The sequence below is a fragment of the Ricinus communis genome, chromosome 5 (assembly GCF_019578655.1).
Source record: "Ricinus communis isolate WT05 ecotype wild-type chromosome 5, ASM1957865v1, whole genome shotgun sequence".
Taxonomy (NCBI): Eukaryota; Viridiplantae; Streptophyta; class Magnoliopsida; order Malpighiales; family Euphorbiaceae; genus Ricinus; species Ricinus communis.
Genome location: NC_063260.1, coordinates 22,531,856 through 22,775,827, shown reverse-complemented (window position 1 = coordinate 22,775,827; position 243,972 = coordinate 22,531,856). Strand labels below are relative to the sequence as shown.

General features: G+C 31.8%; 32 protein-coding genes, 2 long non-coding RNA genes and 1 other non-coding gene across 63 annotated transcripts; 18 read left to right on the top strand and 17 right to left on the bottom strand.

Moving 5' to 3' along the window:
* Positions 1–10,665: 10,665 nt before the first annotated feature.
* Positions 10,666–14,551, bottom strand: LOC8266801 (MLO-like protein 12). Its single transcript, XM_048373534.1, has 14 exons — positions 14,214–14,551; positions 14,031–14,088; positions 13,800–13,954; positions 13,594–13,710; positions 13,172–13,232; positions 12,546–12,634; positions 12,381–12,455; positions 12,202–12,290; positions 12,075–12,124; positions 11,924–11,964; positions 11,663–11,836; positions 11,523–11,558; positions 11,311–11,439; positions 10,666–11,211 (listed from the first exon to the last, which is right to left on the bottom strand). Exons 1-14 carry the CDS (start codon positions 14,334–14,336, stop codon positions 10,849–10,851), a joined length of 1,560 nt encoding a protein of 519 aa, XP_048229491.1. The 5' UTR covers positions 14,337–14,551; the 3' UTR covers positions 10,666–10,848.
* A 1,874-nt stretch (positions 14,552–16,425) lies between these two features.
* Positions 16,426–22,077, bottom strand: LOC8281869 (auxin response factor 3). The gene is made up of 11 exons (XM_002522452.4): positions 21,167–22,077; positions 20,815–20,871; positions 20,234–20,416; positions 19,998–20,082; positions 19,766–19,856; positions 19,527–19,691; positions 19,280–19,399; positions 19,127–19,202; positions 18,087–18,246; positions 17,082–18,001; positions 16,426–16,795 (listed from the first exon to the last, which is right to left on the bottom strand). Exons 1-11 carry the CDS (start codon positions 21,485–21,487, stop codon positions 16,754–16,756), a joined length of 2,220 nt encoding a protein of 739 aa, XP_002522498.2. The 5' UTR covers positions 21,488–22,077; the 3' UTR covers positions 16,426–16,753.
* Positions 22,078–36,587: 14,510 nt separating this feature from the next.
* LOC8281870 lies at positions 36,588–38,454 on the bottom strand. Its single transcript, XM_002522453.3, has 2 exons — positions 37,544–38,454; positions 36,588–37,460 (listed from the first exon to the last, which is right to left on the bottom strand). Exons 1-2 carry the CDS (start codon positions 37,709–37,711, stop codon positions 36,903–36,905), a joined length of 726 nt encoding a protein of 241 aa, XP_002522499.1. The 5' UTR covers positions 37,712–38,454; the 3' UTR covers positions 36,588–36,902.
* A 1,353-nt stretch (positions 38,455–39,807) lies between these two features.
* On the bottom strand, positions 39,808–41,653 carry LOC8281871 (trans-resveratrol di-O-methyltransferase). Its single transcript, XM_002522454.4, has 2 exons — positions 40,720–41,653; positions 39,808–40,329 (listed from the first exon to the last, which is right to left on the bottom strand). Exons 1-2 carry the CDS (start codon positions 41,497–41,499, stop codon positions 40,024–40,026), a joined length of 1,086 nt encoding a protein of 361 aa, XP_002522500.2. The 5' UTR covers positions 41,500–41,653; the 3' UTR covers positions 39,808–40,023.
* A 904-nt stretch (positions 41,654–42,557) lies between these two features.
* On the bottom strand, positions 42,558–44,028 carry LOC8281872 (probable O-methyltransferase 3). Its single transcript, XM_002522455.4, has 2 exons — positions 43,100–44,028; positions 42,558–43,018 (listed from the first exon to the last, which is right to left on the bottom strand). Exons 1-2 carry the CDS (start codon positions 43,871–43,873, stop codon positions 42,713–42,715), a joined length of 1,080 nt encoding a protein of 359 aa, XP_002522501.1. The 5' UTR covers positions 43,874–44,028; the 3' UTR covers positions 42,558–42,712.
* A 6,093-nt stretch (positions 44,029–50,121) lies between these two features.
* Positions 50,122–50,716, bottom strand: LOC8281873 (histone H3.2). The gene has a single exon (XM_002522456.4). The coding sequence runs from the start codon at positions 50,643–50,645 to the stop codon at positions 50,235–50,237; it is 411 nt and encodes a 136-aa protein (XP_002522502.1). The 5' UTR covers positions 50,646–50,716; the 3' UTR covers positions 50,122–50,234.
* Positions 50,717–50,965: 249 nt separating this feature from the next.
* On the top strand, positions 50,966–54,289 carry LOC8281874 (syntaxin-61). Of its 2 annotated transcripts, none has more exons than XM_048374292.1 (8): positions 50,966–51,115; positions 51,327–51,393; positions 51,808–51,921; positions 52,190–52,303; positions 52,578–52,768; positions 53,537–53,627; positions 53,786–53,851; positions 53,944–54,289. In XM_048374292.1, exons 2-8 carry the CDS (start codon positions 51,340–51,342, stop codon positions 54,052–54,054), a joined length of 741 nt encoding a protein of 246 aa, XP_048230249.1. In that variant the 5' UTR covers positions 50,966–51,115; positions 51,327–51,339; the 3' UTR covers positions 54,055–54,289. The 2 variants fall into 2 exon arrangements, with proteins under 2 accessions (XP_048230249.1, XP_048230250.1); XM_048374293.1 differs by lacking the exon at positions 50,966–51,115 and adding an exon at positions 51,138–51,190.
* Positions 54,290–55,413: 1,124 nt separating this feature from the next.
* Positions 55,414–57,522, top strand: LOC8281875 (OPA3-like protein). 2 transcript variants are annotated; one of them, XM_048374295.1, is made up of 5 exons: positions 55,414–55,740; positions 55,816–55,950; positions 56,293–56,379; positions 56,961–57,101; positions 57,292–57,522. In XM_048374295.1, the coding sequence occupies exons 1-5, from the start codon at positions 55,612–55,614 to the stop codon at positions 57,295–57,297; spliced, it is 498 nt and encodes a 165-aa protein (XP_048230252.1). In that variant the 5' UTR covers positions 55,414–55,611; the 3' UTR covers positions 57,298–57,522. The 2 variants fall into 2 exon arrangements, with proteins under 2 accessions (XP_048230252.1, XP_048230251.1); XM_048374294.1 differs by having other exon boundaries at positions 55,415–55,740; positions 56,961–57,522.
* Positions 57,523–62,635: 5,113 nt separating this feature from the next.
* Positions 62,636–66,828, top strand: LOC8281876 (transcription factor VOZ1). 2 transcript variants are annotated; one of them, XM_015721406.3, is made up of 6 exons: positions 62,636–62,895; positions 63,147–63,423; positions 63,627–63,776; positions 65,064–65,172; positions 65,251–65,589; positions 65,733–66,828. In XM_015721406.3, the coding sequence occupies exons 2-6, from the start codon at positions 63,196–63,198 to the stop codon at positions 66,281–66,283; spliced, it is 1,377 nt and encodes a 458-aa protein (XP_015576892.1). In that variant the 5' UTR covers positions 62,636–62,895; positions 63,147–63,195; the 3' UTR covers positions 66,284–66,828. The 2 variants fall into 2 exon arrangements, with proteins under 2 accessions (XP_015576892.1, XP_002522505.1); XM_002522459.4 differs by having other exon boundaries at positions 62,637–62,895; positions 65,064–65,589.
* A 492-nt stretch (positions 66,829–67,320) lies between these two features.
* Positions 67,321–69,459, bottom strand: LOC8281877 (transcription elongation factor 1 homolog). 3 transcript variants are annotated; one of them, XM_015721407.3, is made up of 6 exons: positions 69,324–69,439; positions 68,922–68,948; positions 68,707–68,836; positions 68,261–68,331; positions 67,874–67,895; positions 67,321–67,760 (listed from the first exon to the last, which is right to left on the bottom strand). In XM_015721407.3, the coding sequence occupies exons 3-6, from the start codon at positions 68,817–68,819 to the stop codon at positions 67,700–67,702; spliced, it is 267 nt and encodes an 88-aa protein (XP_015576893.1). In that variant the 5' UTR covers positions 68,820–68,836; positions 68,922–68,948; positions 69,324–69,439; the 3' UTR covers positions 67,321–67,699. The 3 variants fall into 3 exon arrangements, with proteins under 3 accessions (XP_015576893.1, XP_002522506.1, XP_015576894.1); XM_002522460.4 differs by lacking the exon at positions 68,922–68,948 and having other exon boundaries at positions 69,324–69,459; XM_015721408.3 differs by lacking the exon at positions 68,922–68,948 and having other exon boundaries at positions 68,707–68,829; positions 69,324–69,455.
* Positions 69,460–69,609: 150 nt separating this feature from the next.
* On the top strand, positions 69,610–74,084 carry LOC8259167. Of its 2 annotated transcripts, none has more exons than XM_015721404.3 (8): positions 69,610–70,012; positions 70,460–70,663; positions 70,818–71,303; positions 71,605–71,715; positions 71,843–72,031; positions 72,693–72,920; positions 73,484–73,604; positions 73,691–74,084. In XM_015721404.3, exons 1-8 carry the CDS (start codon positions 69,626–69,628, stop codon positions 73,801–73,803), a joined length of 1,839 nt encoding a protein of 612 aa, XP_015576890.2. In that variant the 5' UTR covers positions 69,610–69,625; the 3' UTR covers positions 73,804–74,084. The 2 variants fall into 2 exon arrangements, with proteins under 2 accessions (XP_015576890.2, XP_015576889.2); XM_015721403.3 differs by having other exon boundaries at positions 70,815–71,303.
* A 570-nt stretch (positions 74,085–74,654) lies between these two features.
* LOC8259168 (cyanidin 3-O-galactoside 2''-O-xylosyltransferase FGGT1) lies at positions 74,655–76,347 on the top strand. The gene has a single exon (XM_002522462.3). It carries the CDS (start codon positions 74,813–74,815, stop codon positions 76,184–76,186), a length of 1,374 nt encoding a protein of 457 aa, XP_002522508.1. The 5' UTR covers positions 74,655–74,812; the 3' UTR covers positions 76,187–76,347.
* An 8,567-nt stretch (positions 76,348–84,914) lies between these two features.
* LOC8259169 (28 kDa heat- and acid-stable phosphoprotein) lies at positions 84,915–87,477 on the top strand. Its single transcript, XM_002522463.4, has 8 exons — positions 84,915–85,108; positions 85,583–85,620; positions 85,751–85,831; positions 85,952–86,038; positions 86,119–86,153; positions 86,362–86,447; positions 87,029–87,094; positions 87,176–87,477. The coding sequence occupies exons 1-8, from the start codon at positions 85,042–85,044 to the stop codon at positions 87,208–87,210; spliced, it is 495 nt and encodes a 164-aa protein (XP_002522509.1). The 5' UTR covers positions 84,915–85,041; the 3' UTR covers positions 87,211–87,477.
* Positions 87,478–87,611: 134 nt separating this feature from the next.
* Positions 87,612–91,368, top strand: LOC8259170 (receptor-like protein EIX1). Its single transcript, XM_048373605.1, has 6 exons — positions 87,612–88,606; positions 88,693–88,789; positions 88,843–88,943; positions 89,089–89,596; positions 89,689–89,973; positions 90,364–91,368. Exons 1-6 carry the CDS (start codon positions 88,249–88,251, stop codon positions 91,190–91,192), a joined length of 2,178 nt encoding a protein of 725 aa, XP_048229562.1. The 5' UTR covers positions 87,612–88,248; the 3' UTR covers positions 91,193–91,368.
* Positions 91,369–92,605: 1,237 nt separating this feature from the next.
* Positions 92,606–94,754, top strand: LOC8259171. Its single transcript, XM_002522465.4, has 2 exons — positions 92,606–93,073; positions 94,513–94,754. The coding sequence occupies exon 1, from the start codon at positions 92,723–92,725 to the stop codon at positions 93,068–93,070; it is 348 nt and encodes a 115-aa protein (XP_002522511.1). The 5' UTR covers positions 92,606–92,722; the 3' UTR covers positions 93,071–93,073; positions 94,513–94,754.
* Positions 94,755–94,807: 53 nt separating this feature from the next.
* On the bottom strand, positions 94,808–97,200 carry LOC8259172 (ras-related protein RABA1f). Its single transcript, XM_002522466.4, has 2 exons — positions 96,620–97,200; positions 94,808–95,944 (listed from the first exon to the last, which is right to left on the bottom strand). The coding sequence occupies exons 1-2, from the start codon at positions 96,838–96,840 to the stop codon at positions 95,512–95,514; spliced, it is 654 nt and encodes a 217-aa protein (XP_002522512.2). The 5' UTR covers positions 96,841–97,200; the 3' UTR covers positions 94,808–95,511.
* A 3,743-nt stretch (positions 97,201–100,943) lies between these two features.
* LOC8259173 (WUSCHEL-related homeobox 9) lies at positions 100,944–104,236 on the bottom strand. Its single transcript, XM_002522467.4, has 5 exons — positions 103,788–104,236; positions 103,277–103,591; positions 102,244–103,047; positions 101,545–101,771; positions 100,944–101,261 (listed from the first exon to the last, which is right to left on the bottom strand). Exons 2-5 carry the CDS (start codon positions 103,410–103,412, stop codon positions 101,256–101,258), a joined length of 1,173 nt encoding a protein of 390 aa, XP_002522513.1. The 5' UTR covers positions 103,413–103,591; positions 103,788–104,236; the 3' UTR covers positions 100,944–101,255.
* Positions 104,237–108,706: 4,470 nt separating this feature from the next.
* On the bottom strand, positions 108,707–111,119 carry LOC8259174 (rac-like GTP-binding protein RAC13). Its single transcript, XM_002522468.4, has 7 exons — positions 110,270–111,119; positions 110,039–110,126; positions 109,735–109,844; positions 109,577–109,640; positions 109,380–109,444; positions 109,222–109,287; positions 108,707–109,034 (listed from the first exon to the last, which is right to left on the bottom strand). Exons 1-7 carry the CDS (start codon positions 110,366–110,368, stop codon positions 108,933–108,935), a joined length of 594 nt encoding a protein of 197 aa, XP_002522514.1. The 5' UTR covers positions 110,369–111,119; the 3' UTR covers positions 108,707–108,932.
* Positions 111,120–116,816: 5,697 nt separating this feature from the next.
* On the bottom strand, positions 116,817–125,693 carry LOC112535373. Of its 13 annotated transcripts, none has more exons than XR_007215883.1 (3): positions 124,206–125,693; positions 122,498–122,569; positions 116,817–122,047 (listed from the first exon to the last, which is right to left on the bottom strand). It is a non-coding gene; the product is annotated as an uncharacterized LOC112535373 (long non-coding RNA). The 13 variants fall into 13 exon arrangements; XR_007215879.1 differs by having other exon boundaries at positions 116,817–122,569; positions 124,206–124,298; positions 124,562–125,693; XR_007215885.1 differs by lacking the exon at positions 122,498–122,569 and having other exon boundaries at positions 124,206–124,298; positions 124,562–125,693.
* Positions 125,694–125,788: 95 nt separating this feature from the next.
* LOC125370099 lies at positions 125,789–134,336 on the bottom strand. The gene is made up of 2 exons (XR_007215888.1): positions 128,978–134,336; positions 125,789–128,940 (listed from the first exon to the last, which is right to left on the bottom strand). It is a non-coding gene; the product is annotated as an uncharacterized LOC125370099 (long non-coding RNA).
* Positions 134,337–138,226: 3,890 nt separating this feature from the next.
* Positions 138,227–139,650, top strand: LOC8259176 (LOB domain-containing protein 2). Its single transcript, XM_015721397.2, has one exon. It carries the CDS (start codon positions 138,706–138,708, stop codon positions 139,648–139,650), a length of 945 nt encoding a protein of 314 aa, XP_015576883.2. The 5' UTR covers positions 138,227–138,705.
* A 7,322-nt stretch (positions 139,651–146,972) lies between these two features.
* LOC8259177 (pathogenesis-related genes transcriptional activator PTI5) lies at positions 146,973–147,926 on the top strand. The gene has a single exon (XM_002522471.4). The coding sequence runs from the start codon at positions 147,276–147,278 to the stop codon at positions 147,795–147,797; it is 522 nt and encodes a 173-aa protein (XP_002522517.1). The 5' UTR covers positions 146,973–147,275; the 3' UTR covers positions 147,798–147,926.
* Positions 147,927–153,269: 5,343 nt separating this feature from the next.
* On the bottom strand, positions 153,270–154,500 carry LOC8259178 (ethylene-responsive transcription factor ERF098). Its single transcript, XM_002522472.4, has one exon. The coding sequence runs from the start codon at positions 154,044–154,046 to the stop codon at positions 153,318–153,320; it is 729 nt and encodes a 242-aa protein (XP_002522518.4). The 5' UTR covers positions 154,047–154,500; the 3' UTR covers positions 153,270–153,317.
* A 6,278-nt stretch (positions 154,501–160,778) lies between these two features.
* Positions 160,779–164,151, top strand: LOC8259179 (GDSL esterase/lipase At5g45960). 3 transcript variants are annotated; one of them, XM_048375208.1, is made up of 6 exons: positions 160,779–160,973; positions 161,093–161,436; positions 161,530–161,660; positions 162,641–162,874; positions 163,200–163,470; positions 163,575–163,962. In XM_048375208.1, exons 2-6 carry the CDS (start codon positions 161,142–161,144, stop codon positions 163,769–163,771), a joined length of 1,128 nt encoding a protein of 375 aa, XP_048231165.1. In that variant the 5' UTR covers positions 160,779–160,973; positions 161,093–161,141; the 3' UTR covers positions 163,772–163,962. The 3 variants fall into 3 exon arrangements, with proteins under 3 accessions (XP_048231165.1, XP_048231166.1, XP_048231163.1); XM_048375209.1 differs by lacking the exon at positions 160,779–160,973 and adding an exon at positions 164,050–164,151 and having other exon boundaries at positions 161,033–161,436; positions 163,575–163,773; XM_048375206.1 differs by lacking the exon at positions 160,779–160,973 and having other exon boundaries at positions 161,033–161,436.
* Positions 164,152–168,038: 3,887 nt separating this feature from the next.
* On the bottom strand, positions 168,039–170,961 carry LOC8259180 (GDSL esterase/lipase At5g45950). 2 transcript variants are annotated; one of them, XM_048373655.1, is made up of 4 exons: positions 170,606–170,961; positions 170,078–170,208; positions 169,771–169,989; positions 168,039–168,619 (listed from the first exon to the last, which is right to left on the bottom strand). In XM_048373655.1, the coding sequence occupies exons 1-4, from the start codon at positions 170,877–170,879 to the stop codon at positions 168,182–168,184; spliced, it is 1,062 nt and encodes a 353-aa protein (XP_048229612.1). In that variant the 5' UTR covers positions 170,880–170,961; the 3' UTR covers positions 168,039–168,181. The 2 variants fall into 2 exon arrangements, with proteins under 2 accessions (XP_048229612.1, XP_048229611.1); XM_048373654.1 differs by having other exon boundaries at positions 169,756–169,989; positions 170,606–170,960.
* A 4,753-nt stretch (positions 170,962–175,714) lies between these two features.
* LOC8266797 (negative regulator of systemic acquired resistance SNI1) lies at positions 175,715–181,171 on the top strand. Of its 2 annotated transcripts, XM_015721385.2 has the most exons (15): positions 175,715–176,044; positions 176,136–176,202; positions 176,322–176,415; positions 176,524–176,589; positions 176,679–176,768; positions 177,071–177,142; positions 177,325–177,406; positions 177,473–177,522; positions 177,715–177,927; positions 178,005–178,075; positions 178,161–178,230; positions 178,744–178,809; positions 178,946–179,101; positions 179,759–179,895; positions 180,755–181,171. In XM_015721385.2, the coding sequence occupies exons 1-15, from the start codon at positions 175,936–175,938 to the stop codon at positions 180,825–180,827; spliced, it is 1,416 nt and encodes a 471-aa protein (XP_015576871.1). In that variant the 5' UTR covers positions 175,715–175,935; the 3' UTR covers positions 180,828–181,171. The 2 variants fall into 2 exon arrangements, with proteins under 2 accessions (XP_015576871.1, XP_025013760.1); XM_025157992.1 differs by lacking the exon at positions 175,715–176,044 and having other exon boundaries at positions 176,702–176,768.
* Positions 175,731–175,803, top strand: TRNAE-CUC. Its single transcript has one exon. It is a non-coding gene; the product is annotated as a tRNA-Glu (tRNA).
* A 399-nt stretch (positions 181,172–181,570) lies between the features above and the next one.
* Positions 181,571–184,102, bottom strand: LOC8259182 (D-aminoacyl-tRNA deacylase). 6 transcript variants are annotated; one of them, XR_007215947.1, is made up of 8 exons: positions 183,835–184,102; positions 183,660–183,751; positions 183,466–183,532; positions 183,330–183,360; positions 183,013–183,153; positions 182,138–182,206; positions 181,972–182,047; positions 181,571–181,876 (listed from the first exon to the last, which is right to left on the bottom strand). XR_007215947.1 is itself a non-coding variant. In XM_015721409.3 (8 exons), exons 1-8 carry the CDS (start codon positions 183,976–183,978, stop codon positions 181,846–181,848), a joined length of 624 nt encoding a protein of 207 aa, XP_015576895.1. In that variant the 5' UTR covers positions 183,979–184,102; the 3' UTR covers positions 181,571–181,845. The 6 variants fall into 6 exon arrangements, 4 of the variants coding, with proteins under 4 accessions (XP_015576895.1, XP_015576899.1, XP_015576900.1 ...); XR_001535448.3 differs by having other exon boundaries at positions 181,972–182,030; positions 183,835–184,085; XM_015721409.3 differs by having other exon boundaries at positions 181,972–182,020.
* A 90-nt stretch (positions 184,103–184,192) lies between these two features.
* Positions 184,193–187,615, bottom strand: LOC8259183 (peroxidase 19). Its single transcript, XM_015721419.3, has 3 exons — positions 187,171–187,615; positions 186,821–187,021; positions 184,193–184,887 (listed from the first exon to the last, which is right to left on the bottom strand). The coding sequence occupies exons 1-3, from the start codon at positions 187,453–187,455 to the stop codon at positions 184,306–184,308; spliced, it is 1,068 nt and encodes a 355-aa protein (XP_015576905.2). The 5' UTR covers positions 187,456–187,615; the 3' UTR covers positions 184,193–184,305.
* Positions 187,616–191,742: 4,127 nt separating this feature from the next.
* Positions 191,743–194,326, top strand: LOC8259184. Its single transcript, XM_015721386.3, has 4 exons — positions 191,743–192,276; positions 193,119–193,198; positions 193,276–193,334; positions 193,872–194,326. The coding sequence occupies exons 1-4, from the start codon at positions 191,977–191,979 to the stop codon at positions 194,174–194,176; spliced, it is 744 nt and encodes a 247-aa protein (XP_015576872.1). The 5' UTR covers positions 191,743–191,976; the 3' UTR covers positions 194,177–194,326.
* Positions 194,327–196,575: 2,249 nt separating this feature from the next.
* On the top strand, positions 196,576–203,975 carry LOC8259185 (apoptosis inhibitor 5-like protein API5). 2 transcript variants are annotated; one of them, XM_015721435.2, is made up of 17 exons: positions 196,576–196,731; positions 196,974–197,079; positions 197,172–197,333; positions 197,615–197,714; positions 197,810–197,875; positions 198,238–198,332; positions 198,408–198,482; positions 198,577–198,726; positions 199,553–199,618; positions 199,708–199,773; positions 199,945–200,055; positions 200,279–200,368; positions 200,450–200,556; positions 202,656–202,770; positions 202,857–202,922; positions 203,013–203,122; positions 203,349–203,975. In XM_015721435.2, the coding sequence occupies exons 2-17, from the start codon at positions 197,005–197,007 to the stop codon at positions 203,545–203,547; spliced, it is 1,653 nt and encodes a 550-aa protein (XP_015576921.1). In that variant the 5' UTR covers positions 196,576–196,731; positions 196,974–197,004; the 3' UTR covers positions 203,548–203,975. The 2 variants fall into 2 exon arrangements, with proteins under 2 accessions (XP_015576921.1, XP_002522525.1); XM_002522479.3 differs by having other exon boundaries at positions 196,974–197,091.
* A 3,746-nt stretch (positions 203,976–207,721) lies between these two features.
* Positions 207,722–211,900, bottom strand: LOC8259186 (glutamate receptor 2.9). The gene is given in 6 exon segments (XM_002522480.4): positions 207,722–208,971; positions 209,065–209,462; positions 209,565–209,871; positions 210,209–211,485; positions 211,598–211,651; positions 211,654–211,900. Coding segments are annotated over 6 exon segments (2,694 nt in total). The 5' UTR covers positions 211,865–211,900; the 3' UTR covers positions 207,722–208,524.
* A 3,810-nt stretch (positions 211,901–215,710) lies between these two features.
* On the top strand, positions 215,711–225,928 carry LOC8259187 (probable pre-mRNA-splicing factor ATP-dependent RNA helicase DEAH9). Its single transcript, XM_002522481.4, has 23 exons — positions 215,711–215,935; positions 216,022–216,166; positions 216,450–216,524; positions 216,673–216,762; positions 216,957–217,036; positions 217,477–217,546; positions 217,664–217,749; positions 217,862–217,931; positions 218,082–218,177; positions 218,562–218,667; positions 219,573–219,619; positions 219,715–219,798; positions 219,890–219,943; positions 220,557–220,657; positions 222,144–222,234; positions 222,432–222,596; positions 223,417–223,506; positions 223,739–223,807; positions 224,228–224,326; positions 224,467–224,553; positions 224,783–224,836; positions 224,972–225,051; positions 225,621–225,928. The coding sequence occupies exons 1-23, from the start codon at positions 215,832–215,834 to the stop codon at positions 225,766–225,768; spliced, it is 2,091 nt and encodes a 696-aa protein (XP_002522527.2). The 5' UTR covers positions 215,711–215,831; the 3' UTR covers positions 225,769–225,928.
* A 1,069-nt stretch (positions 225,929–226,997) lies between these two features.
* Positions 226,998–231,271, top strand: LOC8259188 (sodium/calcium exchanger NCL1-like). The gene is made up of 7 exons (XM_048373716.1): positions 226,998–227,716; positions 229,087–229,275; positions 229,391–229,572; positions 229,716–229,837; positions 229,921–230,218; positions 230,319–230,621; positions 230,760–231,271. Exons 1-7 carry the CDS (start codon positions 227,344–227,346, stop codon positions 231,006–231,008), a joined length of 1,716 nt encoding a protein of 571 aa, XP_048229673.1. The 5' UTR covers positions 226,998–227,343; the 3' UTR covers positions 231,009–231,271.
* Positions 231,272–239,047: 7,776 nt separating this feature from the next.
* Positions 239,048–242,650, top strand: LOC8259189 (sodium/calcium exchanger NCL2). Its single transcript, XM_015721415.2, has 9 exons — positions 239,048–239,679; positions 239,770–239,988; positions 240,075–240,247; positions 240,454–240,599; positions 240,699–240,966; positions 241,178–241,320; positions 241,454–241,685; positions 241,842–242,102; positions 242,198–242,650. Exons 1-9 carry the CDS (start codon positions 239,301–239,303, stop codon positions 242,444–242,446), a joined length of 2,070 nt encoding a protein of 689 aa, XP_015576901.2. The 5' UTR covers positions 239,048–239,300; the 3' UTR covers positions 242,447–242,650.
* Positions 242,651–243,972: the final 1,322 nt, after the last annotated feature.

The window sequence follows — 243,972 nt, the reverse complement described above, 5'->3', positions numbered from 1 at the left end:
ATTAATTACTAGCACCAAACGGGACACAATGAATTGAAGAAAAGCCGTTATTGGACGGACGGTGAAGGCGTGTACACGTCAACAATAACACCAAAATTTAAAAAAAAAAAAAAAAAAAAAAAGGAAAATGACATTCCACATGGTCATATAATATAATAAGACTATATCTCCGTACATCATCCTTCCAATCCATATTGGTTTTCGCCACATGTAAATTCGGATAATGTTTCTTCCGTGGCTCCTCTTTCTGTGTTCTCCATCTCACCTCCTTCTGTCTTTTAATCCACTTGTCTTTCAAATATATATATATATATATATATATATTTTTTTTTTTTTTTAAGAATAGAAATCAATTATCTAATAATTAAATATAAACATAATAGTATATGTATTATTCACTAACAATTTAGGTAAATCGTATCCCTTTATTTTAATCTTTACTTGCTATGAAAATTTGTTGTGCATATTTTTCTAATTAGCTGCAGTGTTTGTTGCTAATTATCAAACGTTTGCATGCAGCACTCGGAGATAGACGAATCATATTAATATATACTTTGTTGATATTTGATAAACCCACCGACAAAAATAATACGGATATTAGTTTTCTTTCTTCAGAAATTATTTAATAATATAGATAGATAGATAGATGAAGCCAGCATGTTTTATATGTGCACGATCCTTTACAAGGCAGAATTTTCGCTTTTCGTTTGTTTCATGTTTTAAGACAAAAACAACAAATTAACTGTTGAGTTATTTTTGGTACATTTAAAGGATAGTTCCATTCATTTTCTTTTTGGCATTAGAAAAGGCTAAAATTTGTTATGAAATTGATTATCATTTAAATAGCAAGCTGCATGAATAAGGGACATTTAGTAAAATAATTAATCATTTTGGTTTGTGACTCTCATTGGACCCGAGCAAAAGTATATTTATATGCCATACAATTTGGGAGGATGAATTGTAAACATGATATTTTCGACAAGACAAAAAATGAGGGGATTATATTAAATTTTCAAGACTTGCATGGATATAAATGCGCACTGCCTTTCTAGAATTTTATCATTGCTCATAAGAATATTGGAATGTGGCTTTTTAAGCTACATATATGGTGCGGCAAAATTCCGAAAAGAAACTGAAAACCGAATTAAAATCGATTCTAAACCGGTGCCGTATGATTCCAAGAAGACGAAGATTTTCATTTAGTTTTATTCCAAAAATTAGGTATTAACTCTAGTTCAATTGCTATTCCTAAGAATTCGTTAATCAGAAGCTTATTTGTAGCTTGCTTTACTGATTGACTCATAATAGTCTTTTCCACCAATTTGACCCAACACAAATCCAAGAGCCAACTTATTATAAGTCCCCATTTCCAATCAAATACAAATTCACACTTGAATCCCAAACTACCCTGCAAAAAGAATTATCATACTTCAATGGATGAAGAATATAGTCTTTATCATCCATCTTTTACATTACCTTTTTTTTTTTTTCTTCGTCTCCCCTTTAGCAGCTTGCTTGCACCATTTTAAATTTGTCTCTCTGATGTGGTTAAAAGCAAAACATTGACGTGGAAAAGAAAAAGCTACAATTAAGATTTTAGCGGAAAAGATACGCATTTGAAATTTGATAAAAAACGGACCGATAATTTATATGAGAAATTCTTGCTTTAGATTTCATGTGTATATATCACAAAAAAATAGAAAAATGATAGATATATATAAAAATTTTATATTTTATAATAAATAATTTACATATATTTTATTATTTAAAACTAATTAATATATATCAATTATTTATTAATTTAGCATATAAATTGAAATATACACTAAACAAAAATCTTTGTAATTTCAACAGTGCATTAATTAAAGATCCCCATCTGGTATACAACTAGGAAAAACAACACATCCCTTCCTTCTTAACGTGAATACTAAGACTGTTTGCCACCTCTAGTGCCGTTATTCGGAGCCCGCAATTTCTGACTCCTATTTAGACTCGTGAAACCATGCTAGCCATTGCCAATTTAAGAGGGAATTTCCATCTAACAATTCCAAAAAAGTAGACCTTTTAAAGTAGGGAAAAGAACAGTATATATCCATCCATAGACATATATGGCATCTCTGTTCTTTCTTGAGCTGCTTTGCTAAATCATATTCCCACTCATAAGCACGTATAAAACATGTATTCCACAATTGCCAATGCTGAGTCAAGTTCTCTACCCAAGTTCCAATTGTTAGGTTTGCATTTCATTCAGCCACATTTTTCAATAATCAAGAAGTTGCTGCATTGGAAAAGAAGAAGAAGTGATATATCTAGAAAGTTTTATCAGTGTGCCAAAAAATGGGCAAATTTAATAGAGTTTGAGGAAAAAAATTAACAAAGAACCCAAACTTATAAAAATATGAAGATTTTTAAGGATAATTTTGAAAGTTATCCCAATCAGTCTCCTGTCGGATTCGCCGCTAATAGGATTCATTAAGTTTTCTATAAGTTATAAGGAAATTGAAACGGAAAATGTGACACGATACGACACGACATGAAAATATGAAATTTTTAAAAAAATTAGGAAATGAGATGTTATTGAAACGTTATATATATATTATAAACTTTTTACTGCATTATTGTCTTTATCATCATAAGAGATATAAATTAGATACAATTAATATAATTGGTCATGTTAAAAATTATATAATTACTATAAATCAAGAAAAAAATAATGTATAGAAAAATACATGTATATAGAGACCCTTACATATAAAACAACTAAAAATTAAGAATATTCATATAATAAGAAATTATATAATAGGAAAGAGTTAAGAATTATCTATAAATAGAAAACATAATAAATAGGAAAAAAGTATAAATATCTCAAATAGGAAATCTAATTAAATGGAAATTTTTTTTTAAATTTTTTTTAAAGTTTTAAAAAATAAATAAAACATAAAAAATAATTAGAAATGTTTTTTTAAAGTTTCTTAAATATGTGGAAGAGTTTCAAAGAGTTTATGCATCCGACATAAGAATTTAATTCCATTTAGAGTTTCCATGCAACCTAGGTTTTTTGTAGAGCAAATAAATACCTTCTGACCAGAAAGTTTACAAGGGAATCCTCTGCTTATATAAGCTCCATTATGTAACATTCAAAACATGGTTGTAGTGGTTAAATTTGACAATTATTGAAAATCCTGAGGAGGATCTATAATACAAATGAATTGAAAATATGATCATTCATACGTTGGTTCTTTTGAATAGAACTCATCCATTTATCAAGATAGAATAAAGCAGATCTCTTTGGAAAGGGAGAACTGATCAGCTTGCTTCCATCAAAATGAATACTCATTGAATTTCTACACACACCAGAAAAAGGAATTGCATATTTTTTTGTAAGAAGTTTGGGAGTACCATATCTGAACAGCAATCCCTCCTTTTTTTTCTCTTTTTCTCTTTTTTTTTTTTGTAATATGAACTGCAATCCTTTTGGAAACACCTTCCCATCTAGACGAGAGAACTCTGTGATTAAATTCCAATCTACGTAAATTTGTAGCAATAATTTCATTGCCACATTATCCAGAGGGAATATTTTTCTAGTTCAAAGTAAGAGGCCCTTGGATTATCAAGTCCCAAAATCAAAGTCTTACAAAGCTTTATTGCAACTGCATGACCTATGCTATCTATTGTATGCTCTAGTGGGTTATACTTAGTTTGATTAGAGTCAGTTGTACTGTCAGCCTATTGCCCCTTCTAGATTTGGTTTTGAGGATGTCAACCCCATTTGATGCAACCAAGGATGCATCTAAGTCAACTAGCATGGATCCACTAGCCTATGGAGGACCAATGACACGAGTAAGAAGTAAGAAGTTCAAGCAAGCCTTAAATTCTTACTTGGAGCATGTTTTGAAGATGGCTAATGATGGTGCTTTTAATGCTTTTGGTGATGATAACAATGCCTTGAAGATAGTGACATTAATTGCTATTAATGAGCAAAGGGGGCAAAAGCTCAACTTCCATAAGGCGTGACCACGCCTTACAGTATATAAGCTGCCTACAAAAAAAACTCCGAATTTTTCAAGAAAACATTCGTAATGGACTCGTTTTTAGTTGATTTCCTCTATTTTTGGAAGTATTGGATAAAGAGAACTTCCTCCCATGAATTTAGGATTTTAACTAGGGTTAGATTACTCTTTATCTTATCATTCTTTATAGGGATAAGATTAGCCATATATTAGGAGTCTTTTAGGGTTTGATTTTGATTCCTTATCTCTTAGTCCTTTTAGGGTTTAGAATCATTTTAAAGCTCTATAAATAGAGCTATGTATTTCGGCTAAAACAAGAAGATCAATATATATTTCTGAATGAAGTTTTATTTGAGTTGTTAACTCTTCTTCCTTAAGGTGTTCCTTATTAAATTACTTGAGATTAAATTAACTTGTTTGATTTAGTTTCACATCTACATGTTTGATCAATCAATTAACTTTTTATTAGTTTCTTGGGTTGTTTGAACATTCTTCATCTATTTATAACTAAAGGGCTTAGTAGTTCTATTGCTAAGTTTATTAGTTCCATAATCAATTGCAAACTTTCAAGTTAGATTTTGGGGCGACAAATTCGAACTTATTGGTAAGGGTGCTTCCTCTTAAATATGGAGAGCATTTATCAGTTTGATTTTCTCACCATTACTTATCTTGGTGCTTGAACGCATCTGGTTCGAGTTCGTATCATTTGGTATCAGAGCCAAACTTGTAAGTTGCCTTACTTTCTTTTCAATTAAGAGTCTGTCTTCTATTTCATCTCAATTTCTGTTCGCATCATTATAAATATATATATATATAAAATAAGAGTATACTATTTCATTGCTGCCCATATACCAAAGCAGATTTACAAAAAAAAAAAAGAAAAGGAATGGAAAACTAACCCTAACCGTTTATGTTGGGTAGTGCTTGAAGAATTGATTCTTGATTGATTCATTCAGCAATTCTTTTTAATTGATCGGAGCTGATCTTCATTCTTGAAATTTTAATTTGGGTAATTTTTTTATTTTCTCTTAAAAAGCTTTTCTTTTGGGTTAATTGAGTCTTGTTCGATTAGTTGTAAGCTTGTTTTGTTCATACGCTTATAATTCATTTTATTGATTCGCGAGTGTTCTATTGAACTTCAGAATTAATAAACGTTAAGAGGTTGTGAAAAACTTGTTCTTGTGATTACTAGAATAATTTGATTTAATTTCTATAAGGAATTCAATTCTTTGTGAGTGAAACACGTGAGGGAGTGATCTTTTCTTATTTTGCCTTTGACTATAAGAAGCCTCCAGAGTATAACACTTGATCACGTCTTTTTTTTCTTTTTTGTTTTCTTTTCTAGTCTTTTGGTTTAACCATGTCATCTGAACAACCATTGATTTTGGATAATTTAGCTTATACATTCAGAGATGTAGTAGAGCATATGCAAAAACAATTTCAAAAACAAGATGACAAATTAACTAGGTTATTGAATAATATGCCTAAAACGTCTAAAGGGGATGGCTCTGATAATGACCAAGAAAGTGAGTCTAAAGGGTCTAGACATAATCTCTAACCCAAAATTGACTGTAATTTGGGTAGCATTAAGATGAAAATACCATCTTTTCATGGTAAGAGTGACCCTGAAGTTTATTTGAAGTGGGAAAAGAAGGTTGAAAGGGTTTTTGAATGTCATAACTATAGTGAGTCTAAAAAGGTTAAACTTGCTATTGTTGAATTTTGTGATTATGCTGCCATTTGGTGGGATCAATTGGTGAGTGGTCGTAGGCGTTATGGGGAACCCGAAGTTGGTTCATGGGATGAGGTTAAACGCATTATGCATAAAAGGTTTGTGCCATCACACTACCAAAGGGATTTGTACTACAAGTTATAAAATTTAGTACAAAGTAGTAAGAGTGTTGAGGAGTATTGGCAATCTATGGAGATAGCTATGATTAGAGCCAATATATATGAGGATAGGGAAGCCACAATGGCAAGATTTCTGCATGATTTGAATCGTGATATTGCTAACATAATTGAATTGCAGCATTATGTAGAGATGGAGGACATGTTGCACATGGCCGTAAAGGTGGAAAAGCAATTAAAAACCAAGAGCAGAAGTGCTACCCCTAGCTTAAAATGGAGTAACACATAGAAAGGGAGCAACCAGCTCCCTAACAAGGGTCGTGAGGCATCAAAGGACATCAAGGCAGCCCCTAAATTTGATGTTAACACTAAGCCAACGACACAAAGTGACCTCAAATCACAGAAAGTACAATGCTTCAAGTGTTTGGGGGTATAGGCATATATCTTCCCAATGTCCAAACAAGCGAACCATGGCAATTCGAGGTGGTAAAGTGGTCTTTGAGAGTGATGAAGAATCCGAACCTGGTGAGGAGGATTACCTAGACATGCCTGAGTTGGAGGATTGTGATGATGTGCAATTGGGTGAGGTTAGTAATGTACTTATAACCTTTAGAGCTCTTAATTTACAACCTGTTGATGATAATGCTCAAAGGGAAAACATATTCTATACTACATGTAAAGTACAAAACCATGATGCTAATTGTAGTTTAATCATTGATGGGGGTAGTTATACTAATGTAGCAAGTGCTATGATGTTTGATAAACTTAAGATTCCAACTATTAAGCACCCTAAGCCATACACTTTGCAATGGCTCAATGATCAAAGTGGAATTAGAGTTACTAAGCAAGTACGGGTTGCATTTAATATAAAGAAGTATTGTGATGAGGTACTATGCGATGTTGTTCCCATGCATGCATGTCATATGTTGATAGGTATACCATAGTTATATGATTGATCTGTAATTCATAATGGTCGAACCAATGTTTATTCTCTTATAATGGATGGAAAACCATATGTTTTGGCACCATTAAGTCCTAAAGAAGTTTGTGAATTATAAAAAGTTATAAAGGACTGAATGGAAGCATATAAGAAAGAAAAAAGGAAGTGTGAGAGTGCACATGAAAAAGAAAAGGTGCACAAGCAAAATGGGAGTTGTGTGGAAATAATGAGGGGCGAGAGCAAAGAGTGGTAAAAGGAGAGTTTAGTGAGGGTTTGTGCAAGAATGAGAGCAAAAGAACGAGTAAGGCGCAAGAAAAAGGGGAGGCAAGTGAGAGAAAAGTGAGTTTTCTAGTTAGAGAGCAAGACATGAGAAAGGCTTTGAGTGAAAATAGGCAAGTACTTGTACTTATGTACAAGGAAACTTTATTTAACACTAATAATCTTAACTCTCCTCTTCCTAGTGTGTTTGTAAGTGTTTTGCAGGAATATGACGATGTGTTTCCCGATGAGTTACCTAGTGGGTTGCCGCCACTAAGGGGGATATAACACCAAATTGACTTTGTGTCGGGTTCATCCATTCCAAATAGACCAGCCTATAGAGTCAATCTCAAGGAGACCAAAGAGTTGCAACGCCAAGTTGAGGAACTACTAAGTAAAGGTCATATTAGGGAAAGTCTTAGTCCATGTGTTGTTCCTGTTTTGCGTGCATATATTGGAAAATTTATGGTAGTATACTTTGATGATATTTTGATTTATAGTAAGAGCTTGAGTGAGCATGTTGAACATGTTCGGATGGTGTTGATGGTCTTGCGTGAGAATTCTTTATATGCTAACCTTGCTAAGTGTGATTTTTGCACAAACAAACTTGTGTTTCTTGGTTTTGTTGTTAGTGCAAATGGAATTCAGATTGATGAAGACAAGGTGAAAGCAATTAAGGAGTGGCCAACACCAAAGAATGTTAGTGACGTAAGGAGCTTTCATGGGCTTGCAAGCTTCTATAGGAGGTTTGTCAAGGACTTCAGTACCCTTATCGCACCACTCAACGAGCTTGTAAAGAAGAACGTGAAGTTTCATTGGGGAGAACAACAAGAAAAAGTATTTAATATGCTAAAGGATAAACTTACTTCATCTCCCATTCTTTCACTTTCGGATTTTTCCAAAACTTTTGAAATTGATTGTGATGCTTCTGGTGTAGGTATTAGAGCTGTTTTAATGCAAGATGGGAAGCCAATAGCCTATTTTAGTGAAAAGTTGAATGGAGCTAGCTTGAAGTATCCAACTTATGACAAGGAATTGTATGCTCTTGTCTGTGCACTTAATGTTTGGCAGCATTATTTGCTACCTAAGGAGTTTGTGATTCACACGGATCATGAAGTATTAAAGCACTTGAAGGGACAGAACAAGTTAAATAAGCGCCATGCCAAATGGAGTGAATTCATTGAAGCATTTCCCTATGTCATTAAGTACAAGCAAGGTAAAGAAAATGTAGTTGCGGATGCACTATCTAGAAGGTATGTTTTACTTGCTTCTTTAAAAACAAAATTGCTTGGTTTTGAGTATATCAAAGACTTGTATGTTGATGACCACGATTTTGGCTCTATTTTTCATGCTTGTGAACATGGTGCTATTGATAAATTTTATAGACATGATGGATTTTTGTTCAAAGAAAAACGTCTATGCATTCCTATGTGTTCTATGCATGAATTGCTTGTGAGAGAGTCACATGAAGGTGGTTTGATGGGACACTTTGGTGTTCAAAAAACTTTAGATGTTTTGTATGATCATTTCTATTGGCCTAAGATGAAATCTGATGTGAATAGATTATGTGCTAACTGTATTGTATGCAAGCAAGCTAAGTCTAAATCATAACCTAATGGGTTGTACATGCCTTTGCCCATACCTAATTCTCCTTGGATTGACATATCTATGGATTTTGTGCTTGGATTACCTAGGTCTAAGCATGGGCATGATAGTATTTTTGTTGTGGTGGATAGGTTTTCAAAGATGTCACACATTATTGCATGTAGGAAAATTGATGATGCACAACATGTTGCTGAATTGTTCTTTAGAGAAATTGTACGTTTACATGGTATGCCTAGAACTATTGTTAGTGATAGGGACACCAAGTTTTTGAGCTATTTTTGGAAGACCTTATGGGGTAAAGTGGGAACTAAATTATTTTTTTCTACTACATGTCATCCCCAAACCGATGGTCAAACCGAGGTAGTGAATAGAACTTTGTCACAATTATTGAGGACCATGGTTAAACAAAACTTGAGAACAAGGGAAGATTGTTTGCCGGATGTTGAATTTGCGTATAATCGTAGTATGCATTCTTCTACTCAATTTTGCCCATTTGAGATTATTTATGGCTTTATTCCTTTGAGTTCTTTAGATTTGATTGCTTTACCTTTGAGTGAACAAGTGAATTTAGATGGCGCAAAGAAGACTGAATTTGTGTTGAAGTTGCATGAACAAGTGCATGCAAACTTGGAAAGACGCAATGAACAAATCACCAAACAACGCAACAAAGGCCGCAAAAGGATGGTATTTGAAGTTGGTGATTGGGTTTGGGTGCACTTCAGGAAGGAAAGGTTTCCCAACCAAAGGAAATCAAAGTTGATGCCACGTGGTGATGGTCCATTTAAAGTAATAGAGCGCATCAACGATAATGCATACAAAGTTGACTTACTTGGTGAGTATAATATTAGTGCTACTTTTAATGTTGCTGATTTGTTTCCTTTTGATTTTGATGAAGGCGTTGATTCGAGGTCGAATCCTTTTAAAAAGGGGGGGAATGATGCAACCAAGGATGCATCTGAGTCAACTAGCATGGATCCACTAGCCTATGGAGGACCAATGACATGAGCAACGAGTAAGAAGTTCAAGCAAGCCTTAAATTCTTTCTTGGAGCATGTTTTGAAGATGGCTAATGATGGTGCTTTTGATGCTTTTGGTGATGATAACAATGCCTTGAAGATAGTGCCATTAATTGCTATTAATAAGCAAAGGGGGCAGAAGCTCAACTTCCATAAGGCGTGACCACGCCTTACAGTATATAAGCTGCCTACAAAAAGAGCTTCGAATTTTTCAAGAAAACATTTGTAATGGACCCGTTTTTAGTTAATTTCCTCTATTTTTGGAAGTATTGGATAAAGAGAACTTCCTTCCATGAATTTAGGATTTTAACTAGGGTTAGATTACTCTTTATCTTATCCTTTCTTATAGGGATAAGATTAGCCACATATTAGGAGTCTCTTAGGGTTTGATTTTGATTCCTTATCTCTTAGTCCTTTTAGGGTTTAGAATCATTTTAAAGCTCTATAAATAGAGCTATGTATTTCGGCTAAAAACAAGAAGATCAACATATATTTCTGAATGAAGTTTTATTTGAGTTGTTAACTCTTATTCCTTAAGGTGCTCCTTATTAAATTTCTTGAGATTAAATTAACTTGTTTGATTTAGTTTCACATCTACATGTTTGATCAATCAATTAACTTTTTTATTAGTTTCTTGAGTTGTTTGAACATTCTTCATCTATTTATAACTAAAGGGCTTAGTAGTTCTATTGTTAAGTTTGTTAGTTCCATAATTAATTGCAAACTTTCAAGTTAGATTTTGGGGCGACAAATTCAAATTTATTGGTAAGGGTGTTTCCTCTTAAATAGGGAGAGCGTTTATCAGTTTGATTTTCTCATAATTACTTATCTTGGTGTTTGAACGTATCCAGTTCGAGTTCGAGTTCGTGTTCGTATCACCATTTCATATTAAAGTTGAAACATTATAATAGGCCTCTCATCAATAGCCCAAATCGAAACACAGTGATAATGGCACTCCCAGCCTCTAGAGATTTTACTTGTACAATAATAACCTCAATCTGAAGGATTAACTAAAATTTTTATATATAAACCATACAAGAGATGAAGAAATATATAACAAATACTGATTTTCTACAATACTAACAATCCATTAGCCCATACCATAGAATAAAAATATGGAAATATGGGCATAGGGAATATGAATGTAAAGAGCTACTAAGATCTAGAGGTGTCATGCTTTTTCTGAAACTAATGTTGCACTGGTCACACTTGGATCAAACCCATCAAAGGAATCCATTTTCTGATGCTCCTCAGTTTGTTTGTCATTGCCTTCTTTTACATCCCCACCCATAACTTCAATGGCAACAACGTGTTCAGCATCCAACCCGCGATCAAAGTCTACCGTGTTTGAAGCATCAAGGCTAAAAGAAGGTGAAGTCTCGAGAGAAGGTGAAGTATCCAAAGAAAGTGAAGCATCAAGGGAAGGGCGAGCAGCGTAGGAGTTCTTCAGGTTTTTCCTCGCCTTGGCTCGCCATCTCTTCAGGCCTGCAACCACATTCTCCGTAAATACAGCTTTCTTCATTGATGTGCCCATCTGTTTGATCAAAATCATATAGGAATAGAATCAAATTATTGAATGTAATAAAGGGTTGTCGTGATCCTTGTTATTAAGATGGATAATTGTGCAGCGTACCTGTGTGACTAAAGCATATAGAGGTAATGTTACATAGCCACAAAGGAAGTGCACCAAGACTCCCATGGCCAGCCTTATAACAATATCCTCTGTTTCTCTATGGAAGCATGACCTTAGACCAAACTTGAACTGTGTTGTATAAGCACAATTTGTATTAGGAACAGAGAAATTTCATACGCAACATTAAACTTATAATTGCGTTGCTTACTCACCCAAGTCCAGGTGAAGAATGCTAGTTGGAAGGAGTTCTGCAACAACCCAAGAAATCACCTTTAGAATGTAGCAAAATCTGACAATAGTATCAGTTCACTTGATAAAAGAGAAGGATTGGTTTTCCGAAACAAGGCGTTACCTGAAATAATATGAAGTGAATGAGGTGGAGTAGCAATTTGGGCCAACCAAACCAAAAGAAATGGTCACTAGGCCTAACCAGCAAAGTTCCCCTGACAACATGAGATTTGTCGTGGCTGTCTAAGCACATTAATGTTATGATGCCTTGCAGTTTTGTACCAACTAACAACAGCATCTACAAAAAGACGTAATATTAAGGTCAACTCTCTTATTTCTTAATAAAAATATTTTTAACTGAAAGCATTAAGGGTTAATCTGTTACCACTAGTGGAATGAATGGAAGCCATAAATAACTGTAAAATTCTGAAGAAGTAGACAAACATAAAACGACTCGCATTAAAAGACTATATTATATTCAATGTGATAAAAAGGGGTACTGTAATTTGATAAAAATGAAGCAGGTTTGCTCTTACTGCGTGCATTGAAGAATATGTAAAAGACAGAAAAGATCCATATCCAGAAGCTGCAAAATCAAAATTTCAGTTGTCTAATGCAAGTTATATCAAAGGCTAATATAAAGTATCTTCTTTGTATGGCTACCTTATTCCTACCACCACCCCAAAGTCAACCTCCAAAGCTCTTTTGATGTATTTTTGAAAATCAAAGTTGCTTCCTTGTTCAAAATGTGCCTGCCAAAGCAATACAGAGAAAATAAAATTATCAAATGTGGATCAGAAAATGTAATTTGTACTCATTAACTAGTTGAAGGTTAACTATACCGTAATGAATCCATGTCTAAGAGTGAGATAATCAACTTTAGAGACTGAACCATAAAACTGCCTCAAAAAACATGTCTGCACAAAGAAAGGGCATCCTACAGTTAACTGATAAATCACATTAGATATTTTTAACATGTTATAATATTTTTTTCTTGATCAACTAACCGGCCATCGGAGAAGGCTGTGTTCACTCCAGTATCTCAGGTGCCTCTTGCCAAATGATGTTTGATGGGTGAGCTGAAACCTCCTTGGATCTGGACATATTGATATATATAAAAGCAAGATGCAAATAATTAATATTGGCAACTCTTAGAATATGTATCTATAACTATTTCTTGTTCAATTTATTTGCCTGGCTAACTAAAATTTGAACGGGACCACTAAAGACTATAGTAATTAATTGGGCAATTATTAGTGTTACATTTTTTTATCATTTTTCTACTTGTAACAAGCTTATGCTTAGCTTTATCTCTTGTAAGATTAACTACCACTTGTAACTTTTCTTTTGTAACTGATTTACAATATAAATTGAAAAAAAATTGTCTAAATTAGGTATATTGATGCAATTTATATGTTAAATTAATAAATGATAAATTACACGTGTTCAATAATTTTAAATAATTATATATTAATCACATAATACTTAAATATATAACATTTATAAATACATTGTGCTTTTATTCACTACGGTGTATATCACTGATGTAGCCTACCGGTGGCATTTTTCCACCGCAGTCAATAGTGTTAAAATAATAAAAGCAAAACCACATTTTTAGTGCATAAAAATATACCTTTGGAGAATTGGTATTCTAAAGTTCTTGTTTCTGCCTCCCAAGATTGCCATCTCCTCATCTGATCGAGTTCACAGTAAGAGAAAAATGTCAACAAATATTTTTCTTTTCACATGTAGAGTGAGGTCAATGCATCTACTGCCCAACTGAATATGTATGTGCATGCAAAAGGACGAATATTTTGTCAAACAAGAATCCATGTTTTCCCATTTGAAGTGTCTAGTATAAAGAGTAAAGTTTGCTAAGCTTCGCATTATAAAGTACTACCACTACAGCTTTGCTTCCTATTCAGAATTCCTTTTTACCTGAAGATTCAATACCCTTTACAAGTCAACAACTAAAAGTCCATTAGAACGTGATGAGGAGTATTAAAATTGCACAAGTAGCTAGATTAATCAAGAACATTCAACCAAGTTAATTACCTTGGCCATCCCTAAACCGAATATGAGTATGCATGATAAAGAATGGAAAGAAGCCAACACAAAGATCAAGAACTGGAGTTCCCTCACACCAGACCTGGATAATAGAGAAACCTTTCCCTGTTCAAGAAAAACAATATTAGTGCTCAGTAAATTTGTCATCAAGATCGAAACTGCTTTTTGAAGACAGGATTTTAGATAAATCACACCTGCTCTGCACATTTGGCTTCTTCCTCACTCTCAATATAACTGGCACTACCACAGGGAAGAAAAGTTTCTCCTGCGGTCCTCGGTATACAGATATTTGCAATTGGCTTTTCGCTCACAGTAAGCAACAATGAGATGAAACCCAATAGCATCAATTCTATAAGAAAAACATAACATTGTTTAGAATCATTATTATGATGAGAAAATAATCTTTAGATCTTTTATCTTCTTACCTGATTTAATCTTGTCTAATGCCTTTATGAGTGAGCTCCTTCTTTTCTTGTTGAAATACTACACCAGAAACAAATGTAAATGTGAAAATGAATAATACCCAAGAAAAAGAATGATAGAACATGTAAGACGACATACATATATATTCTCGGGTTAATAAATTTAAATCTTTTGCATGCATATACCTTAGCTAAAAGATGGAGCAATTGCTCAATTGTAATTGAAATAAAGATCAGAATGAAGCAAACGGTTGCTACAGCCCATGTTGGTGTTGTCTGAAGTGTCCTTTCTTCTACCTCTTCAGCCATATCTCTCTAACAGAAATATGGAAAGCTGGAACTGAATTGCCTAGCTTCTTTAGGTGCAAAGGAGAAGACAAATGCAAGTATAAGTAGTAGGACTAAGGACCCAATATATTAACCAGGTCCCAGCTGGTTTTTGTTCAAGTTTCGTGGTATGTGGTGCTCCCTTTTGGTGGCGAGTGAAACACGAAGAGAAAACAACAACAGAAAGAATTAAAATGGGGTCCTTCATATTTGAGACTGTATACGGTTTATAATAAGTCAATATATGCATAGCTTTAACAAATTTCATACATTAGGTCTGACCTATGTGACATGACACGGAATCAATGACGTATAGGCAGAACCAAAGACAAAGTATGCTGATCATTAGCCCACCTTAATTAAATGCGTTTCTTGTAAAGCTCTGCTCCTTGAGAGTCAGTGTTAGGATTTTTCCAAAGTATAATACTAAGAACTCGAACGTAAAAATTGTTGGTCATTCCAAATGGTTGGAATATTCTATAAATAAATAAACAAATAAATAAAGGCAAAGCAGAAGCAGTAAAAGAGCAAGAACAAGAGGCGTCGAAGATATTTAAAGGACTGTGTTGTCAGGATTTGAACCTGACTATTTGAATTGAGTGGCAGAGATTGACCATTGATTCACTAGTCTAGTAAATAATAATAATAATAATAATAATAATAAAGGCATTTAGGAAGAAATAACAAACTCGACATGGGGTTCATTTTTCAGTAAAAGACGCGGGAAAGAGATGCCTAATTGAAAAATGAAAATGCTCATTATCAAAAAAATAAAAATAAAAATGAAAGTGCTGTATCAAAAGGGAAAGTCCTAATTATGAATCAGGGTTTATTTAAGGAGATGCCAACAACTACGCGTATCAAAGGGGTTTCGGTTCCATCTTTCCATGTTTGTTTTGTTTCTTTCTCCTTTTTCATACACTGACGTTGACATTAAATAACCTTGATTCCTCTTTCCATCCCCACGCACTCGTTGACCCTACCGCCAAATACCGACCTCCTCGAGTTCCCTCTCAAGGAAACTTTCTATTAGCTCTCCTTTATGACAACTGACTCTTTCTTTTTCATGCATGCTAATGCCTCTAATCCTATGCATTTCCAATCATAATGTTGTTAAATAAGTTTATACAGCGAAAATCTGGAAAATTGCAACTTAGAAGAAATGTTTTGTGGTCCTGAATCGGTTGCTAATCGTAATTGCATTATAAGCTAAAGTATTGAACATCCAACATCAGTTTTCTATTTGTAATAAGAACTTAATTTGTTGCATTTCCATGTTCACACGTGCTTTTCTTTCCTTTTCCTTGCTCAGAAAAGGACAGGATACGATGATTCAAAATCTTAATACAGATAGTCTATGTTATGATCGCTAGCATCAAAGATTAAGAGTAAGAGAGCAGCAGTAATCAATTGCATTGTTAACAGACAAGTGACTGGCAAGTAACAGTTGCTGGTTTTGGCACAAAGTTAGTTTTAGTTAATTGTTTGCATTGATAAACAGAGACAGCTGTCATTGAATCAATTAAGAGAGAGAGAACGTTCTCATTCTCATGTTACTCTCTCTTTCCTGATTGCTCATGTTCTCTATTAAGATGCACTTGCTGTTCCCTAGCTTACGATTGAAAAACGTTCAGCATACTAAAACCTGTGGTAGTTCATGTTACAACAGTTAGCTAAAATAGGTCCTCGCGGACCTTTGCCTGTACGGTGTACCGGGGCATGTAAAAGAAGCTCTACAAATATTGTATCAACTGATCGACAAGCGGACGCAACTACTCGTCTTTGATATTATAGTCATTGCTTTCATTTACTTGGTTTTCACACAGAGACAGTTTAAGGGATTCTGACATCACTCAGTTGAGCTCGAAAAAGCTACACAATAATGTGTATTATATGATTCGGATATGCTAAAAAATAATCTTGTAGCGTATGTACTTCCCTAAGTATAATAACTGCCAAAGAGCTCGAACCTAAAAGATAAAGTAAAGTGCAAAGCTAAGCCAGTAAACCATTTTTGGGCAATGGGGCTAGGGAATCAATAGTTCAGCACAATGAAAAAATGCTAACAGAATAATTCAGCATCAGCAGGCTAGTATTGAACAGAAGATACTATGAGCTTGGTAACTAGTGGGGGTAAATCATCAGCCAAAATAACAATTCCATCCAGGCCTGAACCAGCAAGCACAAATACACAAGTTCTTCAGCAATAGTCCATGACTAAGAACCTAATACTAATAGATTAGTACAACCTGCTCTTTTTCATATCCAAGGGAGTTAGAAGACAACCAATGTTACCTTAGAAAAATAATTACATTTTTTTTTCTTCTCAAAAGCTAATGTTGCATCATCCAAGCAACTGTAGGCCTTCTTCTGCCTCAGGTGCCAATACTACATCATCGTTAGTATATATGATAATTTTCAGGATTCTGTTGCAGAATTCCCTGGGAAGAAACATAAGCAAGTTTAATGAGATAAAATCAACTCAATTAACCTCATTCCGAGCAAGACTAAGAGTATAAAAGTTGCATGCACAAGCACAAAAACTGATCAAAACTAGGATTCGGCTGTGAGTATATGCACTACGGTCAACCGCTTTCAGTAAAAAAGTATGCACTATGGTGATATAGCTATTGCTTCCTTGCATGCGCACATGCAAACTCTATTCAAGTGGAGTCGCATTAGAAAGAAATATCAAAAAGCATCTCTTGTAGTTTAGAGGACACTTACTTTAGTACAACTGCTCCCAACTGCATTAGTTATTGCTGGAGGCTTCAGATGGAACTGCTCTCCAGCATGAGGCATAAAAGATCCAGCATTCAGAGATGCCATAGGAATAGAGCTGTCATCCTTGTTAGCAACATGTCTATCCTCTGTCAACTGGAAGCCAAAAAGTCTGCAGCTGCTTTTACACGAGGACACCAAATCTTGGCCACCCTTACATGGTGGTTGAGCTACTAAAGGCTGTAAAAGGCCATGTTGGCTATGCTCATGAGACAGACTAAAAGAGTCCATTCCCCACTGATTGTTCCTTCTGAAAATATGCTCTGAACGTGAGGAAGACATGCGCTTTTCACCACATGTTTCAGGATTATGAAACCAGCTTTGGGTGTTAACTCCCTGCTCCTCCAGATCGTTAAAACCATACCTGGGACTTGGGTTCGAAACTTGATTGCTTGCTTGCTGGAACATTAACACAGAACACGGAGAAGATACCTGTGCAGGTGGACGAATACGAGTATTGTAACCCTGCATCATCGAAGACCATCCATTTCTTGAGCTTGTCATTTGAACACCATCAGAGATTCCAAAGCAACCATTTTCACAAGCCTCATTAGTACTTGCTGGGGCTCTTCCAAAAGGAGAACTTGGAATTATTTCTTGACCTTGCAAGACCTTGTGGAATCTAAGAGATTCACTAAAGCCTATGCTTTTATAGGAAACGTCAGAGTTCACAACTGGGTCTCTGGCACCATTTCTTGTTGTAGCAATCATAGAACTGCGTGAGCCAGGAAAACACCTCCTTATGTCAGACGGATGCCGATTCTGATCAACACCATCATAAAGAGTGTTAAAATTCAAAATTTCTTGACCTTGCAAGACCTTCTGGAACCTTGAAGGTTCCCCAAAGTCTGATGCACCAATCCCATCTGTTAGGAAAATGTTAAGACCAGTTAATAACATTGAGAGAATATTGATCATAACCATACAATTTCTTGAGAATGTATAACATACCAGGAACTGGAAATTCTGGCTTTGAGGAAGGAAATCCGGACCTGCTCCTCTTCAGACCAGGTGTCATAAAACTATTGCAACTGGAAACAGAACCAGATGGCTCAATTTCCCAAGGAGAAACCCTGCTATGCCTGTTAGTCTCCATATCATCCCACCTTACCTGAAAAAACGAGTTATAAATAAATGAGGCCATTGAATCAAGCATTATCAATTTGACATAACACATAAAAATGATAAAAAGACAGAAAGCATTTGATGAATAATCACATGAAGCATCTGGAAGAGAAGTCAAGGAATTCAAAAGGCGTTTTAAATTTTAAAATAATGCAAATCTTTTGGCATCAATGCAATGCAGATTGATATCTGATGTTAGACCAGAATTTCCAGTTCCCTGTATGTTATACATTCTCAAGGAACTGTATCATCTAGTAAGATGTCGCCTGCCTGTTGACAACATTTTAACTCCAGTTTTACATGATAACTTATACTAAGAACTTTGCATGCTTGTCCGTTATCAGAGAGGAGTGCAGCTGAGTTACAGTTGTGTGCTAACATATACATAATAACAAGCGGATAAAAAAACCATTTCACCCATGTCAAATAACTATTTCACCAAAAAGCATGAGTTGTTACGTGAGGCTTCAAACAGTCTTACAACGCTTAACAATATACACGTTATCTTATATGATAATAAATAATGATGAGGAGAAGAATAGTAGGTCAATATCCATAGATAGGGTAGCGAACAACAGATTCTCTAAATGCATCAGAAATAAGGTTTGGTCAAAATCTCATCCCACCAAGTGTTTGGGTAGTTTTTTCCTATATAAGAAAAAGATAGATGTTCAGGAAGGATAAATACTGTATACTCAGAACAAGCATGAGCAGGTCTTAAGTCTTACTTTCAAGTATAAGACAGCCTTACAGCTAAATCTCAAAGCTTCTATCTCTTTCACTAAATATGCATTATTAGAAAGTCTTCACAAGAATTTGTAGACAAATGTATATTTTACAGAAGTAACTGCTTCAACAAAACATACCACAAGGCATCTCCATTTTGAACCAGGCCATCTAGCAGGATCTAGGTCGCTGATTCCTGTTATCAATCCCATATATCTGCCGAGGAGACTTTAGTCAACATATTGATAATGTAGTCAAGTTAAGAAAAGGTAACAAGCCCAAGTATGTTAAACCTTCTTTCTGCTGCATCTTCTGTCTCAAAACGCATTTTGAACCTCATTCCAACAGAAAAAGAATAATCCAGACTCTTCAAAAATTTATGTAAAGGGATAATGAACTCTGATGAGCTGGCTCTGCAAAACACACTTGAGTATTAGGGAAAAAAGTTATAATTGTAGAGATCAGGTAGTTGGCCAATATCCAGGACTAATTTAAGAGTCAAATACAGTCCCATATGTTCAATAAACTCCAAAGCCACACCTTGGGTTATAGCAAATGTTGAAAAGACTTCTCATAGACATAGCATGAACGACATCTGTCAGAGTGCTCTGATTCAATTGCTGACTACATAGAGCTGGAAAACTAGCACCACATTTAACTTGTGCAGCTCTTCGAATTCCCAATCTCAGTTCTCCATCATCACCCCTGACATATGATGCTATATAAGAATCACCGAGAAAGCTGTTTAACATTGACTCCTTAAAACAGGGTTTCTATACCTGAGAAAGAGAACAGCATCTCCAGAAACAAGCTTCTTCTTATTTACAAAAGCACTCCATCCTGTAGTGAGCAAATGCCTCCGTGGTTGCCCTGTTCAAACAGAAAAGAAAATTGTAAACTCAAGATTTCAAAATGCAGAGCGAAGTCATCGTAAGATTCCAATCAGCATGCTGCTAGCTCTGACCGATGAGTTAGTCAAACAATAAAGACATGCAATCTCCTAATGCATACCTCGGTAGATATGTCGAAACTTCCACTCAAAACCATGCAGATCCTTGGCTACAAGCTCTTGTGAAGGTCTCTGTTGACTGTAATCCTACAGGAACAATCTACTAAATTAAAAATTCAAGTAAGCAGAATTAAACAAATCAGCTAGTTCCAAGTTATAAATGCACTGAAATACTGATAAATGGAAAGATATCAAACAGATTCCTCTTATAAGTCAGGTGGAAAATGCCTATAAATACCAAGGGAGGGAAGCAGTCTTCAGCAGCTCGGCGTGGGACAGAAAAGCCTCCATGAGTGCTAGTATCAGAAGCAGTAAGTGTTTTGCAAAACATGTGGGTTGTTGTTGACTTCACAACTGCTTCCACATCCTCCTCTTCACAATGCCCTTCAAGTTTCCCTTGCTTCAGCTTTTGCTCAATTTGCTATCCACAACGCCAATCCATAGCAAAATCAACTTCATATCAAGAATTTCAGCTAATCGCATAATTTTAAAATAAGAACAAAGTAGACGAAAATAATGGGAGAGGAGAGAGCATTAAGAAATGGCAATCCATGATTCAGAATCTTAAATTCAACAGCCAATGTACATTGATTCCTTTCCCATTTTGTAATAAGATATTCAAATCATAACAAAATCAAAATTTGAAAGCTTAAGCTTTTAAATAGCTTGGAATCTCTTATCTAATTATAAATACCAGATTCAATATAAGAAATTTCCCCAAGAAAGTGTTTAATGACAAGCATTTATATTATTTAAAGTTCAAATTATTTCCTTCTCTTATATTAAATAAAGAAAATACAAGAATAGAACACCACCAACCTCACTATCAGGAACCAGAGAAACTTGAGCATAAACTTCATCATTGGCTGTCTCTGCCTGCCACGTAAAGCAAAAATTGCACAATCAACCACAAAACCACCAAAACAAGGAGACTATTTGACCCCAAATGAAAATCAAGATGAACAAACAAAATAAGCTATCGACAATAATGGGAATTTTATGAGTTCTCATTACTTAGACTCACTATTGAGCTAATTATAACTCCAATTCTCTAGAATCGCAAACTTCCTAGCAAACCAAATTGCACTTCACAGCAATTCCAGCAAAAAGATACAAACTTTAATATAAGATAGGCGTAGAAAGTAAATATTAAAAGTAGACAGACACTTACATGGAGCTTAACATCAACAACTCTACAAAAGATATAAGAAGGGAGATCATAAACAGCAAGAGGCAAATCAGGGAGTTGCTCCAAGTGGCCTTGAGGGAAGTAGACAACCACACTCCCTTTCTTTGGCAAAGATATCAGTGGGCCAGCACAAGCATGCCACAGCTCCAAACAAACAGAACCAGAAACAGGAGCAGAACTTAAATTAGTGGCACTTAAAGCAGCAGAAGTAGAAGAAGAAGAAGATGGAGAAGAGAAAGACCCAGAAGATGGTGTCGTTTTTTCATCCTCCTCTGTCGTATTAAGATCTATTATACCCACCATTTTATCTTCAGAATGAACTAACTAACAAGAACAGGTTAAGTAAAGATTTTAGGAAACTGGTATTGTATGATAGAGAAAAGAAGAGAGGAGTTTTTTCTTCTTCTTTCTTGGGTCAGAGAAGAGGGTGGTTTTCATGACTGCATTAGTGCAACTCTGGCATTAGCTTAATACTAAAAAGAGGAGAGAGTCAAGAGTGAAGACTCATTAAAAAGATCAAAGACTCCAAAAGAAAGAGACCCTTTTCTTTTCTTTTCTTTTTCTTTCTTGCTCCCTTTCTTGATGTGCTTTTTAAGATATCAAATCAAAAGCTTTAATTTCTATTTCTATTATCCGAGAAAGCAAAATAAGTTTGGGAGTAATGGGGAGGTGGGGAAATGGGGATTCATTTTCTTCTTGTCACTATATTTTTATTTTTGCTTTTTAGCTAATCTGCAAAGACTGAGAAGCAGAGCAGCAGTGCATTGCCCTGCTGCAATGCTGCAAATATTGCTGAGAGACTGCTGAGGATGTGATGTGTGGCAGATAGATAGAGAAAAGAGAAAGAGTAATGAGAAGTGGAGGAGCTTTTCCTTTTCATTTATTTTTATTTCTTTATTTATTAGTTAAATAGCCCCATGACCAACAAAATGTATAATATCTAACTATTTTTTATTTGATTAAAAAAATATAAATAATTTATCTCAAAAGAAAAAGAAAAAAGAAATTTCGTGTACGGATCCCTGTATTTCCGGGCGGATGTCTATTCTGTCCCCTTTCACTTCCCTAATCTCTCTCATGTCCCTCTCTCCTTCTGCCTGTTCTTGCCTATGTTTTTTTTTTATTAAAAACAAAAAGATTTACTATTACATGAAATCAACATTCATTGCAGAAATAATTAATTAATTAAACTTATATTGTTCTGTGAAATTCTCATTCTGTGAAATAATTAATTAATTAATTAAACAATTAAATATCGGCGGTTATTTTCATTAACAAGGTGATTTTAAAATATGAAATTTTAATTTAATAAAATGAAGAACTTTGTAATATTGTTAATATATCAATACATCCACATAATAACTAGTCTGTTAAGATATAAATAAAAGAATATCTCTTAATCTTTGATACCAAACATCAAACAGAAGCTTATTTCTATTTTGTTCAACGGGGTGTTTTCAGTTTTTGAAAATTCAAACTTTTTGTGTTCTTAAATTAGTTAGTTTTTCAAAGTAGACCCTTTTTTTCTTTAATTACTTAACTAGATTCTTGTGTGCTCCATTAGCACTTCATACAGCTTTTTGTTTACCTAGTAATGCATAGATTACTCAAATTAAACCAACCTTGAGAGATGCCATTGTTTCTGACCCTTTCCAATAATTGAACTTTTCTTTTCTTTAAAAAAAGAAATCAACTTTATACTAAATTCTTGTTGGAATAAGATTAGTACAATCTCTTGGAGTTCAAACTAGTAGAATTTTAGGTAATTAAAAAAGTTCACAAGTTGTGAGAAAACAAAAAATGGTCCAAGATTCAATTTGTAAGTTTAGATAAAAGTTTCACAACATTCATCTTTTACCCTAATGATGTTGCTAGCCTATTTTGCCTGCTCAAGTTTTGACTTTGTCCTATGTATAGTGTCCCCCTTGCAATTATGGTTGTTTTCTTAGGCTAAAAGCAACAGCAACTGCTTCTCATTATGCCTAATCAATGTAGGGACAAACCCACTAATTTTATAAATTTAAATCAATTCTTAAGCTCTTTAAAAAAAATCATTAATTTAATCCATAAATTATCTTCTATTCTAGACAGCATCCACAATTAATGATTAACATTATCCATGCCTAACCTTTGTTAGGTCCCATTGTTTAATATATTGCCTGTCTCTCAACTATAGAGTCTGGAAAATCACCCAAATAGAAATTATTAAATATTTGACTTATTTAAGTTCTTTTTAGCTCAATGTTGTGCAAAACTTAAAAGTAGATCTGGTATTTCAAATGTTCTTTTTTTTCTCTTTTAAATTGATTAATGATGCCTAATTGGTCATATAAAATATATTAAGAAATGATTAGTCATAAATTTAGGTGCATCGCAATCTAGGACTATATAATAGTTATGGCTTACATATGCTAACCGCCATCGACATTCAATTGCTTTTATATATAATATTGAATCATGCATACTCTTTTTTAACAAATTGAGTATTTAATATTAGCTTTCTGTTCATGGTTTTACATTTTGGATTATATTTCTAGATTGGTAATTTAATTAGAGAATAAAAATAGATTTATTGGGATAGTAATATTTGAATCAATTTCTTTTTTGTTTAAAAGGAAAATCAACTTTCAATTGATCCATACTCAAGCTTTAAATGTAATAATTTAAAAAAAAAAATTAGATAATCAATTAGAACTCAAACAACCAGTCAGAAGTTCATTAACTGAAAAGGAACAGTCTATAAATACTCTGCAGGAATCCATAATTTCAAGAACTCCCCTAAGAGGAATTGTAGGTATGAATATGAAGCACACAGAATGAAAATAAAGATAGGAACCAAAAAGAGTAAGGTACGTACTTTGTAGACATTATAATTAGCAAGAAACATGTGTATTATCATGCCCTAATCTTGTAAAGAAGAAGGGCAAATAAGTCAACAAAAATGAATGGATGGACAATTGTGTTGCACAGTAATGAAAAGAGGCAGGTCTCTATCAGAGCCATCAATAGCAAAGAACCCAGCCCTTCAGGGCTAGGGGTAATAGGGTACCTAGCCCTAGCGAGTTAGACTTAGAGGCAGATAACCTGTGACCCAAATAAAATTTTAAAAAGAAAAAAAAGGCAGATAACCCGGACAAAACGGGTTACAACTCAATGCCCAATCGGCTATGGCTTTGCCTTAGCTTTTATCTTATATTGGAAAGTTTACTACCCTACTCTCACTTAGGAGAGCGTTTCCAACGCTGAGACACTTTGGTTTGGAATCTTCTTGGCTTAAAGGGCAATTTGCCCCCTTAACTTGGACCCAATATCCAATTAGCTCAGCACTTGGTAAAACTGGCTAAATGACATTGCCTTTAGTTTTTATTGCACGCGTGAGATTCAATCGCTCAGCAACAATAGAAATTAATATAATAAATTCTAAATAAATTTCTTTAAATAAATAATAATAAAAGAGTAAAAAAAAAAAGGAGTTATATAGTTGAAAGTTCTAGTCCACTAAGCATATAACAAAAAAGAGCAAATATCTCTAATTGATTTAATTCATGATAAGCAATAAGATAACTCCAGTCTTTTATTGGGATAAATTATATATATTTTTAAAAATTTTATCTTTATAATAATTCACTTGGTATGCAACAACATATAACAAAATTCATTTAAAGTAGGAAATATTAGCACAATCCTATTATTCTACACCCACAAAAAAAAACCAAAAATAGTAAAAATTAAACAAGCATTAATAATAATGAGCATAAACAAGTTTTATTTCTCCAGCAAGAGCATCATTTCTATCATTATCTGTATCATCAACAACAACAATGACTGTTTTTTCTAAGTCATACCCAATACTATACAATCGTTATCGTCCTCATCATCAATAAAAACATATTTAACAGATTTCAAAGAGTTAAATTATGAATGACTTCGGTATTTATAGATTATAGTTATCATCACAGTCACTGTCTCGCATTTTTTAAAATAATGTTGTCATCTTGTTGGAGCTTAATTAATAGATAAAATGAAGGCAATTGACACTTTTTACGAGATCATAGATTCTTTTTCGAAAAACTTCTCCACATGATTAAAAAAAAGAAAATAATTGGAATTATGCGTTAAAAGGGAGATTTTGGTGGATATAAAATATACAAAAAAAATTAAGATTTTGAAATGAAAGAAAAATTGAGAATTAAATTGATGAAAAATAGGCATAAGCTTTCTAGAAAAAAATTGTCTTTGAGTGATGAAATGAGCTCAAGAAAAGAAAGTAATTAGTCGGATAAATATAACAAAGAAATACGTTTACATCTTTTTTCTCTTTTAATCAATTTTTAATAAAAATAAAATTAAATAAAAGTGTTTCATGCATTCTTCCGAGCGATTGAATTTCACACATAAAACAAATACCAAAAACTGTATAATTTAGTTAATTTTGCCAAATACCCATGTAATTGGCCAAGATTTTACAAATCTAGGGTAATGAGATATCAAGTCGAAATTCAGGAGGCAAATTGCCCTGTAAGCCAAATCTTCTTAACTGGGGACAAGAACTTTGGATATTTATTACTTCCTCCTTTCTGCAATACAGCTTTTATAATTTTTAAGATTAAAAAAGATTATTATTAAATATTGGTTATGGTCTATAGATATTAGAAGTTATCTCTTGAATATAAAAGATGGTTTTTATATTTTGTTACCCAAAACCTTTATCCAGAGATAAAATGTTCAAAAGCAATTTATCAAAGAGTGAAATTCCAACCAAAAATAGATATTAAGCTCATTAAAATTTCAATAGTTATTATTATTTTTAAATATAAATTAATACGAAGAAAGTTACTTTTAAATTCTTATTTTCAGAATTTTATTAAATAGAATTAATATTAAATAGTTATTAATATTAAATAGAATTATTTGCATTGAAGTTCAATTTTAATTGTTGAGGAATGTGAGAGAAGGTGCAGCAAGAGAGCGTGGGGTAGAATCTGAATGTATTTCCATTTTGCCTTAACTTTATCCTTTTGCGCAAGTCCCACCAACCGCACTAAGATTGTTTCATTATTAGACTGTTTATTTATTGGGGCGCTCCACTTTAATTTGCGATAAACGGGGGTGGCCAGTAACATAGTTAAAGAAGAAGCTCAAATAATGGTTCTGAAGTGATCCGACTTTTTCAGTATTCACCGATAATAAATGAAAAGGGGCAGTATTTGTCGAAGGGGAAATATTTATTGGCAACATACGAAAGAGGAGTGTCTATATCAATTCCCAAAATTGATGGTCAAATAGTACGTTGGATAGTTGCCTTGTAAGGAAACCATTAACATAATTCATACTCTTTTCGCCCAACCTCCATGCACATATAGCCTTTGCTCATACATGTACCTTTTTGGGCATACCCTCTTTAATTCTACTCTCTTTGCTTTTCAGCATTTATCACCTATCTATCTTCCTTTTTCTCTTTTAGATAATTTCTTTTAATATGTTTCTATAATCAAAATTTGATTAAATTCTTCTTTTTAATTATTTATATGAGATTTAATTATTATAATTTATTTTAAATACAAGGTTACGTGATAATTTCTTTTAATATGTTTCTATAATCAAAAACACAATCTATTCTTAATTTACATGTAGATTATGAGATGTTGGTGCTTTTTAGTTGATTTCATTAGTTTTTGTCATTATTTTCCTAATATATATTTATTAAATTTTCTAGAACAGATACAATTTTAAATATAAAACATGAAATTTATTTACATATAACAATGTTTATATTAATTCATGAAAGCCATATTTAAAATTTACTTATTGAATTGCTATCTTCGTTTAGATAAGATAGATTATTTCAATTTATATTTAGATTAAGAAATATAAATTTTTTTCGATAATATCATTGACTTTTACTGTTTAAAATACTTCCATTGTATTTTTTATAAAAGCTACAATTTCTAATATAAAATAAAAAATTTAATTACATGATAGTATTTATGTTAACTTAAAGATATTCTTGAGAAGAATTGGAAAAAAATAAAATAAAAAATCTATAATTTGAAGCCAATCAAAAAGGAAAAAAATGAGAAGGATAATAATAAAATAAGAAATAATTTGTAAGTATTAAGAAAATATAACAATTTTTTTTGTGTATTTTATGTTAACCAAAACAAATTCACCTGTGATCGCTCGGCTTCTATGGCAGATGATTTTTGTTTGGGTTGTCACAGAGTTGCATCTCCTCCGAGTTCTATGAGGACCTGACTTGAATATGATCTGTATGGTGGTAGTCTGCTCAATATCTGTTCTTGCTCAGTATATTTTTTTGAGTTTTCCCACGTATTCAATCAAACTAATAATAATAAAAAGAAAAAACGAATTCACTTTTGTAAGAATTAGAAACAGAAAAGTGGTATCCTAGCATTTGCTTTTTTGAAAAGTGCAACTAAAAATGTCATTGATTAGGGATTAGTGTTAACATTTTCTTTATACGGGGAAGATGAGGCAACATTTATTTTCATTTAAAGAAGGAAAAAGAAATACTTTTTTTTCTTTCCATTTTAAAAAGATCATTTACTCTTACTTTTACACTTAAATTAAGAGATTTTTATCTTTTATAATTAATACTTTTTTTATAAATTTACAATTTCACTTTATAAAATATAAAAATCAATTGTATGGAATAATAAATTATTAATTGACAATGTTAATAATAAAAAAAATAAATTATAAAGGAAAGAAAAAGTTAAAAACAAAAACAGTAGAAAAGTTAAAAACTTTTAAGGATTCATAAGTGAGAAATGGAATGATGGTGAAACCCTCGTGCACCATAAGGTAAATCGCATAGATGAAATTGATAATGGTTGCGATATCATAATGTTTAACTAATCATGATTAAGTATAAATCTTATCTTAACCAATCTTATAATGATGCTTTTTGACCCAATTTTAAGACAGTCGGTTAGTTTGTCGCATTTGGATATCAATGGTTGCTATGATTAAATTCTTTAGCAGACCTAAAAAAAATAAAAAAAAAATTATCACATTAAACGCACGAGTTAGCTAATTAATTATTGCTACCAAAAGAAGTACCATTTTAAAGCTGTTTCCCTTTTATTTTATTTGTCTTGCTTTCTTCTTAGATTCACACCAAAGATTGTGTGTTCGAACCAATGGATTGTCTACTTTGTTGAAATTAGCTAAAGAAGAAGGGCAATGGGACCCTAACAAGGAACAAGAGGGCGCTATCTTTACTCTTGTGTGCTGTCTTTGTCTTAGTGCTGCTCTCTGAGAATTCATCATCTCATTTTGAAAGCTGAGGTCAATTCCTTTAGAATCTAAGGCATATATAAGTTTATCTTTTCTTTTTTACTGCTTTTGTCTCCATAAAAAATTATTTTTATCCCAAAATGAATTTTCTACTATTTTTGGTTGGTTTAATTATCATTCAAATCTTTAGCAAGAGGGAAAGTGTTTATGACTCATAGGGTTGGTTATAAAACGTTTTATCTTTTTTCTTCCTTTTCCTTTTTCTTTAATGTTGTTAATCAAATATCATTAAGAATTTCAGTCTCTTGAGTTCAGATATTTACCATAATTAATAAATTTAAGTTCAAAAATATTAAATTTATCTTTAAATTTTGAAGTATTTTATTCAAACCCAATTCAAGTCTACTATTGGAAATTTAGATTTCAATTAAAACTTGTGCATTTAATTGATTTTTATATTCAATTAAAAAATGATGATCACTTGTTTCTTTTAATATATGCGTTAGCATTTAAATATAATTAGTCATTTATTCGCGCGTTGCAGTACTGTTATTACTATTTCGATTATAAAATCAAGTTGATAAATGTAATTTAATATTGAATATTAATTAATAACATTCTAAAAAATAATAGCAAACTAATTGTTTTAAAATATCTTTAATTTTTTAGATTTTATTAATTTAATAATATAATAATTATTTTAGAAATATTTAATAATTAATTTTTAATGTTATATGAATTAGTACTATCAATATAATTGATATTGCTATTTTCTATAATAAAAATTTATTATATAATTAAAAAATTACTTTATTATTGAATATAATATTAAAAATATAATTTAAGATATTATTTTATAGAATTATAATTATAATTTAATTAAGAGATTAATTTATTAGTTAATATAATATTAAAATATAATTAATATGTTATTTTTAAAATAAAAATTAGTGTTGTTATCTTATTAAGAAAATATATATTAATTAATATACTATTTCTAAGTATTAGAATCAGTATTTAATTAGAAATACAATTAATAAATTAATAAAAAACTATAAAATTATATAAGAACTTGAATTTCGTATATAAAAAATAAATACATATATCAAGATAAAAAATTATATTACAAAAATTAAATATATATATATAAAAATATAAATTTCATAAACTAATATATATATATATATATATATATATATATAAGAGAGAGAGAGAGAGAGAGAGAGAGAGAGAGTATCTTCCTTTAATATCTAATTAATATATTTGTGGTTAAGAAACCATTCATAAACTGTTTGGATTCCACTTCATTCTGATTTTCTTTTTCCAACTTTAATTTCAGCTTATATAAGTGGTACGAGATTTAATTAAACAAATAAAGAATTTGGCATCTTGACTTCAATGCCGTGCAGATGTTGTACAGAGTCTCCTCGGATATGCAAATTCCTTTATTGTGTGGAACCTAAGTTCCTTACGCGAAGGACTGAAATAAAAGATGGATTGACCCAGACCGAAGTTGTGATTGAAAGATAAAATTATTGTAAATATCAAATTTCACAGATTTAAAAATAAAATTAAGTAAATAATTAATTATATATATTTATAGTTAAGACTCATCCTAATATATTATCACTGTATAATATTATATTTGTATGATTTTATTTTTAATAATGTATCTTTTTGATAAATTTTTTTAATAATGTATTAATTGATACTAAATTATCCTGTTATATATAATATTTAGTTTATCTCTAATTTATTTGTAATAAAATTTTATCTATTTTTATAATTTAACCAGTGATACTTGATAACTATAAAATCTATTCATATAATTTTAACTTATAAAAATTATTAAGAATATTCTAGAAATTAATTATTAACAATTTAAATTAATATAAAATATATTAAACTAATACTAAATTTAACTAATATCACTTAATTATCTACAATTAGAAAATATACATTATCACAAAGTTTAAAGCAATATCATAATGACACAATACATATTTGTATATTTCAATTTTAAATATTTAATCACTTTAACATCTTAATTTTCATGTTAACCTACCAAACTCTAAACTTTATCTTCATAATATCTCAAACACCTTTGATTTTTATTTTAACTGAATATGTGCTTGAAATTTGTTTAATAATGATATTAAAATACTTATATATAAAATAAGTTGATATGTTAAATGAAGACACAAGTCAAAAAATATTTAAACACTATAATAAATTAAAATATTTAAATAACAAAATAATTAAATATGCATTTGGAGTACCATAAAACTACTTTAGCAAGCCCTATAATAATTAAATCCGGTTTGAAGTTAATTGGAGGTACTAGGTTACCGACAATATGATTTTGATTTGGTTGTCTAGATTAGTACATACGCCTTAATTACCATATACACAGTATATAGATCCTAACACTGTCCTTAGTTCCATTATTATCCAGACCATCTAATCAATAATCTAGTTCAGTATTACTAATCCACAACACATGTGCCCAATAATTTGTACGGTCACATGGAACAAAAACAAGAAGCCTTATAGCAAAGTCAAATTATGCCTAAGGACAATCTTGTACGAGGTTTTGCAAATTTCGTTTTTCATCTTTAATAGGAAAAAGTTCATACATTTTTCTAAAATTCTATATGACTTTTTTATTTTTGACCTCTTACTATGCTACATACATATAGAATGGATGAGAGATTTCAATTCTCACTTTTGTGCCCAAATTTAAAAGACTTTCTGCTAACCCAACCTCTTGTTGCAAAATTGAATTTGTAAATGTAAAAAGGTGAAAAAGTGCACCAATTTTTTATAAACTAATAAATTAAACATATAATTTAATTAATGTATTTTGGCTTTTGAAGAAAAGAAAAGAAAATAAATTTATTGGTAATAGTGAATGAGAAATAAATTAATAAAAAGGCCACGTAAGTTCTCTTCTCTCCATTTTTCTTGACCTTTTTTCTTATTAATATGTTTGTTATATGGCCAGAGCGCTGGGAGTTTGAAAAAGTATTTGGAATTGAAAAGAGGAAAAAGAAAAAGAAAAAATACCGAATTGAAGATCATTTTACCACATTAAAATAAGAATATTCATTTCATTTTTTTGTTGTTTTTAAATTAATAAAAGTAAACTTGTAAACTATTCATAGATAGGTAGTGATGAAATGAAACTGCAACAAGTACAATCACCGCCCTGTAACCAGAATCCTCTTTTACTATGACCCATTTCCTCCAATTACTCCCTTCCCCTCCCTAACTAAACCCAACTCTCCTCACAAGGCGCGTTTCTCTATCACTACACAATCGCACTTCCACATTAAAATCAAGTCAACCGAATAGCGCGTGTGTCGACATCAAATGCGGGGTATTTAAGAAGAAAGAGCGGTCCCCTAGTCTACGGTGAATAAAGTGAAAAGCTTTCTGCAGAGATAACCCTCGACTTTTACGCGGGGGCTTGCTGCCCTCTCTGCCCCTTGTCTCAGCCTTTCATCGTACTTTTAGTCGTGTCAATCATCCTCTCTCCCCCGCTCCCTACACGCGCCCCCATGATTTTGTTTCTCTTCTGTTCCCCCCATCTGCCACTCTCCTCACCCTACACGTGCTTTTCTTATTTTTTCCATTTTGATGGAACTAGTTTTTCTTTTTTGTCATAATTTCTTTTAGTAGCCATTACTAATTTTAGTGGAATATTTTTTATTTAGTTTTGGTACGACAATTGATTTTTTGTAATTAATATATTCAACAGATTAAAAATTACTAAATATAATTATTTAAAAAGAGAAAAAATTGATTCCTCATTCATTGATTAGTTGGAGAGTGAGCTGGTCATTTGTGATCTCATTCGGTGGTAAAAAAATACAAGTGAGCGTATTAGATAGGTTAACCAGCCTTTATAAAACTCATCATTATTTAATAGAGTGCCTTAGTTTAACTCTGTTTGTGTTTATTTTCAATAAAATATTGATATATAATTGCATAATTACTTTTTTTACATTTGATAAATTAAAAGTTAGGATTGAAGTCTAATTATTAATTAAATTTTAAATTTTATAATTTTTAATAAATTTATCTAATTATTTTAAGATTTTAAAATAAGTATTATACTTACAATTTATTTTAAAAATATTTCTAATAATAATTTTTAAAATTTTATAATAAAAAAATAATGTTGTAAATTAATTTTATTTATTAATATAAAATTAGTAAATCAATAATAATTTATTATTTAAATATAAAATATATGAAAACCGCATATATCTGATTTGTATGTTCACGAGATAAATTATTTTTATTTATTTATGATTATTATATTTTTAATAAGTATAACTGACTTTTCACATTATATTTTTAATTTAAAAAATTATTTTTAAAAATAAAATAGAAAAATAAATATTTATTTAAAATTTTAAAATAATTAAATAATATTACTAAAAAATATAAAATATAAAAGATAATTTATAATTAGAGCTAAAAGAAAATGGAGTGAAACTGTGGCATCTAATACAGCCTTTTAGTACTTGATAAAATATTTACCTAACAAAGGATGTACTAGAACCAGGATTGAAGGGAGCGGGCAAAAACTGTGTAAGGGGTATTCGAGGACACAGTACTAAGATATTTTACAAGAGGATATGAGTATGACCGTAGCCAACTGACACAGTATAATTTACACATTGATCATCTTTATATGAAGAAATGAGGAAAATCTTTCACAATTTTAGGGTTCCCTCGATAATCTCACAAATGGCAAAATAGCCACAATAAGGCCAACAATCTACTTCCTAAATGAGGAAGATTCCCTGTTGAAATTTGATTGAAGCAGCAAAAATTTTCTTGCAGGCAATGCATAATACTAACTTACTATTACAACGTGTTCGATTTCTTTCTTTGTTCTACGGAGGTAGCAAGAAGCAGGAACTAGAAGAAGACAAAAGCAATTGCTGCTTAGAACATCAGCAATAATATATATACACAATGCATGAATGAGTACCCTGTAATTGCTTTGTATGCTATATACCATCATCTCGTGACTGCACCACATCCACAAGCCTCCTGCTACCAAATTTAATTATTATTTTAACACAACTTCGTTGCAATAATTTATTAATAACAGTTTATAGAAAAGTTAATAAATTTAGTTGGTTAATTAAAAAATTCTAAATTTATTAACTTCAATAGAAATAAAAGAGAAAGAAATCTTTATGAATAGAAAAGAAAAAAAAGAAAACAGATCAATGCCTTGGTGGGTATGTGAGCAGGTAAATTGTGAAGTGGCACTGTAAGAATTTGTAAGGAGCGAGTGTGTGTGTGTGTGCATTTGTACGAAAATACAAAGGTCTTATCTTGAAAACCGCCCAAAACTGTGGTAGAGATTATAAAGATGCTCTTATCCCAAGATGCGATGGGAACACGTGGCAAGACATGGTGAAGGGTAGTGTAGGACCAATGTAAGTAGTAGGACTTGCCAAAAGGGACTAGACCGGTCCTTGTCCGATCAGAGACTGTCGGCTACTTATAAGGTTACGTCGCCACCCGATCGTACGGCTACTAACGCCCCAAAACTTTAATTAATATGTCAGCCACTTAATCACACTTAGTTGCACATCAGTTTTTTCTTTTACCCTTTTCTTCTTCTTCTTCATGGCTGAATTAATAATAATGACAAATCTATACGTTGAATTGAATTGATTGAAACAAACAAGGGCCTAACACAAAAAAACAAATCCATTTGCAGCAATACAGTTACCTTGGCCCTTTTTTTCCTCATTGCTTCAGGCCCACCAATGCAACTTATTCATTGTATGATTCTATTTATTTATTTACTTATTTTTGACATATCAATTTTATAGAATTATATATTTTTATAAATTTTGATTTATATTGTATTTGGTTAAATTTTAAAAATTTGTAAAATTAATTTATAAATCTTAAATTTATATACTTATGTCTTATATATTCAAAATCTGTATAGAATTAGTTATAACTAATATAAATTTTAATAAAATAAATAAAATATCTAAATGAATTTCACATTAGTTTGTCAATATATTCTATAACACTAATATATCTCTTATAAATTTATCATTTATATTTTACCTTTTTTTCATATATTTTCATAAATAAAATAAATTTTAGAGTAAATTTCAACTAAATATAATATTAAAATATGAAAAACTTAAAAAGTAGTCTTGAAACAAAATATGCATGCACTTATAAGCCACTTGTTCTAATTATAATTTATCAAATAAAAATTAACTCATGATAATATATTTACGGGTCAAATTCTTAGTATCTTAAAATATTGATATATAGAGATAAACAAAAAAGACATTTTGACACATCAAAAAAGTTTTGACAGATTACAGTAATGTATAATTTATATATTTTTTATTTGAATTATTATATTAATAGATTTATTAGATAATAGTTGAAATTCTAAAAGATAAAATTTAACAAGTTATTTTTCAAATGCATCAATAATTATTTGAAATTTTTTATTTAGACTTGGTGTATGTTCTCACCTATACACCAAACTGATAGATGATTGACATTTTAATTTTAAATGACGAAGTATATATTGATCATCCAATATTAAAATGCAAAATACTCATACATATGTGTTACTTTCATATTAATTGTGGTTTATACACTAAGTCAAGATAAGAATCTCTCATGATTCTTAATCCTTTATAATATTTGCCTTGTAAAGTTTGTCAAGGTCAACTTTACATGAGTCAACTGTGAGCTCAAGATGTATATAAATAGTGAATATCTACCGATGTAATATATTATTTTTTTTAATCTCTATTCTTCTCTTTATATAGATTTTTATAATTTTTTTATAATATTTATTCCGGTAATTATAAAAAGGTGAATAAAGCAAAATATATGTAGTATTGAAAGAATAAATTAGGTAGTTGTATCTATAAAATTGTGAATGTTCCCTAGTCGTTATTGGATTACAAATATAGCTATTGAGTTGTAGTATCTTATGAATTTCTATTCCTTAACGGTCACAAATTGTCGCATTTGGTCTTATGAATTTCTGGTAGCAGAATATGTGCTGGTGTTATTGGAGTTTTTTACAGTAAATTTTCAGTTGGAATGCAGAGATCAAGTTGCAATCTCTTATTTGCACGTCAATTTGGGTTCAATGGGCATTTGGGCTATAGTTAACTTATAATGAAATGTTACTGTCACGAGCAAAAAAAAAAAAAAAAATCATCGAGGAAAAAGTACCGGAAATGCTATGGCAGATCCTGATATTCTCTACATCAAAGGGATGTAGGTTTTGATTTATTGAATTTAAAGGCTCGGGAAAGAGCATCAATGGCCTCTTACTGATATAGACTGAAGAATATCTCAAAGTTTTTACAAAGAAGAAAAAGGTTTTTCAATTGGTCATTCGATGACTATATTCTTAAAAAAATAGCTTGACAGTATGTCGGCGGTGAACCAAAAATGAGCTCAAATCCTCCGCCACACCACCTTTGAGGTAAAAAAGTTACGTGATAAGAATCTCAATAATTGCTTTAGCAGTTATAGTTAGCATGTTTTGTGGATTTTATTACACGATTGGCATTTTCCCATTTCCTCAATTACCAAGGAAAATCTTAGATAACTGAAAGGAGCATGCCACCATTCGTTGTTGCCATGCAAGAAAAATAATTATAGGGTGACTTGTTTTATATAAGAAACAACATGAGTGACGGCTATTCATGTTTCTTTACACATTCATCATGTCATTTTCTTTATCAAGAAAACCTGTCAATTGCTTTGTAGTTGAGGCAATACGACTAGAACAATCGACTTGTGATTGTAATATTGATTATTAATTATTCACATGACTTTGGAAATACCAAGTTCAGAGGCGTGGGATGAGCATAACCATGGTTAATTGACTGGGATACTAATTTGCATCTTGTTATTGCAGACTGGTTGCTTCTAACTGAACATTTCTAGCAACTTCTTAGCTGTATTTCACAACATTTCCCTTTCCTGCACAGGATCATGATTCTATAATTTTAAATGTTTCCCAGCAAGTCAACACAGAATTGGAAGATAACACATATCCAAAGCAAATTAAGGAAATACGATTAGGACATTGAAAGTGAAATGCCCTGGCAACTGCGGGAGTACATTAATAATGAAAGGTTGTTTCATTTATAATTTTTCTTACATGAGGTTTTCTTCCCATCATATAATATTTACTCATCTATTCTTTTCTATTTGAATAAACAATGAATTATTGTTACTAATCTAACACAGATTTATTACTACATCCTTTTTGTTAAAAGGAAATAATAATGGCTTTTACTTTATAAATCTGCTTTGGCCTTTGTATAAATTAACTCCGCCCCTTAAAATGAAATTTTTCTGTCTCGGCAATGGATATGATCAGCAGAATGTTGCATCTGAAACCAACCTTTACTGGTTAAGATTCTCAATAGCTAAATCTGCCCCGGACAGATGCTGCCTTATTACCCTTTTGATTGTCTTGCTGACAGTAGACATTATGCAATGTAACAGTACATATGTCATGGTAATACAGGATTATCACCATCAGAATAGAGGAAACAAACATGGGTACCGGACCAAAAAACCAAAGAACCATAATAAGAGCAAAATAAAGTGCTCTAAGCCCAAATAACCAAAAATCACCACCTTTTATAATTGCAAACTCCAACTTCTTGACATGGTTTTTGTTATCTGGTGAGCTCATTAGATAGCTTGCATGAACCAAATGCCTTGCAGCTTGAATAAACCCTGAGAAAGCAACAAGTAGACAGGCAAGGAGGCTTATGTCCTTAAGGAAAATGGTGAATGGCCTTGTGTCACCATAAATTCTCTTGCTTTGGAACATATTATCAGTAGAAGAAGATTTTCCAAGAAAGGTCCCAATAAGAGAACAAAGAGTTAGAGAGATTGTAGCCAAGTAAGCTGCTGCCGTTGTGTTGCTTGAAATTACACTCACAGCTCTGTCATAATCGCTTGAATTACCCTGCATTTATACACAAAATAACAAAGAAGAATTAGCATAACGAATCCAAGAAGCCAAATCGTAAGGGAACATAGCTTAATTACCTGCACAACTCTTTGAACCCATTCTTTCTTGTCTTTGTTCTCTAGGCCAATGACTGTGGAGTTAGAATCATCGAGGTGTTTGTAAAGAAGGAAAATATGGTAGGAAAATAAGATGAGCAACCCACAAGGGACCAGGATCAAATCAAGATTTTCCTTGTGGAAATCCATATCTTAATTAACTTTTCCGTCTTCTTGTAATGGAATGGCAAATGGAGTTTACTATGGTTTTTAAGGACATTAATCTTGGTTTCTGATTTCCGAAAGAACAGGGCTTTATTGGGTTTATTTTAATTCTTTATTCCATGTGATTAAGGAGTAAACGTGCAGTCTTTTATTTCAGATGCACATGGCCTGGTGGTGGATAGAAAAATGTTCAGTAATCATAATAATTTAGAGATTATATTTTTTTTTTTATAAATTTCATTTAAATTTTAAGTGTATTTCGGCTGTATGTCTACATTTTAATTGGTATTATATAATTTACTATATTTTTATTCTACTAATATAATAATTTTTTATCTTAATTGGAAGAAATGTTTTACTAAATGTAATGTCATATATCCTATATGAATATGTTAATCTATCACAAGCTATGATACTCCATATTCGAGATGAAATTATACTCAAAATGAGGATTTTTATCATACAAATTATAATTTAAGGACTCTAGTGGAAAACAAGTTTAAAGTCTGGGTGAAACTTACAAAATATAGAAACGACAAGTCGAGGAGAAAAGGGAAAAGAAAATAAAAAATGAAGGGGGATTGCTTACGGATCCACTTGCCTTTCTTCGTAGTCATTGATTCGGCCTGCCCTAAGTGGGCTACAATGGAATTTGTCATTGATTGATTTATTTGTTTCTTTCTTTATTTTATGAGATATTGATTTTATCTTTTTATCCTTCATCATAAACAAATATAAATGGCTTATATATAATTTCGGATATGTGCTAATAATTTCACGCATAAGAAATGCAATTTTGTTATAATTAATATAAATATAATCATTAGAATAACTAAATCAGTTATTAATTTAATTAAATAATGCTTCTAATTTTAATTATTAATTATATCTTTTTTACTTATTTGTAAATGCAATTATTATATTGCTTAGTAATACTAATAAGAATTTAACATATTAAAAATTCTAAGAAAAAAGATCTTAAAATATTAGATTCAGTCTTCACATTATAAATTTATTATATACATAATTATTTTGTTACTAGTTTATTTTTTAAATATATAAATATTTATATAATATAAAGATTTAATTATCCTAATTAAATATTTAAAATCAGTATGATAACTTTTAAAGTGTTATTATATTTTATAATTTAAAATATAATTAAGCAATATAAATCATGAACAATTTATATTTAATTAAAATAGAATAATACTACATAAGAAGAGAGTGGCAAAGAAAAAGCCAATTTCTAAATTTGGGTATCTGTTAACTAAATCATTAGATAATTAATATATATTTATTAATTTTAAATGATAAAATTTATGTCAGTCGTTTAATATCAAATTATAAAATATTCATATATACGTGTTACTCTCTTCTCTCTTATTAACCGTAATGGGTAGGGTTTAGGTAAGAATTATTCTTCAATCTCCTATCACCAATTTTAGATAAGAGTTTTTCAAAACTAATAGTGTGGTTGAAATTGTTATTGCATGTTGAAAAATAGGTTTATAATTGTTTTAATATAATATAATTAATTTCTAAATATTTTATAATTATTTTTAAATTTACTTTTGAGAAGAATATTAATTCATCTGTTTTTTTAAGTAATTTTTATAATTTAAGAAATAAAATAAAAATAAAATTTGAGGTTGGACTCCAACCTCAATGACAATAAACCCTTTAGTGTTTTGAGTCAAATTTATATGATATCATTAGGTTGAAAAGACAGGCCACCAAAAGTTAAAGTACCCACTTGCTATCTTAATCTTTAATTTCTCCCTGGTAGTGCCACCAAGAAATTCTAAAAAACAAAAAAAGCATTAAAGAGTATTACCAATTCCATAAATTTGGATTTGCACCACTGCCAAGACAAATGATGGGCAGAGACCCAGTCAGATGAGCCATTGATGGGAGCTTGTTATTTAAAATTGGTGTAATTTAAAATTAATAAATATATATTAATTATTTATTAATTTATTGTATAAATAGGTATATAAAGACAAGAATTTTCTGCCACTGACATGCAAGAGATCGCCTCACAAATTTGTAAATAAGTTACTGGTTACCGGAGCTCATCGTATCATCACATCATCTTCCAGTAAAATCAAAGTGCTTGCTTAATACAGAAGATTGGATTTCCAAATTAGTTATTTGACGGGAAAAGGTAACAAATTGGCCATTAACTTTTTTGTGAAATTAGTCATGTCGCAAACTGCTATTTTTAAGTGCCTTGTGCTATCTAGCCTAGATGCACAGTAAGATAACAAAGTTTGCAGACAAGAACGATGGATAAGCTAAGGATACACTTCAATAATGGAATTTAACCCACTAGTAGCAGTGATTTTGTAGTGATTAAATCCAGCCTCCAAGAAGAGTCTTGCCCATTCCTCTTCGTTTCTTTCCTTTCCAGTACATATTAGCATCATTTCCATGTCCATGAAGAGCTTTGTTTTCTCCACCACTTCACATTCATCTTTCTTCTCATTAATCACCACTTCTATAATTATCACTTTTCCTCCCTCATCTTTGCTTTGAATAGCTTCTCTGCATCTCTTCAAAATCTTTATGCATGCCTCATCGCTCCAGTTATGTAAAACAGACTGCAAAGAAATCAATATCACCATTAATAGACTCGAGACATAACAAATAATCTTGTTTACTTCTTTATTACATTAAGTAGATTATCGGCTAATGTTTTTAGAGCATGCTGTAAACAAGCAAATGCCCACTTGTTGTGTTTAAAGAGACAATAGTGGCCAGATAAAGGGGATTGGAATCTATCTCGTCTAAAATTAATTGTTTTGTGCTAAATTCCACTTACTTATACGCCACTTTATAAATGTTCATACTTTTTCTTTTATGTGGGATTCTATTAGCTAACACTAACTTTTTCTAGAGCAGTTTAGAGTGGCAACCCCACTTGAAGTCTAAATCTCAAAGTAGAAGAAAAAAGAATGATCAGAGGTAAATTGGAAGAAAGACTCTTATACCTTTATCAGAATTGCATCAGCAGACGGAATAGAGTGAAACATGTCACCAGCGACAAATTTCATGTTTTTAGTTTCTTGCAAGTTGGCAACAACTTGTGGAAGGTCCAAAACTGCGCATGTCATAAGGGGATATGCATCAGCAATTGCTCTGGCTAGAGTTCCTGTTCCACCACCTACGTCAACCAGTGAGGCAACTCCCTCGAAGATTTCCTTGTGATCCTTAACAATCAAGCTCACCAGCTGAGAATCGCAGGCCATGCCCTCGTTCAAGGATTTGATAAAATCTTGATTTTCTTTACCATATTGCCAAAAATCTTTTCCATGGTAAGTCTCAAATGCTGTGAGCTGATTCCCTTGATACCATTCAGAAAGGGAAAACCAGGGAGTTATCAGTGCAGGATTTAGCATTGCTAGAGCAAATGGAGACAGGGTGGTTGGGCTATCTTTGAGCAAGAGACGAGAGGAAGTTGTAAGAACATAACCGTCTTCTTCTACTTCTTCTTGATCATGGACTTTGGCTATAGTGAAGAAGCCCGAATGCACCAGTATGCGTATGACGCGCTGGAGACAATTTGCTTTTGCTGGGGGAATATCAAGTGCTGAAGCCAACTCAAGAAGGGTCATAGGTTTGTTATGTTTGTGAATTATGTCAGGAATTCCAAGCTGAACAGCACATTTTAGTGACATGGATTCCAAATAGTGATACATGTGTTTGTATATGTGACATTGAGCTTGAAACAGTTCATTAGCTTCAAGCCCTTGATCTAACTCCATTTTCATTTTATTGAAGCTCTATATTATTTGCTTGCAAAAGAGACGCGCAAGGTTTGATATATAATACAATCTTGAAATGCATATTAGGTGGATGAAGGCTTAATGAGGAAGCTTCGTTGCAAAAGGAGTGGCTTAACTTTTGGTAGTCTAGTATGACCTGTAAACTTGACTATTGAAAATTAAGAAATTCTGTCTCTTAAGAAACGGTTATCGACTGAGAAAATCAAAAATTGAGATGAAGGGTTTTCTTTATTACTCGTCTTGTGGTTTCGACATTTAAGAATAACTTGTTGAACGAAAGGAAAAGGCATGTTTTTATCATAGGGTCATAGTCACATTGTTGACTTGACTTGGCCAGCTGCTGCTCAAATTAATGTGATGAGACTAATTTACAGAAGACTGCTGATGGCACAGGAGGAGGAATAAATGGTGAGGTAGGAACATAGAACAACCCACCTAACATACTACAAGAAATAATTCATAATTCCCATTCGTGTTTCTTGGTCATTTCGTGTTGGTTGCATGGACTAGAGATTCTGCAATGTAGTTAATTTCTTGAAGCAGCATTACTTGACTGCCAATACAATTCTTGCAAAAGAAAAAAAAATGGAACTTCTTATTCTAGAATTAAGTCACATCACTCGAAACAATTAGATGCAAGGAAGAGAATAGTCCAATTAAAGCAGCAAAATAATTTCAAGATGCCAAGAATGAATGATGCCTAAGATTTTGTATCTAATAAGTTGTGAGTTCTAACTGGCTATGCATGTTCATTTGGCTCCTTTCTTTCAGCTCTGCAGCTATTGCTGAACTAACAACCCTTTTTTCATAACATAGCTAATACATTTTTCTTACTTCAACCATTTTATATGTACAGCGACAATTAATTCCGTGCGCAACAAATATTGGCCTTTATTGAACTTTGTATTGTAAAGCTATGACTATTACCAAAAGAAATTAGAATATTGTTTACCCATCAATTACCCTTCACCCCATTCTGAAGTTGCAGGATTTAACATTGCCAAATATTCAGTATATAAATCTTAAGGAAGAAATTTTGCAAATGATACTAATAGTTTATGCTTTCATTATTCTGGAAAAGAAATACAAGAATCATTGGCACCTCGGCTTGTGATAGCATAGCCATGCCTAACTGAAAGATGCAAAATTTATTCAATGGCAATAACAACATTGCATTACAAGTTTTGTTTTATATATCTCAAGGATAAACCTCTATTAGGGACCTTAATCCAAGGATGGGTGTAATCTTGAAGTGACTAAAACCAGCTTTCAAGAATAGCTCTCCCCATTCTTTCTCAGTTCTTTCCTTTCCGGTAGCCACAAACATCATCAGCATGTCAAAAAGGAGCTTCGTTTCGGTAAATTCATATTCATCTTTCTTGTCATTTATTACCAAATCTATGACAATCACCTTTTCCGATCCCTTCCCTGTGCTTGAAATGGCTTCCTTGCATTTCTTTAGTATCTTCACGCATTCCTCATCATTCCAACCATGCAAAATTAACTGCCAAACAAGAGCCCATTTTCAAGAAGCAAATTCGAAGATGCAGAACTTAAAATCGTAGAGTAAAAGAGCTCAGTATACCTTAAGTATGATGGCATCTGCAGAAGGAATGTGTTGAAACATATCTCCTCCAACATAATTCAAGTTCTTGGTGCCTTCTAAGTTACCAATGACCTGAGGAAGTTCAAGAACTGTGCATTTCATATCAGGAAATGCCTCTGATATGATCCTGGCAAGGGACCCATTTCCACCCCCAACATCAACCAGTGAATTCACCCCCTCAAAGATTGGCTTGCAATCTCTAATAACCAAGTTCATCATTCTTGAATCACTAGCCATTGCTTCATTGAAAAGCTGGTTGAATTCAGGATTTCTTTCATTATACTCCCAAAATGCCATTCCATGTGCTCTCTGAAATACTGTGAGCTCATTGCCTCGAAACCAATCTCCCAAGACATGCCCTGGAGTTACAAAATCTGGCTTAAGCAGTGAATCAACAAACGGTTTCAAGCAGTTCGGGTTATCCTTGACAAGCAGCTTGGAAGATGGAGTTAGAACATAAACTTCTTGTCCTTCTTCTTGACCATTAGCAGCTTTTGTTATAGAAAAGAAGCCTGAGTGCACAAGCATGCGCATGAGCCGATACATGAAATTGATCTTGGTTGGGTGGATGTGAAGTGCTGACACTAACTCAGGAAGAGTGATTGGTTTGCCATGTTTGTGGATTATGTCTGGTATGCCTAGCTGAACTGCACACTTCAGACACATAGAATTTATGTAGTTAAAGATGTGATTATACACATGAAGTTGGGCTTGCAAGAGTTCTGTTGCTTTCTGGCTATCAGTGGAATCCATGACTTAGCAATGATCTATTGCCAAAGGGGTTTTCTATGATGGCGTGGAAGTCCCTTTTTATGGTGGAAATTTTATTTATGAGAAGGATGTTTTACCCAGGCCAAATTGTTTAGTTGGCCTTTGAGTACTTCAATGAAGTGTTTTTTCCAACAAGAGTTGAATGAAGTGTTAGTGCTGCCATCTTTTCTGTAATAAACGGTATTTTAATAAATATTTTAATAAAAAATAAATAAGCGTTGTTTACGTTTAGTAAATTCTTTTAATATTTTATCTAATATTTTACTTTTTCTAGATGTTAACAGGTTTAGTTTTTCTTAAATTTATCAGTAGAAATATAAAATTAAAAATATCTATTAATAAAATTTATAGAAATTTATAATATATTTATTAAAATTAAAATAGAAAATAAATTTTGACCCTTTAAAAGCAAAGAATTAAGTTAATTTTTTATTTTACAATTAAAAATAAAACATTCATTATTTTTTATTATAAAACCATTTTTATAATAAAAGATTTAATATATATAAAAGTGCATTAAAAATAATCTTAGCTATAAAATCAGTCCTTACAAAACGAACGATGATGCGATTGAGTTCTTGACTTCTTGGACACTTTAGTTGATTTAATTATCAAGTGAAATGGGAATAAAAAGATCACCACTGCATACAAATTACACCAACATAATTTTATATTATTTGTAATAATTTTAGATTATCTATTGAAATTTATTTATTAATATTTTAAATATTTTTTTGATTCTATAAATTTTTATATAAAATAAAAAAAAAATATATTAGTATAATCACGACAAAACTTACTTAAAAAAATCAATTTGTATCAAGATTTGATATATATATTATAATAAATAAGAAAATGACATATATTATAAGTGTTTTATATTTTAATATTAGATAATTAATATATATTTTATTATGTAAAATCAATAAATATAATAGTTTAAAAAATAATAAATATATATTTAATTATTTATTAATTTAATATAATATATGAGAATATATAATAAATTTAATTTAGATAGAAATATTTATTTTTAAATAATAGGGAAAGAAAAGAAGAGTTTTGTAGCCACGGCTTTTGAATTATCTATTCCAAGTATTTTTCTTCTTTTCTTTTCTAAGCATCGTTTGTCCTTTATGATGATTAGGAAAGAGAGATGGTTTTGATGGCCTTAGAAAGAGGGATGGTTCCTTCTTATTTTCCTTTTTTCTTTTCTTTAATGATGCAGAAGTTACTCGGTAGCTTCAAAATCCGCATTCAATTGAATTCTTTTATGTTATTTGATTAAAATTTATTTAATTTAGAAAAATATAAAAAAATAAAATAGAAATAATAGAATTGAAAAAAATATTTTAATACTATGAAAATATATTAATTTATTATTGTAATTTTTTTAAATACTATCTATTTTATTAGAATTTAATTTAACTACAATCAGTTTCACATAAATTTAATTATTTAAAATTATAAATTAATTTTAATTTATTTAAAATTATATAATATTTAAATTTATAATTAAATTTTATAAATCTCAACCAAACACAATATTAACATTAATTTACTACAGAGTCAAAGTTAAATACTTAGACTAGTCATTATAATTTTTAATATTGAGCAAGATGTGATGAGAAGTTTGGCTATAATAATAGTTAATATACAATAGATCAAATTATTAGTAAAAAAATATAATATTTTTATTATTTTTATTTTTTTGTCACAAAAGACAAATATATATACATAAATATATTCTCATAAGAAAGTTCCGAAACCATAGCTGCCATCAATAGACATTTATTTATTTATTTTTATTGTCATAGACAACTTTTTTTTTATTGTTGATGATAGTTAATTTTAATTTTTTGCTCCTTATTTTTATTTTATTTTTTCTGTCATAATTAATAATCATTTATATGAATTGGTAAAAGTTTATAGATTTTGATAGCAAATATATTATATTTTTTTAGTAGTGAATTTAGAAGAACAAATGACAAATTAAAAATATATATAAGAAAATTTCATGACCGTTAAGATTTTAACATTAAAAAATAAATCAAAATATTCTAACAATAAAAATAAATTTATTTAGTTGAAAATTTATTTAGGATCTTATATTATATTTATTTTTCTTAGTTGTTTGTTAATTTTATTAGTGAAATATTATAATTTCTTTTATTTTGTCTCTTTTGATAAGAATTTGTTTGTCCTCACTGCGGGGGGGGTTTATTTGTCTTTTTTCATGGGAATTAAAATGAATTTGAGTTTGGTATACAAAAGATCAAATTCATTTAAAGACTCTAAAATCGATCTGTGACCCAATATAGCAATCGAGTGAAATGTACGTCGATGCGCCAAATAAAATCAATGTAATATAAACAATGGTTCAATTGATAGGATCAACGAAACTAAGAGAAAATACTTATTTTTATAATAAAATTAGTATTTATTTATTAAACTTATTAATTTATTGTTATTTTTATTATAAAAAAGAAGAAGAGAAATATATAATGATTTTTGGAATAAACGATAATAATAATAATCTTTTGATACACACAAATCATTAGAATTCCATTAAATCTGAAACAAAATAAAATATTTATTATTAAACAAAGAAGATCAGAATTGAAAGCCAATCAAGATAACTGAGTGCCGTGGTTGTGAATGCACCAAGAAACTTCTCTTGTAGTCAATAGTCTTTCACTCATAACCGCTACAACTGTTACTAAATTCATTTGACTCTTGCATTCAACTTTGGAAGTTTATAATTACCTCCAGCCACTACTTCACTAGTCTTTTCCTCCGTCATTCTTAGCCTAAATTGACCGGTGGATTTATTGACTCCCAATTCACAGAGTCTTCCTAAAATTACATATCACCTAAAAATAAAATAAAATAAAAGGCTTTCTTTTCATAGAGAATGTTAATTCAGTACTTACATATATTTTGAAAATATATTAATTGTCTTCCATTTTCCCACTGATCAAATCCTCTCCTTTGCCATCACTTTTCCACCGATCCCACAATCATCACTATCACAACAAAATAACGTCTTTTCCTTCTCAATTAACTTATGCTTTCAAATTTCTCCGAAACTTCTATAAAATTAATAGTGTATTTATCAAAGCTTTAGCTCGAAAAACGGTCAAAAATATTAATAATAAGAGGAGTATTTGGTTCATAAATTTTGTATAACCGATAACTATTTTTATCCAATAATTACGCTGGTAAAATTTAAAAATTAACTGTTATAATTAATTAATTTTCAATGAGATGTGGATTTTATTAGTTTTATTTTATAGTTTTTTCTTTTGAGTTGATTGTTACTTTAATTTTTTTATTTAAATAATATTATTCTTAAAAAATTATTAATAATAATAATTTATTTCGAATTTATCTAATTATTTTCTTTATAATTTATATAAAGAATAATTTTTATTTGGAGATTATTTAAAAAAAATAAATAATTATAATATTTATAATTAAAGTATTTGGAATTAGGATTCTTTTTATTAGGAGTATTTGAGTTTTAGAAGTCTTTTTTTTATTAGTTACAATATCTTTTAACTATTACAATTTATTTTTTATTAATTAATATTATTAAAAATAGTATATTAAAATAAAATACATATAAAGTAAATAATAATATTCAATAATTATTTAACATGCTAATTATAGCAATTAACAGATTTTATAAAACAGTTTGATTACTATCAGCTACATTAATCAGTCAAACCAAACATAATTTAGATTATTTTGAGTTAATTAATTTTAATTTATGATAATATAAATTATAAAGATGAAAAATTGTTGTTTTGCTTTTGCTATTGATGGGCCGAACCGAACAATAAAACAGACCCAATAGTGTCCATTTGTAACACCATATATCCATTAGGATACTGAAAATAAATTGGAGGAAAAACCACCTTTAATCAAATATGGTCACTGATCAAACTCTTTGGATTTTTATTTATTTATTTCTTTTTGCAGAAAACAATCAGCATTTGTTCTTTAATTATTATTTATGTAAGCATATTTATTTCTAAGTATTATAGTATTATGATATCAAAAGGAGCCACTGAGATAGAATAAAAAAGCTTGAAATCATGTCTTGTCTTCAGCATGATATTCATGGAGTTTCTTCATGCCTCGTTTTGGATCCAAAAGAGTAAAATAAAGCTTCATGGTTTCACAGAAAAGTCTAGGAAAAAAGAATTAAATTTCCTTTTAGTTGATTAATCACAAAAAGAAAAATACAGAAAAAGAAAGATGAAGTTTGTTTCAAAATGGGGGTGCTCATCATTTTTTTTATTTTAATTTTACTCTTTTCGGTGCCACATCAACTATATTTACCTTATTTTGAAATAAAAGTTGTTGGATTCCTAGATTTGGAAAAAAAATAAAATCATTGACAAGTCTATAAGAATTTGATAAATTTGAAAAAACCTTCAAAGTTTTGAATTTATTTTATTATTAAACTTTTTAAAACTTATTTATAAATCTAAGATTTATGAAATTAATTATATTCTAGCCATATTTATAGAATTTTCCAATAAGTTTCATATTATTTGTACAAATGTATTTTTAGTTTTATTATTTTATTTTATTTTCTTATTTTTATTATAATTTATTTTAAATACTATGTATATTTCAAATTTTATTTATCATGTAACCTTTTATTTAAAATAAATTATAATAATAAATAAGAGAAAATAATTTCATTTATCATGTTATATATAGAAAAACATTTGCTAATAAACTTTAATGGATCTCAACTAAATAAATTAAAAAAAGGAGACTTAGATTCAATAAGTAATGTAGTGTTTCTATGCAATTATCACGTGTACATCAACAGAAGACAAAATTTTTTGTGGCGTCAATATTCAGATAATTGAATTTTAATTTATGTTAAATGAGATATGATATAAATGTTTCGATATGCAAAGAGGTGATATGCTTTCAACAACCTGCAAAACACAAGGGAAAAAGTTCGGGTGTGAATGTTTAAGTTAGTATTTAAGTGAAAACTTGAGTGCAAGTGTTTAAAGCAATAGAATGATATTACGTTGTGCAAGTGATTTCTTGGGATTTTTATAGTGATTGTTGGTGGAAAAATGGGTTCTTATTTTCATGGTAGAAATGGAGGACGTGTAATTGTTGTTGTCCAGGGAGTGTTCTGTCCCAATTCGAGGTTCCTGTTCTCTTTGTGGAAGACTTAATCTCTGGATGGGCGAGCTATAGTTCGTGTGGTTTTGCCGGATTGTATCAAGACCCATATACTTGTCCCGGGGGGATAGTATAGGAGCATATGTTAACTTTGATAAAGTTACAAGTCTCTTCTACTTGTAATAGAAGAACTTACATCAGATGGATCATATCACCAAACACAAACATATGTTCATTTCGAACTCCACGGATGAACCCAAGTGACCTTAAACCGAATGTGGTTGTCATTTTGTTGTTTCCAAAACCAGCTTCCTGGAAGAATGTTGCGAATTGCAGTCAAAACTATCAGCAGCATGACAGCTAAAAGCTTTGCTTCTGTTGATTCACCTTTATTTACGATCTGATATATTACCACATCTATAATAATTACCTTTCCTCTCTCCCTTAATCCTTTGCTTGAGATTACTTGCAGCATCTCTTCATCATCTTCATGTATCCCCCATAGACCCAATCGCCCAAAATCCACTGCCAATGTGCTGTTTCTTTAGATTGATCGAAGTTATATGATACTTTCTCCAATATAATATTGTTACAAATTGCTGCAGTATGGCCTAAAATCTTGATTTGATGGTGCTTCGGTGGTTTTGTTTAAAATGAGAAAACTGACCAAGACACTTACATACCTTGAGCATATTAGCATCGGATATCATCTCCAACAAATTTCACATTCAAGCCATCTGACAAATTTTGAAAAACATGTGGATTATTAAAAAGTATGTATTCCATGAGCAACGCTTGGAATGGATCAATGTTTCACTTTTAGTGAATGTTGCAGTTTCCCCACCCACAACAACCAATTAATCTAAGCCTTCAAAACTAATTTCCTATAAATAACAAGAATGTTCACCAAGTGGCAATCTGAAACAAATTTCCGGATAAGATTTCGCTATTTGGATTTTATTGTCTCATTGAATCTTGAATAATCAACCTAATTTGAATCTTTTGCTAAAACCAATATTATGTGCAACAACTGGAGAACTAATAAAGAGCCAGTAATCAAAAGATGAAACTACGAAAAGCAATCTTCATATTTTCATTCACATAAAGACAGAACTAGGACATTCTAAATCATCAACCTCACTTAATAACGAAATCACATAATCACTACACACACATTAGCATCTTAAGCACGCTCTCCTCTAATCCTCCTCGCTAACTGAATATCCTTAGGCATAATTGTTACTCTCTTAGCATGGATCGCACAAAGATTCGTGTCCTCAAAAAGTCCGACGAGGTATGCCTCCGCCGCCTCTTGAAGAGCCGCCACGGCTGAGCTCTGGAATCGGAGATCAGTCTTGAAATCTTGAGCAATCTCACGAACCAATCGCTGGAATGGAAGCTTTCGGATGAGGAGCTCAGTGCTCTTCTGATACTTTCGGATCTCACGAAGTGCAACAGTTCCAGGTCGGAATCTGTGGGGTTTCTTCACTCCGCCTGTCGCTGGGGCAGACTTTCGCGCTGCTTTTGTTGCTAGCTGCTTACGCGGTGCTTTTCCTCCTGTGGATTTTCGGGCTGTTTGCTTGGTACGGGCCATGGTGATCAATTTAGAATAAGATTGTTGGTTCTTAGTTGGATGCAAGTGTGCTTTGGATCGGGAAAATGGAGGCTTTTTATAGAGAAGAAAGGAGAGATCGAAACCGTTGTTGCTTTATTTTTATCAACGGTCGTGGTTGAATTAGAGTATTCGGGGTTGCGGATCGATGAGGTGGCGAATTTAATCCAAAAAATGGAGCGCTAAAGAAAGCGGGAATTGAATATTTGACACCGCCACACTTCTTTTACGCTTTTGGCGCAGAAACTAAAACATTCGGACGAAACGTCACTTGAAGCCCGAAGTTCTAAAAGCCCAAATGCTAATCCCATTTTAGTTACATGGGCCATAAGCCCGAATGTGGCCCAAATCAGAACCAGATGGCAAAAATACAGGAAAGGCAGTGATTTCATCATATGACAAGCGATTGCTGTCGTTGACGCTTATGCACTTTGCTTGATCTCTCTGAACCGGTTAGGATTTCTTTTCCGTATTCAATTTTACGCTTGTTCTGGTTGAATTTAACTCAAATTTGCGGTTGATTTGAGGTCTTTGTTGTTTCCATTAATTACTATTAAGATCTGTATTCTTTAAATTGTGATTTGCATAACATTTACAATAAATATAGAAAAGAAAATTGATGTCTTAATTTACTATTGCCTATTGATACTTTTGTAATTACAGTTTTCCTACAAAGATGTCTTCAGCTCAAGATCCGTTTTATATCGTGAAAGAGGAGATTCAAGAATCTGTAAGTTTCTTTGTCATAAGAGTTATAACCTCTTGAACTTGCATTAGCTAAATATGTGTGAATATGTACTTAGCATTACTTTTAGTTAGCATTTAATATTATCCTATGGTTACCTAAATAAAATTTCTGTAATACTGTATATGATTGTTGCTGCTATTTTTATTAGTTTGATCTATAGTTGCTAATGGTATAGATGTTGAGCTGCTTCAGATTCTGATTACCGCCAGTGCGCACACAAAAACCCTGTGCGGTCAAATGTCTTCAAGCTCATCTGATATATATATTTTGTTTTGATATTTGCACAGATTTGTGGTTGCTTTGTAATATGAAAATATATAGGATAGTGGCATATTGCTATTGGGCTTACTTTCCTCTTTTACTTCTCATTCTGTCTTCTTTTGGTGTTTTTGTTAGATTGATAAGCTGCTATCTACTTTTCACCAATGGGAACGGACTTCTTCTGATCCAGAAGAGCAAATGCATCTTACAAAGGAGCTGCTTGCTAGTTGTGAGAGCATCGAGTGGCAGGTACCGGGATGTCTCATATTCTAGTTAGAGCAGTTTTCCCTCAGTCTATATAGAATCAGGCATTAAGTTTGGAAGTAATTTCAAGTTGATTAATCTATTTTTATTGTTCTTTAACATGCACAACTTCATTAGCAAATTAAGATCATTATTCTATGCAACTCAGTTAGCGCCATTCACTTCATTCTTTTTATTTATTTTTTTCTTTTTTAATATTGAAGAATTCAATTGCTTTCTGCAACTTGCTGAAAACTTTCTTCATGATAGGAAGGTGGATGAACTAGATAAAGCAATTGGCGTAGCAGCTAGAGATCCGTCTTGGTATGGCATTGATGAAGGGGAGCTTGAAAAGCGGAGGAGATGGACTAACACTGCTCGTGTTCAGGTATCATATGGGTAATTGTATTATACTGAAATTATTACAGAAATGTTGAAATATTCTTTTCTTTTCTTAAAAAAGAAAAAAGAAAAGTAATTGAGGGTTTTTTTTTCTTCGAACTTTAATGTGCTTAATTGGCATACTGACCATTGCCTTTCAGCTGGAGTACCTTAATTGTTAGTACAGCACGTAAATTTAGCTATATTATAAATTTTAGATAATGTAAAATGAGGTGTTTTTCATATTATGGATTTACTGAAGGATTGCATGGTTTTATTAGGTGGGCAATGTGAAGAAAGCAATTAAAACTGGAAAGGAGGCGAATAGCAATGGGACTACCAGTGTCAATGGGATGCGCAGAGAGTTACTGAGGCTGCAAAACACTCATCAGACAGATAAATCCAATCCTTACACTCAAGATAATGATGATTTTATACAATCAGAATCAGATAGACAATTACTTCTTATAAAGTAGAGTATTCTTCTTCTCATTCTCCCTATGCTTATGCACTTTTTCTTGTGGATGAAAATGCTTCAATGGATATGTATGTCAACAATCACTTGCATTAGCTGTTTTTGTAAGGTTTGAAAGTGTTTGACTGGGGATTTAAGTAAAAAGAGATTTGTGAAGTTTTGAGCATCTAATCTTGTGAAGTTTTTGGATAAAGTGCTGATCTTCTTTGAGGGCTTTGCTTTTGAAATTTTAAGCGATTAGATCTCATCTTTCTTGAAGTAAACTCACCTCTCCTCTTTTTGACACTTAAAGTTAGTTAAATAGAAGTTTTGGTGATCTAAATTCTGATTGATTTGCTATGCATCATTGTGATGCTACGATTATGTTGACTCTTTTTGGGTCCTCATTATAATTTAAATGCTGCAGAAGCAGAAGGAAAAACTGGCAACTTTTTGGACTGTAATAAATACTGTTATTACTGTAGGTAGCTTGTGTCCTACAATCAGGGTTATTGGGGGTGAGTTTGAGGATGATTAACAAATAGAATAAAGAAAAACAATTGAGAACTTGATTTGTATGTTTATTTATTTCAAATCAGTAGTGCATTAATCTTTTGCTATGTAAAGTTTTTGGTTGGAGTGGAGCTAGAGGTGGTAGGTCAAATAATATTAGTTGACTTCTGCATGGTAGAACACATTCCTTTGAGGGATAAGATATTTTTTTTATTTAATTATATTTGCTTTTAGGCCTGTACTCAGTATCTCAATGATTACTGGTGATTGCAGGCAACAGGATGAGGAGTTAGATGAGCTTAGTGCAAGTGTGGAGCGTATTGGAGGTGTTGGGCTTACTATACACGAAGAACTTCTTGCACAGGTTTAATTTTGTTGGTTGCTCTTTGCAAACTACCTGGAAACAATATAAAATTATCAGGCGCTTTTTTTAATTATTTGTTGTACAAATTAAAACAATCTGGATTAAATGACACCGGTTATTGTGTTGATTGCTAAAACCCAAACCTTTGGTTGCTTCAGGAGAAGATTATTGATGATTTAGGAAATGAAATGGACAGTACATCAAATCGTCTTGATTTTGTCCAGGTGATTTGCTATTTGTAGCTATGCTTTAAAAACAATGCTTCTCTTCTTTTCTGCTTTAGATGACAAGAGGTACTCTCGTTTGATGGTTGCAGAAAAAAGTGGCCATGGTCATGAAGAAGGCCAGCGCAAAGGGGCAAATTATGATGATTTTGTTTTTAGTAATTCTGTTCATTATCTTATTTGTTCTGGTCTTCCTTACCTAATCTATAACTTGGCCAGCTTGGTCCCTACATGAGAAAGCATACATGCAATGAAAAATACAGAAGAAATTATTGGCTTAATCTGATTGCATCAAGTGAAAGCCCAGGAATGCTAAACCGTAGTAAGAATATGCCCTGTGGAAGCTTTTATTGGCTTTTGAACTTGTTTTCCTAGTAGAGCTATATAATATAATGTAATGTTGGTTCCTAAAGTTATTATCAGTTTGTTTCATCATTACATATGATTTTTGCAACTTTTGTTCGTACCTAGACTCTAGATTATGTTAGTTCTTGCATGAGTTATGCACATAGTGGATAAAGCTCAGGAGTTTTTTCTTCTTATCTTTCTTTTAAAAATTCTTTATTTGTTCCCTTCTCTTCAGTATTTTGTTTTACATATATTAAAATATCATTTGTTTTATGTTTCATTGCTCTCTTTTGCTGTTATATTGCCTTTGCTCATTAATTTTGCATGTTCTCATCTCAATATCAAGTATTGCAGAAATTAAAGCAAATATTTAAGTTCAAATAATAGCATTTTCAATGATAATAGTTATAAGTAATAGTATTCTTATAGGATTGGGATCCTGATGCCCCAACTTACTAGTTTGCCATTTTAACCCATTTTAACCTGTACAAAATCCCCAGCTCCGCGCATATATTGTTGATGGACAACTTGAACAGAAATATATATATGTATGTATCTGTATATTTTAAACTGAATGATTCCATTCATATAACATGGGTTACAAAGATAGAAGTCCCTGCGCTGCAAACCCATCCATAACTCATAATCAAAAGTAACCCAGAAAGCAAAACAAGATAAATGCTCTATGTTTATGTGTTCCATTTATTTGATGATGGATTTGGCATGAATGAAAGGTTAAAGATAGTTTGATTAACATAAACCATATGAATTCACCTGTATGACAATAAAAAGATAACGCAGGACTTCAATCATTTTTAGGCACAAGTCTTAAGACAGTTTTCTGAAATCTATAAAACTATCTTATTCATAGACATTTTAAGCACGAGTCTGATTTTTTTTTTTTTTTCTTAAGCTTTAAAAGCTCGGACAATTTCACTAGTTTGTATATGTTTAAAATCATATAAATTGCTGGGATAACATAAAAAGATATAACTAAAACATAATTTGGTAAGAGATTTGGCAATTATAGAAACGGTAATCTTTTTGTTCCCAATAATTTGAAAAACACGAAAAAAGAATTCATCCTCGTTGCGGTCCAAAGAGTTCAGTATGAATGGGTTGTACCCACAATAAAATGATACAGACAAAGAACTTTCCATTTTCCATTACTCAATTAATATAAATATTATATATATATATAACTTTTCAGCAGAATGTAAACGCAATCAATAATAAACTAAAATTATTGGCATCTTCAACGACTGACCTTTTGCCATTTCGCAAGAAGCAAGCAGCCAATTTTTCTTATTCATCAAGAAACAACCTCTTCATAAGCGCGTCGATTTCTTCTTTAATCCATTATGATGATCAAAAGATAATCTCCATTAGTATCCGATCTCAGATAGAATATTATGGTGCTACCGTTATTAAAACTGGGGACATTAGCCGTTAAAACCCTAAGCAAACCAGTCGCTGGTAAGCTCAAGCAACAAGCAGCTTTCCATCCTAAATTTCGCCAGTTTATTATCAACATTGCTCAGGTATTTATCAGTAATATCTCTCAGTTTTTGGAATTTTTAATCAACAGTTAAAATGTGATTTTTATTATTAATCAGGCAAATCATAGATTGACTACTCGAATGCAAAGGAGTATATATAGTCATGCGACAGATGTTGAGATAAGGCCTTTGAATGAAGAGAAAGCTGTTCAAGCTGCTGTTGATCTCATCGGTGACGTCTTTGTTTTCACTGTAATGTTTTCCTCCAAATCCCTTCTTCCCCCACTCCTCTCCCCGCCACCCCGCCAACCCCCCCCCCCCCCCCCCCCCCCTCTCTTATGTTCTCTGGTTAATTGAACTAGATGGTTTAATGAGGGTTTACTTGTGTGCTAATTGATCTAAAATGTGAAGCAAGAATGCCATTGGTTTTAGATTGGGGCATCTGGTTTTATTTTGAAGAGCTTTAATCAATGCCTTGTGACATTGAATGATGTATCTAGTTTATAAATGTCAATGACAAGCATTTCAAATATTAGATATTGGTATGTGATAAAATATTTGTTACAAGTGTACAACTTTTTTGTACATGTATAGGTTGCTGGAGCTGTTGTGATTTTTGAGGTGCAAAGAAGTGCTAAATCAGAAGCCAGAAAAGAGGAAAAGCGCCTGCAAGAGTTGGAGGTAATGACCCAATATTCTTGTCTTGTCTTTTCTTTTTTTTTCTCTCTGGTGCTGATTGAATTCTTTCTTAAGTTAACCTGTGTCATTTATTTCACAAGAGTAGCAACTGGACTTCTTATATTCCACCTTCTTTATCTTGAAACATCATTAGATATGCTAAAGCCTAGGCATTTTCTATGTCATAGTTTAAAAAGTTGTCTGAAGCATAGGTGCCTTACTTTTCCTTTTAATGTCTGTTTCTATTTGGTTGTGGATTGTATTTAGTATTATTATTTTGTAAATACATAGTCATCAGGGAAAAAGAATACTTGGGAGAAAATAGGATTACTTGATTTTCTCATAATGAGGAAGTAACTTTAATGATATAGGAGTCTGAATGGCAGATAGAACAGAAGTCCAAAAGAAAATAGGCTTTGCTGTGATTTCTAATTTGTTCTGATGATTATTGGTTAATGGTGACACTTGCTGGTCATAATTGCATCATTGAGAAACTGCATTTTGATTCATTCTTTGCATACAACTGTTTGCATTGATTCATTAGTATTCCTATTTCATGGAACCTGTTAATCACTTGTTCTTAGGAAATGAGGCAAAGAGATGAACAGTTAGCCAAAGAGGTGGAAATTCTTAGACAGAAACTTGAAGAAATTGAACAGCTTGCCAAGGGACGGGGACTTGGTGGTATCTTCAACTTCAAACATTCCAACACAGACGGAGGAAAGGTGGAAAAACCAGCTTAATTTGTCTATGCAATTCAGTAATAGAACATAATCTGGTTGCACAATTTCCTATTCCTTAAGGAGCTCCATTCTTGACGATTATAGCTTTCTTTTTTTTGATTCTTTTCCCCTTGTTTCTTAGAATGAGTGCTGGCTACAATGATTTTTAAAACTCATAAGGTTCTACGTGTAGGATTAAAAAGGAAGAGGGAATGTAAAGATGGTGACCGATTGAGGTATGCATTCTAGTTAGGAAAGAAAAAGATTAAATGCCAATTATTGTTACAATGATAGGAGACTATACATGTTGAAGTATGGATCATTTAAACTGTACAAAATCTCTCTAGCTTGTTAACGAGTCAGTTCGCTGGAGGCTTTTCTTGTGAACAACAACTTTTCTGTATTCTTCTACGTTTGTCCCTAATTCATTCTCTCTCTCTCTCTCTCAGAAATATTATTTATATACACACACACACACACAAAGAAAACAAACAAACATGTAAATATGAACTTAACACATTTTCATACATGCATGTCCAATCAATGTGCTCAAGTTTTTTGCTTATCCTCATGGATTTATTGATTCTATAATCTGATATTTTTGAAAGCTGCTCTTTATCAGATCATGCTACAAATACTTTTATTGAACTTACCCAGAATAGTAGTAACATAGCATGGTAGTAGATTCCCATCGTACTGTATTGGTTTTGAATCTTGATTCCTTTGACTGATGTAAGATAGTTCTAAGCATTTCTTTTTCTGGTTTGGCATGAATATCTGTATTGGAGTTTCATTGCAGGTTGATGTTGTTAGCAACTGTAGGATGTGAGAAAATGTTAAAACTTAAAAGCTATGAATTATTAATGCACCATATTCATCTGTTTCTTATTAACTTAAGGTAGTAGTGTTGAAGTAAAACGATATTTTTTTGTTATAGACATTTCGTCTCAAAGGTTCAAGCATGAGTAACCTTGCCTTTGACAGAACATAGTTATGAACTTACCTTTGTTTGAAGAATCTGTTTCTGTTTTGTACTGTTTCTCTACCGCATACTATGTTTGTAGATTCTTGAGATGCACATTTTACTCCTTGCCAATTCTATTTGTGGTTCTATTGGCAAACTAACATCATATCAAAATTGAGCGAGTTTTTTTTCTTAAGATTCAAGTCTTTACACTAGCATTTTTTTCTTAAAATTGAATTTCAATGCATTTGGATGTGTTGTCATGCGATGGAGTTCTGTTTCATGTCTCCACTGACTTAATAGCTAAGGAAAGTGTTGAAATTTGATATTCTTAACATTTCTCCGCACCCAGCTCCCATCCCACCTTCTCTGTTCAAGATAGCTGTCTGGTTGCTGTGGTATGGAAATAATAGTTGTTGAATTGGTGGGTCACTTTGAATGTATGAATTCCGAATAGCTTCTTGCAAGCTGCCAAAGAAATTCACACATCAAACATTTTTTTGCACACGGGCACAGGTTGAAAAGGGATGGTTTTGTTCTCATGAATTCTGAAATTTTTTATGAGCGGATAGATACCAGATAAGAAAAGCTTATGTTCTTGACCTAAAGAGAAAGTTTGAAAATCTTTTAGCGGAAAATGGTTGTCATCTAGTCTGGCTATGTGAGGATAAATGCTATTGTTTGTTCTTTAGAACAGGAGAGAAGCTCTTTGTTTATTTATTTATAGTTCATTGTCTTTTTTTTCCCCCCTTTTCTTTCCCTACTTGCTTGAGTTTTCTGATCTAATAGATCTAGCCATCCTTAGTTGATCCGTATATCCTTTTCGCCTGGTAAAAGGGTTACGATGAGTACCAACATGGATTAAGGCCTGATCTAGACTCTATTCTTACATCATCTCTCTACCCACCTTTAATTGCTAATTAATCAACTTTGCAAATTGTCCATTCTATATTACGAAGCATGAATGTAATCTGATAATCTCTGATGAAGAAAATCAATATGTTAAATCACTCTGTATTACAAGATATATGAAGTTAACATGAGTGTTATTTTAGTAAAGCCATCTTTATCCATTTCCTTATATTATTGATATAAGATGCTGGTTGTCGTCTAAATAGTGCATGTAAGCACCTTCCTGTCTCGAATGGGCATCAAAGATAGGAATCTCTTGTGTGATAGTGGAGTTGCCCTTTATGCCTTCCTTTCTTACTTAATATCATTCCACAGATTAGATTAAATTGTGTGTCCGCCTGCCTGTTTTTCACATGAGAATTTTAGAGTACTTTCAATACTCTTATGTCTTTATACAAAAGAAGAATTATAAAATATAAATCAAGTTTACATAAAATGTTTTAATACGTAATTTTTATATAAAATTACATATTTAAATATTTTTATATAAATTTCTGAACAAAAATATTTTTTTATATAAATTAATTTAAATTTACTAAATTTTTCATTCGATAAATACTTAAAAGTTAAAGTCATTGGAAAAGGAAAAGGCATTGTCCTGTTTGGTTTGCGCCTAAGATTGACTAAGAAAAAGTGACTCTGGCTTGTCACCGTTGAAATATTGTTGGGTTCTATCAATTTGTTATCTCATCGTGCTGCTAGCGATGAGTGCCAATCTATTCCTTGGGCAAAGCAGTTGTTGGGATGAGGATGTGGTACCAACACAAATGATAAAACCATTCGCTTCATTCTACACCATACTTGCATATCATCAAAAACTAAGTAATAGAAACGAAAAATCACATTTGAGATTAGCACAAGTAGTTAATACAATAAATTTTATGCATACAATTTCCAATGATGATCTAATAATGATGTTAATTTATGTGTGTGAATGAAGTTTTGATGTCGTGTTGGTGATATTGTAAAATTAATTTAATTTGTATGAGCACCAATTAGTTTTATATGCATATTAAATTTTTTGTTGATTGCTGAAATTGAATCTAAGGTGATTAGTTATGAATCAAATTTACATATAATTCAGATTGTATTACATACAATAGTTTGGATTGAAGATAAATAGTTCATTTCAGAATCTCTTACTAATCGCATGTTAATTATTCATTTAACAAAAATTAATATCATCAGTTACTAATTTAGTATATGATTTTATTAGAATAAGTAAATAGTAATGTGATTAGAATACGAGAGATAAAGGAAAAAGGTTAAAACATTTAATTACTTAATGTAAAACTCAATTTGAATTATGACAAGGATTATTTTACTTACAATATAAGCACAAGATAGATCTAATCAGAATAATAATAATAAAAAAATAAAAAAAATCAATAAGATGAACAAAAAAATATATCAAATCAGTAACCTAACTGAAATGGTTAAATCAAATAAGAAAAGTGATAATTGAATTTGAACTTCCACATTTAATCTAAATTTTTTTTAATTTTAGAACTGAATTAAGAAAATAACTAAAGTATATAAATTGCATGTGTTTTATGCTTTCTCTGTATAAAAAAAAAAAATCGATGAATAATTTGTATTTCTTGAGTACATTAATATGAATTAATTAGAAATTTAATATATTATATAACCAATTAAATTAATAAAAGAGAAAAGGAAGAAGAAATACTAAAAATCAAATTAAAAATATAAATCAATTAATTTTGTAATTAATTATTAACTGATTAATTATATGAATAGTTAACTTATAAATTACTTTAACGGTTTGGTTAAAGCGGCCCGCACATCCCGGTCACACACGAAAGCTATAAGGGTAAAAAGGGGCGTCGTTAAGGCCGCACATAAAATTATTAAAGTCAGAATTTTACATTTTCAATTTAGTATCTCAGCTTTAAGAATGTTATATTTGGATATTACAATCTTTAATTTTAATTGTTTTTATTAAAAAATATTTCATTAAAAAAATAAATAGTTATTTTTTAATTATTAAAAACATGTCTTGAAGAATTGTCTTATATTTTTTATTTAATTTATTAAACACTTAAAATTATAGAAAATATAACATATTTAAATAAAATACCTAGTATATATTTATAATATATTGAGCTTAAATGAATATAAATATATTTGGTATTTTATCCAAATTTAATATTTTTGATAAATATATGATTAAATTCTTCTTCTTTTTTTTATATTAAATTAAGTAAAAAAAAAATATGTGTATTCTTCTTTTAATGAGTAAACTAATTAAAACATGATATAAGATACTTTATTCAGATTTACTGTTTTGCATAACTTTAAACAGTGATTATAGTCTTTTTTCTTAATTAATTTAAAATAATAATATATAATACATCATAAGAAATAATAGAAAAACAAAAGAATTGAAATTTTTATTTTAAAATTAAATTATGACCTTAATATTTTTTTGAGTGGCCTTAACCACACTCGGTAAAGAATCAGGAAATAAGTAAGGACTAAAACTTTAATAATGCAAAGAAAGAAAACAAACGGTAAAACTAAAATATAATAATTAGAGTTTGATGTTTTGGCTTACTTTTTTTTTTATTTGTTTGAAGTTTATATGATTGGAAGTGATGTTATTTTTGACGCTGTTAAAAATTTGAGTTGAATTTAAAAATATAAATATTTAATTTTTTTATAGTTATACATTTTTAGATTTAATTAAATTTTAAATTTTATAATGTTTTCATAGTTTTATTAAATTATTTTAAAATTATAAAATAAATATTTATATTTATTATTTATTTTAAAAGAATATTTTTTAAAAATTTTATGATAAAAAAGATGACGCGAGAGACTGTATTTATTAAAGAATAATAATCGTAAATCACTATAAATTATTTTCTAAACTTAATAGTATAGTCATTAAAAATCTAGTACACGTGCATTCTTTGACACATCTTGCATCTAAATATAATAAATTCTTTTGCTAAGTTACTAATTAGTAAATAGAATTAATTTACTATGTTATATTTTTACTATATAATTTAAAAATTACTATCAAAAAATATTTTTAACAATAAATTTAAAATATTAATTTTTATTTTAAAATCTTAAAATAATTAAATAAAATTATTAAAAGTGTAAAGTTTATAATTTAATTGACAATTAAAACTACATAATATACATTTTCTATAATGATAAGATAAATATGTATGTTTTCTAAATTAAATTTTATTTTATATAGTGAAACAAATATTTTTTATTTATATATTTAAATATATGATAATAATTTTTAGGAATGTTCTAATTTTATTTTAATTGAAGAAAATATTTTTATTTAGTTTAGTGAATTTTATTTTAAATTCTTTATTCTTTATACTTTTTGATAATTGTTTAATATTAGTAAAAATTATTTTCAATTTATACTTGAATTCATCTTATTATATAACCCACCGGAGCTTATTCAAAATTTTTGGAACTCGAGGGGAATTCGATTCACTAATATAATTTCACTCATAATCACTACTGTAATAGCCACCAAATCAGCTTTTGCCGCGTACACAATTGGTTTCGCCAGAGAGAACAGTAACATCAGAGCAGAGCAGGAAGAAAAAGAAATACTAATATACTATATTATTATTTCTTTTATTTATTTATCAAAATTGTTTCGCTTTCTCTATTACACCCAACACTGTCCCAATCTATGAATTTCCCTTATTCAATCACTAGCCATTTTCTTTTTCTTTTTTTAAAAAAGAAAGTAATATTTAGAAAATAGGATTTTTTTTTCTTAAAAAAAAAACTAAGAGGTAAACAAGCATCTCTGCTTTTTGGGTTCTGGAATATTAACTTTCACTTGCTCTCTTTGCATTCTAGCCGCACTTTCGTTGTTTCTTTCTAGCTCTCTGGCTCAAAGATTGAACATTGAAACTCCTTGTAAGCTCTTGATTTCCATGCTTTCTTTTTTTCTTTTTTCTTTTTGCGCTTTTGTTATTGAAAATTGATTTTGATTATATCTCTGATTGATATTTCTAAGTTCAATTGCTAAAAGAAAAAAAAAAAAAAGAACTATAGTAGTTTTAGGCAATTTTTTTAGGTATACTTTTAGCTTAAATATTGATTCTTTTCTTTATCTAATAGGTTTTTCTTATTAACTCTTTTTTTTTTTTTTTGTATTGTTTTTGCAGGTTTTTTTTTAATAGAAACTGAAGAGGAGTTTTGTTGTTGTTGCTTGAAATGGGGAAGGGTTCAAAGATCAATTGCAAGTCAGCATCACATAAGCTATTTAAGGACAAGGCAAAGAATCGTGTAGATGATCTACAGGGGATGTTCATGGATCTGCAATTTGCTAGGAAAGAAAGCCGTAGTGTTGATGTGGCTGTTCTTGAGGAGCAAGTTCATCAGATGCTTAGGGAATGGAAAGCTGAGCTCAATGAGCCATCTCCAGCTTCTTCTTTGCAACATGTTAGAATTGAATGCATATTTTAAATCCCATTTTGATTACATGTATATTTCTGTAACTTTACATGTGCATATATATATATTTATATGTATATATCTGTGTATGTTAAGATTAGAATGACTTAAGCTTGTGGTATGATGAATGGTTTTTAATTTTCAGCCTACAAGGTTGTAAATGAATTGGTTTCTTTGTGGGTTTATTATAGGGTGCAAGTCTTGGGTCGTTCTCGTCAGATATTTGTAGGTTGTTGCAGCTTTGTGAGGAGGAAGATGATGCCACTAGTGCATTAGCTGCACCTAAGCCTGAGCCTAATGATCACAGTTTGCAAATTGGGAATAATGTGGTCTTTCAGGAGGTGGGTCTTTTACTGTTGTTTTCTGCTGTATTCTTGTGCAGTACTTTTGTGTGTTTTGATGATTTTAGTGCAGTTTGTAGTTCTTGCTTTTGATTGCAATCAGTTGTGTCTTGGGGCAGGAAAGGATGCACTTTGTTACTCTGTTAGTAAATGTTAGGATGTAGTTACATGCTATAATTGGATAATTCTTTCGTACTAATTATGTCAGTTTTTGGAGTTCTTGCTTCCTTGATGATTATAGAGCTGATTAATGGATGGGTTGAAGCAGGTGAACTTGACCAAGCGAATGGTTTAAATCAGGAAATGGCAGGAGAAAGAGAATCGACTTTTAATTAAATCAGTCAAGGCTATGGAAATCCTGAACTAAGACCTTATCATTCATTTTTGCATTGAATATAGATTTCCAACAATACCGTACTTTTTGCTCAGTTATGTCACGAAGCTACTGCAATAGCCAATGGCACATGGGAAAAATGCTACAGTGTAGGTGCTATGTCTGTGGTTCAGTGTAGGCTTGCTCGTAATGATCAGTGCTTGCGTTGCTGAACCTGATAATTGTATCAGTCAAATATTTGATGGTTTTGATAGCATTTAGATGATGTAGGTGCAAATAAGGGGCGAGGGATACTAGAATTAAATGATGCTTCTACAACTATTACCATATCCGCTAGGGATATAGGGTGCTTGATGGAACTAGTCAATGCACTTCAGAAATCCCGGGCCATGTTCTCCATGTTTTTCTCTTTCTGGTTTCAATTACATTTCAAGTTTGGATGTGTTTGGTGTGATTAGTTAACTCTTTGTATTTTCTAGTGATTGAGCCTTGAAATAAATTTTCATTTGACTCCACATGGAGTTGATATTCTGTTTTCCCATTTAGACCATAAATTGCCACAAATCCAATAAAATTTGCTGCCGCCATCGTCTTAGGATTTTTAATCAAGCATAAAATATGTGAACTATCACTTGATATAGCGGGCATGTCAATTGTTTCAGTTGACACATGTCTTGTTTTCATAGTAATTGCATAGTCCAAATTTGTGTTAAATATTCTTACCTGCTGTATTAGTGTTAGTTTGCTGCGTATAATTATCTTGTTTATCAGTTGGTTATCTATTTTGAGGACTCACTTTTACTTTGGCCTTATAATTGGTATAGTGAGGTGTTTTAGATGATCATATGTATAATGCAAATTTTCCTCTTACTTTTACTATTTGATTTAAACTGGCATGTCAATGTTACTGAAAAGGGATGCTCAATGGTGCTTCTGGTTTTACTATGTGTTAGGAATTTGGTGTGAATCAGGGGCAACAAAACCACAGCTTCCCATTTGTTGATCAATGCAAAGAATCTCCTTCTGGAGTTCATGGCATGGTGGTTAACAACTTAGAAGGAGGTGCTCAGTTGGAATTCCATCATTTTGATTTGTCTCAAAATTATGAGTCAAACTTCTATGCTGACTTTAATAGCACAGATTTGTGTGCTGAGGATGGTGTGCCTCAGGTTTCTGGATATCTGCCAAGCATTTGTCCTCCACCTTCTGCTTTCTTAGGCCCAAAATGTGCACTTTGGGATTGTCCAAGGCCTGCTCAAGGAGGATTAGACTGGTGTCAAGACTACTGCAGTAGTTTTCACCATGCTCTGGCATTAAATGAAGGCCCACCCGGAATGAGTCCTGTTCTGCGACCTGGGGGCATTGGCCTGAAGGATGGTCTGCTCTTTGCTGCTCTAAGTGCAAAGGCTCAAGGGAAAGATGTTGGTATTCCAGAATGCGAGGGAGCTGCAACTGCAAAATCTCCATGGAATGCACCTGGTAAGCTAACTTTTCTTTCACATTTTGGGGTAATCTGTAGTTTTTGCTTTGCCCTTTATACATTTTAGAAAGCATATTCCCCAACACCATTTAATGATCTTTCTGTGTTTTGTTTGTTCAGCTAATTTCTTTTATGATTGCAGAGCTCTTTGATCTTTCAGTTCTTGAGGGTGAGACTATCAGGGAATGGCTATTCTTTGATAAGCCACGTAGAGCGTTTGAGAGTGGGAATAGAAAGCAAAGGTCTTTGCCCGACTACAGTGGACGTGGTTGGCATGAATCAAGGAAGCAAGTGATGAATGAATTTGGAGGGCTTAAGAGATCATATTATATGGATCCGCAACCACTGAACACTTTTGAGTGGCATCTTTATGAATATGAGATTAACAAGTGTGATGCTTGTGCTTTGTACAGATTGGAACTGAAGGCTGTTGACGGAAAGAAGGGTGCCAAAGGTAAAATAACAAATGAATCAGTTGCCGATCTGCAGAAGCAGATGGGAAGACTTACTGCTGAGTTCCCCTCTGATAACAAGCGATCTGTTAAAGGAAGAACAAAAGTGAGCGTTAAGGTTGGTGTAGGAAATGTTTATTCAACTACAAATCGGGTGGTGCCAACAAATGAAACATATGATTATGAGCTAGGTCCATACAATTATCTTGTCGATAATCTAGGCGACTATTATGTGACTTGATGGAAGTACCTTTGATGCGGAACAAGCTACACTTATTTAGGTACATTAGCTGAAGCGATGTCTTACTATTGGTGGTTGGTCCTCAGTTTTTCGTCGTCAATAACATGAATCAAGCCCTTTTTCGGGCCATGAATTGTGCATAGTTCATTTTCACATGGGAGTGCTGCCTGCGCTACAACTGCTGTGGATGCCAGGGCATATTCTAACCCAAAGCTGAAGAAAAATGGCTGTTTTTCATCGGTCCATTTTCTTAACTGGTACGTTATTGGTGAACGCTGGATATCACTTGGTGTCACCGCAATACTAAAGCTATGGATGCAAAATATAGCAAAATTATTGTACTGACCTATTTTTGGGGTTTTGAGACTTTATACTGATTATGCCTCTAGTATGCTGCTAATGGGAGATACGATTGCAATATGTAACTTCCATTATGCTAAGAAATACAATATCTGTTTAGACGGTTGGAGTAGAGTTTCAGAGTCAGCTCGCTCTGTAATTTGTAAATAATTATTCCTGTCCTATTTAGCGGACCTTATTTGCAATTTCTTGTGCTAAACTGTTGTGTGATGTTATTTAACCACCTCTCATTGTTCGTTCTAGTCCTGAAATCCCCATGTGTTATACATTTGTTGATTTTGAGGTATTATTGTCTTAGTCATGATTGATTTTGAGGTATTGTTTTCTTCATCATGTCAATGGAATTATGTCATGCATGCCATATTTTTATAATGTCATTTTTTAGAAACCTTGCCTTGGATATTGTCCATGGCAACCATCGTCCATCGTGGAGACATCCCTTCCGGTTCACTATACATAGATGTCACAATTCTTGTACAATTATAAACCTGCACCCATCCATATTAAGAAGAAGCAAAGCAGGAAAGCTGCTCTTGCATTTAATTTCAATCTCTAAAAGAGCTGCACTCCAAAACATTTAAAACCAATTTAAAGATATTCCGATTACTTTGTGAACTGCAGATGTAGGCCCCCACAAGTCATCAGTTCATGGCAGCTACATCATTGGAAGAACCACATCAAGCAATTAATACTAGTATATCAAGGCATTTGATTACCAATGTTAATCGCCAACACGTAATATTACATCAAGCAATTAATACAAGTATATCAAGGCATTTGATTACCAATGTTAAACGCCAACACATAATATTACATCAAGCAAACATGGTTCTCTTTTGGCGTTTGGTTGCTTTCTGTTTGCAATTATCATCAAACACCCATAAGAAAAACTACTTGTCGCTTTCCTAACCAGCCTCACAGACATTTCCACTGTTTATTTATCTGCACTTCCTGACCCAGACAAAGACTAAGATATTATAAGCTTAAGAAAGCCAAAATAGTACTACCTATGCTATTCGGATTTTGAAACTGGAATCTTAGCTTGAGAGATTGTCTTTAGGCACCATCATCATCCACATTGTTAACACGTTCACACTCATCAATCCATTCACTATAACTGCAATCACAACATTTAGATAAGATACATGTGTGTGTGTGTGTGTGTGTGTGTGAGAGAGAGAGAGAGAGAGAGAGAGAGAGAGCTGAGAGTTTTGCAATGGTAGCACTTACACGTCTATCGGTTCAGTTAGAGCTGCCAAAAACAACATGGAAAAACCAAAGAAATCAGTATTCTTTGGAAAACCATTTAGTTTCTATTTTATACCAAATAACAATCTAAAAGCAAATAGTAAAGTATTTGCATATAGTTGGATTGCCATGACAAACGCGAAAACCCTCCAGACCCCTCTTCATATATGAACTAAATAAATATAAAAGCAAATCAACTTTCACATTCAACCAAGAGTCACACAGCCTGATATCAGAATAGTTGCATCCCTCAGTCTCACTACCTCACATGAAGATACTTACTACAAAAGAAGGCAGGTATCCTACCAAAGTTCACATGTATGGAAATTAACAAGTACTAGTCTAAATAGCAGCAGCCTTATAACATACCTGTGATGGTAGTACTAAAGCTCTCTTGGCAAATTGCACATACTGCTTCACCAATTAAGTTCTTCATATCACTGAATCCAAAAACATGCTAAAAGTTAATAAACAACCAGATGATCCAGAATGATCACATAAATATCTCATTCAACACATCCCTTTACTTATTATTTCTTATTCTTTTTTCTTTTTCTTGTTTCCTTATTGTTTCATCCTCTCACTTAATCACAAATATGAATGCAAAAATCCAGGGGAGAGCTAAAGGAAAAGGTGCTGCTATAATTCCATTGACTAAATTAAAATCCACGTGCAACATGAAAACAGTCAGCTCCTTATGATTTATTATTAGAAAGACAGTGCCCTACCAGGTGTTAATTAGGTTTTACCAAAAAATTTAAAGGTTATGACATACTTCAAAAGGTAAGGCTGATAACATTGAGAAGAATGCTTACATTCTGCATTCAACACTAGTGCCATGGTTGCAGAAGGGACAACTAAAGACAGTGTCAAGCTTGTCCATTCTCTTCTTAGGTGGAGGCTTTGCTCTTGACTTCCTCTTTCCCATAGCTCAAATCCTGCAACCTTCAGCGCAAAAAGAGAATCATAAGTTTACACATTTACTAAAGCAGATAATAAGTCGCATTAAATCACCTTCTATACATCTCACCTCAAATAAAACCACTCTATCTGGACCCTGATAAAGAAGCCCACCATATATATTCCCATTGCAAGGTTGATGATTCAATTAGACCCTTAAAAACATAATCATATATTTCTTCAAGAAAAGAAACAAAAAAACTCTAACACCCTTGCACTAACAGAATGTGAATCGAATTGAAAAAAGAAATTCTAAAATTAGTTAATAGCTTCAATTGAAGAGAAAAGAATCATTTATTTTCAAGCATAAAAATAAACCAAAATATAGAGTTCCACTAAAAACAATCAGAAAAAAGATTTGGAGATCTGCAAATTACTTGAGATACCAAATAAAATTACAATACTTAAAAAGAAAATACATGTGGATGATAAGTTTCAAAAAAAAAAAAGAGAAAGAAAAATTATAACTTGCCTCGTAACAGAAATTCTGGTTCGCGAACAAAAGCTGAAACCCTAGCTTTTCAATTATTGAGAGTCAGTGATATGAAAAAGAAAATAACAATAACAGTCTCTTCTAATTGCGAACCTGAAATGGCAATTGGTGATATATGAGTCTTTTAAGGGTAATACTGAAAAAACAAAATATCAGGTTCTACTTAAATAAGCCCACTTACGGCCCATAACAGCCCAACCTTTCAGGGTGCTAACGTGCGCCTACATTCAAAGTTTTCAAAAACCCCACTGGAAAACCCTTGCCAATTGCCATCATTAAAAATGGCTTCTCACTCTCTCTCTCTCTTCTCATCTGTTTTTCTCTCTCCACCACAATCTCTTTCCAGAACGCCAATTCCTAAATTATTCCTCACAAATGCTAGAAATTGCATCCCTGTACTCTCCTGCACTCCTCCACAACAAGAAGCAATTCTCCAATTGGTAGCTAACGCTGACGAAAACACTCTCCCTTGCATCAGAGCTTTTGAGAACGACTTAGCTCGGGTCAGCTTAGTCGGCTCTGTCGGCTTCGATCAAGCTGTCGTTGCGGCTGCTGCCGATGGTGGCCGAGCCGCAGCCGACCACATTGATTCCGGTGCTCCTGCCATGGTCGTTGAGACCCTTTTTCCTGGTCCCGGAGACCAGCACGCCACCATCTCTACTCGATTGGTTAGTGTTTCGTTTTTTTCAAATTTCTAATAAACCAGTTTGTTTCTGTTTTCGTTTTGGGATAATTACAAATGCACCATGAAGTTTGACATTAGAAACAATTGAGTCCCTACAGGTTGATAAATATAGTCATTACAAATTTCTTTAATAAGTGAATGGTTGGAGGGGCTAAAGTTTTTTATAATGTAACATAAATGAATGTATGATTTTAGGGGTTAAAATGTAGTATAATTCAAATGTTAGACACTTAAATGTAATTGACGTTTTACCCTAAACCTCAGGGAGTTAATCATTGCTTATTGTTGAATGTGTTAATAATTGATTTATGCAATTAAATTAATGGGCTTTTAACTATGCTTGATACTTATTAAGTAGTGGGAGTAACTCACTTGCTTAGTTGAATTGGATTTTTTGTTGTCATGCTGATATTAGTTTGACTTTTAACAGTTTTTACCTGCTAAGAAAGTTAAAGAAAAGGCTGCAAAACTCAGTCGTTCTTTCAAAGAAGATATTTTCTCTGGAACTGCATCTGAAAACATACTTGCAATGACATTCAGACAAGTGGTTTTGCAACAACTGTGGAACTTTGAGCTTGCTGTGTTTAGGCCTGGCACTGAAAGAAATATGGAGGACCTTGAAAACCCGAGAGAGGTTAGCCACTTGCATTTTGCATTTTTTGGTTCTATGTTGAGATTCTCAATACTCTGTTTTGTGATATCAAATTAATATGTTTGTCCTGCAGGTGCCACTTTGATGACACTGATAGGTTCACTTCTCTTACATATGCATTATTTCGTATCAGCAGGTTCCTGCATCTTTCTTTCTCAGCTCATCGGATGAACACATTATCTCTGTGCTTGCAGAAGCTATTTATATTGCTGCTCTTCAAAACACTGAAAGCAACTTTCTTTATGATTTTATGGGGGAAACTTCTGGTGGTGTATTCCGGTGGTTTCAGAAGCCAAAAAGCATTGCATCCCAAGATTCTTCTGTTGTCATTTATAAACTATTCGAAGATGAAATAGCAGGAAATGCAAAAAAGTTGCTTGAAGATTTTAATTTAAGTAAGGATAAGGGAATCAAATTGAGACAGAAGTACAAATGGTGGACGCCAGTAGCACTCTCTAAGTTGGAAACAATTGGTGGCTCTGACTTCAGTGCTTGGGTGAGTGAGTATGTACCTGCTTATAGGCTACAAATTGATGCTGATATAGTTAAGGATGCGAAAATGGAAGGCTGGAGAAGATTTGGAGATAATAGATGGGAAGTTCTTTTGACCCACTCACAAATGGTACTCTATTCTTTTAGGCTTTTGCTTGCTAACATATGGTATTATATTATCATTGTTTCCAATTCACTCTTATTATTCCTGTTTCCAAACTATACAAGCACTGACTTCAGTCTGTGTGAATTAGGATATAATTTCCATTTCACAAAGTTCTTCCCTGTCCTGGTTTCTTTCCCTTATGTGTACTCTAGTGGCTTGATGGAGTCTGATTGTTGGATATGCTTTGCATGTCTTATTTGCTTTGCTATATTGCTGTATGGGATTGCTGCATTTCTTTCTGATTCTAATTTCTCCAACTTTGTAGGCTGGATTGGCTGAAATATTAGATATGTATTTTGAAGATGTGTATTCTTTGCCCCATAAAGAGCTATCATGCCGTGCCACTGCAAATTTTACCAACCTTGCTAACACAAAGGTTTGCAATTGTACTTGGAATATTTTGTGGTTGAATTTTTAATAATGTCCTCGTATTATCAATTGAACCTTTCTTATGTTTATCTTCATTTTATCAGGACTAGACTAATATATTATTTTTCTTACAGAAGAGCTCTTCTTGGCTGAAATTCTTGTCAGTTAGCCTTATTAGTGGAATTTTTCTCATCGCCATCAGTGCTTTTAGTCGGTTTTATTTTCCTCATCTACACAAACAACAAACATACAATCAGGAGCATAGGTCTCCTCCATCATCTGAAATTGAGCATTCAGTAAATGAATCTCTGCATGCTGAAAAGGTAAATACACACAGTGAACATTTTGCTTGTACAACCCAACAACTTAGAGCACCCCATGCATGTGCATGCAAAAGTACATCTCTTTGCGCATGTTATCTGGCACTTTTGGTATATAATGTCTATGGGCAATTTAGAGTTTGATTGGGAGTGTTGTTTGGTGTTTAAAAAGCAACTTAAAATTCTTTGAAATGATAGATTGATTTCTCTTTTTTTTTTTAAAAGCTTCTTATAAACTGCTTTTGTCAAACCTGTCTCTGAAAAAATATTATTTTACCTGCTTTTCCTTAAAAGCAGTTTTCAGAACTCAAGAAAACTATTTAAAAAGAAAAATTTTCAGAAAGTGCTTAGGTGTTGAAAAAGCAAGTTTTGAATTTCTTTAATTTAATATATTATTTTTTAAAAAGATTGATAAACTGCTCTTCTCAAACCTGATTTTGGAAAGAACCAATTTATCAGTTTTTTTCAAAAGCAATTTTTAAAATTCAAAAATTAAAATTTAAAACAAATTAAGTCCAACCTCAATGCCAAACAACTCCTTAGTGGTCGATGTTTTGGTTATTGAAGACCTTAGTTGCTTTTTTATTTATAATTCATGTCAATGTTTTACTTGGTTATTTAATGTTATTGTTTTATGGAACTAATACCTGAACTTCATCGATAGTTGCAAGAGTTTTGCATTTTGATCGTTAAAAAGATAAAGGATGCATTTGGCTGGCCTGGTGATATAATAACGGAAACAAGTAATGGTGCTTGGATCGGTGAAATCCCAAATTACTTGAAAGCAATGGGCGAATATGATTCCAGTAAGGAAGACAGTTCAACTTCTGATCCCATAGAAAAACTTGATGAAGATATGAAGTCATCTGCACAGGATATAGCTAGTTATCAGGTAATTTAATTTGCTTAAATTATTGTTGGTCGTCTCTGCATCTTGCTATGGAACCTGGTCCATTAATTTATTGCATCTGGGTGCATACTAATTCAATTCGGCTGCATCATCTTGCTGCTACATTCTATTATTGGTATGAGATGTGCCAAATTAACTGAATTGGCAAGACTTCATTTAGATCATCGTGGCTTTCCCGAGTCCCCTCTCTCCCAAAAGGAATTTGTTTATCCGTCTCAGCATTTGTTCTCTCTTTTCAGTAGATATACATCCATGAACATAGAAATTTCTCATATGAAGAATTTGTCTCCATGATTTATGCCAGTGCATTTTTCATTTTGTCTATTTTGGCTTATCCCGTCGCCTCTTGGTTGGTCATTGGTGTCTGATTAACATGAGTGGACCATAAGTATTTTATTCATTCTTGGAAGAGATGGGGACTGCTCATATTTTCTACTTCTTTAGCTCCAGGCTTAATGTAGTTCTTGTATTAGTCTTTTCTAGGTTATCATTCTCGAACAACTGTTTTATATCATTAACTCACTTATATTGTGATTGCAAGTCAGGTCGTTTTGTCAACTGATGGTAAAATTGTTGGGTTCCAACCTACAAGCCGGATAGGTGTGAATCATTGGGCAGCCAATCCCTTAGCAAGGGAGCTGTATGCTGGACGAAAGTTATCCCCTGGTAAGAACTGGTCTTTTTATTTTTATTGTTTGCTTTTTCAGCTGGCTTGAGTTGATATTGTACCTCTTTGTACTTTTGGCAAGCAGGTCTTGTTGAACCTGGCCTCAAGATCCGCCCTCCAAGCGAGATAGTTGTCATAGAGCTTTTGATGTCAGTAAATTTAGATGCTTGCTTTGCATTGGCAAGGCCAGTTCAATGACAAATTGCATAATGCATGTGAATACAGTTCATGCAGTTTTTGGAAACCCATGTTGGTTTCAAGTCCAAGATGGAAAATTTCAGATAGTTTGTTTAGATGCTTAGATGAAAATTACAGAATTGGCGAATTTAGAAGCCTTGTCGTAACTTTTAAGCCTTCGATGTCAATCCACATGGTATAGTTATTCCAGTATTTTGAAGGCTGCTCATGCTATCAAAGTCAAATTTCACAATATCTTAGTAAATGAGATGCATTTTATTGGTTTGCCACCAATGGTCTGACTTCCCCTTGGTTCATGTCATACATGCTATGTAATCTATGAAAATTCCAACCTATGTTTTAATTTTATAGCTGTGGGCTGATTGGCATTATAGAAATCTCACAGCCTCCCTTGGAGGTTCTCTCCATGAATGCGCACCTGGCTCCAAATTCATCCATCTTTAACAAAGCATAGGTCCAAAAAATTTCTTTATGATATAAATGAGCAAGATGAACAGTGCCAGTACCATTTCTTTTTGTTTGAATTGGCTTTTTTAGTATTATGAATTGGTTTCCCTAACAAATCAAGACGACACAGAACAAGAAGTAAATCATCTGCATTCAGTTGTATTAATATGTGGAGATTTATGTGGTGATAGCCATAGCTGGAGGCAGATAAAATTTCCTTCATTGAACAATGTTGGTTAAGCTTCTTACTAAAATTAGCCAACCTACAAAGGAAAACCGTGTCTGGTCACTATCTAGACTTCAATCCCAAATACACCATTAATCAAGTTCTAATAAAAGTGAAGATAGTTAAAATATAGTGGCATAACTTTTTAAAAGAAGCTGTTTTATAGAATTAACCCATTAGTAAATAGTTTAGGTGTAATATCAGACTCTTCTGTTCTATTCTATTTATACGCTGGGTTTGCAGAGTGGAAGAAACAAAATATCTTCTTCTTCCCAAAAGAAAATCCAAAATTTCAGGTTTCAGTATCCTACATTCACCAGTACAGGAGGCAAAAGCATGGGTGAGGAAACCTTTCACATAGTCATGTATCCATGGTTTGCCTTAGGCCACCTTACCTCCTTTCTCCATCTCTCAAATAAACTTGCAGAAAGAGGCCACAAAATTTCATTTCTCTTGCCATCAAAAACCATTAAAAAATTTCAGCCTTTCAATCTCCATCCAGATCTCATTATCTTCATTCCTGTCACCGTTCCACACGTCGATGGCCTCCCTCCAGGCTCTGAAACAACAACTGACGTCCCTTTTTCATTGCATTCTCTTCTCATGACTGCCATGGATCTTACAGAATCTGTCATTGAGTTTCATCTGACCAACCTGAAACCCAATTTTGTCTTCTTTGATTTCACTCACTGGTTACCAGCATTGTGTCGAAAGCTTGGTGTAAAATCTGTTCATTATTGTACCATTAGTCCTGCTACCGTTGGTTACCTGATTAGTCCTGAAAGAAAACTGCTTGAGAAAAGCTTGACAGCAGCTGATTTAATGAAGCCTCCGCTGAATTTCCCTCCTTCTTCAATCAAACTACGTGCCCATGAAGCTCAAGGATTAGCTGCTGTAACTACAAAACCATATGGCAGCAGCATTTCATTCCTGGAGCGCCAGTTGCATTCTTTCAATGAATGTGATGCCATTAGCTTCAAAACCTGTATGGAGATGGAAGGGCCTTATTGCCATTATGTTGAACGGCAATTTGGCAAGCCGGTGATTCTTGCAGGTCCTGTTGTGCCGAAATCACCAAGTTCAGTATTAGATGAAAAGATTTCCAACATGTTGGATAACTCTGAAGCAGGAAAGGTGGTATTTTGTGCATTTGGGAGCGAATGTATTCTTAAGAAAAATCAGCTTCAAGAATTGGTATTAGGTCTTGAGCTTACAGGTTTGCCCTTTCTGGCTGCCCTGAAACCACCAATGGGAGCTGAAACAATTGAGTCAGCCTTGCCAGAAGGTTTTGAAGAGAGAGTAAAAGGAAAGGGATATGTTTATGGGGGTTGGGTTCAGCAACAGCTAATCTTGAAGCACCCTTCTGTTGGGTGTTTTATTACCCATTGTGGATCTGGATCTTTATCTGAAGCTATGGTAAATAAATGTCAATTAGTACTTTTGCCTAACGTAGGAGATCAAATAATTAATGCAAGATTGATGGACGGAGATCTCAAAATTGGAGTTGAAGTTGAGAAAGGAGAAGAAGATGGACTGTTCACAAAAGATGGTGTCCGCAAGGCAGTGAAAGCTGTAATGGATGATGATAGTGAGGTGGGGAAAGAGGTGAGAACAAACCACATGAAGTGGAGAGAGTTCTTGTTGAGCAAAGGGCTTGAAAACTCTTACATTGATGCTTTTGTCAATAAGTTGCATGCCTTGTTAGGTTGATTCAAAACTGATGTTCGATCAATAGCTATTCAGTACATATATTTACCTACCAACATTAGATGTAAGATTCTTATGTGCTCTAGGGTTGTTTATTTGTGAAATTGGCATTTGGTGAAAGGTGATGTCCAAATAAGACTAAGCAAGAATGAGCTTTTGAATCTTGGGGTAGCTTTCTTATTTTTATTTTCTGATGAAATGGACTAGAATTCAGATTTACACTCCTACAAACAGAGTCTGGTACAGTAAGGCAAATCTTATTGAACGGCTGCTGTAATGTTGTATTTGCCATGGCTGCTGGCTATTATTGTTTAAACTTTAAAAGGGCTTGGATCTCTAAACTATATACTTAAGTTGGTACGTTAACACCAAGTAAAATCAGGAAAAGTGAGATGTTGTGTTTAGTATATGGAGAGTGCTAAAAGAGGGGGAGCAGGAGCAGCATCATCACCAGCAGAAACGAAATTCAGTGAATTGGAATGCAAATCCACACGTATACTTTTGAGGTAGTTAGATCATAAAGAGCATGCTTGTACGAGCAGAAAGAGAATGTTTATGTTTCTTGGGGTTCTGAATACCAAAAGGAGGTATAAAACAAGTCCAATTTGTTAGTTTCTTAGTCCTCTACTCCATGATAAGTGTGATTCTTTTGGACTTAATTAATCAATAAATATGGTCAGAGTGAGGCTGTTTAGAGATAATATTAAAGTTCACTTTTCTTTAAGAATAATTTCACCTCTCTATAACTAATTAATTAATAATAATAACAACAACAATCAATTAAGAAAATTATCTTTTTATTATTGCTCCTCCGCTTATTATCTCAAAATAAGTACCATTTTAAAAACTCAATAAAGTATTAATTATTTTATTAATTTTATATGAGCAAAAATACTAATGAAGTAAAAAACAGAGGGAAAATTTAATATAGTAAGAGATAAAATCTATAGTAACTTTAAATATGAGTATTTTTAATCATATTAATTTATCTTTTATTATAGTTAAAACTATTTATTATATATTTTAATCCTTATAAAGAAAAACATTAGGCAACAATTATTTTGAAACGGAGGGAATACTATATAAATTGGTATTATAACAAATTCACATTTGTTATTTTATATATATATATATATGATAAGTTGAAAGGGTGAGAATCAACTAACCCAAATTAGGGGAATCAAATGTTTTAAGTGTTTGGGTCATGGGCACATTGCTAGGGAATGTCCAAATAAGAGAGTTATGATTCTAAGGGATGGTGATATTGAGTCGGAGAGTGAGGGGGATAGTGATGATGATATGCCTTCTTTAGAAGATTATAGTGATGTTGAATGTGCTAAGGGAGATAATCTTGTTGTTCAAAGAACATTGAGTTTGCAAAATAAACATGATGCCCATGGGGAGCAAAGGAAATTTTGTTTCATACTCATTCTTTGATTTCTAACAAGTTGTGCAACATGATTTTGGATAGTAGAAGTTGTACCGATGTAGCAAGCACTTTGCTAGTGGAGAAATTGAAGTTGCCTACTACCAAGCACCCAAGACTATACAAGTTGCAATGGCTTAATGAAAGTGGAGTTGTAAAGGTAAATAAATAAGTTTTGGTTTCTTTTTAAATTGGTAGATATAAGGATGAGGTGTTGTGTGATGTGTTACCAATGTTGGCCGGACATATGTTGTTGGGGAGACCTTGGCAATATGATAGAAGGGCTAGTCATATGATGGATTCAAAAATATGTATACTTTGACTATGGATGGAAAAAGGTTTAACCTTAGACCATTAGCTCCAAAACAGATTTTTGAAGACCAAATGCGCATCAAGCAACAATATGAAGAAATGGATTCTTCATTAGGAAATTCTTTAGGAAGGGAAACCTTTGAGAGTAAAGAAAAAGGTGAGATGAGTGAACCTAAAAATTCCAATTCTCTTGACCAAAATGGGAAACACATGGTGAGAGAAAATAAGGAAGGTTCAAATGAAAGAAAAATGTGTTTATGCAAAAATGAGTGATGTGAAGGAAGCTATGCTTTTGAGGCAACACATGCTTGTACTTATGTACAAGGAGATTTTGCATATTTCTAACGAAGTAACCAATTGTTTGCCTAGTGTTATTGTTGATCTTTTGCAGGTTTATGAAGATTTATTTCCGGAAGAAATTCCAAATGGTTTGCCACCTAAAAGAGGCATTAAGCACCAAATTGATTTCATACCCGGAGCAAGTATTCCAAATAGACCAACATATAGATGTAATCCGAAAGAGACCAAGGAAATCGAAAAGCAAGTGAGTGAGCTTATGGAGAAGGGTTATGCTTGTGAAAGCATGAGTCCATGTGCCATACCCGTCTTGTTAGTGCCTAAGAAAGATGGAACTTGGAGGATGTGTGTTGATTGTCGTGCCATTAACAAAATCACGGTGAAGTATAGACATCCCATTCCTAGGCTAGATGACATATTGGATGAATTGCATGGTTCATATTTATTTTCAAAAATTGATTTGAAATCTGGTTATCATCAAATTAGAATGAGAGAATGTGATGAATGGAAAACAACTTTTAAAATAAACATGGTTTATATGAGTGGTTAGTAATGCCTTTTGGTTTAACTAATGCACCAAGCACTTTCATGAGATTGATGAATTATGTTTTAAGAGCATTCATAGGCAAATTTATTGTTGTCTATTTTGATGATATCTTGGTTTATAGCAAAAATTTAGATGAGCATGTATAACATTTGACTTGTGTTTTTTATGTGCTTAGAGAAGATAAGTTGTATGCTAATATAAAGAAATGTTGTTTTTGCACTAATGAAATTACTTTTCTTGGATATATTGTCAATGACAAGGGCATTCATGTTGATCAAGAAAAGGTAAAAGTAATTAGAGAATGGCCAACACCCACAAGTGTAAGTGATGTAAGAAGCTTTCATGATTTAGCTAGCTTTTATAGAAGGTTCATTAAGAATTTTTCTACCATAGCCGCACCTTTAACTGAATGCATAAAAAAGAATGTTGGTTTTAAGTGGGAAATTGAACAAGATGAGGCTTTTAACTTGCTAAAAGATAAATTAAGTTCTGCACCCTTGTTATCTTTGCCAAATTTTACTAAACCTTTTGAGATTGAGTGTGATGCAAGTGGCATAGGTATTGGAGGAGTTTTGATGCAAGAAGGCAAGCCCATAGCATTCTTTAGCGAAAAGCTAAGTGGAGCAAGTCTAAACTACCCTACATATGACAAGGAGTTCTATGCATTGGTGAGGGTTCTAAAGACATGGCAGCATTACCTTGGTTACAAAGAATTCATAATTTACACTGACCATGAGCCCTTGAAGTATCTCAAAGGACAAGGAAAGCTCAACAAGAGACATGCAAAATGGGTGGAATTCATTGAATCCTTTCCGCACATCATTAAGTACAAGCAAGGGAAAGAAAATATGGTGGCCGATGCATTGTCAAGAAGGTATGCCTTGATCTCTAAACTTGATGCAAAATTATTAGGATTTGAATACATCAAAGATCTTTATTCTAATGATCCTGATTTTGCTAATGTTTATGGGATATGTGAGAAAGGGGGTTTTGATAAGTTCTATAAGTTTGATGGTTTTCTTTTTCGGGAAAACAAATTGTGTGTGCCACAAAGTTCTTTGAGAGAGTTACTTGTGAGAGAGGCACATAGTGGAGGTTTAATGGGACATTTTGGGATTAAGAAAACTTTAGATGTTTGGGTGACTATTTCTTTGGCCACACATGAAAAGGGATGTTGAGAGAATTTGTGAGAAATGCATTACTTGCAAATAAGCCAAATCCAAAGCAATGCCTCATGGTTTGTATACACCTCTTCCCATACCAAATGAACCTTGGGTAGACATTTCTATGGACTTTGTTTTAGGATTACCTAGGTCCAAGGGAGGGAGAGATTCTATTTTCGTTGTTGTGGAAAAGTTTAGCAAAATGACACATTTCATTTCATGTCACAAGACGGATGATGCAACCCATATTGCCAATCTATTCTTTAAGGAGATTGTAAGACTACATGGAGTGCCAAGGACCATTATGAGTGATATGGATGTCAAATTTCTAAGTCACTTTTGGAAGACTCTTTGGGGAAAGATGGGGACAAAACTTTTGTATTCTATAACTTGTCATCCGTAAACGGATGGACAAACGGAGGTGGTCAATAGGACACTTTCAACACTTTTGAGGGCTGTCATCCAAAAAAATCTGAAGAATTGGGAAGAGTGTTTGCCACATGTGGAATTTGCTTACAATAGTAGTGTGCATGGTTCAACAAATTGCTCACCCTTTGAAGTTGTGTATGGATTCAATCTATTGACTCCATTAGATTTGCTACCATTACCATTGGACAAAGCTAATTTAGAGGAGAAATAAAAAGCTGAGTTCGTCAAGACTTTGCATGAGAAGGTGCATGCAAACATTGAGAAGAAGACACTCCAATATGAAAAGCAACACAACAAAGGGAGGAAGCAAGTCATTTTTGAGCCCAAAGATTTGGTGTGGGTGCACTTGAGGAAGCAGAGATTTCCTAACCAAAGGAAATCAAAGCTTATGCCAAAAAGAGATGGTCCTTTTAAAGTGCTTCAACGCATCAACAACAATGCCTACAACCTAGAACTTCCAAGTGAGTATGGCAATGTTAGTGCTACTTTCAATGTTAGTGACTTGTCTTTGTTCGATGTAGGTGATGAAGATGATGGAGCTGATTTGCAGATAAATCCTTTTAAAGAAAGGAGGAATGATGTGAATCCAAGTTTAAATCTTAAAGAAATCTAAGATCCATTAATAGTACAAGAAAGCCCAATCACAAGGTCCAAATCCAAGAAGCCATATTGGGTTTAATTAGGGACATTTGGAAAGTCCAAGAATTTCAACCTAATAACGCATCCGTGGAGGCCCAAAGAATAATATTTAACTTGTTTTTATGTTAATAACAATTAGGGTTACATGTAGCCACCGTATATAAGTTAATGGAGTAATTAATATCAAGTAATGACTACTAATATGGGTAGTGGTTACTAAGGCCATTTAAGAGTAAAAGTAATCCTATGTATGTGAGTCTATTTTAGTAGTGTGTGCATGGACTTGTACTCTATATGAGTAGTGGTTATTAAGAGCCACCATACAAAGTAATGGCTACTAATGTGGGTAGTGGTTACTAAAGCCATTTAAGAGTAAAAGTAATCCTATGTGTGTGAGTCTATTTTCGTAGTGTGTGCATGAACTTGTACTCTATATAAACAAGTCATTTTCTTTCTTTGGGGGAGGATTGAATTTGATATATGAATTATAACTTTGTTTAAGTTTTATTGTGAGCAATTTTATCTTTAATTTCTTGCATGAACTTTGTGACTTATTAAGCTTTATTCTAGCTTGTGGTATCAAAATCTAAATCTTTGTTTTCTTGTTATTTATCAAACTATCTTGTTTGTGGCATAAGAGGAAATTCAAAGTCTGTCTTGGTATCTTTATCCTTGTTGGTAAAGGGGTTAAGTAGCATCTATCTTCTTACTCCAATCTATGAACGATCGGAATTTGTGGATTAAATTAGTAATTTCTAGTTTTCTTCTAATTTAACTTATCATAGTATTTTTGCTATTGGAGAGTTAATTGATGAAACTTACAATTCCTATCATAAGTGGTATCAGAGCATTGGTTCAAGATTGAGGTTTGCATATCCATTGTTATTGCCATATTTGCCAATTCCGATTGAGAACCTGAAATAGTTATGAGGCAAATCGCTGGAATCCCAACAAAAGAAAAATCAAAGAATATAACTCAATAGATATGCCCATATTATATGCACATACATTATCAATTTTAATTTTTCTACTAATTATTATCAATTTTAAATTTCTCTACTAATTAAATATAATTAATTGGTATAAATGTTATCTGTCTTTTATAAAGTAGTATAACTCAATCATTTAAGTTATAAAATAATATATTGTTATTTGTATTACTTTTATCTTTTTTTTTTTACTTACCATTAGTTCCAATCTTTTTTTTACTTACCATTCCTTCCGATCAATGCCACACATATTATCCTTCTTACTTCTATTTCTCCATTCTTCATCTTCCTTTTCTTTTCTTACTTTTCCTTAGGTATTTTTTAGTATCTGACTCGATCGAACTCTAATAAAATAAATTTAAATAATAATAAACGAATTTAGAATTTAGTTTTACTATCCGTATAAAATTCAAGTCAGATTTGAATTTGAACTCGCAGGTACCAGTTAACCGAACTCCATTATATTAAAACTTATTATATTATATTAATATTTTTATTATTTAAAATATAATTTTAATGTTTACTAAATTTATGTTTAAATTGTATTAATATATTGAATATTATAGCTTATTTATATTAATTTTTATTAATATATTTTGAAATTTAATTATTGCAAACGAAGTCGGTAAACGGATACTTGTTTAATTATTTAAAATATTTATATAAACGGATAGAGTATCCACTATTTATTTAAATATTCATAAATAAACTTAATAATTATTTAAATTAAACATGTTTAATTGGATTGAGGTAGTTTTTTTATTTGAGTTTGAGACAAATTCGAGTAATAAAAATATACCCAAATGAGCGGATACGGTATCCCTTCCCATTCTGGCTTCTCCTTACCTATACCTTTCTTTAATTACCCATCCCCTACCCCCTTCACTCGAGGACTTACACCCCAATGGCAGTTGACTAAAATTTTATTTTTCTAATTTTATCCTTATATACAAAATACATAAATCTACTATTATTACAACCTTACCAACCCAATCAAATTGATACATATTATTCTTTCTTACTACCAATTGTCTCCCCAAAAAAGGAAAGATTATTATGTACATTTATCCACCTTTCTCCCTTCCCTTTGCTTATCTCTCATTGCCTTCCTTTAATTACCCATCCCCTAAGGCCTTAGAAGTTGTCGTCTAACTCTATATTGCAGATTTTTAATTTTCAACAGTCAAATACTAAGTTAAAAGAAATGAATTTTTGAAAATACGGGAGTAAAAGATAAAATAACATAAAATGTAATAAGCGACAAGGATACAAATTCTTTTCCTCTATTAATCAAAGGTAAATATTTGTATATTCTAATCCATAATAATATTAGTCCTATTTTTCTGGTCCCATATTTAATAGGATAGTTAAACTAATAAGATAAATTACTAAAATAATTATTTTACCTGTTACATATATGAAATTATATCTCTCTAATTTATTATTATTTTTATTTTTCTGAAAAAGTATATAACTCATCTAGTATTAATTGATTTTCATAATATTTTTTAATGTTAACTATTAAAATTTAGTAATTTCTTAATGAAAGTTATAAATAATCATAATTCAATTTTATTGTGTAAATAAAATAAAAAAATTATTATGAACTATTTTAGAAAAACTTATAATATGAGTGCAAGAAAACAAATTTTAAAATTAAATCACTATAGTCATATTACCAGCTAATAATTCTATATAAATCTTGAAAAAAAAAAATAATTTAACTTAACTTTTCAACTAAAAAGTAAAAGAAGAGGAAGAAGAAGAAGAAGAAAGTGGACTTTATAAAGTTATTTTGAATAAATAAAGTAAAAATATAAAGTTATATTTTGGGGTTAAAATTTCATTATTAATGGGATTAGTAATCCCATTTAAAATGGCTTACTAAAGACATAGAAGGGGTTTGACATTAAATAAAACTGATTTTACAGATTAGCTAAGCTATTAGAATTATTAAGCCAATATCTATTATATGTATTAAATATAATATTATTTATTAATAGTATGACTTAATTAAGTAATTCCATGAACCATACCTAGATGTAACGTAAACAATAATAAGTGAAAAAGGTATGCATTAATCCTTATATTTTCGCCCAAATCTCAATTACATACCAATGTTTAAAGTGTTCTATTTAAGTGCCAAAAAACAGTTTAATTAAAGTCCTCTAGCTAACTCTAACAAATTGTCATTAATACGAGGGGTTTAATTGGCATACTCTTCAAACACTGAGGGCTTAATTACTAAGAAACTTGAACTTTTGAACTTTATAATAATTTTGGCTAAAATTTTAAATTTTTTGAAAATTAGTGTTAAACTAAACTTTAATTTTAAATTGTAGCTTTTGGTAAAATTCTTCGATAAAAATACTGATTTAGCATCGGAAAGTAATAAATATTAACAGATAAATTCAAAGTGAACATACATGAAATGTGGCAAGAATTTGTCATAATGGTCCAATGGTTGGTTGATTAAAGAATGGGTGATGGTGTAAGCAAAAGAAAAAAAAAAGAAAAAGAATGAGCGATGCAGTTTGTTTAATTTGATTGAAGAATAGGTAAGAGAGCAAATAAATAAAATGGGTAAGGATCAGAAGGATAATATATGGAAGAAAAAATAAATAATTTCTTCTAAACAAAGTAGGATTACTTTGAAAACTTTTAGCATTTGAGAGACATTTCAACTGATGGGTAGGTAATTACACTTAGAAGTAAAGCTTAAGGACTTATTTGTACTTTTACCTTACGAAAAAGTAAGCAAGTCTTGATAGACATTTGATGCTGGGGAGTTGGATTAATAAATCAACACGTGTTGGCCTCCAAGTGCACGACTTATATATCTTTCAAAGCAAACAATCACATTGTATACTACCCCTCCACCACACGCGCTCGCGTGCAAGCCCCTCTCCACTAGGGTTTTTGGAATCAAATAAAGAAAAAAAAGGTTCCCCATTAAAAAGCAAAGCAAAAACACTAGACAGAAAAGATTTTTCTGTGGAAACAGAATCAGCTTCTTGGCGATCCAATTTACAAAAAATCGTCGTTTTGGTTTTACGATGGGGAGGGGAAAGTTCAAGGGCAAGCCTACCGGACAGCGTCACTTCTCCACTCCGGAGGAGATGCGTAAGCTTTCCACAAACTTCTGTCGATAAGATTTAATAGCGATGAGAAAAGCTTAATTATTCTCCGTTTTATTGGGAGAATTCAAGTTATTGAGAGGAATAGGGTTTGTTTTCGTTTTAATTTCTTTTGGACTTCTACCGGTCCTTGGATCTGGAACCATTGAGAATAAGCGCAATAATTAGGTCTTTTTGTCGTTGATTTTGTTATCTTATTACTAGACTGTTTTGCTATAAGAAGACTCATGTGATCTTTGTGTTTAATTACAAAAAAATAAAAAAAATAAACATGACATGCTTAGTATGTAGATTAGCATGGAGCATGTATTGAATTTTGCTAATCTTTAGTATATACTAGTATTTTACTGTTTTGTTTTATTTTTCTATTGAATTTACTTTAAATTATATTAGGTTTTAACGTGAATATTTGGCTTAAATATTGACTGACATCAATTTTCTTTGTGATATGTAATTGCAGTTGCTGGCACTTCCACACGTCCGCGTACATTTAAAAGGGTCTGTTTATCCCTCTCTGTATAATTATTTTTATTCTGTTGAAACCTGTGGTGTGACTGTTTGTGTTAGTTTTGAGAGTGAGTATCAGTATAGCTGTGTGATTAAATTTGTTTATTGTTCTTCCTCTTAGGAAGAAGCTGAATATAAAGTGGAAAATCCTGAAGTAGAGTCTGAAGAGGAGTCGGAAGAAGAATCTGGGGATGAACAGGATGTTAGTAAATAATATTTGTCGCCATCTTACATAAATTATGTTCAAGTTCTGTATTGTTGATTGGAATGAATGACTTATTAATCTGGGAATCATGTCATTTTTGTTGTCTATTAATGATAGCAAAAGCGGAAGGGAACTCAAGGTCTTATTCAGATTGAGAATCCTAATCTGGCGAAGCCAAAAAATTTGAAAGCTAGAGATATTGATGTAAGTTGCAAGTATATTTACGTATTACTGTAGCGATTAAGTTTTACTGGGAAGTAATGCTGTCTTCTTTCTTGTTCTAGATTGGCAAAACAACTGAGCTTTCAAGGCGTGAAAGGTTGGTAAATGCTTGCAACTTTTCCCTGCAGAGGAACTGCTTGCTATTTATTGAATAGGACTTATTATTATCCCTGGAGCCAATAAATTATTCAGTCATAATGCCTCTGAGAAGAAACAAAACCTTGCTTCTGGGATTCAAAATTAGGATTATGAGGTATCAGCCTGGAGATTTTTAGTTGATGGCAAGTTTTATCTGTTGTTGGCAGGGAGGAGTTAGAAAAACAAAGAGCTCATGAGCGATACATGAGGCTGCAAGAACAAGGAAAGACAGAACAAGCAAGGAAAGATTTAGGCAAGTATCCAGATTTCATTGTCTGAAGCTCTTTCTCTTTCTCTGACTATAAGGATGCTGGATATTGAATTATGAAATGGATAATGATTGTTTTCATTGGGCACGTTAATGTGTCATTTCATAGCATCTTCACCATCGATGGTTTGATGGTCAAAATTGAAGGGTATACATTATTTGCAGAAGGCACTGAAGGAGTATAATGCAACCTAAAGATATGATCAAGTGCTACTTGTATTCTCACATTCATGCAGATATCACCAATCTAGACAACTAACCTTCAATTACTACTGCTTTTGTGTTAAAAAAATTAAAAAAGCAATCTCTCATGATTCATATGTTGTAATATCTATGATTAAATATGGCCTTTGTTAGCTTTTTTTGGTTGTGAAAATATCACAAAGGGCTACATCACTTTATGCTTGTATTATGACCTACAAAGACGATAGGGTATCTATGTTGATTCCTTTGTTAGTCCATATGAATGGCTTTTGAATATTGCCTTCTTTTAATTTGAGTTTCTTTGTTCTGGCACCTCCTCTTTGCTTAAAGTTTCTAAGCTTCATTGCTTAATCTTCATGCAGAGCGCTTGACTCTCATCCGTCAGCAACGGGCAGAAGCTGCTAAAAAGCGAGAAGAAGAAAAGGCTGGTAAATTTTTGGAGACATGCATGAACTGCTTTGCCTTTTTCCCCTGCTTTTTTAAAATTGATAAAACTTATATTTTTTCAGCCAAAGAGCAGAAGAAGGCTGAAGCACGGAAATGATTTTCCTGGAAACTATCATGCTAAATGAGCAGTGCCCTCCATGATATTAGAGAACTTGGTAGTTGATTTATAATAGTTATCCTGGCCAGTAATTGTACCAGCTAAAGATCTCTTGGTTACTATTTCACAATTGGTTTTGTTTTTATATCATCAAGAGCAAATAGCTTTCTAGTGCTTTTCACTTTATAGAATCTTTAACTTCTCAATTTGTATACAAATTTCTATATTACTTATATTGGAATGTATCGGAGGAGCATTTATAATCAATCAAGAACATTAAAACTTTCCCATGTATGCTCACATATGATAAGTTGGTTCACACATAATATGAAGGAGAATTACGAGTCCAAAATTCTTAATGCTAGTGGAGTGGATGTGATTGTGGAAATTGGGAGTGGAAGGGGCTCATGAGCGTTGTTTGATGGTCCTTTGATGAATTATGCAATTATCGAAATTTGAAAGATGGAATCGAGGATCGTTCCCTCGCCATGGCTTACTGAATTCTAAATCTAACTTCGTTGAACCAGTCTCGCATATTGGTTACCATAGAAGTTTAGTAAAAAGTATAGAACTGGTTGGCTGCCTGGCTGGCGATAGGCTTTTAGTTCCTTGCTTAAATTCCAAAAGAAGTTTTTTGAGCAAAAATAAGAAGAAAAAGAAAAAAAAAAAGTTTGCTTTTTAGTTCCATGCTTAAATTCCAGAAGGATGTGAAAAGGTGGATGTGTTAAGAGTACAGGCATTAATGTAAAACTTAATGAATTTGATAGAGACTTGGATTGCAGAAGTATTCGAGGGCAGTGAAAATGAAGTCTTTGATTTTTAGCTGGGAAAAATAGCATCACTGTGCCGCCCACCAGAAGTTTACTTCAAGGTGATATCCCGACAGATATTTAGGACGACAAGTCTTTCTACGGTTGACTTGACTATTAAGCACCGTGAAGAGAGTAAACAAACAAGTGCCTTCTTCTGGTTTTTTCATCCTGGTCGACATTACACATCATTGCAGAACTTCCCTCTTGCTGCTAGTCTCCATTAGTTATGGTAAATTCTCTGGGAGTTTTTCTCACTCTGCCAATTATTCTTCATACAGGCTCTTCCTATCGCAACGCAGATGTCTTATGCATCAAAAGCGAGAAACAAGCTCTTCTTCATTTCAAGCAACACCTTATAGATCCTTCAAACCGATTATCATCTTGGTCTGCTTCAAAAGTGGATTGCTGCAACTGGACTGGAATTGTTTGTGACGAGTTAACTGGCCATGTCAAAGAGCTCCACCTCCACAATTCTCTGTATAATTGGGAAAACCAGGTAGAGCTTAACGCTTTTGAAAGATCAAGGCTTCAGGATAACATAACCGCTTCGTTTCTTGAATTGATCATCTTAGTTACTTGTACCTGAGCTACAATGATTTTGGAGGGATTCCAATTTCCGGCTTCTTTGGTTCTCTGGTGAGTTTAACATATCTTAATCTTTCTAAAGCAGGGCTCGAGGGATTAATACCTCACCAACTCGGAAATCTTTCCCGTTTGCGACATCTTGGTGTTCAAGGTCCTAATGTATATATTGGCCAAACCAAACTGTATGTTGAGAATCTTAACTGGCTTTCTAATCTATCCTCACTTCTTCATCTAGATTTAACTGGGGTGAACCTTTTCCAGCATCAGACTGGTTGCTGATAATAAAAAAGCTCCCTTCCTTGTCAGAATTACGCTTGTCTGATTGCGGTCTTGTTCGTATGTCTCCTCTCTCCATGGCCAACTTTACTTCTCTTCTAATCCTTGAGATCTCAATCAATAATTTTGGTTCCTCCAATACCCGGATGGGTTTTTTCTCTTAGCAATCTGATTTCTCTTAACCTGTATTATAATTATTTTGAAGGTCCGATTCCCAGTGGTTTTCCAAACCTGACTTCCCTCAGAAGCCTGGATCTTTCTTCTAATAATCTCCTTTCTCCACTGCCGAATTGGTTGTTTAGTCTTGATGGTCTTCTTTCTCTTAACTTGGCAAGAAATAATTTTGAGGGTGCAATTCCCAGTGGCTTGAAGAACATGACTGCTCTTAGAAATCTTGATCTCGGTGATTTCTCCAGTAATCCCATACCTGAATGGCTTTATGATTTTCGATATCTCGAGTCCGTTGATCTCCACACAACTAACTTGCAGGGTAAAATCTCAAGCACTATTCAAAATTTGACTTGTCTCGTTCGACTCGATATATCATACAATGAAATTGAAGGGACCCACCCAAGAACCATGGGAAGTCTTTGTACCTTGCAGGTTATTATTTTAAGTGGTAACAAACTTGGGGGAGAGATATCAGATGCTTTTGTCAACATTTCTGGTTGTCTTTCAGAAGGCTTTGGATTTATCAGGGAATCTAATATATGGTCCAATTCCTGAGTCTTAGGACGATTGTCATTCTTGTCTTATTTAAGTCTTGCTGGTAATCAACTCACTGGAACTTTTCCTGAAAGTATAGGACAGCTAACAAATATGCAAGAACTTTACATTTCCTGCAGTATGCTGGAAGGTTTTGTGACCGAGGTTCATTTTGCAAATCTTGCCAATCTGAGAACATTAAGCGCATCTCAGAATCTCTAGTTCTGAAAGTTAGTCCAGCCTGGGTGCCTCCATTTCGCCTCAGCAGTTTAGAATTGAGATACTGGGATTTGGGTCCCCAGTTTCCCGTGTGGCTTCGATTTCAAGATTGTTTTTGGAACCTGGACCTCTATTGCACCGGGATATCAGAGAGCGTTCCTACTTGGTTTTGAAACCTAACTTGTCGCACTGGTTATTTAAATCTGTCCCATAACAAAATCCAAGGAGAGCTTCCGGATTATCTTGGTATTGAATCAGTTTTGTGATGATTTACCTCGGTTCCAACAAATTTATGGGTTCGCTACCTCGTATCTCTGCAAATGTTACAGAATTAGATTTTTCCAATAACTCACTGTCAGGAGGCATTTCCTATTAGCTATATGATCCCAAAGCTGTACCAAATAGATTGGAGATTCTTCATCTTGGAGAAAATCGCTTGTTAGGAGAAATTCCAGATTGTTGGATGAATTGGCAGTCATTGGAAGTTATAAAACTGGGGAATAATAATTTGACAGGGAGATTAGCAAGCTCCATAGGGTATCTGCATCGCCTGAAGTCGCTTCATTTGCGTAATAACAGCTTATTCGGAGAAATTCCTCTCTTTGGAGAAGTGCAAGGAGCTACTAACTCTTAATCTTGGGTTTAATAATTTTGTTGGCAAGATTCCAGTGTGGTTGGGTAGTAGCCTTCAAATCCGATGGTTCTTGGTCTTCGTTCGAATAATTTCAGTGGTGAAATTCCTTCAGAATTTTGTCACCCTGACTTTCTCTTCTGTGGACCTTGCAAACAACAATCTAGTAGGATCGATACCCAAATGTCTCAACAATCTCACAGCCATGATCAAAAGATTGCAGCAGCGAAGTCCATACTCAGGCTATCAGCTGTCTTATTCCTTCTACTTGGGAACGTTTTTGGAGGAAGCATTGGTGGTAATAGAAGGAAGGGAATCTCGGTATGATACCATTTTAACGCTGTTAACTAGCCTCGACATTTCAAGCAACAAGTCATCAGGAGAGATTCCCGAGGAGATAACTGCTCTCTTGAATTTGAGAGGACTGAATTTATCAGGAAATCTTTTGACAGGAGACATCCCGAGAAACATTGGTGATATGCAAACACTCGAATCATTAGACTTATTAAGAAACCTGATATCTGGTAGCATTCCCCCAAGCATGTCAAATCTAAATTTCTTGAATTACGTAAATTTGTCGTACAATAATCTGTCAGGAAAAATTCCAGTCAGCACTCAACCTCAAAGCTTAGACGCATCAGGTTTCATTGGCAACAAACTCTGTGGAGCACCACTGGCAGAAAATTGCAGTACAAAGAGCGAGAAGACATTGCCTGATAGCGGGAAAGAAGATATCAAGTTCTCTTCTTGGTAGTATAATTAAATCTGATGATCATGTCCATGTTCATATTGTAGGATTTAGATTTCATGTTAGGGAAGAATTAGAATGTGGATTGTGGAATAATTTGAAGGATAGTTTTGTATATCAGCCTTCTGATGCGTGTATACTATCTGATTTGTTCCTATTATTAAACTTGGTTTGAGCATTAATTTTTCTACCTAGAAGACGTATATGAAATGCATTATTTAGCTTGAGGATTTTATTTACTCTAGTTTATTATTATTATTATTATTATTCAAAAAGAAATTATTATTATTTTCTTTTTTTTCGAAAAAAAGATAAGTTTTAAATCAAATTTAGAATTCATGTGATATTTAAATGAATTATAGATGTATCTTAGTCAATTACTTTTATGATGTATTTATAGAAAAACATCGTTGCATTCAATTTATATATTTATGATATAATTTGCTAAATACAAATTACAAGAATTAAATTTTGTCAAATAAGTCAATTATATTATTGAATTGAATTGGTAAGCCCAAAACAATCTTTCTTATTATTTAACTCTAAAATTTGTGTAACAATTAACTAATTAAGAAGAGAAGAGTTCCAAATTTTTTTAATATTTAATATTAATTTATAATACTTTAAGAAATAATAGCAAATTACCTATTTCTAAATGTTCTTAATTTTTTTAAAATTTTATTAATAATATAATATAAAAATTATTTTTTATAATATTTATTTATTAATTCTAATATAAATATAAATTATCAATATAATTGATATTACTATTTTTTAAAATTAGAAATTTTTATATAGTTAAATATTAATTTATTAATAAATATATTATCTTAGAATATTATTTTTATAATTAGAATCATTATTTAATTAGAAAATTAATTTATTAATTAATATAAAGTAAAATATAATTAATATATATGATATTTTTTAGAATAATCATTATCTAATTAGAAAATTAATAATTATTTAATTAAAAAATTAATTTATTATTTTTAGAATTAAAATGAGTGTTTCATTAGGAATATAATTTATTAATTAATAAATTAATAAAAATAATTATAAAATTATACATAAATTTAAATTTTATGTGCTAAAAATAATACACGTTAAAATAAAAAATTTATATATAAAAAGTTAAACACGTGTGTCAAAAAGAATTTAAATTTTAAAAATTAATATATATATATATATATATATATATATATATATATATATATATATATATATATATATATATATTACTTTATTATTATTTGAACTCAAAATGTCACAACACTATTAATAGTCTGATATAATTATTATTGGTAATTTAATTTAAACTTAGCAATTTTTTCCTAATTTTATTTATTTATTCTGTGTTGAAAGAAAGAGGATTGGTCCTAGAAAACAAGCTTCATCCTGTAAATTTGTTTCTGCCTGCACTAAATGGGCAGTTGGCAAATTAGAAACAAACATATAAACTTATAAAGCGACAGCTGCAAAACACAACTAAGCCAGCAGGAGCAAACACCGAACCAGAAGCAAACTTATCCTATAATGGCAGATTCCCCTCAAAACCAACCTCCTCCTCCTTCATCTTCTAAAATTCCATCCGAAATCAGAGACGGAAATAAAACCAACTTCTCTGGTCAAAAGGTCCACTATCCGAACCCACCCGACGCATCAAACCCGGACCCTGCAACACTGAGAGAGCAGTGGAGATTCGCAATCAAGCAGTACAGCAGATGGTACTCTCACGCTTGGGGCACTGCAATTCTCGCGGGTCTATCTTTTTTCGCTCTTGGTTGGATTATTAAAGGCTCAAATCCTTTACCCTCTTTCAAGAATGACGATTCCCCTTCCACTTCTTCTCCTCCTGAAGATGATAATAAAGCTCAAAGATGATTTGTGAGTGTTTTTATTGCCTTCCTCTATATTATGTTGATTCATGATCTGGGTTTTGTTTGCCTTTTGATTTCATGTGGTTTTGGATTCTAAGGTCTTTTATTTGAAAGCTTTTCATGGATTTATGTTATTGCGAAGTGTAAAAAGCTGGTTATTCAAGAATGGATATTGAATATGCGTTGAAAGTAAGAAATTCAAGTTTATAGCTTTTTCCCTCTGAATGTCAATTACTCAAGTAGGTGCTCTCTTTGATGTTTAGTGGCATTAAATATGGTTTATCTACACTAATGAATCTTGTCGACTAATTTACTTAGGTTTATGTCATTTAAATGTAACATTTACGTTAAGTTCCAATAACTGTACAGAAGAAATGTATAAACATAAATAAAATTCTTCCAGATTTCTATTGCTTAGGAATCCATTTTATAAGACGTGTCAAAATGAAATTCCAGCCATACGCATTTCAAGAACATTTCTTCTTCATAACAGAAATTAACAGAGCACCTGCTAAAATCAGCACCCTGGAATTAGTTTTTTCTGTAAAAAATCTAAAGCTAAAGATAAGTAGACTACTGTAGATTCCTACATCACGGCTTTAAACAAACTTTAATTATTTTGCCGTGGATTGCAAATTGTTCTTGTTGCTTGCACTGACAGTGACATGGCTTGTGAGGGCCGGTTTCATAATAAGTTAAAAGCCTGTTAAATACACATTAAATTCACCTACTCGGCCATTACTCATTCCTTTTCCACCGTTTATATTCTTTGGACTGACAAGTAACAAAGTGAATCCTAAAGCTTCTTTTCCTGCACCCGTGGTTTTGCTTCTGGACATGGTTTTTACTCCATGTGAGCTGCAGTTTACTTTTATCTTGAAATGCCTCTTTGTTCCACATGGAATTAGCAAATTTATTGAATGTCTGATGCAAACCATTAATTGCACTGGATAAACAATGGTGTTCCTAAAGCTTCTTTTCCTGCACCCGTGGTTTTGGTTCTGCACATGGTTTTTACTCCATCTGAGCTGCAGTTTACTTTTATCTTGAAATGCCACTTTGTTCCACATGGAATTAGCAAATTTATTGAATGTCTGATGCAAACCATTAATTGCACTGGATAAACAATGGTGTTCCTTTTTTTCAAAAAAAGAAATTCTTTGCATGTTCTTAGTTATAATATTTTTATTGATTGAATGATTTGATTCTATTGGTTATTTGATATGTTGCACCAGGCTGTAGAATGTCTTTCTGTCATTTTATGAGACTAGGATGTCTTTCTCTTCTCGTTCCATAGGTGTCTTTATATTATTACTCTCAGAATTGGTCGTACTTAAATGGGTGGTAATTGATGTCAATTGAGTTTCTCCAGCTATTGTGACCGAAAAAACCAAAAGGTTATATCCTTGATAGGCTGCTGATTCATGATGGATTCTTTTTATGCAGATGCCAAAAAGAATGAATATGACTCACTGCATCGGCGGGTATACAGCTAAACTTTCTGACGGTTTTGATGTATAGTTTCATAAAATTTGAGTCATGTTGGGTTCTTCATAATCTTATCAAATTGAGTCCGATATGTTTGGGCATGTCTATCCTAAAAAATAAGATTGCTTACATGCTTGTAAAATGATATTTTGTCCAAGGAAATTCTCTTTCAAGTAAGCGCGAATGATATTGTTGAGGAAGTCTGTTCTTGAGAATCTTCCATTAGAGATGCTATACAATGGCATTTCAATTGTCTAGTTAAGGTTAGCCAGTACCAGTACCTGTGTGCGAGACAGATCTGTAATGTTTCCCCAACCTCATACAAGAAGTACGACAAACCAGTATAACCAAAACCCTAGCATGAATGTACTGATTATGGAAAGAATAAGGTGCCTGATGAAAGCAGAGTAACAGGAGATGGCAAATGTTTGGATGATGATATATGAAGTAAGAAAAGCATGTATTCACTTTTATGTTATTGCAGCCTATCTGGAATTTTGGAGCACATATGGAACGTAATAGAAAAATAGCAAGATCGCAGTACATTGTTCAGTCCAAACACAATATTGCTCAGTGATTGAGAAAGCTATATTACATGTAATTGAACCCAAACAACCCAACTGTACATAAAACTGCAGCAAATGAGTTATTAAAGAGGACAAATGGGAAAGCAAGTAGTTCACAACATTAATGACACAGAAAGAAAATAAAACTGCACTTTTTCGTTTTATCAGATCCTACATCTTTTACCTGACAGGCTCTCTTCAGTTTTAGAGCACAAAGTTTAGACGGCTAATAAATCTTGTGAGATGGCATTTTCATGGTGTCAGGCAGACTTGTATGGTATGAACAGGGCAAAGAATCTCAGAGTATGATAGGCTTTAGACCTCTCTTCATAATTAAGCTCCACAACATCCTCAAAGATGATATGTTTTTTTGGGGAGTCGGAGGCAATACTTAAGATGAGCAGCATCCAGCCTTTTTAACAGCTGAGACGTCATCTCTTGATCCAACATTGATTGTCTGCCCTCTGGGCAAAGCTGCTGGGTCATCTCCAATGTCAAGAGCCTTCCTGCTTACAACTCGGTATATCTGGGTCAGCACCTCTGTGAATGCATTCTCCACATTCATGGACTCGAGAGCAGATGTCTCCATGAAAAAGGTATTCTGACGCTGGGCAAATGCTGTGGCGTCTTCTATGGTAACAGCTCGCAGATGACGCAGGTCGGCCTTGTTTCCTACCAGCATGATCACAATGTTGGCATCCGTGTGATCCCGGAGCTCCTTTAGCCATCTCTCTACATTCTCAAATGTAACATGGCGAGTGACATCATATACAAGTAAAGCTCCAACGGCACCTCGATAGTATGCACTTGTGATGGCACGATACCTTTGCCAAATAGAATACATGAAATAAGAAAGTTATGAAACATCATTTAACTAAGAATACCCGCATTACCATTTTGAAGATTTTCAGAACCATATCCAACAACAGGACCAGAATGCCACCCATTTGAGTCAAAAGAATAAGAAATGAAGAAAACTAGGCGTCGGGTGTTGTGAGATTTAAGCAGAATCAGCACATATGTTAAGATTAAACCACTCCACAGCCCTAATTAATTTTATTTTTATTTTCATATTAAATTCTACTTAATTTTTCTGAATACTTCTATTCCTTTTTTAAACCCTATAGCCCATCCCATCCATCAGGAATCATGGTTTACTGCATTCAATTGCTATCCAATATCAATTTCCAACCAAATTTAATTCAGCCCCTTTTGTGGAAAATTTGGCTCCACTAGGTCCCTATTTCTATTCATCCAAAGATTATTCGTTACAATTCTGAACTGTTATTGATGTAAAACTACAATCGAACACCACCTGACCATCTCGTGCTACAAATGCAATGCAATGCCTGAAATTTAAAAGGAAATGCAGGCAAACCAAATCATAAACATTCCTAAACAGTTGCCACATTGTCATCAAAATAAAAATGACAATAGGGATATGAATTCAATTCAGCATCTAAGAGACGCAACATGTAAAAAAAAAGCAAAAGAGAAACCTTTCTTGGCCAGCAGTATCCCAAATCTGGGCCTTGACAACCTTATCATCAACGTGTATACTGCGGGTAGCGAATTCAACTCCGATTGTGGATTTGGATTCAAGGCTGAATTCATTTCTGGTAAAACGAGATAAGAGATTAGATTTGCCAACACCTGAATCTCCAATCAATACCACCTTGAACAAATAGTCATAATCATCATCCGCTCTGTATGCTCCCATTTTTAATTATTTATTTATATTTATTTCACGCTTTTTTTTCCTCTCCTATTTGTATTAATCTTGAATATCAGAATCTTGGATTAATAATGCAATATTATTGTTGTCATTATTAACCTATAAATGAGAGCATTTTTTTTTTCTTTTGAGAGACAATGACACAATGAAATGGGTTTCAAGTTTATCACAGTAACTTCTTTTTTTCTTAAAAAAAAAAAAAATACTTTTCTTTTTCTTTTTCTTCTATTTTTATTTCTTATTTATTTATAAAGTTTTGCATTAGGAGTCTGTTAACCCTAACCAACACCCCTTTTGTCCCCTAAATTAGACAGATATATTGAAAAAAAAAAGAGTAAATTTAATGGAATAGGACTAACTAATGATGTCTGAAAACACTTCTTATTCTTTTTTTATGAAAACACCCCTTAACTATAAAATTTAAAAGAAGCTTCTTAATTAAGGTAAAAGCAAAAAATATAATAATGAATAATAATAATAAAGCAACTCAATTTTGTACCTTTAAAACTAGATAGGATTTGTTATTTGGGTTACTAAATTAATAGTTTGTTAATTGGTAAGTATCATCAGCATTCACTAGTATTAATAGTATTGGTTAATATTAGATAGTATTAATAATTTTAACGGCTGTTAAGTGACAACTGAATTTCTTTGTGTTATTCTTATATTGGAGTACGAATAGCAGTCTACTCCAATATATTGATTCCCCCTGAATTAATTAAAAAAGAAAAGAAAAAAATCTTCACTTGGTAATTACAATCACACACAGCCACCACAATCAAACCTAAAACCATAATAATTTGGCTAATTATTATGGTTTGCACTTCTCACGATAACGACTTTGCAGATTTGGCATATAAAAAAAAGTAATTGCTGAGCCAACTTTTCCCTTTGTCGAATCATAAAAGCACATAAGAAATGCATTGTTTTGGTTCTAAATAGAAATTGTGCATTTCAGCCAATCCTTTTAAGTTTCCTTAATCATATTTGTTGTAGTTAGGGTTTCTGTTCTTTACTCTTTGTTACTCGCAATTGCTACATGACGCTTCTACATAATTGCCATTAATTGGCATACACTGCATTCAAACACTGTAACCATTTGATTTTCCATCAGTGGCGATTGATTTAGCAATCAATATCGATAGAACTAATTATTCATACAAGACCTCGAAGCCTAATGGACAATTCTATCCTCATATGTACTCAATTATTCATAACTGTCACCGCTCGCTTCACTTCCTTCAACGATCTTTAACTCTAAAATGCGGATCTCTAGATTCAAAGTTCAAATATTGACAATCAAATTTCCAGTCAAACCCTAGAATCCCTTTCTCACAGAGAAACCTCTATCTCAGGATGTGAATCAACTACCGTTGCTAAATTGAAGAATTTGAAAAATCCCAAAATTCAACCTGTTTGATTATTTGAAATCGATTTCGAAGAAAAATGAATTTTTAAAGTTTGTATTGTCGAAAAGAAAACAATCTCTATCATTAGGGTGGAGATTTCGCTGACGATTATGGAGGTTACGGTTCCTGAATGTTGGTTTTAGGGGAAATGAGCTTGTCAATAGTAAGATTGAGGGCATGTGGAATCGTAGTGCAAGTTCTTTTTCCTAAAATGAATAATGCTTGCTTGGCAAAGGTCCGAAATTTTTAAGGTCAGCGGTGGAGAGGCTGGATGGAGATGGAAGAGATGATGCGACATGTATAAAACGCATTGTTCCCTATTAGAAACAAGCGGAGATGGAAGAGATTATAATAGTGCTGACCATAAATATTTTTTCACTATTTGACTTCTTTAATTGAACTATATTAAAATTTTCTTTTGGTAGGGTTCTAGATCTCATTAGTTCTTCATACCAAAAACAATACTGAATCATTCTGTATTGTCTCAAACCAAAGAATCGAAAATAGAATCGATTTAAAATTTTATTTATTTATATATATAATTACTTTTATAATAGATAAGTTTAAATCTAAAGCGCAAACTTAAAATTAAATATAAAAAATCTTACTAAATACAAATCTTACAATTCTATTCTAATAAAATTTAAGTTTATTGGCCCAAATATAAAATAGAGGTACTCAGTTTATCTCGATTTTATAGCAAAGATGTAAATTCATATCATTATCGTTCATTTAATTAAAAAATATAAGACCTAATTTTTTTAAATCTTAATAATAGAAAAGTATTCTTGTACAAAAGAAATTAATTTATTAACTTATAATAATATAGTACTAATATGACATTGATTATATTTAAAAAATAATTCTTACTAATAATATGTTTATTAATAAAATAACACTATATTTCATTAAAGAGATGAGATGAAATATATTTATCAGTTCGACAATGAAACATTGTAAACATTTAGCTTTATAGATTGGAATTATTAAATAAATTTTTTATATAATTAGTGAAACAAGAATACATCTGGATTCAGAATGCTGAATGAGTAACTTCACTCTTGAAGTATATGTATGTTCAATTGAACAATGTATATGTGGAAAGCTTTTTATGGAGAATCAATAGTTACCATTACAAATGAAGCCAAAAGCATATTCTGAGCTCATGTATGGCCACTACATCACCATGCTAATACAATACTATCATTCCCTATAAAATAAAAGAACTATCCCATCATAGTGAGTGACTATTTCCCTCGTGGGAGGAAGCTTATTAGTAATGGATCGCAACCCACCACTCACCACTTGCCACGTATTTAGTACTTCTCTAGCTATAAGTACCCTCCTCCATTACAATTTTTTTTTTCTCTGATTCTCTCCGCTCAGTTTGGACATCCAATCCAATCGCTTGTACAGATTGTATTCCGAGAAACAGAGAAGATAGGAGATGGGTTTTCAGCTTTTTTTATGTACACGAGTCATGATTATATCATACGTGATGGTTCATGCAAAAACAACAGTAGTAGCTTTAGTGTTCATGTAAATGACTTATGACGTAGAGAAGAGAAAGAATTTTAATCGATATATCAAAGTCGCTTAGTCAAATCGAAGTGGTGGTGAGAGCATTATATAGTATAGACAGCACTGTTCTCATCAGCATACACGTAAATAATCTGCACCACTCAACACAAAGCTCAGTTGACCCCTCCGTCACATACACCTACTCTCTGAATCATGATATAGGAACAAGCTGATGTTTCATGCTTCCATCCAAAAGCTTCAGTCTCAGCTCATCTTTGTTGTACAAGACATTAATTCCTTTCCGTTTTAGGTTGAGATGTATAAATTTGTATATACATCTTCTGATTCGTCGTCCAAAGTTATGCTTCCTAGTTCAGTTTTGGTCTTCTGGTAATTCATGAAATTACCAGTCCTGTGTGTCCAATTGTGTTATAAATGGTCAAAATGTATATACCTTTTTCAGGCTGCGTGCATTCTTTGAACGAAAGAAAGATTCAGCTGGACATATATATGCAATACTGAAACATCCGGCCATTCACTGAATGATCTAGAGTAATCACTTAATTTGGGCAACGACTTGTGGATATAATGTACAAACTCTCTTAATGGTAGAGACATATAATTTCCTCAATCTAAGTGTCTGGTAAATCTCTCCCCACTGTCCTACCATATACCAGCGAACTCAATTAGAGCCCAAATTTAAAAAGGAAGAAAAAAAGGAATTTGCCAATTTCAGTATTAATTAATACAATGAGCGTTACATGTACGGAGTCAAAATCTTACATACAGCCAGTCGTCAAGAGCTACGTACTGTAACAAGATAATGCATGACGCTACATTGATCACATACAATGATACAAAGTGCTTGTCAACAGTTGAGTCTGTTCAAACATTAACCAATTGAGCTTTCGACACGTCTAACTATATGGTACACAGCTTTTTAGCATATACTACTGTGGTTTCTTTTCTAAGATAGCATAAGGTAAAAACCCATTACATATATGACAATTCATGATATATATATAAGGTGGCAGTCTTCTCCTAATTTCAGGTGAATCAGATAAATGCCTCAAGACCAGCAAAGTTTCCTTCAACAATAAGTTAAACCTAAAAGCAGGCAGAAACCACGAGAATGATATCACCTCACTACTTGATTTAAAAAAAAAAAAAAAGAAATTACCTCACTTGGACTTGGTTGCAAGCACATTAACCGCAAACATTCACCATTATACATGTATATATTACAACAAAGGATTTATAGTAGATAAGCATATATGATATATATTGATTTAAGAAACAAGATACAATGGTCCACAAGTGCTTCTATCATCCGAGATTTTGATATAACAGTTATAAGTAGCTGAAAACCCCAAATCAAACCCTAGAAGAAAGAGAAAAAGGAAAATATATGAAACAAGAAAACCACAGGCACCACAGCTGTAACCAATTCCTGATCATACTTTTTCATCTTCAAATCTGCAATCCAAGAAAGAAAAGTCGCTAATTATCATCTAAATAAACAAAAGCTTCATTGTTCACACAAGAAAGTAAAGAAGTCGTAATGCACAAAGCTGGATTTGCACATTATTATTCTATTTTAAGACCCCAATGCAATTAAAAATTATGTCGTCAACCAATAAAACGAGTTTCACTACCACCTTAGATTCAACTCATACAATTTATATACAAGTCATTGTCTAAAGAAAAATTGATTGAAAATGTTATAAGAGGAGAAATTAAATATAAAAGATTGACTCACATTTTCACTCATGGAAAAGGGTACCAAATAATAGGAAGCTCCATGCTGAAGTGAGTGAAGAGTGAGACCCCAGTCATTGGTAAGAACGGGATGACCAGAAGAGTGAATCAGAATAAAATCATCGCCAAAAGCTTCCCTCACATTGAAAGGCCCTACACCCACTTCAAATGGAACATCATTGATGAACACCGTTGATCTTGCTACAGCACCGGAAGACTCTCCTACGCCTGCAACCACACAATTAGTGGTTTTTTCTCTTTCTCTCAGTAACGCAAGGCATGTGCTAAAACAATTAATGGTCAATAACAATCAAGAGTGCCATGCATACGTCCATCCAGAAACATATGGTGGACCTAAAGACAAATCTATCCTCAACGTTAGCTAAATGTTTACAATATTCCATTTTACCTCTTGGTGTTACATTTCAGTAAACCAAACATGGTTCTATATAAATATCAATCACGTCCGCAGAATCTTGGATTGTAGATTATATACTTGGTAAATTTGATATTAAAATGGATAAACAAATATTCCCAGACCTAGTTTACCCGACTCTTGAATCTTACCCCTGCACTATATTTTCCAATAACATAGTTGGAGCGTGTTTCAGACGCGCTTGCCATTAGGGCATCCATCCAAGAAAATATGTAAAATATTGTAAAAGGCCAAAAAATAAAAGGAGGCGAAAAAACAACTTACCATGATTAATTAGGTTCATAGAAGATGCAACAGCGACAGTATTAGTATCAGTAGCAGGGAAGGGTAGAGGTGGAGCAAGCCTAGTATTGCTATGAGTAATTGGAGTTGTGGAGACAGGGTAACTAAGATATGATTGCATCTTCATGTTCTTATCATCATGATGAAGATCTTTCTTGGAAGCATCACAACTCATTATCTCACTCAACAAAAGACTGGTGCAAGGACCAGCTGCATTATTATCTTGGAAGCAAAGCCCCTGCGTGAAAGACCCAGTTCCTCCTCCTGCTCCTGTAGTAGTCTGCTGAATCGGAAAGAAAAAGGGTTCGGGCATAAACTCGTTATGTTGTTGAAAATATGTCTGGTTAACAGAACCAGTTGAGGAATTGGATACATCAACAACACTTTGAGAGCTCAAAGAAATGGTCTTTTTTGAGCATTTTGGAGAGCATTTCTCTGAGGACGATGATGATGAAGGAGAAGGCGCTGTTAGGCTAGTGATAGACGGGGTGATTGGTGAGGTTGTTTGATGGGTTTGTTGCTGTTGCTGAGAGTTGTGTTGTTTTGATGAGTTTTGAAGAAGTCTGAGCTTATGTTTGCTTCTTGATTTCCGGTTCTGGAACCAGTAGAAGACATTAGCATCACCAACTTGGCCATACTCCTGTAATTGTGCTCTGATTTTTCTTATTTCATCTCGTGGTGGATTTACCATGCCAGAATTGAAAATTGCTTCCAATATCCGTATTTGCTCTGGCTTTGGATTCCATCTTGGCTTTGGCTCTGGACTTCTCTCTTCACATCCAGGAACTATTTGACAAAAGAAAAAAGAAAAGAAAAGTTTAATAAACGAATTGCTAGAGCACCATAAACCCACTTTTCCAACAGTTATAAGTTACAGATCGGACCATTTAATATAATTACGAATATATTTATAGGATGGTTACAAACTCTTGCGCTACAAGGGATATTCGTTTCCTTGGGCGTTGAAAATATGTTCAAGTAAATTATGTACATAAGTGGTGATTGAGATTTTTACCTGATGCGTAAGGAGTTCTATGACAACCAGTTGATGCAAGAGATGAAGAGTTCATTTCATGCTGCCACTGTTGATGGTGTGTGTTACAAGGCTTGGACTTGAACATGCTAGGCCAGTGTCTGTTCGATGAAGCCATGATGATGAAAATGAAAGGCTAAAAATGAAAACTAAACTAAATACCTTAGTACACAGAAGCAAGAAGGAATGGAGAAATAGAAATATATAAGCCCTTTTGTTGCCCTAGATTTTGGTACTGAGAGTGAATAATCCTCTAAGCAAACATAACATCCGTTCTTATAGCCTCTTCACCTACCCCTGCGAGTTCATATTTTTATCTCAATTAATATACAGTCCTTCGCTTTTCCCATAATAAAATATATATGTAAGAACTGAAAAATATTATAAAATAGACAAAACCCAAAACAGGAATCGCCTGTGACAAGCAAGGAGATCAAAATAAACTAAAGAAAAAACAATATGGAAGAGAGAAATAAATAAAGTGCACACTCACATCCCATCCCTCTTTTTACAATTTAGCATTAAAACTGAAATGCTTCTGCTCTACTCAAAGTACAAGCAGCTAGCCAATTCCCCCGGACGAGAAGCAAGAGATAAGGAAAAGAATACATGCCGGGTGCTTAATTAGAATCTTCATCAGAGTTGACACAGAAGCTCTTAAATGAAAAAGTGAAGTAAAGGGAGACAGAGAGTTCTGTGACTTTAGAGAAATGGGTAGTTCTGATGAGTTTGTCTCTTTCTTTTTCCTTTTGATGTATATAAATTAATATATATTCTAGTATTTAAGACTTCAATGGAAAAGGATTCTCTTGCTTGCTTCAGTTTGGTTTTCGTTTGCTGGGTATTTAATGGAGGAGAAGGGATGATAAAAGATATAAGGGTAGTAAGTAGATAAAATAAGAGGTGTATTTGGATTATTCTAATGGAAAGGGGTTGTTGCAGGAGTATTAATAAGGGGGTTTGTGCATTGGCACTGTGGTGGTGTGTTTGAAAGTCAAGAAAGGAAGGGGCAATATAGGGTTTGATTGGAAAGCGGTGGTGGTACAGTAATTGCTAGTTTGAGTTATTTTGGGCTTTTGGATTGACTCGAGGGCATTTATTTATTTTATTGTAATTATTGTAGCATAATTACTTTGTCAATGATATTAAAAGATTCTTCCAAGTTTTGAAACAAAAAGAGTTCTTGAAATGTTTGCCCAGTTACACAACAGCACACTTAAATTTGCAGTGGTTTTAGAACGGCATCTAAAGTAATTAGGTAAATACAGCTCAAAACTGGATCAAAAAAATTAAATACAAAGTCGTTTTGACATCTAACTTTTACTAATTGCCAATATTAGTGTTGGACTTGAGAGCATTTCTTTATATAACATGATTGAATAAATTGTAACTAGATATACACAATTTGGTAAGTTAATCAACTTGCTAAATGGTGGGAGGATACATATGGCTTTTCATATAATAGATTCAATTGGTAATGTTTTTTTATTGAGTAATATAGATTCTTACTAGTGGATATGCAATGTAGAATATGGCTCAAAAGGGAAAAAAAAAGATATATACATACAAGCCTTTCTTTAGAGAAAAAAGAAAGACAAAACAAAGAGGCGTAATAAATAAACACAAATAATTGAGATGGGAGAAGAAGAAGAAAAACTGAAATTAAGATGTGTCGAAATGAAGAAGGAAGATGAATTGATGTACCTTATCCAAGTAGATGTAAATAGTCTTCATTTAATGAATTAATGTCATAGGATTGAAGTAGGAAAAAGAGTAATAATTTGGTGGCATGAAAGAAGAATATGTGACATGACATCAATGGTATATTACAGTTGAATATATAGGATAAGATAGCATATGGGTTTTCTCTTGTAACACAATGTCTGAATGTAGCTAGCAGGTTGTCTATTTTATCGGGTACAAATAAAAGGATGATGAAAACCAAATCAGGTATCGATTATAAAGCATAACTGAATACTCTAAAATTTTCAGAATATCGTCACCAGGTAAAACACTACTGTTTAATTTATGCATGGAAGAGAAAGCGTGAGATGTTGCATAAAGTAAAGAAGGAGATTTGGAAACTGGCGAGAGAGATGAGATGACAATTAAGCATCTAATTTAGGTTGTCGGAAGGGGACCGACACCACTTGGACCAGACAATTACTCCTCTCTTTAACTCTCGAATTTGGTCTTTGCCTGGTCATCATCCTTCTCAAATCTTAAAAAGTTCAAACTGAAATTGAATAGTCTCTCGCTATGTGATCATCTTATCTCCTAATTGCCAAACCTTCTGACTATTAATTAATTGTCTTCAAATTCCTTTAAGTTTCAGTCAATTATCCATTTCATTCGGACTTGAAATCTGAATATTATTATCCCTGTCAAGTTGGTAAGTCTCCCTTGAAATATAAGATAAAAAGATTTTATTTATAGCCCCTCCCTTATTTTTAAAATTTAATGTATTTTTCCTTTTTAATTTTGTTTTCTTTTTGTATTGATATGAAATCATTTTAATTCATTTTGCAAAACTTCTATGTTAGGTTGATGTGAAATCGCTATTCCATGATTTTGTTTATAAAGTTAAATAAAAAAATTATTCTATGGAATAGCCATTCTTATGTAATTTTATAGAATCTCTGTTTCATAATGAATTAAAGAATAACTATTTGGCACTTTGAATTTCCATCAATAGGTTTAAAAAAAATTTAATAAGTTATTTCTTTTATATTTTGTGTGGTTGTACTTATAATGTGTATACTTATTAAAAATGTACAACTTATTAGTATACATTTATCCATCCACAACAATATACATATTAATATATATAATTATAATTTTATTTAAAAATAGTTAATCGAAACACATAAACCAAAAAGTGAAATAAAAATTATCTAACAATAACTATCCTATTTCTATTTATTCTATTCTTTAAAAATTATATTCTATTTCTTACCTATTCCATTCCTAATTGCTCTTAATTTTAATGATTAAAGTGATGTCATGAAATAACAATTACATACAATTTGTATAAAGATTACTAATCATTAATACTACTCAGCGCAATACCAGAATATAAGTACCTGTGATGTATGCTGTCTCTTAATTTCACAATGAAGACAAGAATGGAAAACTGAGTATAATTTTTTAAAATTAATTAAATATCAGTTACACTTGAAAATATAATAAAATAACAAGTATATTTTACGTATGGTGCTTCATCTCCATAAACCTGACACAAGTAACATGGGACAAAGGACTCTTTAGACGTTATTATCACTTGTATCTTACCTATTGTTTGAAGCCTGACAGACAAGAAAATAAGCAGAAAGTTTGGAAAAAGATCCCATCAAAGGTCTTTAGGAAACTGAAGTTTAACCCATTTATATGTACTGTAGCAAGAGTAAGTGTTCTCTTTCTTTGGGACGCTTTGGCTTTAATTCATAACTTGCTTTCGAAACGTGCGTACTCTTGTTTCATTATGGCGACTGATCTGAACTAGCTAACTGTTCCATACCCAACTTCACTTCTTCTTCTTCTTCTTTTTTTTCTTCTCGTTTTTAAACTCTCCTTTTGCAGTCCTGTGGAGGATCTTCTGTTTCTCTGTATACACGTAAATATTAATTGCCCTATTTCTATTTTTGTGTCTCTTTACCCTTTCTAATCCTTTCCTCTTTTCCCTTCTTACCAATCTGTCTGGAGAAATTTTGAAAAAGACATTAACACTGCCATTTTTCCTACTGTCCCTTTTTTGTTTTCGGGTTCCCTTTTGCATGATTAATAAAAAGGAATGATATTTTGATATTTTTCATCTTTTTGTTGATATTACTACATGATTCAACTTTCCAATTTTGTTGCTTCTTGTTGATGAATATTTGATGGGTTCGTGATACAGTACTGCTAGACCCTACCACTATTTGCAACTTGATGATATTAATGAAGATGATCAAACACTTTATCAAATCTGTTTTTAATATGTTGGTTATGCATTTAGTATTTTATAAAGACCTTGGCCCAATGGTATGATTATATATTGTTCATAGGTTGTCAGCAATTACATTTGGTGGACTACTCTTAACAAATAATAAAGTCAGCCCCGTCGTATAATTAAATACAGCTGATGATTTTATTTAAGGATTTTTTACTCGGATAGAATTGGGTTGTTTTATTTAGTATTCCTCAAGAACGTGATGTTTAAAAAACTTAAATATATCCATTCAAAGACAAAAGAGTCCTAATTTTACATTAAACACGATTCAATATGATTCGGATGACAAACATACCTATAGATTAACACAAATACCTAATAATTAATCCCAATTCTGCACAAGATTAAGCACCGGTAGGTTAACTCATTCATCCATTGATTAATCCCAGTTCTGCATAAGATTAAACATACGTCAACGGGCCAATAACATTTATATATTACTATCTGACTGATCTGATTATTTAAATTTAGACCTTGTGAAAACAAAATTCAGGAAATCGGTCCTCTAAGAGTAGAAGTAGCACATGATTACAATAAATGCTGGGAATTTATCGAAGGCAATATAAAATGGGTATTTGTGGCTTAGCTACAATTGCGCTAAACGGCAGTCACTAAATGCAAACGTGCATGTAGTAAATACCCCAACATGCTAATTAAATGCTTCAATTTAGGTGCACATGCCTGCCAAAATATAATATATTCCGAAATCCGCAAATGTAAATTCTTGAAACTTAGATTATATCTACGCAGTAGAGCATCTCCAATAGTTGTATTTGTTTTAAAGAGTATTATATAATAAATAATGTTTCGAGAAATTTTTAAAAATAAAATAGAAAATATGTTTAAATAAAATATACATTTTATTTTTTATTTTTAATTTCTAAATATTAAGAATTTTAATCTTTTTCTTTTCTTTTTTTTTTATAAAAAAAGTATTTAAAAATATCAATTAGTTATGAAAAATAATAATACATTTATTAAATTTAAAATAGAAAATTTAATTTGGCTTTTCAAATATGAAGAGTTAAACTAACTATTTATTTTATATTTAATGAATAATAAATCTATTGTATTCATTTTAAGAGATTACTCTTTAAAATAAAATAAAAAATTAACTGAGAAAACATATTAAAAATACTCTTATTAAAAAATTTAAAAAGAAAGATGAAAAAAGTACCAAACGATAGAGAGGTTGTTTGTCAAAATTAATTTAGCAGTCATTTTTGGAGGTTTATTTTGTTTTTATCAATCACTTATATCAAAAAGTTTCAGTATTCCCTCTATAGAAAATTACTTGTTACAGTATAATTTGGCTCTTGCTGCTATTCCCTTTAATCGCTGTATCACATCCATGACTTAGAATGTCTTTTTAAATCTTTCAGTTACAAATAAATGTTCATTACAGCAAGAGGATAACCGTTACGTGAATTGAGAATCTGAGTTTTGTATACATAAGGATAAGGCCTTATATCAGTTCCATGGAACAAATTACACTCACAAAGCATCAAGAGTTAAAAATGTGTATATATAATCCCACTAACAGCTATAGGCAAATTTTGAAGCATTTCGCATTTTATGGAAATTTAATATATTTTCAAGAAGAATGAATCGTGTATATATAACAATTCTTTCAGGAGAGACTGATTCAGGCTAGAGGAAAGAGCATGATGATTTCTGTTTGCGTGGCTTCTTCTTTGGCTTTGGTGGTCGTAAAGCTACTTTTATTGCAGAATCAAACACGGTCTTCACATTCTGAAGAAAGAAATATTATTAGGTTAAACTATTATTGAATCTGAATATAATATCAGGGTTTTTCTTTATACATCGGAAATATTTGAAAGAAAATGGACCTGATCCTGAATTTTTGGTACTAGTGGACAAGTAGACCAATGCAAATTTGAGTACATACATACATATTTATATACACAAATAGGCCTACCTGCTGAGTTTTGGAACTGCACTCTATGTAAGTGATGGCGCCGATGATTTTCCTCAGTTCCTCACCCTGCTCATCAATATCAATGCGTTAAGTTAATTGAATTTCTCGTGGTTCAATTACAAGTATGTCAATGTGTTTTACACGCAGTGGATACATACTTGAGCTGTTGTTATGGGTGTTGCTCCAGGATGATCAATCAAGTATTGCTTGTCTTGTCTCAAATCTGCACTTGAAGTATTGAATATAACATGTTTATCTATTAAATTGACACCAATCGCACATCAAGAATTTAATAGCTGAAAATTTGAAAAGCTAGCTTGTAATATATCTCTGAAGAATCAAACTGTTTTCTTACCAAGCTTAGTTCCTACAAGCACAATTGGCACATTTGGAGCATAATGTTTGAGCTCAGGGATCCACTGTTTAAAGTGATTAAAGAAAAGGTAAATAATATATTGCAAGTTAAAGAGAAGAAAAAAGAAAAGAAAGAGAATTGACAAGAAATGGAAAGACCTTTTTGTAAACGTTCTCATAACTGGCCTTGCTAATGAGAGAAAAAGCCAACAAGAATACATCAGCTCCTCTGTAACTCAGTGGCCTCAGCCTGTTATAATCTTCCTGCCCTGCATCGCACAGAACCAAAGTTTACTTGCATAAATCCCTACACTGTCCTGCCTGATTCAATACCCTCAGAATTCAGAAAGGTGTGTAAATTTTCATTCTTTTCTTTTCGTTATATCTGATACTAAAATTCATTGATAGTAACAAGAAAAATATATAATTAAGTGATAAAGATACCCAGATGAGATGAACTCACCAGCCGTGTCCCATAATCCAAGATTCACTGTACTACCATCTACCACCACATTAGCACTAAAATTGTCAAATACTGTGGGAACATAATCCTATAAATGAAGAAAAAGAATTGTAATCTATTAATTTCTTAATTATCACCATGCTAATTCACAGTACATTGATGAAATTAATGTTCTTGGATCATTAAGGGAAAAAAGAAAAGAAAAAAGGGAGAGAGAGGATCATGTCATACCGTAGGAAAAGTATTGCTAGTGTAAGAAATGAGCATGCAAGTCTTTCCTACAGCCCCATCCCCTACAGTGACGCACTTAATAAATCTTGCTGTACTCATTTTAATATCTAGGCTCTTAAACCAATGCTTGTAATCTTTATATACACATGTATAATGTTTTTTTCTCTCTGCTTATACATATAATAAGAACAGAGAAGTAGTTTTGAAGTATGAGAAGGAAAAGGAAGGGGAAGATGCTGGCCTCTAACAACCCACAATTGCCTAAAATCAGTACCCACTATAGCTTTTGTAATTCATCAACCATAAAATGATTGTATTTTTTTTCTTTACTTTAAGTGAAAGACCAGAGCAAGAAGGTGGAAACAAATTAAGTAGGTTTGGTGCTGGTTGTTAGTTGGGTTTGTTTAAGTGTTGAAGAAGGGACTGAATGATTAATGAGAAGGAAAGAATTGCTTAATTAACTAATGCAAGGAAGAATGATGATGTGATGGAAGTTTAAGGGAAGAAAATGCAATTTTCACAAAGAAAAGTCAAAAAAGAAAAAGCAGAGAAAGGTTGGATGTCTTTGAATTGTGGCTGTCTCTATCATTATCATCAGTTAGTTCTCTGCTTATGTGGGCTGACCTCAAATTTGCTAAGCTTGGTCCCATTGTTGTTCAATTGCTCCAGTTCCAGTCTTACTAACAAGAGAGAGAGCACGACGGCAACTGGTAAGGCAGCAAGAATTTTCAAATTCCTGCGTCTGATATAATTCAATGAATTTCATAAATTTTTATGACATTTATTTGAAATTTAAATGTAAATAAAAAGATTTGACGTATTTGACATATGGGCATAATTCTCACATATAGATATACAAATTTCTTAATATATAGATAAATGATGATAGTAAGTTTTATACTTGTTGTAGTTTTAATATTGACTTGTACAAATATAATTATTAATTAATAAGATGCTTTCATAATTATATTATTTTTAATTTTTAAAATAGCATACTCTATTAATTTATAAATATAACTAATAATATTTAAAATGAAAATTGAGGGAATTCTAAATGTACGGTACTCTATTAGAAAAGGTTATAGAAATAAAAATTAAAATAATAATACTCAACTAATCATTTACACAACTGTTATTATATTTTAATAGTAATTTATAAATAAAATCTAAAATATTAATATTTATTTAATATTTTAGAAAACAGTAAATAAAATATTTTTAAATATCTTTCTTAATCTTTTAGTATTTTAATTCTGTTAATATAAAATAAATTTAATATATTTATTAAATAATTTAGTATTATACAAATTAATACTATATATATATCTTTTAAAATTAGAAATTATTATATGAATAAAAATTTAATTTACTAAGAAATATAATATTCAAAATATTATGTTTAAAAACTATAATTGTTTTATGAATAGACTAATATATTTTTAAAAAAGTTTATAACATAGTAACGTGTCTTCTCATGATTATTTTATTTATAATATTAAAAAAATATTAATTAATATATTAATTAACAAATTATTTTTTCATTATACAGTAATTTTAGTTCTAAAAAAGAGCATATATTTATTATTAAAACTATTTATTAAAAAAGATCTCCTCCACCGCATAAAAATGACAAAATTACTCTTAAGGACAACATCAACATTCAGAGATGGCATACTGATATTTAACAAGTGAAACACATTAATTATTCGCTCTTAGGTTCGGGGGTAAGAGGCAGACAAGGAAAAAATCATTTACTCTTAAAGCCAAAGAGTGATTATATATAGTAAAGTCTCTATGTAGTTATACATTCGGTATGTATGAAAAGATTACAATTTAATTAATATAAAATGATAAAAATCAGAGATAAACTATATAAATATTATATTATATTATATTATATATATAAAGTTAATAAAATAAAATAATATTACAAAAGACAATAACAAATAATATATTTTTAAAATATATTATATATACAAATATTACTATATACTCGAGAGAGAAGGACTTCAAAATTTAGGAAGGGAGATTCGCGGTCCTGGTGGGCAATAGCTCGCATTTTATGAGATCAAGTCAAACTATAAAAAAATATTATTTAAATTAATATTATGATTTTTTAATCACCACTCTATAAGATTTTTACTATATATATATTGCCTATGTCACTATGCAGTTCACAAAAAAAAATTCCAATCCAGACCTGATGTGGACTGTACTTGTCAGGAGTTTCAGAAAGTATCAGTAATTCAAACCAATTATCAAATAGATATTAGGAATTCCAAAAGCACTGAAGAATTACCAAGTTTGTTGGCATAATTACTAGGATTGGAACAACTACTAACTCCTGAAACTATCAGTAATTCAAACAAATTATCAAATATATTGATATATGAAGTTATTAGGAGTTCCAAAAACATTGAATAATTACCAAATACGCTGGCATTGGAAAACTACTAACTCTTTTCCAACAACTATGTCAACCGTTCACTAAAATTGATAGCCAAAGCATAGGTGACATTTGGTAAAACTCAAAGTTCACGCTGAAAAATTAAACACCAAATTTTAAGTGTTGAATATATTAAATACTGAAATTTTAATAACTGAAATCTAATTAATACATCTAATAACTGTTAGACATTACAAAAATTTAAGTTAGAGATTTAATAATTCTTGATTAGACATTACAAAAATTTCAAGGATCATATAAGTATATTCGGCAGAAATATTAAGTTAAATATTTTCACTTAAAACTATAAGAAATGCTTAAATTATTTAAAACTTTTAAGTTGGCCAATAATAAGATAAGTTATCAAATGCCAACTGGGAGCCCTTCGTCACCGAGAAAATGTTTTAAAGTCGTAGAGTGGGAAGGTCTGGGCCCGCCCCCCTTATGGGCAGTTTGCTTTGGGAGCGAACACATAGGAGTAATAGCCCATCATACGCCACAAGATACCTAACACCAACACCAAAAATTGTCATAAACCCCACCACATGTCTCAAAACCCATGTATTTGTTGGGCCCCACATGTGAGCCTGCAAAGTTTCTACAAACAATTATTTAAGAAAAGATCACTCCTTAACCTATGAGAATCTATTAATTTCTGAATTTTAAATTTCTTTTGACATGTATATTTAATTTCTGACACATAAAATTTTATTTTAATATATGTATTACTTTTAACACATGAAATTGAAATTTATGTATAATTTTATAAACTTTTCTATTATTTTGTTGATTAATAAATTACATTCCTAATTAAACACCGACTCTAATTTTAAAAAATAGAAGATTAATTATATTTTCATACTATATTAACTAATAAATAATTTTTCAATGAATTAATAGTACTAATTTTATCTTTAAAAATGGTAGTCATTAATTATATTTTAAATAGTTTCCTAATTAGATAATTATATTAAATTTATCCTAAAAAATAACAATATTAATTATATTTTAATATTATATTAACTAATAAATTATTTTTATATGTAAATAATAATTCTAATATAAAAATAACATTTCAATTATAAACTTTGAGAAAGAAGGACCTTATATTTTTATTAGTAAAAGGGCGTTAACCTATCTATAGTAAGGGGCTTTTTTTTTTCTTGCTGTTAGCGCTTTAGTTTTCTTTTCAATAAGGATGTTTAGGTTTTACTAATAGAAAATAGAATAGATAGGGCTTTTCTCGATTGTTTAGTATTGCTTTGTTTCACCGTCCGTTTAATAATATATTTAATAATAAATTAAATTTTTTAAATTATATTATTAAATATTTAATTATATAACAAAATTTTTGTTTTAGAAAAATAATAATATTATTGTAAAATTTTTATTTTAATATATGTCCTATTTTAACACATAAGATTCAAATTTATGTTTAATTTTAAAAATTTTCAATTAATTTATTAATTAATAATTATATTGTTATTAAACACGTTAACTAATTTTAAAAATAGCATATTTATTATATCTAAATATTATATTAATTAATTAATAATTTTTTTGATTAAATAATAATACTAATTCTATCTTAAAAATGGCATATTTACTTTATCTAGATATTATATTAATTAATTAGTAATTTCTTAATTAAATAATAATGCAAATTCTATCTAATTATATTAATTAATTAATTAGATAAATTTTTGATAAAAACCCATCTATCAGTATTTTTAGCCACATATCGCTCCATATGATGATAGAATTTGGGAAAACACACAATCCACACTCAACATCCAACTAATCAGAATTCATGAGGGATATAGTAATCAAGATAAAGATCTAAGGAAGGCCATTTTTCAATCTGAGCACAAATATATTTCCACAAACTTCAAGAATAGCAAAGAATAAGAACTAAGAGCAATTTCCTTCTTCTCTTTTCAATCTTTAGCCCATATCCTGAAGAGACATGGACACAAGAAGGCAGTAGCGAAATCTCCACTTTCACGTTTCGTTTGACCAGATAAAATAGATTCAATATATCAAGCAATCTGGTACGTGGGATTATTCCCCCAACTAACGAACAGTCTAGGAGGAATTGTTGCATACGAAATTAAGCACAATTTTGCAAAGAAACAGCCCATTATTATTTGATTGAATGGACCAGGTGGATGATCGAACAAAATCATCTGAGTGAGAATAAAATCTTACACCACAATCTCGGATGAGCATTACATAACTAATTGCTGAGTTAAGATATGAATAATCAGAGGAATGCAAAAGACTCCTGGAAAGAAAGGAAGCGAATGTTTGGTCTTAATCTAGTTCACAATGAAAAATTATCAAAAATCCGTTTGAAATCAGAGTACACGTCCAGGTTTTATACAGTCGTTCAATTTATTTCTAGTCAAAGTGCTAAAACTGAGATATGCACAAGAGAGAAGCAGAATGAGACAAATCCAAATTCATCCATAATATCTTCCCTATAATACCATCAAAGAATCTGATATCATATGTCTAAAACTCTCCTCAACCAGACCATCCAAAATAGTAGAACATCCTTCCAAGCCTCACTCTTACAGACTGAATTACAGTCCTACCACCACAAACAACCAGAAACACTCCCAAACATACTAGTTCCAAAATTGTAGAGGAAGGAAAACTTGTTGCTAAGCAAGCTGGTGGAATCCTAAAAAAGGACAAGATCAATATTCAGAATCCATCACTATTTGAAACCGATTGTCCAAGTCATTATCAAAGACCTACTATCTAAATGTTAGCACCCATATATCGATAAGCTAGTAGAATAGTAGAAAGAAACACGGCCGATACTAGGGGAAATTTCCACTCATAAACTGTAAAATTGTCCAGTAAGGTATCGGACAACCCATTTTCAATCTTAGAACACATCTCAGTCGCTGATGGAATGCTGGGCAATTCCCAATACTTGGAAACATTGTCACACAAGCTAATCCAATTCCGAGAAATCACACGGCCAATGCTCAATCCACAACTACTAGAGGGACATTAAAGAAAACCGAAATTTTAATCTCTTGAGAATTCTACTTTTTCAGCCACACAAGCAAACCCCTCATGATCCATCATTATGAAGGAGTCTAATTAAAAACTTTGAGATTCAAGAATTTCAAGTCATAGAATCAAGAAATATAGAGCGAGATATGAAATAGGGATTACTCATTTTTTAACAACACGAGCAACCTTTCAAACCCACATAATCAGGCAGTGTAACAATAAAGATTAAAGACCCAGTTTTTCAATACTTCTAGCCAGGATGCAAGAGGCATAAAATCAAGAAAACCTTCTCAATATTTTTTGACAGGATTCAGGAGACATACAATCGAAAAATAAGATTGAGAAATATACGACGGATCATCACAAACTGATTTTAAAGTTAAAATGTACGACGGGTCATCAGAAGACTGATTTTAAAGTTTAAGCACAAGCAACGCATTTTCCGAATGTTTTAACCACATGCTGCTTCAGATGCAGACAGAATTCTGGAAAAACAAACAATAGGCGTAATACTAAAATGGAAAGCCAATTTCAATCTTATTGCAAATATATCTCTGCATCAACTGTTTTAACCACATGTTGCTCCTTATGCAGATTGAATTCTGGAAAGGCACACAATCCACACACTAAAAATCCACCATAATAAGTATTCAAGAGATATAATATTCAATCGAAAAGCCACTTTAAATATTAAACACAAATAGTCAATTCTGAAAGAACTTATTGTCAACCTCTTTCTGATATGAATCTATCTTATTCAGAAGTGATATGAATCTATCTGTTTTTTCCTCTTTCGCTATCTTTCTTCTCAGGAAGCGCAGAAAGTCCATTCGGAATTTTTGAAATAGGCATAAGTAGATTCAGAACCAGTTGTTCAGAACTTGCATCAGTATTTCAATTTCAATTCAAACATGGATTTTTTGTTTTATGAATGAATTAGTTTCATCATAGATCAATTGGTATTGATGCAACTATACTGAATCAAAAAATCATTTTTCAATTTTTGGCGCAAATATATCTTCGCAAAATCATGAGTTAAATCACACATTGTAAAGGATAAGATGCAAGAAATCCTTGGAAACATTGTCACACAGACTAATCAAATGCCGAGAAATTACAGTAAAAAAATTCTCAAAATCCACAACTACTATGGAGACATCAAAGAGAACCTAAATTTTAATCTCTCACGCATTTTACTTTTTCAGCCACACAAGCAACCCCTCATGATCCAACGAGTGTAATGAAAAACTTTAGATGAGATTCAAGAATATCAAGTCAAAAAATCAAGAAATATAGAGTGATATAGAATTTTCCGAATGTTATAGCTACAAGCAACTCATTTTCCGAATGTTTTAGCCACATGTATCTCCAGATGCAGATAGAATTCTGGAAAGGCACACCATCCACACACTAAGAATCTGACCAAATCAGGATTCCAGAGGCGTATTACTAAATTGAAAGCCAATTTCAATCTTAGTGCAAATATATCTCTGCATCAACTGTTTTAGCCACATGTTGCTCCTTATGCAGATTGAATTCTGGAAAGGCGCACAATCCGCACACTAAAAATCCAGCATAAGGATTCAAGAGACATAATATTGAATCAAAAAGCCACTTTTAAATATTAGAGCAACTATATCTCCACTTCAAATGTTTTAGCCACATGTTGCTCCACATGCAAATAGAATTCTGGAAAGGCACACAATCCACAGACTAAGAATCTAACATAATAAGAGTTCAATAAGCATAACACGCGCAAATATTTGTTTGCAAAATCATGAGTTAAATAACACATTGTAGAGAATAAGATGCAAGAAATCCTTGGAAACATTGTCACACAAGCTAATCAAATCCCGAGAAATCACACGGCCAATACTCAAAATCCACAACTAATAGAGGGACATCAAAGAAAACAGAAATTTTAATCTCTTACGAATATTACTGTTTCAGCCACACAAGCAACCCTCGTGATCCAACATTATCAATGAGCGTACGAAAAACTTTAAATGAGATTCAAGAATTTCAAGTCATAAAATCACAAAATATAGACAGAGTTCTGAGAATAGAGATTATTCAATCTTTTTTAGCAACACGAGCAACCTTTCAAACCCACGTCAGGAAGTGTAACAATAAAGATTGAAAACCAGTTTTTCCAATATCTCTAGAGAGGATGCAAGAGGCATAAAATCAAGATAACCTTCTCAATATTTTTCGACAAGATTGAGGAGACAAAAGATCAAGAAGTAACATTGAGAAATGTACAACGGGTCATCAGAAAACTGATTTTCAAGTTAGAATGTACAACGGGTCATCAGAAAACTGATTTTAATGTTTTAGCCACACAAGCAACTCATTTTCTGAATGTTTTAGCCACATGTTGCTCCAGATGCAGATAGAATTCTGGAAAGTCCACTCACTGAGAATCCAGCAAATCAGGATTCCAGAGGCGTAATACTAAATTGAAAAGCCAATTTCAACCTTAGTGCAAATATATCTCTACATCAACTGTTTTAGCCACATGTTGCTCCTTATGCAGATAGAATTCTGAAAGGCACGCGATCCGTACACTAAAAATCCAGCATAATAAGGATTCAAGAGACATAATATTGAATCGAAAAGCCACTTTTAAATATTAGAGCAACTATATCTCCACTCTAAACGTTTTAGCCACATGTTGCTCCACATGCAAATAGAATTCTGGAAAGGCACACAACCTAGAGACTAAGAATCCAACATAATTAAAATTTAATAAAGCATAATACTCGATCAAATAAGTCATTTTTCAATTTTTAGTGCAAATATATCTTTACAAAATCATGAGTTAAATAACACATTGTAGAAAATAAGATGCAAGAAATCCTTAGTATTTTCTCCCAATCTTTACCTCATATACTAATGAGACAGGAAGAGGGCCCTGCGAAGAAAACAGCTGAATCTTTGTCTAGTTCTAGTTAATAAGGAAGACTAATGAAATCAAAAGACAACGTAAAACAAAGTTTAAAGATTGCTCAACATGTTGTCAAGTTGATAAATCATCCAACACAAAAAGCAACAAATTCAAAGATCAGACCAGTTCTTAAAACATGATCAATCATCAGACCAATACTTCCACTAACAAAACCCTAACTTTCATCAATTGATACAATTAAATCTGACAAAGTTATCAAGCAACTTGCAAACCTGAATATTCTGGTGATTCAGATACTACTACAACAAAATAGCCAACCAGAGAGAATTAAAAGACTAGATATGAACACATATTATACCCACAGAACCGCCAAAATACCAAATTAAACCAACTCTTCTCTCAGACCAACAAGCTGATCTACGCAAAACCCATACGCGCGAATCAAAATCACTGAAAACTGAAAAGCGCACTTGGCAAAGCAAAGGAAGAACCCAAGCCTAAATCCCAAGGAAATAAAGTTATGCAATGATTAATCACCGAACTATTTCAAGAAGCAATTGGATGTGGAGGAGATGGGAGGCTGAGATTATATAGTTAACGATGAAAGGAAGGGTATTATTCTTTTCAAATGACAAAGCCGGTTAATTGTGGATCTAAGGCGGTGGACACACAGCTTCACTTTTACAGGTTTTAAGTTATTGCCTGTTCATTACAGTTGGTCGGTTAGATAATTTTTAAAAAATGACAGAATAAAAAAGTTCAATGGATAGAGATGGAAATAAACTAGCTAAATCTCCTGCTATGAATATATCATAACAAATAAGAAAACATGCATATGGATAACTTTATCTAACAGTCTAGAACATGATTACGTAGTAAAAATAGCAACAATGATTATAAAATTACAAATAATAATAATATCACAGTAACAATACTAAAGTTCTATTAGAATTTTGATAAAAAAATTAGTTTCAGACAATTTCAGTTTTTGTTAAAAAATCTAAAGATGAAATTGTAATTTTATTTATCAATTTGATGCTTTACTTGCATTGACTTTGGGCAAAAAGAAAATAATAGTTAGTTTTCTAAAAATATAAAAGCAATTTAATATAATAAAATAAATACATGAGCAATTTGTATATTAAGAGTAATTTTTTTTTCTTTTAATGTACTCTTTATTGGATTAGATGCACCTCAACTCCAAAAGCTGTATTTATCCATCCAACTGAAAACTCAACCAATCTCGGTCTAGGTGTATAACTTAACTGAAAGTCAAATAGCTACGCAAGTTGAAAACCTCGTCATAACCAAGTTAGCAATTGAAAAAAAAAAAAAAATTTTGCCCAGGAAAACCTATTCTCAGATCACAGCAAACACATCCCCACGAGCTGGAGGATTCCTACACAAGCACACAACACCAATACTTGGAATTTGGTAGAGAAAGATATATTTTTCAGTCTTAGCTCATATATTTCCACGAGCAGACACAATCCTGAAAACTCACAACTAATACTCAGAAAATCTCCCGCTGCCAAAATCAACTAAATCACATAATTGTACAGTACAATCTATGGAAACATACTTTTCAATCTTAGCGCATGTATTGCTCCAATAGAACCCTGAAAGATCACACAACCAATACTCAATACACAAAACAATGAGAAAATATGAAATCATTAAGAAAATAACATTATCTGGAAGCATAATCACAATTTCGGAGTGCAAATTGGTAGCCATATGTTACTCTACATGCTGATATTCAAAATCCACCACAATCAAGAAGCATAATGTTAAAAATTCTGGAGAAAAACATTTTTTTATTTTGTCACACAACAGTACTATAAGAATCCAACATTATTTATGATGAGCCTTAAATCACTAACTGCTGAGTGGTGCTTTATTAGTCCTACATCGTATCTTTTTCAGAAGAATGAAGAAGACTCCTGGAAAGAAAGGAACCAAATCTCCAGTTCCAGTCTAGTTCACAGACAAACATTGCAAAGAACCAACTAATTAGCAAGTTCAAGTCAATGTTTTCCACAGTTCTTCATTGTACTGCTAGTTAACCCACAAGAGAAGCAAAATGAAACAAATTCAAATTCGTCACCACTAAGACCTAGCACACATCAAAGAAAATAAGAAGAATCAGTTCTTCTTTCGCTATCACATTCCAATTAATAATTGACCAATATGAAAACCCCAACTTCCCTCAGTAAAACCATTCAAAATAATAGAACATACTTTCAAGCCTCAGATCTTCAAATTGGAGTTGAATCCTACAAGACTACCACCATAAGACACCCAGAGATCATTCTGATAATGCTCCTTTTAGTTAATTCTAACAAATCAATAGCTCTAGAACTTCAATCCTCTAACCTGGGAAGAAATGAAACACAAAACAGAACAACATCAGACCAATTCTTCCACTGTATCAAGAAGCCAGTCAAAATTCCGACCTGAAATCAATATTGCATAAATATCAAATTGAATTGCACGGACATCATAAAATACAACACTCAAGAAAAAAAAAAAACCGATGTTATGAGATATTTTGAAGTTAAGAATTTGTGGACTGTGAACTAAGAAAAACCACTTTCAATCTCAGCGCAAATGCATCTCCACATACTGATGAGTTAAATTAAAACTTGCATCCTTTCTTTTCTCCACCTTCAGCCCATATACTGATGAGACAGAAACAGAATCTCGGGAAGCAAGCAATCAAATCTCCAGTTTGAGTTATAGTTCATAAGAATTATCAACAAATCAATTAATTAAAAAAACAAGATAAACCAAAGACTAATAGAATCAATTATTCAATATATTGTCAACCTGATAACCAAACCAAAACATCAAAGGGAAGAAGAAGCAATTTTGAAGATCCTAAATCACAATCTCTGCCCCAGAATAATAAGCAGTCTGTTGCTAACTTTGCAATGGATAATAGGGACAGCCTATCTATCTATCGCTAAATCTAGCGAGAGACAAATAACCCATTGCCAAGTTTAATGACAGATCTGTCGCCTAAAGAATCACCTGTCGATAGTTTTAATTTTTTAGAAGAAAAAAAAAGGTTACCTGTCGCAATTCTGTAGCTAAATTACTAGAATTCTCTTTACAAATAAATATTTTCACTTACAGAGCATGAGCAGAGAAAGAAAGAAACTGTAAATCAGTTAACAATTCAAGAATATCTTAACCACCAAAAAAAATCATAAACAAGAATTGGAAACAAAGAATTAAAACACACGCTCCATGAGAATATGGAAACAAGCTTCATACCCCAGTCTCAGGAACATCATTTGATATCTATAAAACAAATTCCTCACTTCACATGCCTTATTTACCCGTTTGTTCCCAAAAGTTTTTTTGCTTGTTCAACTCCGATGAATCAGCCCTAATAACGTTAAGAAAAACAAAAAAGAGAGAAAATTACATTCTGCTTTTTTTCCTTGTCATCTCTTTCCCTGAATCCAATCCAAACAGCTAAGATTACCAAGTTATCATCATAGAAATCACTCAAGAAATAAATCAAAAACCCTAGAACTGATAAATTACCGGCAAAGATCTAAAACCTTAATATGACAGCCTGCATGAAAAATGTACTGAATAAGTTGTATATATGCATATTTAATATAATAGTGAAGTGAAAACAAACCAGATCAAAATTCCAAACCAATAAAAACACAAAAAGAAATGGAGAAAACATTTTAACACCTAAGGAGAAAAGACGTGCCTAACAATAAAAGAAACAGCAAATGGAGTAAAGCATGTAACCAATAGCTTTAACCACTTAACAGCAAGTAACTAATAGAAATCAGAAACAGATTTAGGAAAAAAGAATCACATGAAACAGCAAAAAGAACGACGACTTGGCTGTTGGTGTTTTCCCTTTTCTTAGTGAAGATCGAGCAAATATCTAAAAAAGAATAGAATGGTGTCAAAAATATTAGAGAGAAATTGAGATTTAGAGTGTATAAGATAAAAACACAAAAAAAAAATGTATAAATTAAAAAAAATATATATATATAACATCAAATTACCTGAAAGGCAGAAATGGGTATTGGGTAGGGTTGTGAACAGCTGTGAAATGTAAGGGTTGTAGGTATTGTGATTTTATTACCAATTCACGGGACTGGGCACTAGTTCGATCAGCTTAATTAAGTTAATCAAGTGCAAAATTATGTAAGAACAACGACAGTTATAGAACTAGAACAAAAGAAATTCCAAATTTAATCAAATTCAGCAGTTCTAGAGACACCAGTGAAGGCATTTCAACGACGAGCAATTGCTATAATCATATAAAATTTTTGAAGGAAATATTGTAGCAATTTATACCAACAATATCGCAATCTTATGTCATGAAAATCCCAATCGGTAGTTTCTGATAACATTCAATCCAACAGAAGAATACAACAAAACCCCAAACAAAATCTTTTTAATTTAGGAATAACTTAAACCTAGAGAACTATACCCAATACTTTCTAGTTGATTCTAGATAAAATCCATCTATAGCACAACTTATGCCAACTATCTTTTAATTAGATTTCACTACAATAAGGCCATGACAGTTTTTTAGTATAATTTAATGAGAGTATCAATATAATCGAATATGTGCTTCTAACGACCTCGGTATTAACAAACAAAACCACTAAAGTCTGGTTTAAGCTTTATGATTAGAAATAGTTGTTGAGTGACTAGTCTACATATAAAATTAACCTAACATGGTAACATGGAACATACTGATTTTAGTTAAAATTGTAGTATAATGACTTCAACAGCAATAGATGGTGATGCAGTTTTTTTTAATCAATGGCTCCTGCAGAATCTAACAAAATGAAACTAGATTAGCAACACAGTTTAAGCAATTAGTAATACAATATTAGTGCCATTCTTTTACACCTTATATTCTGTCATCTCACACCATTCTGAACTCTAAATGTTGAATACTCACTCTAGATGTACTACACAAACCTCGACCAAGACTATGCAGCCACATTTATCAAAACAAGAACACAAACAAACGAGATACTTCTTCCGTTGCACAATCCTAGGTCCTAGAATTGATGTTCAGCCTATCATAGAACCCACAGAAATCCTCTAAAAAATCATTCGCACAACCTTAAGAACAACTAGATCCACATCAGTGTAAAGCTGAAATCCCAAAAGTTCTCTGAACAAATAAAACAAAGCCGACAAAACACACATGACAGGAGCTGTCAAACCTGAAAGTTACTTAGATGAACTCCTATTTTTCCATGACCTTTTTCTCTATCATTTTACCTTATATCCTATCATTACATGTTTCATAATCCGTCTCAATTATACATATTTAATCCAATTAAATCCAATAGTGTATACTCTAATATTGGTAAGCTAATTGAAAATATTAGAAATTAACAACTCAAAAAAATTGACATCACCAACTAGAAAGCCTTGAATTAGAAACTACCTGTAACCCCAAGAAACCTTAGGAGCTCTCTATTTGATTACAAGTTTGCCGCTACAAATTACACAATCAGAATTTGAAGCACTTATAAAGAGACAAATCGGACCTTTGAAAGCTCAGATTGTTGCTCAAATTGTGTGGTTGAAATTTACTCCAACTTTGCTTAGATTCCAACTTTGCTTAGATTGGGGACTCGGTGCTATCAATTGACCGCAAGCAAAAATCCAAATAAAAACCAACAAATTAGTGTTGCGAAAGGGTAAAAGAAAAGATACTGTAAACTAAATGCGGTTTCTCTGAAAATCAGATACAAAGATTAGAAAAGCTGATAAGCGGGAAAGATATGTGAAATTAAAAGCCAAAGGTAGAGAAGTTACACCAAGTTAGAAGAAGGTAACATAAGGTAAAAGAACGAAAGATGAAGGAAGAGATAAGAAAAATGGGTTAGAAAAGAAAGCATACAAACGAACGATTCTCCCTTTTTCGTGTGTGTTAACGACATGCACTGCTTCCCCAAATTCCTTATTAATCTCCATTTTCATGTTCATGTTCTAAATATTGTAATAGCCCCTCAGGTTCTGCTGTTAGCTTCTCCAGAGAAGATACTTCAAACCCTAAAACTCACCATGAAGGAACATCAGTTGGCAAGTCACATTTTTTATCCAAAAGTCATGTTTGTTAACCGGCCATAGGCCCTTCATTTTGTAAGATAAAGAAATGCTAATGTGATCTTATTCCAAGACTGGGAAATAACACCGATCTGTGTTTTATACATATACAGACTTGTATAATGCTTACCCAGTTATCCACCAACAAAAGATAATTAGTGTTCCATTGGCATAATCAATCGATAATAGTGGACGCAGACACTCTTGATTAAAGCTAGAGATTCATGTTTATATGCATAACCATACCAAATTCTGATTAATTTAGATTGGTAAGAAAAGAAAGGATGTGCTCTATCATAGTACTGAAAACTGCGCTTACCACTCCATACGAAAAACTTCAAATAGTATTGAAGCAGAGAACACCATTCACCCTCTCGTCCCTTGCCCACTTGAAACTCTCCAGTCCCATGTTATATCAAAATTTCATTGAAACAAAGCATTAACCTCTATCTACCCTGCATAATATGCAAAAACGATTTTGGTTCTTCAAAATTGGGAACCAGTACTGCATAATACAGTTTGGTGGATCATCAAAAATTAATTGAAAACAGCATGAAAATTCGTAGAAAACCAATAAAATAGATTAAGATCTTGACTACACGGGACTCGGTTTTCACTTGGTACACCCTGAAGTTTGATCGAATTGACTCGTCAAGGCCCCAATTCCACCATATGCATTCGTTCCAAGTTCAGAAATAGCAGCTCCACCTAAGAGCATTCTTACCATTTTAAAATTAGCGAACAACAAAGATATTCTTAACTGTACTTTTTTGTTGGTAAGCATAGGCACCAAGTTGGATAAAGCATCTGATCAATGTCATTTTCTGGAAATTCAGATTGCTAAGCATAGGCACCAAGTTGGATAAAGCATAGCTTGACATCTAATTATCAGATTACTTCTCTTCTGTTTTCGGAAGGAAAGAATAATTCTGAAAAGAGTTTGCTTTTCCCAACAACAATATTCAACTCTACAAACCCAACTCCATAATGGGCATCCTGGTGCCATGTAGCCTCTGCACGGTTAAAATATAAATGTCATATTTGCTTAATTGAAAGAAATCCAAAACAGAACCATGACTACCAAATTGCTGAAACATCCCTGGGAACGTGAGCAGAAGAACATAGAAAAAGAATAGGCAACTCAAATAGCTCCAGCATCTCTGATGCTGATACAAGAGTCGGTCCTTTACATCAAACTTGGCCAAAACCAAGATCAGAAATCATCAATTATCAAGGAGAGCATTAGCAGCTGTAACTTCCGCAGGAGCAATTCTTCCTCATTGAGGAAGGAATGGCCTGTTGCTGTGCCCATACACAATTTTTGCCTCATCGTCTAGTAAAGTTCAACTGGCTTTCTCGGGCTTAATTCTATTTAGTAAAGGGATGAAAAACCAAGTTTCCACAAAACACACAACCAGACCAACATAAATTCTCCACCTCTGGTAATGGCTATCGCTTATCAATTATATCGATGTTTGATTAAACAAACACAAAAAGCCAGACGGCAAACACCCTATAACAAAAGCAGAACAAGAACCAAGATAGAAAAAACTGTCAAACCACCAATTACAAAATAAATTCAAGTCAAGGTTTTATACAATCCTTCAACATCCAAACTGCTCAAACCAAGATATGCACAAGATAGAAGCAGAGTGAAACAAACACAAACTCATCCGTGATCTTCTGCCCCAGCACCATCAAAGAAAATAAACCAGAATCAGATTTACTTCTGATAGCACGTGCCCAAATCAATAGCAGTTACAATGCGAAAACCCTGACTCTCATCAATCAAACCGATCAAAACAATCTAGATTTTCCAGAAACCCCAACATTTTCTCAAGCCTCAAGACTCTTCAAAAATCCTAACATTAGATTTAAATCCTACCACCGCTAAACAATCAGAGATAGTCCAAGAAAACCCAATCAGTAAGAATCTGACATTTCAAACACAATAGGTTTAACTCTACAGATTATAGCTTGGAAGAAAAATGAATCATGGAAAGAACCACATCAAACAATCTTCTACCGCATTAGGAAGCCAGTATACCAAATACCAATCTGAGAGTTGAATATTGCACAAGATCAAAATGAATCGCCCTAACACAAGGAACAAAACAAAACCAACATTATTATGAGATACTGTAACTGAATATCAAAATAGCAAAAGAAGTTGGCAAAATAGAACATATATAGTTGAAAATTGATGCGAGTTAAGACTCCAACACTGCTGCTCTAATCATCAACACCATAACTGACAATACAAGATGCAAAAGAGAGGCAACCTTCAGAATACTTGGATCTCACCAGCCGTAATCTGTAGCCCATAAGGATCATCAGGTAGTTTAGAGAATAATCAGCAGCATTTTTGAACTACCAACCAGGTGTTATGTGATTATTATAGCAGGACACAGCACCAAAAATGAAATGTATAGAATGCGAACATGCATAGCATGCCGAGTTGGCCAAAAAGAAGTGGGAAAGCAATAGCTGTCAAACACGTACAAAAAGAATCCTTAGGACACATCAAGTAGGCCAGCACCACACAATACACAAAACCAAGTCGCTTGCCCAAAAAAGTCATCTTGCAGATCCTCAACAAAAGACATGGATAGATAAAACTAAGCTAGCATTGCAAGAAGCACTTCCACATTAAAGAAGGGTATACATAACCACCAAAGTCTACTGCTTCCATGCTAGTTATAAAACAAATGAGAAACCAAAAGCTGCAAGACATGTAAGAAATGAACTAAATTTTAGTAGGATAAAATATGAAACAAGAAAAATAGGGGTGTGAAAATAATAGTAATCCAAACAAGATGTAGTGACCAATTAAGCTAACTACAATTGAAGCCCAAGGCGTTCAAAATTCAAAGAGGACCCCAACAAAAACCCACGATTCACATATGGGTTCTTGTACAATTCAGAAATGTTCAAGAAGCAGGATATTGTTAATCAATCAAAATTACTGAAAAGACCTATCCGATAACAGTTGGTGGAATCAAGAATGACCCTGAAAAAAGAGGCAAGTAGTTCTTAGCCTTGCATTGATCTATTTATTAAGGGATGAAAATTTGAAATTCAAAGGCAACAAATACTTCCCCAATTTTCCACATTCAGTCAAAATGTTGAACCTGGGGAAACTATTATCCATCAGTTCTGTGTTCAAATTCCAAGGCAACAAGACCAACTTACATTCATTATACTGAGGTTCAAAAATCCAAACATACACAAGAACGGATAAATAACAAAAGCAGAATAAAGCTTCTCTATCATATCATCCACAAGCTTACTGATCCCGGAAAGTACCACAAGTACACAACCAACGTTAACTCCACCACTATTAGGGGGAAAAAATTAGAAAAAGGACACTGCTGGGTAAGAAAACCAATATTTCAATCTTAGCTTGCACGTCCACAAGCTGGTGGAATCCTACAAAAGTACACAACCAAAACTCAAGATTGATCACTAACAGAAATCATAATTAATATACAAAATTGTGGAAAGAAACCCATCTTTCCAACATTCACACCGATATCTCTATAAGTTAGTGGAATCCATAAAAAAGAACCAACACTAAGATAATCCACTACTCTCAATAATCAAATAAATGACAAGATTATGAAGCAAGGTCTGGAAAAACCCATTTCTCAATGTTACATCGCTTTAGAAGCTGATAGGCAAATTTCAATCTTAGAACAATGTTCTATAGAAATCAGACAATCAATACTCAAAATCAAAGTATTAGGAAAATTATCTTTCTACCCCACAATAACCCTCAAAAGCGAGATTCAACAGATACCATTTTTTGAAATTTTTAGATAACATTCAGAAGGCATGAAGTCGGAAAATTAGAGTGACATCTGAGAAAACCAAAAGAATTTCAATGACAAGTATTCAAGAGAGACCTACGGAACTCATTATCTTTTAACCCCACAAACAACCCTCAAAACACAAAAATACGAGGAAGCGTACCACTAATCTGAAAGCGAGATTCAACACACCATCTTTTAAAAATTTTATCCAACATTCAGAAGGTATAAAGTAGAAATGTGGACTGACATCTAAGAAAACAAAAAGAATCTCAATCTTTTAGAGATGCAAGAACTCTCAAAAGTGAAATCCAAAACTATGAGGGAGTGTAATGACAAATTTAAGGGTGATATACAAGAAAACCTGTTTCTCAGTATTTAAGGGTGATATACAAGAAAACCTGTTTCTCAGTATTTTTATCCACACGTCATGCCATATGATAGAATCTGGGAATACCACACAGTCCACACACTCAGAATCAAACATAACAAAGGATTCAAGCAAGAAAAGTAGACTGAAATCTACGAAAAGCCATTTCTCAATCCTAGTGCATTTCCACAGAAGCAAATAAAAAATTGTGGAGAACAAAAACCTATAAGTCCTCATGATAAGAACGAAGAAGATTCCTGGAAAAAAAAAAAAAAAGAACCAGATCTCCAGCTTAACTTTTAGCTGACGAAAAAACAATGTCAAGAACCAATTAAAAGACAAGTATAAGTCAATGTTTTACGGAGTCCTCCCAGGTATTATCCTAGTGCTTACACCAAGATACACAAGGGAAAAGCATAAAGAAATAAATTCAAATTCATCCTCAATTAAGGCCCTAGCACACCATCAAAGAAATTAACAAGAATCAAATTTTTTTTCCAATATCAGCCACAGTTCATCAGATTGGATTTTAACAAATCAAAATCGATAGTTCTCAATCTTCAGAGATTATCACTTGAAAAAAATGGGAACATTTTAAACCAATTGTACTGCCATATCAAGCAGCCAATCTACAAATACTGATCTGAAATCAAATATTGCACAAAAATCAAACTGAATCACACTTAAATGAAAGATCGCAATAGCAAAGAAAGTCACATGATGGAACATTGATCCAAGTTAGATTCCAATACTGCTAGACCAATAATTCATCAACACATCAACAATACAAATGCAAAAGATGGGCTGACCTTCAAAATATGACAGATCACAGAATCACTAATCTGTAGGAACCTTTCCATCCATAAGGGGAGAACCTTTATCAAGTAGGGAATTTTTCATTTTATAAGTTCTTTACGATGGAGTGGTCCAAGAAGTCCGAGCACTGTCAGCAGAAATGAGCACATACAAATAAACCAAACTCTCAGGCTGAACTTAGCACTACGAGCTCCCCAGAAAGGCTTTAATTATCCTTTCCTGAAAAAAATCTATTTACGAAAGTCCAAGATCTAGAACCTCAACTGTTAGAAAATGTATCATCAAGCAGTGAAGGGATCAGCAGCATTATCCAACTATACACAGAACCGAAAACAGGATAAATCGAAATGCCAACATGCAGCATTGACAATACAACATGCAAAAGATGGGCTGACCTTCAAAATATGACAGATCACAGAATCACTAATCTGTAGGAACCTTTCCATCCATAAGGGGAGAACCTTTATCAAGTAGGGAATTTTTCATTTTATAAGTTCTTTACGATGGAGTGGTCCAAGAAGTCCGAGCACTGTCAGCAGAAATGAGCACATACAAATAAACCAAACTCTCAGGCTGAACTTAGCACTACGAGCTCCCCAGAAAGGCTTTAATTATCCTTTCCTGAAAAAAATCTATTTACGAAAGTCCAAGATCTAGAACCTCAACTGTTAGAAAATGTATCATCAAGCAGTGAAGGGATCAGCAGCATTATCCAACTATACACAGAACCGAAAACAGGATAAATCGAAATGCCAACATGCAGCATTGACAATACAACATGCAAAAGATGGGCCCACCTTCAAAATATGTAAATCACAGAATCACTAGTCTGTAGGAACCTTTCCATCCATAAGGGGAGAACCTTTATCAAGTAGGGGATTTTTCATTTTATAGGTTCTTTACGATGGAGTGGTCCAAGAAGTCCGAGCACTATCAGCAGAAATGAGCACATACAAATAAACCAAACTGTCAGGCTGAACTTAGCACTACGAGCTCCCGAGAAAGGTTTATTATACTTTCCTGAAAAAGATCTTTTACCAGAAGTCCAAGATCTAGAACCTCAACTGTTAGAAAATGTATCATCAAGCAGTTAACGGGTCAGCAGTATTATCCAACTATACACAGAACCGAAAACGGGATGCACTGAAATGCCAACATGCACAGCATGCATACTGAGATGCCCAATAAACCAAACTCTAAGTCTGAACTTAGCATTATTAGCTCCCGAGAGAGGCTTTGATTATACTTGCCTGAAAAGGATCTTTTTCCAAAACTCCAAGATCTAGAACTTCAACTGTTAGAAAACGTATAATCAACCAGTTAAAGGATCAGAGCATTATCCAACCTTGCACAGAACCGAAAACGGGATGCACCGAAATACCAACTTGCACAGCATGACAAGTGGGGCAAAAAAGGGAAAAAAGCAATAGCATCATCCTCTGAAAGAATGTGAGAGATAGCAAGACAACTTCCACAGTAAGCAATTCATGCAGCCAGCGCCATATAATACCAAATCACTAACCCAAAACAGTCCTCTCGCATATCCTCAATATAAGAAATAGACACCCAGGATGCACGCAGCTAAATCTCAGTTTTGTTACATTTGCAAAAAGCAATAAAAATATAAAAATTGCACACTTCCACTTAGTAATTCAGTATACTGCTAGAGTGCCAGCATTACACCATCGAGAATTTGAGAAAGCAAGAGCTGCAAAACATGTAACAAAATGAACATTTGAGTTAGGATAAAAATAAAATTAAAAAAAAGTTTGCGATACCAAACCAGAAAAATGGGATAGCAAAGTGAACTCAATAGCCAGATGTTGCTACATATGATGATAGAATTTGGGAGAACAGACCATCCACACTCAGACCGTCAATATAGGATCCAAGAACAGCCATTTTTCAATCTTGGCAAAATATATTTCCACCAACTTCAGTAATAGCAAAGAATAAGAACTAAGAGAAATTCTCTTGTTTTTTTTTTCTTCTTTTTCAATCTGTAGCCCATATCATTAAGAAACATGGACACTTAGGAAGCAAGCAGCGAAATCCCCACTTTCATGTTTAATTCACAACTAATCATTCAATTAAAAGACCAGATAAAACAGAATCAATGTATGATATCAAACAATCTCATTCATGGGATTATTCCCTCAATTGTCACATACGAAATTGAGCACAATTCTACAAAGAAACAGCCTTCTTTCTTGAGAAGAGTTGGGAAACATGCTCGTTATCCTTTGATTGAATAGTCCAGGTGGATGATTGAACCAAATCATCTAAGCAAGAACAGAATGAGTTCATAGTAATACCAATGCTTAAACCACAATCTCGGATGAGCATTAAATAACAAATTGCTGAGTTAAGATATGAATCATCAGAAGAACGCAGACAACTCCTGGAAAGAACCAATCAAATCTCCGGTCTTAGTTTAGTACACAATGAAAAATTATCAAAGAACTGTTTGAAAAAAAAAAAGGTTATATATGGTCCAACTTATTTCTAGTCAAACCGCATAATTCAAGTGCGCAATCCAGGATATGCACAATAGAGAAGCAGAATGAAACAAATCCAAATATATCCATAATATCTGCCCTAGAGTACCATCAAAGAAAAGCAATAATATTTTCATCTGATATCACATGTTCAAAACAATAATGGTACCATCCCCTCAACCAGAACATCCAAAATATTGTAGATTGAGTTTCAATCCTACCACCACAAACAACCAGAAATAATTCCAGTTCCAAAAGTACTCATTTAAAAATACCGGTTCAGTTAAAATTGTAGAGGAAGGAAAACTCCTTGCTCAAACTTAGCATGCAAATCTCTACAAGCTGGTGGAAACTTAACAAAGGGCACGACCAATATTCAGAATCCATCACAATCAAATCTCCAGTCTTACTTAAAATAAGATTCGAGATTTCGAGCCATAATAAAATCAAGAAAAAAGAGTGAGATCTGAGAATAGGATTATTCAATCTTTTGGCAACACAAGCAACATTTAAAGCCCACATTATCAGGAAGTTTAAGAAAACAGACTGAAAACTCATTATTTGAAAACTTTTAGCCAGCATGAAAGAGGCATTTTTTTCGAGAGGATTCAGGAGACATAAAATCACGAAATAAGATTGAGAAATGTACAGCGGGTCATCAGAAAACTGATTTTCAGGTTTTTAGCCACACAAGCACCTCATTTTTTTCAAATGCTTTAGCCACATGCCACTCCAGATGCAGATAGATTTTCTGGAAAGGCGCACAATCCACACTAAGAATCCAGCATAATCAGGATTTCGGAGGCATAATACTGAATCAAAAAGCCAGTTTGAATCTTAGTGCAAATATATATGTTGGAAAACTGTTTTAGAATTCTGGAAAGGCTGTCCACAAACTAATAATCCAACATAATCAGGATTCCAGAGGCATAATACTGAATCCAAAAGCCAATTTCAATCTTAGCGAATATATCTCTGCATTAACTGTTTGAGCCACATGTAGCTCCATATGCAGAGAGAATTCAGGAAAGGCACACAATCCACACACTAAGAATCCAGCATAATAAGGATTCAAGTGACATAATATTGAATCGAAAAGCCACTTTTAAACTTTAGAGCAACCATATATCCGCATCAAATGTCTTAGCCACATGTTGGGCCAGAAGCAAATACAATTCTGGAAAGGCACACAATCCACACACTAAGGATCCAACATAGTTAGTAATCAATAAGCATAATACTGAATCAAAAAGCCATTTTTCAATCTTAGGGCATACAAATTTTCGCAAACTCGTGTGTTAAATAACAAATTTAAGAGAATGAGATGCAAGAAACCCTTTTACTTTTCCCCCAAACTTTAGCCCAATATCCTAATGAGACAGGAAGAGAGCCTTGGGAAGAAAGCAATTGAATCTGTGTAGATTTAGTTCATAGAGGAATACCAAAGAAATCAAAAAACAAGGTATAACAAAGTTTGAAAGATTGCTGAACATATTGTCAAGTTGATAACATCAGAGCTATACTTCCATGACAAACCCTAACTCCCATCAATTGATCCAATCAACTCTGATAAAAAAATCAAGCATCTTGCAAGCCTCAATATTCGAGTGATTAAAATCCGACCACAATAAAATAGCCAGCTATAGAATATCAAAATACTCTTAGTTAAATTAGTTTCAACAAATCAAAACCAATAAGTTAAAAAAATCAAAACTAAACAAGATCATATATTAACCCACAGGGACGGCGATAATGCCAAATTGAACCAACTCTTTCTGTCGGATCAACGACCTGATCTACATGATACTCAAAATAAAAACTCATACGCACTGAATCAAAATAACTGAGAACTGAAAAGCCAACTATATAGAGAACCGAGGTCTAAACCGAGAAAAGAATGCGTTGTTATGCAATGATTAATCCCCAACTATTTAGAGAAGCAATTAAGAAGTTGTATATGAGGAGGAGATTGAAGGCCGAGATTAAATAGTGAATGATGACAGGATGGCTAGCATTTATAGCAAACAACAGAGTCGGCGTGGATCTGAGTCGGTGACAGTGGACAGCGTTATTTTTACGCTTATTGCCAGTTTACTAAAGATGGTCGGTTAAAATAAAAGGTAATTATTATTTTAAATAAAATAATAAAAAAAAAGTTTAATGGCAAGTGATGGAATTAAATTAGCTAAACACTCCTGCTATGAACGGTCTGTCTCAGAACAATAAGATGATTCTTAGCTTCAACTATTAATTGAAGCTCCTCTTTAAGATTTTATTTTTAATATTTAATCAAAATAATACATTTAATGTCTTGTCTTTAATTTTTATTTTTAGTATAATTTAACACTAAGAATTTTAAATATATTAAAAATAATATTTAATTTATCAAATTATTATATAAAATTTAAATTTAGATTTTAAAAAAAATAAATAACTAAGATTACTATTTCTATATATTAAAATTAAACTACATTAAAAATAAATATTCTATTTATATTATTTTCATTTAGATAGTTAATACATAAAAAATTATTATCGCATTTTTAGCTATAATAGATTTATTAATATAAATATCTTTTAATAAAATTAAATATTTTTTAAACATTTAATGTCTTGTCTTTAATTTATTTTTTATTTTTAATATCATTTGATTATTAAAAAATAAAGATAAAATTATTTTTAATTAAAATATTTATTTTATATTAATAATTATAAATAATTTATATAATATTATTATGAATACAAATAATTTAAAAAATTTAATTTTATCTAAATTGAATCGTTTTCTAAAATTAAAATAAATAAAAAATATATTAACTAATTATTTTAATCATGCATTTAATTTCACACTAATTTTATAATTTTAGATTATTATAAGATTAATTTTTGATTAATACAGATATAATAGTAATTAATTTTTATTAAGATTTAAATAAATTTAATATAATAAAAATATAAAAATAAAATTATATTTTAAATTAGATTTAAAAGATTAAATAATATTTAATTATTTTTTCTTCCCAATCTTCAGCCCATATCTGATAAGATATAAAGGTTATCCGCACATACGAAAAATTAAAATAAAAACTCTTTTATTTCAATTTTAGCTTGAGTTTGGGAGGCATATAACCATCACGGGGTAAAGTCTCAAATATGACCCTAATATTTATATATTTTGCTACATTAAACCCTTATGTAAGTTTTGTACCTAATATAACTCTGTATTTTAGAAAATAGAATATTAAACTCTCCTTCTAACATTCATTTTGCACACCATTAAATTTTAATAAGATGGAGTGATAGGACCCATTACTTAGTAACTAAAATAAAAATGGCTTATACTAAAATAAAAAATAAAAAATATGACTTATATATATAAAATCTCAATTGTTAACACATTTACAATCAATCAATTTAGTTAAAGAAATCATATTGAAAAAATAAAATTGAAATGCCATAAGGATTTTAAAGTTTTTAAAGCATTTTTAGTTATAGAAAATTCTTTTATTTTATTTTCTAATTTTTTAAAAAAATTAAAACTTTTTATTTTCATAGATAAAATTTGTAAAGTATAGTTGCTTGCTATTATTTTTATTTTTATTTAAAAGCAAGTGACTTCTTATATAAAGAAAAACATAAAAAATATGTTTAAATATATTTTCTAAAATTCAGTTATAATTTAAAAAATATGAAAAATAATTTTCTATTTTTATTTTTTAAAGATAACATAAGTAAGCACAAAATTATATTTTTATATTTTATGTGAAATTTTTTATAAAAAAACTCACATAATTTTCCATTAGTAAATATACCCTTATTATTTGATTTTTTTTACTTTTCTTTTCTTTATTGTCTCTGGCTATTAATAAAACTCGCTTGCCCAGAGGCCAAAACAACAATGCATCCTTTATAGGCGTAAACGGCATCTCAATCCTGTTAAAGAATTTATATTTAGGCCTTTTACCATCTCTCCCTTGCTTTATTAATTCCCGCTTATCTGTTCTTACTTTCACCAATGGCCACTTCACGATTCTACAGTTTACTATTGAGTATGAGCTTATTAAATTAATTGATACTGGTATCGGAGGCTCTAGGGGTTTTCACGTCATTACAAAAGCGACATTGATATGGGAGTTTAAAATGGTGTGCCTGCTCTTCTTTTTCGACATCGTGACCTTTGGTTGCAAGATTACAACTGTATATCTAGGGATTGTGATTTTAATGTTATCAATTTGCAAATGAGATTGGTGGTAATGCGATGATGTATAACTATATTGATCTAGTTACAATTAAAGATGGAAGGTTTTGAAGTTGCATGCTTGATTTACTAATGCTTTGCTAGGTATGATATTAGAGTTCTGCTTTTTTCAGTGATATTAAAATTAGAGTTCTATTGATAAAGAGGTTAATTAAGAAATTGATTTTCTGATAGGTTTGATAAAGAGGGTAATTGATGAGCTTGATTTCTCATTAGTGGTGGTGAGAGTAGTTGTACTGGCAAAAGAATTATTACATTTTCAGCCCTAGGTGTGGGACCTAACTAAAACCAATTTAACGGTGTTAAAGTAATTGTTAGAATAGAATAGGGTTTAAATGCTCCATTTCTTTTAAAAAAATAAGGTCATATTTAGCTTCAACAAGCATAAAGATCCAACACCTCAAAAAATGCCGTCAAGCCTCCTAATCAAAACTTTAGTTCATGCGTGATGCTCAAGTGCACATATAATAATAAAGAAATAATATTTATTATTTAATGATTCTTAAAAGATAAAAAGAAATTATCAGGAAAAAGATAATAAGATTTAATAGTAAAAAATAAAATATTCAATATTAATTGAATTTTAAAAGATAAAAGAACCTAAATAAAAATAAAGTCTTTCTTCCTCTGGCACATCCACCGCCAGACTCCACCATGTAAGACGAAGAGATTCATCCTAATCCAAACTCCAAACTTCTCTCTACCGGCTCTTCTTCTCCAAAATCCAACAAAAACTTAAAACTCCAAATTCAATATAAAAAACACACAAACATGCTTCAAGAAGAACGGATGAACACTTTCATCTCCAAAAGGGAGCCATCACGCAGAAGCCGTTGCGTCGCCATCGCCGTCGCCGCCCCTATAGCATTACAGTCGTCGCCTCACTGTCGCCATCTCCACCCAACAAATATACCTATTTGTGCCCATCAACAACAACCAAGCATCAGCCTTCTTTCCCATTTGTTTTTGCTTTCTTACTTTTAATTATTGCCTAATTTGTGAGTTTGTGGAACTTTTTCTTCTTTTTTTGTGTTAGTGGATAAAAGACATTGATGTGTCTATATTTTGAGTTCTTTGCTCAAACAAATGGGTTTTAAGATTGTAGGTAATGTGTTTGAAAGTTTGCTCCCTTGACACTGCCAGAAACAAATATAATTTGTAATAAAAATAAATGCAAATATATAAAATGCATTCAACAATTGGTGTTTGAATAAAGTATGAATAAATAAATATAAAAAATGAGAATTGACGGAAACTAAAGCTTTAAAAAATATATTTGCCGAGAAATTGTGCTGAGTAGGCCTTAATTTTGCTGAGAACTGTTGTTGTTAATGGTTGATTGTCCTCTTTCTTTGTAGGTTTCCAAATGTATTTATAAAGCTCGCCATGTTTCCGCTTTCTCTGAGGTATTTTTGTCATTGCAATGGTTAAAACGCGTATCTCTGTAAAAGACCCCAATTTTAACGGAATTCTCTTTTTGAAACCTGTATTTGGTACAGGTTAATTGCATTCTCATTGACATAAGTCCACTCTATTTACCAAATACTGCTCCTTTCCTCTAGATTTTTCTTTTTTAAGGATATTGTTGAGGAATTGACAGTACAAAACCAACAAGAAATAAATCATCAATTCAAGTGAGTATAATACAATTGGTGATTATTCATGGCGTATGTCACTTTTTGGTACACTATTAGTAATTGCTGTATATGGTATTGCAGGGATTTTCTTTCAGTTAACTAAATCAAAAGCCTAATTGATACTTTTCAATTTTATTACTAAACTAAATTTCTTTTGGAAGATTATTAATTTAATTACTAATAAAATTAAATATTTATTTTCCTTAATATTGCACAATGCTTATAATTCAATTAATATGTGGTCACATATTATTATTAAAAAAATAAAAAAATAAACGAACCAAATATTTAAAAAAAAAATCAATATTAAAAAGAACTAAATTCCTTATATAAGGTTTTATATTTCCTATTTAGATTTGATTTCCTCCTAATTTATTAACACCCGGCCCCCTTTTCCGTATCCCTCTTGTACTGTAATTTCCGCTTCCGTCCGTTAGTCGGATTGTTAATTAATTCTCTTGAAGCTCGGAGCCTAAGCTGTCTTGTCGAAAGTCCTTCAATATATATTCCTTTATTTATTTATTTTGATTAACTGTTTGGGCAACAACTGATGTCAAGGGAAAACAATGGAGAATCAAGTAGGAGACGAGGATGTGCAGCATGCAAGCATCAGAGGAGAAAGTGTGGAGATGTTTGTCTATTGCAACCCTACTTTGGTGTTGACAGAACTGAAGATTTGCAAGCGGCACAAAAGGTTTTTGGCATAAGTAACATGAACAAGATGATGAGAGAACTTGAAGTTAAAGATAGAGCTAAGGCCATTGAGTCTTTAGTTTGGGAAGCATGGTTATGGAACCAAGATAAAGTCAATGGTCCATTGGGGCATTATAGGCAACTACAGCAAGAGAATGCGTTATTGAAGAATCAAATTAATCACTTAAACCAGAAGCTGCAAATCCTGTCACGTAGTATGCCGTTGGGTAATTTGCAAGGAATGGTACTTAATGACAGTGAATCTGGTAGAACTTATGGTTGGAATAGTGAGAATTTAGCATCGGATTTAGCAATGTATAATAATAACAATAGCAATATTAATGCTGATGTTGTAAGACTACCCTTGAATAGTTATCCTACTGCTCCTTCATGGCCAATTCAACAAAGGCAAGAAAATTTAGTCCTCAATAATTATGGGACTAATATTGGTCAGCCAGGTTGCATCGTACCTTCTCTTGTGCAATCACAACAAAGAGGAAATCTAGGCAATACTCGAGTAGCTAATAGCTTTAATGCTCAAGGTAGTCATACAGGGAGTGCCGGGTTCTGTGAGAATGCACAAGCTAGTGTTCCTAACACTAATTTTATGCATGGACATCGACAAGGACAACAACAAATGCTAACCCAGAAGTTGAGAGGAGAATATCATGGATCTGATAATGCTGCACCATCACCATTGAATAGAGTTAGAGGAGTTAGAGGCCGAGGCATTCGCTATGCACCTTATGAGCTTAATCATCAGTTTAGTGTCCAAGGCCATGAGAGAGGACACAGAGATTAATAATCTAAATAATCTTAACTTCCATCATGTTCAACAGCATGCAGTTGAAAAGAAGCCAATTGAAGGTAAAAAGATTTACCCTTTTATTTTTCAATTTGTTGCATTATTAAAAATTAAGATTTAAGGGTTGCGAAAGATGTTAAGGTATATGATCCCAATAAAGTGTGACTTTATATGTACATTATCTCAAGTTAAAAAAGGACTAAAGACATGCACCCACTATTAAATTAAGGGAAAACCACTATATCTATCATGATATTTCCTCATTTTTTGCAAATCTACTCATACTTTCAGATTTTAGTATTTTGATCTATGTTTCTTATCAAATCTACCCAATCTCATTTAAGTGTGCGCCTTAAATGTTGTGATACATAAATATGCCTTTTTTTGCCAATATAGAACTCAATCATTACTAAAATCATCACAGCTACCCTGACCTTTGACTAGAGAAAAAAAATTTAGAAAGAAAAAGCAAAAGGATATTTGTGTTTATAGAGAGAAAAAAACTACATATATTTATATAATCCACCTAAAATCAATAAGAGATAAATATCCAAAATTATCTATATCATAAAAATAAAGTATTAGAGAATACTATTTCGTGTCTCTTCTTTTTTCTGTATTTATAATAATTGTCATCGTCTTCCTTTTCCCGTCTCTCTTTATAAATATAAATATCCCTTTATTTTCTCTATCTAAAATCTCTTTATCAAAAGAAGAACGGTGTCGTTTCTATTTTTCTTCTTTTCTTTTCTTTTTTTAAAAAAAAAAATTGATTAGTAAAATGGTGTGTTTTAGCTTGATGAGGGTATAATTGCAAAAATGGTAAAAAGTCAAAATAGATGGGATGATTTTTGTTAGAGTTTGATTCTATGTTGGTAAAAAAAACCATGACATGCACATCATCAAAAGCACACACCTAAATGAGTTGGGATAAATTTGATAGAAAAACGTATAAGTAATGGATAAAAAATGCTATAATATGAAAGTGAAAGTATATTTGTGAAAATGGCAAGTTAGGTAAATAAGATGGTTTTTCTTAAATTCAACTAAATAATATAGTATGTGTTGTATAGGTATTAAAATTAATAACAAAGTGATTTTGTCTAAGGTATCTAAAGTTTATTTTGAATTAAGGTGCGTGTGTTATAAGGTTTTCTTTATTTATTATTGTATGCTACTTAATTTGTGATGTGCATAGTTGGCTTTGAAGTCATATTTACTACGTAATTAAGTAGGAAACTTAACTTGATTTGCTTCGTGCTCTAATAACAGATCAATTAAGGTTGAGCAATGCTACAGCTTCTGGCTTTTCTCATAGCCAAAACGACGATAGGAGGAATAGTTTAGTTTTACAATGAAGAGGAAGGGTTGTCCATTGAAAGAAGAAACATAGAGTTGCTTCTAAATGCTGTTGATATTATTTGTGCATTTGAAATTTGGGAGCTCTAATCCCCAATTCATATATAATCCAATATTTGATTGGTGGTCTATTTCCGATCTACAAAGCTTAATAAGAACATTTTGATAAGGCCCATCCTTTCTTCAAACATGGTGAAGAAAGTCCAACTTCAATAGTTTGTTACGCTAGACCAGTGCAAACTATCTCAATTCTTTTTCAAATATTTGAAACTATCTACAAAAGTATTTTGATTTTTCATTTAGAAATAAATATTTAAAAAAATAGTTTGTTTCATAATTTTCAATATGTGATTTTTTTAAAAAAAAAAAATATGTGGTTATAAATTATAACAAAAAAATCTCACTGTTAAAGAGTCTCGATTTATAAGTATTTAATCATCTTTACTTTAATAAGCTATTGTAGTTATGTTGCTTGTATTTGATAACATGAGTCTAAAGCTTAATAACTACTAATTTTATTAGTTAACTCTTAATTGTGATTTAAAAAGTTATTAATCCAATGAGATCAATTTAATAGTCAAACAATATCATTTTTAGTTATTAACTTCTAAACTCATATTATCGAACACGAAAAATATGATCGAAGTGAAAATAGCTAAATTTCTATCGATTGATATTTTTTAATAGTGAAATATTTATATTTGTCACAAATTTTAACTAAATATCTCTTTGTCCGTAAAAGATCATATGCTAAAGGTTGTCAAATGGTGTAATCATATAAAAAATTTTATTTTATTTAATATTATCATTGTTTTAAATTGATTTAGAGTCGCAACTAATAAAATAAAAAATGATTATTTAATATTATCATTGTTTTAAATTGAAAGGGCCTGCTGCCGTACTATTACATTATCAATTCCACGAGCTGTTGTTGTAAGAGCATGGGCAACTCCGTGACATTTTGTACCCAAAACAAACGCGCTACTGCTTGCCTCCTAGCAAATAAAATATCAATGATATTACAAGATTTTGCTAACTGTTTGCAAGATTGAATTACACATCCAAACTCAGATAAATTGTTCATTATTGAGTGATAGTTGCCCACAACTGATTTAGCATCCATTTCCAGAACCACATTTTGCAGTCCCAAACTAATTAGCCAAGATAACACTTCTTTCATGGACAAAGCTTCAGCCATCTTTGCGTTCCATCTACCATAAGCCTTCTTTGCTTCACACCACAATACTTTCCCCATATGATTCCTGACCACCCAACCAAAACCAACGATATCTGAATATTGGTGTATCGAAGCATCAAGGTTAAGTTATAAAACACCTGGTAAATGACATGACCACATCATGGCTATCTCATGGCTTGCCACAACGATTTCATCCCTTCTCACATTGGCCAATTTCCACTCAATCAAAAAAATATATACATGATTGCATACATTTGCTCGTTGTTATTGACTAACCCCACCAAAGAAGATTGTTACGTTGTGTCCAAATGGACCATAATATTATATTCTCTTGATGAGAAGTATTTGAGGCCTCAAGTATTCCATACAACCATTGGCCAAAATTACTAACATCGATATTAATCAATGTCATATTAGCTATTTGCCAATATTTCGACGCAAAAGGTACCTGGCCTTCATGCAATAGCTTCTCTGAAATTTGCCTGTAGCCCGATTTGACCGCGTATTTTTTCTTTCGGATCAAAATGCCATATTAAGACATCCTCATCCTATTGAGAACCAGCAGGGATATTCATAATAGCATCAACATCCTCTTTACTAATCCACATTCCGCTCATCACGTCCGGGAATCCGAAGCTCTTTTACATAGATGCTCCTTAACTCATCCGTAGCCAATGTTTGAGGAAGATCACACCACACCCTTATAGAATTTTCACTACCCACCCGGCATCTATAACTATGAACAAGCATTAAGGTAGATCTCCAGATGCTCCATCAAATATAGCTTGGGTTATTACCCAAATGAGCCAATAATAATTCCCTATAGGGAAATATTTTGCCTTGATAAAACGAGATGCTAGAGCATGAGGAGCTGAAATAAAATTCCATACTTGTTTTCCTACCATTGCAAGATTAAATGAGTATAAGTGACGAAATCACATACCTCCATTCTCCTTCCTCCAATACAATCTGTCCCAGGAAGCCTTAACTTTTATTTAAGCTGTTTTTTCGGGTTTTCAACTTAGCAAACTTTTGTCTTAATTTTTGCTTAAGTCACCCTCTCGAGTTAACATCTCATTTTATCCTTTATATTTTCTTCTTCCTGCTTTCTTTTCTTGATTTCTTTTCTAGATAATCAGGTCATACTCCACTATCCCAAACTGAAACTTTTTTCTAAATGGATCTTGTATGCTATAGTGTTTGATTTGTATAAATATTTATGTTGCATTTATAGCGAATAAGCTATTAAATAATAAAATTAAAAATAATGATACCCAAATAAGAAAAGCGAGAAATTAAAGGTGAAATTTTTCAATTTAGAGCGACTGAGTTGCAACCTAAAGATCTGTAAAAGGAATCCGACATTTTAAAACAAATTTGGTTGAAAATGAAGTAAAAGGCCACATGATTTATCATTGATGACAGAATTGGGTCTAGGCCCTAGTATTATCTTAGGCCATTGGTCGAGAAATATGCATATTTTAATAGGCCCAAGATTCAAAATGTGGTAGAAATACAATGAATACTGATTTATTATTATTATTATTATTTTACTATATATGCAGTATCCGAACTGGCTTCACTAGTGTTTACATTCCGCTTTGTCTGTGTTATAAAACGCATTCTTATTCTTTTTAAGGAATAAAGTTAATGACAATAATTAATCTCATAGAATTATGAGTAAGTGCTTTATTGGATCATTTGTTCTTCATTCAAATGTCAAAACCACGTGCATTTGTTTAGTCTTGGACGAAGACGGTTTATCTTTCTTTTCTAAATATTTCAAGACCCTTTCTCTTTGTTGACTAATCCAAACAATTATTTTTCTTTTTTTTTATTAAATATTGATTCCTTTCTTGATTAAAGATTCAAAAGATGTAGGCAATTCATCAGAATATATATTTTTCATCCTCATCATAAATGTAATATTAACTACGCACAAAAAATTAACTAAGTTTCTATAAAAAAAAAAACAATTTTAATATGCTTTTCAAGATATTATTGAAAAAAAAATTAAAGAAAAAAAGAATGGTTTCAATAAATTACGTAAGCTTGTTAAAAATTATTGTTGGGTAATAGATTTAAAAGTTTATTAAACCATTGTTAATATTTTTATTCAAACTACTTTAAAAAGGAATATCAATTATGCACTTAAAAAATGTAGTTGTCAAAAGTAAAACAATAATTATATATATATATATATATAAAAGGAGCAAGGAGAAAACAGTCCAAGGACCCAGCAAGTGACGCCTTTGATGAGGTAAAATAATAGTGTTTAAGTCAAAGCATGCAATCTAGAAAGGTCATTTTACTTGCTACCTTCACCACCACCCCATGCCGTATAGTATTATCATCCGCCAATCACAATGCTCCTTTCCAATATTGCCCTTATCCAGCTCTTCAATCGCCAGATTGCCCAATCAAAGTTCAACTGTTCAATTTTTATTTTTATTATTTTTAAATTTATTTATATTTTGAAAAACAACGATTCTATTAGATAGAAGAAGAAACAAATACACGTGAGTCCCCAAATTACAGGAATTTAGAGTTCCCTTACATCTCTAAATCTAATTAAATACTTAATCTAATTTTTAAAAATAAATACTGATTCTAATTTTAAAAAATAATATATTAATTATATTTTAATATTTTATCAACTAATAAATAATTTTATAATTAAATGATAAAATTAATTATATTCTAAAAATAATATATTAATTATATTTTCATATTATATTAATTAATCAATTAATTTTATAATTAGATAATAAATATAAATTATTTCTGACATGTATATTTAATTTTTGACACATAATATTTTTATGTTGACATAGATATTTACTTTTGACACATCATTAAAATTTATGCATAATTTTATAAATTTTTTATTAATTTATTAATTTATAAATTATATTTCTAATTAAATACTCCTCTAATCTTAAAAGATAGTATAGTAATTATATTTTAATATTATATTAATTAATAAATTAATTTTGTAATTAGATAATAATTTTAATAAAAATATACTATAAATTATTTTTTAATTTTAAAAAATAGTTATATGAATATATGGTCCTTGAAAAGGACGGAAGAAAAAACAGTATTAGTCACCGAATAGATGGAACCAAAGAGTTGAAACAATAGCTGCTACTGCTGTATTAAGGTAACCCACAAAAGTAAGTGTAATTCACTTAATCACATATTTCCCATGCAGTCAGTCATTTCAATGTTCTCCAAAGATTTGATTCCTCTACTTCTGTTGCATAATGTATCTGGACTTTTGAGATTCACTTTTTATCAAAGTTATCAATTTTATTGCCAACCCCATTTTGGAATTTTTTTATTAGTTACTATCCCGTTTTAAACTGTTTTGAATTATAATCAAGTAGCATATTAGAAAGTAACAAGCAATATAAATACTTAACTTTTATTATTGTAGAATTATAATAATGAAATATAAAGTATAAAATAATATCTTATAGCCAACAAAGCTATGAAAATCAAATTATATAAATTGTAAATTATTATTATTAGATAATATAGATTAAAAATATTTTAATAAATTAGTAAAAAATATATATAAGTAAACTGTAAAGCAAAGATAAAATAATAAATAGAGATAAAAACTGATTAGTGGTTTTTAAATATTTGATTTTGAAATTTTAGATTTCAATTTATTTTTATTGATAAAGAAAAAAAATATTATTAAATTGCTTAACTCAATATAGTTTTTTTTATATAAAATTACTTTATTTAAGTTTATTTCATTAATTTTGGCCGGAATAACTATTTTGATCAAATCTTGACCGTTTCTATCCGAAATGATCAAAATTTTAACCAATATGAAACAAAAAATATTTTATTCAATCTTTTTTAATAAAATAAGATATTCTAGCCAAAAGATAACGGAATCAATTAATAGCTTTACTTTTGATAATCATTACGATAAGAATCAATAAATTCTTACCATGTTATGTACCTCAAGACATACTTTTGCCATTAACACTCCTCTTTGCAAATAGATCAATGGAAGCAACTAATTTATGCATGAAATTAACTAGATTCTTTTCTTTTATATAAATATATGTATACCTATTTGCCCAATTTAAATATTTTCCTTTAGGTGTCCATAAGAAAATTGTGTTCAGGGATGGATGCTTATTCGTCGCTAATTTGCATCGCAATAGCAATAGTTTATCAATGGATTGGAGAGGGGGTAATTTACTCGAGGGTTAGCGACATAGCCATCCCTACCTAAATTTGACTTGAATTGTTGGCTTTTCTTTTTGCGATAACTTAGAGACGACATGATGACGGCTGAAGTTGGCACATATAAACATCGTTGCATTTTTCATATTTTTTTAGTAATTAATAATTTCTTATAAAAAGTTGAAATTAGTAACTTCTATTTTGATGATCGTTGTATATAGGCACTTATGCCAAGGTTTTAGATTTTAATAGATTTAATATAGATAAAGAGTTCTAGGGGAATATTATCATTTTTATCTAGTTTTTTTTGTCAACGAATATTTCTATAGACTTTCAAACTATATTATATTAACATATTATTATTATTTTTTATTAGTTAGTGTATAATTACTCATACACTTGAGATAATTAATTTCTTCTTATTTTTTAAGTATTAATAAATTTTAAAGTCATTCATTTATCTAAATTTTAGAGGTTGACTTTTCATATTAGACTTGTGCTTTAGTATATATAGCGGGCTCTAACTAAGTCTTAAATTGTGTCTATAAATTTACAGAAAATTTTAGATCCATAGTTCATTGTTGTAAAATCAAAAGGATTTAGGGGCAAATGCCATTGATTCTGTGCAGCACCCACCAACCTGGAAGAAAAATACCTACCCATTTATCATCTGTTTCCTCTTGCCTTCCTCAGTTCCTAAAAGTAAAATCCCAAGATCCAACATATGCCACTCATATTCAAAACTTTATATACATGTCTCGGACCATCTTTCCACAAAACTTCATATCCTTTTAAGCTCTCTCAACGCCACCCAAATCCCCTTCGTAGGCAATCACAAATATAGAGCTAAGAAACCATGGTTTTCACTTCTCAAAATGAGCTTCCGTTTAATGAGAATGACTCACAAGACATGGTAATTTACCAAATGATAAACGAGGGCGCCACTGCCCCCAATAATTCAAACATGCCACCAAGAAGCCAAATTAATTCATCACACATGTTTCCACCGGCCAAGGTCATAGCCAAGAAGCATTACAGGGGTGTGAGACGGCGGCCGTGGGGCAAATACGCTGCTGAAATTCGCGACTCGGCACGACATGGTGCCCGTGTATGGCTAGGGACGTTCGAGACAGCTGAAGAGGCTGCCTTGGCTTATGATAGAGCTGCTTTCAGAATGCGTGGTGCTAAGGCACTCCTCAATTTCCCGGCTGAAGTTGTAGCAGCTACGAGTGCAGGGTTCAAGCCTAATTTGAACTTGTCAACAACATTAAGTAGAAATAACTTTGAATCAAGTGGCAGCAGCTCTAGCTCAGTATCTGTAAGTACATCACAATCGGAAACAGAGAGCAGTACAACTGGGATCGGATTACTTGGATAAGTTGCTTAGAGTTCGTTGATTTGTTTGGGATTGGCTGTTATTGCCTACACATGCAACATTAAAATCCCATGTTGTATTTCCAAATGTGCCTGAATCTTTAATTTGCTGGTCTTTGTTACTTTTGCTTAATTTTGATTTCTAAGTGTGAATACATTGATAAGAGGTTAGTTACTGATAATAAGAAAAGTGGAGAAAGAAAACCTTCCTAGTTGTTCTTTATTAATTTAGAATTACGATTTAATTAGGTTGAATTAAATTCATGAAACAAAATCTAACGTAGAAATACAACACGGTTATAAAGAGTGATGTTTTCGATGAAGAGTATGCATGTAAATTGATGATAGAGCTATAAATTCTTATATGCAAATATAATTATTTTTTTGTTTAATAATTTAGAATATATTGAATAACACTTTTAAAAGTAAAAAAATAAAATATTATTTCAAGAGTTTTAACACAGTTAAATAATCAATGGTCGAACTTAATAATTTAATTAAATTAGAAAAAAAACATTTACTATTACATCTATATACTATATACTATTGAACTGTAATTTTTTTTTTTGTTTATCTCATTCAAAAATTATATTTTTTTTATTACATGAGGAATTTTCTAGTTAAAAAAAAATAAAGAAAAAGTTGTTCAAACCTGATGGATTTGGGTGCTTTAATATATAGAAATAATATTGAAATCAACATCATGCATCAATTGGATCATTCAAATGAAGAACTAAGGAAAGAGAAAGAAAAGAAAAGTCAAGAAGACTGGGCCGCCCCTTAAAGAAAAAAAATAAATGCAATAACAGTTAATTCTATCCTCCAACAGAGTTTGTGATGAAATGATGTTTAAATGAACAACGTTGTAGATTGTCAATTGATATCTGCTGTGGTCTCCTCATGTTATTAATATTCCAATACATAACTTGTCAAATGACGCAGGAATGGATGTATTATAAATTGACGTGTATGAATACCCATCCCGTGTCTTGAATTGAATTGTTGGGATTAAAAATTGACCAAAAAGGGATGCAGTGATCAAATCAAACAGAAACAAATAAGGTTACCAAATTGGAATCGCATATTCATTCATCAATTACTAATTTCCTAGAAATTCCCCCACCTTCAAACAGTAAACAGTTGGCGTGCACCAATGCAAGCACTGTATGTATATAGTGGTTCTCTCCCCAAGTGAAAAGATAATAATTAATTAATTAATTAATGGGGTCAGGTAATAGTCGCATTAGCTGTCATTAGGATGTTTGCTTGTTAATCCACGGGGATTTCGTGTAGAATCCATATGCTTGTACAAATTAATCAATTAATCATTCATGTTTCACATCTTCTAGATGCAAGGAAATTTATCTCATTCTTATTATAACATTTATTAAATAGATAATTACAAAAACTTCACGAGCTTTACTTTATTTTTTAGTGTTGTTTCCCGTTTTCTCCCCCGTGTTTATATATTGTTTTACAAAATTTTATTGGTCATTTATTAGGTCAAAATACAAAATTCATTGAAAATCCGATGTTTTATTTCTGTTGATAATTAAAGACAGTTTACATTATAAAACCATTTTACTATATAAAATAAAAAAATAAAGAATCAATCAACATAATAACATATATAATGTGTTAAAATATAAGGTATATATATATATATATATATATTCTAACAATTGATATTATCAATAACTGTTTAAATGAAACATAACAGTACATATTTAAAAAAATATAAAATGGAAAATAAATTTCGATGTTTTTTATAATTTCCTCTTTATGAGAATGTCAATTTTAGACTGCAAATTGAATAAATAAATTTCAGAAGAGATTATCGATTTTAGATTACAAATCAAAGAGATAAATTTATATTGTCCCACCTCAATTTTTGACTTTATTCAATAAGAAAAGAACTCTTAATTAATACCATTGATTTGAATTAAATAAATTCTGGAAATATTTTTCTAAAAAGGTACTATTGATATATATATATGGCTTTTTCTATTCATAACAACTTTTCTATGAATTTTAAGTTATTTATTTAAATTATAGTGATATATGAGAATAAAACTATTAAAAAATAATAATTGCAATAGTATTAAAGAAGTGCATTAACTATTCTAGAAAAATATATATTAATTAGTGTTAAAAGTGTTATAATATTATACTTAACTATTTAATTACTTTAAATTATTCCTCACCCTATCATCATAAGAATTATTCTAAAATTTTTAATCCACTTTTTAGAATTATAAGTTTAATCTAATTTTTGTAAAATATTTCTATAATTTTTTTCTTATTTATTTAAGTATTTCAAAGTATTTTCCCTATTCTCTTTTATAAGAATTATATTAAGATTTTTAATATATTTTATAATTTAATTTTTACATATTTTTTTCGATTTCATAAAAAAAACTATAGTTTCATATTTCAATGTAAAGATTTGTATATCTATCTAAATAATTTATGATTAATAAACCACTAAATCTATGTTAATTTATAATTCACATAAATACTTTATGGCTAAATACATAAATAGATCTTGAATTTGTTTCATTTTCATAATTGCCCTTTCGAACTAAATTTTGATTATGGAATTCTCAATTTTACAGGTTGTTATTTTTAACCTCTCTACTAACGATAGTAATAAAAAATTAATATGCTCATAACGATGTTACTTATAATATGCAAAATACATAATTAAACTATTGAATTTGTCTTATTTTCGTAATTAGCTTCTTAAACTTTGATTCAATTGTCCATAACGATGTTACTTACAGTTTATGTTATATTTAAATCTTTCACAAACATAAGTTAAGCGCTTTGGATTAAGGTCTTGTGAAAGATATATTCCATTAATTCTAATATATTGTTTATTGTACATTAAAATTATTTTATTAATTTAATAAATAAAAGAAAAAATATATTTTCCAAATGACTAAAATAAACTGTTGTAATTCTTCAACTTTTCTGTGATCAAGTTATTCCTTTTATTCTCACAAGTTATGCCCACACCAGTAACTATAGCAATAAAATATTTAACATATATCAAAAAAAATAAAAAATTTTGTTTTACAATTAAAACTCATTGTTTTATTTTTTATTTACTTATTTTATATATTAAATATATTATTATTTTATTCGAACTTATGCATTTCTTGGATAGCGTAGAACACACGCCTTTAATGTATGTGATTGAAGGATTTAAAAATAACAACCAGTAAAGTTGAGAGATTCAATTGAATCAAAGTTGAATTTGAATGCCAATTGCAAAAATGAAACAAATTCAACGAGCCATTTATATATTTAAACGTTATTTTATATTTTAAATATATTATTATTTTATTCAAACTTACATGTTTTTAGATGATATAAAATATACGTCCATAAAATTTGTAATTAAATGATTTAAAATTAATAACCCGTAAAATTAATAAGTCCAATTGAATCAAAGTTGAAATCGTAAGATCAATTGTAGAAATAAGACAAATTTAAAGATCCATTTATGAATTTAATCATATTTTATACGTATAAAATGACTTCCTTCAAAAGAATAGGTACGGAAATATTTTATATTGTAATCGAATTCAACTTTCTCAAACCATTAAATATCGGTACTGTGTGATCTTAATAGAGATGATCACCCTGTTGTTTTCAAACAAATCTGCAGTCTCCATATATAAATTTATTCAAAACGTTGAACTTGACAAGCAATTTTAGAATATTTATTCCACACCACATGCTCTTCATCTAATTAACTAAAACAAAATTTTATTCGATTTTAATTTAAACATATATTCCTATTACGGATATTATTTTTATTTTCCTTTTCTTTTTTAGAATGCGATATATCACATTGGTTAAAAAGAATCAATATACAACTATCTCTTTATTTGTGCCTTCAGTTTAACACTATACAACAATGCCCAAAAAGATTGTATTAAAAAAATCATGTGAATTAGACTGTAATTATTAATTTATCGAGGTTGATCAATGCATGTATTCCTTTTTCTCTGTGTGTGGCTACCGACGTGAATGCTACTGGACACGACTTTAGGTGTCATCTGTGATAATAAGACACAGATATATACGTTCTGATGTACCCAAATGCCAAACTTTATTGCATTTCTTCACAGAACAGAATAAATTAGGTAACAATAATTGTATGAAACACGTTTTTTTTTTTAATTCTACAATAATTTCTTATCTTTAACTATATTTATAATTTATATAATATTAAAAATCAATTAATAAATCTTCTTAAAAAAATTTGTATTATTATAATCATAAAATTTTAAAATATTAAACTATTTCTAAGAAATATTTAAGAGTATTTCATTGATTATTATTTCTAGAATACTGTAGTAATTATAAGATATTAAAATATTTATTAAATTTAAATTTATAGTTAAAATAATAATAATATATATACAGCACGCAAGTAAATAATTAACTAATATTATTACTATTTTATCTGAAACACTTTTCGATGCTTGCATAGTAAAGGTGATATGAAGTTGGATTACTTGTTTCTTTGTTCATGGAGAAGGTGGAATTACTTGTTTCTTTTTTATACGGAAGCTGCAAAATGATTGGTTTATGAGTTATTATATAGATAAATATAATAATAATAATTAACTAAATATTTAAGAAAAAAAAATTTAGTAAATTAATAAAATTATTTAAAGATAATTATTTAGTTCATAATTATATCTAATAATTATATTTACTTTTCTTAAAAGAGCGTCTGAAAATATTTTATTCTAGTCAAATAAATAAACACTTTATATCTGTAAGTGGGTCACCAACAAAAGATAAATTTAATAAGATTTATAGTTTTGAAAATAAAAAATGCACTATAATTATAGTTGAAAAAGTAGTAAATTAATTGGATCCTTCTGCTTTTAATCTAACATTTAGTACTGCAATACTTAGCTACGATAATATCAATAAAAATATCTTACTTTTAGCGTTTCAAATTTACTAAATTATATAAATATATCTGTTAAAGCAGACTTAAGTATCATAATTAACTTTATAAAATATCAAATATTTCATGATTTATGAAAAGAAACAATCAATTACTTTATGAAGAAAGATTTAAGAAATTTTAATAGTAAATGAAAAAAGATAATTATATTTAAAGGATTTTTATTTATTGAATCAAAAGAATAATATGATATAAAATTTAATTTATATTATTATTTATAATTAAAACAATAACAGGATAAATGTTTATCAACTGGGCAGAACATGTTGTATTTTTTCCTCTTGGTTTCTAAAAGAAACATGTTAGTGTACTATCCAATAACACATAAATAAGTTGTGTTTGCAACCCATATGTATTAGTGATGAAAGAAAACCATTTCCCCTGACAAATTAATATAAACCTACAAATAAATCCGGACCACCACAGTTCATATATGGCTACTCCATATAATTAATTACTAGCAATTAATAATTAATGTGGAGAAACAAATAATATATATACCCTAGCTATATATCTTATGTCCTTTTCTGTTCAAAAGGAAGACAGCAAACTGTCCAAGTAATCACTACCCAGGTCCTGAAATTCTACTATATTGAAGTCATTCCCAAACGACGTCGAAGCTTCCACAGTCGCCAATGCAGGCTCGTCAACCATCGCGTCATCATTCTTCTCTAATTCCATATCAATTCCCATGGCCTTAGCAACTGTCTCAAGTGGGAAATTGAGATATGCCTTAGGTCCTCTAATTCTCAAAGCAGCTTTATCGTAAGCTAAAGCTGCTGCTTCTGCTGTATCAAAAGTCCCAAGCCAAACTCTTGCTCCTTTTCTCGACGAGTCTCTTATCTCTGCCGCGTATTTACCCCAAGGCCTTCTCCTTACTCCCCTGTAATGTCTTGTAGCCACTTTCTTGTTCTCTCCTTTTACACCATTAATCGGTTTGTTGAGGCTTCTGTTTTCTGATGATGGCATGTTTTCATTGCAAGAAAGTTTCGTATTGGTACTTGTGGGGATGTTTATTCCTGCTAGAAGTTCTTCCCAGGTTTCAGCTCCCATTGATATCCACCTACCTAGACTTGGCAGCCTCTCAAGCATCTCCGCTGTCCCATCTCTTCCATCGAGTTCCCATGTTTTGGAAACCTGATCTTGGTCACTCATGCTTGTTGGCTTGCCTCCTTCGCCTCCAATATAGCTCGCCCATACATTCTCTAGAAGATGATGATCACTTTGCATAGCCATGTTGTCGTTCTTTGGGTAACGCATGAAAAATCAGTGTAAATCAAGAGGGAAGATAGAGAACTGGTATCATAGATCATTTATAAAAGAATTTTGTAATACGTGCAGTGTAGGTGTAATCTGTTAACAGCTAAGCTAATATGCTTATCCTACTCCATACCAACGGAAATTCCAGTCGGAAACTTGTGCTTTAATCCATTTACTAGCTAAAGTCATGGGAGGATAATAGAATTCGAGCACTAAGAAAGAGGTGGATTTTGTATATTTCAAGGTTTCTCTGTTGACTTGTGTAGATGCTCTAATCATTTGTAAGGCTTAATTTATGTTTTGGTTGATGGTACTACCTCATATTTTATCAATCGGAAGACCTTCTGATAACTCATGAATCATTTGCATAAGAAAGAAAAGGAGGGAAAGGATTTGAAAGCTGGCTAAAGAATCTGCTTCGTCTTGTTTTGCTGTTTTAGAGGTGGTTTTTTCCATTATCCACATGCTTTAATTAGCAGTTAGCACTTTCTTTATGAATATATATACATATAATACATAGAAATGCTAACGCAAATTAAAACAAGACAATGCATAATAACAGAAAATATCCTTAATTATACACTGAAATAATACACCTTCAAAAGTGAATCATACATTCTTGTTTAATTTAGTTAATTAGAGTTGATAATGGTAGACGATTTTGGTACTTAAAAGATGGCCCATATGCGTCAAAACAATTCAGATTAGTAGGTAAAAACTGTATAATAAGACTTGATTCCTCTGTTGATTCTTGACAATAGCAAAATGTTTTCAAGTAGCTGAATTTTGAAGCATAAAGATTGTGTACTTTTGAAAAAGTAGGGGAGGAATAGAGGATAAAGAACTCCATACCTAGTTTTCTTGAGAAATACTTCTCGTTACAAAGGAAATTTTAAAATCTTTGTTCCCACTGGAACTTCTTGTTTTAAAACACAAAGGTTTCTTTGACATTCTTTATTTTACTTGTCACCAAAAGTCAAATGTCAGGGATCAAGCAATACTTTGAACACAGGGCACCGAAATCTTTATCAACAGTGACATTCAGTAACTAAGTCTAACATTTAAATAAAGTAAGTCATTGGGTGCATTAACACTAGAAAATGACGAAATTGTATCGACAAACTCTTAGATAGAGTAATATAACTTTATTTATTAATTATAATATTTTTATTGATTAAAATTTTAATCATAAACTATTATTAATAATAATAAATAATTGAACCGAAGCTCCCTAAAAGCGTGCAATTTACTTGTCAAATGAATATATCGAGGGAAAAGACAGAAAAGTGTACGATTGCAGAAAACTTCTACCATCACAGTGCTAACAATTTCAGTAAATATCTTGAGAGACACCAACCAATGTACGTAGTATCAAATTACTTCAAGCGCCACGTGTATATTGATTACGGGTCATTTCTTAATTATCTTGAGGCATAAGCATTGCCGCCTTGATAGATTAACAATATAATAATAGAGACACGGTTGGGTAATAGAAATTCAAATCCAAAAGGGAAGTAAGAGGGATTTCATGCCAATGCGGTGCTATCTTGATTCAATGCATTTGAGAGAGATGATTGAGACCTAATTTATTAATGCAATATGGGGAGGTGAATTTAGAACATAGAGCTGGCCACATCAACAGTGTTTTTTCCTTTTTTTTCTTTTCTTTTATTGATATTTTATAAGGTAGAGCTTAATCTAACTCTCTTTAATCTGTTGCTTCCCTTGATGTGGAAATATGACCTCTATGTATCAAGTTCCTCAAGGAGTGATGTGATGTCTCTCTTGTTCTGCCTTGACAATTAATTTTTTATTTTATCAATTTAAAAGAAAAAAAAAAAAGAAGAAAACAAAATGCAAGTTAAATTACAGGGCAAAGGGCGAAGGGTACCTTCTTTTTAGGAACCCTTTCTTAGGCCATATGGGCTTATTTGTTATATAGGTTTGTCCAAATATCTCCAGTTTCACACGTTATCTTAATTATTGGGCCCTATTTTGTTTGGCATGAAGAATCACAAGCCACAGACAACTGTCTGATGATGTCCCTTTATATTCTGTTCCCGAATCACACTGTATTCGTCGGTCCAAGGATTATACCATCAGAATTCTGACGTGTATTTTTTAAAATAATTTATATTAATTAATAATATTTTTTAATTTATATTTATTAAATATGTACTAAATATTTATTATTTGAATATTATTTATTTAAAAAAGATATTTATACTATGATATAAATATTTGTGGTATAATTTGAGCTTGATTCTTTTCTTATTTACTAATTATAATGATGATTTACGTCATATTTATAAGATATATTTATCCATTTGAATTATATTTATTAGTAATAAATATTCACTAATAAATTAATAAATATCATACCTATAAATGATAAATACTTACATAAATCACAAAAATATTTTAATAGGTATTACAAAAATAATGAATATAATTTTTATAAAAAAATTAATATCATTTTCATATAAAAGTATATTATATAATTATACAAGGAACATATGTAAAATTGTAACTACTGAATTGATAATAATAAATTAATAGACACTGCAGCAATTAGATAGGTTTATCGCTGAAAAAGTCTCATTAGAATCCCTTTATGTATGGCAACTCAGAGACATTTCTTAAAAAGACAGAAATCTCATCTTCATATATTTCATCTTCATCCCTCTCCTCTATTCAAATTAAGTAAGGTAAGATAGATTTTATTTTATCCATGAGTAAAGTAAGAAAGTTCAAATTTAAGTCAAGCAATATGGGGAAACACTTTAAGTAGATTCCTCCGAAACTTAGACGGCATGTATCCTAGTAGGAAGTTGGAAGAATGAAGCGCTGGAATGGCACACTTTCTTTCACTGGGTTGATCATTTGCTCCAATAAAACTGGATCGCTGAAATTCTTAAATTTTTTTTAAATGTATAAGAAATTAGTTTCATTTATTAATATTATAATTTCTTAGCATATGACGATCTCTTAAACATTATATTATATTATTTTTAATAAATAATGTATTTCATCATTTTTTAAAAATATATCAATCTTTTATGTAAAACACGACTAACTGAAAAGATTAAAAAAATATATTAATAATTATATTAATTGAGTAAATTATATATATATATTAAATTTTGAAATATAATTTTTTTTATTTATTATGGTGTCCTAGGCCATAATACACGGTGGTCTCGGGACGATGGCATAAATTGCCGTCTGATGATGATATATTTTTTTTTGAAGAAACGTATGATGATGATTATTAGTTAAGATGATCTGGTTATTAAACATCCAGTGAGGAATGTTTAAACTTTAAAGAGAGGGAAAGATAGCTATCCGGATATTCGACAGTGTTGGTATAATTTTATGGTTAGAGTTATACCAACTGTGGTTCCATCATACGCTCTATGTCCTCCCAACTCTTTGGAACGTTTGCTGTCTCTTAATATTGCTGTTAATATTTAATCAGTAATAATAGACAATGAAAAAATTAACTTACAAACTTACCACTCGGGTCTCAACTTATAAAGTAACAGTTATTTGTTCAATAAAACTAGAGTTTGATTTATTATTTGGTTGCTCTATGTAGGGCAGTACGGCCATTTGCTGTGCTTAATCATCAATTTAGATGGTTGAGTTTGTTTAAAAATATTGTTTGGTTGGGAGTTAGGAAATCACGGCTCACGGCAATTAAATTATCAGGGTAGAAAATTAATTGTCGTGTGTTGGGGGGGGGGCAGTAATTCAGCATAGGGGCACGAGTGCTCCCTTAAGCAGTCACATTTCGTGGCCAGTTGGCTCACCAGAAGAAAATTAAATGATGTCACGCAACAGTTGTACTGGGCACAACATCTGTCTGTAATATCATAAGCCGAGAGTTACCTGTAACTAAGAATCAACCATGGCAACAAGTGAGGGCAGAGAGATATGTAAGGTCTTAACTCATGATTATGCATATATTTCGCAAGTTAGCATACCCTTCTAATCAAACAACTGTAAAAGTATGTGCTTATTAAAATTTTATCTACGGGCCATACTAGCGTAGTGATGAACATTCTTTTAATTGACTGCCCTAAAGTGGAAGTTTAATGAAATTTCATCCCATGAAGGCAAAGTTTTATCATATAAAAAGGACCATAGAAATATTTTCTTTAAATTATAAAATAAGAAAAAAAGTCTCATTAAACCGCTGCTCTAAAGGAGGGTGTTACATATGGAGCTACACATAATGATCTCTTGCTGTCCTTAACTTTCTACATATAATCACCCCTAGTCTTGCAGATTTGAGAGAAATAATTGAACACTAAGGGTGCCGAAATGATTGTGAATACAACCTCATTTGCTGTTTTAGTTTCGGCCACAAAAACTTCATTTTATATACACACGACTTAAAATATCAGAGTCAGTGGTAAAAGGGAAAGAAATTAGATATTAAATTCAGTCATTTTAATGAGCAGATTATAATGATAGTTGGATATTTTGCAGCGTCTCTCTTATCTATAATTAGCTCACCAAAGCAGGCAACTATTTGCAATGTATTTGGACCCCAGTCGATACTTACAATGCTAGGCATTTATGGCTTAACTGTATTGTACATAGGGCCAACCAAGGGACATCAATCTGTCTTAGCGCATTTTTTAGTTCATCATTAATATACATATCTAGTTAACTACTATTTAAAATGAATAAATTATAACACGCCTTCTATATTTGTTTTCCTTCTCATTTTGTATATATAGAGGGATAATTTTTTTAAATATGACTTAGAAATTTATAACTTATTAAATTTCTCTAGAGTGATAATTTTTTTGTATTTAATTATTATTATTTTAATAATTATTAAATTTTAAATTTAAACAAAAATTATAATATTTAAATTTCTATTAAATTATAATATTTTCATAATTATAAATTTTATTTATATAAATATATAAGTATAAAAATATTCTTACAACAAGGGTATAAGTTAACCCACAAAAGAAATACGTAAAAAGGCACTTCTGAGACCACTTTCAATAGTTCATACCACAAGTTCACGGCTAGCATTTTCATTCTCAAATGCACACGTATAATAATAATAATAATAACAATCCATTTCTTACTTTATTTTAGGTAAAAAGACTCGGACGGAATATTGGTCCACAATTTCATGATGATTTCAAGTGCAGCTGGGTTTCTCACCACCAAGCTCCACTTCATTTTTTTATGACAAAGTAGGATGCCTTTTCTTTTTCTAAGAACTAAATATCACGAATTATAGATAAATATTAAAATGTTCTACTGCTCACATACTCTTTATATTTATCTAATTATCAATGGTACTGTGAAATTAAGACCTATAAAAAATTTAGCAATTAATTAAGTCTGCAATTTGTGAAATCATCTAAATAACTTTTACATCAGTTTCATGCAAGTAGGTTGTGTATTGAAGTTCTTTCTTTTTTCTTTGATCCTATTTCAAGTCCTTTTTAGTGTTAGATCTTCTGTATTTACACATTGTGTAATATTTTATTATTATAAAATAAATTAGTAAAAATATTATAATAGAATTTTCAAAATCTTATTCAGATAATAATTAAAAATATTCTAAAATATCCTACTTAATAAATTTTTTAATGTTTTATCGGATACAGTAAATATTAGATTATATAAAAATATTTGTCAAATTGACAGATTACTTATATTATTAAAATTTTATACAATTTGTTATTTTTCAGATTAGAGATCAATTGTATAATTAAAAATTTATTAATAACTAATATAATATAATTCATATATTCTTTTTAAGGATTAAAATTAATATAATTAATCATACAAAAATATATAAAAATATCTGTCATATATGTTTATGTATCAAAATCATAACAAATATTAAAAAATATATATATTTGAGGTTTTATATATAATATATATTTATATATAGAAGACAGATATACGTCTATTTTTTAAAATTATATAGTAATATTTTAAGAATTATTTTGATGTGTATATATTTTTTAATTTAGAACAGATTTTTGTTATTTTATATAATATTTTTTAATTATTCTAGATTTTTTTATAGGATAAGACTTTTTGATGCAGCAGGCAACGTGGCAGCAGCTTATAACGCTACTGAAACGCAGCATAAACCCAATAAATCTGGCTTTTCCACGTTGTGCGCATGCTCCCAAGTCGCAAGTCGCAACTAGCTGGGCTACTCTGCCCAAATCCCCCATATACATTTTGGCCTTTTCTTCTTAATTTACAAAAGGAGACTACGCTTTAAAGTTAATTGAGCCATAATTCTGAAAAATAATAAACACCTCTAATATCAAAGTCCAAATGAAATCCGGAAAAACCCAATATATAGGAGCTCTATCTCATCTATGCATGCCTAGTGACATGCTAATATTATTCTGGTCTGCACTCATTCTTAATTTCTTATGGGAAGATAATAATTGTAAACCCAAAATTTCTACCCTAGATATATTTGGTGTTATAAAGTATAAATTAATCAAATAATTCTAGCATTTCATTGATGATTAATTGCAATTTCTTGTCTATAGCAAAAACAAAACAAGAAAAGAAACAAAACAGCGATAAAATAATTGTCTGCAAATCGTAAGGGAAAAAAAGAACAACAGAAGTGAAGGCTGCCACAGTAGAGCGTGAAAAACTACAAAAGGAACCAAAGTTGCACCGTTTTGGAGATTGCTTTTTTCACTTTCTAGGTTTTTGCTCCTGCTGCTGCTGGCCTGGGAGCAACAGAGGTTTTGTCCTTCTGTTCACCGTCTCTGCCTGTTCACACTATTGAAGTGGTTAAGAAGAGAAAGTTTCCAGACCTCAGCAAACTGAGCGGAGTCGGTAAGAATTTTGAAAGGGTTAAAAAGAAAAGAAAACAAATACAGAAGGGCAGTTCTGTCAATCAAATTTCTTCTGGTACGTGACCCACCTTATCATATTTAACAAAAATAAACAACCCAACCATATACACATACATTGGCCATTAGTCGTTGGTCACTATAAATTAATGGCGATTTCCTACTTTTTATTTCCAGTTCCTTTCAAAGCAAAGCAATTGCTGGCTACCAAGTTCACTCAACTACCATGGAAACATGTCACAAACACTTTCTTCTTCCGCTTCTTCTTCGTCTTCTGTTGCATGTTCTTGTGTATTTCTCAATCTTCAGTGCTGGAAATGGAGCTCTAGCACATCCAAGAAAGGCTTCAAATAACTCGGTCACTGCTATTCTAGTGTTTGGAGACTCCACGGTAGATCCAGGAAACAACAACTATGTTAAAACAATTTTTAAGGGTAATTTTCCACCTTACGGACAAGATTTTCCCGATCAAGTTCCAACTGGAAGATTCACTAATGGACGGCTCACCACTGATTTTATAGGTAAGTTTGACATTATATTTGTAGGTCCTTTCTTTCTGCTTTTTAATTATGTTAGTATACATGGTGTTACTGACATGCTGTTATGGCGCACAGCTTCATATGTTGGCGCCAAAGAGTATGTGCCTCCATATTTGGACCCAACTCTTAGCATTGAGGAGCTTATGACTGGAGTCAGTTTTGCCTCTGCAGGCACCGGATTTGATCCTCTCACGCCACAAATAAGCGTCTCTCTCTCTCTCTCTCTATACATTAATTCACGATCACTATTAACCATTATAACTAAATTAGCCATGCATCAAATAGCTTAATAGCTAACTACTGAGTGATAAATGACCTAACAGACACGAATTAATTAGGGATATAGATATAGCATATGATTACATAAAATTCATATTAATAGTACTCTTCTTTGGGTCAATACATGAATGTTAATCCTCCGAACTTCTGTAAATTAGTTAGTCATATATATATAAAACGAGAGATATGGTTAAAATTTTATGGATAATAAATCCTATTTTTATAAAAACCAAATATAACAATTAAATATATTTATTGAGTTAGAACAGGAAGCGACAAGTGAATGAATAAAAGCTACTGAAATGTGAAGTGGTGCTTGAGCGTGATAAAGGGCGAGCATTCTAGAAATGCACCGGTAAGTTTCAAACATTTTAATAATAAAAAGAAAACGAAACATAACTGAAGTGTCACTTTTAAATAACGGCCCTACTTCCAGTTACTGTAGGATTTTATTTTATTTTTTTTAAAAAAGAACTCGACCGGAAAAGAAAAAAGAAAAGTCGGCGACAAACACATGGTGAAACGAGAGAACTGATAGCTACATCCTATAAATGCCAATATTAACTTGCGCATATCATAACTAGATGGCACTTTTGTAGATTATCACTTTTTGGTTTGTTTGTTTTCATTATACTTAATTGCCATGTAGGCCAACTTCCACATATCATAATTAATTGTCATCCATTTTTCTTGATCTTTTTATACTTAATATTTAACAAGTTAATAGTTTTCATCAATTGAAAAATTTGTAAAACAACTCACTTTGCAAATTTAATAAGTTAATACTTATAATATTTAGTAATTTTTGAATTCAGCAAATATATAAATTATTGGAAAAGAAAAAAGATGTGCTGTCTAATTTTAGATAAGGATTTAGTTGAGTTGAACAATCTTTGAATTGGAACAGAATGTGATAGAGATCCCAAAGCAAGTGGAGTATCTAAAAGAGTACAGGATAAGGCTGGAATCTGCAATCGGAAAGCAAAGAACAGAAAATCATATAAAGAAAGCTTTATTTATAGTGAGTGCAGCAACAAATGACTTCGTTGTTAATTATTTTACTTTACCAATTCGACGAAAGACCTTCTCCGTTTCAGCTTACCAGCAGTTCATCTTGCATAAAAATTTACAGTTCATTCAGGTTTGTACCTGCACATATTCCTTTTCTTTTTTTACCTCTAATCTCTAAAATATTCTTCTAATTATTTTACATTTTTTAACTTTAACTCCTAAAATTTGTCTATTGATTATTTTTCTAATTAACGCTCCTGTAAAATTTTGATTTCACCACTGAACTAAATTTCTAAGTCCGTTTTATCCACGTGATGGATATTAATTAAGTACTAGTACAGGTGAATATTAATTGCTAAAAGCAAAGAGGGGCATTCCTGTGGACCACAGTGCCTCATATAATGAACCAATGTCTAATAATTCACAGTTAAAGTTTGTTGAATACGCAATTGTAGGATTTGATTAATGAAGGAGCAAGAAGAATATCAGTAACTGGACTACCGCCAATGGGCTGTTTGCCTGTTGTTATAACCCTATTCTCTCACGATGCCATTTTGGAACGTGGTTGCATTGAGTATTTTTCCTCTATTGGGAAACAATATAACCAGATGCTCCAAAATGAATTAAGTCTCATGCAAAGTCGATTATCAAATCTCGGTGTCAAGATTGGCATCTCTGATGCATATGGACCGCTCACCAACATGATCCAAGGTGCCGCAAGCCCTGGTAAGTACAGAAACATTACTGTTATTGTTTTCTAGGTTTACTATGTCAGAGTTAATAATACTTTTTTTTTTGTTCTCTTTTTTCTTTGTTGGGTTCACGTAAAGCATTTGATGTGGTGAATGCTGGGTGTTGTGGAACGGGTTACCTGGAAGCAGGAATTTTGTGCAATCCAAAATCACTAGTGTGCCCTGATACATCCAAGTATGTGTTTTGGGATTCAATACATCCAACTGAGACAACATACTACAACGTTTTTCTGGCTACACGTTCTACCATCGATTCTTTGATCAGAGATTCCTAAATGTTTGTTAATATTTGATTGGGATATATATATATATATATAATTCTCTTCTTTTTTTCCCTTTTTTTAATATTTTTTTTCTCTTGAAAAAGTTTTAATTATAGAATTATATACACTCAGTGAACTAGTGAAGTATCAAGTGTTTATAGAAACTGTGAAATCACTCGATTAATATGATTGTATTTTATTAATATTATTCTCTCTGGAATTTTATTTGGGTTGTGATCTTAATAAATTCTTTTCTCATTTTCATGGACTTGCCCGTCCGCTCGGACCAGTTTCGGATGCCATATCTGCAAGCTAGTTCTCAAATGGCAGATAAAGGCTTTGACCTCAAGCTTCTGAGGACGGCAAATTTACGTGTGTTCAATTGATTGCTCAATTAAATTTGGCTGAAATGCTCCGCTCCTTATCGAATTTGTACCACACATTGCAGGCCGATTCTCTGTTTGAGCTAGTTTGGCACATAACTCAACTTTTTAGTTTTTTGAAGGAAATTTTTAATTTTCTTTTTTGAAAATTACCTTTTAAAACTATGACCTTAAGAAGTTAGGAGATCCATATTTTTCCATAGTTGGTTGATGAAACATAAAAAAGAATTAAATTTAATTTCCAAAGGGCTATGCCAAATGAATTCCGGAAAAAACTAGCAATCATTGTTTTTGCCTTTTCAATTAGGGGGAGACTTTGTTTTGTTAATTGGTTTTGAAATGTATTGTGGAATGGATCTCAAATACTAACAATTGAAACTTAACTGGCTTGAAAAAGAAATAATACTAAGGACAACAGCTGCTTTTAGATACATCCTAACATATTTTTCTTTTTAAGGCTATGGAAAGCATCTATTATTAATAGATAGGTGAAACGTATAAAATAATTTAAAATTTATAATATATTATATTTTTATTATTTAAATATAAAATAATTAAAATATAATATTACTCATTAGATAATTAGATACAATATATTAAAAATAATAATTAATTTTCTAAAATCAGCGACGTCTGTAAAATAGTTTAGAACTTAAAAATGATGTTATAATTTTATTATCTAAATATAAAACATTCAAAATATAATATTTCTTATCAATTCGTTGAGGTAATCAATAACTTTTCAAGACTAAACTAATATCTTTCAAAATACAAGAAAAGTACTATATTGACAAAACTCGTAAAACACTGAATTTAGTAATATATTAATTATTATTAAACTGGTAAGAGTTTTATCTAATCTATATAAAAAAAAAAAAAAAAAAAAAGAGTACAAATTTAAGCACAATATTATTAAGAATAAGGATAATAAAAACATTATTTCAACTTGGTTCCGCACATACCCCAAAAATTTGATTAACTATATAAATTTAACCAGGTAAAAGGATGTTTGTTTTTTCTAGGGATAACAATTTAATAATTTTTAATATATATTTTTTAAAATAAAAAATATAGAATTAAAAATTGAAAAAAAAAACTTATTATTAAAATATACCGATTGATAAAAATTAATTATTTTTACTTTATTAGTCATCATTATATTTTTCATATTTAATAATATTGATTTAGAGCCTAATAACTTAAAACAAAATTGTGTAACTATTAAATCGATTTCATCATATAAATAATTTTTTATATCGTAATTTAATAGTCAAATAATAATTATAAATCATTAAAATTAAAACGCAAGTTATCGAATACAAACAATATAATTATGATGTTGATTATAGTAAAAATGATTGAATCCTTATGTATTAATATTCTTTAAATGATGAAATATTTTTTATCATAATTTATAGCTATATACTGTTTTATTTGAAAATTTATAAATTAAAATTATAAAATAGTGAAATCACGATATAGTTTTTGTATTTAGGCTCTCTTTTTATTGCTAAAAGCATGGGGCGTCTGATTCTAATTAAGGCTTGAAATCTAACTTTTCAAAACTTTATTTTTACCTTTATAGCATTTTTTAAAGAAATTCAGTTTGAGTTCCTTTTTTCCTAAAAAGGAGAATTTTTTTTTTGTTTTTATAATTTATTTCAAACTCTTATTTAGCCCTCTTAAACCAACTTGCGTCCACCCATAACCCTTTCATATTTTGGTCCCTTCAAATTTCAACTTAAGTCCATAGGTGTTTAATAAATCTTTAGCATTACAATTTTTTAGAGTTATCAACATGAATAGCAAAATTAGGCTTCGATTCAACGGATGTTAAAATAATCAGAACTAGTCATTTAATTGGTTAAATTTTTATTCTTATAAATTATTTGTGTTCTTATTATCTTAGTAATGTAAAATCATCAATATTCTTCTTTAAATACTATCGGATTTAACTTAGATATTGAATTATCACTTCAAACTGAAATTTGCTTTTAAAAGTAGAATTTGATAAGCAACGTGGATTGGGCTGGACTTAGACCTGTTCATGGGCCTGGGTACCCGCCCAGGCCCGCACTCTTCGGGCCGGGCTTGGATAATAATTTTTCTGTACAAGCCCGGCCCGGTCCGAACCCATAAAAAGCCAGAATTTTTGGAGCCGGGCTTGGGATTTCTATAAAAACCCAAGTCTGGCCCGGCCCGACGTTTAGTTTAATTAGAAGAAAAAAAATGTCATATCTAGCATTTGAACTTGTGATCTTTAACTTATAATTAAGTGCTACTTACCACTTAGCTACCTATTATTTTTGTTTATAATTTTATTGTTATTAATAATATATTTAAATAAAACTAAACTCAACCTCGACCCAAACCCGCACAGCCCGACCTGTATTTACAGGTTTAACAATTGGTCGGGCCAGGCCGGACTTTTTTAAAAAAATTCGGGCTCAGGCTTGGGCTCAGAGATATTAAAAAATTCCCGGGCTTGGGCGGGCTCGGGCTTGTTCAAAATAAAATCAAGCCCGGTTAGACCCAGCCCGAGCCCGCCCAGGCCCGGCCCATGAACAGGTCTAGCTGGACTAGACATTCAAATAGAAAAATAAAAAAATAAAAAATTGAGTTGAACCTGTTATAATATTATATTACAAATTGAATTGATTTTAATAGGAGTTGAGTGAACGATACTTTAAATGTTATAAATTATTTATTTTTTTCTAATTCTTTAGTGATGTAAAATTTTAATATACAATGGAAATAAAATTAAACTTAGCTACTCGACTCTTTAAGGGTCGCCATACAAGTCCTTTTAACTTTTTTTGTTATTTTTTTTCTTTTGGTGAAATCTTATTTAGCTATATATTTTAATTAAAATTTAGTATCTTTTATCAATTTATTCAATTTTTAATAAAATAAATTACACTTTTTATATAGAAGAGCATAAATTAGAAAAATAAATAAACAGTCATTTTTGAATTAGATTCAAAAAAATAATAACTATTTTTGCATAAATAAATAACAAACTTTAATAATAGCTATCATTACGGTCTAGGTGAATTCTAAAGTACTATAGTTTACAGTGACTTTTTAATATTTTTATATATTTATTGAATAAAAATTATAAAATTTTAAATTAATTTACATAAAAAAATTTATTTTTAAAAAATTTACATAAAAACATTTTAGTATGTGATTTAATATAAAAGTCACGTATTAAAATGTACTATATAAATTTGATCAAATTTTATAAATTCTTTTAGATAGATACATAAAAATAATAAAACAATTCGCTCACTGTCTAATAAACATATAAAATACATTACTTGCACCATTATGCAATAACAACAGCAATAAGTAATAAGCGTTGACAACACTGGGAACTACAATAATAACAATAATCCATTTTTATTTCTTTATATATTATATCCCCTCAAAAATCAATTCAATACCATGCCTTATCAATCAAATCTAATATTATCAAAATGATATATCACAACTTTTCTATTTCCAATTTATAGAAACAGAAAAAGAAACTATAAAAAAGATTTAATAAAAGATGTTACAAATTAAACAATAATTGAGCCATACAAGAGTGGATTCATTATTTGTGGCAAGAGGGCAGTAATACTCCTTCGTCTCATTGGCACTAGTAGTAGGGACAGAACTGAAGCCCGAAATTGGAATGGAAGCGCCAATTGTTGGAGGATTCTTCTTTTTCACTCAATTTTATTCTTTTTCTTATTAGTGGGACAGAGAATCAAGAGCAGGAGAATAATTGAAATCATTATATTTTCTTACTATGCTTCATTGACTCGCGCACAGAAAAATAAAGAGATCAAACGCATACATGGGCCGTTTGTGACCAAAATACAAGGTGGGAAAAGAAAGAAACAAAGGAATAATAACAAAAATCATTTTAATTTAATTAAAACATATCAACAACAGCAATGCAAAATTATGGATCCACACATCCATAAAGGTTACAACAAATCACTGGCATTTCCTGGCCAAAGAAATTAATGGCATCTGTTACTATATATCCTTATTGCAAGAGTGCTGCGTTAAGAGAATTGATAGCTTCATCAGCAATAATTTGGTACATTCTTTGAGTTGGGTGAACAGCATCCCAAAATGTATACTTCGATGCATCAGGGCATGTGCTCATTCCCCTGCATGAATCCCCATATTCTATTGTTCCTGTGCCGCAGCAGCCCTTCCCCGTCTCCACGAAACCGAATTTTCTGGGGCTGTGGATAGCATTTAGAATCATACCATAGCAATCAACAAATGCGTATTTAATCCCTAAGGTTTGCCTTAGAGTAACCAACTTCTGTTCTATCTTGGTATTGAATGAGGATGCCGCTTGGTTATAACTTTCCACACAACCTTTCTCATCCTTTAGTGTCTTCACAAGTGGCATGCATCCTAAAGGAGGGACTCCAACAACAATCAATCTCCTGGCTCCCAGTCTATGCATTTCCTGCAACCGAACAATTAAAATAGTTAGTGGTTTCGTCAATGAAAAAAATAAGAAGAACTCAAACTCATAGTAGGAAAGTAACTTGAGGTTAGTTTGATATTTATGGGCAAAATTATTTCACTGTACATTTTGACCTAACATCTTAAAGGCACATGTTTAAATAATTTTGAAGTAAAAGTTCAAATTGGCTACTAATCTTATTATTCGGGTTCAATTTAATCCATATTTTAGTCCAAATTCTTACATATTTAGTTCAAATTAGCCCTTTTGTGTTATATAAAAGTTAGAGTGAGTTATACACTCCCTAGAAAAAGAATGGGTACAGTGAAAAATAGAAAGATATTAATTTCTTATAATAATTTATTAAAATTAAAAAATACATATTAATATTTAAATAAAACACAATAAAAAAATAAATATTGCTAAAATGTTCTTACTATTTTTGTTTAATAATGACGGTATAATTACAGCAAGGGTGGTGTCGAAGGCGTTGGAGGTGTAAGCGTTTTTAACAAAATAATGGTGTTAATAACTATTTATTGTTTAATTATATTAATGGTACGATAATTATAAAATAATTTTTAAATAATATTATAAAATTTTTAATTATTTTTTATTTTCAAAAGAAAATAACTCTCACTCTCTCATTTTTTTTTAAATAGAGTTAATTTGAGATAAATATATAAAGATTTGAGCTAAAAAATCTATAAATTTAAAAAAGGATTAAACTAACCTATGTGACAAAATCAATGACCAAATTGAATTTTCTTTCAATAATTTTCCAAGACATATATATATATAAAATTTAGCTCCATTTGTTACATTTAACTATTCATATTTAAACTAGAGTGATATACATAATTATTCTATAATCATTATTGATCCACCTATAAAATGTGACATATCCAGAGTAGCTAGAGAAAATCTATCACTTTCTTTTTCTACAAATTGAAATGATCAATGTGATCATTATATAAAGACAAAATATAATTATTTAATTGTCATTATATAAGTTCTGATGTAATTAATGGTTACATAACAGTGTCTTTCTTTGCTATGGGAGAAAATAGTAACTCGGACCACTATAGACTATTAGACAAGTTTGTTCGAAGACGAGAAATAATTGAAGTATGTACCTTAAAGTCATTTACCATGAGAGAAACCAAGTAATTTTCGTATTCTTCTACAGTGTATTGCTGCGAACGGGTTGGATCCAGGTAATAATTTTGAAGAAAGTCATTTGTACCCATGCTCATAACAAAGACTGCATTGTTTATGATTTCATTTGCTTTCTTCTCGCCTACCAACCGAACCACATGGATCTTGTATTGCCTGAAGTACTCCAGCTGCTTGGATACAGGCAAAACATTCTACATCACCCAGAAACAAATTAGTACCGTTTTAGGGCTCCATGGGGCTATAAATTTAAATGACTATATATGTACATATATGACTTACCGAGATATTGGCAGTGAGGTCATCGTAACCAGAAGCAGCAGAAGCGAAACTAACACCATGTAACAAATCTACTGGCTTTATGTGAGGATCAAGAAACGCTGGAATTGCTTTTGTATAACCAATTGCCTCAGCTACAAATATTTCACATAAAACGTGCTACTCAATATATATCACTATGTTAATCAGATTACATAATTCAAACTCCAAGCTCTTATTATACTAAAGCTAAGGACAAAGTAAGTAGTAATGACATGCATGTGCTATCTGACATGAAGCAGTAGAATGAACCAAATACTTAAACAGGGCACGTAGTTATGTTTCAACCAACTTCCCTTCCATGTCCATAAGGCATAAGCATAAAATACGAATAAAAATTCATTCCAGATTCCATTGACGGCAACAGGGCTTAAAGAATAATACACTACTCTGTAGTCTTATTCTGGGAATAGTTAAAGCACAAACATTTAGAGAAAATATTCAAATTAATATACCTATTTCATATATTGGAGAAGCTGAACTGTTATATACCTATGAAGTCAGTAGCAAGTCTTCCATTACAAAATCTTCCGGTCGGGCGGCCATTAAAGAAGTCCTTACCATAAGGGAGGAAATTGCCTTTCATGAAAGTGGGAAGGCGGTTGTTATTACCAGGATCAACACTGGAATCTCCAAAAACTAACACGCATGTTACATTATATTCGGCTGCTATTTGTCTTATTTGATGAATGTCCACTGCCTTTGACAAAAATGGCATCAGTAATAGGGCCATTGCCATCACTGCTGCTGCCACCATCCTTGCCATCACTGAAGAGGGAATATTAAGACAAGGGTTTCTTTTTGATGTTTTGTAAGAGATAGGATATGCTCAAATATTTTTTCTGTACCACCTCTTTAAATAGAGTAAAGTTGGATTGCTTCTGTTGGTTGAACATTTGACATGTGTCCCGAATTGATTGTTGGGGTTGGGGTTTGGTTATGTACAGAGCAAATCAAAGCATGCAATCAATGTTTTAGCCAGTGGTGTGCAGTTGAATTATTGTCGCAGCAGGGACAAATTATTAGGTGAAACGACTTAAGGACTAGAGTTACCACTATAATTATATCGGATAGCATATTTATGGTGTGTTGAAGAATTTTTCTACATCAGCACACGTATATAACTTTTTTTCCTTTGAAATAGAAAAACAATTGAAAAAGAGAAAGAAATCTTTAGAACATTGTTTAGTGTTTTGGGTGTTTATCAAATGATGTTCTGAGAAACACGTTTATGTACCACGAAAACAGGAAACTAATGAGTCAATATTTTAGAGTATAAATCGTACTTCCTGTTAGGGCAGTAGCATGAATAGGAGAATTTGGAGCTGCTGGCAATATTTACGATCAATCATTATTTATCTCAACTTTTTATTTTTACGGGCGTGATATATAATATTTTTATAAAATTATTTTTTAATTTCAAAAAATTAAGATATACTTTAGTAAATATTATATATACTATAATTTGGAATGCTTAACATTTTTTTGTATTGTGTAATATTTACATCTATTTTATAAATAGAAATTTGTTGTCATTTCTTTGCCCTATTAATTTAATATGTCAGAAGGTTTGACAATTGCATATATTTCTGCCAGGTAATTGAAATCTTAATGAGATAGGGAGCACAAACTCTCGAGTTGACCCGATTAATTATTGAAGCTATTCAAGAATTGAAGAGTCTTATTGGATAAGTAATATCAACATTAAAGGTCTCATCTACTCTGCATAAGGGAAAAAAAGAAAGATTATATTTCGATTCAGTTCGTTTCGCAGAAAATATTTGTCATAAAATAATTTTGATTTTTATATATTTGAAATGTTTAAGAAAATAAGTTAAAAAGAAATATTTTCTAGTTAATATGAAAATTTTATGTTTTGGAGAAAAATAATTTCTTTTTTTCTAAATATAAAAATATTTACTTTCATTCTTTTCAAAGCACAAAATAATTGACATCTTTTTTTCCAATAATAAATGAAAATTTGCGGACTTGTCAATTTTAACTACTGCAAGCATATGAAAGTACACTAGAGCTACATAATTAATTAGGGTCTCATTGATTATCACTTCACCTAACAAGCCATACAAAAGCAAATGTGTATTTTCATTGTTCTCGTGTCTAGATAGTATAAACTTGGAATAAAGGCCAATTTGACCTCTGAACTTTGCGTGAAAGGTCAATTTGGTCCTTTTGACCTTTTTCGATCATATTAACCCCTCAATTTATATAAATGAATCTATTAGGCTCATTTATGTCTAAATCATGGAGCATGAGCTACAAGTCTATTTTATGAATAAAAAATAGTGTCCTTAATATTTTTAAAGTTTGTTAAATTATAACAACTTAAATAATAAACGAAAACTAATTACAAAAACATAATCGATTATAGGATGTCTCACCACCACTACTACTACGTGCCTTACCACCATATATCCTCACTATCACCATCATAAAATTCATCCATTATTATATTAATTGGATAAAAATAATCAATTTTTTTTGTATATATATAAAAAATGATGCATAAAGCCATTGTTAAACTTACTCACCATTGTCATAAGCATGTCGTTGTCGCTACTAAATCCACTCACTGTCGCGCTGCCATTAAGCCCACCCACCACCATTTCCATCATTTACATGCACCACACAAATTTCATAGTGATTAGATTCAATTTTTTGAATACATTGAGAGAGAGAGAATCAATTCCTTAAAAGTATCATCAACATCCATCAAATCGGGGCAATTCAATCCCCTAATGATGTTGTTATTAGCATTGGGGTTGATTGTTGTTGTTGTCGATGTTTTTGTTGTTTCTATTGTTATTGATAATGTTGTTCTTGTCGTTGTTGTCCCTATTTTTATTGTTGTTTCAACAGTATTGAGGAGGCAGCGACAGTGTTACTATGGAGGCAGAGGCATAAGTGACAATAGTGTTGATGAGGAGGCGGTTGTTCATTGTTATTATTTACTTATTTAATATGAAAATAATTATCAGTCTCTTAAATCTTATCTTCTAAATTAATTTATTTTTTAATGCTATTCACGCACTTGATATGGGAGTTGCGATACACTCTTTTTTTTTTTTATCCAAACAGGGTACAATAGACCCATTTATGTAAATTGAGGGGTTAATATGACCCAAAAAGGTCAAATTGGTCTTTCACACAAAGTTCAGGGGCTAAATTGACCCTTATTCCTTAAACTTTTGCATTGAATCCCAGCAACTTATAATACTCTGTTATAATTAAAAAAATTAAAATAATAAGCATTTGTCTCCTTTTTTTTTTTTTTTTTTCCAAATTAGCAATATATATATATGTGTGTGACATCTACCTCCAGCTAATAGAAATTGCTTCTTGCAATCTGAATGCCAAATGCGGTGAAGGGAAAAAAGAAAGGCATACATAGCATATCTAAAAAGTGACATTTTTTTTCAAAGGAAATCAATCATTCATAACCAACCTAGAAAAAGTGATATCATAAATGATATATTTATAATTCGGTGCAACACATTTTCCACCATGTGGAAAGAAATGAAAATCTCAACTCAAGTATGTGGACATTATTGGCAGCCAAAAACAGCTTCGTTTAATGCCTACTGCTAATTGTCTGATAGACCTCATTGCCACACTTTCTGGGCGTAACAAAATTGACTTCTCAATATCCATTGTATTAATTAGTCCAGCCACCTAATAGAATTTGCTTCTTGCACATTATCTCGGTAATTATTAAGTGTATATAAACTAGTCAATTTTTCTGTTTGATTGTACCGAAAGTCTCAATCAATTATGATTTTTCTATCGTGCTAGGTCATTTTAGAACAAACTAATTGTTTATAACAAATATGATAAATTGAAAGATATAATAGTTCATAATTCCGACGGAATGGAACCATCCAAAATTTAGACATAAATGAAATTGTGATACTAGAATATTGGAAAATATTTTGACCATTCTCACTATATTAAAAGGTTTATAATTTTTTTTTTTTATTTATATGTACAGTAATCTAGAGTGTCGGGTAAGATCATTGCACGTTAAAATATGTACTGTGTTAAGAGTTTTAAAGCATATTTAATATTCGAATTTAGAATCTTAATTAAATTAATAAAGATTCTTACAATCTCATTTATATACTTCTAAATAAAATTATATACATTTAAATATTATATTAATATGCTAAAAATATACCTATCTAATGATAGAATGTGATACACATGAAATACCAAGAAATAGTAAATACATTATCTTGAACAATGAAATTTCATTGAATGAATAATGATGAATAATTGAATTTCTCAGTAAATAAAAATACAAATGTTTTGCTTTTTGGAGCAAGCTTTGCATATGAAAAATTGATTTTGACCAACTTTGCAACTACTCAAACATGCTATGTTGTGTGCAAATTAAATGTGATTCAAACACGTGGATTCAATCTACACGATGTTTACCATGTTCTGAACAATCCTTGAAACAAAATAATTGAATTTAAATGCTTGATTTCTCACGGAGCTGGCAGCAAATAACTTTAATCATACAGAGCCTCTTCCAATTGGAGCCTTCATAAAGCTATTAATAAATTATTTGTCGATAAAACAATTTGCATTTGAGGTAGCTTCAATCTCATTTGCAATAGTTTTTTACTTAATAATGAATATGAATACTATGTAATCTACAGCCTGTTGAACGAGATTGGTAAAATATCAAAATAGAAGCATTCAATATTTAATTAGAGATTTGACCATCAATCATTATTCAAAATCAACAACAATTAAGCAAAATATTTGTTCTATAATAGTCTCTAAACACCATAACCAACTTATTTCAATTCTTTTATACTTTTCTTTTTCTTAGCTTATATTTATTCTCAGTGTTCCCAAATTGATTTTCTTAGCTTATTGGTACTTTCATTTCAATAGCCAGTTGACATAAGCTTTTCAGTTCAACTTTTTCTTTAATTAGATTCAATTTTTCAGCTCTTAGTTGCAATTCTTTTAGCTTGAATAATACCCATTTCATATTAGATTTAACAAAACTTTTAAAAGTAAAGCTATAAATTCAGTGTTATAATTGTTTAATAGAAGTTAGATAAGTGCAATTCATTCATGAATCATTTATTAATATTTAGTCAATTTACCTTTAGCATGCTTGAAATATTAGTAAACGGAAATGGCCAAAACATTATGTAAACAATTTGTTAATATTTTACACGAACTTAGTTTAAGCTCAAATCCAACAATAATCAATTGGATCAAGATCGAAATTGTTCAAAATTGATTCATTAAAATTTATTTATCAAACTTAACTTAAATTTCTAAAACTTGCTAACTTATTTAACAATTTATTTTATTTCATTTAATTATAAAATTTATTATTCAATACATATAATAAAAATAAAAATACTTTTACATATTAATTTATAAGAATTAATAAAAAATAAATATAACATGAAAATAATTATAATATAAAAATATATATTTTACATCCTTTTAACAAGATAATGAACAAGTTAACCCACGAGTTTTGGGTTCTATAATACTAACAAGCCAAGTATTATCAAGCTTGAACTTTGTTGGCCGATACTTTAGGAGGATTTGTGTCTTGGATCCAACAGGTTCCGTTGTAGTCTAGTCGGTTAGGATATTCGGCTCTCACCCGAAAGACCCGGGTTCGATTCCCGGCAACGGAATTTCTTTTTAACAAAAATATCTTTCTTTTGGTTGAAATTACGATTTAAGCGGGAAATGACAGATTTCTTTTGGTGGCTACATAAAATACTTGCACAATACAAAAGGTAGGGTTTATTTAACCAAAAAGGAAAATGGAAACCAGCAGCAGCAGCAATAGAGCAAGAGGAGTCATTGAAGCGAACGTTTTGGCTATCATCGAAACAACAGATTCCAAAGACTCTCAAGACGCAAACGATGACAGTAACTACTGTCTTTCTCTCTCTTTTCTTTTCCGAAAAAAGAAAACAGTGATACTTCAAAATTTGGTTTATTAATATTTATGGAAACGCAGGAATTGCTTTTCTCCAAGCCGTTCGCGCTGCTACTTTTGATCAAGTTAATGAGGCACCTCCAACCAAGTAATTATTGGTTGCTTAATTCTCTGATTACTAGCTATTATTATTATTATTATTATTATTATTTCGTGCTAATTAATTAATTTATTAATACAATTCATAATTGAATTTATCTCGTGAAGCAAAATGCGTGAGGCAGTCTTTCAAATATTTAGGATTGGGAAATCTCTGGAATTAATCATGGAAAGCTATACACTTCTAAATGAGCTTGATAAGGTTTTTTATATTTATTAATTGCCTCTATCCTTGTCATTTCCTAATTTAAATTCTTTGTTTTTTTAATAAAGCTTTGATTTCTTTTCTTTTTGTTTGTTTGTGCATTAGCGTTTTCCGAGAGTGTATTTATCAGATAGAGGTGCATTATCAACTGATCTTGTGGTGGTTGAAGAGGTAATTTTAAGTGTTTTTGCCTAATTTTCCAGGTTATGGATGTTTATTGTATTGTAATAGAGCCTATATCTATGTTTGTTGTCAATTAGGCTTGGTCCCCTTTTGTTTTTAGTTTGGATGTTACTTTCAGTGAGCGAGAAGCTAGTGGAAAAAGCTCCGGTAGACCGTTTGATTCTTTGGTCAGTTGGATTTACTTTGGATAACTTTAATGTTATTTCTGTATCAGTATTTTTACTATGAATTGCAATTCTCCAAGTACTCTTGAAAAAAAAAAACAATTTACATGCTTCAGTGAAGGACTGGGCATTTAACTTGTCGACATACATGTGATTGTGGACAAATATTGCTTAATGCTCTGTAACCGTTTTAGTTTATCATCATTTCTCTGCTACGGGGTAGAGAGTATGGGATAGCATGTACATGTTGATATGTTTCAGGAACTCTATGAATTCTTTAAGTTGATTGCCTCTGCCACTTTCAGGCTTTCCATACGTTAATACAAGATCTTGCTGAACTAGTCAATGAAACCAACCTTGGAAAATTAGAATTAAAGGTTTGTTTATCCTTATTTTTATACTTTAGAAGGAATATGTATTAGACAAGGTGCAGAATCCCTGTCAATTGAATGGCATATTTGACGTCAGACTCTTTCAAATACAATCTCATGAAGCTTGGGATTATTACCTCCATGTATAGCCACTTTGTTTATATGGCTCTTTCATGATTTTGTTTCAGTCACTGGGAAAGATGTTGCTGTTTCAGTATCTTATCAATGTTCTTGAAGGGGATTTCATACCACGGAACAATGCTTATGCAGGTACGAGTATATATCATTTTATTTTGCTTCTTTAGAAGATCTAAACATTTTATTGCTATGTTGCAGAAACCATGAATTGGACGCTCGTAAGAGAATCTTTCCTTAGCATCCTTCTGGTATATTTCCATCTTTTGAGCCTTCAACTTGTTGGATTCGTGTCCCTTCTATGTGATCATGTAGCCTTCAAGTGTTTTTTTTTTTATGCCAAGAGCTTCCTGTTGACTTTCCTTTCACTTTGTAGTCGCACTTTGAGGCCTTATATTTGCATTGTATGGCAAAACAAAATGAAGTTATTACATTGATTTCAGAGTTCAAGAAGAATAAACTATAAAACTATTATGAAGGATTCCTTGTCCATCATATGTGGGCTAAGTCAAGTTTCTGCTGAATTTGTTAATAATATGGAATCTTCTGATAATTGTTTGGAAAAACCATCTCAAAATGGCAATGCTGCTGTAGCTCTTGCTTTACCTGAGGTAGGCAGGAGTACTTGTACTGCTGTGCGAAAACTGCTAATAATGGTAAGCTGTTAAGACATCATCAAGTTAACCATTTTTTGAAATTATCTTTTCCATAAAGAATTTAGTGATGTTGACAGATTATGGAGCTTGATGTGTCTAAGAAGAAAGCTGATGCGCAAGGTTGCACGAACAGAGCTGATGGTGTGAGGTGTTTACTAATCTTCTTGTTATAACAATTTATGTACTTTCTTCTTGATAGGGTGTTTTTTTTTTTGTATTGGAATTTGTTACAGAATACCTTTGGTAGAGATAATTCTAGATGAGATAACTTATGATAGTGACATGCTGACCCAATTCCTTCAGGTAACCATTGGAACCTCTCTTTTGTATACTCCTTCCTTTATTCTCTCTCTCTCTCACACACACACACACACACACACACACATGCTGGTTAGGCCCAAGCATGGTATGGAAAAGTTACATAAGACATGGAGAAGCACTAGTTTTATTCTGGTTTGCTGGCTTTAAATTGGCAATCACTTCAGTCATAAACTTCATGAACAATCTTTCAATCTTTGACTGCCAATCAGTTTTCAGTGTTAGTAAGGGTCGCCATTGTCTGCCAATGTTTTGTACTTCTTTTAGGAAGATTTTAACAAATTTATAGCCTTGCATGGTCAAATTACTAGATTTACAGACTTCTTTCTGGTCGTACTCAAGTTCTTATCAATATGTTACCTGAAAAGTATTTTCTTTTAATTTCTGGAAGGCTTCATTCTTGGGTTTGATTCAAAGTTTTCTAATGTTGTTTAAGAAACAATACTTTGGTGAAGTTGTTGGCAATATTCTTTTTCTAATTATGGAAATGGTTTGCAGATTTTTAATGAACCTAAATGGAAGATGGAAATCATTTTGCTGTATTTCTCAAAATACATTGCAAAGGTATGTGACTTGTTGATAGTTATTTTATGATCTCCCTTTTTATTTTTCCTGAAGTTGTATTTGTGCGATCGCGTAGGTGGTATAAAAGGCCTCTGTTTCTTTGATAATTTTTAAATGTTACTATTGTATTATGTAGCCATCTTTTCGTACTCGGAGGTCAAATAGTCCAGCAGAGGATGATGGGACACTCATTGGAGTTCTGAAGTGCTTTTCAAATGTCACTAGCACAAAGAGTATTACTAAAAAAATCAGCAAAGATGTAGTTCAGATGCTTCTCGCACATGCTTTTCAGGTGATTTTATTGCTTTCTCTTAGCAGACAATACATATTTATAATTGTGAAGTATACTAATGAGAAGATTGCTATGGTGTAGAGAGAAACTTCTTTTCCTTCTTGGTTTACCTTCATGCCCTATAATTTTTAGTTATGCCATGAGGAATATTGTTCTCCCAGTGTGTGCTTTATGAGCTGTTTGCACTGAAGTAAGATCATCAGCAGCGTCCAACTGTTAAGTTTAGTTTGTGTTTATTGAATTGTTATATTCAATTGATGAAAGAGTTGGCTACTTGTTGGGAAGGCATCTCCTATCATGCCACATTGGCCTAACAAGGAAAAATGAGAACACTTGGAAAATAATATAGTTAAAAGAGACAAGAATTAGGTTTCTGCTAGAGTACCCATACCCCTTAACTTTATCAAACGTTGTCAGTGGTTTTACTCAGAAGAAGAGTTTAGCAGAGGAAATATACAAACTTTACCAAGAATGTTCCAAGACAAATGTTGATCTAGTATGGGATCTATATTTTAGACGAGGCAATTTTAGAATCTCAACAGTTGGAGGATTGTGATATGGAAACTTCCAAATAACTGTTAAAAATTTGGTCCTTAGAATTATTTTAATATTGGTGCGTGCTCGTTTCACTGTGCTTATACCATTCAACTTTCTCAGGCTCATTTGTCATTATTATTACCTTACCAAGAATCTGGATGCATCTCTGCTCCCAAGGATAAAGAGGGTAGCAACTCTCTTGTGGAAATATGCGAGAATGTAATCTCCGCATTTAGTAGTTTGAAGAAAACATACGAGTAAGACTGCCTTTCTTTTCCTTACAACTTGCATGTGCACCTTTCATTTGCATATATATACATATATATATATTTTCTAAACAATCACTATAGGCTAGTAACAAGGCAACCAAGCTCAAAGCATAAGCACCCCCACATCTTGGGCTCTGTTTGGTAACTTCTGCATGAATTCACTGGCTTGGATATCATGCTGTTTCTCTTACTATGACAGATATCGATGACCTTAGCATCATTCTTGCATGCAGCTGGAACCTGTATTCTTTGGCATCATGTATTGTATTCCAGCATATACAGATGCTTAGTCAATAATGTTGTTTAGTCAAAGTTCAAAATCTAAAATAACAGTGAAATTATTCAACACTTGTTATCATTTGGAGGCAACAGAAATATTGCAAAATCGATATAAAAATTATTCCATTGGTAAATGAGAAGCAAGCTGGATATTTTCTAAGAAAATAAAAATGCTTCTGACAAGGAGATTGCTTGCTCCTGTGCTGGAGACGCTGAAAACATCTTGTTGCTGCACTATTTGACAAAGAATATTGAGGCTGCTATTAACTCGGAGCCCTATGATTTAGAATTAGTAAGTATTGATAGTGAGGGGCACTACAAGTTGGCTCAAGTCTTCATGGGACAGACATGATAAAGTTTAGTAAAATTGAACCTTTGGTTGTTCACAGAAAATAAGAAAAATCACCATGAAGCATATTTGCACAAATAGCAGTGTGCTGATAAATGGTTATAAACAATACCTTCTATTCTTAGTAGATGATTCTCACATTATTTATGTGCTCATCTCTTTTGTTTTTCCCCTTTCCTTATCAAGTGTGAAAATTTTAATTGGCTTGTCCTGGTGCAGGAACATGGAGATTTTGCCTATTGGAAAAGAAGCATTGTTTACCGCAGCAACTATTCTCTCAATGAAGTCATAGGAGTGTGTCGGAAGTCTGAATTCTGAAGGAAGTCGGAAACATGCTCAGATCATATTGTTATTGCGAAATGTATATTCCTCTAAGGCGCTTGTAAAGTTTCCTGTTCTACTCAGTTTTGTGTATGGTGTCTCAGTCAATTGATTCTTGCTAGGGTTTGATAACTACGATACAATATGCATTAGGAACTAAGCTAAAGCAATTGGGATTTGAGCTCCACAAAATCAACTTTTGCATTGCCTGTATTCACATTGATAATAGACATATAAAGAGGTCAAGCTGCTTGAATCACAAATTTGTTATTATCAAAATTGAATTCTAAAGAATGAATTAGTCATCTTATCGAATCTCCCATCTATTTATCTCAAATCTGTAATCTGATCGCATTGTGGCAACACTTATTATTCATGATCGGATGGTGCTTCCTTATTGATGTATGACCTTAGTTCTACTAGTACGTGGACGGGTTTGCTCATTTTCAGGCATTGTAATTAGAGAATGCGAGTCTTACGTGAAATTAACCATATTATACACTTGTGTTTTCTTATGTAAGAAATCAGTGATGTAATGAACACTACTTTTAAAGTACCATTTTTGCTGTGGCATTGCATTAGATCTTGTTTATACTGTTTATATTATAATATAATAATTGCACCAAGGTGGATTAGGTTTCAATGGCACAGAATCATACCTATAAATCATTAAAATGATGGAGAGTTGTGATAAAAAAAAAAAAACAAAAAACAAAAAACAAAAGAGAAGATCCTTATAACAAGCCCCAGCTAGTTTTGAGCCGCAGAACAATTTAATGAAGTTGGAGTAACAGATAGGGCAGCCCTCTATCCTTGCATTTTCAAGTTTGGCAGAACTTTAATGCTTCCTTGGAGTTAAAATTCTTGCCAAATACAAGGAGATCAACTCAAAATTAGAATTTGATTATACTATATCAGAAGTTTTAGATCTCTGGCTCTCACAAGTATTAATCTGATGTAAATGTAAATGATGGTGCCACTCAGCCAATTTAAGGTTCCTGTACTGCATCGATTGTGCTCCTGAAACAGTTTTAACTCTGATTAGTCATTGAAGTCGATAAATACTTTAATAATGTAAACAACCCGATACATCAAGTTGCTAAGATGGTACTTACTTGGATGATTGTAACGAGTCAAGTTGCATTGTCACCGGCCCATCATTAACTAGATTAACCTTTCACAAAATTCAGGCTACTGAAGTTAGGAAGTGGTCTCAAGAATAATATGCAACCTTTAGTTGCAATTAAAAAGGGAGGCAGAAACTCAGCAAGTATGCCTTACCTTCATCATTGCTCCAAACACACCATCTGAACAAAACAAATGGAGAAGAAGTCAAGAAGACAATGGCTCCTGAAAAATATTCTCCAGCACATTTAATGCAGGAAATAGAAAAGCATGAAGGGAAATGCACATAAATTGCCCCATACTTCAAAAGTTATGAATGTGAACTTATTCAGCTATGTTAGGTCTAGGTTCTAGCATCAGCCTAGATACAATTTCAACTACATATAACCAAGAAAATTCACACAAAGAATGTTGTATTCCAGCTCAAATATGGTAATATATAGTACAAAAAAAAAAAGGGGAAATAAAACAACATGGAAAGTCCTCCAAACTTCTTTCTTCCCTTTTGGTGTTTTTATTGAATGTCCAAACTTAAAGCAGTCCAGAATCAGTCGATTCCATTCATGCTATAAAGCAGCAGTTGCTGAAAAAATTTAGTGTAGCATTGCACAAATAGAAATGGTATAAGATTTTTAAAAATTCTAATCACAAGTTCCACTCATCATTGGTCACTTTCGTTATTATATTAGCACTCGCCAGCAACACAACCAGTTTCCTATAAATTCAGCTTTCTGAACCCAAAGTTTAATTAGTCATGAAAATTGGTAAAGGATGTTTATACTTCTAAGAATTTCAATATTACTAAATACAAAATGATCTCAGGAACCAGGAATGCAATCACTGAGGGTCAGTAGCAAAAGATGATGAAACGGCCTGCATCCTGCACATTGTTTTCAGAAGTCCTAATACATGCTCTTAACAGAAAAGAAAAAAAGAAAAAAAGGCAAAAAAGAAATGCCAATGCAATACCACACCTGACATATACCGCGCCTCAAACAAAACAGTCAAAAGAGGTAAGCAAACAAGAGTACCTTTTATAGCATCCGGCGTGTAAGATTTTCTAAATTGTTCAACTACCGAATCATAGAATGGTTTCGCTTTCTGAGGCGGCATTGCCACATGGAAATCGGGCTTGTTTCCTTTCATAATTCCATACAATGTAAACTGACTTACTGTGACAACCAAACAAACAGCATTACAACTACATGATTCCACCTCATTTTCTAACAGATGATAATCTCCTTTCTATTTTATCCTTTTCTTTTTATTTTATTAAACAAATACATGTAAGGCACATATCGTTATTAGTCTAAACTCAATAATACTGCTAACCATTTTTAAAAATTACCGAGTAAAACTCCATAATTTCTTTGCATAACCTGCATAGGTGCACATAAAGTAACTTTTGTTAAACTCCAAACATATTTCATTTACCATATGTAATAGAAAGATTTAGAGAGGGAAAAATGGAATGAGGAAATTACATTCTGGTCCCATGCTCTGCCAGTAGTTTCATTAGGAAACAATCTCATATTCAAAACCTTACGACATCTGTATATATACAATTTCTTTTTTAAAATTAATAATAATAAAAAAAAAATATATATATATATATAATCAATGTAGCATTGTTATTAGTTTCGTAATAAACGCACAAACTAGTTTCTTTTTTATTTACATGTAATCGGCGTCGGAGTCAGTGTCAGATTCGTGGAGGCCAACGAGGACGACGAGGCCCGGCCCAATCTCCGATACAGTGTTGCCGTCGACCTGCCAAGAAAAGAAGTATTGCTACAATTCTCCAGTGAAGCATATGATAAACGAGGATATAGAGGACAAATAGAGAAAGTGACCTCGACGCTGGCGGAGGAAACTCGCTGGACGACAGCTCTCATGGCTCGAATTTGGAGCTTTGAGGTGGTGGCGCGTGTGGGGCGTGTGTTAATGTTGCGTAGAGTTGTTAAGGATGAAAGAGTGGAGATGCAGTAGCAGTTCATTTTCTCCTTTTATTTGTCTGCTTTAAATAAAAATTTAAAATTTAAGAAAGCGGATTCGTTTTGACGACATGTCGCCTTTTTTGCCGAGGGTAAACGACTACATGTTGTCGTATTTAGACACTGACATGAATTTAGGTCTGTCGTTTCATGATTGGATATATGACTGGCCTTTTATTTTACCGATCACCATTGTTTGGATAAACATAGAGAGAAATTAAAAATGAATTTTGCTACATTAGTTCTTTCAATCTCTTCTCACATTCACAAAAGGCCATTAATCAAAAAGAAAAAAGAAAAGAAAATAATAATAATAAAAGGTCAAAATAATCATGAAGCATGAATACTACAATCTTTCCTCTTCTCCCCATGTCTTCTACCCCTCTTGACACCAATTGAACCCATTTTATCCATTGCCTGTGCAAATGCCTGATAGAATTTTTGCTTATCTTTACCCAACTGTTGAACTAAGGGCTTGGTCCTTGGGTCCAAAAAGAGGGCTTGGTCAGTGGCCAATAAGCCCAATTTAGACTCCAGATTTCCATAATAAGCGTGATCAAACAAGAATGGAGTAGTAACATCAAATGGTGCTACAATATCCTCATTTCCACCAAATTGTGGGCATGACATCTTTAGTGCCTTTAGTAGCCTTGGGTCAATGGCAGGATCAGGCTGCTTACTGCCATGATAATTGTAGAGGCGGCTAACAAATTGCTTACAATGGGCAAACCCAATTGTATGTGCACCCGAAAGTACTACTAGATCTTGGAGTGTCAATCCTTTGGAGTTGAAGAGTTTTAGTAGCTGATCAACTGTTGAATTTGCACTAGGGAGATTGAAGGTTACCCTTGATGCCAGTGATATTTTCCCATCCCATCTGCCTTTCTTCACTTGGTAATAAGGTCCCCCTGCCTGTGCCATGTCATGTAAACAAATATCTAATTAGAGCATTGCATTATTGATGGGAAGCTTCTTTTAGACCCAAAAAAGAACAAACTAACAGGACCCATCATCCAGTGACTAGCACAAGTATGAAACTAGAAGAACCCATTATCTAGCACAGGGAAACCTACCAACCAATCCAAGTCAGAATGCCAGTTTTTGTTTTCCCTTTTGTACTAGCATCATACAGAAAAGGGAAAATACAAATACATCCCTCTGGTTTATCGCATTTTCATATAGAAGAATATAATGTTTTCATATAAAAGAATATGATTTTTTCTTTTGTGGTAATATGATTTATGTCATTTGAAAAGTTGACATGGCATAGATATATAGGGATTTTTTCCTAACGATATAAATCATTTTTTCCTTGGATTCCTAATAATAAGAATTACATTATATTTATTTTGAAGTAAAATTATATATATATATATTAATTTATGAAGTTTAATTTTTTTTTTGATACGTGTGTTTAATTTTTAACATATAAATTTTTTGTTTTGACATGTGTACTACTTTTGACACATAAAATTTAAGTTTATATATAAATTTATAATTTATCCTATTAATTTATTAATTAAACACTGACTCTAATTCTAAAAAATAATATATTTATTATATTTTAATATTATATTAACTAATAAATAATTTCTTAATCAGATGAAGAAACTAATTTTATTCTACAAAATAGCATATTATTTATATTTTATATTAATTAATTAATTAATTATTTTTTAATTAGATAATAATTCTAATTCTAAAAAATAATATCTTAAACTATATTTTCAATATTATATTTAATAATAAATTAATTTTTTAGTTATATAATAAATTTTAATTTTAAAAATAATAATATCAATTATAGTATTAAGTTATATAATACTAATATTAATTAATAAATATTTTAAAAATATTTTTTATATTATTACATTAATAAAATTTTAAAAAATTAAAATAGTTAATTTTCTATTATTTTTTAAATTATTATCAATTAATATAAAAAAATAAAATTTTTATTAAACTGTATTTAATATTCCCTAGAAAAAATAACGCCAGGCATTTAGCATCTCAATGGCCATCATGTTAGAACTTTACAGTATTCTTTTAAAGGGCAATTTGATCAGATCTTGACTTTCTTGCTGAAGCTGCGCCAATCTAAAGACAAAGTAACCGGCACACTGGCCTAGCTGTTAAAAATCACATTTGCAAAAAAAAAAAGGACGAAAAATAATTTAAGTCACATGGAATAATGATTTTTATCCTTTGGTAGTCCTTTTAGAAGACTGTGTGTTTGAGTTATATATATTTTGTCAAAAATGACAAAAACAGTCTTCGTATGTGCATTCTATTTTGGAAGTATTATGAGCAGCATAAAATATTCACACCAACAAACAATGAGATGGAAATTAAGATATACTTTCTGTTACATGGACTATTGTCTATTGGGTTGCAATTATTGAGATATAGTACCAAAATAACACCTAGAACATGAGCAAGTGGTTCCCACCCCTCTACTGCCCTTCTTCACTTTGCTATTTTGGCAACGGGGTAGGCACCTTGAGTTACAAATTACCCCTTAATTCCTTTCTTATTAGGCAGTTTTGCTACTCAAGTGTCAAGTGTGGCTATAGAAGGACTAAATGCGATAGGTAATTAAGGTTACGAGGACATGAGATAGACCTCCCCTTGCTCTTAATACACAAAGTAAAAGGGCGAGCGACTATGTATTGAGAAAAAGCTTCATTTCTTAATTTTGTCAGTAAGTTTGGGTTTTTTATTGTCTCAACATCTGTCATAGCTCTCACGGTTCACAAATTGCATGTGATAGAGGCGTTATTACTGCACAAATATAATATATGTGATATTGCTGAAGGATAAGAGAAAATGAAGGGCATATACATACCAGGTGGACAAAATCTCTGGCTGCAATTGCAAGAATATCTGAACAAGAAACAACACCAGGGCACTTGCCCTCCACCAATGCTTTAGCCTTTCTAATACTCTCAAATCCTTCTATCCTCAAATTCTTATTATCCTCTGCGTCCTTCTCTGCTAACTGTTTGCTTCCTGGCCTTGTTGATATCAGTATAGATGCATCACATCCCTTCAACAATTAAACCAGAAACAGTAAGTTAATACTAATATATCTGCCAAAATGCAGTAGGATTTTGTAGTGCATTTCTTGAAAATGTGAGGCAACAACTTTTGTGAAAGTTTGCATGCGTGACAAAGTAAAGAAATTGAAATGATTACTTCTACAAAGCAGTCATGAAAGAATAGACGAATGGTGGCTGGCCCTGAAACTGGTGTTTCTTTAAATTGCTGGGAAGTAACTGAACCAACAAGTTGCTCAAGTTGAGGACAGGTTCTTGCATAGTAATTAACGGAAAGTTGGCGAGGAGGACGACGGGTGGTGTTGGTGGTTTTCGCCAATATTGAAATTGAGGAGTTTATGCCTAGCATTAAAATGAGCAAACAAGTGAAAACAAATGATAATGAAGAAGAAGAAGAAGAAGAAGAAGAAGAATAGGTAGGCATGATGGGCTCCTATGAGAAAAAGTTTAGGACAAAGAAAGAAACAGTAATGGGGAATATAAAAGTGAAGGGAAGACCCCAGGAGTGGAAGTTCTGTTTGTGGGTCAGATTGACATGTCAAAAAAATGAGAGAATCAACACCCGTGAAGGCCAATACCCTTACAATATTAAAAGGTGAAGACAGATAATATAGAGTGTATACTAATTATTTATTACTTTGGAGATTAAAAAGAACAATGACCTTTAATCCGTGCTGCTGCTTCATTGCCAGTCTTTGAATTTGATTTATGGGGTATATACCATATCTTATAGTAGGAATTTAACTAAATTATATACAACTTACAAATTTAGTTCAATAATCCATTCACGAGAACATGGAATCATTGGTCATTTTTGATTGAAAACCAAATTATCAGTTTGTCATCTACAGTTAAGACAAATTATGACTAGCAATCACTTCTCAGCATTTCTTTTTCTCACTTTTGCTAATTTTAATCATTCTTCTGATTGACATTAAAAACTTTGCAAAATTAATGACCAAAAGTAAACCATTAGTATCTATTCGCATTAAATTGTCCAAAAACACAAGAGCCCCTAATTATCATGGCTATACATACATGAAAGAAACCTTTTCCTTTTTCGTTTGATACGAGTGCCAATTCCTTGAATGTACCTAACAAATGCAAATGAGTACTAAAATTGAAACAAAGCTGAGGATAGCTGATCAATGATCAGGAATCGAGTGAATCCCACTTCTTAACCAAAATGCAAGTTCTTATAAATGCAGAGCATGTGCAAAGAAGAGGGGCCTCACTACATAATCATGAATAATCCTTTTTGACTTTAAATTAATCTCAACCATTGGTTGTGTAAAGCTTATAAGAATCAGTGGCTATTTTTTTACCTCTCCTTTTTCAGTTGTGTGTGTGTCAAAGGGCTTTTTTGTGTGAGTGCAGTAAAAGCTGCATGGGCCATCAAATATTATTGCTCTCATTGCAATGGACACCCTCTGTTAAATGGTACCACCAGCAGAGAGCAGCAGGCTTATGAATTATGAAAAAGAGAAGTGAAAGAAAGCCACACATGACACATGACAAAATATTGCCAAAAGAATTTAATTCTAAGTGGGTATCCACTTTGATTGAAGAGTAAATACAGTGACCTTTTGCTTGTGACATGTGCAAAATGGTTAATATGTCTGTGGGCTGCAGCGTTGTGGAGTTGGGACTGGACTGAAATTTAGCAGACCTGCATTTCATCACTACAAACTTCGTTTAAAGTGCTATGCTGGTGTAACCTTGTCTGCCTCTAAATTTGCAATCTATCATTCTCTGGTGAAGGGGAGGACTGGTTACACTGGTATGAATATTCAATATTATTTTCACAAGCAAATCTAGAATTCTATAATTTTAATGCTGAGAATGCACTAAGCATTCAGCTAGTGGTATGCTGCTGCAATCACTCTAGCTAGTAAGCGAGAAATCATGAGCTCGCTCTCTCAGCCTGGTCTGAATGGAAACTGAGAGCGGAAAGGACAAGAGGCAGGTGACCATAGCTCAAAAACCCACAAAGTATACTGCTTTTTGTTTTCTTTTTCTGCGCCTTTTTCTTTTATTAGCACTATGCCTGACTTCTTTTAATTGTTTTATTAGATCTAAGTCTAAGTCTAGGTCTAACTATATAAATTAACCCATGTAAAAATAATACTTTTATAAACTAGATTGCTCTGATAAGAAAGTAGAAGAAACCCAAAAAAAAAATAAAAAAATAAAAGGAAACCCTGATGGTAAATGATAAAGTCAAACTGCAGGGTTGTGGGCTTGTACTCTAGTTTATAGAAAGACATAAATATTGCTCCATATCTGTCATAAACGGGGAGAAGTTATTGAATATTTCTCATGTTATCAAAATACTGATTTAATAAATTTATATTGTTTAAGTTCATTTTTACATGAAAATCTCATCCTTAAGATCAATAAGACAGTAAAAAAATCAATAGACAATTAATTTTAGGTAAAGTTAATATAAAAAGTAAAATAAAATGTCATTATTTTCTTAGATATTTTATTTATCGAGTCTTTTAATAATGTAAAAAATTTTGAATTTTTTCATCTCAATAGTTCATATAGAATTCAATAAAAAATTTAACATATAAAAAATTACTCAATTAATAATAAAAATAAACTAAGCATGTTAATAAATCCAATCCATTCTATAGCTTCTCACTAGGTAGCACCAAAGAGCATCGGTGAATCCTATTAAGGACAGTTGGGTTGGGAAGAGAATAGCATACGAAGATCAAGAAAAAGATAGTGTATGAATTGTTAGTATGTGTTCTTAAAGGTGCCCCTATCTAGTTGTTATTAAAGGAATTCAAGCAGGTATAATCTTCATATGTTATAGAATACTTTTTATAATTATTAAACATATAAGGTTAATAGTTCATTTTTTGCTGATAAATGCGGTTGGTACTTGGTGGATGATAGCTAACAGCTGATAGTTAGTGACTGAAAAATTAAAATATTTTATATAATTTTATTAGCAGTTGTTGATAATATGTTAAATACTATTTTTAGCAATTGTTGATAATATTTTAAATGACCGTTGATAATATAATTTATCATTAAATATATTTTATTTTATTACATTATATTCAATAATAGAAATTCATAAAAATAGTTTATAATAATAATAAATATTGTAATTAATTTTTTTAGTTTAATTGTATTTATTATTAAATATATTTATTAAAATTATTTAAAAAATTTAAATTTAAATTCTACTAATAGAAATTTATAATTTCCAATAACATAATTATAAATGTTATAATTATTTACTATTAAAAGTATTTTTTAAATAATAATTATTTATTATAAAATATAAAATTTAATTTTATAAAATCAACTTAAAATAAGTTATTATTAATGAGTTTTAATAAGGATATTAGTGTCCAAATAAATAAATAAAAATTAAATCAGCTATTAGCTGATAAGAAAAAAACTCTAAAATACAGCTAATACAATCAGTAGCTAATTATGACTAATTCAGTTGTTATTTCTTAAATCGTTATTAAATTCTTTAATATAGTTGTTTAATGAAATTGCATTAATTCTCTGAGCCAAACACTCTAGAAATATTAAAAAAACTAGCTGAGATAAAATAAAGAAATGGTCAGGCCTCGAAGCATCCTTTATAAGTTGATTGAGTCTCTCTGAGTAAAACAAGATTTTTAAGTATGTTGTGAAAGAGCCAAATCCTCGCCATTGACAGTCTTCATTTACAATACTCGATAAAAGTCAAAATCCATATTTAGATCTCTGTATTATACGGCTTTGTTTTACTTGGTCCCCATCCATCTATTGCTCTTAATTTGTCCTCATTTTTTTTGCTCATTTAATCATTAAGTTAACATACTTGTTAAATTAATAATAATGTTGTTAAATAATTCCAACGTGGTTAATTTTAAAAAATAGTTTCCTAGCCATCATTCATCTGGGTAATAGAATGGACATACATAGATGACTCACATGTTGTTTAGCTTAATTATCATTATAACCTCTAAAAACTCTACCTCTCGTTGCTCCTCCTCATAAAGACGACATACATTAAATCAATTATCTTTACAGTAACACCAATGGATACTCCAATAAATGACCTAAATAATTTTCATCTAACAAAATTTTAGCAGTGTTTTTACTTGTATCACCGGGAGGTTTCTCTTTTCACCAAGAAATTATAGAACAACAGAAGCATGAAGCATATATACTACCTCTTAAGCAAGAAAAAAAAAAAGTTAAAAGCAAAATAAAATTGTTGTTCTCTTTTGTCTTCATTATCCTTATCTTTGTTGTTAACTTGTAATAAACAAATACATTATATATGAATCAAACAAAAATTATATTTTATTTTCCTTGAATATCTTTTTTTGTGAGGAATTGAATAATTATTATTGATCAAGGAATATTCAGTGAATAGTCCAGTTGTTGGGTTGCAACCTGTTCACAACTTTGTACTCTTAGTCTGGTTTAGTTAAAAGCTTAGATCCGTATAGTCGAATTAAGCAGAGCTCGGATCTAGACTTAAAATTTTTTAAGTCTAATCTGATATATTTTCGAGTGAGTAATGTTACTATAAATTAATTTAAATTGATTAAACTAAAAAAAATGATGACGGGCCAGTTATATCAGGTGACACTGACAGTAATTGCATGCTATAAGCCCATAACTCACTATAGCTTTTGGGCTTGAAAGACGTAACTAGCGCATGGACAAGCCTTCTTATTCCTCTTTGACTTTGCACGATCGACTATGGCAACTGGTAATATCCAAACGGTGAGTTTTAATTTAAACTCTTACGGAACGTAGCTGACTAGCCATTCTCTTCTCACCAGTCACCACTAGCGCGCGTTAGGTGTTCGATAACTTTCCTAGAAGAACCAGAGAAGCCAACGACACCCGATATCCTCAATTTTAGCACTCCCTTACTCGACTCGATCCCACATCTGGTAACCATAAGATTTACACAATGCAACGCATATCATCAAAACCTTCAAGAATTTCGTTATTCTCTCTTCTCTCTATTAAAAACACAGCAAAGCAGCGAGCTTTCACTACCCACTCGTTGAATTCACATCTTCAGAACTTCCATAAAAAGGAAATCAGCATTCCAGGCCATTTCCGCAAATGGGTTTCACTTGGTTTTGTTAGAACCTCCAAGTTTGCAACTGGCTTCTCTCCTTTGCAGCGAAAGCCACTTGATTCTATAATGGATACTGAACGGGCTAAAAACAAGTCACCTGAGGACCTCGCTTCCGCATGGGATGATGTAACGCATTCATTTTCTTCTTTTTTTTTCTTCTTATCCTTTGTAAGACTTTTATATAGACAGATCATAAAGAATATAAATTATATGTGGTGGATTTTGTATCATAGGTTGATTTCTTGATGTATCTCATTTGATTGGGTTCTAAACAACGTTTGACATGATATGATCAGTGTTTTATTTTATATATTATGTCAATGCTAAATCTTAGTGATATTTTAGATTCTACTTAGGAATATATGACTGTTTGCCTAGTGCAAATAGTTTGTTTGATTATTTCGAGGCACTTATATTTCTGATTATTATCTTATTAATCTTGTTGAACTGTGAATTTGCTATGTTCCATCATTTTTCTGGTTGTTAGCTTTGAATTGTTGGATATGATCATAAATCCCCTGACAGTTGAAACTGTATAAAATCACAACTAATGGACTAGAAAAAAAATGTTCCCTTGCTTCTCCAAAATGTTTCTTCCATCTCTTTTCTTGGCTATATATTTAAGAACTAATCCCTTAATGGACTTGTTCTCCTTGTGTTCTGTTCTGCAATTGATATTGTCTTCCTCCATGTTCTATCAATACTATTTATAAAATTGATTAATTATGTCTCCATGTAGGATGATTATTTCTTACTTCATATGTTTGGTATTTTGAGTAGGATTTTGATTGAACAAGTATTATTACAGTGCATCATTTCTTTTAAAAAGTCGAAAGGAAAGAAAATGGAGTATGAGATTCACATTATTAATCATTGTCTGAACTCTCAAGCAATGTTGTTTTAGGGCAGTAATATATGGGTGAACTTGGTTTGATTGTTTGTTTATGGGTGAGATTTTCTTATGTCAGTATCACTTGGGAAGAGGTCATATTGGTGCATCCATGAAAGCTAAACTTTATCATCTGTTGGTGCAAAGAGCAGCAGATTGGTAATTTCATCATTGTCTTTGTGTTAGAGACATGCCTTCTTGCCCAACTTTCACTGTTCCTACTTCTGTCCTTGCAGCCGGTACTTTGTTATTCCTTTGTGGAGAGGAAGTGGTTATACAACAATGTTTGCTCAAGGTTAGCCTTTTAACTTCTTAGAATTAGTGGCTGACATGCATACTATAGCAACAAATCGCTAGGGCTTGCCCTGTAGTGCAATTTTATCTGTGGAAGCAAAACTCTCGTCATGTTCAATCTCTTGCTGGATTAATATATCATAATTCTTTTTTTTCTTTTTTGCTTTGACACATCAATCCACAACTGCATAACTGGTATCCTTATGTTCGGACCTCTTGAGGACTTAAAGAGCAATTACACAGTTAGGTGCACTTCTTCGAAGATTTTTTAAAGAAATGCTAAACCAGCTCTTTTGACTTGCACATCTTGTTTGGTATGATATTTATCAACTTATGGCACAAGTTGATCGCAGTTGTCATATTTAGTAACTTACCCATTGTACAACCATGTTATAAGTTGGTTCAAGTACCTACCTGGCTGCTACTTGGTACTGTAGTCCTAAACCCTTTTATTTTCAAAGCTTGTGGTCAATAATGAAAATGAGAATTTGCTTTGTGCCATGTTATACTCACATGCCTCTCCCAACCTTTCTTGCAGTACAGATGCCACACATACTTTTCACTGGTCTTGAAGATTACAAGGCAAAAGGAACTCAGGCGGCACCTTACTTCACTGTCTCCTTCTATACTGAATTTGCAGAAAGCAAGGACTTGGTCCTTATCCGAGGAGATGTTGTCTTTACCAGCAAGCTTACTGACGAAGAGGCAAAGTGGCTTCTAGAGGCCTCTCAGTCTTTTTATCTAAATGATGCAAGATACAAGTTGGTTGAGCGATTCAACAAAGAGACACGTGATTTTGAATTCAAGGATGTACTCCGAGCACTGGATATGCCAATATTGTAATCTGATGAATTCATGTCAAATTGACTCGTGTGCCAAGTTCCATGTCAACAGTGGAAGAATTGGTTCACCTCATTTTCAGCCGGATTGAATTAGCCGACTTTGTGAATCATTTACTGTAAAAGGAAAAAAAAGGGGGATTTGCTTTGTGCCTTTTTATAGTTATGCTCAAAATAGGCATGCAAATGATGAGAGAAAAAAACAGATGGACAGAGAGTCTGCAAGGACAAGCAGCATATGCTTGAATTCCTGAATCTTTGTTAAAGCATCAGTTTGGATTTCTAATGGCAGGGAGGGTATCTGCAACTCTGAAGTTGAGAAATGAATACATATGCAAAATCTGTTGGAGTACAAACCTAATAGGGCCTTAATATAAGGCTTAAGTAAACGTTTTAATCTTAAAGTTGATAAGCTATCTATTAAAAGAAAAAGATCCAAAATTTCTGTCCATTGTTTTCCCTTAACTATCCAGCAGCGCCGCTTCCCCGTCGTTTTGCCTCTCATGGCTACACCAGCAGCAATCTGAAATTACTTTTCCTGTCTACTTTTCTCTTTAGTAGTCGCTTTTTTTCTTAGTTTTGACGAGGTTTTGTCGTCTCTCCTTGGTGTCTTCTTTCAAGTTTATTTAGAGGTTATACCCTTAATAGATTTCAGTATTAAGTTTAAAGTGCTCAATCTTGTTTGGATTCTCTCATTTTTAATAGGGTTAGCAGTGTATTTTGCTTGCTAAAGGAGGAGCAGTCTACGTGTACAAAAATCAGAAACTTAAAAAGCTTAGAATACCACAAAAGTCTAGGTAGTTGAGAACTTGAAGTTGAAGGGACCAGTTGCTCTCTTGGCCAAGCAGGGATGGCCACTAGATAAAGGTTTAGTAACGAAATTAATAACATTTTAATTTAATTTAAGAGTGGTTAAACTCACTAATTAAGGACAGAAAACTCCATCAAAACTTAAACCTGCGCTATTCATTCTTTAATTTAAATACATATTGCCCAAGCCTTTAATTTAATAATTTTGCACCAACAATAAATACTTGTACTACACTTGATCTCCATACAACCATATTTACCATATAAATATATAATATTAAATACTTTCGTTTTGTAGTAAAAAAAACTTATTAAACAACAATTGTTTTTATACTAAAATTATAAAATAAATTACTACTGATCATGGAAAAGTCAAAAAGAGATTTTGCATGCTATAAAGTCTAGGATTGTAACTTTATCAACCCAAGCTTTAGCCCCTGGATTTTGCTTGTCAATATTAAAGTAAATTCTCACTAAATTCATTATATTTATTCATAGCTTACTCCCCAAAAGGAGTCTAATTAAGGCTGGATTAGATTAATTAATATAAACTATTCATTAATTGATTAAACATATATTATATATTCAGTAAAACTATTATTTTATTCTGAAAAATATGTTTAGATTAATATTTATATGATAAATAAACGTACAAAAATTATAAATCAAAAATCAAATTACATTAATACTAAAACTAGCTCATATACCTATTTTAACAAACCAATTTACACAGTTAATAAATTGAATTTTATCTAATTTAAGTCCAATTCAGTTGTTAAGAGAAAAATAATAAATGAACTCATGGAAGTATTTATGGAGGTGGTATATACCATTTATTTTAATATTTGAAACTGACAAGATAATGAATAAACTTACTTAGTGTGTTTTGTGGAGTCTATGACTGTAGTTTTATAGTCGGTTTGATTATTAATTTGAAAAATGTAAAGTTAAGAGTTAGAAATTCGAATGGAATTAAACTGGCTACTACAAATATATACATAAATATTTTTATATAATGATGTATTACAATATGTATAATTTTAAGTATCTAGCATCTAAATCCAACAAAATATAATATTAATAAAATCAATGATGTTTAAGATAACAAGCAATAATAAAAATATTTAACACATAAATCTAATATTAGACTACGTAAATATTTAAATCAAAGATAATAAGATTTAAATAATAATAATACTAAAATTCGACATAATATTACAAAAGTTATTTTGAGTATTATTATTATTATTATTATCATTTTTATCTTTTAATGTGTGTGGAATGTAAGAAAATGAGTTTAACTTTCACTAATTTAATTCTACGAGAAGTCAAGAAAAGTCTTAAACATAAAATGTCAACCACTAAATATAAAAAGGTTTTACCAATTTAGTTAACATGATTATTAATGGCGTGTCTATTACTATGTGGACTAAGTTAATGTGGTGGCATATGTCACGTCACGTGGTATGTGTGGCTTGGTAGCATGTATAGCTACCTGATTTTGCAGAGTGACATGGCTTATGCCACATGTCTCTTAAGTTGACGTGGCATAAGCCACATAAATTTGAAAAAAGTGTCTAGGGAAGGGAAATTCTAACGGCGTCGTGTTACTCTTTGAAGATAAAACTCGGTGACCCGGAGTCCCGGACAGCTACAAAGGTCCTCATCTCTTCTCTTTCTCTCGTTTCGGCCATAATTTTAAACTGAGTCAAAACCCTTAATTTGCTATATCCCTCTTTTCAATTTCAGGTGTGTAATTTATTCACTCTTCTTCCTTTCAAATCTCTCTCACTCACTAAGCCACAGCACAAAAAAAAAAAAAAAAAGGGAAGAGAAACCCTACATAACTATTCTCCTCTCTCGAATCTCAAGCTGTCAATTATTTGTTTGTTAATTTAAATTATTTGATTATATATAAAGCAATGCACTCTCTCTGTTCCCCATCAAAATGCTGTTTGAATAATTTCTTCAGTTTCACTTTCTCTCAACAGAGACTACTCTTCATACTATCATTATTACCAAATGAGTGACTCCACCGAGGACGCCAAGCACATCGAGAAGCTTTACGAGTTCGGTGAGAGACTCAATGAGTCCAAGGAAAAGTCTCAGGTTCATTTGCTTCTATTGGTTTTAATATTAATTGGTTCTTAATTTGAAATTTAGTGTTAATGCAGTGGTTAATTTTGCAGAATCTGGAGGATTACCAGGGGATTTTAGACGCTGCAAAAACGAGCATAAAGGCGAAGCAATTGGCGGCTCAGCTAATTCCTAGGTTTTTCAAGTTCTTCCCCCAACTCTCCAGCCAAGCTGTCGACGTTCATCTTGATTTAATAGAGGAAGAAGAGCTTGGGGTCTGTATTTTTATATCACATTTATATGACACTATGTTTCTTTTTATACAATTTATTTACAAATGGCAGCTCAGCAAAAGCTTTTCAGGAAACATAATCCCTCTATTTATACAGTTTGGTTATAAATGTCAGCTCAGCGATATGATAACATAATATATGTGTTAGGGCTGTGTAGTTATTAGAGACCATTTTCCATACTTATTCTGATGGGAATGAGTAAGCCAGAATGGATTATTCTTCCATTGGTATGTGAGTTAATTAATTTCTCATTATTCTTGCAGGTTCGGGTGCAAGCAATTAGGGGGCTGCCACTTTTCTGCAAGGATACACCCGAGTATCTTTCCAAAATTGTTGACATTCTTGTGCAGATCCTTTCAGCTGGTAACACTGGATTTTTATCTTTTATTTTCTTCATCTTAAGAACTATTACTTGTTTGTTGGGGGTATAATATCTTACTTACTCTTGGTGATATTAGAGGAATTTGTGGAGAGGGATGCTGTACATAAAGCCCTTATGTCCTTGATGAGGCAGGATGTGAAAGGTGATTTGCCTGGTCACTTAGTTGGTCAAATTATTTTGTATTCCACACTGTAAAGTTATTGTTACGATTTCTTCAGCCTGTTAATATGGTTAAATGTGCTTTGTTGATTACATACTCCTTGTAAATCTTAAGTTCTAAAGCTTACCCCTCGGAAGTTCTATTTGTCTTGCTTAGTTCGTAGGTGGGATTGTAAAATATCAACCGGAAAGGGGAAAAAGAAAAACTCCCCTTGGCGTTAGTTGGGGCATATCATAAGTTGCAATTCTATGTGCAGTGCACATTAAAGCTAGAATATCAGAAAAGTTGTGCACCTTTCTGTTCTTTTATCTCAAATTTCAAGCTTATTCAGTTTTTATATGCAGCCTCTTTGACTGCCTTATTTAAGCACATTGGAAGCACCGATGAACCAAGTGGAGACGAACATCGTGATAGAGTTATTAGCTTTATAAGAGATAAGGTTAGAAGATTACCTCAGATTTTATTCACCACTGGTTTGATTTGTGATTCTTATGACAATTGATTGCATTTTCAGGTTTTCCCTCTGAAGAGTGAACTCTTAAAACCCCAGGAGGAAATGGAGCGGCATATTACTGATTTGATTAGAAAGGTAGATTCATCAATTTTCTTCTCTCTGATTAATGTATTTAGATTTCAGTTATGTTGCTAGAGTTATCATTAATAATTTATTTGGTCCTTTGTAGAGCTTAATAGATGTAAGTGGTGAAGAATTCAAAATGTTTATGGACTTCTTAAAAAGTTTGAGCATATTTGGAGATAAAGCTCCTCCAGAGCGCATGAAAGAACTTATTGAAATTATTGAAGGACAGGCTGATTTGGATTCACAACTCGATGTAAGTGCTTGTTTTGCTGCACAAGTTGTGGTAGATTTCATAAATTTATCTTTTATACCGATTGAACTGTGCCATGTGCTTATCGGCAATGATGGAAAAAGATTGGATTGTTGTTTACTTGAGTCCCAGATGTGTTTTAAAGCAGTTCGCTTTCTTCTTTGAGATACAAATTTGGTTCTATTTTCCCCTAATGACAGAATTTGGAGTCATTTATTTTCCTACTTCCACCATCCATGAGTACAGGTTGGTGTCTGAACAAGTTTCTTCCCATCATGCACTGTGGAACATTAGCTTGCATGATGGTGGGCATATTGTGCTTGCTCTTTTCTGGATCTTATGAGTTTGGTAAACTAGACATATGTTTTGGCCCATTTATGACTTCCTGATTGGCATGCCTCTTACAGAATATGTAAGAGATCCTGATGTGTAGCTGTTTTAATGTCAGAGAAGCAACTTTTCTGTACATCAATTTTCAAAAATGTCTATAAATGATATAGTGCTCCACTTTATATTAGGCCATAAATTTCCATTTCAAGGAAAAAATATAAAATGGTAGATAACATTTGATGTAGAATTTAAATTTCTATTGGGAAAGCATTGGAGAATAGCTAGCAAGTTCATTTTGTGTACTTGAACATGTATTCGGCTTCTGTATCATATTTTGTGTCATCGAAAGATTTTATAGCAGCCATGTTGCAGAAAATAGTGTTAGATCATTTATGGTTGGAAACAATTTCTGGTGTCCTTTCTCTTTGCAATACAATTAAGTTGCGATCACCAGGGCCGCTCTTGTTGATTCCGTTGATCTGATTGGTGTAAAATGCAGGTGTCGGATTCTGACCATATTAACAGGCTGATATTATGCCTTTATACAGCACTTCCATTTTTTCTGGTATAGACACTGATTTGGTTGAAAACTCTTGTATATAGTAGAACCTTTATTCTAATTTATAACTTGACTCCCTTGATTCTTAAATACAGCGGGGTGCATCAAGCAGCAAGTTTCTGACCTATTTGAACAAGTTAATTATACCTGCTTTTGATGAGGTAATTCAGTGCATTCTGCTTCTTTATTGTCTTGACGCATCCCTTCTGTGTGATTGCTCCACGTACTTCCTTTTGCTTTAGGTGTTTTACTTACATTTGTTGGGATGTTTGTTTAGTAGGTGTTTTTTTCTATATATAGATGTGTACTCTTATTGTGTTTTTCCCTGCCAGCTTCCTGAGGTGCGAAAACTTGAGTTGCTTAAAGTACTTGCAGAGATTTCACCTTGCACTCTACCACAGGATTCACGCCAGATTCTTCCTTCCATTGTTCAGCTGTTAAAGGTATGCATTGTGCCTTCATGATGGCTCATGTCATTATACATGATGGATAAGCCACGATATTTCTTCCCAGTTGCTCTTAATATGTTTATTCTCTTGGAGCTTCAGTTCTATTAACTGGAATAAATTTTCTTTATTGTATTGCATTGTTAAACATGTCTTTGCGACCTTGGTTGTTGGCATAAACTGTCTCATTGACGCTCTCTTCTTTTTATTCTCCCTGCAGAATTACATGCCTCGGAAGAAGAATGGAGAAGAGATGAACTTTACTTATGTTGAGTGCTTGTTATATGCATTTCACCATTTAGCTCATAAGGTAGTAAATCTTTAGTTACTTTTGTCTTTTGCTCTTATAATTCTCTATTCTTCATGCTTATATGATGCTTGTACCATAAAGGCTCCCAATGCCACCAATAGTCTATGTGGTTACAAGATAGTGACTGGCCAACCATCAGATAGGCTTGGGGAGGACTTCTCCGAGTTGTACAAAGATTTTACAGAGAGGTGATATTTCTATCTATCAAGTCTTCTATTATAACTACCTTTTATTAATAAAATGATTTTATAATTCTTTTTCACATTTTAAATAGCATACGAGTTATAATTTATTCAATCTGGGCGCAGTTGTGGGAGTCTGAGTTGAAGCAGGAACTAGTTTAGTTTTATTCCCTTCTCAGTTAAAGCAATTGCACATACCCACCTGACCTTTGTCTATTGACCAAGCTACCAAGAATAGTTACGCTATGTATGGCTGGATGGGGTGAAAGGGAAGGGATTGTATTTTAATTTTGGGGGAAGGGATAGGATGGGATGGAATGGAATGAGTATAATTTTGTCTGGCTGCATTTGGAAAATTAAGAAAAATGATTTAAGAAGGGAAAGAGAGAGGAGGAGTAACTTTGTTTGGATGAATTAGAGGGGAAAAAGAACTATAGTTGCAAAAGGCAGGTCAATCTATAATATCTGAGCTTTTGTCGACAAATTCTGCTACTCGTAGTCTCTGATAGGATGAGAATCAATCATGCAGCATCCACATCGAGAACCAACAATTACGATAAACACGAAAATTAAAGCTTACATAAATTCGATAACCCTAATAAATTGAAGAAATAGAAAAAGATTATGAAATAAAATACAAAGAAATGAAAGAGTATCTTATTCTATTATATTGTATTTGATATAAATCTTGGGTATTTCCACTATGGTATCTCAGTCCCGATGTGGCTGATCATCCTCTTGGGCCAGCTACTGATCATCGCTTTGGTAAGCTATTGCCTCACCAACTAGCTAATCAGACGCCAACCCCTTCTCGGGTTGGTTCCTCCTTTTGTTCCTTAGCCTATAGAGTATTAGCAACCGTTTCCAGCTGTTGTTCCCCTTCCAAGGGCTGGTTCTTACGTGATTTTAATTTATAATAATTGCAAAAAGGAAAATACAGATTTTAGTTCAATCATAAAGTGAACTTTTTTACATCCCAATTCAATTTAATCTTCTATAAGGGGAATGATTACACTCCAAATGTAATAGCCAAAATAGATGAGAAGGGGATTCCCTTTCATCGACTTCCTTTCCTCTTCAGTTAACCTCAATTCAGCATTAGGTTCAAAAAATAATTGGACTTGTAGATAGTGAAAAGATTAGTGAAGTTCTACATGGATGAAATGACACAAACTTCAATTAAAGACAGACATGAACATATGAAGACATATTTAATGGTTCCCAGGGGAAAATTGATAGAATAATTGTCCGTTTGGTTATTCAAGATATGTGATTATTGCCTTTGTAATAGGATGCCCCTAAAGATTAATTGCTCTTTGGTTTTCCATGGTGGTTCCTCATTTCCTGGTATTGAATTTTAGTATGGGCCTTTAAGAAAGAGATATTAAGCTCTTTTACTGCCGTGCTAATGCTCTTTTACTGCTTACATTTTTTTGTTCAAATTTGTTTTACTTGAGATCAGACAAGCAAAAATGAAATTGATGAGGTTTGCTTTTTTAAATGATTGGTGACATAGCATTGTCATGTTGATCTCATTATTCTTTGCTCAGGAGTAGTTGGTGCTCTGAATCTCCTTCGTATGTATAACTGTGTCACTATATCAATAATAGTTTAGTCTTTAGAATTCTGTCATTCAAACAAAGGGATTCCTCTGTGGTAATTCAAACTGAAATGATATCTTGATTGATGATCTCATTTTCCTCGGTATAACCCATAAAACTAAACGCTTATTGAATTATTTTTACTCTTCCCTACAAGTCAAACCTTATCAATTTGCTACTTTTTCTTTACTTGGTATATGCTGTTGAGGTGTTCTATGTCAAAGTAAACAGAGTGGTATTAGGTTTTCCAAGTTGTACATGTCCTAGAGTGGAGGCAAGGCGTCTGGAGTGCTCATTGGGGTCATCTAAAAGGGCAAAGCTTAGGTCTTTTATGGTCAGTTTGGTTGTAGGTTAGATTACTTGGCTATGACATCAGACCTGTATTTGTAATCTCAAATAGCAATCTAAAACTTCCATTACTTGCTTGATTAGAGTTCAGTTTATTACCTCAATCTTGTTTGCTTTCTGGATTTGCTTTTAAGTTTTACCTTTTGGATAATGCAGGCTGAGTAATGTAGAAGAGTTAACTAGGGCTACCATGAAAAAATTAACTCAGGGAATGGCTGAGCACAACAAAGCAATGGCAGCTGCAAAGACGGATGAAACAAAGGATAGCATAGTGAGTTATTTCTTGGAAAATTAAATTATCTTTTAAGGAGTTCCATATCATGCATCTTACAAGGATATATTTTGTTTAATTGGCAGAAAATTCAAAAACAAAATACTACAATTGGGCTGCGAACCTGCAATAACATTTTGGCAATGACAAAGGTGATCAAACCCAAAAGTTTTTGACACTCAAAATTGCTTGGATAAACACTCTTGAACTGCTGGAACTGATTTATCGTTTTAATTTTTCAGCCATTGCATTCAAAGACGCCTTCATTTATTGGGGATAAAGACAAGAGTGTCAATCTGTCTTGGAAAGAAGCAGCAAAACCTTCTGTGGCATCCACCATCACAGCAACTGGGTATAAGAGATGCTATTCTTTTCTATATTTTTCTTGAATTCTTTTCTACATTTTTCAGCATTGAGATGGTTGTATTGATCTTTTTGGGAATTTGGAACAGTGTCCAACTGTTGATGGGGTGACATTTCTGCATAACATACGACATGCATTAATGGGACCATTTTCCTTTTCTCTTTAATTAACTTGTTCTTTTTTTCTTGGTGAATATATTTATTGTTTTGTGCAGAGGGAAACGGCCTGCTAATGCTGCTAATGGGTCTGGCAACATTGTGAAAAAGGGTCGTGGGACCGGTGGCATACAAAATCAATTAGTTAACAGGGCATTGGAAGGTATATCTCATGGAGGGAGAGGAGGCTCAAGGGGCAGGGGCAGAGGTAGAGGGTGGGGAGGGCGTGGACGTGGAAGAGGGAGAGGCTATTGGTAAACTTGATGCATATGCACTAAGATACACAGCTAGAATCTGGAAGAGCAGAAGAATTGAGTGCAGAGTCGATTATGTATTAAAAAAAATTATTTTCCATTGCGACAAGATTTCATAAGTGGAGGGAACTGACACATTTTCGGATTTTATTGTGGACGAACACCAACAATCTTATGCGTATGGAGCTTGTCCATGTAGATTGGCTAGGGATAAGGATCATATTCCTAATCTGAACCTATTTTCTGAGCTAATTAAGCTGTACCACTGGGCTAAGGAATCATGTTTGCATGTTAGCAGGTTTATTGTGTGCACCATTTTCAGGTACTTTCAACTTAGATTGAGAAACAGTGGTTATTCAGTTCTAGTCATATATGTGTAGAATATGGATTCGGTTAGCCAAGGCTGAAAGTGAAACTAAGAACTGTTGATCATGTGATGTGTTTATTGTAAAAATTTATGCTATTATCCTTAATTCTCCTAACAAATGGTGCAGCTCCCCCGAACTGGGATGGGGCTTGATGCGTATAAGCTTTTGGGAGATAAAAGCTTCCTACGATTTTAGAGCACTCTCACTTGAAGGTGGAAAATGTAGTGAAGGTAAAAAGTTTTAACCAGTTCCTCTCATTTTGTGACTGGTCTTAAGCTAAAAAGGACACTACTAGAACACATTAAAATCAGGGTAGCATTCTAGGATGGCAAACTTCTATAATGATGAAGCAAATGGGCCACGCCATCGGGAGCGATGACCAACACAATACAACGTACTAATTTCGTCCCAGCAGAAAATGTTTCAAAGTTCCTAATTTCCAGTAAAGTTCTGCCCTGTCATTAGGACTTTCTCACACTCTCTTCAATTTCATCGTTTGGAAAAAAAGAAGCTGGTCCATGCAAAAATGTTCCAAGTTCGTAATTTCCCAGGAATATTCTGCCGTATAATTTGCACTTTATACTCTTCAATTTCGTCGTTTGAAAATGATTTTTTAATAAGTGGACTTGGAAAAACAATTAAAATCTCATGGCCAGAAGAAATCCAAGTTTCAGTACCTTCGGGTTAACTCGGTTTTGACTAAAAGAAAACCAAGAAAATTTCAAGTTTGCTGTCGATCCATGTATTACTTCCAGAAGACTAAGACTAGATAGAAACTAACTGATTTTCTTTTTAAAAAAATTAATTATTTTGTTCAATCACCAAAAAAGTTTTATTAATTGCAAAAACAGAGAAAAAAGCTCAGTAGCTTTTGTTGTAAAACACTACAAAGAATAGTCTGAAAAACAGGCAAATAAAGAAAAAACCTACAGTTAGCATTACCTATTAACAAAGCTGAGCATGAGGCTGACAGCATTGCATTATTAATGCTTCTGTACACTCTATCAACACTTGCACTAATATTATGAAAACTTGCTGCATCCTTCTCTCTCCATATCCAGTTATATAGCAGCACAAAACATGAGTCTTCTGATCTTACCAAGTTTGGACTTACCCCCTGCTTTCCTACATAGCCAGCTGACAGCACTCTTCTAGTAAACATACACTCAAAGAACAACTCAGTTTCTGGCCAGTTATGGCAGGACAGTAGTGGAGAAAACTAATTCCTTTTTATATTTATTCATTATAAATCTTAATTCATAACCAAGTGCTTAATTTGCACAAGTATAGAATAATAACTTGAATTGATACAAGCAACTAGAACAAATTCATTCATAGTGTGACACCCCCATTACATACTAACGAATAGACATTAACCAGAAAACATACAAGCGTCGTAGACTATATACTACATGTAGATAGGTCAATATGCAGATTGTTAAGAATCAAGACACAAGGTTATTAACATATAAACATATGATTATACTTAAACATCATTTAACAAGTATTCAAAACATCTTCTTATGCCTTACAAGGCACACTTCTATATACATCACATAACTGCATACAAAATACATCAGGAGGAGACTCTACAAAACTGGCTTAACCTGACAGAACTGTTAAAAGCTAGACTTCGGATACAACCAACGGATGCACTACTATTTACAAACCTGAAAAGAAAAATTTTGGAGAGGGGTGAGCCTCCAGTTCAGTAAATAAATAATCAACATAATCTATATTACATACACTTAATACAATTTCCACCCAATCACATAACTTACCATGATTCATAGTTTAGGTATAAATTCATACCATTCTACTCAATTTAGTACAACCATCATAGAAGAAATACAATTCAATAATTATGGTTAGTTCTCACGGCTTGTGGATCTCCTTTAATGTGTTGCTCCGCCTCATCCTCACCTATCGCACACGTAAGCTGTTCCGCCTCATCCTCACATAATACACTTTTATAGTCTCTCTAGGCTTTAGCCTCCCAAGGCTTTATATATATATATATTTTTTTTTTACAGGGGAATCCACCATTCACATGCACATATGCACTTAACATCACAATTCAATCATTTCACTTATATCATATTCAAGCAATAACAATTGTTCCACTCAACACCAATCATTTCCATCTCATTCATTCAAACACAACACAATATTAAGCAAACACAACCATTCGTAGAATATTTGATTAAATATATGGATATAGCAAATATTAACTATTTACTTACTCAAAATACACTTATTCCTTCAGCATATAAGAACCTTCTTTCTCCACAACTTCCTTTCCAGGTCTTTGAGTACTTGTTAACACATTCATCAATTCACATTTCATGCATATTCCAAATATTTATGTAAATGCTAGTTCTAATGCATTACAAGATCATCCCCTTTGTAATTCATAGGTCTAACTCTTCCTCTAAGACTCTCAATTACTATTTTAATATCATATAAACATTTTCCATCTAGTTATATACCAATTTAACTCAAATTAACATCAAATAAATTGCATAAAACTAATCTCCAACATCTCTGTTTTCTAGACAGAATTTAGTACCAAAGTATATTTATTGCTGGGCAAAATTGGCTCAATACAAAAACCTCGTATTAAATAGACATATACGCTTATGCGTCTAGTTTCATCTCCAAGCAGAATTACTCAATTCCGACTTCTATAGATTTAATTATTCTCAAATTACTGAGCAAGGGTCATACAACTAGTTGTACCCGAGCAGTAATCTGTTTGCTCAATTTAAGCAACCAAAACGGCAAAAATAGCAAAATTACAAAACTACAAAGTTATAGAGGACTCTTCAAAATTTCCATAGACACCAATTAAGCTTAATTTGGACTTATATAACCCATGTTATGTCCAAAATACAGAACATCAAGGTTGCTGGAATTTTGACAGTTTTCTATTTTGACATACTTAAACTTAAATCAAGCTTAATCTCTATGCAATCATTCAATACTCTACTAATTCATGATAATCAGACCTTTAATTAATCAATGAAAGCATCAATTGAAGTTTTTCCAATTTGTAATCAAGAACCCTAATGACAAATTAATAATACTCAAGTAACAACTCACAAATTTCAGCTTTTGGGTTGTTAATATGCTTAAATCCTTTAGCTTTAGCTTGGCTCCTTCAATAGTTGGTAAAATCCTATCTTAATCTTAAGTTTTTCTAGGTATTCCACTCCTCTCTCTTGTTCCAAATTTTAAGTTTTTTGCCATGTACGAATTTTAGAGAAATGAAGAGGTAAAATGAGCTTGCTCATGGTTCCAATTTCCAAGATTCATCTCTCAATGCCACCACCTACTTAACTAGTTTTATCATCCTAAATTAATTCTTACTAACCATATATAGGTACTAACTTTTAATTGTATCTTTTAAGTCCAATCTATTTACCCAACCTTCAACTATTGGTTCAATTAAGTCTTAAGGCTTAATACACATAACCCAAATACTTAATCAACTTATCTAAATTAATAATCTAATATCATGCTTCTTATTCTCTACTTATAATTAATATATATCTGTTCCCATAAAATAAAAATATTATCAATATACCATCATATGCCCAATGATTAAATGTAAATATGTATGATGAGAAACTGCAGACGTTACACATAGAGTAGGTAAAGACCATTGGTTATTCCTCCAAATGTCTTTCGCTCTAGCTTTTCTTGGGAATATCTACATCGCCTATATTAATATTCGGAAACATAAAACAAGGTATTTTACCATTTTTGTAAGGGTAATACCATAGGGAGTATCTGATTCCATTCCCCAGCTTGAACAAAAACATATCATTAAATATTGAACGGAAGAAGATTTCTCCATATCCAACTTGCATGATTCGTTAATACCCCAAAACTGAGGTTTTTCTAATATGTTAGCTATAACCCATGTGACCCAAAGACAATGCTTACCAGTCACCAAACCCAGACATGTTTGATTTCTGCATCTTGATTCCAAATTAATCATATATTTAATGCCTGTGCCCCTTTGGTTCTTATTTTTACAAGCGAAGCTGAAGCCACTAACCCTCCTTTGCTAGAAGCATCATGGTCATTCTCAACTAAAACTTCGCTAAAGCTGAACAGCTTTTGGCAAAATGAAAATGGAAATGCCAATAAGTAATCACGCTTCTCAATTCAGCATTAACCAGCTAAATCCTTCCTGCATATGACAAGTGCTAAATAGTCCAGGATTGAATTCCTTTTAATAATTATACGGACCAGCCCTTCACAATGCTTATTATCCAATCTAGTTGAAAGAAAAGAGATCCCAAGGTATTTCTTACAGGCAACTCTCCCTCACAGAATTGCAAGGTCTGCAATATCTCCTCTTTGACAGTTTGAGGGACAGCACATAAGTAAAAGCTCCATTTGCCACAAGACCTGCAATTAACTGAATTGCTATTATTTAAATCTATGTTTTTCTTTTGCTTACACTAGTTTGAAGATACACCCTAAAATATCCATAATATCCAAACTACTAATACATCTAAACTATACATCTTTTAAGTTGACTTAAAATTTAATGAATTTTACAGTTAGAATTTTCTCCTTATGAGATGTCAGTGACTGGAATTTTACACGTCTGATTTCAGTTGTTGATCAGGACTTTGAAGATTCTCAGGAATATTCAGAACTTCTACCTCAGCAGCAGTAGAGGCTGAAAGACTGTCTTGAATGCTAGAATTGGTGGAGTCCCAACTTGAAGAGAAGAATTGATGAACATCAAGTGATGGAGAGAAAACGGGTTTGGGTTGTTCTACATTTTGGTCATGCCAATACTTCTTTAGCAAGTGAATTAGAAATAGTAGAAAACAAATGGTAGAGGTGGCACCAGATATAAGGTATAGACCCCAGAAATTTTGCAGGCTCAAGCTTTCATTTCTGTTATCATTTGCATTGCTAGCACATTGTGATGATGGAGTGAACCACTTATCTTCCAATTTCTTCAGGCTTCCATCCTCTGATAGCTTCAATATGGCTTTTGAAACATCAGCTGCAATTGGGGACCCTTTCTGAAATGCCTGAAAGGAAAGAAAATAGCTTTAAGTCATTTAATATATAAGGAAATTCTCACTAGTGCAGTTGAAATTTTGGAGTTTTACAAAAGCACTTACAAAGCCTAATCCTCCAAATCTATGGGTTGGTGTGTTGGCAATGTAGTTCTTGCAGTAATGGTTCATGAAAACTTTCTGATATGGTAGTTCCAGAAAAGCAGCATAGATTGTTTTCTTTTGAAACTCTCCGGGGTAACTGTATTCACTACTAACGTTCTTGATATTCTCTGGTCTGAACTGCAGCACATTCTCTAGGTATTTTCTTACAAATGAATCCCCATCACATCCGACTGGTAAATTGTTTCTTTTTAACCACTCAATATCAGTAACATTTGGCTGCAGTCGCTGGATTGTAAGCATTGAAGTTAAATTGGCAGTGTAACTTGAATTTAAAATCAAGACAACAAATAGCCAAACTACAACCACCAAGCGAGTGAGGTTACTGTAAACTTTCTCCCCTGCATACAGAGATCATAGCGTTTAAGATCATATAAAGTAAGTACCGAACCGGCATCAGAATAAAATGCATTACAGAGTTAATTTTTAATTTTGGTGCTTACTATGAGCAAAGAAAAGAGAAGAGAAAGTGAACAAAACTGCAGTGCCCATCTGATTCTTCCATGGACCTCTAAATTCAGGATTTGTTTGGTGCTCCAAAAACCAAACTATGAACATTGTGTAGATCAAGATGGCACCAGTGACCGCCCACATTTCCCAAGTAAATGGCTTCATAAACATCCAGGCCGACTCTTCAGACTTGACAGTAACTACCATTGACAGCCCTGATTCTGCATATGGTTGGGTGAATTCTACTTTGTCTGATCTTTCAGCTAGTATTGTGATATCTCCGACAATGGCATCATATGTCTTCAACAAATTATTGTGCACAAAACAAGCAAGAGTCTTTATCAACAACACGAAATTGAAATACGAAAAATAATAAAAAATAAGCAGTAATCTAAAGTAAAAAAAAAAAAAAACTATTTGCACGCAATAATATCTATATCAATTAAGGAAGAATACTTTTGATAATTACTTACTAAACTAATAATTAAGAAAGAAAATTGAGATGGACACAGAAAAGATTATAAGGAGGGAGTATTAGAAAAGTGGTGCATAGAGAATAAAAAGTGTTTTATTGTTTTCAAGCCTTCTTTTCAAATTAGGCAGAGATGAATGTGTAAAGGGATGTTTGTTTTCTTACCTTGTTATATAGATGATTCACCAGATCGTCATAGATGCCATTATACGGTACAAATCTGTGATATAGATTATAACCCAATACCTCTATCACCTTGCGGAAGAGTTCAATGCAATAACCATCATATCTATTCTCACTTGCGTTCACTACTTTCACGAATTTCTCAAATGATGTTCTTCCTGGAACACCAATAATCATTGGTTTTGCATTTGAAGGCATTGCCCAGCCTTTTGGGATCCGTTTTAGGTCCCCAGGCCAATTCACTGGACCTTCTAATCCCATACTACCACCACCATTTTCATCTTCATCATCTTTTCTGCCTTTTGAGAATCCAAACTTCGGCAACCAGAAGTCTATCTCCTTATATTTCTTTCCAACTACATTCACAATCCTCAGTTTAGGACTATGCAGTAACTCTCCTGATCTGAAATGTATCTGACCACTTAAACCAGTGAAATTACTTGATAAGATGTCGTTCAAGAACACTTTAGAATTACTAATGTTACTAGACATTCTCTCCATCGCCTTTATGATTGTTGTAATGCTATCATATGCTCGTAGAGCATAAAACCCTGGATCGAAATTATCTTCTTCAGGATAAGTAGAGCTAAAATTTCGCCGGAACTGGGAATAGAAACTTTTGTATTCACTGCTACTATCAGAATAGTTGGTCTTGATTCCTAGAGCACCTTCCATGGTGTGAATAACAGAAGTGTCGACTGAGTCGAGGAAACTTGTAACTGTGTCTGTAAGTATCCATACCGAGTCTTTCCCTACCATTCCCATCTCTTTAGCTTCTCTTAACAAATGTATTGCCAAAGGCAATGATGTTTGAAGAACGATAAAAACCCGTGATTTTACTTCTTGCAGCTTTGTTAGTTCTTCTTTTATAATTTCTTTTGGATCAAATGGTAAAGAAAATGGTGGAAGAACTAAGCTGTGCTCAATCTGTGAACCAACCTCTTGTAGAGCCTGAGATAGAAGTATTAACTCCCCAAAATCACCACCATTAGTATTATCTTCATGAACTGTTACAACCCTCCTCCAATTATACAACCGAGCAAGTTCTGCAATGCATCTCATTTGTTCAGAATTATTGTAAACCATTCTCACCAAGAAAGGCCAACGAGATTGCGCTAATGGCGGTGTAGTAGCAGGTGCAGAAAATGAAAACACAGGAACTTGAGCTTGACTTCCAATATCAGCAACTAAAGCTGCCTCTTCCCATATATCCATACCAATAATTGCTTTCACTGCCTTCTTTTTTATCAATCTTTCAGCTGCAAGAGGAAAAAAAATTCATGAAGTCATATATAAATATGAGTTTTTGAGATAGAAGTAGTACAGTAATTAATTAATCTGAAATGCAATAAAAAAGAACTAAACTATTACCAGCTTGAGCAGCTTGGAGGAGCTGCCTTTGGTGGTCTTGGAAGTGAAGAGATACTTGTGTTTTCTTGAGGCGTTGTTAAAGTTCCGAACAGCTATATCCATGGCAGTTTTCTCTTCCTTCCCAATTCTTGAATGTACATCAATGATTGCACCAATGTTTATAACTTCTGTATTATCATCACTGATAGCTTTGAGCAGGAAAAATGAGTCAAGTACAAGAAAAAGAAGGCAAATTTTTGCAGTTGAGTTGCTAAAGGATATCGTCATTCTGTTATGAAATTAAGTTACATGCAAATCATGATAATATAATATGACAACGGCTGCAATTTACCAGCTGTGCAAAAATTTTGTGGTTGTGGATGAAGAAAGAACAACGCGAGTCCCTAAAATATACGCGTCTATTAAATCCCCAGTCTTGGAATTGGTCTGATACAGGAATAAGTCAATATCATACTAATTAATATTGTCGGACCCTATGCAATGCATTAATTATATGCTGCGGAAGAAAAAATTATTAAGAAGGGAATAAATATATGAAATTTGTTAAATTGATTCTTATCATACGTCAAACATTAAATTGATCGGTTTAGACGTTGAATCTTTTTTTCCTTCTTTTTAAAAAAAATAAAATTAAAGAAATATTTAGAACTCAGGAAGGAGAGAGGAGCTTACTGATATTATAGCTATCTTACAGTGATTACCAAAAGCTGAAGTGTTGTTCGTTTTAGTTACCTATATCATCATCATTTTGATACTGTGAGTTAATCTTTGTTAGCCAGGAGTTTGTATTAGAAAAGTAAACGTGAAAGTCAAATTCTTATACTTGAAAAGTAAACGTCAATTTCCCATCAATATTTTCATTTCATTTTTAAGTCAAATTCTGTGAAAGTCAGCAGCAAGTCCAGCTGCATCAGCACATAGAGGAACTACACATAAATGCTTCAAACAATCTAATCACATCAAAATAAAGTAAAAGCAATACATAGAAAATACAGGTTAAAGCTACTGGATTCTAATTAGGTAAAATGTATAGAGCGTACCTATTTTTCTATGATCGGTTGCCTATCTCCTAGAAGCAAGGCAGGCTGGAATGAGATCCGATGAGCATTGTCTTGGTGTATTTTAATACCCAGGATTACGAAAAGTATAAATTCTTAACATATTATAATTCATCAATTGGTTAAATAAAATGATAATTGAACGGTGTTCATTAGTACACACATGGATAAAAAGAAAGAAGGAAAAATAAATAAATTTTCAAATAGCGATCCTAGCATAAAACAATAGGTCACATAATTTCTTTTAACTAATATCGATAACTTATAAATACTAAGACCCAAACAAACAAGTAATTAGTTATATTCTTTTAATATTAGTTGGCCCCGATGATTCACTTAACTTCCATCTTAATTATTTAATTTAAATTTCTAATATGATATTAATATAGATCTAACCCGATTTTTTCTCAATAGCCTAGTGTGGTTGTCAAATCTCAGTTGCACTTAAAGGCAATATTAAAAATCCACATTACTAAGATAGAAAACCAAGAAATTTAAAAATCAGATTAGACTTTTATATATATATATATGTATATTATAGCCTAACTAGGTATTAATTAAACTCAAAATAATCTTAAATCTAAAATGGTTCCTATAACAAACCTGACTCGATTTTATTGTTACTCTTCTCTACTTGTAGGTGTTAAAGTTCAATTAACCAATTGGACTCAAGCCCAATTACATTAGTAAGGTTTTCAATTTCACATATCCACTTGATTTTTAATCAAATTTATATAAATATTTGAAATAAATTATTTAAAAAATTACATAGACGAACTCCAATTCTATCTTTTTTTTTTTTCTTTTTAATAACAAAGCATGCAACCTGAGTCACATACATGTCAAAAATGTATTGTGAGTTCTAAGTAATGAATATACACTATACACTTTATATGTATAATGATGATAGGATCATATTTGATTCATTTGCCTTTTTTAGCAAAACATAAAAAGAAAAAGTATAAAATTGTATATTTACAATTTTTTTAGTAATATATTTTCTTAGACAAAAAAATATATTATAAATCGTGAAAAAAATATAATTCATTTTTAAAAAGTTTTGATTTTCAAAAAATAAATAATCTTTACTTTAATAAATTATTATTATATTATCTGCTTAATAAATTGATTCATTATAAGAAATATTGTATTTACCGATAGAAATAAGCCATTGCAGGTTTGTTGAAAGTTTGACGTTAATATTAGGGACGGTATAACAATATATTAGCAACAGTATATAGCAAAGACCGATAAATTCGTTGCAGGAATATAGCATGAGTATTTGGTGTAGAAAATATAGCAACGACCATTTAGGGTTTAAGTCTCTCGCATTAATTTTTTTTAATCTAAGTTGCCAGCCCTTCCCATCGTCGTCGCCCGCCCTCGCTGTCCCCCTAAATTGTTAAAGTATTTTCGTTATCTTTATTTTATCTTGTTATTTTTGTTATATTTCATAAATTTTAATTGTAACCGATGTTAATTTTTTTAATATTTCGTATAAATTCTTTTAATTCTTTTATCTTTTTCTATTACAGACTCATCTCTTTGCCATTTTCAATAGATTACTGATTTCTTTATTATTTATATTTAACATTAATTTAATTTAATTTAATGCTGCTGAAATTTTATTAAAAATTGATTAACATTAACATATTTTTCCTTCTGTTTAAGAATTTTTCGGTTGAAATTTCAAATGCAACAATAGTTTTTGTGTAGTCTGAGAAAGACAGACAATCAAAGGATATAAAAATATGATGTTCCACTGAAAGATGAGCGGAAAAGAAGCCTTAGTGTACGTGAAAGGATACTTGAATCCAATGAACAGAGTACTGGAAGATGCCCAAAGTGAAAAGAAACATCGGACACCCACAACAAGAACAAGCTTGGCAAAGCAAAGAAAGAGATGATCAACGCAGATTAAAGAAGCAGAAAATATCAATGTTTAATCATAACTTTTCTTGGTAAATACTTTCATGAAGTATTATACAGAGAATGCGTTATCAAACCAATTATTTTCATAGTGGAGGTGGGAGACTTTATTACACAGATTCACAGACTTTAATTTACTATGGATCAGGGCCACAAGGATACACACAGGTGCAGACCCTTGCAACAACACAATATCCACGAGCTCCTTTTTGTAGATGGGGATCTCCACCGTACTTCTCCCCGCACAATTCATTGCATTTCCCTTCTATACAGGGAGCCATAGGTTCAGCCCTTACGCAAACTCTCATTGCCGTTACTTCATTTCCTGCAACCATGAACCATGCATCAGTGTGTTTATATATGAATTCACTATACCTGACATTTTAATCACTATGAGCATTACACAGGATTTTGTATATCTCCAGCAACAGGAACGGCAGAATTAATCAAATTCAAATTCTTATATTATGTACAGACTATGGATATTACCTTTAGACAATAAAACAACAATGGCAAAGACTGCAAATATTTGAATGCTCTTCATATTCTCTTCCGGGTTTCTAATTGATGAAATGATGCTTTTGCTTTTTGGAAAAATTGGCGAACTAATAAATAGCAACAATTGCCACAATGAAGCATATAATTAAAAGGCTGATACTAGGGTTATTAGGTCTCTGTATATATACGTAATTACGACAATTATACGTTTCGAAATAACTATTTTTAGAAGCTCTTGTTCGTCATTTACCTGTACAATTTATTATCATTCAGTTGCTTTCTTCATTTTAGCTGTTTTTGTTTTGAGGTTGCGGTTTTGGCATGCATCTTTTTAATTCTTTTCCTTTCTTTTCCTTAAGTAAAATCTTTGAATTTATGTAAAAATGATATATATATATATAAGCATTATACCAGAATTAAGCATTATTCCTACACTATCAATTATAGGCGCTGGGCTAAATGAAACTAAAGAATTTTATATATATATATAATTGAATTATTTAGAAATGAGGATATAATCAAATTATATAAATTATAAAACTTAAAATAAAAAGAACGCCGACGAGTAAAAGCTTAATATCTTATATAGTAAAGCATATACTCAAAATTCTCCAAAATAAAAATTAGTACTAACGAAAACGGGCAGTCGTTTGCACATGTATGATTTCGAAACAGAAAGGAAAACAAAGGGCACGCAGCAGGCAATACACAGCTAGTAGCTAAGCAAAAGCTTGAAATCATAGTTGAAAATGGCGCTGTTTTGGAAACCAGGCACAGAGAAGCCTCCTCTTCTAGACGACGAAGAAGGCGGTGTCGTTTTCTTATCCTCTTCCGTCTCTTCCTCTTCGTCAGGGTAAATCAAAATATTTGTTATACTCAGTACCATTTTTTGTACTTAACAGAAAAGTTTAATGCGTGTGATAATTTTATGTTTTACAGGTATGGATATGTGAGTATTGAGAAGCAGAGACAGAGATTACCGGTGTACAAGTACAGAACAGCGATTCTGTATCTGGTTGAGACTCACGCTACTTCTGTTATTGTTGGCGAGACTGGCAGCGGCAAAACTACTCAGATTCCTCAGGTTATTTGTTTTATTTTGATTAGTTAAAGTACGCTAATCAGTTGTAGAATTTATTGATATTACTTCGCATCGTAATTTCAATTTTGAAAAGGGACCTATTGGTATGTTTAATAGAGAGCTGTAACTTTGCTTTTTATTGCAAAATCATGTCATTGTTTTTATATGATTTCATGCTTTTCTTTCTTGAGTATAAACTAGTTATTGAATTGAGCTCTCAGCGAATTAGCATTGGCAGTTTGCTCTCTCAAGTGCTAATCGTTTCATACTTCAAGTTATATTACAGTATCTTAAAGAAGCAGGTTGGGCTGATGGTGGACGTCTCATTGCTTGCACTCAACCAAGAAGATTGGCAGTTCAGGTGTTGTTTTTTAAGCTTGAATTGCTGCACAAAACATCTGCTAGTTGTTTAATTAAACTCAACATCCTAGATTAGGTTTTTGTGTGATTTACATGGTGGTTTTGTTATTATATGTTTCTTATAAGCATATTCTGGTCCTGATGTGCAGGCTGTTGCTTCAAGGGTCGCTGAAGAGATGGGGGTCAAGCTTGGAGAAGAAGTTGGCTACACGATTCGGTTTGAGGATCTTACAAATTCAGTGAGACAGCTTAATTCTTTTACAATCTCAAACCTTTTATCCTGCACTTTATTATTTCATTTCATCATTGCTTCATGTGTTAGTTTTGTGCAGTCATTTGTTGATACCTCGTGCTCAACTGTAGACTACCTCTGCATATTTTCCTTGTACTTATGATTCATGAATGGTCAAATTATCTTCTTTTGGTAGTGCAGGATGTAACAAAGATAAAATTTCTCACTGATGGGGTTTTACTTCGAGAAATGATGGATGATCCACTTTTGACCAAGTATAGGTACTAGTTATGATCCTAAAGAAAGTATTATAGTGCCACTCTTTTCTGGCATTATCTCACTTCTTATATCTTCTGCTCTTTTTAAGATGGAAAGTTATATTTGTAATGGCTGACTTAGTGAAATGCTGTTAATTAATAATGTATGACCTGCATGTTGGTGAGTGATCCTTGAAATGCAAATGCAATGCCTTGTGTTTATATCCATAGGTGATGCAAAGCTTTATTGCTCAATTAATTAAATTTTGTAGAATTATTTGGCATTTGCAAATACCTAATTATCGATTAAGTAACAAGGCGTCTTGTTCTTCTCTGTCAACAGATTTAAAGTTATTTTATATATTAATTTTAATTTCTGTATTCTGGCCATAACCACATTTCCCTTTCTTTTTTTGTTCCTCAATGGATGCTCCTGTAACCTTTTGCCAAATTTGTCATCTCAGTGTCATAATGGTAGATGAGGCTCATGAAAGGTCTATATCAACTGACATTTTGCTGGGTCTCCTGAAAAAGGTTAAAGTTTGATGCCCATGATTTATCAATTAGTTGCTTAAGGAACTAAAATTTGTCTAATATGCTAAGTCTACTGTTCTTTTACTTTGTAATTGTCTTCAACTGTTGAAATTTCAGATTCAGCGGCGTCGACCTGAGTTGCGGTTGATTATCTCCTCTGCTACAATTGAAGCGAAATCTATGTCTGCTTTCTTCCAAGCCAGGTATTCATTTTTCTATGTGGAGAGAGAGAGATAGAGAGAGAAGAAAAGCGGACTGGCGGAGGTTGATCATTGAAATTTTGATGTTCTATATTTGTTGTCACTCGTAATCCAGCAAAAGGCGTCGAGGACTTGAAGCAGATGAACTTGGTCCAAGAAAGGAGCCTGCAATTTTATCAGTTGAGGTATGGTGTTCTGGCTTTATGTTGCTGTATATATTTAGTTCTTGGTCAGAAGTCATCTCTTTGCTTTCATGATGGAAGCTGATTATGGGTGACCTTTTGTGTGAAATTGTTTACACAATAGAGGTTTCAGTTTGCTCCTTTAATGTTCAGGGTAGAGGGTTTAATGTACAAATTCTTTATGTTGAGGAGGCAGTTGCAGACTATGTGCGGGCTACTGTTTCTACAGTGTTGTCAATTCACGATCAGGTGATTTGAGGCTTATAAAAAGATGAGCTTCCTAAGTTCTTCTTTCCTTTGTTCCCAAGGATGAAAATTTCTTCTATTTAGCATTCAAATATATGTAAAGTACTCGTCTTAGATAACAAAATATGTATGCCTGCATGATATTTGATACTTTTATGGGAAATTCTCCAAAATTCTGCTAAAGTTTTGACTTCTGGACAAGTACCCCAACCCTAAGTAACATATATAGGCTTATAAAATGCTGCACCAATTGTTTTGATATTTTACATACCACACTAATTAAGAAATCTTAATTTCTTTATATCAGTATATTGGATACATCTTTTTAGTAATAGGATTATGAAAACGATGTTACACTAACATTTTTAAGGTGTATTAATTGCTTAGGAACCTGCAGGTGATATTCTGGTATTTCTTACTGGTCAAGATGATATAGATGCTGCTGTTCAGTTGCTGACTGAAGAAGCTCAAGTCAAAGGAAAGAACTCTTCAGGTATAAAAGGACATGGCATGAAGTTTTGGTTTGCAGCTGTTCTGCACACCATTATTAGAATTAGTGCCAACTTGCAAAGCTTTATATTCTGTCCGAATACATGCATATAAATATGAATTAATAGATCTAAGAATGTGTAAACGTGGTCCACGCATGCAAATAGGCGGTGACAAGTGAAAAGTTCTTGAAGATGGACATGCCTCTTTTTAAGGGCAGAAAACACATTAAACCACATGCATCTGCATGCATACCTATATAATTTTATATATGGATAGACTTCTTCTGGATTGCTATAGTTCAACTATATGTTGCCAAACAACCAGCTACCGCTGCTGCTCTTTTCTAGCTCTAGGATTGATTCAACTAATAGCAGGAACTCATGCATGTCTTACAGAGTATGTGTTACGATCCTGCGTTTGGGATCGGGTTATGGGTCTATGATTCACCACAAGATCGAAGGTGAAGAGTGTTTGATGGAATTTCGACCTATGTTGAATTATAGTGAAGGGCTCATTAGAGAGAACCCCTCAATCTCTGAAGTTTAGGAGTTTACAACCTTGAACAAATTTCTGCTTATCTTATTCCCTAAGAAATAACGTTTAAATAGTTACAAGAGAGGGTAGGCTAGCCTCTAACCCTTAAACCCTACTTTCCATAATTAAGAACAAACAATTAAGGAAAACTTATATAAGGAAGATCCTAAGATTTACCTGTAATAACTAATTAGGAAATTGACTGGCAAAATATTAAGAAAGACAATTAAGGAAAAGTTAGTGATTCTAAGAATCACCTATAATAGCTAAAAAGGAAATTAATTAGTAAAATATTGGAATACTGTAACAGTATGCTTTTGACATAACACATGCATTAGATATTATTACCTCAATAAAATTCTTTGTTTTCAGGGTTGATTGTTCTACCTTTGTATTCGGGTCTCTCACGTGCAGAGCAGGTAGGTTATATATTATGTGCTGTTTGTGTGTATCAAAATTGTTTTTTTTGAGATTAATATTTATCTATGTAGCAAACCTTCTGCTTTCTTTATAGGATCTGGTGTTTTCACCCACTCCTAGAGGGAAGAGGAAAATAGTTATATCAACCAATATTGCTGAGACATCATTGACTATGGAGGTAGCCTCTTTCGTTCTAATACATTTGTCTCATGATCTGATAAATTTGCATAATAGGAACACTAAATACCTTGTTCCTGAAACTGCTGCAGGGCATTGTCTATGTTGTTGATAGTGGATTCTCAAAACAGAGGTTCTACAATCCGGTAATTTTAGTAATGCTATTTTGTGTTTAATTTAGTTATGGTTGGCTTGGTCGGTGGTAGATTTTAGGATTTTCTTAAATGCAGAATAAAGTCATATATGTGACAAAGAAGATGTTATCTTAATATCCATTCAGTTGTGGAATTCACACTTTCATATAGTTGAGTTGAATTGGTTTGTGAGGTTTTTCTCCTGATACCTGATTTTCAACAATTAATAGAGTTATTAACTGACATGTGATGTTTTATCTTGACTCACTGTTGACTATCAGAAAATTGAAAATAATTCATTTGATCATTTAGGAACCTTTCTTCTCCTGTGCTTTCAGGGTATCTTTTTCTTTGTTTTGTTCTTTTTTTCCTAACACTTAGGAAAAAAAATCTATAGAAGCTTGCATACATACGAGATAAGGAATGAACAAATTGGTTAGAGATTAGATCTTTTGGAGTACGAATGCTATATGGAATACTTTTTTCCCAGAAATTATGAGAATTGGTTCTAAATTGTTTGAAGTGATAACCGTCATTTTTTTTGGTAAGTCTTTGTCTAATTAATCTGATTACTTCTTGAATTTACCTATTAATTTAATTATTGTTTGATTTTACTTTGATGCAGATCTCTGATGTCGAAAATCTGGTTGTGGCACCAATTTCTAAGGCATCTGCTAGACAAAGAGCTGGTAGAGCCGGAAGAGTTCGACCTGGAAAGTGTTACAGGTGTCTAACCATGGACCACTAATTTATATTATTTATTTTCTATGAAAATTTGGATGAACTTATGGGGTCACTTGTCGCTGTTATTGATCTCTTAAGCACTCTGATGCTCAAACATGATATCATAATGGAACTAATTTTGCTTACTTGAACTTAGGTTTTTGTTTCTGCTCTAATTTAAACTTGAAGGGGGTGACACTTGCATGAATATATCTTGAATCATTTTGGAATCTGGTCATGCAATGAAGTGGGTCATGATCTGGTGGATTGATATAACCAGTCCAAAAATAGAGTGGCATGTGTAATTGCTGGCCAATCAAAGAGCAAAATTATTGATTCAAGATTCCTGAAATTTTTTGTCCAGCCATAAAAATCTGGCTGTTTGAAAATGGACAGCCATGTTTTTGTTGTGTGGTTTAGAGTCTGTGTGCTAAACCTAACTTGGCCAAAACTAGTTTATACTGTATATAATATTATACCATACCTGCTAAGAAATTTCATATTTTATGTCACATGTTCAGTTTTTAACCTGTTTTTATTTTAGCTATCAGAAGACAAAACATAGATGTCTCATTTCGGAATAACATCAGTTCCCAAACAGGTTGTCAGCTGTAAAATACTAATGTCCTATGTTATGCCAATGTGTCTAGCTAGCTTTCTTCTTGGAGGGATGATATTTTATATAAAGAAACATTTTAGTGCTGTCCTCTCTAATGCCACCTTTTGCTTATAGGCTCACTGGAAAGTACAGAATGTAATTTAGATGGCTCTACACAGTTAAAAGGAGTAACCTACCTGTGGAGTTTTATTGCATATCAAAACTGCACCTAGATTCCACACTAGAGCATCCAACCCAAAAACCTGTGTCATTGGGTAGAAACTAGAGAGACCTATAACCCAAAAGAAGCATTCCAAGACCACAGTCATATCTCTGTGGATCTGCCCACTGTAATTGCATTAATCAAAATGAGGTCTCTTGCAGTGCCAGTCTCAACTTTGACTTTATTGAAATCTATATGCATTTCTTAGATACATGCTTATTTGCGCATCAATAATTGAACTTTCCTCTTTGGGAGGTAATACATCCTCTTCTAAAGATTTAGTGTGGTGATACGTGTATGCTTTTTCTTGCAACTACATACTTTTTGGGCTTAACCTAAATTTAAACGTTTGCATTTTATTCTGAATCTACTGTTTGCAAATTCCATGATTCATATATGGTGCCAATCTATAGAAAGTAGTTGGTTACCGAATTACATAATCAAAATCTTCTCTCTGGTTGAAAATCCTCCTTACTTTTTATTCATTTGTCGAACATTTTGGCCAATCACCAAGCATTCACTATGTGAGCTTATAAACATGATAAGGTTAATTTTGAATTCTCCTTCTCTGGGAATCATTGTTAATTTCTCATGTTTGTTTATCAGATGCTTCATGTACACATACCCACTGATTGCCACATAGTAACATATTTGGTGCATGCGACCAGGTTATATACAGAAGAAGATTTTATCAACGAAATGCCCACGCAGGGGATCCCTGAGATGCAGCGGTCAAATCTTGTCTCCTCTGTGATTCAGGTGGCATTTTTGTCAATGGTTTAAATATGTTTCCTTGCATAACTTTTATATCGTATTAATTATCAATAACTTTTTTTTGCTGAATGTTCATTTGATCCTTGTACCCAAAAGCTTTATGGGTTATCATGAATTCTTGCACTGAAAGAGTAATTTGTCTCTTCTGTTTAGGCTCTAATTGCAGTATCATGATATTGCAGCTAAAAGCCTTGGGCATAGACAATATATTAGGCTTTGATTGGCCAGCATCTCCATCTCCTGAAGCAATGATACGAGCACTTGAAGTCCTTTATTCATTGGGAATCCTTGATGATGATGCTAAACTTACTTCACCAGTTGGATTTCAAGTAGCAGAGATTCCACTGGTATGCCACAGCCGCTTATTGTTAACAATTTAAAAAAGATTGAGGTTCTTATTGCTACCTATGTTTTTTATGCAAGAATATTTTCTTAATCACATTTTTGGAGTGAGGAGCAGGTTGTCTTATAATATCTTTTACGTTTTTTCTTTCTTGAGTAAAAATTGGATGAGAGAAATGGCGAAGTGCATATGCCTAGGATACTGTCTATTGAAGTTCTTTTCTTGAGAAAAATAAGCATATGGGGATTCTTCACGCTACTGCTCCAATGACTTTTCCCCTAAAGACAAAAATTAAAAATATTTTTATCGATAACAAACAGTGCATGTCATTATCTCCTTTCGCTTTAAAGTCCAGGACTGCATATCTCTACATGTTATATGTTTGATACACGCCGTACTAAACTTGCTCATATCTGGCGTTTGAAAGAAATTCATCTTGTATAGCCCAGAAATGGGTATTTTAACTTTATATATGTATGACCCTCCATTGAATATATGTCCTGTTTTCTTGGATTGCCTTTCTTTCCTTGAAAAGAAAAAAAAAATCACACATTCTTTATTTCTCATTTCGCCATTTTTTTCTCTGCTTCTCTTTATTTCCATGGAACTTACTTTTTAAGTCAAATTTTTTGTTAGAAGCCGTTGTTCTGGCAGACTGTAACTTGATGTCTCTCCATGAATTGGACTGTTCCTTTGATTTCATTTGTTCTTAATGATTGTGGATCATGAGATGTTTTCTTTTGTATGCAAAGTTATGTGTTTGCTTGAGTTCTACTTTCTACGGTTAAAATTATACAAAAATCTTGAGTTTCAATGTTTTGCAGGAACCAATGATCTCAAAAATGATTTTATCTTCCAACCAACTTGGATGTTCAGAGGAGATCATCACCATTGCTGCTGTTCTCTCCATTCAGGTAAAAGTTTTCTCCCCATATTGCTATTAATTGCACGACTTTTGTCTTTGCCTTGAATCCAGTGATTAGAGATGGATTATTTGATGAAATCTGTATCAAGTTATCTATAAAAATGGTTGAGATAAATCAGAAGTGTGCTAGAAGGAAGGATCTTTAAAACACAACCTGTAGAACTAAGATAACAAAAACCTAGGAAATTACCTCAGCTAACTTTTAAGATGTCCTTTTGCAGTCTATTTGGATTTCTACTAGAGCACAGAAGGAACTGGATGAAGCCAAATTGAGGTTTGCAGCTGCTGAGGTATTTACTCTTACGAATTTGTATCCTTGCTCCTGTCTAGTATGAGTTTGTTGTTAGATGATTCTGATTATTCTGCATGTGTTCGTGTCAATTGTCCTGGGTATGCCTTCAAAAAAGCTCTATTGATCCCTTTTGTAGACTGGATTGTGCAATTTATGCCATCTTGCTTCATCAAGTTTATTCTGTTTCCTGAACTGACATATAGCTATATCTAACTAAATATTTGGAATGTGCTGCTTTTACTCATGAGACTTTTGAACTCACAAACAAATTGAATCTGCAGTTTTAGTATTGGCATGGCACAGTGGTAAAATAAGATTTATTTATTAATATATTATTCAAATATGTGTTCCTCTTTGTTAAATATTTTTTTAATTCAACATGTTCATGTCACATTTTTAACTTCTTCATACCTTGCAGGGTGACCATGTTACATTCCTAAATGTTTACCAAGGGTTTCTTCAATCTGGAAAATCTTCACAGTGGTGTCATAAGAACTTTGTGAATTATCATGCCATGGTGTGTATGTGCTCTTTAGTGGCTGTCAACTTTAGATGGTGGTTATTGGCCTTCTGTTGGCTCTTATGAAGAAATGTGCTGGCAGTAGGTTTATTTATTTCCATTTATTAATACATATATCAGCTGATTTATTTTTGCAGAAAAAAGTTATTGAAGTTAGAGAACAACTCAGAAGAATAGCACTGAGGATAGGCATAGTCTTAAAATCATGTGAAAGAGATATGCTGGTGAGTAGTAACAGCACCACTGATTTAATTCTGTTCACAAAGGAAAAAAAAAAAAGGGCAATAAGTCTGCTCCCTTCTGCACTTGGAGAACTTAAAAAAGACCAAGTTTGTTTGACGCTTACAGAGTCTGTATTTTACAGCTCATTTCACAAGAGAGATGTTAAACAGAACAGAAGAATCTCTATGCTACTTCTGCTAACCCTTTTTTGCCCTCTAAATCATGTTACAGATTGTAAGAAAGGCTGTGACTGCTGGTTTTTTTGCAAATGCATGTCGTTTAGAGGTGGGTTTAATGCTAATAATTTTCACGCCTTGAATATAAATCTCTTATCATCTTCACTTATTCTATAAAACAATTTTTAATTATATGAACCTACTTGATCTTTTTTTAATACATGTGATGCTCATCGTCTTGAAGGCTTTCAGTCATAATGGGATGTATAAGACTGTTAGAGGTTCTCAAGAAGTCTATATTCATCCATCATCTGTGTTATTCAGGTTAGTCACTAGAGTTTGAAAATAATTTAATTTCATGTGTTTGTGAACATGAAACTTTTGTTTAAACTGAAAGGCTGTCAATTCCAAGAATTCAGGACATGCATGTTCTTTTAATGTCATATTTTCTTTATTTTCCATGGTTTTTCGCTAGTGCATGCCAGATTGATGATAGAAACAGATGTGATAAGTTGAAGTAAGAACAGGACCTGTAGGCCTTGACTCTGTTTTAATAGTTAATTGTGCATGTGAGTACATGTCATGTTAATATGCGAGGTAGAAAGATTTTCTTTTGCCGTCATGTGTCTGCAATGGCATTCATCTTGAGACTAGTAAATAAACATGGTCTGGTTCTTTACTCTTCGGCTGCTTTTTCTATCTTCATCTTAATCTAGCTTGTCTGTTTCCAACTTACCACGTGTTGCGCTTACATTTCCCCCACCATTGCTGACTTACAATTTAATTTCTATCGTTTGTTTGATGTGGTTTTTCAATTGTGTCGTATGCTTTTATTTTCTATTGGGTGTTTGGTATACATACCTGCCTAATTTCAAAAACTTTGCTTCTTCCAGAGTAAACCCAAAGTGGGTTATATACCATTCTCTTGTCTCTACTGATCGACAATACATGCGAAATGTTATAACTATCGACCCTTCTTGGCTAACGGAGGCTGCACCAAATTTTTTCCAGCAACAACGCTCAGATCCTACTGGTCACTAAGAGCCTTCTCTATTGTTTAATGGATGAATAGGAACTGGAACACAGCTTAGCAAGGCTCTGATTATGTTAATCCTTTGTAAATATCAGATTCAGTCCATAGTCTTACCATTATTTATTTAAATTCTCTCTTTTTTCATAATTTAACTTTCGTTTTTGCCCACTTGATTATGCGCAAACCGAACGTTTTAAATCTTCTGGTGGAATTCTCAGTTTTTGATTTTAGCCTCTACTTTAATAAGAGTCCTCTGAAATCGAGGAGATGTAAAGGGGCCAATTGAACCTGAATGGAGGCCTGTTTTAAGGCCAGTTGAGCTAACATAGACTAGTTGGAGTTGGAGACCTCAGTCTTTACCTGGCGATAAATTTCAAATTGGTTAAAGAACCATCTCGAGCTTGAAAATCCAGAATTAATTATTTTTAGTTCTCAGCAGGAGACCCCATAATGATTCAATTAGACTAATTGATTTCTGCTTTTAAAAGGGGAGAACCCATTTTTGAGGCTTTTAGTATTGTGTATTGAGGTCTCCAGTTGAAGAAGATGTTTATTTAACGTTTCAAACTATAGTACTCTTTGATGTTAGTCAATTATACTCACAAATATAGCATTGGCCAAACGTTAATATTCCTAGTCCTTTTAATATCCATCTTATAATTATTTAAATACAATTTAAATTCTCAGAGCAGATGTATTAACACAAAACAAAAGCTTTTCTCATTATTTTACATAATGCATGAGGGAGTTGGATGGTAAATTATATTTTGCCAATAAAAAAATATGGTTAGCTAGCATTGGATTTGGAGGACAACCTTTGACTTCCACATGATAGCCGAATCGACTTTCACATACGTAAATTCACAAAATCCAACTTCAAAAAATTCTATTTTATGAATTAGTTTACCTAATGCAGCTCTGCTTCTCAAAGGAATTTAATCAAATCATTATTTTTTTTTAATCACTAGTGTCAATTAGAAAATGTTCATAATCAAATCATTCATCTACTAGACAACCATAAGGACTGTTAGTTCATCTGAATCCAAATTGGCATGTCAACTCCATAATCCAACTTTCTTTTGATTTACATGTTAATTACTGACGTCGGGAGAATGGTTGAATTAATTGTCTGTGAAGACTAACTATTCCAATGATGAAAAACTCAGTGTCCTCATCTGTATATTAATATATTCCAATGTTAGTTAATAAAAACTTGCATCAAAATCCTTTGATTCAAATAACTTAGATTGCTGCACTTACCTCATTTTAACAAAAATAATTTAGATTACACCTCATTTTAACAAAAATAATTTATTAATCTAAACCAAATTGTCCTGAAAGTAGACTGCATCTTCATAAACTGGAGGACAAATTCCAGGGCTGCTACCCTTTTTCTTTTTTGGCTGTCACTATTTGTTTTCATTAGTCTGCTATCAGATCGAAACCATGATTTTATAGCTATGGAAACAACTCTCTTATTTATTTGATGAATTCATTCTCCAAGTCTTTTTATAAAGTTGAACTTATCTTCAGCTTCTTATTCTTATCATTTTTTCTTGTCTAAGAGTTTAATCTCCAGGGCAATGATCAAAGCAGCATTCAACGTTCTTTTAGTCGTTTTAGCGATCCATTTAGCAAATAGTCGCTCTATTAGAGATGAGAGTTCCATTCTACTATCAGATGGTATGGATCAAAAGAACCAATCCGTTATCCTACAACTTGATGATCTCAGAACAAGTGTTACTTGCGAGCCAACTTATGGCTTCTTGCCTTGCACGACGGAGGTTTGGGGCCAGCTTTTCCTCATGATTGTATATGAGTACCTGCTGTCCCTTTCAGCAAAATACATTTCAGAAGGATCTGAACTTTTTCTTGAAACGTCTGGAACTGAAAACATATTTAGTGCTAACTTGTTTCAAATGCTTGGCATGTTCCCACAAGTTATATTGGTTCTAGGTAAGTCTCTATTCGTACAACTTGTTAACATATTTGAAATAGTTCAGAGATCATATGATATAATGCATGCGAAAGACATTTCCACCGTAAGTGGAGAATAGTTCCCACTACATGATGCAGATCGAGTGCGCAACATGTGTGCCCGTTCTCTCCAAATGATTACGTCGTTTCCTGTATCATTTTCCTGCTACATGATGGTTTTACAGTTTCTTCAATGCCTTTCGTTTCTCCCTTTGCATATCCGACTTGACAACAGTAATTGTACGCTTGGAAGTAATTGTCAACTTTTGCACGTATTATGCTTAGCTGAATGTTTTTTATATGCATATCTAAACGATATTTAAATATTTTACTTCAGATATGAATATTGTTATTTATTTTAGAGTTTGAAAGTTTAGAAAGACAAAATGCAGATTGTTTCTTCCTTCTTGATTTCAATTGCCTTATTAATTCTTCTCATTTCGTTTTTCCTCTCAAACTAAAAGTTACATTGATATTCCTCCATTGATAAGTAGAAGGTAATTTATTTGCTCAAATATATATCAAAAACATATAATTAGAATTAGAATGAAGGAATTACAATTGGGTTTCTTGGTTCTATATATTAATTAATGCAACTATTAGCACGAAAGGCTTTATTTACATTGAGAAATTTCAGAATTCATAACTAGTAAAATCAACAAATCTTAAAGATTTTCCTGTTAGGACTGACAGAGGTAATTTTAGAAAAAAAGAAAGATATTATGAATTATGAATTTTATTACCTCCTAAGTGGGATATTAAAGCCTTCGAAAATGAGAAATTCATTAAAATATATAAATATTTACTCTGTGTTTGACTTGCTAAATGATGAATACTTAATTCTTCTTTTATCAGTTTGGTCAATCATTTAGATGTATAGTTTATTGAAAAAATTTTAATGATGAATTTAACCAATCCTTTGAATTTCATTATCTAAAATCTCTCAATAACCGTGGAACAGACATCTTTACAGTGACTAATTTTAAGATTCTCAGATACAAAGAGAGTTTCGCCCATTTTAGTCCCCTGAAACCGCTTGCTGTATTTCGATGGAGAAAGTAGTTACTGAATTGGTCACCTAAAAGCCGTTGTCAATAGCCTCGGTGACGAAAGCTAAAAATTGGTCGTAAAAAGTGTGAACAATTTGGAACTTTCTGAAATTGCTCAATAGACATTGTATCGGTTTTCTTCTATTTGAATTTGGGGGTTGCAATTTTTCCATCTCAATGTGATAGATTACAGCTTCAGGTATTTAATCAAAGTTTCGAAGCATGTATAAAGCGGTGGAATTTCAAATTTGAGTTTGTCACGGAAATAGAAACTTATATACCATTAGTCTTGGTTTCCAGTGGCTGCAGTAGGAGGAGAAGCGGATACTGTTGAAACAATGGCAGAAATGGGAATGGGCTTGCTTGCAGGATCAGTAATCATGAACCTTACGCTAATCTGGGGTTCTGTTGTTGCATTTGGCAGCTATGACCTTTCACAGACCTCAACTTCATCAAATACGGAAAGCCAGAACAAATTCAGTTTAACTGGTCATTCTCCTTGCATCATTTTTAATTCTTCATGATTTGTTTGTCAATTCAGAAGAAGAATTCTAATGATGAATTGAAACTAATACAAAAGATTCTGGGAAAATTGAATGTGCAGGTTATGGTGTAACCACTGATGATAAAACCAAACATACAGCAGGAATCATGCTTTTGTCTATGATTCCATTTCTTTTACTTCAACTGGCAAAAATTCTGAGCTCATCTTCGGCGAAAAAAGTTGTGCTCATAGTTTCTCTCATCATAACTCTCATTTACCTCATTGCTTACTTGATCTATCAGGTAATTTATATCATGCGCAGATGGACTTTTCTACATTATTCAGCTGCTTAATGTTATCTCAAATTAAATGCTTATAGATTTTTTATGAATCATCGTCACCTCTTCTAATGAAGACCATATCTAACATATGAGTACTGCAACAGGCTTTGACGCCATGGATTCGAGAAAGAAGACTTCAATATTTGATGCGCAAATATGTACAGAAGAATCTTTTACAAGCTCTATGTACACCTGATGGGAAGCCTGATGAGGCCAATCTAAAAGAGTAAGTCGTCCAATGTACATAATGATGAAAGATTATGAGCTTCAAGTGTCTCGTTATAACTCTTTTCTCCAATATGTTTGTAGGCTATTTCGCAAGATTGACCAGAACAGCAATTCTCAAATATCAGCTTCTGAAATGAGAGCATTAATGCTTGGCATACAAATAGAAGAGGCTGGATCAAGTAAGGATGAATTTGTGTCAAAAGTAATGGAAGAGTTTGATATCTCTGGTGATTCTAGTATAAGTGAGAATGAGTTCGTTCAAGGGCTGTCCAAATGGCTTAGCGAAGCTAACGTCTCAGGAAATGATCAAACTAAAAAGACCAACAAAAAGTCGTCTACTGCCACCAGTAATAGCACTAGCACTAGCAGCAATTCAAAGGTAAAAAAGACGATTATTCTTTCAAAGTTTGAAATCTTTCGTAAGTGCAAAAAACAAGAATAGTTGTACATATAATAGCTGAAATTGCAATGGCATGCAGGGAACTACTGAAGAGCAGCAGGGTCTGGTGACCAAAAGTCAGGAAAGCAAGGATACTGATAACAGTGTTTTATGGGACTATGCTAAGGCTGTTTTTTTAATAATCTCTGGAACTGCTGTTACTTTTTTGATTGCAACACCTCTAATGACAACTCTTCAAGATTTTGCAACAGCTATAAACATTCCATCCTTCTTGGTTTCATATTTTGTAGTACCTTTAGCTTTGAGCTTTAAGCAGGCATACAGAGCAATAACTTCTGCCAGAGAGAAGACAGAAAATGCCGCCTCTTTGACACTTTCAGAGGTTATTCTCTCTCCAATTCACTTTTCTTTTACACTACACGTGCATGACCACGAAGACATCTTGCATGCTTGTTTTATAATATGGAAGCAGAAATTTTTGGGATAGTTTCTAAATTGACACTCGAAAGGTTTCTTGCAGCTCTATGGCGGAGTATTCATGAACAACGTCATGGGCTTGGCAATCTTCCTACTGCTTGTTTGTATAAAGGATTTGTCATGGGATGTTTCAGCAGAAATTCTGGTGGTTCTGATTATTTGCAGTGGGATGGGTATTTATGCCACCTTCTCCACCAAATTCCCATTCTGGACTAGCATTATAGCATATGCTCTGTACCCTATATCTTTGGCATTTATTTATGTCCTTACCACTTACTGTGGATGGGGCTAATAAAACTAGCAATTCTGATATATTTTCACCATAAAGAATTAATCAATAGGATTGGATGGAAAGTTCTCCAGAATAAGGGGTGGGCTATTGGCAACGTTTTCAGTATCAGGTTGATTAATGCACATATCAAACCTTTTTTTTCTGGTCATTATTGTAAGATCATCCATTAGATAGTTGTTCTATGTTTTGGACATGTCTGTCTTTGTTCTGCAAGTCTAGTTTTGTACAATAAAGATATGCTACTGAATTAGCCATTTTTGGAATTCCAAATTGAAGCAAAATTTGCTATTTTCTAGTATGTCATTGCACAAAATGAACTTCCACACCGTTGTCAATTCCTGACAATGGTTGCAATATCATTCTTTGAACATTTAAAGGCAGAGTAGAAATAATGTCGTTGGTTTGTGACATCCGTTGTCGGCAGGTAAAGAGCTAATTAAGATGAGTGATTGAATATGGAAATGATCATAGCATCTGCCTACATACAGATTGGAAGTAAGTTACTAGAAACATTATCCAAATTCTTTGTCCTTTAACTTTCTATTGGTGACAATGAAGAAAAGGCTATTGTTTCCTCTCTTTTAGACGACCGGCTGGTCGTCTTAAAAATAACCAATTGTTATAATATAGATTACAGTCCATCATTCTATATGGACCAAAGTCCATCAACATGTGTGGTGGTAAAGGAAGAGTAAAATGTGTGCTGATTTTGTATGAAATTTTATAAATTATTTTTTTATTTTTTTTCTAAATTATACAACGTGAAGATTTTTTTTCCTCTTCTTTACTTGTTCTTTTGAATTATTATACACTATGCTTTTAAATTTTTTTATATTATAATTAAATAAATTTATAAAAATTAAAATATATTAAAATTATTAAATTTTTAATTTTAACATGTGTATCTATTTTTGATACATGCGATTTTTATTTTTTAAATTGTAGTAATTAATATTATATCAAAAATAATATTTTGAATATATATTTTTATATATTTATAAAAGTTAGTTGTTTACCTGTCTATTTTACGACCTTCGTAATTATTTTGATTATAAATAATAATATAAATTAAATTTATATATATAATTAAATAGATCTCTTAATATTTTATAATTAATTAAAACATTTTAATATAATAATAAATTAAATATTTTTAATGTCTTTATTAGTTTTTATATTTTAAGATTTTATTAATATAAAATTATAAGATTATAAATAAATTAATAGAAAAACTATAAAATTATATGTAAATTTGAATTTTATGTGTCAATAATAAGTACATATATCAAAATTAAAAATCAAGTGTTAAAATATAGTAATACATGTCAAAAAAATTTATTAGACTAGATACATATCAATATTTTTTTTGTTTATTTATATGCACTAAAATGTTTATTTTTTATATGTATAATATCCATTAAATGTAATATTTTAAAATAATTAATTATTTTTATAATTAAATATTCATTGTCTACGAACTTAATATTCATTACGGTTAAAATTTATGCTTATTTCATTTAATGTATTATTCATCAATATTAATATTAATGTTCATTATCTATTATTACAATGTTTATTGTTTGTATATGTAATGTTCATCAATATTTCTAAATAAAAATATTGATTATTTATGAAAGCTTTTATTATTTTTGTGATGCAGATTAAAATTTTTTTATGATTGATATAAATATTCATCATTTATAAGTATAATATTCATTAGTTGTCAATGGATATTCGTCATTTGATGAAAATCATACCCACTAATCCATTCAAATAAATATATATAAGATAGATATAATATAAATTATCCTTACACAATTAGTAAAGAAAAAAAATATCAAGCTAAAGTTATACTATAAAAATTTAAATTATGGTGCATTTTCTTTATAAAATATGTGGTGCATTCTATTTCTAAAGGGCATAATACGGAGACTTTTGTCTCCGCTTCTTCATTAGTTTTTAAATTTATTTACATTAGAATAAAATAAATTTATAAAAATTAATATTACATTAAAAATTATACATAAACTTGAATTTTACGTGTCAATAATAAGTACACGTGTCAATAATAAGTATACGTGTCAAAATTAAAAATCATATATGTCAGATTATAGTAACACATATCAAAAAAATTTTATTTAACCATATACATATTAATATTTTTTGTTTATTTACATGTACGAAAATGTTCATTTCTTATGTGTATAATGTCCATTAGATGTAATATTCTATAATAATTAATTTTCATTATATCGAAATATTCATTATCTGTGAACTCAATATTCATTATAATTAATGTTTATGTTCATTTTTTTATATATTATTCATCAATGTTAATATTAATATTTATTATATGGTACTGCAATGTTCATTGTCTATATATATAATGTTCATCAATATTCTTAAATAAAAAAATTAATTATTTGTAAAAGCTTTTATTATTTTTGTGATGTATATTGAAAGTTTTTTATGATTGATATAAACATTCATCATTTACATTTACAGGCATAATATTTATTAGTTTGTTAATAGATATTTATTATTAATGAAGATCATACTACTAATTCATTCAAATGAACATATATAATATAGACATAATATAAATTATCCTTACACATTGGATAAACAAAAAAAAATCAAGCTAAAATTATACTACGAATATTTATATTATAGTACACATGATTTTTCAATAAAATTAAGTTAATAAATGATGAACATTTTACATTTAAATAATGTACATTCAACACATGTTTAATGAATATAAATTAATGAACATTTAATATAAAATCAATGAATATAAATTATTAAAACAAAAATGTGTCAGCGTTTGATGCACATGTCAGCATCTGACGCTTGTTAGCGTCTGACGCACGTGTCAGATATTAACATAAATTCTTTTACCAATTAAACAGCACTGGATGGATCCCTAGGTCCATGAGCTACATGGACCAGAATCCATCTTATAATTTGCAAAAAATAACGGCATCGGCTTTGCACAACTAGCCCTAAGAAATTTTAAGAAAGGCCCAATATATAGATCAAAAACCTCATATTCTAATGATATTTTCAAAAAAAAAAATAAAGAAAAGTAAAATAAAACTATCCTATTAGGATTATTATTTGATCTCATTAGATTTATTTTTTCAAATTTTAGCCATTAAACCTTATTCATTCAAACAACCTATGACCTCCTAAAAAGGTTTCAATATGTTTTTAGAATATTAAAAAATTAATATAAAATATTGATTTTGAGAGAATATTTATTTTTCAGATATTATCATTAATAAATTTTAATATTTATCTTTCAAAATATTATTAATTAATAAAATTAATTCAAATTAATTATAAACTAATTTCAAAATATTTTTTTCACCGACTTCATTCATTTTTCTTATTTTGAAGATTGACTAGTATATTTTTAGTATAGAATTTGTTTTCTCATGTCTTGTATTACATAAAATTTACTTCCAACTTTATCAAATACTTCAAATAAATTGTTTATTATATTTTTAATATATGTTTAACAAGTTGATATAATATATATTTGATAATAATTATACTATTAAAATATATTTACTATTTATTGTCTCATTATCATTAAGTATATCTTTTGACTTTAAATTAACATAAATATTATAGGCATACAAATTTTATGTAAAGAATTAAGAATATATTGCCCATATACAAAAATAAATATGCAAAAAAACATTAAGTTTAAATTTGAATTACATTTTAGAATTTAATATATTAAAATATAATAAAAACCATATTTAAAAAAAAATTATTCGTTAACCATAAATCTTTAATCACAAATTATTAGTAAAGACTAAATTAAATAAGACTCAGAGTACTAATATTGAATCAAATTATCTAAAAATTTCAAATTTAATAAAATAGTTTATATATTCTCTTACCTTATTCTAACTCATATTTATGTTAGACTAGTTTTATATCTTGAAATTAAATATGAAAATAAATTGTCTAAAATGTTAACATTTAGTAAAAGAGATGATTTGTTTAAAATTATATATTAACAATAAATAGATGATAAGCGATTTAGTTAAATTTATTAAAGATATTCATGTTTATATTTTTTTTATAAGAATCTGAGCACGTACTAAGCTTTTAAATAGTAATAAGTAATACTTAAATAATCATTATCTTGTCAATCCAAAAATAGTTAATACAAATATTACCGGAATAATAATGTGACATATATAAAATTCAACTATTAATATTTAGTGCTAAAATTATATTAGATAATAATTTTAGAAAAATGATTATTATTCATTGAATGAGTGCGATATTAGATTTTATATAAATACTTAGATTTACTTGAAATATTACTCAATATAATATTAAATATTATTTTATAAAGTTATTTTTAAAGAAAAGATTAAGAAACTTTATTAGTGGTATATCTACTAGTAAAAATCTAAAAAAGTATATTAAGAAAGAAACTTGATTTGGCAAAAGGACTTTGATCACGGAATGCCAATTGCCAAATAGTTAGATTTTTTAAAAAAGATTTATAATAAAATAAAGATAAAAAATTAGTAAAAATTAAATATTTATATATTTTAATAAAGTTAAATAAAAATATTTAAATTAAATAAATATAGGATATATTAATTTATTATTATATTATTATGACACGGGTGTTACGGGGCTGAAAATCAATTGTCTCAAATGAAAGTCAGGTAAAATTTCAGATGATATACAGAATAGAATAGTTAGTTACAACCACCATTTTCTATGGACTTCGGTGTTGACAAATGCCGAGATGTGATTGGCTTTGAGACATTTTGTACGGAATGGTACTCGAAGCCGAAGAAGTTAATGAGGAGGGACCATTACATTACTCTTGTTTTCATTCATTCATTAATGAAATTTGCACATGAGGTATATGTTCTTTTCTTTTTTTTATTATTATTATTATTAAGAAATGTTTGTCTTTCTATGTTTTCGCTTTTTTGTTTTTTATTAGCTCAAAGATTTGAGAGGAATGAGACTGAAGTAATCAAAATTGATTTTAAGTTTTGACTTTTTCTTTCATCTCTTCTGATCGTCATTGTGTTTTTGTTTTTTTTCTTTTTCCTCCAAAATTTGCATTAATCCTTATTGTTATGGGAGAAATGAATTATATATTATTTTATTCGTTAAAAGATTGAATAAGTAACAGAAATTATGTATTTTTTTTATCATATAATATATTTAGATTTTTTAAGAGAAATAAATAATTATAATTTGAAATAATCTTTTTATATTGTCGGGAGGTCACATTATGCTGCTCCAATTTAGTAATATAAGAATAATTTGTTCCTTTCACCAACTCCCTTAAAAGACAGATAATTTGATAAATAAAAAAGATAATAGAAATTTAAATTAGCTCAATAATACAGAATTAGACATTTTGGATAGAGTTGCTGTAACTTGAATTTTATACTCTTTTTTGTTACTTAGATGAGAGCCATCTTCTAATCCTAAAGTTCCGTTTATTTACTGAACAAGCCAGAACAAATGTTCCTTGCTTTATTCTTCTTTCATACCGAGTAGTTGATTTGAATTAAAAAAATATTTAATAAATTTAATTATATAAAAAAATTAACTAAATTTCTACAGATATTCTAAATTTTCTTACTTCTAATCAAACACAAAAATAATATATGAAAAAAAAAATAATGGCATTAGATATATAAAAGTAATAAATAATTAAAATTTTTTATTTAAAAAAGAGACAGTTTATATGAATTTGATAAGCATATAGACAAAAAAGTTTTAAATAGATCAAATATACCACGTTAACCGTAAACTAAATCTATTGCATAGTGATACACTGGTTTTATTCATTAATTATTATATGTTCATGAATTGATTTATTTATTACTATTAACAACTCATAATTAAAAGTCAATTAATAAAAATGTAATAATTAATAAATAAAGCCATAAATTATTATATAATTAATTTAGTCTATAGATAATGTGACAATCGGCAAGTTCTCACGTATAGACATAGCAAAAGAGAGAAATGATATCTATCTATATATATTAATTTGTGAGAGCTAAATATTTTTTTAACATGTATGCTTAATTTTTGACATATAAAATTTTTATTTTGATATGTGTACTTATTTTTGACACATGGAATTCAAGCTGACGTGTAATTTTATAATTAATAAGTTATACTTCTAATTAAATACTGACTCTAACCCTAAAAAATAAAATATTATTTATATTTTAATAATATATTAACTAATAAATAGTTTTCTAATCAAATATCGATACTAATTCTATTATAAGGAATAACATATTAATTATATTTTAATATTATATTAACTAATAAATTAGTTTTCATATTGGATAATAATTCTAATTCTATACAATAATATATAAAATTATATTTTTAATATTATATTTAATAATAAATTAAAATTTTAATTATATAATAAATTTTTAATCCTAAAAATAGTAATATCAATTACATTGATAATATTAATTCATATAATACTATAATTAATTAATAAATATTTTTATATTATTGCACTAATAGATTTTTAAAATTTAAAAAACTTAAAAAATATTTTAAAATAGCTAGTTTGTTATTATTTTTAAAAATTATTAATTAATATTAAATATTAAAAAAATTATTTAATTGTATTTATTAACTTAATTTTATAATTGAAATAATAATAATGATCGTGTAACACACGGATAAACAACTAGTTTGGTTTAATTTTTGCATTTCAACAATAAGTATTTAATGCTTGAACGTCAGATAAAGTATTTAATACCTGAACGTTAGATATAAGTCTTTAATGTCTAACCTCAAGATGTAAATGCTTAATAGATACTTTTCTAAAAAATAATTTTGAAATTTTAAGAATTGAAAATTCTAGCTTTGCAGAATTGAAAAGCTAATTTCCAAAATATGGTTTATTTCAAGGAATTTTAAAATTCATAAATTTACTTACAATTTATAGATTTAAAATCTATAAATTTTTAAAGTTCTATCGTTTAGATTAAACATAAAAATAATAGATTTTTTAATTAAAGTTAAAGAATAATTTTAAAATAGATAAATTTATTAGATAATATTGAAAAAAAATATAACAATCGTCATTGTTTTAAAATAGTGGGTTTTGGACTTTCCCATCTAGGGAGAAATTAAAACTCTAAAAAGTAAAAAATTTTGATGAATGAAATTCTTTTTTATAATCCATGAATTTAGACCACATTTTTACTTGCCAAGCGATTGAGTTAAACTAAATCCATAAATTTTACAAAATCTCTTATTATAAAATTTCTCAATACAAACAACACCATGTTTGTAACTATCAATTTATAATTAAAATATTACATAAAATTTATGATTTTAAATATTAAGATTATATTGTTAAAAAATAAATTTACATACTATTATTTTAATAATTATCTTAAATAAGATCAAATAGATGAAAAACAGATATTGTAGTCATTTTAGCATTTCATTTTGATTTCTTTTATTGTCTTATCCGTTTTATACTAATTATTATATTGAAGAATAATATGTCTTGTCTTATCTTATTTTAATTTTGTCTATCCGAGCGTGTTAAAGATAATACGATATTCACGTTCGAAAATTAAATAATTAATATATACGATCAATCATTTTATATTAACAAAGATATATAAATGAATAAAAATAATCTTGAAGGAAAAAAAAATGTTTTCTGAAATAATAACACATGAAGTGTTTAAAAAAGGAAAAAAGAAATCAGTTTAAAAGAGTAATTATGTTAAATAAAGGCAATATCCGACACTGACAGGTCATAAACATATGCCTGCCTATCAAAAGGAAAGGCCGAGAATCCCGTATGAAATCATCATCAACATTATTGCTGAACAAAGGAAAAAATAAAAAGAATTGCTCAATAATTATGTTGTGACTACGACGAGTCTGTCTCTTTCGAATACAAAATGTGGTTTATTATTTGTTGTTGCAAATGAATATCGGGTCGTCATGACCTCTGACTCAAACAAATATTCAGCATTCCAATTGCATCATTATATTAAATCCACCAATAAAATAACATGCGCTCTTATCTGGTTTCATTCGCCCAATGATACAAAAAAATATTCGTGGACCAGAGTGGCGGTAGTGTGAGTTTTGTCCGAAAGGAACTAAAACGCCTCAACTGGGACTGGGTTCTTATGAGTCAACCCACGACTCGCGCTAAAAAGAATTGGCATGTGCCTCTACTAGCTATATGAAACCAATTTCATCTCCGTCATCCTCTTTCTTCTTGCATCAATGGCACACATTACACTCCTGGCTTTTATCACCCTGCTTATGATTGCAAATGTGCAAAGCCGCAGCATTAGATCAAGCTCTGATGAACAACTGGTACCGTCTGGAGTCGAGCACCTTGAAATTAACTCTTCAATTCTGAGTTTAAAGCCACTGAATTCCACTCAACATACATGCGTTCACTACTATAGCTTCCTGCCATGCGCCACTAATATTCCGGGCTTCATCTTCCAAATTGTGGTTTTTGAGTACTTGCTGATTCTTGGTGACAAATTTTTAACGAAGGGTAGACAGCAACTCTTCAGTATTCTCGGTGTCGGTATCTATGGTGCCACTTTATTCCGCATTCTTGCTGTACTTCCGACAAATGTGCTAATTCTTGGTATTCTTTTTTTTTTTGCACTTAATTTACATATCTTTCAGTGCTAATTATATCAGCTTCACATTATAGCGTTTCCTTGCTTGTTTGAAGCATCTGGACTTGCTCAGAACAGAGAAGATGCTCGAGCTAGAATAGAGAATGGAGCTGGTTTACTTGCTGGATCGACTGTTTTTTGCTTGACTTTACAGTGGGGAATTTGTGTCCTTCTTGGAAGACGTAAAATAGCTCAAGAATCAGAACCTAATCAAGAATCAAAAGCCCCAACAAAAAGGTGTTTGATGGTTAAACAGAGATTCTCAAGGCTTAAAGGTTCATGATTAAGTCCATTTTAGTACAATTACCTGTATCAGTTACAATTAGTCTCTTTAGTTGATATTTTACTTTCTTGTTAACAGAATATGGTGTCAGAACTGATACAAAGACAAAATACACAGCAGGGATAATGCTTCTGTCACTGATTCCAGTTATCCTAGTGGAATTAGCTAGTGCCTTTGAATCGCGGCCATGGAGCCATATAGTAACACTGGTTGTAGTTGGCGCAGCGCTTGTCTCATACTTCCTATTTCTGGTATTTTAATCTTCGATTCAAGAATTCAGTCTTTCAGTATTTTTGCAGTCTTATTTGTCAACAGAACTTATAGCACGTTTGGTGCGCTTCAAAACTGGAACTGGAATCAATTCTTGGAATAGGATATATTTTTCTTTTCTGTTGGTTTGGTAGAGTCAACGCACAATTAATTTACAATGATTTTCTGGTCTGTGATAACTTTGCAGTCTCGTCGTCAATGGATCCAAGAAAGAAGTTTAGAATATTCAAGGGAGCAGCTTCTGCTAGCTGGATTTTTGGATCATTTACAAAAGTTTGCTAAAAGAAGGCTTGTTAATAAAGAAGGAAAAGTTGATGTTTCTTGCGTCAAAAGGTCATTTATCTTTTTGTATCTATTTAAGTGCTTTTACATTCGTTGATTTGTTACAAAATCCTTTCTAATTAATCACTTTGTTCTCGAATTCATTAACAGAACATTTCGTAACATTGACAAGAATAACGACAATCATATATCACAAAAAGAACTCAAAGATTTCCTAAAGCACATGAAATCGGGGGACCTGGAATTTGATGATGCATTTGCAGTTCAGGAACTAATGACCCAATTCGACGAGGACAGTAATCGTTCGATTACTGAAGATGAGTTTGTGAGCGGATGTCACAAAATTATTGGTAAAGCCAAGCAGATGGTGGCTGACGATAATGATTCCTCAAGAAAATATCTGCCACAGTTACATAAAGTAGGGAAGCGGTCCTTTTACCTTTTTTTTTTTTTTTTTTTCTTTCTTCTTTCTAATTAGAAAAACATGTTTACTAAGGAGAGGTTCCACTTAATGATGGTGGAGCCGTACTCCTTTCAAAACATTGTGATTTTAGAGCCTAGTAAATAAAAACCCCTGTACTGATATTTTAAGAATTGTCAAACAGCTCTAACTTACTGAATTTGTGCAGATGGTTCAACCATTGATTGAAAGAAAGAAGGCAAAACTAGCCGAGATTGAGCAGCAGCTGTCCCAAATTCTGAACACTGCCCAAAACCAACAACTTGCTTTCCTCGTTACCGATGGAAAACCTGACGTGGATAAGATACGAAGGTTATCTACTAAATTCTATTTGTGATATCCTGTTTCCTAATGCTTCTAAGACTACATAAAAAATGCATTTCTTTGATACCTTTTTTTTTTTTTTCTTTCTTTGTTTTGTAATCCTGTTTCATTGCCAGTGCAGTCTCTTTGCTGAATTCGATAAAGATGATAATAAGAAGATGACAGCCAGAGAGCTAAAAGGGATGATCAAAAGCAAATTTGGAAGTGCAAAACTTGATCATGATGATGTGGTAAAGAAAATGATGAAAGTATTTGACGTAGATAAGGACAAAGAGATCCATGTGGAAGAATTTACTGATGGAATGAAAAAAAGGCTCTCCGGTGACTTTCAATTGATTGATGAATGCATAGAGGTAAGCATCAGGAATTAAATGGAGAGTGTGTTCCAAGCCAATTCATGCAATATATGTTATGCTATTAGGTTAATAGTTAATTGATCGGGGGCCTGTCTTAGTGCATTTAGTTAGAGTCTAATTTCTGAAAGTTGTATTTCCTCTCTAAAATTGCAGAAAGAAAAAAGTATCAAGAAAATGTCATTGCGTGCTCTCACAAAATCTGGAATTCTAGTCGTTCTTGGAGTTGCAATTGTGTCCTCCCTCGGAATGCCCCTCATAAATAATACTCAACTCTTATCAGAACGGATAGGCATATCTTCTTTCTACATTTCATTTGTAGTTCTTCCTTTTGCTGTGAACTTTAAAACAGCAATGGCAACGATATTTCCTGCGAGTCAGAAGAAGGAAGAAGCATCTTCAATAATGTTTTCAGAGGTTTGTTCCTTCCTTCTTTTTTCTTTTCTTTTTCCATACATACCAATAACATTGCAAGAAAAGTTCATTAAGGGGTTAAATTTGACCTTATGCAGATATATGGAGCAGTATTCATGAACAATGTTTCAGGGCTATTGACCCTACTAGCACTCATTTGGGCAAGAGGGTTCACATGGGATTATTCAGCAGAAGTTATAGTGCTATTGGTGGTTAGTGCTATAATAGGTGCAATTGCCTTCTTGCGCAGAATTTACCCACTTTGGACTTGCCTCTTAGCATTTTCTTTCTACCCATTGTCTCTAGTCTTGTTTTATGTGATTCGTTTTGTTTTGGGCTGGAAATAGGACTCCAAGCAAATGTAACATAGGAAATATCCTAAAGTTTCCTTCGTTTTAATTATGTGCTGGTAATTGTATCCCTGAATCCATACCCTTTGAAATGCCTTGCATTTGAACTTCAGAACAAGAGGATCGGTTATTACTAGACTAAATCAATTGTATAGTGACATGTAGCTTTATTTATTAATTATTATATTTTTATTAATTAAATTTTAATCATCAATTAACTAAATCAATTAGCGACATTTTAATTATTTTTATGAGTTGATAAATTATATTTCCATTATGAATCAATAAGTGTGTGAATAAACACATGTTGGAATTCTATAACCTATACGGGTGGCCTTGATTACAAGATTAATTAATTCTTATTTAGAACTATAACCTCCCTATCTCCCCACTTAATATACAATGTACCTCATGTCTACCACTCTTCCCCTTCTCAATGCTCCTTAACCTATAAACAGAGATGCAAGATCGAATTAATTTGTTTTCTGTAGCTATATGCAATAATATATGTTTCTTAATGACAATTTTCTATCACTTCATTTTTTTCTCCTCCCACTCCAATACGCAACTGGTGAAGATAGTCTGAGGAAATAACATTGTTCTGATTAAATGCCCTTGTCCTTGTTTTTGTTCTTATTCTTTTTATAAGGGAATTAACTGGCTGGCAGTCTCTCTTAATGTTTGGTTATTAATAGGGGCAAACTAAAGGGGGAAAATCAAAATATTTAAGTTTTACATTATATTAGTGTTATTATATATATAAAAGATCAAAGCTTGATCATGATTATATAATATGGTGAACAAAATAATGAATATTTTTGATGTAGACGAATTTACTTCTGGAATCAGAAAATGGCTGTCTGCTCACATTCAAATTTCAATGCTTTGATGAATGCAGAGGCAAATAAACATCTTTTTCTCTTCAGTTTCTTTTTTTTGTTAATTCTTTTCTTAGAGGTAAATAAACATTTCTTTCCTTAATTCAAAAAGCAACATACCTACCGTTTGAAATGGCTGACGACTTCTCTTTAAATTTTATAACAATTGTCAGTATGGTATTTCTATTTATTATCCAACTAGAAATCTAACTCAAAAGATTAAGATTTGGACCTATTATTAAACTATATTATGTTTTACATTTATAAATATTGATAAAGCATTAAATAAAAATTAAAAGCTCATAATAGAATATTTTTAAAATGTGCTTAAACTATTTATTAATTTATGATGTGTATTATATGTGCATACACACATTATATACTATTTTAGAGCATTTTTAAGACAAATTCTTTATTATGAAAAATTATTCTATAGAATAAGATTTCCATAAATACTTTATTCTTTAAGTATAAAATAAAAAGTTGCTTTTCTTATAGATATTCTGAAAGTGAAGCTTTACATTTTATTTTGACTTTAAAAATACATTATAATTTTTGTACAATTCATTAATTCATACTTGCGCTTCTATTCTTTTATAATAGAAGTTTAACTATTAATACTTATTAATAAAAAGAATAATACAA

Bases quoted from the DNA above. Each gene is read 5' to 3' on its own strand.
- LOC8266801 (XM_048373534.1), bottom strand. From the start codon at position 14,336: ATGGCTGAAGAGGTAGAAGAAAGGACACTTCAGACAACACCAACATGG. The intron at 13,233-13,593 runs GTAATTAACTTG...GAACTCGATCAG, and splicing joins TCGGTTTAGGGATGGCCAAG to ATGAGGAGATGGCAATCTTG. The intron at 11,440-11,522 runs GTGAGTAAGCAA...TATACAACACAG, and splicing joins CATTCTTCACCTGGACTTGG to TTCAAGTTTGGTCTAAGGTC.
- LOC8259189 (XM_015721415.2), top strand. From the start codon at position 239,301: ATGGCACACATTACACTCCTGGCTTTTATCACCCTGCTTATGATTGCA. The intron at 240,967-241,177 runs GTAGGGAAGCGG...GAATTTGTGCAG, and splicing joins ATCTGCCACAGTTACATAAA to ATGGTTCAACCATTGATTGA. The intron at 241,686-241,841 runs GTAAGCATCAGG...CTAAAATTGCAG, and splicing joins TGATTGATGAATGCATAGAG to AAAGAAAAAAGTATCAAGAA.
- LOC8259178 (XM_002522472.4), bottom strand. From the start codon at position 154,046: ATGCGTTACCCAAAGAACGACAACATGGCTATGCAAAGTGATCATCAT.
- LOC8281873 (XM_002522456.4), bottom strand. From the start codon at position 50,645: ATGGCCCGTACCAAGCAAACAGCCCGAAAATCCACAGGAGGAAAAGCA.
- LOC8259173 (XM_002522467.4), bottom strand. From the start codon at position 103,412: ATGGCTTCATCGAACAGACACTGGCCTAGCATGTTCAAGTCCAAGCCT. The intron at 103,048-103,276 runs GTAAAAATCTCA...TTTGTCAAATAG, and splicing joins TAGAACTCCTTACGCATCAG to TTCCTGGATGTGAAGAGAGA. The intron at 101,772-102,243 runs GTAAGTTGTTTT...GTGTGGTTGCAG, and splicing joins TATGAACCTAATTAATCATG to GCGTAGGAGAGTCTTCCGGT.
- LOC8259187 (XM_002522481.4), top strand. From the start codon at position 215,832: ATGGCGCTGTTTTGGAAACCAGGCACAGAGAAGCCTCCTCTTCTAGAC. The intron at 216,167-216,449 runs GTTATTTGTTTT...GTTATATTACAG, and splicing joins AAACTACTCAGATTCCTCAG to TATCTTAAAGAAGCAGGTTG. The intron at 216,763-216,956 runs GTGAGACAGCTT...TTGGTAGTGCAG, and splicing joins TTGAGGATCTTACAAATTCA to GATGTAACAAAGATAAAATT.
- LOC8259185 (XM_002522479.3), top strand. From the start codon at position 197,005: ATGAGTGACTCCACCGAGGACGCCAAGCACATCGAGAAGCTTTACGAG. The intron at 197,715-197,809 runs GTAACACTGGAT...TGGTGATATTAG, and splicing joins TGTGCAGATCCTTTCAGCTG to AGGAATTTGTGGAGAGGGAT. The intron at 197,876-198,237 runs GTGATTTGCCTG...TTTTATATGCAG, and splicing joins GATGAGGCAGGATGTGAAAG to CCTCTTTGACTGCCTTATTT.
- LOC8259180 (XM_048373654.1), bottom strand. From the start codon at position 170,879: ATGGCAAGGATGGTGGCAGCAGCAGTGATGGCAATGGCCCTATTACTG. The intron at 170,209-170,605 runs GTATATAACAGT...AAATATTTGTAG, and splicing joins ACTTGCTACTGACTTCATAG to CTGAGGCAATTGGTTATACA. The intron at 168,620-169,755 runs GTACATACTTCA...GTTCGGTTGCAG, and splicing joins TCATGGTAAATGACTTTAAG to GAAATGCATAGACTGGGAGC.
- LOC8281874 (XM_048374292.1), top strand. From the start codon at position 51,340: ATGTCTTCAGCTCAAGATCCGTTTTATATCGTGAAAGAGGAGATTCAA. The intron at 52,304-52,577 runs GTATCATATGGG...TGGTTTTATTAG, and splicing joins CTAACACTGCTCGTGTTCAG to GTGGGCAATGTGAAGAAAGC. The intron at 53,852-53,943 runs GTGATTTGCTAT...TGATGGTTGCAG, and splicing joins ATCGTCTTGATTTTGTCCAG to AAAAAAGTGGCCATGGTCAT.
- LOC8259168 (XM_002522462.3), top strand. From the start codon at position 74,813: ATGGGTGAGGAAACCTTTCACATAGTCATGTATCCATGGTTTGCCTTA.
- LOC8281876 (XM_002522459.4), top strand. From the start codon at position 63,196: ATGGGGAAGGGTTCAAAGATCAATTGCAAGTCAGCATCACATAAGCTA. The intron at 63,777-65,063 runs GTGGGTCTTTTA...ACTATGTGTTAG, and splicing joins ATAATGTGGTCTTTCAGGAG to GAATTTGGTGTGAATCAGGG. The intron at 65,590-65,732 runs GTAAGCTAACTT...TTATGATTGCAG, and splicing joins ATCTCCATGGAATGCACCTG to AGCTCTTTGATCTTTCAGTT.
- LOC8259174 (XM_002522468.4), bottom strand. From the start codon at position 110,368: ATGAGTACAGCAAGATTTATTAAGTGCGTCACTGTAGGGGATGGGGCT. The intron at 109,641-109,734 runs GTCTTTCCATTT...CACTTTAAACAG, and splicing joins ATGAGAACGTTTACAAAAAG to TGGATCCCTGAGCTCAAACA. The intron at 109,445-109,576 runs GTAAGAAAACAG...CTTCAAGTGCAG, and splicing joins GCTTGTAGGAACTAAGCTTG to ATTTGAGACAAGACAAGCAA.
- LOC8281869 (XM_002522452.4), bottom strand. From the start codon at position 21,487: ATGGTGGGTATAATAGATCTTAATACGACAGAGGAGGATGAAAAAACG. The intron at 19,857-19,997 runs GTATGCATTAGG...CTGTTTGAACAG, and splicing joins GTTTCGACATATCTACCGAG to GGCAACCACGGAGGCATTTG. The intron at 18,002-18,086 runs GTATGTTATACA...TTTTCCTAACAG, and splicing joins GCCAGAATTTCCAGTTCCTG to ATGGGATTGGTGCATCAGAC.
- LOC8259183 (XM_015721419.3), bottom strand. From the start codon at position 187,455: ATGCCTACCTATTCTTCTTCTTCTTCTTCTTCTTCTTCTTCATTATCA. The intron at 187,022-187,170 runs GTAATCATTTCA...TAATTGTTGAAG, and splicing joins TTCATGACTGCTTTGTAGAA to GGATGTGATGCATCTATACT. The intron at 184,888-186,820 runs GTATGTATATGC...GACATGGCACAG, and splicing joins CCAGAGATTTTGTCCACCTG to GCAGGGGGACCTTATTACCA.
- LOC8281871 (XM_002522454.4), bottom strand. From the start codon at position 41,499: ATGAAAATGGAGTTAGATCAAGGGCTTGAAGCTAATGAACTGTTTCAA. The intron at 40,330-40,719 runs GTATAAGAGTCT...ATTTCTTTGCAG, and splicing joins CTGATGCAATTCTGATAAAG to TCTGTTTTACATAACTGGAG.
- LOC8281875 (XM_048374294.1), top strand. From the start codon at position 55,612: ATGGTGCTACCGTTATTAAAACTGGGGACATTAGCCGTTAAAACCCTA. The intron at 55,741-55,815 runs GTATTTATCAGT...ATTATTAATCAG, and splicing joins TTATTATCAACATTGCTCAG to GCAAATCATAGATTGACTAC. The intron at 56,380-56,960 runs GTAATGACCCAA...ACTTGTTCTTAG, and splicing joins AGCGCCTGCAAGAGTTGGAG to GAAATGAGGCAAAGAGATGA.
- LOC8281872 (XM_002522455.4), bottom strand. From the start codon at position 43,873: ATGGATTCCACTGATAGCCAGAAAGCAACAGAACTCTTGCAAGCCCAA. The intron at 43,019-43,099 runs GTATACTGAGCT...CTTGTTTGGCAG, and splicing joins CAGATGCCATCATACTTAAG to TTAATTTTGCATGGTTGGAA.
- LOC8281870 (XM_002522453.3), bottom strand. From the start codon at position 37,711: ATGGATTTCCACAAGGAAAATCTTGATTTGATCCTGGTCCCTTGTGGG. The intron at 37,461-37,543 runs GTAATTAAGCTA...GTATAAATGCAG, and splicing joins GGGTTCAAAGAGTTGTGCAG to GGTAATTCAAGCGATTATGA.
- LOC8281877 (XM_002522460.4), bottom strand. From the start codon at position 68,819: ATGGGAAAGAGGAAGTCAAGAGCAAAGCCTCCACCTAAGAAGAGAATG. The intron at 68,332-68,706 runs GTAAGCATTCTT...TTTTGGATTCAG, and splicing joins ACTAGTGTTGAATGCAGAAT to TGATATGAAGAACTTAATTG. The intron at 67,761-67,873 runs GTAAGTGCTACC...TTGTGATTGCAG, and splicing joins CTAACTGAACCGATAGACGT to TTATAGTGAATGGATTGATG.
- LOC8259167 (XM_015721403.3), top strand. From the start codon at position 69,626: ATGGCTTCTCACTCTCTCTCTCTCTTCTCATCTGTTTTTCTCTCTCCA. The intron at 70,013-70,459 runs GTTAGTGTTTCG...GACTTTTAACAG, and splicing joins CCACCATCTCTACTCGATTG to TTTTTACCTGCTAAGAAAGT. The intron at 72,032-72,692 runs GTAAATACACAC...CTTCATCGATAG, and splicing joins AATCTCTGCATGCTGAAAAG to TTGCAAGAGTTTTGCATTTT.
- LOC8259179 (XM_048375209.1), top strand. From the start codon at position 161,142: ATGGAAACATGTCACAAACACTTTCTTCTTCCGCTTCTTCTTCGTCTT. The intron at 161,437-161,529 runs GTAAGTTTGACA...TATGGCGCACAG, and splicing joins GCTCACCACTGATTTTATAG to CTTCATATGTTGGCGCCAAA. The intron at 162,875-163,199 runs GTTTGTACCTGC...ACGCAATTGTAG, and splicing joins AAAATTTACAGTTCATTCAG to GATTTGATTAATGAAGGAGC.
- LOC8259176 (XM_015721397.2), top strand. From the start codon at position 138,706: ATGTCAAGGGAAAACAATGGAGAATCAAGTAGGAGACGAGGATGTGCA.
- LOC8259171 (XM_002522465.4), top strand. From the start codon at position 92,723: ATGGCAGATTCCCCTCAAAACCAACCTCCTCCTCCTTCATCTTCTAAA.
- LOC8259169 (XM_002522463.4), top strand. From the start codon at position 85,042: ATGGGGAGGGGAAAGTTCAAGGGCAAGCCTACCGGACAGCGTCACTTC. The intron at 86,039-86,118 runs GTAAGTTGCAAG...TTCTTGTTCTAG, and splicing joins TGAAAGCTAGAGATATTGAT to ATTGGCAAAACAACTGAGCT. The intron at 86,154-86,361 runs GTTGGTAAATGC...TGTTGTTGGCAG, and splicing joins GAGCTTTCAAGGCGTGAAAG to GGAGGAGTTAGAAAAACAAA.
- LOC8259170 (XM_048373605.1), top strand. From the start codon at position 88,249: ATGGTAAATTCTCTGGGAGTTTTTCTCACTCTGCCAATTATTCTTCAT. The intron at 88,607-88,692 runs GAGCTACAATGA...TTTCTAAAGCAG, and splicing joins CATCTTAGTTACTTGTACCT to GGCTCGAGGGATTAATACCT. The intron at 89,597-89,688 runs GTCCAATTCCTG...CTGAAAGTATAG, and splicing joins ATCAGGGAATCTAATATATG to GACAGCTAACAAATATGCAA.
- LOC8259184 (XM_015721386.3), top strand. From the start codon at position 191,977: ATGCAACGCATATCATCAAAACCTTCAAGAATTTCGTTATTCTCTCTT. The intron at 193,199-193,275 runs GTAATTTCATCA...CTGTCCTTGCAG, and splicing joins GTGCAAAGAGCAGCAGATTG to CCGGTACTTTGTTATTCCTT. The intron at 193,335-193,871 runs GTTAGCCTTTTA...CCTTTCTTGCAG, and splicing joins TACAACAATGTTTGCTCAAG to TACAGATGCCACACATACTT.
- LOC8259177 (XM_002522471.4), top strand. From the start codon at position 147,276: ATGGTTTTCACTTCTCAAAATGAGCTTCCGTTTAATGAGAATGACTCA.
- LOC8259172 (XM_002522466.4), bottom strand. From the start codon at position 96,840: ATGGGAGCATACAGAGCGGATGATGATTATGACTATTTGTTCAAGGTG. The intron at 95,945-96,619 runs GTTTCTCTTTTG...TATTTGGCAAAG, and splicing joins GATACTGCTGGCCAAGAAAG to GTATCGTGCCATCACAAGTG.
- LOC8259188 (XM_048373716.1), top strand. From the start codon at position 227,344: ATGATCAAAGCAGCATTCAACGTTCTTTTAGTCGTTTTAGCGATCCAT. The intron at 230,219-230,318 runs GTAAAAAAGACG...AATGGCATGCAG, and splicing joins GCACTAGCAGCAATTCAAAG to GGAACTACTGAAGAGCAGCA. The intron at 230,622-230,759 runs GTTATTCTCTCT...GGTTTCTTGCAG, and splicing joins CCTCTTTGACACTTTCAGAG to CTCTATGGCGGAGTATTCAT.
- LOC8259182 (XM_015721409.3), bottom strand. From the start codon at position 183,978: ATGAACTGCTACTGCATCTCCACTCTTTCATCCTTAACAACTCTACGC. The intron at 183,752-183,834 runs GTCACTTTCTCT...TTTTCTTGGCAG, and splicing joins TTTCCTCCGCCAGCGTCGAG to GTCGACGGCAACACTGTATC. The intron at 181,877-181,971 runs GTAAGTACCATC...AAACTGTTTCAG, and splicing joins GACTCGTTACAATCATCCAA to GAGCACAATCGATGCAGTAC.
- LOC8266797 (XM_015721385.2), top strand. From the start codon at position 175,936: ATGGAAACCAGCAGCAGCAGCAATAGAGCAAGAGGAGTCATTGAAGCG. The intron at 176,045-176,135 runs GTAACTACTGTC...ATGGAAACGCAG, and splicing joins TCAAGACGCAAACGATGACA to GAATTGCTTTTCTCCAAGCC. The intron at 178,076-178,160 runs GTGTTTACTAAT...AATTTGTTACAG, and splicing joins AACAGAGCTGATGGTGTGAG to AATACCTTTGGTAGAGATAA.